Consider the following 288358-nt stretch of genomic DNA (forward strand, 5'->3'; position numbering starts at 1 on the left):
AACCAGAGGCCTTTCTCCTGGGCATGGTCGACCAATTGGTGTTAAAGAAGGATAGAATTTGTTTCATGTATGCAACAATAGCAGCAAGAATACTCATTGTCAGACTTCCGGAGGCGGCGCGAAACAGCAATGGCGGTCCTCCTTAGTCTCTGAGGAGGGGCTCCGCGGAAAAGGGTCGTGCGCTGCGGCACAGCGACGACCCATCCAGAAAAACCACGGGTAGAGTGAGCCCGTGGCCGTGGGACTCGGCGGGCACCAGGAGCGACCCCAAAAACGGTGAAGGGACTCCGTAAGGAGCCCCGGAACGTGGAAGGGGGAGCGGTGCTGTGAGTTCATCGCTCTTTCCGCGGAAGCGAAGCCGCGCGGCTGCTGCTGATGAGCGCTGGCCTTTCTTTCTGAAACATCAGGCTCCAAAACTTCATACTCGTGAGTAAGGATTAAAATAATTTTTTGGGGACTAAAATCTTTAAATTCGGCTGAAAACGGGAGATGAGAAACAGGAAGTCCGTCTTCCGATTCTGCTTCAAGATCAAAGCAAAGACTCTGACAAGCGAGAAGCACTTTGAAAGGGAGTTTAAAAAGAGGTTGTTTTCTTTCGTGCAAAACTCGAACTGGTTAATTTGAAGGGAAGAGGATTAGTTTGGGGTAAATTGACTGGATTTGAACTGGAATCTTTCCTCTACTTGGTGGATTATAAAAGCTTAAAATCCAAATCCCCGGGCTGTCAGGATACAAAAGAACTGTCAAACTGCGGAAACTGTATTAGGTGGAACTGTTACTGTTGAGCGCTGGTGGATACAAATAAGAAACTGTTACTTGCATCTTTATTGAAACTTTGTTTTATTTGGGGGAAACTCTGCAACTTTAAAGGGACAATGAAGGTTTCTCTGTAACTTTTTTCTTCGGATTGCTGGATTAATGGCGGAAAAAGTTTCTTCTTTCTTCTAAATTACAGGGGAGCTCCCTCTAGTGGGTTTGTGACCAATAAGTCTCTGGGAACTGTATATTATTTGGACTATCTATTTGGTGGTTGTTTATATCTTGGATTGTCTTTCCCATGGGACCTACAATTTGACCTTGACACATAGACAGCTGTGGAATGAGTGGCACAGGGAAATCAAGGGCGGCCAAGACGAAAGCAAAACAAACTGTACAGCAACTGTTACAAACAACGTTAACTGTTCAGCCACGTAGATCATCTGTCCCTACTGTTTTAACACTGCAAGAAAGAGAAACTGCTCAACCAGCTCAAGAGCCAGCTTTAGAAGATATGGCTTCAGGAGGGACAGATCCAATTTCTAAACAAATTCTGGAACAGCTGGCAGCTTTAAACACAAAATTTGATCAAGTTACAACTACTATTAATAAACTGACTGAGCAGGTCTCTCAAAATACACAAGTAATTGGGAATCTTCAAACAACAATTTCAGAAAATCGTAAATTGGCTGAGCAAGCGAATCAAAAAGCAGAACAAGCTAATAAGAAGGCCGAGGAAGTACAAAAGGAAGTAAGGCCATTATGCAGGCAAATCAATGATCAGCAGGCCTATCTGTCTATGGTGGAATTGAAAAATCGGGAAAATAATCTTAGATTAAGAGCAATTCCAGAACTTGAACAAGAAGATTTGATTGGTTATTTGACATCAGAACTATCAAAGTTCTGGGGTATAGAAGAAGATAAGGACTTTAAAATTGTCACCGCTTTCAGATTGGGAAGAGTGGTGAGGAAGGACAGATCTAGAGATTGCCTGATCATTTTGAGATCCAGGCAAGAAAGAGACAAAATCTTAGGCCTACATTTCAAAAAATCATTGGTGATTCAGGACAAGAAAGCAGAAATCTACAGAGACATTCCGAAACAACTTTTGGACTTAAGAGCTACATATACAGATCTAGCAAGACTACTGAGAAATAACTCAATTCCCTATAGGTGGGAGTTCCCCCAAGGATTATCCTTTAACCTTAAAGGAAAGAAGGTTAAAATTAGAACAGCAGAGGACCAACAAAAGTTTTTAAACGATTACGGAGAAGACCTTCAGAAGGGAGTAGCAGGAGCTTGGCCACCACCTCCGCCTGAACCAACACCTGTGCCACCTCCGGACGAAAAGGAAGACACATCTCTATAAGACTTATAGTTTGATCCAGGATGTCTCTGCAGCTCCTTAGTTGGAACATAAATGGCGGGAATTCCCCGGAAAAAAGAAGAAGGATCTTTCATATATTGAAAAAAGAACAATTGGACATTATTTGTTTGCAGGAAACACATGTGACTAGGCTCCACAGGAAAGTGTTAATTAACAAAAGATTAGGCCAAGAATTTATTTCATCAGACAAAGTTAAGAAAAGAGGCGTAGTGATTTATGCAAAGGAGAACCTGTCACCGAAATTGTTATTTAAAGATGAACAAGGAAGAATTTTGGCAATTGAGATACAAACACAAGGAGAAAAATTTTTAATAGTTGGAATTTATGCACCAAATGAGGGGAAATCGGAATTTTATAGGAAGCTGCATGACACAATGCTGGATTATCTGGACTACACTAACATCATTATGATGGGAGATATGAATGGGGTGGTCTCTACCTATATGGATAAGTCACAGAACCAAAACTTAACCAAGGATGGCAGACTACCTAAGACATTTTTTGAATTGACTGACAGTATGGATTTGATTGACATTTGGAGGACAAAGAACCCCTTAGGTAAAGAAGGAACATTCTTTTCTGAGGCCCACCTGTCATGGACACGAATCGACCAAATATGGACAACTAGAGGGCTGGCTCCTAAGACTAGAAAAGTGGAAATCTGCCCAAAAACCTGCTCCGACCATAACGCTCTGAAAGTGGAATTGAGACTCATGCCAACCGGTTCCTTCAGATGGAAAATGAATGACGCCCTACTAAGAGATCAGGAGATTGTAAAGAAGGCCCAAAAAACTTTAAAAGACTACTTTGAAATCAATCTGAATACTCCGGTGGAAAAGAGAATAATCTGGGACGCAAGCAAAGCAGTAATGAGAGGGTTTCTGATACAACAGAATACGATCAAGAAAAAACTCTGGAATGGAAAAAAGGATAAGATATTAGAGAAGATAAGAGATGGTGAGAAAAATTTGAGACTAAAACCAAAATCTAAAGAGATCTTAAGAGAAATTAAATTCCATCAAGCACAGTATGCGAAATTGATAAACCAAGAAGTGGAATGGAAAATTAAACAAATGAAACAAAGATCTTTTGAATCGGCGAATAAATGTGGAAAACTGCTAGCATGGCAGTTGAAAAAAAGACAAAAATTGAACTTTGTTACCAATCTAGAGGTAGAAGGGAGAAACATCCAGAAACCAGAAGAAATTAGAAAGTGTTTCCAGAGATATTTCAAAAAACTTTATACGCAAGGGCCTCAGGAAGTGACTGAGATAGATCAATTTTTAAAAGTTAATGGATTATCAAAACTATCTCAGGAGAAGATAACAATCTTGAATCACAAAATAACACAACAGGAAATTGAGGGTGCCATTCAGAATATGCAACTTGGCAAATCTCCAGGCCCAGATGGACTTACCTCCAAGTACTATAAGATATTAAAAGATTATTTGATACAACCGCTAATGGAGGTTTGCAACCAGATTATGGAGGGGAGGAAGGCACCGGAAACGTGGAAAGAAGCTTTCATCACATTGATACCTAAACTGGAAACTGAAAAGACTCAACTTAAGAACTACCGTCCCATCTCACTCCTAAATGTGGATTACAAAATTTTTGCAGACATTTTGGCAAGTAGATTTAAAAAAGTGCTAAATGAAGTAATTCACAAGGACCAGGCAGGCTTTCTCCCAGGTAGACATTTATTTGATAATACCAGAAACATTATTGATATTTTGGAACTTTTGCAAACTAACATTAATACTAAAGCAGTGTTAATTTTCATTGATGCGGAGAAGGCCTTTGACAATATTTCCTGGAAGTTTATGAAGAAAAATTTGGAAGGGATGGGAGTGGGACGGGGGTTTGAAAATGGTATAGAGGCAATTTATTCAGAGCAAAAAGCTAAATTGATAGTGAACAATGTGGTGACAGAAGAGTTTAGAATTGAAAAAGGAACACGACAGGGGTGCCCCCTATCCCCTCTTTTATTTATTTCAGTCCTGGAGGTGCTTTTGAACATGATTAGGGAGGACCGGTTGGTACAAGGAATACAGGTCGGAGTGAAACAATATAAACTGAAAGCTTTTGCAGATGATTTGGTTTTAACATTACAGGAGCCAGAATCTAGTACAAAAAGAGTTTTAGAACTGATTCAGGAGTTTGGTCGGGTGGCGGGATTTAAGCTGAACAAGCAAAAAACCAAGGTTTTGGGAAAAAATTTGACATTTTCAGAAACAGATGGGTTTCAGAAGGAGACAGAACTAAGTGTGGTAAAAAAAGTGAAATACCTAGGGGTTCATTTGTCTGCTAAAAATTTGAATTTATTTAAAGACAATTATGAAAAATGTTGGTTGGAAATTAAGAAAGATTTGGAAATTTGGTCGAGATTGAAACTTTCCTTGTTGGGTCGAATTGCAGCTATAAAAATGAATGTATTGCCGAAAATGTTATTTCTGTTTCAAGCCCTACAGATTGTGGACAGAGTGGAATGTTTTGGGAAGTGGCAGAAGGATGTATCCAAGTTTGTATGGCAGGGCAAAAAGCCCCGGATAAAGTTTAAAATACTAACTGATTCGAAAGAAAGAGGGGGGTTTGCCCTGCCGGACTTGAGACTATATTATGAAGCTGCGGCCTTCTGCTGGATGAAGGATTGGTTACTTCTTGAGAACACTGATGTCCTAGATCTGGAAGGGTTTGACAATGCTTTTGGTTGGCATGCATATTTGTGGTACGACAAGGCAAAGGTTCATAAAATGTTTAAAAACCATATTGTCAGAAAATCAATATTTATGGTCTGGACAAAATATAAAGATTTAATAGAAGGTAAGACCCCGAGGTGGCTATCACCAGTAGAGGCCAAGGCCTGGAAAAAATCCAATATGGAGGTTGGTTGGCCGAAATATGGGGAAATCATAGAAAAAGTTGGAGAAAACTGGAGGTTGCAGAGTTATGAAAAATTAAAGAATAAGGTGCAAAATTGGTTCCATTATGCTCAATTACAAGAGGTTTTTAAGTTGGATAAAAAAACAGGCTTCCAGGTGGAAAAATCGAAACTAGAGACAGAATTGATAGAACCAAAGACTAAAGTACTTTCGAGAATGTATAATTTGCTGCTTAAATGGAACACTCAGGATGAGACAGTCAAATCAGCAATGATAAAATGGGCTCAGGACATTGGGTACAACATTATGTTTGAAGACTGGGAAAGGTTATGGACCACTGGTATGAAATTCACGGCATGTAATGCCTTGAAAGAAAATATTATGAAAATGATATATAGGTGGTACATGACCCCAGTCAAGCTTGCTAAGATATATCATCTGTCTGATAATAAATGTTGGAAATGTAAGGAGGCTGAAGGGACATTCTTTCACCTCTGGTGGACTTGCCCAAAAGTGAAGGCCTTCTGGGAAATGATACATAATGAGTTAAAAAAGGTGTTTAAATACACCTTTCCTAAGAAACCAGAGGCCTTTCTCCTGGGCATTGTTGGCCAGAAGGTGTTAAAGAAGGACATAATTTTTTATATGTACGCTACAACAGCAGCAAGAATACTAATTGCAAAATACTGGAAGACACAAGATTTGCCCACACTGGAAGAGTGGCAGACGCAGTTGATGGGCTATATGGAACTGGCCGAAATGACTGGCAGAATCCGAGATTTGGGAGAAGAAACAATGGAAGAGGATTGGAAAAAAATCAAAGACTATCTACAAAAATATTATAAGTTATATGAATGTTAAGAGTGTGCATGATTTAGAAAATTTAGCTTCAGCAATAAGATTCGGTGATATGGAAATTAAGTAATAATTATGAAAGGACTAATGTTTAAAGTAATTTCATATTTATTTTAAGGTAAAGTAATCAAATAATAAGTATTTTAAACATAAAGTATAATTGATTGAAAGTATAAAGGAATGCATGAAACAAGGTAATAATTTGCTGATATCTTTATTGTAAAGAATGCAGGGTGAGGGAGACGTGGGGAAGTCCAGTTGGTTATGAAAAAACACTTTGGAAAGATGGTTTTCTTTTGTTTTGTTTTTTTTGTTTTTTTTCTTCTTATTCTTTTTTACTACTGTTATTTTCTTCTGCTGACTGTATATGTGTATCTGGAAAAAAGCAATATTTTTTTTTTTTTTTTTTTTTAAAAAGAATACTCATTGTGAAGTACTGGAAGACACAAGATTTATCCATTCGGGAAGAATGGCAGATGAAGTTGATGGACTATATGGAATTGGCAGAAACGACTGGCAGAAATCCGAGACTAGGGAGAAGAGCTGGTGGAAGAAGACTGGAAAAAGTTTAAGACTATTTATAGAAATATTGTAAAAACAATGAATGTTAGAAAAATGTTGGAATGAAGTTATATGGCTTTAGTAGAAATGCTATAAGGAATCAAGTATAAATAGATTGATAGTGTATTAAAGGGAAAATAAGGTTAGAATATGTTAAGATAATTATAGGATAGAAAACAGAGGAAGATGGAAAGGAATTGCTGAAATAATTAATAGAAGTGGGAAACAAAAAGGGAGGTGTGAGGAGGTCGTGGAAATAAGGGAATGAAAGATAAGACATTGAAATTGTTCTGTGTTTGAAATGGTTTGTGTCTTGCTTTGTTAGTTTCATGTTTTTCTTTTTTTCTTTTTCTTTCTTTCTTTTTTTTTTCTTTCTGTTTGGTTGTGTTAAATGGTTGAAAATTAATAAATATTATTTTTTTTAAAAAACCATACATAATCTAGTCACGCTTCTATCCAATCTCATTTTACTAATACAATAGTTGACTTCCCCCTTTGTCATCTTTCTTTATTTCCTTACCTTGTACTGTGTTCTAGCAAACTTTCATCCTTCTCTTTATATAATATATTTCCTCCGATTTATATATATATATTTGTGAAATTTACTCTAGGCACATCCAAGTATTACTTTGGGAACCATACTTACACAGATAATTTTTAAAACAATCCCATTCTTTTTTTATTTTTATGTTCGAGTGATTTCTTATTGCTTCTATCATTTTGGCCCATGCAAGTAATGGAACAACTTTGCTTATTGCGAAAGGTCCTGCAGGATGTCAAGCAGGTAATTTTCCCGAGCCTTTTCAGATTGAATTTTGTGTGTGGATGGGGGGGGGGGGGATACACAATATCTTCTGATTTTTTAAGTGGATGGAAAAGAACTCTGGTAATTTCCTGGTTAATCTGAGGTGAACTTGCCCACCTCTAGTTAGCATAATACAAAATCAAACCTATTAATTATATCATTTTCTTCTAACCCTTTGAAGTGGTAGCTTAAAAACAACAACAACAGGAAGCATTAGTTAGCTCAAACTTCTATGACTACCTGCAAAAAGCAGAAGTGCTGCACACTGGGCAATAGGCACATTTATTCATAAGTCTTTGAAAAATTCATCATAAAGTTTCTGTTTTTGTTCATTGACCGACAGATCTATAGATCTATAGGTCTGTAGCAGCTCTGCCTGAGATAGAAGATATAGAGAAGCTGGCTCCGGTGACTGTGCCTGCTTACTTAGAAATAAACCCCACATTTTAGTACAGTGGGATTCCCAGAAAATTATCATTAAATTCCATGACAGAGCCAGAAGAGGGAGCACACATCACTGTTTTTGTGCTGAGCAAACAAGTAAACAAATGCCTCCAATTACTTGAAGTTCTCTGCCATTATTGCTTATTAGATCCTTTGGATGTTTTCACATGAAGAATTCAGGTGGTGATTTTTGTGTGATAAATTTAACATGCCATCAGTGTCCCTTTTCTGGCTGTTTCATCAGCAAGTAACAAAAATCGCCCATCAGGGAGATGTGATGGGCATTTTAAATAGCTGGAGAGACAAGCCATCTTTCTTTGTAGGCAATTGTTGCAGTGGTTTAATGGAAGTGGGCAGCCAGCCATATTACCATGTGATGTGAGGGGTGGGTGGGTTTCACACACAATCCTTTCATGTGTGTGCCGGGTCAGACTGGGTAGCTTCACTCCACCTACTGAAGTGTTTCCTGCTCACGTCACTACTGGGTACATTAGGGATGCAGGTGGCACTGTGGTCTAAACCACTGAGCCTCTTGGGCTTGCCGATCGCAAGGTCGTCGGTTCGAGTCTGCGTGATGGGGTGAATTCCCATTGCTCTGTCCCAGCTTCTGCCAATTTAACAGTTCAAAAGCATGCCAGAGTAAGTACAGTGGTGCCTCGCAAGACGAAAAGAATCCGTTCTGTGAGTCTCTTCGTCTAGCGGTTTTTTCGTCTTGCGAAGCAAGCCCATTGATGGATTAGCGGATTAGCGCTATTAGCGCTATTAGCGGCTTTTAGCGGCTTTTAGCGGCTTTTAGCGGCTTATCATCTTATCAGATAAGCAGATAAGCGGCTTAGCGGCTTAGAAAAAGGGGGGGAAGGGGGAAAAAACGCAGGAACTCGCAAGACATTTTCGTCTTGCGAAGCAAGCCCATAGGAGATTCGTTTTGCGAAGCACCTCCAAAACGGAAAACTCTTTCGTCTAGCGAGTTTTCAGTCTTGCGAGGCATTCGTCTTGCGGGGCACCACTGTAGATCAATTGGTACCACTGTATTGGGAAGGTAAACAGAGTTTCTGTGTGCTCTGGCTTCTGTCACAGTGTCCCATTGTGCTAAAAACAGTTTAGTCATTCTGGCCACATGACCTGGAAAGCTGTCTGTGGACAAACGTTGGCTCCCGCAGCCTTAAAGCAGAGATGAGTGCCACACCGCATAGTCGAATTAGACTGAACTTAACCATCCAGGGGTCCTTTACCTTTACCGTTCACTGGGTACATATTAAAGTATCAAGCACCTACTTCAAATCTCCACTCAGTTATGAACTCAGTGGATAAATCTATGCAAGCTATTTCACTCAACCTTTCTCCCTTGTCACCGCCACCCATCTATAGAAAAAAGGGTGGTAAAACTGGCAAAGCTGAGTATTTATTACATCAGTGGGACTGGTGCAAGGGTGCCAGCCTATGGACTCTGTGAGGGTCACCCCAAGCAAGGCAGTGAAGTTAAGCCAAGGTGAAGTTACTCCAGATTCAAATGCCATTCAGCAGTGTGGCTGCTCTTGTCTCCCTGCCTGAGCCTGGCAGAGGAAAAAAACACCCTGCAGCCTTCCTGGATGCCTGTGGTATCCTCTCCCATTTAACTTTTTCCAGGTCTAGAAACATGGGCAGCCAGGGAGGCTGCAAAGTGCTGAAGTGCATGTCTATCGAGAAAAGCAAACCATCAGAGATGCTCACACCATCCGCAGCCACCTTGCAACTATAAGCAAGCTCAAGAATCTGAAATTCTCAAGTACATTGAGAAGGAGGTATACAAATGGAAGTCGCTTTCTCAGGGGAAGAAAACTTTCAATAAATCAGAGGTCAGATTTCAGCAAAGCACTAGAAAACACCCTTTTCCTCTCAAAATTCAGCAGGGGGGGAAATTAGCACAGTATACATGATGGCATAATCAGCCTGTTTTGTGGGAGCGAGGTATCACAGAGGCATGCCCTTGAAGTTTATAATGAATGCTGCTTTCAATGTTGTTGTTTTTGTTGTTGTTGCTTGGGCTACCAGATATCCCACTCAACTGCCTTCTGAGGTCACACTGCTGCTTTCTGATATGCCTCTCACAGAATCAGAAGAGAATACAGCAAAAATAGGGAGGAAAAAAGGAAGAAAGCCATGTTTCTCTGCTCATTCTTCACCTATTTCTCTCACAATTTTATTTTTTAAAAAAACACTCCTGAAACGCTCCCCCGCCCCACAAGTATGGGCAATAGCCAGCTAAGTTATAAACAGAGTAAACCCACTGGATTCCATTGGAAGTATACCCCCTGTTACCACTGCTGTTGAATAAGAGTTACATAACCATCTTCTCTTCTCTTGCTTTCTTCCTGACAGACTCTCTCAGGTCCTAAGACTGGCATAGGAATCTCTCTCGGTAGTTCCACTGCCCTCAGAACTTTGGGTGGTGGTGGCCTGGGAGAGGACATTCTCTGTGTCATCCCTGAGCTGTGGATTTTCCTCCTCACAGAAGTGTGTCTGGCGACTTCATTGCATAGCTTTTGACATACAGTGGTACCTTGGGTTACAGACGCTTCAGGTTACAGACTCCGCTAACCCAGAAATAGTACCTTGGGTTAAGAACTTTGCTTCAGAATGAGAACAGAAATCGTGCGGCGGCGGCGCAGTGGCAGCGGGAGGCCCCATTAGTTAAAGTGATACCTCAGGTTAAGAACAGTTTCAGGTTAAGAATGAATTAAGTTCTTAACCCGAGGTACCACTGTATACTGAAATTTTACCTCTTTACCCTTGACACCTGATGTATATCCATTTAGGAGATGCCATAGTCTTAAATGGTTTTAATATTTTAGTCACCTGTTCTGGGACCTTGTGGTGAAGGATGGGTAAGAGATCTAATAAATAAATGGCACTCAGAAGTAAGTGACATTGTGTTCAGTGGGTTTTATTCACAAGTAGATGTGCATAGGAGTGATGAGGAGTCTGTGGCTCTTCAATGCTGTTGGACTCCCATCAGTCCCACTGGTTAGAGATGACAGGCATTGTAGTTTGGCAACATCTGAATGATAATTTTTTTTCTCATATCTGGTCTATACAATTCCAGGGCAGTCTCCATACTCTTTGCCAATGCCCTCTTCATTGTGAGTAGGGACATTCCTGATTGTGTATTGGTGAAGATAAGATTTTGTCTTTGGAACATTTTCGCAGCATGCGGAACTGACCCTTTGCTCCACTGTGTGCTGTGAAGTTTAGTACTTTCTTCCTCTGCTTAAAAAACACTTTGCAGAAGGATGCCTGCTTTGACCCAAGAAGAATGATATAATGAATTAACACACTCACACAGACCCACCCTTTTGTGCAGGAAACCAAAAGTACTTTTGCAATTTTTATGTTTTCAAGAAACATTTTGCTGTAAAATAAACTATTGGTTCTCGATCTAAAGTGCTATTTGTTCTTATAACCACGCAACAGCAGTGATTAAAAATACCACACTGACTTTTACACTAAGATATCTGAGTGATGCTTTTCATGTATATCGAAAATGATGATTTCTTTGAGGAAACAGAAAAAACAATATATTTTCTTCCTTTGTTAATATTCCCCTCAATAGCAATATTGATTTGCTCCCTGTATCTCTCCTTAAATGAAATGTACTGTTTCAAGCAATATGAAGAATATAATAGTACCATTGGGAGAACAGAGGATTCCTGCTAGGTCGTGTAAGAAGGAAGTCTTTCAAAGTAGTAGGCTGACAGGAACTTTGAAAATAGTCACTTGAATAGAATGAATCTTCTGTAAAAATTAATTCTGAAACAAATTCCACAGAGTTTCTGTTGGAATTCTGCCTGGGTCAGAGGAATGTGCCACAGCGTAGGCACCGGCAGATATTCCTATCGACCTCCCCGCGTCTCCACTCTGCTGATAAGCAGGCGAGGTCCGGCGATTCTTCTCAGATGTATGAGAGGAACACACCGTTCTTCCTCTCTCCCCTTTGGTGTCCCCAGGGAGGGGAAAGAAGCAGACAGAAAACTATTTACATCATTTATTTCTGCCTCTTACATCAGTACAGAGAATCATGTCTGCACTCAACAACAGCAAGAAGAAACTCCTCCCAAGTACATCCAGTACGGGTCATATGACACACACACACTGAGCTAACATCCGGTGCTCAGTACAGAATGGACTGCCCCTTTGTTCCCATGGCAACAGTCACAAACATCCTGTCTGGCTTTCCAGCCACAAGCAGCTGGCTGAGCTGCTAGAGCCTTTGCTTGCTGCAGCATTGGTGCTTTATGGTAACATACTCCCCCTAAAGTATCAATGTGTGCTGCGAGCAAAGCGTCATCCAGAGAAGAAAACAAACAGTTGTTATATTTATAACATTCCCCTGTTGTTTCAGTTCCACCCTTGGAACTACCCGCCACTGGTTTAACCAATGTACCTCTCTGGTTGTGTGACTTCGCATTATCTCGGTTAACAACTCTCTGTTGTGCCTTTGTCTCTGACTCAGACACAGCTTCAATCTGTCCTTGGTCGTTTACAATAGCAACATATGCAAGGTTAGCAAACTCCTTTGAATACCTCTTGGGTGGTACACCCTTCGTTGCTTTCTCAGACCTACGTAAAAGTTGCTGCTCTTCTCTGCTTTCTGGTTCAGCCTCTGAACTCTCTGGAGAACCAGTACTAAGCTTAATCAATGGTTCATCCTCCTCTTCTGAGGGTCTAGTCATTATGTGAGATTTCCTCTCAATGACTGTGACAACTGAGCTGTCTGAGCTATCGCTGTCATCATCAGTACTACTGAACTCAATAAGATCAAACTCATCATCATCATCATCATCGTTTCCTGTGGGAAATGTCTGTACTACCCGCTCTTGCTTTGGAGCACTCTCTAGGAACTTTGTGAGAATCACCTGACCAGATTCAGACAAAATTACTCTGTAGAGACCCTTTTCATAACCCACAAAAATGCCTCTGGCATTCTTTACACCACCTGGAGCTTCTGTTCTCACATGAGACCCGAAAACCTTGAAATAGGCAACAGAAGGTTTTCTATTGAACAGCTTCTCAAAAGGAGAACATCCCAACTCTGTTGAGACTTTTCTCAGCCACACATGAAGATAGGACGCTAGCGATTCGGCCCAATATTCATGTGGCAAATGTGAACTCAGCAATTGCGCATTCATCCCCTTTTGCAATTCTTTGTTCACCCTCACACAGACCCCCCTGTTCCACGCTTCTTGCGAAACTGCCACTTTGTGGTCTATCCCTTTTCCATCCAGGAACTTCTGAAACTTCTGTAACAGAAAAACTTGTTTGTCATCTGTGAAAAGACAATCAATGTTAGCATCATGCATACTTTTAACCTTGTCACAAAATTCCTGAAACTTTTCTAAAGTTTCTTGCGGTTTCTCCATCATATAAACCCAAGAATAATTAGTGAAACAATCCACACACAAAAGGTAATACTTTGCACTGCCTCTAGATGGTTCTAGAGGACCAATCACATCAGCATACACCCGCTGAAATGCTCTGTCGACCTTCTTGGTCTTGGTCACCTTCCTGGTGCTCACACTGGTCTTGGTCACCCCTGCAAGAGAGATTTCGTTAGAAACAGAAGAATTACATTTCATGTAATCACTTTGATCAAAAGTCAACAAATACAGTCCATCTTTCTCTTTGGCAGTAAGAAACAGTTCTCCATCTTTGTAGATCTTGCAGCTTTTAGCATCATAGGACAGTTTCAGTCCTTTCTTTGCAATCTGTGACACGCTCAGCAGATTAAATCTCAGTTCTGGAACCAGGTAAACATTACTTATAGTCAAGTTCAGACTCCCAAGATACACAGTCCCAATTCCAGTCGCTTCCAACTCCTGACCGTTGGGCTGTTTCACAGTGAAGCTTTGCTTCTTCAACGTCGAAAACAGTCCTCTGTGCGGGCACATGTGAACCGTTGCGCCCGTGTCAATTATGAACGAGTTCCCAACATCTGGCGTGGTTCCTTTCGCCATCATAGCCTTTGCAGGTTTCACCTGGCACTTGGTACGGCTTTTGCCTGACGCCTGAGGCTTCGTAGAGCTGCTCTTTGCTCCTCTTGACTGGCGCGGCTTCTTACAGTTTCGCTGTAGATGCCCAGTCTGTCCACAATTGTAGCATCGGACAGCACTCAATGCTACACCATGCTCCCCAGTAGCATCAGCAGTGGGGGAATTAGAACTCTGTTCTTCCCTCCCCCTGTCTTTTTCTTCCAGTGCAGCAAGTCTGTCGTGTTCATTCAGGACCACAGCACAAACTCTCTCCGCGGTCAGCTGCGCGGCCGGTAGGGAACCAAGCTGACTGGCAACAACCTTGTAGGTGCGGCTAAGGCTGTTTATCATCATGAAGCAAAACACTTCCTCCTGAAGACGGAAATTGCGTTCCACCATCTGTTGACGCAGAAACTTCATTTCTGTCAGGTGCGCTTGAACATCTCCATCAGGCGCAAGTCTCAGATTGGTCAATTTCTCAAAATACAGCAACGCTGAAGAACCAGCATCTCTCTGATGCGTTGTACGCAGCGTGTCCCATACCTCTTTCGCATTTTCTAAATGCTGAACATGCACCAACTGATCATCTGAGACACACAGAATTATAGCAGTCCTGGCCCTTACATTCTGTGACTCCCAACCTCTGGTTGGTGCTGCAGGGATGGGGTTTTCAATTACATCAAAAAGCCTCTGATTCTGCAGCAGGGCCTTCATCTTTACAGACCAAGATGAATAATTGTCATTGGTTAAGGGAGGTGGGCAAGGCAAACCTCCCCCTTTCTTGGCATCCATCTTGAAGCCAAGCCTCTCTCACCTCCAAACAAGCTGCAAAATCCAACAGCTGTTTTTTTCTTTCTCACGCAGGCAAACTGCAAATTGTTTACGCTCTTTGCACCTGGCAGCTAAACTCAGGCTGCTATTGAAAAGTCCCTTCCAAGAGCTCGTAAACCTTGTAGCCAAAACATTCTCTGATTTTGTTTCGCTTTCCCAGGCTTACACGCAGAGTCCAGCCCCTTTGCCAGTAACTTTCCAGGACCGTTACCTAGCAACAATGCATTTCAATAGGACATCTTATCTACCACAAAAATTTGTGGAATGCAGGCTTCAGCCTTCAAGCTGCAGGCCTCTTCCTCCGGAGCTTTTGTTTTCTTTGAAACGCAGCTCCGTGAACCAGGGAATTAATCTTCCTGCGTTCACACTTTTAGCCCGAAATGCAGCATACCTTGAACTTTGTTGCTCTGGAAAACACCTCTTCTTTCCACCAGCTGTCTGTGGAGCCTCTGGCTTCTTTCAGACGCTTCTCTTCCTCCTTGGAGCAGAGGAGGACAATCCACCAGCCTCTCATGCAGATGTCCGATGAATCGCAACCATCCGAAGGCTGCCACTGTTGGAATTCTGCCTGGGTCAGAGGAATGTGCCACAGCGTAGGCACCGGCAGATATTCCTATCGACCTCCCCGCGTCTCCACTCTGCTGATAAGCAGGCGAGGTCCGGCGATTCTTCTCAGATGTATGAGAGGAACACACCGTTCTTCCTCTCTCCCCTTTGGTGTCCCCAGGGAGGGGAAAGAAGCAGACAGAAAACTATTTACATCATTTATTTCTGCCTCTTACATCAGTACAGAGAATCATGTCTGCACTCAACAACAGCAAGAAGAAACTCCTCCCAAGTACATCCAGTACGGGTCATATGACACACACACACTGAGCTAACATCCGGTGCTCAGTACAGAATGGACTGCCCCTTTGTTCCCATGGCAACAGTCACAAACATCCTGTCTGGCTTTCCAGCCACAAGCAGCTGGCTGAGCTGCTAGAGCCTTTGCTTGCTGCAGCATTGGTGCTTTATGGTAACAGTTTCCACATAATCAAAACCCATGTACATTTCTAAGTTGTGAATATGGAGGGATAAGAAATTTGGTCAGTTTACATTTAAAGGTGAACTGGCCTAATACTGACCTTCCAAAACAATTTGCTAGCTGAAATACAGCTATCCTCCAAAATTTGCACATCTCTAAAAATTTTCAGGGGGACTCCTCCAGTCAAAGAGCACAGATACAGTAGGGTACAGTGAGCACACAGATGCATATATTAGTGAAAGTAATATATAATCATGCATTATATTAGGGGGGAAATGCTTTGTAAAAATGTGTGTATTAGGGAAACTGGAGTAAAAAGAAGGTATACACTGGGAGAAACCCACGCTAAAATGCTGATTAATTTTCATTTCATTAATTTATTTTTATTCATTATTACATATTCCCCATTTCTTGTGTACTTAACTGCATGGACCACTGGTCTGACTTTGAATAAGGCAGTTTGCTTTGTACCCATCGCTGAATGAAAGATCTTCCTGTGTCAAACTGCCCTTGTACACTGAAGGAAAGTTTAGGGCCCAACCTTGATTCACAAAGAATCATAGAATTCTGTGATGCTCCAAAGGCATGTTCCCGAAAAATCAGTGTGAGCACATTTCCACGCTCGGGCTGTGTGTCTTTGTGGCTTTTACAAATTCACTCCAGCTCCAAAGGAAAATGACAGGCCTCTAGCAGACCTGCCAATCTATTCTCTCTGCTGTTTCAAACTCCAAGGACAGCACTCATAGGTGCATTGGACTGTGCAAATGTCACACCAGAAATCTCACCATGCACATAATACAAAACAGATTCTTGCATGTTCTGTGCCCCATTAAAGCCCCGTGGAAGTCAAATCTGTTGCTGCTCCTATGAATGCCTATGGGTTCAGGGTTTATTGGTGAGTGTTCCTTGCGAGCATTCTAAATCTGGACTTCAAACAATGGGCTTCAACACTTTCTCCCAAGGCACTGAACCAGAGGCTAATTAGAGATCTCTCTATTACTGCCCTTGCTGTTTCTCCCTCCCAACCCCCTCCAAAGTCCTTTGGTATCTCAGTGATGCTTGCAACATAATTGCCTGTGCTTCAGCAGGCTCATTAGCTAATTCCCCCAAGACCGCAGGAATCATATATGCTGACCTGCTGATCTGCCAGTTGTCAATTGTTTTTTTCCCCAAATATTCCCCCACCTACACTTTATCAACAAATGCGAACAAAGTCTTCATTAATTCCTAATTATCTCATCTTCTGATGTTTTTCCTGTTAAAGGGATTTTTTAAAAAGCAAGGTAGATTATATAGGTGAGGATATTTATAAAATCATAAACTTGTTGAGTTGGAAGTGAACCTGGGGAATCTCAACTAAAGCATCCCTTCTTGAAAACCCCCAGCAAAGGAGAGTCCATCACCTTCTGACAGAGTCTGGTCTACTGTTGAACAGCTCTGCTGTTTAGATTTATCATGAGCCTGACATTCAAAACCTTACATTTGTCCTCAATGAAACTCATTATGTTAGTCTGGGCCCAGTTTTCCAGTCTATTAACATCATCTTGAATCCCAGTTCTGTCTGCTGCAGCATTAGTCCCCGCTCCCAGCTTGATGTCATTTACGAGTTTGCAAATTTGGTGTCATCTGCAAATATACTTTTAGTGCAAAGTTCTTCCTTACAGCCTTGTTTTACGGGTATATGTGTGCTGATTTAGTGTCAGCCAAAATAATAAAGCCATGTTTTAATGATTAATGTAAGCTTGGAAGTTCTAAGCCTCCAGGGCTGAATGACAACCTTTTGATCTTAAAAGGCTTGTAAGGGGACAGCTACACTTCTGTATCCAAATATTTGCAGATAATTGCAGGTAATCTAAACGCAGCCTTAAGGCTGCAGGAGTTTATATAAGTGGTTTAAATCTCCAGGAGCTCTGAGTAAATATTGGGTCTTTGATAGGATAATTTAAGAGGATCCGTTAATAAACGAAATGGGTCTGGACATCTATTGGACTGGCTTTTGAATAAGGAAATTGTTGAGACAAAATAAAGACTCCAGTTTTTAAAAAAGGAAATTTAAACATGTATCCTGGTCTCTCTCTTTTGTCTAAGGGTCAGCTAGCCTGCATTTAATAGTAGTGTTCTGGGTCTGGTATATAGTATTTTCATTCCGTATGAAATGTTTCACTGAAATCATTTAGTACTTACTGTTGAAATGGAACACACAGTTCTCTGATGTGTATAGTGTGACCTTTGATTGATCTGAGATGAGCATGAAGAGTGTACATCTGTGACTGCAATCCCATACTCTCAAACATTTCTCTGATGAAAATAGGGATGCCCTATTCCACAACAACAACAACAACAACAACAACAACAACAACACAACAACGGCAACAACAATTTTATTATTTATACCCCACACGTCTGACTGGGTTGCTGCAGCCACTCTGGACAGCTTCCAACATATATAAAACATTCTTCTTCTTCTTCTTCTTCTTCTTCTTCTTCTTCTTCTTCTTCTCCTCCTCCTCCTCCTCCTCCTCCTCCTCCTCCTCCTCCTCCTCCTCCTCCTTTAAACTCCCCTATACAGAGCTGCCTTCAGATGTCTTCTATAGTTACTTACCTCCTTGGCTTGGGGTTGCATCCTAAGGAAAAGTGGGACATTCCAGGGTGAAATCTGAAACCAGGACAGCTCGTGTAAATCTGGAGCTATCCCTGGAAAATAGGTGCATTTGGTGGGTCTGCAATCCTATACCCACATATCTGGAAAAGCTTATTGAACCCTCCTGAGTGGACATGCATAGGATCACATTGTTAAATTCTCTAGAAACTTTATTTGGTATAAGTCCACAGTGGGGGATCTTTTCCAGTCCATGAACCACCTGCCTTTTGGAGCAACTATTTGATAGGCTCGGTGTACCAATGTGGGTTGATTACTTCACCATTGCTGGTGCAATTGAATTTTTAAAGTAGTAATTTTTGATATAGCGGTTATGGATACAATACAGATAGCATTATCATTCCCTCCACTGGCTTCAGGGGAATATGGTTTGCATCCAATGTGGAAGTAGTAATGAGATTTTAAAACTTTCATTAGACTGAATATAAGAATGATTGTAATCATTAACCAGCACAAGAATGTAATATACCATTCAATCATATAAATGGTATCACACGACGGCTTTAGATTAATGAATTCGAGCAATCACATTTACAGGAAATGAAGAGAATGGGGCATATTTGATCACACAATATTGCCCTGCTTCTGTTATGGCAACCTATGCCTCAAGCAAACCTTCTATGTTTGAATGGCCCTTCTGGATGCAATTCAGCCTTTGAGGGGTGGTGGAAATGTTCTGCAGGGATTCTGCTTCTGGACAAGACCCCAGGGATAAATACTGATCCTGCATACCATATCAAACCATTGCTTAGGAGATTGACTTGAGAAGCCATTCCCTCCTTGGAGCTAGCTGGTGATAAGCAGTGGCAACATTGACAAGCCAAAGATCTGTTGTTCAGGAGAGTGTGCTGTGCATCCAATGTGTTGTTGTTGTTTAGTCATTTAGTTATGTCCAACTCTTTGTAACCGCATGGACCAGAGCACGCCGGGCACTCCTATCTTCCACTGCCTCCCACAGTTTGGTCAAACTCATGTTGGTAGCTTCGAGAACACTGTCCAACCATCTCGTCCTCTGTCGTCCCCTTCTCCTTGTGCCCTCCATCTTTCCCAACATCAGGGTCTTTTCCAGGGAGTCTCCTCTTCTTGTGAGGTGGCCAAAGTATTGGAGCCTCAGCTTCAGGATCTGTCCTTCCAGTGAGCACTCAAGGCTGATTTCCTTAAGAATGGATAGGTTTGATCTTCTTGCAGTCCATGGGACTCTCAAGAGTCTCCTCCGGCACCATAATTCAAAAGCATCAATTCTTCAGCAATCAGCCTTCTTTATGTACCAAGTGTAAATATCTGGATCAGTGCTTATAAATACAAAATGCAAGGGCAAAAATACAACAGGCAATAAATTTGATGCAAGCAGGACTACCATATTTATGTGAATCTAATGCACCATTGAATCTAAAGTGCACCTCAGTTTTCCAAACCTTGAAACCAAAAAAGTATTTGTAAATGTGCCATCAAATCTAATGCACACCTGAATTTTCACGATGTTTTTGGCCAATAAAGGTGTGTATTACATTTGAATAAATACAGCAATTATAGAATATATTTTAATAAAAGGGTCGTGTGCAATTTGCAACCAGCCAAGCTCAGTCACAAGGCATCTATTATGTTCTACCAGGTGCTGGAACCACTGCCAACTCATAATAAATATTAAGCTTCTGGTGTGTCCCCCCCCCCCCCACTGGCTTCTGTCCCTTTGCCTTTCACACAAGCAAGTGACAACATTTATGTCCATGCGGGGGGGGGGGGGAATAATCTATTTGCAGCTGAAAATATAAGTTGTTGAGTAGATTTGGGAAGGCTTAGCTAGTTGATTTGTTTTCTTTGCTGGAGGAAACCTTCCTTTATGAACTATCATGCACAGTTGGTGTGATTCAAGTGATGTGGGTCACCTCCTATGCATGCAGGTCTGTCTAAAGTGCAAGATGTCATACTTTTGAGCACTTTTGCTGAAATCAGAGAGAAATCAGAAAGAATCAAAGGAACGTAAGCCTGTCAAACTACTCAGATTTAGGCTAAATAGATCAGCGCGATGTGTTTCCTCCTGCTTAACCGTTGCCATACTAATTAATTAGCAAGGGCAGGCTAATTCAGCAACAACAAGGCCAATAACAGGGTTGCCGTTTTTATGGGTAGCAGTGGATATATTGGAAAGATGAGCCTCCTATTCATCCAGTATGTTGAAACTCCATCTTCCTCAAGAAAGCTTAATAATGATGCATGCCAGTGGTTCCCAACTGGTGGTTCGCGGACCCCAGGGGGTTCATGTCACCCACCCAGGGGGTCTGTGGCACCATTCACATAACAAAAAATACCATAGAGATGTCTAAGTTTTCAAAAATAGGGGTCCGTTGCCACTGGCGGAGGAAGAGGGGTGCAGGGGGAGTGCATTGCCCCTGGCAGCACAATTCTGGTGGGGTACTATCACGGCTGCCCCCTGCACCCGCACTGGGCACCACACCCCACAGGCGGTGGGCCATGCCCCCAGGATGCGCGTCAGCCACTCCCCCGTCTGCTCTCCACCCCCCTGGTGCTGAAGCATGAAGCTCCACCACTGTCCGTGGCTTGGTTTTTGGAAAACAGGGGGTCTGCAGGACTTAGCTAATTGGGAACCGCTGGTGTATGCCATTGTCTGCCCCTCTCCCATTTTAGCTATCACAACAGCCCTCTGAGAAATGATAGCCTGAGAGATGATGAGTGACCCGATGTCCCCAGGTAGCAGTGGGGATTTAAACCTGGACCTTCCTAGTATGATACTCTGATCACTGCACACTTGCTTTCATGTCACCCTCTTCTTGATGTTGAAAAGCAAACAACAGGAGTCAAGGCATTGTTGTTGAGGGGTGTGTGTGTCATCAAATTATGTTTATTCAACCCCCACCTACTATATGATTGCTAATTCTGGTTATCTCTCCTACTTCCACACACACATCAATTACAGCTAGCAAATGATGATTGCATATGTACCAGTATGCTTCTCTCCTGTTTTTCACATATGGCTGGCTTATTCAGTGTTGTTTTCACTTTGTAAATATACCAGACGCCTGTTGTCAACAATGATTAGGTTTATTTATAACTTGCTTACTCATGCACATAATCGATGTTATGCTGCATGTTTGATAAACATAAAAATATTATTTACTTTGCAATATCAAGGTTAGCAGACGTCACATGCATTCTGTTCCTTCTATCAAACACTTCCCTGTTTTCAGCTCACAACAGTGTGACCCAGGAATACCCAACACATTGCCCTCCAGAAGTTGTTGGACTCCAATGCCAACCAGCCCCAGGCTGCATGGTCAATTACCAACATTAATGGAAGTTTCAGTCCAGCAATGTCTGGGGTGTACCATGTTGGCTATCACTGCCATAGTATTTATGTCAACTATAGACTTCATCAATCTTAGCTTTACTATACCCTCTCAATTGCATTAAGCCAGTGGCCTTCCAGATGTTGTTGAAATCTCATCAGTCCCAGCCAGCATGGCATGTTGCTGTGATTTGGGGATTCATGTGAAATTTCACTAACGCCTTAGTCTTGTGTCTTGAGTTGCCTTTCCCCCACATCTGATTTCTGTTCAGGGTTAGGACATGGTGGGCCTTTCAAAACAGCTCAAGGCTACAGACCTCTGGTATGACTAATCTACTCTTCCTTTCTCCAAAGAACATGTATACTTAAATTGATGGGTATAAAGCCAAGGCTGTATTCAGCAGCAATGGGTAGACCTGTCTCCCTTCAGTTTAACCTCTAAGACCAGGTTACTGTACTTAATTTATGATGTATCAACATTTCTTAACTTTATGTATATAGTATGTTTGAATTGTCTTGTGGCAATAAAACACTTTACACTGAACTGTGTGGACAAGGAGTGTCCTTCACTGTCAACTCTGGAAAGGCTGACAACTGGAAAGGGAGAAGACTCTGGAACTTTTTTGGACTACTCAGCTGGTCACAGGCTTATAGGTGTGTTATCAAAACATTATCAAAGGATGATGGGAGTTCCAGTTGAGCAACATCTGGAGAACTTCACATTCCTTATACCTGTGTTAAACTATTCTTTCATATTTTGGAAAAGAGACCTTTAAAATATATATATGCCATTTCCTCTTCATCCATTCCAGGAAGATTAATGTGGTTGGATAGGATGAGAATTAACCTCTTGGGTCAATGTTGTCCAATTCATAAAGTATGGGAAGTTTTGTATTTTTACATGAAGAAGTAGAATGAGAGAAAAAGAAAGAAATCAAAAGCAAGCTTTTATTAACTTCATCAACCCAGCTGTCAAATCGAATTATGAAAGTTGGATTTTGATGTCCAGATTTGGCAGTCACATTTCAGAATAAAACTTTGGAGTGAAAATGAGAAAGTAGCCAGTGTGGGTTAGTTAAATGGATGGATTAAATTAATATACTATTGATTAAATTTTATTGCAAGCCACTAGTCAAATGCTGTCAAATGCTTGCTCCCATTGAATATATGCTGCTGAATACTTCCAAGATTTTCTATGTATCAGGTAGTCAAAAAAGGCTGGAGCAGGTTGAAAGTGAGGTAGGATTTTTGTATTCCAAAGTTCCTGTGTGTGTGTGTAAGTCATCTTGCTACTCAAATTCAAATAAGCATGTGGGGCAGCTGGACTGTGCATGGAAAGTCCTTTCAAAACTGGCACAAGTCAATTGATTGGTGAAACAGGGAAGCATATACAGTGGTACCTCGGGTTACAGACAATTCAGGTTACAGACTCCGCTAACCCAGAAATAGTACCTCAGGTTAAGAACTTTGCTTTAGGATGAGAACAGAAATCGTGCAGCATCAAGAGGCCCCATTAGCTAAAGTGGTACATCAGGTTAAGAATGGACCTCCAGAACGAATTAAGTTCTTAACCTGAGGTACCACTGTATAGCTAAATTCTCTGCTGAAACAGCTGACCAGCAGATGATGATAATGTTGATTTTAGAGTCTACACACTAATAGTCATGAGGAGAACGGCATTTAGAGAACCTATTGCCATGTATAGCTTCCCATCCAACTGGGGATATACACATGCATAGCTTCCACGTGCATACTACACTTGGCAAAATCAGATTGATAAACTTTTGGATGCATAAGAGCATTTTTCTAATATTGTGCTTACCCTTTTGGCACAGACGTATCATAATTTAATTTTCATGCTAATGTTGGGTTGCCATTGAGTTCCTTATTATTTTGCCCTTTCCAATTGCTTTGTATTGTCTGCTTTTCAACCTTAAGAAACAAAACATCAGCTTGCATTGCATGCATTTCCCACTTGGCTTTATGTGAGGGGAAGATGACACAGCAAGGGGCCCTTTCCGTTGGCTCAGTTGAGGCCAACTGCCAGTTGATTCTTCCCCCTTCCAGAACTACCTGAACTTGCAGCCATCCCACTTGACTGCATCCATGTTGGGACCAATCTGTCCATAGCTAGATTTATCATTCTCCCAGTCTTAAATTTCTTTCCCCGCAATTGCACAGCAATTTCGGCTCTGGAAAATTCAGCAGCTTTTTACTGCCTTTTTTTTTTTTTTTTTTTTTTTTGTAAGTGGTTTGGAATAATTTACCCTTTCGGAAAGCACTCTTCTCTAACATAATTCATTTTTTCATACCATTTTCATTAATATATGCATTTACATGCATACTTTACATAATAAATGCCTTTTGGTACGCATTACCTGGCTGCAAAGCGAATTTTGAAGGATGGGCATATTTCAGTTGTCGCCTTGTTTTGGAAAGGGCAAGTTAGGTATGTTCACCTTTAAATGCAAGCTTGCAAGCTCAGTTGAATTTCTTTGCCACCTTTAGCTGCATCTGAGGAACAGGGAAGCAATAAGGCTCTTTCTATCTGCACAGCTGGGACTGACTGCCACTTGCCTCTTAAAATACCTCCACACATCTATCTTCTCCTTACCGTATCAAATGTTATCTGGCTTTCTTTATTTTGTGCTTCCTCCTCAATACCCCCACCCCACGGTATCATAACTTTTAGACTGAAAGCCATTCTTTGAAACTGTAAACCACATCAAGTGTCAGTAGAAAGATTGTATATAAATACAGTCAGAAAGAAAAATAAAAAGAAGGCATAGATACACAATAAACACTGCATCTTCATGCACAATTCAACAACCCAAATATATTTTCTCCTATTACATACAGCTTTTCAAATGTGACCTTTCCAATTGCTTGTGCATGTGTTTGAAACTCCATGTACATAATAGTACGAGATATTTAGCGTCAATACTGTATAGAGCTGGGATAAAACATTCAGGTGGTTAGGACTCAGAAGTGTCCGTCCACATGTATATCTCATTTTCTTTTTCCTTCCTTTTTTTGTTATTAGATCAGCTCTGCTGTCACACTTAAAAATTAACAGGCTAACATTTACAGTAGACAGATGTCCCAAACTTTCAGAAAAGCTTTCTCGAGTCTTTGTTCTGATATTAGCATTCAAATTATGGATGCAGTGGTGATAATGAGGTAACCTGAGTAAGAATCGAGTGCACGATCTGACAAGTTTGTTGCTATGTTGTTGGGAGAAGGCTGCTTTGCTGAAAGGTTCAGCTGCTGAAATAATGAGGCAATCTTTGATGAAAAAACCAGGGGAATTGCACTTTCAAGAAAGAGACAGGGGAAGGTGAATGATTTTCTCTCTCTCCAAGAATCCATAAGCTTCTATGATCAGAAACAATGGCTATGGCTTTGTTTGTTCATGTGGGGTCTTTTATTCAAAACCTGTGACATAGAGTCTTGTTTTTAGTCACTCCTCGGGCTTCTTCAGGACCAAAAATGATGGCAATCACTCCGATTGGCATGTTTTATGAAGTGATTTCTAGTGGTAAAATACATATAAACTAACGTGTAAAGGGGAATTGAGAACACCAGTATACTATATGGCAGTAATTTACCTCAAGATCCATCAGATACTTATGCTTTTATCAATGTCAGACACATGTCCAGCATTTGGCAATCCATTAAGTATTGACTATCAAGGTGTTCACGCTTAGGTGCCAAATTGCATTAGCACATATTTTTACTACTTTTAGTGTATATGAAATAATTTCCATTTTGGGTTATGTGTGATTTGCAGGGAAAGTGACTAAGATTGACTGAAAATGAAATGAGAGCCCTTGATAACTAAATTTAGCGTGGGATGCGACACATTTAACTCTACAATGGTGCTCTTCTATACTGTATTTTGTGCATCCTCAGACTTAGGACTTAGGCCAATAATATACAATTTGAGGATTGGGTAAGACTTTGGAAAGTGAATGTGAAATTTACGGATTGCATATTGTTAAAAGAGAATTACATGAAAATGATGTATAGGTGGTACACCACAACAGTAAAATTGGCAAAAATGTATAAAACAGAACACAAGAACTGTTGGAGATGTAAAGAAGGGGGAGGTACATTTAATAAATGTGGTGGGATTGCAAGATTATAAAAAAATTGGGAAATGATATACAATGAATTGAAAAAAAATGTTTAAAATAACATTTGTTTAAAAACCAGAAGCTTTTTTGTTGGGTATTATAGGACAAGAGCTGCCAAAAGAAAAAAGGACACTATTTACGTACGCTACAACAGCAGCAAAAATCTTAATAGCACAAAACTAGAAGACTGGAGAAGTACCATTCAAAGAACAATGGCAAGAAAAGGTGATGAACCATGCAGAGTTAGCAAAAGTAATTGATAGGTTGTGGGAAAAGGACAATAGTGACTTTGAAAAAGAATGGGAACCTTTTATAACATATTTTCAAATAAACATTCACAACTTTATTTAAAGAGAACAAGAAGTACAACAATGGGACAATATAACAGCAGATTGTTATATTGTAACAAACCAGAAATGGAAGCTGAGGGAAGTCAACAGGGAGGAAACTGGAAAATGTATGTTTAGTAGTAATGATGATGGATATTTGTTGTAAGAAAGAAAATCAATCAAAAATATTATTATTATTATTATTAAAAAAAGAAACTTAGCTTTTATAAATGTATGACTTTAATGATTCCTCAGTGAGAAGCTCACTAGTTGCGGGCAATCTTCTCAAGAAGATGCAATGGCAGCCTGTGCCAGACATCCTTACAACGCACAACTGTTGGGTGTATTTAGAGTTCATACAGGGCAACAACAACAACTTATGACTCCCAACAGGTATGATCAATACCATTTTTTACATTGCTGTATTATAGTAACACTTGAATTGTGGTTCGAGGACCCGATCCCCGCATAGTGGAATGAAAACACACGGACACGTGATATAAGGTTAATGGGCAAGAAAAGGCCACAACTTTATTGATTACAGCAAGTGAAAAGGTATTGGCTTAGGCATTGGATTACGTTAGTTGACTCCACCCACTCGGAGAGGGGTGAGCCTGAAAAGGGGGGTTTATTCACCAGTAGGTGGAGCCTGTTGATGCTAATCCAACTATAAGCTCTCCCCTGATGTCACCGAGGGTCGTGCCATGGCCTCCCGCCACGCAGGCATCGGACAGAATACACGACCGCCGGATTCCTTTAACGGAATACCCAAAAATTGAAGGTGTAGGCGATGGCCACACCTAGCCCTTCCACACACCACAACACTTTATTCCAATGCCTAACCTACCCACCAATACCACGAAAGTTGTGACGATTGCTACGAGGTAGGCGAAAAAACCACAAAGCCTAATGCCAAATGGAAAAATTCCTACCAGGCCCCCCGGACAACCAGGGTGACCAACCTAAGGTCCATAGCAAGGCCAAAAGAGAACTGAGACCCTGAGCTCTAAGGGAGTGGAGGGTGGGTGACTCGCGATGGGACGACGAAAAGTGAGGCCGGGAGGCTGGCGCCACAGCAATTTAGGCTGCTGTACATGCCCCCTTGAAGGCACCTGGTTGGGTGCCTGGCCATGGGCGTGGGCGCCAGCCAGGTGAGTGGGAGGCAGGGGGCTAACGCCCCCTGCTTGAGGCGGAGACCGGCTCCCGCCCACAACCACTCCCCTCTTTTGCAGGAGGAGAGTCTCTTTTGATCATTTCTATAAACCCTCTTGAGTAGGTTCTCTCTATAATAAGTAGTATTATAAATAAATAAATAAATAAATAAATAAAGTAAGTGACTATATGCAGCAAAATATTCAACCAGTCTGTTCATTTTTATAGATCACTTGAAGATTTGTGTCCAGGGATATAGATATGCAAACTGTACACATTAGGTGTTCTGCTTTATTAGGTCATATTGTGAGGATTAATAATCAATCTTAAATTCTTGGAACAATGCCATATTGGCCAACATTCAGGGTGTCTTTACAATAGGCTGGTTGTGGGGGGAAATGGTACCCCGAGCTTCGCAGGAGCTGGCATGGCCTCAATCCATCTTCACTACTTCTGGATATATCTCTCTGGTTTTTGGTTTTTTTATTGTTTTGAGCCATGATTTGGAAGTACATTTTGCCTCTTGGTATTTCCCTCCTTTACTTTGAGTGCTAAGATCTTGACAACAGATGAATGAGGAGAAAGTTCGTCGTCCTGCCTTTATGAAAATTTCATAAAGAGGAGCTTTGCTTTCACTGTGATCGCATCAGTGTTTTTTCTGCCAGCGTGGATAACAGCTCCTGGGCATAGCGCATAGTAAACATATCCAAGATAATTGCTGCCAGATCCCTTCCTGGCCTTTTGCAGGGAGGAAATGCAGCTAAGCTTGGGGTCTCATATGCTTCAGCTTGCTTTTTCAAGAGCAGTGCATCAAGACAGCCAAACGGCAGCACGCTGGCTCTTCACAGTCACTGTGGGAACAGATTAAAGGCGTGCGCAGCAGACCTGAGTGTAGCAATAGCTCGTTGGATGGTGTGCAGGGATCAGCTGTGTTGTCAGAACAGACACAAAAATGTGTTGCTATCCAGGTAGAGTCATGAGGGCAGTGAGCGGTGTGTGGCCTATAATCACCAAAGGAAGAGCTGGCTGGTGCTCAAAGCAAGCAATCCTGCAGGAACACATGCTACCCTACAGCTTGCTATCAAGCTCCTCATGGTTTGAGCCAGGTCCTCAGATGGTAGAAATTAATGTTGATATAGGTGGGGGAAAACAGAGGTTAAAACACTGTGGTTTATCTCTGTGTGGTTTCTCTGTGGTTATTTTTGGGGGGCATGGAGGATTAAAGACATGCACAGGAACTGTCCTTATATTTTCCTCCATTCATCAGCTTGTTTCTCTGCATTTGATTGCCCTGGAGAAATTATTTAACGCTATGGGAAACCAACAGGGCATCTACAGCAGCCATTTCTTTGTCATAGAGGTGGATTTAGAAGCAGCTAGTTGCCATGCAAGAAAATGTGGCTGGCATTCAAAATATTGGCATCCCTTTTAAAAGAAGAAGAAGAAGTTAGTACTCACTGTTAGAGAGAAATGTAATATTTTATGATTTCCATTTGGGAATTATAGGTACAGAACTACCCAGCTGTGTAGAAATTTATTCATGTATGCGACTACAGCGGCAAGAATGTTACTTGCCCCCAAATGGAAAGAAGCAGAAGTCCCAGCAAAAGAAGAACGGATACAAAAACTTACGGAATATGCAGAAATGGCGAAACTTACTGGAGAAATAAGAAATCAAGATAACAAACTTTATATAAAAGAATGAAAATGGTTTATTGAATATTTACAAATAAACTGTAAACAGATAAGAACATTGGCAGGATTACCTGCAGTTTTATAGTAGTATATATTTCAAGTAGACAAATAAATGAGCAAATTAAGTTAATTTGGATTTGCAGAAAATATGAAAAATAAATTTAAGGAATCGCAGAAAGAGGGGAAAGGAAGTCAAGTTTTGAAATTTTAAAATGACTGAAATGTATAATATTGAAAAGAATAAATAAAGTTATATATATTTTCCTTTGCAGCAACACAAATTAGCCTCAAATTAACGTGAATTAAAACGATGCCACCAGTGAGACAACTGAAGTTTTACAGCACTATTTTAGGCAGGCTGTGAGGGGTTGGGAGTTGGGGCAAGTTGTGAGGAGATTGGGTTGCATGAGCTGTGATGGAATGCGGGAGAGATGGGGAGGTGTGGGGGCAAACTGTGGGGGGACAGTGAAGCTGTGAGGGGAGGAGGTGGGAGCAAGCTGTAAGCAGAGGGAGGTGGAGTGAACCATAAGGGGACTTAGGGTGTCTGGTTCAGTTCAGTTCGATTTATTGTGATTAGCGAGCAGCCATTACACACATAAAAATAATAACAAGAATACTGCTAATAAGAGTGGTTTACATTTCTACTCTCTGACCTTTACAGAATAAATCATCTCCCATTCCCCCTTTAAGTTTCATTACATGAAGTTGCAAAGCCTGGGCAAGAAACGTGGATGATGTTCTAAAGCAGAGATGTCCAACTGGTCGACCACGAACGACTGGTAGATCCCCGAGATCGTTATCGACCAATGGATGAAAAAAAGCTGTGGAATGAATGGCTCTGCCCCCCGCCCCCCCCCTGTTGCTCCGTTGCATGATGTGGGCATTTGGGTTGCGTTTGCAGCTGGTGATTGGGGATCCAATATTTTCCATTATCGCTGGATGCGATTTTTAGCGGAGGATTAAGAGGTTAGCAGTTTTGGGCATCCCCCCCCAAAAAACAAGCTGAACGACTCTTGGCTCTTCCCCCTAAAAAGCTAATCAACTCTTGGGAATTGTCCCCCCAAAAAGATCGACAACTTTTTTTCATAGAATAATTTTTATTAATTTTAACATATGAATTATAATACATACCACAAAACTTCACCACTTATACAATCTTTTTATGGACTCCCATCAGCACCTCTGATGATCCCCCATTTTAACCACTTTTTATGCATTTCTTAAATTCATATTGCCTTTAATTATCTTAACTAATCATCCTCCTCTTTATCCATTTTTTGCAATAGTTCCAATAATTCACCTCACAAAACTTCTTGCAAACCTACAAACGTGGTTTGATCATCACTATTACTTTTCAAATTGTCTGTAAATTTACACCAGTCTTCTGTGAATTTCTGGTCCCGCAGATTTTGAATCCTTCCTGTTAGTTTGTCTAATTCTGCATAGTCCATTAATTTCATCCTCCATTCTTCTTTCGTCGGTAATTCTTCTTGCTAAGATTGACAACTCTTGGCTCTCCCCCCACCCCCCCCACATGCTTCTTCCTCCCTCCAATGACAATGGGTAGATCACTGCCAGTATTTTTTATACTAGGAGTAGATCACAGACTCTTGGGAGTTGGATGTGCCTGTTCTAAAGGATATATACCTCTCTACATCAGATGACCAAAAATAAAAATAAAAAAGGTCTTTGCAAGAGGGGTGGCAATGGGATGGATTTGGCAGGGTGGCAGGAAGGCGAGATTGTTATGTCCCATCACTCCCCCCCCAACCCCCACAATCCACTCATATGAAATATCAAGGCATCACACAAGATAAAATATCGTAAACAATACAAGATAGTCATAAAAGTGTAAAGGGAACATTAGAAACTGCATTGCAGGCATTAAAATATCAACACAACTAAGCCCATTTCTGAATGCACTCTCAGTGTGGACTTAGAGCTTGCGAGTGGTGCCTCGCAAGACGAAATTAATCCGTTCCGCGAGAGTCTTCGTCTAGCGGTTTTTTCGTCTTGCGAAGCAACCCTATTAGCGGCTTAACGGATTAGCGCTATTAGCGGTTTAGCGGCTATTAAAGGCTTATCGGCTTATCGGATTAGCTGCTAAAAGGCTATTAAAGGCTTAGCGGCTTAGATAAAGGGGGGAAAAGCGAAAAAAAAATCTCAAGACTCGCAAGACATTTTCGTCTTGCGAAGCAAGCCCATAGAGAAATTCATCCTGCGAAGCAACTCAAAAACGGAAAACCCTTTCGTCTAGCGGGTTTTCCGTCTTGCGAGGCATTCGTCTTGCGGGGCACCACTGTATCTGCTAAGCTACATGCCAGCTTGTGTAAAGGGGTGTATGATTAGGTTATGACTTTGTCTTTTTTAATAAATCTTCTCCATCAGATTGTTCACGTATCTCTATCTCTTCTGAAGTTTCAGATGTTGGGAGATGGATAAGAGAATCATATTATGGATGAGATGGATATTCAGCTCAGCCCTGACTAAACAGATACTGTTGATTAAATAATATTTATGAACCCCAGACTATTTAGAGGGGGAAATCTGAATTGGTGCATTAAATCTATAAAACACACCATGCATAAACAACATAAAATGCAATTTCACAATCTGCTTTGACCAAGAAAGTAAAGTTGATGGCAGACATCCCTAGATTGGGAAGGCTTGTCTGAACAACAACAAAAATTTTCAATATGCAGTGGAAACTGAGAATAATGCATGCCTTATGTCAGGAGGAAGAATGGTCCCACCACCATGCTATATGCCTTACCATGAACAGGTAAAGGTAAAAAGGTAAAGGACCCCTGGATGGTTAAGTCCAGTCAAAGGTGACTATGGGGTGCAGCACTCATCTCACCTTTCAGGCCAAGGGAGCCAGCATTTGTCCACAGACAGCTTTCTGGGTCATGTAGCCAGCATGGCTAAACTGCTTCTGGTGCAACAAAACACCATGATGGAAGCCAGAGTGCACAGGAACACCAGTTACCTTCCCACCACAGCGGTACCTATTTATCTATTTGCATTAGTGTGCTTTTGAACTGCTAGGTTGGCAGAAGCTGGGACAGAGCAATGGGAGCTCACCACTGTCAAGTGGATTCAAACCACAGACCTTCCGATTGGCAAGCCCAAGAGGCTGAGTGGTTTAGACCACAGTGCCACCCATGTCCCATGAACATCCACAGAGTAGACATCAGGAATGTGTGGCGTTACCAAAATGACTTCTTTATATAACCTCAATGGCTGGTCTGGTCTGTACAGGATAATGTTGTCTCTAAAACAACCCATTCCCAAGCTGTTTAGGGCTTTATATACTAACAGCAAAACCATCAACCCAAACTAGTAGCAGACAGATAGACAGTGCAGCTATTTAAAATGTGAGTATTACATGCTGATGCTAAGTCACCTTATTCACGGACCCAGTTTAAGACTTCTACACCATCAGCAGCTTCTAGACCAGCCTTAAAGGCACTCCAACATAGAGCAGATAGCAGTGATCCAATTCTCAGGTTAATTTGTTTGTTATCAGCTCTAGTAGACTTTCCTGGTTGTTAGTCAATACCTACTTTCTTCCTTAGCAAACCTGGGACAAAGTACAGTGGTACCTCTACTTACGAATGCGATCCATTTTGGGGTGCCGTTTGCACCCCAAAAAGTCTGTAAGTAGAGCGCCTCTACTGCACACGCATGAAACGCGACAGAGTGCTTCTGCGCATGCGCGAAGCATGCAGATTGCTTCTGCGTGTGTGCATGCAGCGATCCCAGAAATAAACACTTCCAGGTTTGCTGCGTTCATAACCTGAAAAGCTGCAATGTGAAACAAACCTAACACGAGGTATGACTGTATTACTATCTGACAATTGCTACTAAATAGACTGAGGTATATTTGAGTTAGTGTTATATTTACTGATATTAAAATAGAAAGCTGTATTTAAAAAATGAAACCTCTGAGGACATCATAACAGTCAAGTTTCCTCTTCATTTTAAAGAAAGGGAACTGTTAAAGAGTTTGCATTTCAGATCAGCTACATTGTTCTTTTATCCACATTTAGTGACATCTAAATTATTAAAGATGGTGTAGCTGGTCTGAAATAACAATGCCTCTCCTCTAAAAAACTGTTCACTTTTGATAAATCATTGGTTTTTTAAGAAAAATGAAATAAATTCAATTATTCATAAACGACTGAAATAATGCTTTTAAAAAACAACGCATTGCTTTCAAAATTAATATTCTGAACATCCAAACACCATAACTCTTGGGTTAGCATAAATTGCAAAACCTACAGTGAAATTCTTCACAAGTCCTTTTAGCAGTAAGTCCCACTTAGTTCAAGTGAGGCCTTAAAGATATCTACATAAATGGCTGACACTCACAAAGAGGAAGAATAAAATCCCTTTAGTGCTGCAGTCCTAAAAGCACTTACCGGGGAGTAAAACTCATTGAACTCAACTGAGCTTTACTTTGAATAGACATGTTTAGGACTGCACTGTAATTATGCAGTCACACAGTTGCAAGGAAATCAGCACAACTGGGCACATCTGGATTTACTTTTGAGTAAGCATGCATGGGCCTGTGGCAGAATTCCGATTTAAGCTGCAAAACAAGGAAATGCAGATTTGTGTGTATTTAAATGCATGGGCATTCCACATGGCAGTAGCAAAAGTATGCACAGTTCTGGTTCTAAGGGACTGTACAACTATTTCTGCATGCCCTGCCAGCTTTTGGTTAATGTTGACCCTCTCATAATCCCCCTTTCAAATTTGAAGAGGAAATGCAAAATTACTGTACTGACATGGCATGCAGTGAGCAAAACATCACAAATCTCAGTTATGATGCACCTGAAGTAGGTCCTTGGCTTCTGCTCATAATTTCAGCTCCACGAAGTTTCTAAATTACCTGGCCAAAAAGAAATAATTCACATGACAGTACGGATGCTTAGTCTTGATCAAAGTACTTGAGACTAGACACTGGTAAGGAGGAAGTAAAAAAAAACTCCCGAGCCACAAATAGACACCAGGAATGTCTGGTTTGGAGTGGTTTTTTTAACTTAGGCAGAACAATGAGAAGTTGTGAAGTTGTTCCCCCTAGATCTGTCTTGGGTTTTCCCCCAACCCATCAGAGCAGATTTGGGAAGTGCTGACTGTGTGTATGGGGAGAAGAGGAAGGAGAAGTTCCATTGTACAAATGGAAATCCTTGCACTGATTAAACAAGTTAGTTTGATATGCCCAATATTTTGACACACACCGTCCCAACCTCTTGGCCAACCAGAAGGGCATTATATGTCTATTTCAGTTTCCCTTTCCTGTAAGCTCCTTTCTTCCCTCCCTCCTTCCTTCCCTCCCTCCCTCCCTCCCTCCTTCCTTCCTTCCTTCCTTCCTTCCTTCCTTCCTTCCTCCCTCCCTCCCTCCCTTCCTTCCTTCCTTCCTTCTTCCTTATGTCTTTCGATTTCATTTTTTACTTGACTTTCTGTTTCTTTGGCTGAACTTTTCACTCCCTTGTAAACTTCTGACATCCCAGCTCCAAACAACCACTAAAACAGAAAACAAACATAGTGCATCTAGAAGCAGAACACAAACTCGCTGAAGAATTACAGTCCTTCACCATTTGAAATAGTGCCCAGACTTGAAGGATTGAAAAAAAAATGCCTGAAAAATTCATAGCAAGTAAAGCACTGAAGTTACAATGGGGAGAAGATTAGCAGAGTCTCCAGTTGAAAGCTTATAGAATGTTAACTTATTTAATTATAATGGTGGCCTGTTTTACAATCTCTCTGTAATTTGGAAGGTCTGATGCCCTGTATGAGTAGTAGAAAGCCAGAAAATGCAATGGATAGAAACCAAAGTTACAGGCGTCACTGTAATCAGTGAGAAACAAATGGGAATCCTGAAACCAAATGAATTTGTTCTGAATTAATTATGGCAATAAAGGAAAAACAAATTGATGGATAACCCTATGAATTCAGCTTTTAATAAGTAAAACTGCACATTACGCTGATTGGTATCATGCCCATAACCCTGGGGTTATAAAATGCCCCAGATGTAGTCGGACTACTACTCCCATCATCCCTTCTTGAAGGTTGTCCTTGAAAATTCATAAATGAACAGAGCAGGCATCACCAACTTCTCTGGGCTTGTTGGCACAATTGCAAAATGGAGAAACTGTGTGGATCTCACCACACTGTAACCAAACACGTACTGTCTCATCTTAACACAGGGTGCAGAGAAAACCCTGTAGGCTCCAGGGAACACCTCTCAGGTCCCATGTGCACCTATGGACACCACATGGGTGACTCCAAGAAGAGAGTAATCTATCCCATGTTAATTGTATAAACGACAACAAAGGATTGCTGCTGCTTAAACCGGGGGTGGGGGTTGGGAGTAGCAAAGTTTTCTCCATATTTCTTGAAACATTCCAAAGCTTCTTTTTAAACCCTCTATGGCTTTACAAGTTTCTCTTTTTAACAATGCAAACGTTTTTTTTAAAGCATCAGTTCTTCAAAGGCTGGAGTAGACTTTGCTTGTTTTCAACCCACCAGCTATCCTAGTTGTTTGCTAATCATCTCTTCCCCTCTCTGCCTACATCCTAATTTTGACTTTAAAGAACATTTATAGGTCAATTTTCCTTTTGTGACCAACCTTGCTACCCTTTTCAACAATTGGCCCAGGTGGTTTCTTTCCTCAAACACCTTCACTTTTATATCATTTCCAAAGTGTCCTCAGAAGTGGACAGCAAGGGAGTTTGGGTGGGTGGGGTGTCAAAGCTAACCAAAGCCAGAAAATTAGAGATATAGAAGTTGTTTCCTTTTCAAGAGACAAAGGCAATTCCCGTCTGTGGCAAGAGACAGTTCTGGTGCTTTTTAATGAGGCTTCAACAGTGTGTGCTTGTGTATGTCTCTCTCTCTCTTTCTCTCTCTCTCTGCCCTCCATTTGTTTTTACAGTGGTAGTTTTTTGATAAGTGCCTTTAAGCGTGCTGTGAATTTGCGAGATCAAAGTCAGAGGCCTGCCTTCTGTGGAGGCAGCGTTTTCCCGCTCTTCTTTTGAAGTTTTCGGTTTGCTCAGGTCCCGTGCCTTTGAAGAAATAAAGTTTAAGCAAATGTTTTCGGCATGTAGTTAGAGTAAATTAGAAGGAAATAGTGAGTCCTTCCCTGCTCCTACAAAGCGCTCCTGCCACGCTGCATGCATATCTTGTTTGCAACTTTTAAAAGTGAGACGAATCCATTGAAGGAGTTCACATCTAGATCTGAAGAAAGTTTGCACACCTGAGGCCTATAGAAAACAGCAGGAGCTGTCCAGTGCTGAATAAGACCACTGGTCCATTCAATTCAGCAGTGTATAGACTAGCTGGCAGAAGTCTCCCCTTCAGGTAAGAATCTTTCCCAATCCCCAATAGGAAATCAACCTGGGACATTCTGTCAGCAGTCCTGTACTCTGTTGTTATAAGAATTTTAAGGTCTTCTATATATATATAATATGGGATGCGGGTGGCGCTGTGGGTTAAACCGCAGAGCCTAGGACTTGCCGATCAGAAGGTTGGCGGTTTGAATCCCCATGACGGGGTGCGCTCCCGTTGCTTGGTCCCAGCTCCTGCCAACCTAGCAGTTCGAAAGCACATCAAAGTGCAAATAGATAAATAGGTACCGCTCCGGTGGGAAGGTAAACGGCGTTTCTGTGCGCTGCTCTGGTTCGCCAGAAGCGGCTTCGTCATGCTGGCCACATGACCCGGAAGCTGTACGCCGGCTCCCTCGGCCAATAAAGCAAGATGAGCGCCACAACCCCAGAGTCAGTCACGACTGGACCTAATGGTCAGCGGTCCCTTTACCTTTATATATATATAATAGATGTTCATGAATGTACCAAGCAAACACAAACATGTAAACCACATGTCTGAAACCCACAGAAAAGTCCTGAAACCATTTTCTCTTTCCCAAAATGACCTCAAATATTTCTCTGCAAGGTCAAAGGAAATGGGAAAAAACCTCCCCATTGTCTCTGTGCTCACAATTCCTGCCTTAAGGGCACATTTAAGGTGTGAATAGGGTGAGCCCGTGACCTGTGACCTGGATTCAGGAATTAAGTAGTTATAATAACAAAAGTATTTTCCCAGTAGTGATGTATGGAAGTGAAAGCTGGACCATAAAGAAGGCTGATCGCCGAAGAATTGATGCTTTTGAATTATGGTGCTGGAGGAGACTCTTGAGAGTCCCATGGACTGCAAGAAGATCAAACCTATCCATTCTTAAGGAAATCAGCCCTGAGTGCTCACTGGAAGGACAGATCCTGAAGCTGAGGCTCCAGTACTTTGGCCACCTCATGAGAAGAGAAGACTCGCTGGAAAAGACCCTGATGTTGGGAAAGATGGAGGGCACAAGGAGAAGGGGGGACAGAGGACGAGATGGTTGGACAGTGTTCTCGAAGCTATCAGCATGACCAAACTGCGAGAGGCAGTGGAAGACAGAAGTGCCTGGCGTGCTCTGGTCCATGGGGTCACTGAAGGGAAGTTTTCTTTCTGCAGTTCTCTTACTGCACATAACTGTGGCATTGTGGGAAGTCTTGCTATGAAGTCTCGCTCATAATCTTTTCTCTGCTTCTGCACAAGAGTCTGAGAATGTTCTGAACAGTTCCCATTGAGTTCATGAAACAGTGTATCCTGACCTGTTCTTAATGCATTGCTGACCACATCTACGGAACGTGATTGTTGTATTCCTTCATGTTATGTTCTCTCAATATTAATCTTTAGTTATAATTTAATTAGGAGGTTTCATGCCTGTCTAGTTCCAGCTCCGTTCCCAGTCTTTAATCTATCAGTGATTAATGTAATATGTAATTCCCGCCTTGTACCTATGTTAACCAATCAGCAACAAGATGCTTTGTGTTTGTATCAACCAATCAGCCACAAACACACCTGTGGCAAGGTTTGTAATATTCAATAAAAGAGAGTTCCCGGGGCTCGCCCCGGAGAGACGCCTCTCATATGACACCTACCACTCGTCTGTCGTGATTTCAACCCAACAGGTCACAAAGAGTCGGACACGACTAAATGACTAAACAACAACAATAACAAAAGAGTGGCCAAAACCCAGATAATGCAATCAGGTAACCTGCCAGACAGGAGATAACACACTCAGGATTCTGTTGTAGACCGCCCCCTGTAATGTATGTATGATGTATTGGGGGAGGTGGTCCTAGGCCACACCCCTTCTGTGATATATGCATGATGTTTCTGGAGGTGGTCTGGAGTTTGAGGGTGGGCAATTTCAAAAAGTCTATATAAGGGCGGACACACCTTTGTTCTGGGTTCCTCCTCTTTCCTGCTTGTGGTGAGTGAGGACTCTGTTGCAACAGTTTAATAAAAATCAGGCTTAATAGCTGCTTTGCTTCTCAATATTCTCTGGTTGACCTCTGTTATTTCTCCTACTGATAGAGAACATACAAAAGGACTCTATATGGGCTCTTGGGTACCCCATAAGGGAGAAAGAGCAGCTTTTTTTCTCATAGCACTATCAAAGCAAAAAAAAGGAAAAAGGAAAAAAAAAGAGCTTGACTCATTAATTTATTGAAACACATGGGAGTGAGCTCCATTGCTTGTTTGAAGTTAGAGATACTTATGAAATTCTGTCCATCCACTTCCACCCTCCGACTAGATCTAGGAATTCTGAATTACCCAGTCTTACTTCTGAAGTGAACCTGATGCATTAGAGATGTTGAATTGCTCTAGTGCTTCAATTTTAAATTCCAAACATAAAATAGAGATAGTTCGTGTATGGTTTTCTGCAACTTAGCTCATGTCTCCTTCCCCTTCTACATGAGTAATTGCACAGGAGCAAATCTTAGGTTGATTGTGTCGTCTGATATGCCAGAGACCTTTTCCCATGGGGACATGTGCTACTGCGTACTAGTAAAATGCCACACACAAAATATCTCAATAAATATATATATCACATTATCATAAGATTGCTTATTACTATTATTATTTATTATTTTTATTATCCTCATCATGACCTGTTTTATCACCACCCCATCTGCTCATTGGTAATATGTTTGGAGTGTGGGACTTGGAAGCTACAGCAAACTGCACATTCTCCTATTCTAGAATAAAATCTTGCAAGTTTTCCTACTTAAGTCAGGATGAATGCAACACAGGGCAGAACAAACACATAGAACATCCCTATTTTGATTGCTGAGAAACAGAGACTCATTTCCACACTTATATCCAGAAGCATCAAAGGGGGAACTTCAGTGACAGACCTACAGGCACTTGAATCTACATTTCCAGGAGATGGGAGAAACAGGAGCCTTTGCCAGTGTAGTCCCACATCAATCTATCCACCTGCACAACATCAGTAATATTTGAAAACAAGAGTTATTTCTTTTCCGATGTTTAGTCATCAACTGATGATAAGTCAAAAGTTTCAGTTTATTGAACCAACAAGGAACAAATGGTTTTCAAGGATACCCATAACTGCTGATATGTTGGTATAGGGCAGGAAGTGGGGGGGTGTATGTGAGTGATGTGATTGAGTGGCGATGCTCACCTGACCTCCAGTCAGTTGTGTAACAACTGCTTCTGGGTGGTAGAGGATGGGTAAGGAGAAATCACAGTGCAAACACACTGGTGGGACTTTGTGACTTCCTTGCTCCTCCCTCTCTACCTCCCAGTAATCAGAAGTGATGTGAAGAGCCAGAGGTCGTGTGAGCACCACCAAGTCATCTGCAGTTGCTTCAGCTCCTTTTTCTTAAGAAACTATTTGCTGCAGTTCCTCTTGCTCAGGGGGAGGAGAAACTCTGTGGATTGCATTTGAGCTTTGAGACTTAAATGTTTAATCTTAAACTCATTTATAAGTACTTTATTTCCACCCTCACAATATTCTCTTCAATAAGCATTTAAAATTCTGGATAGGAAACAGAGCTGCAGTAATCTCGTGTTGTTTTGTAATATAAGGAAGCAGGGGGAAGGAAATCAGCTGTCATTACTTCCCACTTGTATTGCACTGTTAAAAAACGAATAAAAGCAGAAACAGGGCTTTTCTACAATAAATAAAATGGTTTAACCTTTTTTAAAAAAATAAATAAACGTATTGTTCAGCACCATATTATACTTCCCACTTCCCCAAAGAGTGATGATGTTTTTTCTCTCCTTTGGACAAGAGAGAAGTAGAGATTCTTCATGTTTTTGTAATATTTATTTTATCTGAAAGTATACAAACAGAGCTTATTGGAAGCAAGCAGACTCTCATTAAGGCAGGCAGATGATACAATGATCCTGTATCAAATTCCCAGAGATGAAGTTTTTCCAGTCCCAAGCATTCATTCCAGTCTTAAGTACCTTCAGCTATAAATGCCCAGTTTTTATCTAACCTCTGTCTCATTCATCTGTAAAACCAGCATGAAACCCTAAATCCCTGCTAATTGGTTGGCATCACCTTTTGAAGCAAATTAAAATACTGGACCACCAGAAATCCTGATCTTCACCAACCTACCATTTTGGGGGTTCATTTGGGATAAAGAGTGATTATTAGACCAGTGTGTGCCTTGTAAGGTCAGCTTACATGGCAAGGCATAGTCTGAAAATTCATGATGCTGGAATCTTGCTATATATAAGTAGTTCTAGAAAAGCTACCTGAGAAACTAACTGTGCCATCTTGATTCCATATAGGAAGAAAAGTAGGAAATAAATATGAATAAAGCTGATTATTTAAAATAACCATTTACATTTTGCTTACTATTTGCTGATTATTTTTACATTCTTATGTTTATGAGGGACGCGGGTGGCGCTGTGGGTAAAATCTCAGTGCCTAGGACTTGCTGATCGTATGGTCAGTGGTTCGAATCCCCGCGGCGGGGTGAGCTCCCGTCGTTCGGTCCCAGCTCCTGCCCACCTAGCAGTTCGAAAGCACTCTTAAGTGCAAGTAGATAAATAGGTACCGCTTTATAGCGGGAAGGTAAACGGCGTTTCCGTGTGCTGCGCTGGTGCTGGTTCGCCAGCTGCAGCTTCGTCACGCTGGCCACGTGGCCCGGAAGTGTCTTCGGACGGCGCCGGCTCACAGCCTTTAGAGCGAGATGAGCACGCAACCCTAGAGTCGGACACGACTGGCCCATACGGGCAGGGGTACCTTTACCTTTACCTTTTATGTCTTACATTTTCTCATTCAGGTAGGTAGCCGTGTTTGTCTGACACAGTCGAAATATATTTTTAAAATGTCCATTATCTGAAGAAGTGTGCATGCACATGAAAGCTTATACCAAGAACAAACTTAGTTGGTCTCTAAGGTGCCACTGGACATTTTTTAATTTTATTTTTCTCATTCATTTTGTCAATAAGCATTTGAGGAACCATCTCCCGTTGCTTATAAGCTATTATTTTGAAATATGGACTCATAGTTCTTCTCTGAGCAGGCATGAAAACATAAGGCTTTTCTGTTCAGCAAATTGTGTTTTTTTAAAAACAACAACAACAACAACATACCACTGAAACTATCCCACTAGCAAAATCATTTCTGAACCGCCTCTTGTGCACTATGGCAAGTTCGCCAGCTCAGCAAAAGCAAAGATTAAGCACCTAGCGGATTTTGTTTTCAAGATTAAAGGTTTACACAGGGGAGAAAGATGTGATTGTTGAATGAAACCTCTTGTCCAAATAAGGAGATAATGAGACACAGTTGTTGACCGAGTAGCTAGTGGAAGCTATGTGAGGTCAAAAGATCAAGAGAAAACCTGATTGCAGCCCTCTAATTTATGTACACGATTGGAAGGTATTGGACACACCACAATTCCAGAGAACTGACTGCAGGTGTGAATTACATTAGTCTGATTTATAAAATACACATGTAAGTGGCCTATTGGCACCTATTGCAATAAATAACTGGCTGTATATCATTTGGGATCACAGTGCTTACCACTCCGTCCAAAGGAACTGGGTGCAGGAAACCTTTCATTTGCTGATAGGCCTTTAAACTAATTTCTCACTCTCCCACTTAACATATTGCCCATTCATTTTGTTTTAAAAACCCCTTATAAATGTGCAACTTTTTTTTTTCATCCCTGAACTAAATGCACTAATTTAAAACAACTATAGCTCCACGGTATTTTCTCTGTATGCGTAAAAGCTCAGCAATTCAAAACATAAGACTAGAGCATAAGAAGAGTCATGCTGGATCAGGCCAGTTAATCATCCTGTTCTCAGCCAATCAGATGCCTATGGGAAGCCTTCAATCAGGATCTGAGCGCAACATCACTCTCCCCATTTGTGAATCCCAGCAACTGACATTCAGAGACATACTTTCTCCAGTAGTGAGGTGGTAAAGGTAAAGGTAAAGGACCCCTGGATAAAGTCCAGTCAAAGGAGACTATGGGGTTGGGGCACTCATCTCGCTTTCAGGCCAAGGGAGCCGGTGTTTGTCTACAGACAGATTTCTGGGTCATGTGGCCAGCATGATTAAGCCTCTTCTGGCATAAAGGAACACCGTGATGGAAGCCAGAGTGCATGGAAATGCCATCTATCTTCCCGCTGCAGCGATACCTATTTATCTACTTGCAGTGGTATGCTTTTGAGCTGCTAGGTGGGCAGGAGCTGGGACAAAGCAACAGGAACTCACCACTTCGCCGGATTCAAACTGCCGACCTTCTGATCAGCAAGCCCAAGAGGCTCAGTGATTTAGGCCACAACGCCACCCGCATGGAACATAGACCATCCAGGCTAGTAGTCATTCCTAACTCTAGAATCAAATCAAAAGAAAAATCTCATCATGTGGTTTTTTTTTTTATTTAAAAGATGCTCAGGTGAAGGTTTGCTGTACATTCTTAAGTGAAATTGATTTTTTTATTCTTTTTACACACTTCAGCTTATTGGGTACTCAGGCATATAAAGAAAAGATTCATGATTATTTTATGAGCCTACTATGCTTTAAGAATGCATTTTCCCCAGCTATTTGCACTGCAAAATAGTGTTTATATTTCTTTCTTTCTTTATCACTTAGATGCATGCTTTTTCATCCACACACCTTGAAAAGAAATATGCTTGGTGTGCAGTACTTTATTTAATTTGAATATTTTACTTGCATGTTTATGTACAGATAAAATTAGGTTTGTGGATTTTATAGTCACTTAGCATTCCACTTGCTATCATAACTATTAAGAAATACTTTTTTGCAGAAAAAGCAGTACATATTCTAAACTGTGCTGCTGCTGTACAGCATAGTATGTTATCAATAAATCAGTTTGTTCAGGCCTCATTTCTTTTGTCTTCAGCTTTTTTTATTTTCTTGTTCATGGGTCCCATTTCAGACAACATTTCAACAGGCTTCTTGCGAGAGAAATAAATTACACATCAATAGAATATTTTTTTGAGACTGTTAATAGGCATGAATCATTGTTCTTTAGTGCAACAACATCTCATTTATACCATGTCTGTCACATAACTGCTCTGTGGGGTGCTGTACAAGACCAGGTAAAATAGAAATATCATTAAAAAAATCTGTCTCTGAATAACAAAAGATTCAAAAGAGAACAAAAACCCTCAACTTTTACTTTGTCACATTTCTATGTAAAACAATAAGTGGCTGCTATCTGGAAAATTGGAAATGTGGAAAAATGAATCAGTAGGTTTTTACTGTTAGAGTTATATCTTAGTTTGTGTGTTTTTAGAATGCTAGGATCAATCTTTCTTTGTTATTCCCATTCAAATTAATGTATTTCACAGTCGCTGATGAAGATTATATTAAACAAAATTCCCAATGATGTTCAATACCTTTCAGAAGAGGATGCACTTAATTTTCATTTTAAGTATGAAGTTCAGAAATGCTGATTCAACCCCAAATTTCACTTTTGAGAAGAACCTTTGATACCACTGATCTGAACCAACTTGGGATTTCTAAAGTGATGAGAAACAGCATAAGCAGGACTCTTCTTATGTCTTAATTGAATGACCAAGAAGGAATTTGGCAATGAGATACGGGGATTTTATTTCACATCAAAATGGACTCAAATCTGAGCGGGATCAATACAGTCAGTACAGAAATACAACACAGATACTCAGATCTTTTCTTAAGTTTCTGTCTTAAAACTGGTGAAACACTAGGAAGAAATAGGCAATCCACTAAATCAAGTTCATTGAGGTACAGGAAAATGGAGGCATGGTTTATTTGTTACCATGGTAAATAAATAATACCTCAATGAACTTTTGTGTGTATGTGTGGATTGCTTACCCTTTTCCTAATGTCTCATAAATTCAAGATGATGTGATCTTCGCAGAGTTTGTATCAGTTAGAAGCGGGGCTTTTTTTCAGCCGGAACTCACCAAAACTCAGTTGTAGCACCACTTAGGTGGGTTCTGACACCTCTCAACTGGGTGCCATTGCCATTCAAAGAGAATGAGGAGGATGTTCATGGTGAGTTCCAGAACCTCTTTTTCTAGAAAAATAGCGCTGGCTAGTGGAATCCTGATACTGTAATTGTCATTGTAGCTTGTGCATAAAAATAGTTCTGTTTCTTGCCAAGGATACTCATTGATGCAGATATTTACTTAGTTCCCTGCCTCCTTGAAGTTAATATTCCCACTTTGCACTTACCTGCCAGCTCTTATGGCAATTTACAACTATTAAAGTATCAAATAATGACAGAAATTGAAAGAGCAGCACAACTAGTTCATGCACTCAATGAGGCTTTTGGCTTTTTTATCTGTTACTGTATCTATCTACATCTATCTATTTATCCATCTATATCTATCATCTATCTATCTATCTATCATCTATCTATCTATCTATCTATCTATCTATCTATCTATCTATCTATCTCATCTATCTATCTAGCTATCTCTATCATCTATCTATCTATCTATCTATCTATCTATCTATCTATCTATATCTATCTATCTATCTATCTATCATCTATCTATCTATCTATCTATCTACTCTTCATACCTCTAGGCTCTTTTGACCAACTACATTCTTTCTGTAGGGCAGATCCTGAAGCTGAGGCTCCAATACTTTGGCCACCTCATGAGAAGAGAAGGCTCCCTGGAAAAAACCCTGATGTTGGGAAAGATGGAGGGCACAAGGAGAAGGGGACGACGAAGGACGAGATGGTTGGATAGTGTTCTCGAAGCTACCAGCATGACCAAACTGCGGGAGGCAGTGGAAGACAGGAGTGCCTGGCATGCTCTGATCCATGAGGTCACAAAGAGTCGGACATCACTAAACGACTAAACAAATGTTTAGCAACAAACATTTGCTCCTGCAAAAGTTGCTCAGCTTGGAGCATACAAACTCAATTTCTAGAGCACTTACATGGGCTCCCAGATGCATTTTTAATAAACCAGGGGCTAAGTTTCTCACTAGCACACTTGCTGTTCCTTACTGATCACAGCAAACTCCTATTCAGACAAATCCATAAAGTCTGCTTCTGTTACAGCATCAGCACTGTGCTCAGACAGTTACTAGGGAATTGGTTTTACTTCCAGGCATATGTGCAAAAGATTGAAGCTTAAATGTTCAAAATTTAGCCACCAGTATTGACACTCTTGTGGTTGTGCAAAAACTCATGGACGTTGACAGTCACCTAAATACAATGGCTGGCATTTACTCGTGTTTGTCCAAAAATTGAATGGTGTTCAGAAAATGCAAATAGGATTAAGTATATAGCAGTTCCATATCAATGTCAGTTTTCACTAACTTTCAGGCATTCACTATAACATATATCTACATTCCTATCTTATATATTGAGAACAATACAACAGATAGTAAACAAACCAAAATAGTTTTCTTCTCTGTAGCTTTAGAGTTCTGATACTTTTTAAGATTCATGTTTTTTTCTCATTCTTAGAAATGTAAAAAAATAATAATTTGAATAATAATGCTGCTAAGAGGAGACTGAATCTTACAAAGTGTATCACAGGAACGTAAGAAGGGAGAATTGTAGGATATTGTAATTTAGTTGTATACTGGGACCAAGGCAGAGAATTTATGGCTAATGGAGGTTTATATAGCTCCTGAAATGTTGGACAGTGTCATGTGTTGCTGAGCAGCTGAATTAAATATCTCTTTCAGAATATATTCTGGTGACAGATAATTATGAATGATACATACCTTTCCAGCCAATAACTGATAGCTATATTTTCCTTAAAAGAGAAAAAATTTACATACATTGTATCTTCCCCAGTTGTATATGGATAATCAGGAAAGATAAAAAAAGGTGACTTTACTATACTTTCTTTTTTTTTTTTTTTGCTGATAAATTTTTATTGGTATTATACATATATACATATAAACTTATACAAAGTCCAATACTTAAATTACACATAATATATTCATTCCATAAATCATAAATACATTTATTTTAGGCTCTGCCAAGCCTTGAACTTCCTTCCACTCCTTTGGTAAGTATCAAATAGACTTTATATTCACGTATTTTATCTCTTTTACATAATAACCTTTTACTGTTAGAGTTATTCCAATCCCGCCAGTGTCGTTTAAAGTTTAGTCCCAATATATATCCAATATTTAATCCAGTTATCATGAAATTTCTGTTCATCTTGATCTCTTATTCTTCCTGTTATTCTAGCGAGCTCGGCATAATTTGTTAATTTAATCTGCCAATCACTTACATTAGGTATGGCGTCCGTTTTCCAATTTTGTGCTAACATGATTCTTGCGGCTGTTGTGGCATATAAAAATAGTACCTTATCTTCTTTTTTGATTTCTTTACCTGTCATTCCTAGCAGAAAGGCTTCGGGGTTTTTGGGAAACGTGTATTTAAAAAATTTTTTAAGCTCGTTATAAATCGATTCCCAAAAGCCTTTCACTTTGCTGCATAACCACCACATATGGTAGAAGTCACCATCTACTTCTCCACATTTCCAACATCTTTTGTTCTTTAACCTATAGATCTTAGCCAGTTTCACTGGTGTGAGGTACCACCTAAATATCATTTTCCACATATTTTCCCTTAATGCCATACATGCCATGAACTTCATGTTAGTATTCCATAATTCTAGCCATCTCTCAAAATCGATGTTATAGCCGATGTCTATTGCCCACTTAGTCATAACGTCCTTCACCTCCTCGTCTTTTGTATACCACTCCAGTAAAATATCGTATATTCTAGACAGTATTTTGTTCTTTCCTTCAACAACTTCCACATTGAATTTGGATTTTTTATCTTCGAATCCTATTTTCTTTTTATCTTCTTTTAACAGGTCATTTACCTGGTGGTATTGCAACCACCCAGTAAATGAGTTTTTAATCTCTTCATAGGGTCTAAGTTTTATACCTTGATCCGTTTTCCTAGTCAGTTCTTCATAGGTAGGATTCTTCCCTTCCATATTAACTTTTTTGACCGTTAACACCTCTGTTGGTGAGATCCACCAGGGTGTCTTCCTTTCCAATAGGTTTTTATTTCTTTCCCATACTTGGAATATTGGCCCTCTAAAAATATGGTTTAAAAAGCCTCTATGTACTTTCACCTTTTCATACCACAGGTACGAGTGCCACCCGTACCTGTTATCGAAGCCTTCAAGATCCAAGATGTGTCTGTCTTCTAGCGTTATCCAGTCTTTCAACCACGATAAACACGCTGCCTCATAGTATAAACATAAGTCCGGAAGGGAGAAACCCCCTCTTTCTTTTTTATCTACCAGTATTTTCATTTTTATTCGCGGTCTTTTTCCCTGCCAGATGTATCTCGCCAAGGCTCTTTGCCATTCTTTACATTGCTTTAAACCTTTAAGTACCGGGATGGTTTGAAATAAAAATAACATTCTAGGCAAAACGTTCATTTTTATAACCGCTATCCTCCCCAAAAAAGATAATCTCATTCTCTCCCAGATTTCTAAGTCTTTCTTAATGTTCTTCCAGGTGACCTCATAGTTATCCTTATATAGATTGATGTTCTTAGCCGTAATCCAGACTCCAAGGTACTTCACCTTCTTTGCCGTCATAATTCCGGTTTTTTGTTCTAGGTCTACTATATCTTCTTTAGATACATTTTTAGTCAGTATTTTAGTCTTATTCTTATTGACCTTAAAGCCTGCCACAGCACCAAACTCTTCAATTTTTTGTAGGGCTTCTTTTACACTGTGCTTTGGATCTTCTAATGTTAGAGCAATGTCATCCGCAAAAGCTTTAATTTTGTGTTCCTTAGTTCCTACCCTGACTCCTTTAACCTCTGCTGTATCCCTCAGCCTCTTAGTAAGTACTTCCAATACTAAGATAAATAATAGGGGGGACAGAGAGCAGCCTTGCCTCGTCCCTTTAGAAATATCAAAAAATTCTGATGTAGTATTATTTATTATAAGTTTTGCCTTTTGCTCATGATAGATAGCCTCTATACCTTTTCTGAATCTTTCTCCCATCCCCATCCTTTTCAAATTTTCCATCAGAAAGCGCCAAGAGACATTATCGAATGCCTTCTCCGCATCAATAAATATCAAGGCCGCCTGTTTATCTATTCTAGTTTCCAGGTATTCAATAATATCTATCAAATTTCTTACATTATCCTTTAGTTGTCTTCCTGGTAGGAAGCCCGTTTGATCTTTATGAATTCTATTTTTTAATACCCTTTTTAGTCTTTCTGCCATTATATCCGCAAACAGTTTATAATCGTTATTTAATAACGAAATCGGCCTATAGTTCTTCACCTCTAAGGCATCCACATCTTTTTTAGGTATTAAAGTAATATATGCTTCCTTCCAGGTATTTGGAATCATTCCCTCTTTTAAAATATTGTTCATCACTTCACATAGAATTGGGCATAATTGCTCACTTAATGTTTTATAGTACTTGGCTGGTAGGCCATCCGGCCCCGGCGCTTTCCCAATTTTCATCTTTTTTATTGCTTTCCTTATCTCATCTTCTGTAATCCTCTGGTCTAATAACTCTTTCTCTTCTATGGCAATCTGTTGTAAATGGTGATCTTCCAGGTATCGGTCTATTTCATAATCTATTTCCTTTCCTCTTTTATACAGTTCCTTATAATACGTCTGAAATATCCTTTTTATTTCTTTTGGCTCTTCCACTATCCTTTCTCCATCCCTTATCTTGCAGATCGTATTTTGTTTTTTTCCTTTCTCTTATTTGCCACGCCAAGAGTTTTCCTATTTTATTAGCTGATTCAAAGTTCTTTTGTTTCATCATTTTAATTTTCCACTCAATTTCCTGGTTAACTATCATAGAAAATTGGGCTTGTAATATTTTTAAATTTTGCTTTATTGTCTCGTCACCTGGTTTAGTAGCTAGTTGTCTTTCATTCTCCATAAGCTGTGTTAGAATCTCTTCTCTTTTTTTCTCTTTTTCTTTTCTTAAATGGCTGTTTTTCTGAATTAGGAAGCCCCTCATAACGGCTTTTCCTGCATCCCAGACCGTTTCTATAGCTGTTTCTTTGTGTAAGTTCCACTTGAAGTATTCTTCGATTGTTTCTTTCGCCTCCCTTACTATCTTTTGATTATTAAATATACCTTCATTCATTCTCCATCTAAATACTCTAGTATCTTTACCCTTTATCTCCATAAATACCGGATTATGGTCAGATATAGTTTGTGGGAGTATTTCAGATTTAGCTAAGTTCTGTGTCAGCTCCTTCGAGATCCAGATATTATCTATTCTCCCCCAACTCTGATTTGGGTTTGAGAAAAAGGTATATTGTTTTATAGTGGGGTTTTTAAATCTCCAGGCGTCAATTAGTCCCATATTATCAACCAAATCAAAAAACGTTCGAGGTAGCTTGCCTTCCTTTGTCTCTTGCTTTTTTGTTGACCTATCCAAATTTGGTGACACCACTCCGTTAAAATCGCCCATCAATATCATTTTTTGATCGATCCATTCTAATAACTTATTACCTAATTCTAAGAAGAAAGCCGATTTTTTATCGTTAGGTGCGTATATTCCGGCGACAATTATTTTTATTCCTTGGAATACAATCTGTACTACTATCATTCTCCCTTGCTCGTCTTTATACAGTATTTTTGGGTCGAATTTTTCCTTTATATATAGTACCACACCTCTTTTCTTAACCTTGTCCGATGCCACAAAATCCAACCCTAGTTTCTTATTATTCAGAATTCTCTTATGTTTTCTTATTACATGAGTCTCTTGTAGACAGATTATGTCAAGGTTCTTTTTTAATAAAATATGTGTAATCTGGTTCCTTTTATTTTTATTGTTAAGTCCGTTCACGTTCCAAGACAGTATTTTTAAAGCCATCTATTATGTACAATTAGTAAATTATCAAATCTGGCTTAAAGCCTTTGTCTTCTTTCTCTTCCTCTTCCCTCGCTTCTGTTAAGTTTATCTCTCTCTCTTCCTCTTCACTCCCCCCACCCCCGCCCCCCTCCCCCAGCTGCCCCCCTCCCTCCCCCCACCCCGCAACCCTTCCAAGTTCCCTTCTCGTATCTTCTTGCAAATTTTTCAAGTTCTGAAGGGCTGGACAGTTTGAATCTTTTATCCTTAAAGTAAAATGAAATTCCTTCCGGAAACTCCCATCTATATAGGATCCCATTTTTCTTCAGTTGGTTAGTTAATTTTTTATACACATCCCTCCTTCGAAGAAATCTCGAAGGGATCTCTTTAAATACAATAATTGGGTTTCCTTCAATATATAACCTTTTACTATAATTCTGTTTCAATACTTCGTTCCTCATATCCAACGAGTTAAACATGGCTATTACATCTCCTGGCAATTTTTCCCCCCTAGCTTTAGCCGATTTTGTTTTTATCCGAAATATATTTGCTAGGGAGAAGCTTATCTCTTCCTCCTTCCTATCTAACCAAATTGCCAACTCTTTCACCATTTTAGATCTTATATTCTCGTTTGGGTCCTCTGGGATCCCTCTAAATTTTAAATTTTGTTGGTTCTGTCTCATCTGAGTCATAGCCATACTGTCCAGCAATTCTTCCTGTACCTTACCTATCTCCTTAACTTCTATTTTAATTCTGTCCAAATCCTTCTTACTATCTTTTGTATCCTTTTGCACCCTTTTCATAGAATCCTCAAGTACTTTGGCTCTTACCGATAGGTCTTTGACTTTTCCTGTCAGTTCTCCCACCACCCCCTCTAATCTCTTATCTAATGTATCCTGCACTTCCAATAGCTTTTTCTCTATATATTGCTCATTATGTTTAAATTCTTTCCTTATTTCAGCCATCAAACTATCGTAGTCCTTGATCTCTTTCCCCTCCTTCCCATCTTCTTGTCTAGATGGCCTCCTTTCTGCTGGTGTTCCCACCGCCTTTTTCATTTTGTATGTCAACTTAAGTTAACTAATTATTAAAGACTTTCCCCCCCGTAAGACACTGAAGAGAGCTGCTGGCCTGTTCCTCTCATTAATTTCTTCCAGTGCAGTTTCCTTTGATCCCACACGATGGCGCCTTGTTGACCTTCCAAGTCTTAGTTCTCTTCTCTTCAGTAGAGTTCACCAACCGAATGTCTCCTTCTGCACAAGGCCAAGCAGCTAATCTTGTGCAATATTAGCAATCACACAGTTAGGGGGAACCAAATATACAAAGATACGCTGAATACCAACCGAAGCAAAAACAACAAAGAGGAATAAAAAGAAAGCAGCTAAAAAAACCGAAGAAGGAAAACCAATAAAAAGAAGAACCAAAGAGAAAAAAACAAAAAAGAGAGAACAAAGCAGTTACAAATAGGGAAAACCAGCGTCTCAAAAGATACCCCAGGGACGTACAATAGAGAGGGCCAAAGGAAGGGCCAAAGGGAAATAAAGGGTGGGTGGGGAGGTGAGGAAGAAGTAACCGCCAAAGATACACGGGCGGGTAGGTGAAGTCACGTAATCGCGTAGTGGCTCTCTGGGACTCTGGAAGAATTGTGAGGTGAGTCTCGATCCGGGAGCGGACCCAGGAGAGCAAGGCGGGACCGAATGGAGAGACACTCCGCGATGAAAAGGGTTCCGTAAATGGCAGAGGGTCCTGGCAAATTGTCTTATCAAATTTCTTTTCTTGCCAAAGAGTTCTCAGTCTTTTTCCGCTGCATTAATAGTCCAGCCTTCTCCTACTTAAATATTGGAGTATGTCTCTTTAAAACGGGTGGAGACTGGGAGGAAAATGGTGGTGCAAAGACCCAGTAAGTTTTTACTTTACTTTAGTTTACTTTCTCCAAGCCATTCACTTTTTCTCCAAAACCTCGCCGGAAGAACACTGCCTTTCCGCGTCTCCCCTCCTCCTATTATCAGTCTGATTTTCAATCGTTTAACTGGGCTAAATATGTACCAGACTCTCCCCTTTGTTCAAACGTGGAGGATGAGAGGAGTAGAAATCGTTGTTTAAGTAATACTTAAATCAGTCTCCGCTCAAATACACCAGGCATAGAATTGGGTGTAAAAACCCACCAATATATCTCAAGCCGGTCGCTGGCACAACACTATCTGACCAGATAAAACAGACAAATTCCTTTCACTTCTCTCTTATCTCTAGTCCATTAAAATATTTTCAATGTTACTTTGCCTCAGATTCCTTGTATTTTATACTTTGTATCTGAGGTCTCTCCTCTACGCCCACTTAGCAGCAGCTTTTCATGCTTTCTCTCTCTCGCAGTCTTCCGCCATACTCCCTTTTACTCTTACCGCCAGTAGTGGATTCCTTCTCCTTCACCCCACACAATTCTTTTCCGCTGGGTTCTTTAATTAAGCTTTCTGTCTGTTATCAGCTTATTTACTTTGGCTATTTCCCAGCTTTTTGGCTGTTGTCGGAGGTTCACCGCTTTTCACGCGGAGCCTGAGGCTTCACAACACGGAGTCTGTTGCTTCCCCTTCATGCTGCAGCTCCAGCCCTGTAAAACGCCAACAACACAGGCGAGCACAAGCAGCGTCGCAGGGTACTCTGTCCCCCAGAATAATCCTCCTGAGGTTTTGGGGTTCACGGAGCCTTCGTGACCCCTCTAGAACACCGTGTTGTTCGAGACCCCCCCGAAGGGCAGCCTCGCGCTCCTTCCCGTGGCCGCGGCGTCCCGGAAGCTCACCAGACTTTACTATACTTTCAATGCATGTTTATGGGAAGAAGATGTGATTCTAATATAGCTAAGTGACTGGAAGAGACCAGAACTACGATGATAGAAATTCATAAGTGTTAATGAATGGAAAGGTACAATGGTGTCAACTGTTTTATTTAGTATGAAAGAGATGACACAAATTCTGATGGTCTGAATCTCTTTCCACATATATCAACACTCACATATATCTCACACTCACATATAGATCAACACTTGTTTCCCGTAATATTTTCTGAGTTAGTGTTCTTAGCATCAGATCCTATGTCATTGCTCAGTCCTCCCACACAGAGCAGCAGCAAGTTCAAGAAGGAAGTCAATCTTAGCAGTCCTTCTTTCAGAAATATCAGTTTCGGTGCTCATGTGCCCTATGCCATTGGGTATTATATCAGGTTGGAAGAAGTGACTATAGTGGACAGATGAAAAATCAGAAGTTCTTTATTTTCTTAATCTTATTTTTCTGTCTTTCCCTTTTAACCTCTGTTCTATTCTTCTTCATCTTATTACAGTGGTACCTCTAGTTACGAACTCCATTCGTTCCGGGGGTCCGTTCTTAAGCTGAAACTGTTCTTAACTAGAGGTGTGCTTTCGCTAATGGGGCCTCTTGATGCCGCTGCGCCACCAGCACACGATTTCCGTTCTCATCCTAGGGCAAAGTTCTCAATTTGTGGTAACTCTTCCAGGTTAATGGAGTTTGTAACCTGAGACGTTTGTAACTCGAGCTACCACTGTATTCCTTTGTTTTTCTTTCTCTATTTCTTTCTACCCAACCCCACATTTTGGGGTTTTGGTTATATCTAGATAAAAGTTTTGGTTTGGTTAAAAAGAGGGGGAATAAATATATTAAGCTTTAATAAACCTTTATATACACCTTAATAAAATTAAGAAAAATGGAGGGGGGAGTTAAGATTGCTATAATAAGATAAAACAACAATTTGAGGAAGGAATCTGTGGGCTTCGTGCAAGAACTAGAACACACACATAATTCCCTTTATTTTCAAGAATGATGTAAAGAATATCTCATTCAGAACATAGTTTTATTTTGATTAATTAAATTATAAAAATACACAGTCCACTGGCTTCCCATCTCACCCATGTCTGTCTCATATATTAACTGACTCAATTAAGTATAAACATGGATAAACATAAGTTGCTCGGTCATGACATGCCTATGTGTGTCTGATTGGCTCCCTGGAAGCTTTTTTGAGCATTTTTAAAACTTACTGTTTAGTTAATCACACCCAACAGATGGAAATTTGCAGTCTATATATTCAATAGTGCTAATTACTAATTTATTTCTATCATCTGTATTATTATAGGTCCCCCCCCCCCCGGAATAAATAGTGTTAATTCTAATTTATTTGGCAAATCTGGTCACAAGATTTGTGCAGAGTTTGTTCTCTTGCCAAAAACATAGTAGATGTGAAAGGGGATCCATCTGTGTAAAGAAAAAAAGAAAAAAAGCTAGCATGTGTTTTCTTCCTTTTGTTCCAGACGTGACTTCCCACTCATTTTTTTCAGGACAGAACAGATTGTTACAGTAATTATGTTCTGGATAATATGAGAAATGGCCTTCTGGTGTTACTCTCTGAGCTACGCAACACAATAAATGAATAAATATATAAAAGCTGGAGTTGTGCGTTCTACTGCAATACTGTTGTTGTAGTTTGTGGGTGTTAGACACCCTAAATTCCTGGGTCCAGTAGGTGTTAGAAGTTAATCAAGGCAAATGTTAAAATATAAACCAGGCCACTTTCCTGACCAGCAAATCACCAGGGGTGGTGAGCCATTAGGGAGACAAAAGGAAACTAATAACCAATTGTTGTTGTTGTTGTTGTTTAGTCGTTTAGTCATGTCCGACTCTTCATGACCCCATGGACCAGAGCATGCCAGGCACTCCTGTCTTCCACAGCCTCCCGCAGTTTGGTCAAACTCATGTTAGTAGCTCCGAGAACACTATCCATCCATCTCATCCTCTGTCGTCCCCTTCTCCTTGTGTCCTCAATCTTTCCCAACATCAGGGTCTTTTCCAGGGAATCTCCTTTTCCCATGAGGTGACCATTAGGAAAGCCAAAAGAGAGAGGTTTTTGTGAAAGATGACAAGTGGGTGGGACCCCTCCCCCCTCCCCCTCCCCCCTCCCCCTGCTCAGAATTAGTTAGAAGAACAAAAGCCAGGGTTTAGAGTTTAGAGTTGGCTGGAATGTGAGAGTAACATCAACAAATGTGAGTTCATAGTAATAAAAAAGGTGGGAAACAAGTCTTTAACCTGGTCTTTGAGTTGCATCACTCTTTTTCTGTATTAATTTATTCCAGGTTGTCAGGTCATGTGACTGAGCTGAATGGGATTTGGAACCATCCCAAGTCCCCCCTGCCCATACCTGCCTCCACCAACTACCTGCAACACCCCTTTTTCAGAGTTTGCACCAGCTTAACATTTGAGCCGAGGATGAAGGAGATAAGCAGGCATAGCCTAATTCCACTCATCCCAGTAGATTGTGCAATAAGCGTGCTCCAAAATTCTGCATAAAATTAATAATGTATATACAATCCAATCTGACTGTGGTATGTCCAGTCAACATTACTGCTCAGGAAATACCTATTTGAACAGATATGTTTTGAGCATGCAATGGAAAGATTTATTCCTGCCGAACCTAATCAGTAGGAAATGGAGTCTTGTTCTGAACAAAATGGAGAATGGAAGGGACTTAGTGAGCATGTCTGAATTGAGTATCTCCAGAGTTTTAATCATTTTTCTTTCTTCTAAGTCTGTTGGGAAATATGATAGTTTTTCTACAGAAAGATAAGCCTATTCATAAAGCACTCTGGCTCAAAAGCTTGCTGACATCTGCTATAAAAATTCTGAGGGGGGAAATAAACAAACCACTGAATTCTAGGTGACTATATTCCATTTCAGCTGTAACTAACCTTTTGAGCATGCCATTCAAAATGTATGCCACAGAGGTTGCAGCATGAAGATCAAAGAATTGGATTCCGTCTTAATGGTTGCTTCAGTTCTTCTGTCTATATTTCTTTTTAAGTTGTTCAGAAGCTGAAGCTATAATTCTGAAATGACTTCTAGCTTGTTTGCTGAACATGTTGCTTATCTGGAGATAAAGCTACGCATGTTTAGCTTCATCAAGCTAATGTTTTGAAACTTTGTGGGAGAAGTCCTCTTTTAGTTCACATGAAACTTTTGGGTAAAAGCTGAATTTAAGGATGTTCTTCAGTTGGCCCACCAAGGAAAGTTAACCCGAATGGTTAAACACAAAGAATGTCAGAATGTATAAAACTATCCTATGTTTGGGAAATTTGTAATAGTATTTATTATTACTCTAATTTATTATTGGAGTAATAGTATTTATTATTACTCTAAATAATTATCACTACTTAGAGACTGTACCCAGGGAGTAGTTGCAGTCAATCATGATGCCTGTAAAGGCTGCTTGGAATGCTACCTGCAACAGATAACTCAAATTTTCCCTGAATTATGACTACTTATTTTTTGTGTCTGCTGATGGTTTGACTGTGCACGAAGAGGGAGAGAGAAATAAAATTTATATGGTTGCATGGAAATTTAATATTATTCATGGCATGGGTAATTTATTTTGATTAAATGGGATATCAATCTGTTCCATAAATATATAAATTAAACACACACACAAAGATTGTGGGATTGTTGTTTATTTGGGCTGTCCCACCCACACCCACACTTTATTTATTTATTTATTTATTTATTTATTTCATTTGTTAATTTTCTTTCTGGCTTTTAACACTGTACCCGAGCGGCCTGCGAGAGTCGTTGGACGTACCTTTATTTTTTGAGGGACAGAATGTTCTTTGCAGAGACAGCTTTGGAGAGATGTAAGGATGTTCTGGGGACAACTGATACCGTTTGAAAGGCTGGTGCTGCCTTTTTGGGGGGTGTTGTCCTGCCTGCTGCCAAACTTAACCTTGAATATATGCAGATAAACTGCTAAAACATAGAGCCCTGTCACATCTATAACACATTTATCTCCAAGGTGACTCTTCAGATTGGTTGACAGTGGCATTTCAGAAGGAGCGTACCTAGAAAAGGAGTTGGAAATAAAACAAACAGTGTGGTTTGATTGACTAGAAAAAATGCATTTTTTCCTTCTTCTTTTTTTGCAAAGCATTCAAGTAAACACTCCCATACTACTGAGACGAAGCACATCAAAACACGCATAATGAGGAGTTGCAATAGATGGATTAGAGTTCTTGGATTCAACATGGCTTCTAGTCTCCATTTAGGTTTGATACTTAATGCCCTCCTTCAACCTAACATACCTCACAGGGTTGTTGTATTATTAAACAGAAAGAATGCCACTTTTGAGCTTCTTGGAGGAAGAATGGAAAACTAATGGGACTCATAGCAATAAGACATAGGATTCAGCTTACCGTACCTGTTCTGCTAGGGCAAGAGACTTCCATTTGTCTAAATGATCTTCCCTTCCCATCCACTGCAGCTCCTCTCCCTCAAACTGAGCTCTGAAGGGTTAGAGGATCCATGGAACCATTTTTTTTTTTTTGCGAGGGAAGGAGAGGAAGAGGAAATCCTATGGCACAGGTGGGATTCTGTTTCTGGAGCACCAGATACAAGCCGTGGTCTCTTAGCTGTTCTGAAAGAGCAAGACCCTCTGCATTCATCTGAGAGAAAATTATACGCATTCCAGTTTTGGTTCTTTCAGAAGCATCAACTTTTCAAACACACACTATCACAGTCCGTGCCAACATTAGAGACTTTGAGAGAGAGAAATCCCTGAGGTTTGCAGAGCTGTAAATACCGTGAAGTCACTTTCCTTCCATAATTACTCTGTGGCGGGAATGGTGGCACAGTTCTTTCTTATCACATTAATGATAAGCTTCATCTCGATAACAACATTCATTTTTAGTCTGTGGATATTGTTTGTCATTTTCCTTCCTCCCCAGCCCTCCTCATTAAGTGCTTTTGAATTTTAGCCCAGTTCTTTGGGGCTAATTGAGGCTGTTTGATGTTTCAAGTCTAATTTCCTTCTTTCTTTTATGTCATTTATTCCGTTTTCTTTTTAGGATGATGCTCATAGCACAGCCTGCTTTTCCCTAGCCATGCCTTCCTTTTGTAATGACCTGCTTTTGTTTTCTTCTGGTAGCTGAAATCCCATCATTGTCAGATTCAAAGTGTATTTAATCATGCTCCAGCCACTCCAGTGCCCTATTTCCACAGCAAAGTTTGCAATTAAGGAACATTCCTCACAGATTTTCAAAATCTGGTCTCGGAACATATCTGATCGTGTCTCTGCGGCTACCATTTTGTACCCACTTACCTGAAAGTAAGCGGTATTAAAACCAGCGGGAATGTCTTCTGAGTAGGATTGCACTACACATTTGCTAACCTACCCACCCATCATTTGAGTAGAACACCTGGCTGTTCACACATAACGCTCCACATCCACACAGGAGACTGCGTTCACATGTACAGACCTTTTGGCTAAACGAGTGCACATGTGTCAATTTTATGGATTCATTTATTTATATTTATTTCACCATATACATATACCACCTGACTGTAAACAACAACAACCTAAAAGTTGTTTTAAAAAGAATAAATTAAATGGCATTATTAGTGAAATACAGTTAAAAGCAACTACTTTAGAATGTAATCATCACCACCACCATCATATTAAACACATGTCAACTTTCTATGTGTCTGGATCAGTGCTAGATTCGGGTAAGTAGCTGTCTTGGTCTGAGACAGTCAAAATATATAAAAAATTAATACCTGAAGAAGTGTGCATGCACATGAAAGCTTATACCAAGAACAAACTTAGTTGGTCTCTAAGGCGCTACTGGACAATTTTATTGGATCAGTGCTAGAAAAAGAGGTCCCAGAACTCACTATGAACACCTCCCTTGATCTCTTATCATGGCAATGGCACCCACCTTAGAGGTGCCGGAACTAAGTTCTGATGAGTTCCATCTGGGAAAAAAGCCCAGGCCTGGATAGGCTTGCCTAAGCAACAAACACCATCCTTGAAGCATTTCTCCACCATTACTCCATTCTGCAGCATATTCTAGTGTCTCAAACATTGTTTCCCCACTCAATCCAATTGTTTTGCCAATCTTTGAATTACTTCAGTGAAGAGTTAGCCATCATGCTTTGTTCTTGGAATACTCACTTCAAGGTCAGGGGGGAAACAGACAAAACGTACATTTGATTGATTAAATGTCTCGACTTCCATTTCCTGTGATCTGTGGTATTGACTTATGACATTTTAATACAATAAAGAACAGTGAAATGAATAATTAGGTGATCTCAAATATACATCTGAGAATAATTTACAAAGTGACCAAACAGGGTTGTAGACTGAGCATGCATGCATAACATGCAGGGTTTTTTTTTAAAAAAAATCAATTTCCTTGTGTACTTGCATAAATATATCATAATTGCATAATATATTATTCATTGTTTTACAGTGAGAAAATCCTGAATTAAAGCTGCTAGCTTTTACCACATTTTAAATTAGGTTTCAGATTATAATTAAATCAAGCCTTTGGTTTTGTCAGTTAAGTGGACTTCAACAAGTGGAGATTTAGCAATAATCCCCCAAATGTAGTCTTGTTTATAAGGTAAAGTAAAGGGACCCCTGACCATTAGGTCCAGTAGTGAACGACTCTGGGGTTGCGGCGCTCATCTCGCTTTATTGGCCGAGGGAGCCGGCATACAGCTTCCGGGTCATGTGGCCAGCATGACTAAGCCGCTTCTGGCGAACCAGAACAGCGCACGGAAACACCGTTTACCTTCCCGCCGGAGCGGTACCTATTTATCTACTTGCACTTTGATGTGCTTTCGAACTGCTAGGTTGGCAGGAGCAGGGACCGAGCAACGGGAGCTCACCCCACCGCGGGGATTCGAACCGCCGACCTTCTGATCGGCAAGTGGTTTAACCCACAGCACCACCCGCGTCCCTTAGACTTGCTTATACTTGTAGATAAAATGGAAAATTCTCCAAAGTCTTTGTACTTTGAAGATTGCATAAGAGTTGGCTGAAGATCAGAGCCTTCATGATGAACTTCCCAGCACCCAGCAGTAATGTTTAGAACAACTCTCTGTGTGAGGCAGGGCCGCCATATCCATATCCTTGCCACTGAATGCCAATGACCATGGGAAAACACATGGGATGATTATACAGATTCATGGAGCAAGTCACCATGATAGCTTAGATCAGGCATCCCCAAACTCAGCCCTCCAGATATTTTGGGACTACAACTCCCATCATCCCTAGCCAACAGGACCAGTGGTCAGGGATGATGGGAATTGTAACCCCAAAACATCTGGAGGGCTGAGTTTCGGGATGCCTGGCTTTGATAATGAGTTAGTGGGTAGACTGACCTATCCAATGCTATGCAAATGGAGTTCCATTCATGCAATGGGACTTCTTGTTGTAGAAGTGGACATTTGTTGCGTAAGAGGAAGAGCAGCATTGGTGGCAACTCAGTTCCAAGATCAGTAACTCAGATCCTGGAACTAAAGTCCAGCAAGTTGATTGTGCACCATCATCAATTGAGGGTGGCCCTTATTTACCGTATTTTTCGTCCTATAGGGTGCACCGGCCCATAGGACGCACCTAGTTTTTTGGGGGGGAAAGTAAAAAAAAAAAATATTTCCCCCACCACCAGCTGTGGGGCTGGGGCGGGGGAAGCCCGAGCTTCCCCCAACCCCAGCCCCCAGAACAGGCTGCCGCCCGCAAGCCTTGCTAGCCCGCGGGACCTCCCGCCGGGCGTGCAAGGCTTGCGGACATCTGCCCGAAGCACGGGGCGTGCTCCAGAGCGCGCCCCACTCCCACGGGCTCCCAAGGCTTGCGGATAGCTTCCTGAAGCCTGGAGAGCGAGAGGGGTCGGTGCGCACCGACGCCTCTTGCTCTCCAGGCTTCAGTGAAATCCTGCATTCGCCCCATAGGACGCACAAACATTTCCCCTTCATTTTTGGAGGGGAAAAAGTGTGTCCTATAGGGCGAAAAATACTGTACTCTTCATGATCAGAAATGCCTATGCGATAAGGACAAAATAATGTTCTCTAATGAATTAATAAAATCTGCATAAATCTGCATAATCACCAGCTTGTAATATCGATTATTCTCCTATCTGTGTTAGAAAATGGGGGGAAGGGATGAAACATTCTTCTGTTTCTTCACCCACAGGTGGAAAGTCTGTTCTAGGCCAAAGTTTATGTAAATTTACGAAGATTCAATCAGTAAAGCGGTTGGTACCTCCCACCTAGGGTTTTTTCCTGTCATTATTTGTATTTGTATTATATTGATATTGGACTTTTACAGAGGAACTTCCTGCCTGATAAACTATGACTACCACATAAGGGACGCAGGTGGCACTGTGGGTTAAACCACAGAGCCTAGTATTTGCCGATCGGAAGGTCGGCAGTTCGAATCCCCGCAACGGGGTAAGCTCCTATTGCTTGGTCCCTGCTCCTGCCAACCTAGCAGTTCGAAAGCACGTCAAAGTGCAAGTAGATAAATAGGTATCGCTCCGGCGGGAAGGTAAACAGCGTTTCCATGCGTTGCTGTGGTTCGCCAGAAGCGGCTTAGTCATGCTGGTCACATGACCCGGAAGGTGTACACCAGCTCCCTCGGCCAATAAAGCGAAATGAGCGGCGCAGCCCCAGAGTCAGCGACAACTGGATCTAATGGTCAGGGTTCCCTTTACCTTTACCTTTACCACAGACTGTGGTACCTCGGGTTAAGTATTTAATTTGTTCCGGAGGTCCGTTCTTAATCTGAAACTGTTCTTAACCTGAAGCACCACTTTAGCTAATAGGGCCTCCTGCTGCCGCTGCTGCACGATTTCTGTTCTTAACCTGAAGCAAAGTTCGTAACCCGAGGTATTATTTCTGGATTAGCAGAGTCTGTAACCTGAAGTGTATGTAACGTGAAGCGTATGTAACCCGAGGTACCACTGTATTACTAAAATTTAAGGCAGTGTTTATGGAGTAATTTAAGTTCATTTTATATTTTTTTTAAAAAGATATTTATTAAAATTTTCAAAATATTACAAAATGAAAAAAGAAAAAAAGAAAAATACAAAATAAAAGTAGTTAAAAACAACTCAATCTTTCCGTTACTTATCTTTCATTTGCTTATTTCCTGGACCTCCTCGCGCCTCCCTTTTTTGTATTCCAATTCAGTTTGTTAGTTCAGCAAATCCTTCCCCTCTTTGTTTATCCTAGTCTTTAATCTTAAAATATTGTAACGTTAAATTTTTACCTATTAATAATCCATTTTTCATATTCCCTTATTGTATTGCAGCTGAAAACCACTTAATTTCTATCCAACATCATTCTAACATTCATTAATTTTGCAATATTTCTGTAAATAGTCTTTAAACTTTTTCCAGTCTTCTTCCACCGACTCTTCTCCCTAGTCTCGGATTCTGCCAGTCATTTCCGCCAATTCCATATAGTCCATCACCTTCATCTGCCATTCTTCCAGGGTGGGTAGGTCTTGTGTCTTCCAGTACTTTGCAATAAGTATTCTTGCTGCTGTTGTGGCATACATAAAGAAAGTTCTATCCTTCTTTGGCACCAATTGGCCGACTATGCCCAGGAGAAAGGCCTCTGGTTTCTTCAGGAAGGTATATTTAAATACCTTTTTCATTTCATTATATATCATCTCCCAGAAGGCCTTAATCCTTGGGCACGTCCACCAAAGGTGAAAGAATGTACCTTCAGTTTCTTTACATTTCCAACATTTATTATCGGGCAAGTGATAGATTTTTGCAAGCTTGACTGGGGTCATGTACCACCTGTATATCATTTTCATAATATTCTCTCTTAAAGCATTACATGCCGTAAACTTCATACCTGTGGTCCATAACTGTTCCCAGTCAGCCATCATAATGTTATGTCCAACATCTTGTGCCCATTTAATCATAGCTGATTTCACCATTTCATCTTGAGTGTTCCATTTCAACAGCAAGTTATAAATTTTATAGTAATACAGTCAAAATAACCTTTTATAGCAACACATCAACATAAAAAAAACAAAAAACAATTGTGCAGTAGCTCCTTATGGACCAAATAAGTTTGTCCTGGTATAAGCTCAAGTGTGCATGCACACGAAAGCTTGTATCAGAACAAACTTAGTCTATAAGGTGCTACTGGACAATTTTTTATTTTTTTAAATTTCTTTTTATTTTGACTGCATGAAACCAACATGGCTACCTACCTGAATCTACAATTAACATAGTTGTTTTTCCTGAAGGAAAAGAAACAAATGTAGCTCACACTCATTGAAGCTTCACTACTCCTAGGCAGAAATAGTTAAACTTTCACCTTCCATGTGTTTGCTGAACTATAGCTGTCCTCAGCGCCTGTCACCATGGTCAGTGGTCAGGAATGATGGAAGTTGCTATCTAACAACATCTAGGAGGCCACAGGTGAGCCACCCCTTTTCTTTAGGGATGGGTTTCCCAGTGCTGAAAGCTCTCTGTACTTGTCCATGAAGGCCTTAGTTGAATTTTGCTCTGTCCAGTTAAAATTGGTCCCTACTCCAGAGCCATTTGAGCTGGCTTAATCTACCAATTGAACTGATCCACACAGTCCAGCCAAATATATCTGTGTTCTGTCACGTATTAAGTAATGTGTGTACATGTTTGTGTTTGTGTGTTGTGTGTGTGTTTGTGTTTGAGAGAGAGACAGAATTTTAGTGTGACACCATCCCCTTTAGAGTGGTGTCCTGATTTCAACTCATGTATAATTTTAAGTAGAATATAGCAAAAAAATGGGCCCCTCCTTTCTTGAAGGGCTATAACATCCGATCCAATTAATAAAGTAATATTTATTGGTCAAAAATCTTGTATCAATTTGAAAACTGAATGGTTCCATACACCCCCTTCTATATCGCAGTACAGAAAACACATCCAAGTTTTCATTGTATGGGCATTTAGTCTGTTTAATTATTTGGCAGATTAATCAGTTAAGCATTAAGCAATCAATTCACGGCCCTATTATTTTGCACTCAGATACATGTTCCAAAAACAAAACGGCAAAGTGAGAATTGGCCTTGGCTTTGCTGCTTCTCCCACTTTGCACAAAATATTCCCAGTGACCTCATGCAGGCATAAGGAACAGAGAGAGGTAGAGAGGCAGCTGCAGAACAGCAGGATAGAAGATTCAGGTCTATTGTACTCTTGATAGCAGGCACTCTATCTTTAAAATTGGTCTTCACTGCACAAGGTAGTCCAGGCATGTATGCATAGGACAGGAATATTATATGAAAGGGGGTAGCTCTGCATATGGACACATTCAGCTGGGACCAAAAGTGTTTCTCTAGTGGCACTGAAACTGTGACTCCGTTGCTGAACCAGAATTTGTTGCCCTGAGATTTACATATGCTATTTGAATTGCTAAACTGGGCTCATAATGGGATGTGAAAACCTGACTAGAACTGCCTGGTGCAACACTGCGTCTTCAGCATATGTTCCAGTCTACTAAAACCATTCCTGCATAAGAACTCTTAAAACTGCTGTTGTGGACTGCAAGCTTGAATGTTCCTTCATAGGAAAACCAAGAGCCTCCAAGTGTCCCTATTTTCCAGGGATAGTCCTAGATTTACAGAAGCCGTCCCAGTTTCTGATTTGATCCCAGAATGTACCGCTTTTCCTTAAAGGTAAAGGTAAAGGGACTGCTGACCATTAGGTCCAGTCGTGGCTGACTCTGGGGTTGCGGCGCTCATCTCGCTTTATTGGCCGAGGGAGCCGGCGTACAGCTCCCGGGTCAAGTGGCCAGCATGACTAAACCGCTTCTGGCGAACCAGAGCAGCACACGGAAACGCCGTTTACCTTCCCACCGGAGTGGTACCTATTTATCTACTTGTACTTTGACGTGCTTTTGAACTGCTAGGTTGGCAGGCGCAGGGACTGAGCAACGGGAGCTCACCCCGTCGCGGGGATTCGAACTGCTGACCTTCTGATCAGCAAGTCCTAGGCTCTGTGGTTTAACCCACAGCGCCACCCACGTCCCATACCACTTTTTCTTAGGACGTCCCTATTTTCACTGGAGAAATGTTGGAGGGTATGGAGTTGTGCAACCCCCAAGGCAAGGAAATAAGTAACTACACAATCTTTAGGAGACTTGTGAAGGCATCCTTGTATGGGGAGGGTTTTTTAACGTTTAATGTTTTATTATGCTTTTATATACTGTATGTTGGAAACCACCCAGTGTGGCTGGGGCAACCCAGTCAGATGAGTGGGGTATTTTATTATTATTATTATTATTATTATTATTATTGAATAGGACATCCCTATTTTCCATCAGAGTAATGTTGCTAAAGGTCTCTTACAAAAGCATGATTATGAGACAAAATGCATCACAAAACATTCCAACATATTTAAATGTATAACACAACAGTGACAGTCTCTGCTCTAGCAGGGACTGTGGAGCATCTGGATGACTGTAGCACTAGCTGGGAGAACAGATAAGTACAGACCTCCATGGGGATAAACCCCTCTCATCATGTTGTCCATCACCCCTCATTGACATTTGGCTTCTTCCATTGCAACGTTCCTCTCTGCTGCACCAAGAAACCTAAAACTATTGGAGATAGCAAGTGAGTGGCACTGAGAGATGGATAGAGAGTTCTCCATGGGTGTCGGTAGCTATTGGTTCCGCTGCTACAATCCGCAAGATTTCTTTGGTTCATGGGCTCCAGTGTGTTATTGTTGCAGCCAGCTTTGGTATGTGATTGAAGCAGTGGTGTTGTTTGCTTAGAAAGCAGAACTTGTGATAACTCTACCTTTCTTGCCCTCATGCTGCTTTCTGAATTGCTACTTCAAGCATTAACAGCAATGAAATCTTCTTATCCTTTAGCCCGAAATAGTCTGGAAAGGATCAGTGGATGGGGGGACAGAAACAGAGGGCATAATTTATCTAAGAAAATAATAGCGAATGTCAGACACAATTTGCAATGTCTTTGTCTTCAGCATTAAAAATGCAAAAAATATGATAGCAATTAAATAATTTGTGTTTTATAGCAGGCAATTCTGCCACGCAACTCGTTTAATCCCTCTCAGATCCTGTGGGGATTTCTCTTGCTTTGGGTAGGAAATAAGATTTTTCCATGTGACTCTTTTCCTTTTAACTGGAATGGCGTCCATTTGTCTCAGAGTGGAGCGGGGCTTTTAATGCTGTGGTATCCGAAATGAAACTGAGCAGAACTTGTTGATGACAAGGGATTTGACTGCTCCCTCTAACCCCAATTATTGGAAAGCTTTTAAGGAGTTGTTCTGCAAATTGGGATTCTCCCATAAAGAGAATCACAATGAGGGATTGCTCAAAGACAATGCGAATTACTCTTCAGAGAAATTCAGATTTATTAATCTTCTTAGCTTGCTTATAGGGAAATTTAAATGAGTTTAGTAGATGAAAAATGCCTTGTGGCTGTTCTCTCTTTAAACATCAGTAACTACCGAGCCAGAAGTCCTACATAGAGAACTCAAAGACACACAACCAAATAGAAAATGACATTTAGATGAAATGTTTGGAATAATTTTTGTGTGTGGCGGAGAACATGTAGGCCAGACTGCAAAGCTGTGTTTGCAGTTCTGCAAATATACAACTTAAGCAAAATAAGGGTGTCAGCAGCTGATTACTGATCAATATTTTCACATTACCGCTCAGTGCTGAATTAACTAAGTTCTCTGTTTCAGAGACAGCATATCTGAGGCAAAGAAGCATTTTTTCTGTGGGAGACTTCAATCCTGAAAAAAGCCAGAATCAGTAGAGAATGTGTCATCTCACAATTGCATCATCCCCTTTCTGGTGGTAAATAATGCGATAAATGAAACCTTAACACACACAAATCCTAGTGCTGGCATTTTTAAAGTAGATCTAGACAGAATATTATGCTGAGATATGAATTATAGTTTGGTAAGTGGAAACAGGAAGTGTCCTCAATAAAACAATTGCTTGTTCATGAAAGGTAGAAAATTACCGTATTTTTCGCCCTATAGGACGCACTTTTTCCCCTCCAATAATGAAGGTGAAATGTGTGTGCGTCCTATGGGGTGAATGCAGGCTTTCGCTGAAGCCTGGAGAGCAAGAGGGGTCGGTGCGCACCGACACCTCTCGCTCTCCAAGCTTCAGGAAGCTCTCCACAAGCCTTGGGAGCCCGGCACGACTTCCCGCCGGGCTCCCTAGGCTTGCAGATAGCAGCCTGTTCTGGGGGCTGGGGTCGGGGGAAGCTCGGGCTTCCCCCGCCCCAGCCCCACGCCTGGGGGGGAAATACATTTTTTTCTTTATTTCTCCCCCCAAAAAACGAGGTGCGCCCTATGGGCCGGTGCGCCCTATGGGGCGAAATGGTAGTTGTGAGATTTTTCCTTTACATTGCAATAAGTATTTTGTACAAAGGTATCTCTCTGTGTAGAGAGATTAAAAGATTGACTCATCCTTATATTATGGTACTATGGAAGTGTTAATGGTTCCTCACTCCTGCCTTAAAGAAATGTGGTTAACACATTGGCAAGCTCATTGACAGAGCCAATGTTTTGCATGCTGAAGAGACCAACATACATAGGTAGTGCTGGAAAAGAGTCCCCTGTCTGAAACCTTCAAGTGCCATCGCAAGTCAGCATAAAAATGGTTTCTGCTTTGTGCACGGACAGAATTTTAAGAGCTTGTCTGTTCCCAAAAGTTCAGAATTGGACCTTTTATATGAACATAATAAAGGTATCACCCTACTCAAGTCCTATGCAAGCTACATCATAGAATCATAAAACCATAGAGTTGGAATGGACCCCCAGGGTCATCTAGTCCTACCCCCCAGCAATGGAATCCAGCCCACACCCTAGGTGGGCTTGAACCACCAACCTTCTAGTGAACATCCAGAAACACTGACTCATTGCACCAGAGGAGAGATATAATGTCCACCTGGCCCACTCAGCAGGAAAAGATTGTGAAACAATGTAGGAGTAGGCAAGGCTTTTTCCTTTCTACGTAACTACAGTGGTACCTCAGGTTAAGTATTTAATTCGTTCCGGAGGTCCGTTCTTAACCTGAAACTGTTCTTAACCTGAAGCACCACTTTAAGCTAATGGGGCCTCCTGCTGCTGCCGCGCCGCCGGAGCACGATTTCTGTTCTCAACCTGAGGCAAAGTTCTTAACCCGAGGTAATATTTCTGGGTTAGTGGAGTCTATAACCTGAAGCGTATGTAACTTGAAGCGTACGTAACCCGAGGTACCACTGTATTAGTAACTATAGTAAGATTCCATTGGGGAAAGCAGTATCTAAGCTGTGCTTAAACCAAATCCTTCTCAAACAAGTAGCACTCAACCAATATTTTTTGCCATTTTCTTGAGGGGGACATTTGGGGGATGGAAAGCTAGCACACCTGAAGATGGGGGTGGCCGGATGAATTGCAGCTTGCCTTACTAAAGTAAGGCTTGCCTAACTTAAAGAGAGGATTAAAAGATCCTTCCCCCCAAATAACTACAGGGGGTCTTCTTTCTTCTTCTTTGGTGATCACTTGTAGCCGAATAAACACGTTTCAACAGTGGGTGACTGGGGAGGCCAATTCTGGATCCACATATCCTTCCACAGTGGGGACATAGGTTTCCGGGTGGGGGTTGATCACAGTGAGGGTTTGTCAAGTGTGCTTTCCTCTTAGCAAGTTTCTCCCTTTCGTCCTGAGTTCGAGCGTCTTCAAAGCCCATGACACCTTTGGTAAAGGCTGTTCTCCAACTGGAGCACTCGCAGGTCAGTGTTTCCCAGTTGTCGGTGTTTATACTACATTTTTGATAAAGATTTGCCTTGAGAGAGTCTTTAAACCTCTTTTGTTGACCACCAGCATTTCCATTTTTAAGTTCAGAATAAAGTAATTGCCTTGGAAGATGATAACCTGGCATCTGCACAACATGATCAGTCCAAAATAGACAATAAACTGACCCTGAGTGGATTCATGGCTTGTTTACTTGATATTCTAATGCTTAGTAACTCCTTTCATTGTTCCAACAAGGTTTGTTCTGACACTGAACCTGTGGCAACAGTATTTGTATTAAATTTGAAAGCATCCATCACACACACATGGACACACACATATTGCAAAATGAGTGAAAAAATGATCAAAGAATAAAAGGAAGAGAGAGAAATAATCTGAGTTGCGATTAAAAAAACACCACGATGGGATGAAGGAAAAAAGTAGGAAATGCATGACTTTGTTCCGATTCCTTGGGGTTTCTCTTCTTTAAAGAGTGGGAAGGGGGGGTGAAAAGGTCATTCTGTCAATAAATAAATTAGTTTGTTTCTGATCTTGTGTTAATTTATTTATATGGGAACTGGAAGGTTTCTCTGTTTTCTGTTAGCACTTTGTGAGAACAGATTATATATTTATGTCATCTGCCTAACGTGCAATGTTCCAGTATCGTGGAATTAACAATGTTATGAAGCTGTGATCAGGTTTTCAGATTTTTTTTTGTAGCCAGGGGGGTGTAACATACTTAGGGTCCAACTGTTTGATAGGTTTGATCATATACTGATATGATCAAAGAAGGCTACAGATGATCTACAAACTTGATTTTTAAAAAATGCACTGTTATTTCTAGCATCGACATTTTGTTTTTCAGAAATAATTCATCCAAATACCAGGTCCTTACTCCAAGAACATACCATCTATTATCTGTTTATTTAGACATTTTTTATAGCACTTAATTACAACTATCTCTAAGCCAAAGAGGTACCACAATACAAATACACACATGGACACAGTAAAATCAGAATTCAATTGAAATGCCTGCTGGAATAATAAAATAGACTTCAGTAGGAGCTAGATGTTCAACTGGGAGAGGGCCCATCTGACCAAAACTGGAAGGGAGTTCCATAAAATTAGACTTGCAGTGCTGAACAAACAGCTCTTTGGGGTTGCAAACCTTCTTCTTCTTCTTCTTCTTCTTCTTCTTCTTCTTCTTCTTCTTCTTCTTCTATCACTTGTAGCCGAGTAAGATTGTATTCCATAAACATGGTTTTAACAATGAGTCCGTAAGTGACTGTGGAGGCCAATTCTAGATCCACACATCCTTCCACAGTGGGAACATTGGTTTCCGGGCAGGAGTTGATCACAGTGTGGATTTGTCAAGTGTGACTTCCTCTTAGCATGTTTCTCCCTTGTGTCCTGAGTTTGAGTGTCTTCAAAGCCCATGACACCTTTGGTAAAGGCTGTTCTCCAACTGGAACGCTCGCAGGCCATGCATCCAAGCAATGGGGGACCACATAGAGTGGTTTTCATAGCATAAGGGTTACAAATGACCCCTTAAAGGGAGAAAGAAAGGCAGTAAGCAAGCAATGTGAACTAGTGCAGCCACTTGCACTTAGATTTAATTTCAGCTGGGAAAGAGAATGTGGTCACATACCCTACAACAGTTCAGGAGGGCAAATTGGGCCACACACACCCCATGTCACCACTGCCACCCCCACTGCCATTTGCACCCTGCCACCTTACCTTCGCTGGCTCTCTCTCCTCTGCCACTTGTGGCCGGTGGCCACAAGTGATCAACATTGTACAGCCCAGGCTGCTCTGGGCTCCTTTGGGAGGAAGGGAGGCATATAAATTCTTCTTCTTCTTCTTCTTCTTCTTCTTCATCATCATCATCATCATCAAATCATATATCATTAATCTATAGACTTTGGTTTAATTCTGATTCTCCTGGGGTATGCAGGGATTATGAAGCTTTATAATGAAACAAGAATAAGTCAGTCTGTGAGTGAGTCTTTTCTTAAATTGCACTGTTCAAATGATGCGAAGGTTAAGCCGCTAATAGAAAAGCAATTTTGCTTCAGTACACAACAAACTGCACCCTTTACTTCATTGTTTAGAAATCTCGATGCTTCAGCTGAATGGTGTGTAAAATTATCTGATTAGTGCTAACATCAGCTTCTTGCAAGAGTGGTTTGGTCATGGGGAGTAAGTGTACTAGCACAGTTCCTATTTGGTATATAGGTACGTTGCTCCATCCAAAATGGTGTGTGTGTGTGTGTGTGAGTGTCAGTGTGTGATGAAGCAATTCTAGCATTATGGTTGAATAGCTTCGGAAGGAATCTCCTTAGTGTCAGCCAATTTTTTTTATATTAGGCTGGAACTACACATTATTGTGGAAATGTAGCATTTTCCTCTTTCATTAAGCCAAAATGCATAATATGCCATCATATTGCATTATATCCCTCCACCCTCATTCCATTTCATTTACATCTGCTTTCAATGCCAGCATATTCTCATTGCAGTGATCCCATGTCACACACTGTGCCTTATGAAAATGGGTTCAGATCTGTGTCTGCTTCCCATTGCTTGGTAAGATCCCTTTATCAGCTTTTCCCAATATGGTGCACCTCAGACAATGTAGAACTACAACTCCCATACTCCCCAACCAGCTTAGTCAATGGAATGTGGATGTAGTGAACCATCTGAAACATCTGGAAGCATCAGGTTAAGAAAGGCTGCTGTAGATCTGGAGACAATGCCTGTCCAAATTGTGCAGCATTGAGATGAGCACACCCTAAAAACCATGTAATGTTGCCCTCCAGATGCATGAACTTTCTTCTGTCCCAGGCAGGCACCAAACTAGGAGGTTTCTCAAGCACCTGGTAAGCTGTTATTTGATACAATGTAAGTGGTGCAAGCCTGAATTAGGGTGTCTGAAGGGGTCCAATGATATTAGACCCCATATGGTTACCATGACATAGACAAGCCCATAAGACCTACCTGATAGATGGTAGTGATTGTAATGTTCACTATGTCACCACCTAAACGGATTCAGCCAAGCACTGGTTCACCCATGTTCCATGTGCCATACTTATTCATTGATTTCTCTTCATTTAATTATGTAGTACTTGCTTATTGGCAGCTGAATGTGTCAAGTGATTTCGCTGAAAATGTAAGCAGGTTGACACTGGGTGGCAAAGCTTTATCTGTGTTGCCGGGTTTGTGATGGCTCCATCAGGCCTGTGATTTGACACTGGTTGCAGTGATGAATGTCCATGTGTGAGCCAGTTGACAGCTGTGATTGCAACTGGTAAACAGTTTCTTTATTGCATTTATATACCACCTTTTTCTTTAATAATAATAATAATTTATTATTTATACCCCGCCCATCTGGCTGAGTTTCCCCAGCCACTCTGGGCGGCTCCCAATCAAGAGTTAAAAACAGTACAGCGTTAAATATTACAAACTTCCCTGAACAGGGCTTCCTTCAGATGTCTTTTAAAGATAGGATAGCTGCTTATTTCCTTCACATCTGAAGGGAGGGTGTTCCACAGGGTGGGCGCCAGTACCGAGAAGGCCCTCTGTCTGGTTCCCTGTAACCTCACTTCTCACAATGAGGGAACCGCCAGAAGGCCCTCGGCGCTGGATCTCAGTGTCCAGGCTGAACGATAGGGGTGGAGACACTCCTTCAGGTATATAGGACCGAGGCCGTTTAGGGCTTTAAAGGTCAGCACCAAGATTTTGAATTGTGCTTGTAAACGTACTGGGAGCCAATGCAGATCTTGAACCTTGGAAAAGCCTCTGATTTCTGCTTGAGATTGTACACATAAATATACCTGGAAAATGCATCAATGAGAACCATGAAGTACCTGTTTCCACCCAAAGAGGGTGATAGTGGACCAACCAAATCAGCATGAACAACCTGGTATGGTTCTGTAGCTTGCCTACTAGACACCTTACCTTTTGCAGCCATTTTCACCTTGTTTCCTGCACATGCCTTACACTTCATGTGGTACCTGCAGGTTTTAATAGTCATACCTTCAACCAAGGCAGGCATTTTAGATACTGCCTCAAAATGTAAATGACCAAATTTCCTGTGAAAATCATGAATACATCCTGCATGCAAAACCTTGTTAGAACCTGCAATGCAACAAGTTTCATCCTGCACAACATCATCAAAATACAATACAAACAAACGATCAACATATTCAGCATGCAATACATAATCGTTTTTCTTTGTGATGGTTCACTTCTTGTTCTTGAATGAAACGTCAATGTTCTGTTCATTCAGCTGCGCAACGCTGAGTAGATTGTGTGCAGCATCTGGAATGTAGAGAACATCGTGTATCAACAAGCCCAAACTGTGAAGAACAACAGTTCCGTAGCCTTGACTGGAGATCATGTGGTCATCTGCCTGGTGAATCGCACCTTCCTGCGGCGTAAAAGACATGAACAGTCGCTTGTCGTTGCATAGGTGGTGCGCCGCTCCTGAATCCACCACGAAGAAAGATCTAGACATCTTCTGGACCTTTGCAACCTTTGGAGTGAAGCGTGAGATCATTGCCTTGTGCTGTGTTGTCCTGGACACTGGCCCTTTGCCTTTTCCACGCGATGAGCCTTCGCTGCGTTGCTCTGTCTTGGCCCTGGGAAATCTGCATTCCCTCTTCATATGACCTAGACGTCCACACGAGTAGCATTTCACTGCCTTCAAAGCTTTGGCGCCATCTGGTGGTTCCACTGCATTCTGGGATGACGTCTGTGAAGACTCCCCCTTACTGAAGCGGCTAGCACCTCGCCTGTCCGCTTCATTCAGAATCACGGCAGTAACATGCGCTACTGTGATCTGAGCAGTTGGCTGAACAGCAATCTGAGTGGCAACGGACTCCCAACTTGAACCCAAAGAATGTATTATCATGAAGGAATACACAGCCTCTGGAAAGGTGAGTCCTCTCTGTTGCAGCTCATGTCTCAGATTCTGCATCTCCATCAGATGCGTACGCACATCTGCTCCTTCAGCAAGTGCCATATCATGCAACTTGGCATAGTAGAACAAAGAAGCACCAGCTTCTGTTCTCAAATGAGCATCTCTCAAAGTGTCCCAAATCTCTCTGGCTGAGGTCTTATCACGCAACAGACAGAGCTCCTCTGGGGATACTATCAATGTAAGAGTTCCCCTTGCTTTGGAATCCTTAGCTGCCCATTCATCTGTCATCAGAGCTGGGGGGGGGGGTGCCTGTTATGACTTCAAACAGACCCTCTTTTCGCAGAAGAGCCTCTGCGTACAATACCCATTCCGCGTAATTATTTTTATCGAGCTTTGGGATTCCAAAAGCATCCCGAAGGGCCGCCATGACTCTGGCATTAGCCTTCTGCGTCATCAATTAAGCTGCGTCTGAGTACAGCTGCTTCCAAAAGCACTTGTAGAAGCACTTTCGGTTTTCAAGCCTCTCAAGCCTTTGAGCCTCTGCCGCTGCAAACAGCTTGAAAAGTTCAAAGTCCAGCCTTATAGCCATTAATTAGGAGCTGGCAGGCTGCCCGGAGCATGAGCACATACCTCTCATCAGTCTTCTTGACACGCAGAGCAGATAACGTCCGATCCGTTCCTCTGTTCCTCTGCCGGCATTCCGATCCTCTGTTCCTCTGTTCCTCTGCCAGCAGCCATTATCAGTCCGATTCCGTTTTTCTGGGCCCATAACCAAAAATGTGAGATTTTGACCAGCTTCGGCCCATCTGAAGCTGATACAGGCTCGTCTTATCTTGAGCCCAAGCAGAGCATCGTCACACAGCAGAAGGATAAGCAGGTAATGTGCCACATGCTAAAGTTTATTTACACTCTATGCTGAGAGCATACAAACATGCATCCTGCCTCTGAGAGAGCAGAGAAGCAACTGTCTCTCTAACAAAGAAACCGAGAGAACACTGAAAAACAGGAAACCAGTGTACGTCACATCCAGTCTCCCATTCCCGTGGGAACCCAACAGTAACTCTGACTGTGGAATGTAAACAATTGTCTTGTGACAAGCATTTTGCTGCTCAGTGAGGGAAACATAAACCAACATCCCCCACACCTGCCCACCCCCTGTCCCCCTAAAACAGTACTTCTGTCTTGTCAGGATTCAACCTCAATCTGTTACCCGCCATCCAACAGTTCATTCAAGAACTGTTTGTGGTTCTCTCCCTCTTTATCTCATCCCCACGACAATCCTATGAGGTAGGTTAGGCTGAGAGACAGCAACTGACCCAAGGTCACCCAGTGAGAGTTGGTAAAATAACTTTCCACGTTCTTGATTTCAAAGGGAGCCTTATTTTTATAAAGCAGGCCCAATTTTTACAACATTGTTAAGTATCATTGATATTAAAATCCAGCAATCATGAAGTGGTTCCCTGAAATCTACTCAAGATGTTTTCAAGTGGCATTATGTAAGGTCATAAAGAAATAATAAGAATAACAAGAACAGCAGATTTTTCGATGATCAGATATGACTTTATTGGCTAACACAACAGGCCATATGATTACATAATATTGTTTGGCAGCTGAATTATTTCATTCGTTAAAACGTGGCAATGCTGCTTGAGAATTTGAAACTGAGATTATAGTCCCTGTTATCTGTATGCAAATAACACTGTGGCTAAAAGATATTGATTATGGAAATATTTCTACCATTTTCTCTGTGTTTCCATAATTTTCCTCCTTTAAAAATATCATGGGTAAGACTGCTAGCCAATCTCATTTTCAGCATGGATCATTATGGGGGAATACTTTATCCCCCCTAGGTTTTACAAGATTTGGTCATTTGAAGGTAATTACAACACTACTTGCTGGCATGTGAATTGTAGCCTAATTAAACTAGCCTTGAGGCAGCTGAACTGATGATGCTGGATAAGCAAGATTTTTTGAAAATCCCCAAATGGAACTACAGTATGTTCTTTTCTGTTTTGCTGATATTGTGCATTTTCTGCCAAGCAGCTTCGTGGTTTACATATGAGTCAATTTGGTGGATAGTTTCCATGAAGTTCAGAAACAGTAAATATTCTCTCCTTTTTTCCAGATCTCCTACTTCAGCAAATTAATCAAATAATCATGATTTGTTTTATGAAGATTAATAACATTTTGTTTGTAGCTGTGGCATCAATGCTCTAGTTCATATACTTAACCATCTGGTCCGTTCATTTGTGTGGTTAACAGGCACATACGCCTGTTTTCTATCATATCCCTAAAAGTTATGTGAGGTGTGTCCTTCATTATGAGGCCATATGTGTAGAGCTGACAGCTTCTGGGGTACCTCCTCTAGTGGTTTCCTTAGCAGCTGTTTTAACTGCAGCAATTAGCACATTATCTTTTTTAATCTATACAATGCTGGAAAGCCAGCAACTGTTAAGTATAGAAATTTAATTCACTGAAAAGGTAAATGCTTGTGTGCATTAATGAGCACTCACACTTTACATTGTGGGTGCCCTTTGCAGGATTGCGCGTGGTGCTACAGTTCCCGCAAAACTTACTGGCAAACAGGGAATGGCTTGTCTCTCAGTGTTAATTTTTGGAGGTTCCCACCCAGCCTCAGTAATCAAGTTTCTTGCTGGGAGGTGGGGCCAGCCCCATTTATAATTAGGGGGTGGAGCCGACAATAGCCAGGCAGTTGGCTCTGGAGATTCACCCTCCTTCCCCTCCCTTTGTTTAATGTTTCTTGTTTGCAGGTTAACTTTTTCTTCCTGTTTAGTGGGCACTGCTGCAGTCTTTGACTGGTTGCTGTTGAAGGACCGTGAAGAAATTATCCTGCATTGGCAAGTTTTGTCTTCACCGTAACAATTCATTACAACTTTGGTGGTTATGGCCTTGGGTGGAATCCTTTAGTCTTTTCTTCCCTATATGGGAAGGGGGGGGCGTGAAGTGGTGACTACCCCTCCGCAGCGGCGATTCCAGGGTCTCCTCTTAAAAGGGGTTGTATAATGAGTGTCACTGGCCATACATTCAAAGGTTGTCAGTGAAATACCCTGCGTGCGGGGATATGGGCTGGGCTGCCTGCCACACTTACATCTCACAGAGAACCCCCATATCCCATTTACCCTGATGAGCCCCAGTTCCCCCTGGCTGGGGGGCTGGGAGGGATACACGCCCAAGGCCTAAGCCAAGGTCTTATTACATTTGGAAGTTTAATAAAGTTGTGGCCTAATTTTAATTCTATATAACGTTGTCGGAGTCTTTATTCCTTTCTTATGATCCCTGGGGGCTGGGACTGTCACTGCCTGGTCACTCAATATGCATTAAAATTTGATTGGTAACTGAATTTTAGAGAGTTCTTATGTGATTGGCTAACGGTGATCGCATGGGAGGTATCTATCTAGTGAAGGAGAGACTCCATTTTATGTGAAGCAAGATGACTGTGTTTTTAGAATCCACTGTGAACACTGCTAAGTTGAATAGAGTGTTGGGCTGCTTGTTCTCTGCTTGAAAGAAAGCAGCAGGAGAAGGTAAAAAAGGTAAAAGTGGAAATCTCTTGTAAAAGCTGCAGGGCATGGCCTAATTGAGATACAGAAGGCTGAGTGCTGAGCTCTGGAAATGTGATGGCCTGGGATTCGGACTCAGAGGCTGAACCTGAGGAATTCCAGCCTGCACAGGAGTCCCCGCCTCCAGAACCAGCTGAGCCGGGGCTGGGGCCTGAGCCTGAAGGGTCCTCACCTGTGCTGGATCCTCAGGTGCAGGCACCAGCTGAGTCTGCTCTGGCCCCTGAGGTGATGGAGGACCCATTGCCTGCAGGTGCTCCACTCTCAGCCGCGTCAGGGGAAGCTGAGGTTGCGTCTGGGTCCGGTAATCCTCCAGCCTCTCCTGAGCTGCAGAGGCTCAGGGCAGAGAGGTGGAGGGAACTAAGTTCCTGCAGGAGGAGTGCTTGCCTTCAGGCCAGGAGAGGCAAGTCACCTGTGGACCGGGGCCACCCTATGCCTCGGGGCAGATAAAAGCCAGTCAGCCCTAGTCCCAGGTTGTGGGAGCAACATTGTTGCTAGCGTGTTCCTGCCTGCATCCTGTCCTGCTCTTCTGCCAGAGTTCCTGACCCCACCCAACTCCCTGCCTTGAACCCAGCTACAGCTTTGACGGACAGCCTCCATACCGCACCATCAACCTCGGACTGGACTCGGACCTCGCCTCTTGGTCAGCCCCCGGGACCAGCACAGGAAATAGAGGAAAATGCAGTTTGAAGAAGGGACTGTAGGTCCATGCTTGGAGAAGCATGTGACTATAAATGTTATGTTTTAATTCATCTATACATTTCTGCTAGTAAAGTTTTTGAATTTTAAAGTCTGGACATTGGTTTAATTTCCAGAGAAGGGTGTCAGTCATATATATTATTTGAGCTTCTTAGGTGCGATTTTGCTACCCTTAATTCAACAGTAAGATATCACCAAAAAATATGAAATGTACGATCAAATAAAAAAAAAAGGACAGAAGGGATTTTGGCGAAGGGCATGTACAGTCTTACTTGTACGAGCCTTGCTCAACACACAGTACAATACAGATATTTTTATACTCTTGTGAGGGCAACATGTTGACACTCTTGAATTTAATTGGATTTCCCCTCCAATGCCTACCTTTTACTTCGATGATCTTTAACTGAACTTTAACAACAAATATGAGCCCTTTTGTCACCCTTTAAATGCATGTGAAGTCTCTGGGCTACACCAGTTTAATCAATGATTGCTGATATATCAGGCACTTGCTCATCTCAGAGAATTAACATACTTCCCCTCCAGTTCAGAGGACTGAGCAGCGAACATCAGTGTCAGCCTCCTGCAATGCTTTGCAGAGTATTTCATATTAACCTTCAGTTTGATGTCATCTTATTAAATCCAGGACTTGTCCTACCAAGAACGATGCATAGTTATTTATATCATTGGAGCAGAACCACTGCACCACATATATTTTTACTGCCAGACGGCAGGGATTATTATTTTTAATTGAGTAATTGAAATTGCTTTCTGTTTATCCAGAGATAAGAATTTTTACTGCTGTGCCATAGTTCATACACGAAAGTCAAGCCATGGACCCATCCAGAGGTATTTGTGTTGAATGCATGGTGCATTTGTCTTGTGGAATTCCTTCTGCTCCTCCAGTCAAGACACACACACACACACACACACACACACACACACACACAATGTTCTCTGTTATATTATTGTCGTTGCAGTCCTTCAGGGACAAGTCTGCAAATATGGCCACTTAGGCTGTGTCTCTAAATTCTACATATATGCTCAGTGCTTTTGCAGAAAGTATTTATATGAATAAAACATTGTGCATATAATTATACAAATACATATCTTGTGGGTGCAAAATTACATTTGGTGAGTTATCCTCCTCACTTTCCCCCCACGGCTAAGGTCACTGTGAGCCTTCCTAGCTGAAATGAAATGAACACAAAATGAATATATGATTTTTTTTTAAAAAAAATACTTGTTTTAGCTTTGCTTATGATTATTTAAAAATGTATTCCGAGGATTTTTGGGGGAGGGATCCATTTTCTCAAGAAATAAAATAGCATGTTTAGCTATTATGCTGTATTTTTGTGGATAGCTTCACTGAAGACATGCCTAGTTCAGCTAATGAGTCTGAAAAAGAAGGCAATATCAACTTAACTTTGGCATTTTCACATCTGTTTGACCCATTGCTATTAGGACTGTTTCAGTGCTTTGAATAAGATCTCAACAAGCCCAGATTCAGGCACCATACTAAGGAATTTATGTCCCTTTAAGCTGTTACCAGCCACCCAGAGTGGCCGGGGCAACCCAGTCAGATGGGCGGGGTATAAACAATAAAATGATGATGATGATGATGATTATGGAATTGTTGTTGTTGTTGTTGTTTAGTCATTTAGTCGTGTCCGACTCTTCATGACCCTATGGACCAGAGTGAAGCATGTGAAAGTAAGGTAGGTACCCACTTAGAGTGAACAAGGATCAGGCAGACACAGCTTTGGAGAAAAAGAAGGTGAGGTTTTATTGCTGAGCAATAAGGACCCAGTTGGAATCTCTTCCAAAGAACTGGGACCCCGAGAAAGACAAATCCTGAGGTCTTTATACCTGAGCAAATCACAGCAAATCACAGATCATGAGACAGTCATGAGACAGTCACGAACACCAGCGAAAATTAGCCAATTAGCGTGCTTCTTGCCATGCTTACGGCTCCTGGTCAAGCGCAGAGTTCTACTCCTAACTTCTGCTTTCCGTTGTCTGCACAAATGATGCACAATGATGCACAATCTGACCTTTTCCCCAGTTCTGACAGAACAGGGAGTTTTGGAGTTTTTGTGGTTTGGCCCTTCCTGTTCTTGTGGATTATTTTAGCCTGCATTTGAGGGGGACTTTGTACCAGTGTCTCTGATTCATGTCTTCCCCTTGTTCAGGGTACAAGGATGTTTCTGGGGGAAAGGTCGGTTCAAAGTTGCTGTTCCAAGCAGTTTGCAGTTAGCTAAGGCAAAAGCTTTCCTTTGATTCAAAATGGATTATAAAAATACTGTAAGCCCTGATTATATGTGAGCATATATGAATATATTGTTTACTGATAACTGATTATATGAATAGCATAAGGGTAGCCCTTCTTTCCTTGCCTCAAGAGCACGCCAGGCACTCCTGTCTTCCACTGCCTCTCGCAGTTTGGTCAAACTCATGCTGGTAGCTTCGAGAACACTGTCCAACCATCTCGTCCTCTGTCGCCCCCTTCTCCTGGTGCCCTCCATCTTCCCCAACATCAGGGTCTTTTCCAGGGAGTCTTCTCTTCTCATGAGATTGCCAAAGTATTGGAGCCTCAGCTTCAGGATCTGTCCTTCCAGTGAGCACTCAGGGCTGATTTCCTTCAGAATGAACACGTTTGATCTTCTTGAAGTCCACAGGACTCCCAAGAGTCTCCTCCAGCACCATAATTCAAAAGTATTATGGAATAGGACGTCCCTATTTTCGCTGGAGAAATGTTGGAGGGTATGTCCTCCCCTTGAATGCTGCTCTGATGTATTTCCTGACACACACAACCCAATTTTGGGGGAATAACAACAACAACAACAACAACAACAACAACAACAACAACAACAACAACAAATTTATTTATACCCTGCCCTCCCTAGCCAGAGCCGGGCTCAGGATGGCTAACACCAGTAAAATTACAATAAAACATAATGTGTGTGGGGGGGGGGGGGACCAATTTAAAATACAGGTTAAAAATACAATTTAAAACGCAGCCTCATTTTAATAGTAGCCCATAGATCAAAACCATAAGGGGCAGGAAAACAAAAGGGTCAGACTGAGTCCAAACCAAAAGCCAGGTGGAACAGCTCTGTCTTGCAGGCCCTGCGGAAAGATGTCAAGTCCCGCAGGGCCCTAGTCTCTTGTGACAGAGTGTTCCACCAAGTCGGGGCCAGTTCTGAAAAGGCCCTGGGCCTAGTTGAGACCAAGCTAACCACCTTGTGACTGGGGACCTCCAAAGTGTTGTCATTTGTGGACCTTAAGGTCCTCCGCGGGACATACCAGGAGAGGCGGTCCCGTAGGTATAGGGGTTGTATGGGGGGGGAGAAGAAAGGGGGAAACCCCTTTTGGCAAGCCAAAATCTTTGCACAGGTCTTCTGCTGATTGGGTTGGTTAAGTGAATCTCTTTCTGTGAATAACAGGCAACATTCTTTACAAAGTTATCCCCAGCTATTTGTGTGTCTCTAGGCATCCAGGACTGGCCAAGAACGTAGTTTTGATTAAGTCCTAATCTTCTGTGCATGCATTGGTAGAAAGGTTTTCATTTGCCATCGCCTCAGCCTCCTGCTGCCGCCAAATGCAGAAAGAACTCTTTATGCCAGGCAATTCATGCTTGCTGTACTTGTCTTCACTTATTACGCTGGAAATAGTCCAATGAGTGGAAAACCAATTTAATAAATGAACTCTCACAAATTTCATTGAAACAATTATTCTAATTCCTTTGACTGTAAATGTTTCGTCTGCTTTTAATCATTAGTCTATTATCTATGAGAGCCATCAGCAAATCCTCAGCATGCAAATGACATTGAAATATGCACAAGACAATAAGTGTGGGGTGAGGATTGCAGGGTTTCCCAGGAATATATGGATGGTTTTTCTTTTTTTGTTCTTGCTGCCAAGCCTTCACACATCCTAACAGTAATCTGGCTAGTGTTGACTGAGTCACATAGATATCTCGCACTCCTCTGTTAGGCCAGGTACTCATTTCCGTAGTTCAATTACTACTGAGTGACAGCAGCAAACGAACTTCTCCAGAATGGATTAGCTAGAATTTATTACAGTGGCAGCCATAATACCTGCCACAGCAAACCATCAGCATATGTTTTCAGAACCTGGATGCTTTCCAAGTATTCTTTGTTCTTCAAATGTGGGCTGAAGCTACGAAGAAAAAGAAAATGAAAAAAAATCAACAGAGAAGTTTTATTTTTATACAAGTCACTGGTTTCTAGCACTGCATTATACAAGCCACTGAGGTTCTGAACTGGCTCAAAAGAGCCTTTTAGTCGGTTGCCAGACAGATCAAAGCTAGGTGTGGTTAAATAGAGGGCCAAACCAAATGTAATGGTGACAGACCCACACCAGGAACAGGAAGTTACCTTCAAATACAATCAAATGAGTGCTGAGCAGCCTCAATGGTAAAATAATAATCATAATGCCGACTGACTGATGCTGAAATATCTCCCTCTCTCCCTCCCTTACTCTTTCCAAAGTAAAAAGAAATTGCACCTGTTCTTCAACTTCCATTTTGATAGAAAAGTCACCAAGGACCTTTTTGCACAACCTGTAGACCTATCATGGTCAGGCTTTTATTTCCTGCTTGGTTCAACTTTTTCTACAAACTTTGCTACAAATGTATTTAGTAATAAAGCCTGGCATGTGATCATTCTGACATTGTTGCAAATCATGACTCAGTACATGTCAGCGGCCTCGAGACCCAGGGCCCTATGCCCACATCACTGTAGCATATTTTGTTGGCCACCATCAAGCTCAAAATATAAACAGATTCAGAATGATGCATTCAGGGGAGAGGCCAGAACTGAGCGACTGTCTAACAGCATGCTTTTGTGTTTGAAACACATCAACAGTTTAGAAGTTTCTTATCTCTTACAGGCGATACAGCATTATTTTCTACCCCTGTAACTGCATATTTTCTGCAAGTACGTGCATAATTTGTTCTCTCCCCCCTGCATGTTTTAATGATTGAATTCTATTATCCAAATCACCATTTTTGTTGCTGATTGCAATACTTGAGGGTTTCCCCCATCATACTGTGTTTATTCAGCTGCATAACATTGACAGTTTAACTGCGTATCTTATGGAAACAGCTGTTTGCTTTGATTTAGTTGAACACTTTGCTAGTTGTTTGAATTTTTTTTTAAGGATTCACTGCCTGACAGTCATGCTGCATAATTTGAATGGTGTCTACTTAAGCAAATAAATTTGTCAATGGTTAAAACCTTATTACACCAGCACAATATATGAACTGCAGTAAACTGCAGAGCATCTCTGAGTAATTTATATCCCATCACGCTGAACCATCTAGATATTGTGACTTGAAAGTTCTAGTGATAACTCCACAGACAGGTGCCAAAACATTAGTTCATATATTGGTTGATTATTGGTTGATTTTTAAAATTTCTATACGGCTTTATATATTGAAAGTATCTCTAAGTAGTATACAGAAAATTGAAGCAACAACAGACAACTTAAAGAAAATATTACAAAAATACACAGTTACATATATAAAAAAATGTTACATTAATACAAAATTATATATATTTGGAGGACTGCATTGCAGTGGAAGAGTCAATGGCAGAGAGAGGGAGTAATACTCCACCACAGAAACACTTACAAAAGTAAGAAAGACACACTCTGACATCAGTGTGTCTGGTGCAAACCCTAAGTATAAATAAAAAGTAATTATTAATTATCCTATTCATCTTCTAAGAAGTTTGGGGAACATACACTTTTATTCATTTTTCTAAAGAAGCTTTGGCTAGACATTTGATTAGTTATTAGTTGATTGGTATAATTTCCTTAAAATAGGGATCCATTCTCATCAGTCCCAGACAACATAGCCATTTTTTTAGTGATGATAGAAGTTAATAACATCATGTAAACTTTTCCTACCCCCTACCCTAACCATTATTTTGTTAACATCCTGGTTAATTGAAGAACTCAAAAGCTTACTCATGATTTGTGAGGTTTTGGTGGGTCCTAAGAAAAACCAATCAACCAATTAAATAAAATAAAAAATACAAAACCCTACACAGAAACATAGTGATTATAAAAATATATATGAATGAATGAATGAATACATCTAATTGCCCCCCCCCCACTCCATATAACACCCTAACCCTTTATTTCCACTGGTTTTGTGAAATAAAAATAAAATACCTTAGTGACTATTCTAGTTCCAAGTGTCTTTCCAATTAACTACAATGTGGGTGAAATCACAATAACTTTGTCGAGTGTTATTCCCAACAACTGTGTTTCCTTGGTACCTGACCAACTCACATGTTGCAGTTCCTCTTTTTGGCTGAGCATCAGTCTGTTTCAGGAGTTGCGAATCAAAAGAGTATTTGGAACCTCTTTTTAACAAAAACTCATTTTCCATCTGCTTCAGGCACATTGACATTCCCTGGATTATACAGTAACTACTGGTATTTGGTTTGGGGCTATAGCATTAAACAGATCCACCTGCAGCAAATGTAGGGTTAAACTGGGGGCACACTTGTCCCCCCCCCATTTGTATCTGTTTTGCTCAAGTAACAGTAATATGTGCAGCATTATGCATAAATCATGGAAGTGCCGAAATGAAACTCTTCATTACTTATTCACATATGCAATTAAAAGGGCATGAAGGCAACCTGGAAAAGGAATTTAACAGACATGAATGCCAAACATGAATTTGTATTCACTGACTACGTTTTTTTAAGACAGAGCTACACCTCGCAGCTAATAGAATAAAAAGAATGGCAATCTCAAGTATAAGTTTATTTGCTCACAGAAAAGCATCCTCAACTTGATTCCTGTGCAACACACTGCCCATAAAGTCTAAAGGATTTATAGGCATGACTACACATGAGTCAGACTTGGATATACCAAGTAAGGAAAAATCTCTGTAAAAATGCAGTGAAAAGCAATATCTCATATGATAGGTTTCAGAGCATCTCCATTTGCCTAAAGCAGCCTTTCCCAAATTGATGGCTTCTACTGTATATGTTTTGGACTGCAGTTCTCATCTTCCCTCAACATTACTGGCCATCTGAATGAGGATGATGAAATTTGTAGTCCAAAACTTCTGGAAGGCACTGAAGGAATGGGTTTCCTAAATCTAAAACCTGACTGTGCAGTCAGTCTGAAACGGGCCCCAAAATCCCCATTTTTCCTTCTCCATTAGCTAAAATCCATTAACTTGAGCACTTGAGCCAATGTATAACAAAGCCCTCTCCTTTATCAATATGTGACGCTTAATGGATGGCCTTGTCAGTTCTGAAGTGGAGACGGGTCGGCAAAGCTGGGGCTTATCTTATCTTGTAGGTTGTAAATATCCTGACACACTGCTGCACAGACTCTGCAAGAGATGGAGATGGAGATGGCATCAAGGGAAACCCCTATAGCTGGGTGACCCTCTTAATCCCGAGATAAGAGTACAGGAACAGGAACATCTGTTTATGGTCATGGATGTCAACTTACGTGTATGAACGTTCGAGGCTGAATTCCTGGGGAAGGGGGGAGAGGGTGCCTGGAGGATATATATACTGTGTGAAATTTCTCTTTCTTCGGGCTTGCTGTGAACTGACCATGCAAGTGCCTTTATGTTACTCTGGAGAGCAGAAATAAAAAACTCTTTCTCTGAACCAACCTCGGTGTCTTTTGACTCCTTCCTCCCTCTCTGGGAGCAACGCTCACCCAACCAATCGGTAAAGTCTAAGAAGGCTACAGCACCAGATTAGAAAACTTTGCTGCAAAGTGTATTGAACTCTTAAATTACTTTAATGCTTGGGATTCCTTGCCAAAACACCAATATCATCAATGAAGATTAATAACATGCTATTGTATTTGCTCACATATGTTACTTGTTACGCTTCTTTCACACCAATTCTTCTATCCAAAAGGATGATTTATTTATCCAAGTTTCCAGCTTTCTAAGACCCCCCAGGCAAGGAAGAACTTTTCCCCAATTAATAACGAAACCTCTACGTCCACATCATAGCCCCAATGCAAGTCATGTTTATTGTAACTCTGCATAGGCAATGGGGGCCTAACAAATTAGAAAAATCCTGGAATAAAAAAAACAGAAATTAAACAAATGGAGACAGTGCAGTAGGCCTTTATCACTCTATAGTCAACCATGGGTTCAGTAGAGTATACCTGTGTTCCTGAGCTAGTAGAAACAGGCTTGAGTGTGTCTCGTTTTTTTATTTTTTTAGTGTGTGTGTCTTCATGTGAGCTGTTCACATTAAATTTCATCCAATAATTCTGCACAGTTACTGTTACCTAACCTGAATCTTTGGAAACTAGAGGCAGGTGGGGGCATGCATGTTTATATCAATTCAACTCAATGGCGGCAGCATCCAATCTTAATAAGCAGAGATGAACGGTACAAGAGGAATAATGATTCTGAGCTCTGAAAACTGCTGGAAAGAATTTTAGTTATAATCATCCTGGGTCCTCATCTAATTGTATTGCCTTCATCTACAGTCAGCTGAATTGCAGACATATGGTTATGACTTCCTAAAAAAAATCATTATAACTCACACTTTCCTGATGCATAGAGCAGTGATTAATATCATCAGGCTGTGTTTTGCTTCATTATATGTGAATTACTATTGAACCCATATTAGTCTTGCTCTAAAGATGGGTTTTGGACATAAAGTATCTTAATTCAATGAATAAGAATGTGCTGATTTATAAGATTTTATCTTGGAAAGACAAATTATTTCATTCTTTTGTGGAGGGGGGGTGGAGCTGAGAAGGTATTACTACCTGGAATGGATAGTTTTTCAGTGGAGCATTAAGAAAAGAGTCTTTTGAAATGTATATCAGCAGTTTAGCCTCTGGCAATTAATATAAGCTTTTTTAGTGGTGGTACTAGTTGTGATTCACATTTGGCTTAATATTTCATTATAGAGATGGGAACTTGACACAACCGGGTCCACACTACCTATGGTATATATATATATATATATATATATATATATATATATATATATACTGTATATATATATACTGTATATATATATATATATCTTGTGCATTGTATAAACAAGCTTTGCAGACTTTTTAATCTTGTTTTTCAGCTTTCACACAGGTCCTCTTAAATGACAATAATGAGCACTCACACTTTACACTTTGCGGGATCGCGTGCGGTGCTTCAGGCCCCAGGGAACTTACCAGTTGTATGGGCTGGCCTGCCTCTCAGTGTTATTCTTTGGAAGTTCACGTCCAGCCTCAGTTAGTCAATTTACACTGCTGGGAGGTGGGGCCAGTCACATAAATAGGGGTTGGAGCCAGCAGCCGCCAGGCAGTCGGCTCAGGAGCTTCACCCTCCCTCCCCTCTCTTTGTTTAATGTTTCTTGCTTGCAAGTTAACCTTTTTTCTTCCTGTTTAGCAGGCTCTGCTATGGTCTTTGACTGGTTGCTGTTGAAGGACCGGGAAGAAATTTCCCTGCATTGGCGGGTTTTGTCTTCCCCGTAGCAATTCGTCACAACTTTGGTGGTTATGGCCTTGGGTGGAATCCTTTTGTCTTTTCTGTTAGGACATAGTTCCATTCCACCTTAAAAGGGACAGGCAGGACTATTGTGTGTCACATGCCTGTTTACATTTCCAGCATAGTCTGCTGGGAACTTCTGTTTTGTATATAGCTTTTGTGTTACTGCTGTTTTGCTGGACACGAAGGGAAGCAGACGTGTTTTTTCCTTTGTTCCTGAACTATGCTGAATAAACGTTGTAAATATGCTTACACACATCTCTGTAAGCCACTTCTGTTGTGGAGATTTATTCACTCTGTTAATTAGCGTGCTCGGTAGCTTCAGAAGGCTACTGAGGCTCGAGTTGCTGACTGATTGATGCTGTTCCAAGGGAGACTGGAGATCGTCCGGCTGCCGGCCGGTGGCTGGAGCCAGCTGGGGGCCTGCCCAATGCCCCCGTCTCCCAGCAGTATTCCAAGATTTTCTTCCCTAAAATGGGGGGGGGGGGCATGAAGTGGTGACTCACCCCCCTTGCGGTGTCCATTCCAGGGTCCCCTAAGCCAAGATCTTCCTGCATTTGAAAGTTGTGAAGTTTTGGCCAAATTTTAATTCCATAACACGTCGTCAGAGTCATTATTCCTTTCTGGTGGTCTCGGGGGCTTTGGTGGTCACCGCCTGGTCACACAAATGTCAGACCTTTCAAGAGAGCCATATCACAGTTGCATGAGACCTGACTGGAATTTGGAACCATTGTTGCTTTAGGAGTATCATGTTTTTCTTCAATAAACAACTGTGAGAGGGATGGGTGAATCTTTCACTCTGATTCTCTCAGTGATTCAGTTTCCCAATCTTAATTTCAGTTATAAATCCTCATGATCATTCACCAGCATAAACAATTCTGTATGGAGTACAGGCTGATGTACACATCTTTACCTAGGTGCCAACTCCCAGGGGCTGAGGTCCCTTCAGTCCCCACCAAAAATATTTAAAGCTGCCAGCAAAAAATAATAATAATGGACATTACTATTCAAATGGTATGTGTGGTGTTGTGTGATCGATTATGCAGGGTGCGACTTACCTACCCCCAAAATATTTTATTCAGGTTCGCACCCCAGCATACTTGCAAACAAGCTTTTGCTAACACAATACATTTTCACCAATATATTCATTTTTATGTACAATTTCATATAATGTAATACATTTTTACAAACATAATTAAGTTGGGGCACTGCACCACAAAATTCAGAGGAGTGCGAATTTCACAGGATGACTGCACTTTGGGTTGAGTGGCGAGTTCCCGCCTCCCACCAGTAGGAATAAAGACACAAGACACCAATGTTTAGGTTAATGGGCTAAAATTGGCCACAACTTTATTGGTTACAGGTAAAGAGCGGTATTGGCTTAGGCGTTGGTCCTATCCGACTATCTGGCTTCAGCCTGTTTGCTGGAAGACCGGGAAGGGTTAACACCAGCAGGGGGAGCCCTGCGGAGATCCTGGGGCCACTCTTGCCTTAAATGAGGCAAGCCACACCCCCTGAGCCAGCCGATTGGCTGGCCAGGGGATGACGCGGCCCGAGGATTCCCCAGATCGCGCGGAGGCTGGAATCCAGCCTCTGTGCAAGTGTTGGGGGCGTGAAGCCTGCAACACCATCTCCTCTCGAGGTTGGAAGTGGCTTTCTCAAATTGTTTCAGAAAATGCAGATCAGGTAAATTCACCTTTAAATGTGAAATGCATCAGATTTCTCCCCCAACTCTAGGTGAGAGAGCCAGGCCAATATGGTATGCTAACTGGAACATAAATTCCTAAGCGAAAAAGTAAAAAAAAAAGGAAAGGCAACATTTAATAAAGAATGTGCTGCAGCTCTGTTTTCCCTAGAAGAGACAATTTAGCTAATAAATATGCAATGTTTGTGCAGTTTCGTTAAATATTAAAGTGTGTCAAGAAAAGATGAATTAGTCAATAGAAGGGAGGAGGAAAACAGTAAGCTTAGTGAATGTAATACAGTCTCACTTTAAAAAAAAAAAAATCAGAGCTGTAAATATATTAGCTTTCTGCCAATGAATGCAAAATGCTGAAATTTAAGACATATTTTACTTTGATGCATTTAGAATCCTGTATAAACTCAATGTTTAAAAAAGCTGCAGAAAGGTAAATAATTCTGAAACAATCACCACATTTTTTGCTCTATAGGACGCACCCGACCATAGGACGCACCTTGTTTTAGAGGGGGAGAACAAGAAAAAATAATTCTCCCCCTCTCTGCTCAGTGCCCCTTCAGCGAAGCGGCAGGAGAAACGGAGCCCCTTCCATTTCTCCTCTCGCTTCGCTGAAGGGGCGCTGCGCAGCTCTCCCTCTCTGCTGAAGATAGGAGAGTCTTGCTCTCCTGGCTTCAGTGAAAGCAACCCGAAGCCTCCGGAGCGCAGCTGGACCTCCCTTCTCGCTCTCCAGGCTTCAGCGAAAGCAACGCGAAGCCTCCGGAGTGCCGAGGGAGTGCTCCCTCGGAGGCTTCGCGTTGCTTTTGCCGAAGCCAAGGAGCCTGCATTCGCTCCATAAGACGCACACACATTTCCCCTTAATTTTTGGAAGGGAAAAAGTGTGTCTCATAGAGCAAAAAATATGGTATGTTCAGTACAGTAACAGCATGCATTCAGAGTGACTGATTCGGTTGCACCGGGTTCAAAGACTTGGGAGCACCACAACTATGATTTAGAATCAAATGTGAGATGCAGGGGTGTGGCAAAATTTGGCACTGAAATTTGAGAAGCCATGGTCCACCACTGCTGCATTCTCCTTGACAATGACAACTGACAATGCAAGAATTTACAACAATCACATGATTATGTTCAGTTAAAATATCATTTTATATTAATACAAGATTTACACAATAATGTCTTGGCATAATGTGAAGGGCTTCAATTGATAGCCAGGAATTTTGTGGTGAGGGAGGAAGGGGGGCAAAACAGAGCAGAGAATCAGTGGAAAATGGCCGGAATTTAAGTAGCTTACTATGTTTTAAGTTACTGAAATGTATTAAATATCAAAAAGGAATAACAGTTTTATAATGTTATAAAATTTATTTTAAAATATGGAAGACTAGAACAGGTTCTTACTGAGAATAGCGTAGAAGACTGCCTACATGATTTACCTTATATATTTACAATTAAAAGATGTGTGTGTGTGTCTGTGTGTGTCTGTGTGTGTCTGTCTATCATCATCTATCTATCTATCAAGATATAGACAATGAAATATGACAATTCAATGAGGGACCTGAAATATCCTAAGGAGAGACAGGCCCACAAAAGTCCCAAATATGCACACAAATTGTGCCTGTTTCATCTTTAGTCGTTTAATATTCCCAGATGGTCTTATTGCCTTTACAGCTATGTGAGTTATGAAAGTGTGAGCTATGAACCCCAAATGTTTTTTTCTACAAGGTTTCTGAAAAGCCATACAAATATATCTTGGCAACATAAAAATATATCTGAAATCAATCTTTAGAAAGGTGGCAGCCTGTAGAGTCTAAAATAACACCATAATATCTAAAGATACATATATTTTCTGCCATTGCCGGGGAAATATTCACAGTATCCTGCCGCAATGGTCCCTCCTGCTTGCCTTGTTGGAAGCTAGTCAGCATACCTCCAACACTTTGAAGACCACATCCAAGACACCACCTTCCCAGTTGCCATCTCCCTCTTTTTTTATCTCGAGAACACAGCAGCCATTTTGGTTGCCATGATCTTGTGTGATTTTGCACCACAGTTCTGGCCAGAAAGCATTTTTTTTCAGGCATGATGCCCAAAAACACAGCCCCAGGAAAAGTGCTTTTTTTCAAGAGGAAATTGTGTCATGAAATCACACAAGATCACAACAACCAAAATGGCCGCCATTATCTCTCTTGATAAAAAATGGGATTTCTCATTTTTTCTGGGATACTTGTGGAGTATGAGTCAGCAGCACAACAGTATTCATGAACAAGTATCAGAATCAGGTAACACAGATTAATTTTGATAATGGGAGTATAGCTAGAAGAACTATGTTGAATTACCCAGTCTTTAGAAAACATAGCTTAAATAATTACATTGTGAAATTCAAATCTTAGGGACCTTCATGCTGAACTTTCAGAATTACATAGTAGATGGCAAATAAACCAGTGTAGTCATTTATCAGAGTTAAATGCTGCAGCTTTTAGAGCTGGTACAGAGCTGGTACATTTCCTGTAGAGTCTGAGTAAACATACTAATGGTAAACTTTCCTGAGTTACATTATGAAGCAACATTCAATTAAGCATTCTTTGAAGTGATTATATAGTTAAATAGTAGTTCAGCCGATTAATTAATAAGGTAATGTATGGACCCTGTGATTCAGTCAATGAACCATGCACAACTTCATTGTCATAAAAGGGCTTTTAATAGAGCAGGATTTTTTTTATAGATTTGATCTGTGCCTCCTTTATCTTTGCAGAAAGAGTCAAACAGAAATCTACTGGGGAACTGAAAATATGCATTCCAACACTCTGCCTGCTTATCCTAAAATAATTTCCACTAAGGTCCCATTCATTTGGGCCAACCACACTAATGTGAACATTCCTTTCATTCATGCAAGTGTACTATGCTGAAGTAGTTTGGCTGAAGTTTTGGACACACCCACTCTTACACTGCGGCCATGCACACCTTTTAGGTGTTTAGACCATTGCTTCCAGGGTGGTTCCCCATGGCTCTATGTGGCCTTCAGTCTGGAAAAAGCTTTGTTAACCTTGCTCTATTTTAATTCTTTCACAATTGGAGGGATTATTGTTTTGTTTTTCATTAAGTTATGATTTTTTTGGGGGTGTTTTTATATTATAATCCTCCTTGTGATCCTTGAATGAAAGGCAGTATAGAAATTTAATAAGATAAAATAAACATAACATCGGTTTTGAAAGACCTACATTGGCTCCCAGTACGTTTCTGGGCACAATTCAAAGTGTTGGTACTGACTTTTGAAGCCCTAAACGGCCTCGGTCCAGTATACCTGAAGGAGCGTCTTCACATCCATCGTTCTGCCCGGACACTGAGGTCCAGGGCCAAAGGCCTTCTGCTGGTTCCCTCACTGCGAGAAGCCAAGTTACAGGGAACCAGGCAGAGGGCCTTCTTGGTAGTGGCCCCCACCCTGTGGAACGCCCTCCCACCAGATGTCAAAGAGAACAACAACTATCAGACTTTTAGAAGACGTCTGAAGGCAGCCCTGTTTAGGGAAGCTTTTAATGTTTGATGCACTATTGTATTTTAATATTTTGTTGGAAGCCAGATGGGCAGGGTATAAATAATAAATCAATTGTTGTTGTTGTTGTTGTTGTTGTTGTTGTTATAAAAAGTTCTGCAGTGTAAATGCCTTGAACTGGTTCAGCACGAATTTTTTGGCACCCCACTGATAAGCTGAATTATACCAGTGTGAAGAGGCTAAATACGTGGTCCTGTTACCTGCATCTTTTGTATGGCCACTAATACCAATTGTCCTATGGATCTGTTCTTTGACAATCAAATTACTATGGTCAAACCAAAGGCACTGTATTGTTTCTTAGCTTACCAGGAAGGAAAATGGGTTGGTGTGACACAAATCGTGTCCTCCTTCCAGAGAGCATGTGTTGTGGTGAGATAATCAAGACTGACCTCACTGCAGTTGTGGGTGGGAGCAAGACTGGATAGCCACAACAACCCGATTGGTGGTCCCTTGGTTGCTGGGGTAATTCTGGTCAATGGGACCATTTCATGCATTAACCGAGGGGCCTATATGTACCGCCACACATTGCGTTGAGCTTCCTCTTTTTGCCACGTGCTTCGGAACACCCTCCCTATATTCAGGGTTCATTATGACCTTGCTATGCCATCGTGGATCGTCTGCTTTTGGGCCAGGGGCCAGGTAGGAATTTTCCCATTTGACTAATTGACTGATGCCACTTGGGTTTTGCCTGCCGCGTAGCAAATTGCCACAACTTTGTAAAGTTAGGCAGTTAGGCACTGGTTCAGTGTGGAGTGGAGGGGGGAGGTTGTCACACCTGCCCCTCCAATACACAAAAGGGTATTCTGTTAAAGGAATCCAGGGGCTCGCCTTGCTTTTGTTCAATCCTCTTTCAGTGGTAAGGGCCATGCCAGAGCCCCTGGGAGCATTTGGAGTGAGCTTGAGTCTGAACCTGGTCCAGTGCTCCCCCAGGATGTTTTCCCTTACTGACCTGTGCCAGAGTCTAGTCGCCAGTGCTGCCCTGCTAAGGTTAGGTGCAGCTAGTCAGGAACCAATGCCTAAGCAAACCACTCACAATCTGTAATCAATAAAGTTGTGGTCAAAATTATGCCAATAACCTTAAACTAAATTCTGTGTCAATTGTGCCTTAATTTATTGGGGGAGGTTTTGGGATCTTAACACGCAAGTGCACCAGGAGAGCAAATATGGTGCTCCTGCTGGTGGATTTACACCACACTGGCCTCCCCCCCTTGCTTTCCCTCGCAGTAAGCAACAGCAAGCAACTTTCCAGAAAGCTAGCATCGTTGTATTGCCCTGTCTAGCAAGCTGCTTCTGAATTGGAAATTAGGGGCAGAGAGAATCATTAGTATAATATGCTTTCTTTTGGTAGCATAATTTTAAGGGAGGGGGGAAAATATATGCAGTAATTCTCTTTATCTGTCAAGTAGCCTGATGAATCGATATAAAGTGTTTGGTCTAGCCATGTTTCAAGATACTGTTGAAAGAAGTGAGAAGATAAATCTTTTCTTATAATCACTTCAAACTAGATACACAACAGATGAAAGATGAGAAGCGGGGCATAATCAAACTGTGCATCACAAATGCAAGTATTCCCTTCCCTTCTGTTTGATGTTCAGCATCAAAAATCAGGCATTGGGGTAAGATGGGAAAAGTGCCCTCAGCTGTGAATAAGTCTGACTGATAAAATAAGAGTGGCAGCAGTAAAGAATTAGATGCTTCAACGCTAGTCCCTCAAGTTTGTAACAAATGCTAGCCTAAGCTTTCAGGCATTAAGATTAGAAATCCGTTTTGCTGTACAGCGTGTAGTGCATGGAATTTTGTCCTCATTGTTAACAGCAGCACAGTGAGGTCAGTTATGCTCAGGACCATGATGGGGGCAAGGATTTAATTACAACCCCCATGGTCCCAATTCAGCTACCTCTCGCTCCCCATGTGCACTGCCCATTTCTTTTTTAAAAGCTAAGTACACCAGAACTAATGATGCCCCCCCCAATATTCTGAAACAACATCCTACTCACCTGCCTTCATCTCCTAGATTGCTTTGCCAGTGTGTGTGTGTGTGTGTGTGTGTGTGTGTGTGTTCGATATATGATTTCAGTGTACTGGAAGAAGCAAAGATCACCAGTGTCGAAGCAATATTTCTTCAACATCAATTTTGTTGGACGGGTCATGTTGTGCGGATGCCTGATGATCGTCTTCCAAAACAACTACTCTATTCCGAACTTAAAAATGGAAAGCGTAATGCTGGTGGTCAACAAAAGAGGTTTAAAGACTCTCTCAAGGCAAATCTAAAAAAAAATGTAGTATAAACACTGAGAACTGGGAAACACTGGCCTGCAAGCGCTCCAGTTGGAGAACAGCCTTTACCAAAGGTGTCATGGACTTTGAAGACACTCAAACTCAGGACGCGAGGGAGAAACGTGGTAAGAGGAAGGCATGCTTGGCAAATCCACACCGTGATCAACTCCCACCCGGAAACCAATGTCCCCACTGTGGAAGGACATGTGGATCCAGAATTGGCCTCCACAGTCATTTACGGACTCATTGTTAAAACTGTGTTTATGGAAGACAATCTTACTCGGCTACAAGTAATCGCCAAAGAAGAAGAAGAAGAAGTGTGTGTGTGTTTTGGGGTAGAATTCTCTGACAATCTTTATGTCGAGTTTATCCACAGGATTATTATTTTTTTCTAATTCCATCCCACTCCTCACTTTTGACTACAAGTTAGGGCTTCTTTAGTGGTTCCACTGAAAATATAAACAATTCTGTCATATTATACATATTATTATACATATAATCTTATATACATATTATATTTATATACATTCTGTTGTTCCATTCACACAACGCACTTCCCCTTGTGCAATGAAACTTCATTTCCTCTCCCCACCCCCAACACCCTACCTCCCCTTGAACTCTCAAAATCTGCCCCAGAGGATTGGCATGTAACTCTTTGATACACTTTACCTTACACTTCAGGTTACAGACTCCACTAACCCAGAAACAGTACCTCGGGTTAAGAACTTAATTCATTCTGGAGGTTTGTTCTTAACCTGAAACTGTTCTTAACCTGAGGTACCACTTTAGCTAATGAGGCCTCCTGCTGCTGCTGTGCCGCCACCGTGCAATTTCTGTTCTCATCCTGAAGCAAAGTTCTTAACCCGAGGTACTGTTTCTGGGTTAGCGGAGTCTGTAACCTGAAGTGTCTGTAACCTGAAGCGTCTGTAATCTGAAGCATCTGTAACCCGAGGTACCACTGTATATGCATAACATACATTTTTGTGTGCACAGGTTTTCATATAATTAGTCAGTGGATTGGTTTGTTGATGAAAGAAGAGGTCCAAAGGAAGCAAAACTCAATCAAGTTGGAGTGATAAATTCCATGTATAGATCTGGTTTAAAGAGATTTTTCCTTCATCCCAATGTGGTGATTTGGCACTGAAATACTGTGGGATAGAAAAGATAGAATATCAGGGGCACCGAGTTGGGCCCCAGATTATGGGCACCCAATAACACCTGCTATGTAACATGATGTCATGATGTCACGCTACATTGGTGTGCCGCAGTGGCACTTCCGAGGCCTCACAAGACCTCAGAGGTCATGTCGGAAGCCTCACAAGACTTCTGACACAACATCCGGTTTCTACTGGAAGTTGGGTCAGAGGCCTGGCAAGGCCTTGGACATTGCTTCCGAGGCCTTGTGGGGCCTTGGAGGCCATGTCCAAGGCCTCACAAAACCTCCACATGACTTCTAGTTTCTACCAGAAGTTGCATCGGATGCTTCGCAGGGCCTCCAACTACAATACCTCAGGCGTAGTGTTGGGCCTCCAATGCCACTTCCAGTAGAAACCAGGTGTTGTGTCGGAGCCCTGCATTGTGGGTTCTGAGCACACACACAAAACTGTGGGTGGCCAGGGCCCCCAGGCTGCCTATAATTGATTCCAGTTTAGCATATGATGTTTGCTAGAATCCTTAGAATCTTAGACGTTTCAGGGAACAATTAATGCAACTGATGGAAAAGGGAAAAGACTCTCATGCTTGTCAGGTCTGGAAGAAAATGGGCAGCACAGAATTTGATAATAGAGTGTTGAGCAATATTACATTCATCTGCAGAACTCTGGATATGGGGAATCTTTTATAGGCCATTCCAGGGACCATATGCCAGAGGTGGATGGGGCTAAAGGCGATTGTGGATGGAGCAATGAATGTAAATTTTCATGTCAGTGTAGTTTGATGAAAACAAAAAAGGAAGGAGAAATTGCTGCAGTTTATGTGTGGTCAGGAATGGAAACCAGTCACACAAATATGATCACTATTTGTTATTGGTTTTTAAAGTCCAGAAATAATATGTAATTACAGTATTCTCTGAAATGTTTTGATGTTTCCATTATTTTCAAATCAATGTGAGTTACGCAAGCTGCATAAATATCGATGTATGCTACTTAAGTTATGTAAAGGTAAAGGGACCCCGACCGTTAGGTCCAGTCGTGGACGACTCTGGGGCTGCAGCGCTCATCTCGCTTTACTGGCCGAGGGAACTGGAGTATAGCTTCCGGGTCATGTGGCCAGCATGACTAAGCCGCTTTGGGCGAACCAGAGCAGTGCATGGAAATGCCGTTTACCTTCCCGCCGGAGTGGTACCTATTTATCTACTTGCACTTTGATGTGCTTTGGAACTGCTAGGTTGGCAGGAGCAGGGACTGAGCAATGGCAGCTCACCCCGTCGCGGGGATTCAAACTGCCAACCTTCTGATCAGCAAGCCCTAGGCTCTGTGGTTTAGACAACAGCACCACCCGCGTTATGTAATTTATATTAATTAGCAGACAGGGAGAGAAATAATGCAGCATTTGGCAGAAAGTAAACTGCAGTGGAATGGAAACAATGCTGATTGTGATGAATGCAGGACAGAATGGAAATTAATGCCACCTTACATCCCAGGTTGCTATGCACACTCACACATCCCTCTTCCAGTCAGACAAGTAGAAGTCAGCTTCAGAGTTTGAGGACCCATTTCAGCCAGGCAAAACAACACTGTAGGAGGATGTGGCTAGGGAAGGTTTATGGCCAGGGACAAGTGCAATGGTCTATATAAAGAGGCCTGAAGGGGTTGCCCACCCCTGCTTTAGATCATCTTTATAGCCATGCATTTCTAACCCACAGTTTGGTGGACGAGTCTTTCCTCACACTGCAAATGGCCCTCCTGCAAACAAAACTTGGAATTTGCAATCAGTGTGCCACAGGTTTTATATTTGCAAGATTAAAAATAAAAATGTGCTCTCTGCTAGAAGTTGGAGAATATATTTGTAGCTCCCAGCATTCTTCACACTTCTTTCTCATTTGGCATTTCATTAAAGTAACGGATGCAAGAGATTTCCCGAGGCAAGATGATTTTTCCCTGAATCCGTCAGCAGGTACTATCTGAGTATTAAATAAATCCTTTGTAACACTATACTTAAAAAAAGGCTTAAGTTATTATGACTTCATCATATTTCCCCCCAATACCATTTGTTCAGGCTTCCTGAGTAGCAACTCATTTTTTTAACTCAATAATTCTCCTTTGGTTAATGTTGCTCCATTAAATACCATTAAAATATGCCCTCATCAGATTTCTACACCTACATTAGTTGTTCAGCTCGGTCAATTTGTGGCTGAACATTTTAAAAATGAGTGTACAAGACCAGCAGAGAGAATTTTACTTTGGAGATTCATCTCTCCTGTCTTAACCACATAAAGAGTTTGATGAGGTATTTAAAATGCTTTCCATTCTTCTACCTTACCTTAGCCCTAAACTTCATTTTATGTTGGCAGACCTCTGCCTTCACTTCTTGGCAGGATGGTGGGGAGGAGGACTATGAAGATGAAGAACAATGGGTGCAGGAAAAAGTTCAGCCATCCTTCTGATGCCAAACTGTTGCCTTAAAGTTCATCTCAATCGACAATTCAGACCCGTATTTGAGGACACAGGGCTGCTGTCAAATGTAGTTTGAGCTTCAGTAAGATATTGTCCCTCTACCTCAGTCACCCCAAAACTGTGATATATGTCATACTTTGAGGTGGGTTACAATACCTCTAGGGAGTACAGAGAGTTGCCATAGTGAGGGGCCCAAGGAAATAATAAAGGTAAAGGTAAAGGACCCCTGACAGTTACGCCCAGTCGCAAACAACTCTGGTTGTTGCGCTCATCTCGCTTTACTGGCTGAGGGAGTCAACATTTGTCCACGGACAGGTTTTCCGGGTCATGTGGCCAGCATGACTAAGCCGCTTCTGGCAAAACCAGAGCAGCACATGGAAATGCCATTTACCTCCCCGCCGGAGTGGTACCTATTTATCTACTTGCACTTTGATGTGCTTTTGAACTGCTAGGTTGGCAGGAGCAGGGACCGAGCAACGGGAGCTCACCCATTGCTCGGTGGGGATTCGAACCACCAACCTTCCGATCGGCAAGCCCAAGGCTCAGTGGTTTACATCACAGAGCCACCCACATCCCATGGCAAGGAAATAATAATGAATGCCAAATAAAACTATCACTTCTTAGGGCTGGCCCTATCTTTAGGCACAGTAAGGAGGTGATCTCAGGCGGCAGCTGCTTGGTGAAAGAGTGTGATGACAAGGAGTTGGAGGACAAAGTTGAATGTCTCGTTGTGTGTGGTCTGTACACCCCATCCCACTGTCGGAATCTCCACTCGGCCAAGCTGATAAAGCTCATCTTTCAGCTGAGCCTTCAGAATCACCTCCTGACGAATAATTAACGACCTGAGCCTTTGATGAGGCTCCAAGACACGTTCCCGCATTCAGCAGAGTTTCCAGCACAGGAAAGAGACGAGAGGTTTATGGCTTCATCGCTATGCTTTATTTCTAAGCTGCACAGACAGAAAAGACATCCTCTCTCTATGAAAGCAGAGAGCAACCGAACAAAGGAACAAAGGAAACAGGAAACCACCAACGTCACATCCCGTCTCCTTTCCCTTGAGACTTCCAACAGCCTGGAAGGTCTCTGAAATGTAAACAGAGTCCTGTGACTCCAAGCAGCTGCTCAGTGGCAAACAGAAACTAACTCCCATATCCTTCTGTCATTTGGCATCGCAAAAGACACTATGCCTTCATCAAAGCTGAAGTAAGATTCATTTGCCAGACCAGAAGTTTTCTGTATGTGGAATGCTCTGTGTGTGTGTGTGTGTGTGTGTGTGTGTGTGTGTTTGTGCCATCTTTTCCTTCACCTCAAGTAATGTCTTGGGCCAGGCCTGCTCTTTCTGCAGTCTGATGCGAGTCGACAGAATAAAGGGACATTTGAAGCTACCTATGCACTCAGTACTCCTCAGTACATAACAGTAAGCTGTCTGACATCGAGTCAGGCTATTGCGCCATCAGACTCAGTATTGTCTACATTGACTTTCAGTGGCTCTCCTGAGTTTTGACAGGCATGAATATGGAACCTGCCGAGCTATGAGTCTTCTCAGGAGTGATTGAGTTTTACCTCAAAAGTCTTTCAAGGGGCTGTCTGTATGGGAACTGGAACACAAGAAAATATCAGGGCCTATAAAAGCCATGTATAATAGAGATACCGATGCTAAAGAAACAACTAGTTTCTTCTTAAAATATACTGATATTCATCCAGTGGGAAAATCCATTATTAACTATTAGGGGGAAATAATTGGTACCTCTGGGTCTATATATTTTTGTTTTTATACAATTTACAGATACGGAACTGATGCATGTTCTCCATTGTAGAGGGTGAGGCCTCAGATCAGTATAGGGTTTTGGGTGTTTTTAAAAATAATTTTGTTTTAGTAATGGGCCATTTTAAAAGTCTAAGATAAAAAGGCAAGTAAAAGTGAGTTAATTGGATGTTAAGGGAGCACTTTTAGGGATATATTAATCTCCATTTGCATACCGTTGGCATATCTAAATCCCATATGTTATTAAAGAAAGTTATAAATATGCAACATCATTTAGTGGTTTATAAAATGAAGAAAAGTTCAAACTTTGATTCTGGTGATTAGAAATGGAAAGAATGGAATGGTCATTCCATGTCAATTACATTCCAAGTCAAAAGGATGGACTGATGAGTAAAGCCCCATTGTTTTTGATTCAGCTTACTCCCATGTAAGCATGTATAGGACTGTAGCTGATGAGTGCCATAATGAGCTTTGCCTGTCCGATGAATGCACAATTCATTTTTGGTGGGGAGAACTAGGACTACATTTTATTAATCAAATTCATTATATTTTGCAAAGGGCAGTAATAGTTCAGAAAGCTATTCTATTCTATAAAGTCAGTTTTAATTGCTACAGAGGCTGGATTGCATTTCCTACCTACTACTTCGTCCAGCCTGGGCAGGGCATTCTTCACCCCTGAAGTGGGGGGAAGTGAAGAGGGAGCAAAGGAGAGAGAGAGAGAATTGTCAATGAGGTGGCAAGAGTGGACTTATCAAGAGCGAACCAGCAGAAAATCACACCATGCAAGTTGGAGTTAACTCTTTATTCACAAAACCACGATCTGCACAGACTTGCTGGAGCATTGGGCCTAATGAGTACAGCAACTCATCCTGGGTAGGTCTGGATTCATTAAGCAGTTGCTGTGATTGAATTTCGCCACCTTCTCACAGCTGCCTAAGTCCCCTCCTCTTTGGGATTTTCCCAAGCAATCTGCATTTGCTCGCAAACAAACTCTCCCCCACCCTTTTCATGCCTCTTCTGGGAGACAGAAGGCGAGCTTGTTGCAGCAGGCAGGCAAGACACCTGTGACTCTTTACCAGTCTCTTGGCTTCCTTGCTACCCTGCTTCACCTTCTGTCTCTATTCTGAACTTCTCTCTGCCACAGACTCTCCCAGCTCACTAAGGCCCGTTACTCCTTCAGTTTCTGACCCCTTCTCTCCCCAGTCTTTCCCTTCTCCCTGTGACCACTCACTGTTGTCCCACCACCACAACTTAGGCTTCATCCCTTGGTGGTTGCCCAGTTTATTCCTCCCACATTCCTCTACATCAAACCAGTCCATGACAGATTTCAGAGTTGCCCATTGAAGTTGACAGACACTAGAATCTAGGGATGGACTGATCAGGCTATATCTGGTCGATGTCATTTTTATTTGTGGTTATTCCTGCACCCTGGGGTACAGGTTAGCTCCTGTGGGGATCTGCTGTAGTGTTGAAGATTTGCTGCCTTGTAGGAGTGTTGACAGTTTGTATATTTAGAAGTAAAGCAACTTTTAATAGTGGGTCTCCAGTATTTCTTCAAACAAGGTAAATCATGGGCAGCTAGCATTGCTGCCCCTGGAAATTTTCTCCCCTTAGGGAAGTGGCAGCTGCACATTTATATAAGTGTTCAAGAGTGACAGGAAATTGTATTTAAATATTCAGCCTCCTACAGGCTTTGCAGGAAATTCAAATAAGACATCCATTCCTACATTTTAAAATGTGATTTAGGGGCATGCAACATTGTTAAAGTGGTTTGCGCACTTGGTGGTTTAACATAGCCGCCTGGAAAAAAAGGAGAAAAGCTTCAAACCTTCTGATTTAACCATTTATAAATTGCATCTATAAAAATCCTTTAAACAACATTTTATTAGCAGCACCATAAACTCTGCATTGTCATAAGCACGTTGCCACAACAATGGGATCTGACAGATTTAAGTAATTAATTCCTGACAGTTTCATGTTAATAGCTGTCTATAAACATTCAGTGCTATTTTCATTTTTTACAGGCTGAATATAAAAGACGGTTAGGCGGAAAATAAGCAGGCAGTAGGTTAAGCAAAGCCAGGTCAAATCATATGCTGTTTGAGGTTCTTGGCGGAAACTGACCCATATGACAAGACAATACGGCTTAACTTTTGGTGATTACCTTTGGGGGGGGCAGGGGTACCTGTGGGCCACCCAAAACCTCTTGGCATGCCATATACAATGTACAGTGTGTGGGTGAACCACCCCTGATTTAAATACAAAGCGAACCATCATATGCATCATCTCCCTTAGGACAGTCTTTATTGTCCATTATTACTGTAGCATTTATCTCCTACAGCTTCAGCACTGCCTTTCATCCCTCCACAAGCATACTAGACATAGCTCTTCAGGACCACCTAAAGCACAGAAGCCTCAGAGCTCCCTCCCAAGCCAGTCTGTTAACTATCACAATCCAGAGATCATGGGGCTAGGGAGGAAGACAAATTCAGCTGAGAAAGAACCATGTTGTGGACTCACCAGTGTGGCTCTGGTATTCTGGTGCTTACTGCAACAGCATGGAGAAAAGCCATAAGGAACTGAGTTCTTAGCTGGAGGCTGCTAAGTTTAAAATAGACCTTAGACCATGGGTGGAAACCTTTGGCCTTCTGGAGGTTGCTAGACTCCAATTCCCCCCTTCCCTGACCATGTTGACTAGGGCTGATGGGAGTCCAATGATATATATGGTTCCCTATAACTGTCTCAGATTCAGCAGCTCCATCCCCTGATCTGTCACACAACATAGACAGGCATATCTTTCAGTAGCCATCTCTCAGCAACCCTGAGGAACTCCTGGTTGCATCTCAACAACACTAGACAGTATGGCTCAAAAGTTCTCATTCACACTGTGTCAGCAGTAGCTAGACTCGTACTGATTCCCCAAACCTTCATACAGTTACTCTAAACACTTCTTTGCCAGAGGCAGAGTTGCTGACTACCTTTTCGGCTACCTGCTGCTTATGAAATTGCAACTGGCCAGGTATGCTGTATCCAATGGCCAGGTGATAACCTTCACTTATTTTTGTCTTGGTTGTGATGCTACAGCTGCAATATTGGAAATCTACACTTTCCCTATATTGCAGAGAAGCAGCAGCAGAGTTTAACAATGTTTCCTATCGTTTCAAAGTAACATCACAACCCAAGAGAGACAAATTTCCACAGCCTTTACTAAAATTAAAATATCTTAAAGCAGACTTAATTCAATCCTGACTATGTCTTAGCCTTATATCATGGAGGAGTGTGAAATAATTTGAGTGAAAATCATTCAAATTAATATGTGAATTATTCAAAAATGTTCACCTAATTAATCTAAAAACACAAAATGAAAAGGGATAAAAGAAGAATGCATAAATCTGTGATTTGTAAAATATTTTACACATGTTAGACCATCCAGTTTTGGGGAGGGAATTAATGTTTTGAATTAATGTAATAGTTGCTTTGTTTAATGTCAGATGGTGGGTTTCTTAGATGATAATTAAAATTTGGAGAATTTGAAATAATGTCTGTAGTCACAAAAATTGACATTGGGAATCCAATGGTTGGGCCAAAACTTCAAATTTAGAACTGGAGAAGGCAAAAGGTAAAAAAAAAAAAAAAAAAAGTAAAAAAAAAAAGTTTTTTAATCTCAGTGGAAGCTTTCTCTGTGTCATTCACATTTCCGATTTGATATTTATGTTGTTTTCTCTTTGACATTAATTTGAGATCTAATGACAGTAAACACTGATATGCCTAATCTGAACTGAGTTTAAAATGCATTACTTAATTAAATCAAAATCTGTCTAGCACAGATGCAAGAATGCTGTATTTCATGATCATATCTTAGGAATATAGTCATGGAAGTCCTGATTTATGCATATAGCTGCATCTGTCTGTGGTTTTCTTTTATATGGATGCTTGTCTTTTGCCATTTTTTATTGTGATGGAGATGTCTGAAAACCTGTTGTTTTCTTTCTGTTTTTAACTAAATGATGGGTAGAATTTATTGAAGTCCTTCTGTCCATAAGATAAAACTACCAAGAAAATAATGGAGCTGTCTGAAAGGTTTATTAACTTTATGCTTGTGTGATGTCTGTTCTGGATTAATCATAAAAACCTCATGGATCCTATTGCTGTTTGGGTGCTTGAGATGTTTCTAAAGTTTCTGAAGGATTTCTTCTTATGCAAACATCATTCTAAATCATAAATATGAAAACTGTAGATGCTCCTTTGACTCTGCACGGGAGATTAAGTAAAGGTAAAGGGACCCCTGACCATTATGTCCAGTTGTGACCGACTCTGGGGTTGCGGTGCTCATCTCGCTTTATTGGCCGAGGGAGCCAGCGTACAGCTTCCGGGTCATGTGGCCAGCATGACTAAGCCGCTTCTGGTGAACCAGAGCAGTGCACGGAAACGCCGTTTACCTTCCTGCCGGAGCGGTACCTATTTATCTACTTGCACTTTGACATGCTTTTGAACTGCTAGGTTGGCAGGAGCTGGGACCGAGCAACAGGAGCTCACCCTGTCGCGGGGATTCGAACCGCCGACCTTCTGATCGGCAAGTCCTAGGCTCTGTGGTTTAACCCACAGCACCACCCGCATCCCTCACGGGAGATTATTATGTTTAAAAAAGCCAAAGTAGATGTACCTCACAAAAAATAAAAATAAAAAACTTAAAGCCCATGGATGTCTACTGAGAAGTAAGCCCCACTGAATGAATTGCTTCTGGCTAAGTGAATATAGGATTGCAGCCTTAGACCATGGAATGTGTGATTAGAAATTGGATGGCTATCAGATACAATATACAGAAGTATTTTTGCTCTTATTTTTTTTAATAAAAAATGTATATTACAATTTAAAAAGCCATGTTCATCGTTACCACAATCCATGATGTTTTAACAAAGTTGCAGTTGCTCCAGTATATTAATGACCATTTCCTTAGAAACAAGTACTCAATTTATTTTACTTCCCTGATGTATCCAGTATGAGCTAACCATTAAAAATGGTGAGTTGGGGTCTTCCCCCACTCTGCTTTGCAATTTGTAATAAATTATATCTCTTTCTTCTCATTCTTTTGTCCCATTAAGAGTTTGATCCTTTCTTCCAGGGCTTCAAGTTCCTAAAAAAGAATATGAGTACTGTTATGTTTTTACTGATTCTGTGAGAAATGAGCATGGATGAGGCACCAGTTGTTCACCAGCCATTATATTTGGTTCTCCATTCATACTGATTAGACATGTGGTGAACCCTTGCACATATTCCACAGGATTTTTGTGTATATTGCAACATCTTCTGGGGCACATAAGATAAGGTAAATAATACTGTGTGTAGTGCCAGCCTTTCCTGAAACTGAGGGAACATTGGTATTCTCAACATATTTGTGTCTCTACACTGAAGAAGACAACTAGATTGTTCTCCATTAACTTATGTTCTCAGCGTTCCTCAGAACAGCTTGAAAACCACTGATCTAGGAACATGGAATTGGTTTGTGTATATGGTTGCAAAAGAAACCATGTATGTCTGCATTTCCCACCCTAAGCATGAAGTGAGAGAGATACATAGATTCAGCCCTGCGTTCTCTAATAGGCTAAAAGCTCTATTAAATTCATATCCTGTTCTATGTCTTTGTACATTTGTGTGGGTGCATGCTTGTATGTGTATTTGGAAATTATGGGCAGCAGCCAAATGTGAAAAGGGTAAATAATGCTGCATTCTCTGACAGGCTGATTGTCTCCAAAAAATGAACAACTATTAAATCTGTTATGATGAAATTTCATCTAGGACAAAGTGCTCTCCTAATGCAATAATTTTAAAGCAATAGTTCTTCCATCTGGTAAATGGAATTCATAGGCTTTGGATTCAAACTGTTTTAATGAAAGAGCAATTGTCTAGGAAAATGTAGTCATAAAAAGTTCCATTTTCTCTGAAGCTAGGCTAGTTGAAATTTTGCACTTGAACAGAATCCTCTTATCTGAAATTAGTTCATTGATTTGCATATATAGCGACCCCAGATGGAAAGGAGATTTTAAAGTGAAAACACCATCTGCATTCATCTTTAATGACAAGCTATAGAGTTTCCTGAGAATCTCATTTCCAATAACTACTTTGCAAAATGGTTTACAAGTCATCATAATCATTACTTTTGAACCTACAAAGCTAATGTTGGAAAAGTCAACTGCAATTCAGTCTGAACCAAAATGGAGGTGGGCTATCTCCTTTGTAATTAATGGCTCGATTAATAAATAAAATTTCTCTCCCACCTTCTTCAGAATCTAGACACTGGCAATCATCCCAACATAGGCACAACATATATGTAGATTCTGCATTCAAAGGATGACTGAAGCAAAAAACTATTTGAAACTGCTGACGTCTGCAGCGGTAGTCTGAATTATGTGCAATAAGGAAACAGTGGACACATATGGAGAAGGAATGTGTCTATCTATACTTCTCACTAATGTCAATAGGAGGCGAGGTTAATCAAGTATTTTAAATAAGTACTGGAGTAGAAGTTGCCTAGCCCAGTCGTCAGTTCTGTCAAGGAGGAGGAGGAAACCTTTGATAACTCTAGATGGCCTTTGGGTTCCCTTCCAACTCTACAAGTTTGTGAATCTATCAGGCAATGACATACATGATTTTTGCTGCAATTATGCTGTTTAGCGTATTTTTTTTAGTTGTCTTGTTAATAGCATTTTATAGACTGTAATTATTTTACTGATGATTTGTTATTCTATATGATTTATGTTGTGTGTGTGATGTAAGGGGAACTGCTGCTACCAGCTCTCTCAGTGCTTATATAATGTAAAACCCAGTGGCAAGCAAGGCTTCCCACTATGAAGCAATCAGCAATCAGACAGATCAATGAAAGTTAATGGAGCACCGTGCCTGAAAATGTACTGATAGCCATTGTAGGTGGCAAGATGTGTTCCCTGTGCCTAGCCCCAGTTAACAACTAGGGGTTCTGTTTTGAACCAGCTGAAGTTTTCTGAGGAGCCAGTCCCAGGTGCAACATGCTGAAGTGTGTTGGGCATCTAGACTAGAGGTGATACATAGCTTCAGTGAAGCTGTTTCTGTCTAGGGCAGCCTTTCTCAACCTGTGGGTCCCCAGATGTTGTTGAACTACGACTCCCATCACCCCTAGCTAGCAAGGCCAGAGCTCAGGGATGATGGGAGTTGTAGTCCAAGAACATCTGGGGACCTACAGGTTGAGAACCACTGGTCTAGGGGATTCCCAGTTGGCATCGTCTTTGACACACTTAGCTATCACCGGCCAGTCATTTTGGAGCTTAGATTTTAAACGTAGCTCAGGGTGGAACTAGATATGAATGCATGTAGCAAAAACGCAGTTGCTGTAACTGGTGGAAAGCACTGTATCTCATGACATGGATCTGAGAAATTGCAGTGTGATACAGTGCTGGAGGGGACGCAGGTAGCACTGTCCGTTAAACCACAGAGCCTAGGGCTTGCCGATCAGAAGGTTGGCGGTTCGAATCCCCGTGACGGGGTGAGCTTCCGTTGCTCGGTCCCTGCTCCTGCCAACCTAGCAGTTCGAAAGCATGTCAAAGTGCAAGTAGATAAATAGGTAAACGGTATTTCTGTGCACTGCTCTGGTTTCGCCAAAAGCGGCTTAGTCATGCTGGCCACATGACCCGGAAGCTGTACGCTGGCTCCCTCGGCCAATAAAGTAAGATGAGCGCCGCAACCCCAGAGTCGGTCACGACTGGACCTAATGGTCAGGGGTCCCTTTACCCTTTACCTTTACAGTGCTGGAACAGTCTTTAAGAATGCTGGGCCCAAGTATTTGTGGAACCAGTAGAATAATCATGGTGTTGGGTTCCAGGAAAACAACAGGCTATCTAAGGGACCAGTTGGTGGAGTAGCTTAGGACAGGTAAAAAGGTGAGCGTACCTTTTATGTACCCATCACTTCTCTATTTCAAAATGCCTGTCCTAAGCCAGCCCATTGCCTGCAGGATGTGTTTAGCTTTCAAATGTGTTTTCCAATGTGTTTAGCAATATATCTGTTTGAAACGCATCAGAGGAAAAAAGGATTTGGGGGAAAGCTTCCCTACCCCTTGTCTATTCTCTATTCCACACAACCTCCTTGAAGTTGCTTTTCCGTGGGAAATGCAGCCATTTTGATGTTGTTGTTGCATGCATCCACCCCAAGCTACATTTGAAACCTAAGTCCTGATATGACTCCCTAGCAACTGGCTGGTGACAGATAGCTCAAGTGTTTCAAAGACTATTTCAGCGTGTGTGAACAGAACCATTTCTTTCTTCCAACATAGTCCTTCGTGTTTAGATTTTTGTTTTACAGCAAAGTAACCTTTCTCAAAGAGAACCTGTTGGGATGAAATCTATAGAAGTGTCAAAAGAAAAAGCTGGATGATATTGCAGGGTTGGCTTCCTGAAAAGAGGCTACGCCTGCACTCAAAGTGTTGAGAGTCACCTTTTCAGTCATCCTTTGTTTTTGATGATTGCCTTAAGTAACTCCTTTCCTGTTTTACACAGAGATACATAGAGTACAGTGTATCCTACAGACCATAACTTAATTTTAGGGCAACTCCTTTCTGAGTTCAGTGACATGTCAGTTTAAGGACCATCATTTTCTTGATACCAACTCAAAGGATGCATTCTAGGAGAAGAATGTAGTGGGATGGCAATAATATCTGAATCAAAAATTATACGACCATTTGAATAGTTTGTAGCCATCATGCCTGCTTTCTTCACATTCCTGGATTAGCCTAATAATAATAATAATAATAATAATAATAATAATTTGTTATTTATACCACGCCCATCTGGCTGGGCTTCCCCAGCCACTCTGGGCGGCTTCCAACAAAATATTAAAATATCGTAATACATCAAACATTAAAAGCTTCCCTAAACAGGGCTGCCTTAAGATGTCTTCTAAAAGCCTGGTAGTTGTTCTCTTTGACATCTGGTGGGAGGGCGTTCCACAGGCAGGGTGCCACTACCGAGAAGGCTCTCTGCCTGGTTCCCTGTAACTTGGCTTCTTGCAGTGAGGGAACTGCCAGAAGGCCCTCAGCCCTGGACCTCAGTGTCAGGGTAGAACGATGGGGGTGGAGACGCTCCTTCAGATATACTGGACTGAGGCCGTTTAGGGCTTTAAAGGTCAGCACCAACACTTTGAATTGTGCTCGGAAATGTACTGGGAGCCAATGTAGGAATTTCAGGACCGGTGTTATGTGGTCTCGGCGGCCTCTCCCAGTCATCAGTCTAGCTGCCGCATTCTGGATTAGTTGTAGTTTCCGGGTCACCTTCAAAGGTAGTCCCACGTGGAGCGCATTGCTGTAGTCCAATCAGGAGAAAACTAGGGTATGCACCACTCTGGCAAGGCAGTCCGTGGGCAGATAGGGTCTCAGCCTGTGTACCAGATGGAGCTGGTAAACAGCTGCCCTGGACACTGGTTACCCCATTTCCTAACTGAGTTGTCATCATCGTGCTATGTAGCCAATCAGATTGCAGTTTGGTGACACCCCAGAGGGCAAGTGAGGACAGGTGGCAGTGTGGGCAATTGAGTGCAACAGAATGGAACATTTTGCTGAAGAGAAACAAGAAATCATCCAGGCGCCAGCATCTGATAAACCTGAAGCAATATTTGACAGTAGCTGATAGGTAACACGCAGTGCCAATCTACATTTGACAGTATCTGACAACTAGGTTAAGCAGGAGTCTATGTGCAAAATTGACTTGGCTTCTGGTGGCCTGTCACATGAAGTGCAGGAGGGGAGTGAATTTTCTCACAAATAGTCCCTCCGGTCTACTGATTCCACAGGAAAGCTTGTTAAAGGTAATGTTTCTCCCGTGGTGTATAGGTATTACAAGAACACTGTGAGGAAAATGTATTCATGTAATGTAATGTAATGTAATGTAATGAGGGACTCACATACTCAGTGTTGAAAAGCCACAAGTGCATATCTAATGACACTCCTAGGATGAAATGTACATTGCCATAGCAGTACATACCCTGGAGGGGAAACAGCTGGTGCATATGCAACCTTGAAGGGAGTCTATATTTGTGTAAGAGACAGACTATAGCTTCAGGACACAAACAAATCTCAGAGATTTTGCAACTGCTCCTTACTAGGTAGGGATTGACAGATCCATCATTTTTGATTCCCCATTTCCAATTTTAAATTGAGTTCTTCATAGTTATGCAGCAGTTTGCATGGTTTTTTAAAGAAACAAATCCTCGGGATAATTCATCAATGTTTTAGTGCAAATTTCTCCTAACGAACACATTTTTTGGTATGCAGTTTTGCCTAATACACACATTTTTTCGAAAGCAATTTCCCCATATGTGAGACATGTTTTGCATGGTGTTTTCATCAATATCTACATTTTTATGCACACTGTACAATATTATATGCACCTTTGTACCTATTACTTGACAGGAGAACTGCAAAGTGAAATTCCCTATGCAGGGCTGCCTTCAGATGTCTTCTAAAGGTTATATAGTTACACAACTCCTTGGCATCTGATGGCAGGGCATTCCACAGGGCGGGCACTGCTACTGAGAAGGCCCTCTTATTGGTTTCCTGTAGCTTCACTTCTTGCAGTGAGGGAGCCAGCAGAAGACCCTTGGAGGAGGACCTCAGTGTCTGGGCTGAGTGATGCGGGTGGAGATGCTCCTTCAGTTATACTGGGCCAAGGTCGTTTAGGTCTTTAAAGGTCAGCACCAACACTTTGAATTGTGCTCGGAAACATACTGGGAGATGATGCAGATCAAATCCCTGCTCCCCCAACCCTAACTGCTTACAAAACAGCACTTGGGCAACCCAAAGACACTGGGATGAAGCATGTTAGTCTCTGATAAATTCTTAAACCTACAGCTTGACAGCAAACTATGTGACAAACAGAACTGGTGTCTTAGCATGTGTTGTGTGTGTCTGCACACACACACACAATTCACAGAGCTCAAAGGAACAACTCTTCCTAGGAGGGCTTTCAGCTAACAACTAGTGGAAGACTATGTTGTCATCCTAGATTAACAAGGAAAGTCAGTGGACTGTTACATCATTTGCACAAAATAATCTGGGTTTCTTTGGAAGCCTTTGAAAGATCTGTGAGGCGTACGGTTGTCAACTGCTTCTATCCATTGCATATGACAGCTTATGTGATATATAAAAATGACAAAAATAATAATACCAGGATTGGACCACAATGCAAAGATTGGCAGGGGGTGGGTTACAGAGAATATTCATATCTATTTGTAAGTAGGGACTGGTTCATCATATGCTTGCCAAAGAATGATCCTAATGCAGAACATTCCTTGACACACACACCCTACCACTCACCAGTGGGGAAGCTAGGATCCAGGCCTTAATGTATCACCTCCAGGACACCTAATGAGGATCCTTTTGTAGGCTATAGATTTTGCCCAGTTCCCTTCTCTGCCACAAGGTTCTGACAATTCTTAAGTAATAGCTACAGACCAGCATTGCTATGAGGAAGGCAAAAACCTCAAAGCACCCAGCCAGTTGTGGTAGTAATATTGCTTTCCAGATCCACCTTTGTCAACAGCAGCAAGGACAACTGCGTGCCTATCTACAGTGAGCCCCTGCGGACCAGGAAGAGGTGGCAATACCTAAAAATAAACAGACAAAACAATGTTCTGGAATAAAAAATGGACACAACTTTATTGATTACAGAGGCGGGTGGCGCTGTGGGTTAAACCACAGAGCCTAGGACTTGCCGATCAGAAGGTCGGCGGTTCGAATCCCTGCGACAGGGTGAGCTCCCGTTGCTCGGTCCCAGCTCCTGCCAACCTAGCAGTTCGAAAGCACGTCAAAGTGCAAGTAGATAAATAGGTACCGCTCCGGCGGGAAGGTAAACGGCGTTTCTGTGTGCTGCTCTGGTTTGCCAGAAGTGGCTTAGTCATGCTGGCCACAAGACCCGGAAGCTGTACGCTGGCTCCCTCAGCCAATAAAGCGAGATGAGCACTGCAACCCCAGAGTCGGTCACGACTGGACCTAATGGTCAGGGGTCCCTTTACCTTTACCTTTTATGTATCCTGAGTGAGCTGCCTGACTGTTGGCTGACATTGAAGAGGGTTGTGACTGGGTTAAGGACCACCTCAAGATGCAGGTCAACCAAGGTGACACCCCCCCCCCGGCCACCATTTGAAAGTTCTTTAGTCCATCTGTCCCCTATCTGGACTTCTGGATAGACTCTTCCACATGATCTTTGAAGTATTTGTAAGTAAACCAATTTTTAACTTACCACAAGTGTGATCTTTTTCTATGCTGGGGAAGAGAGGAACTTTGGAAGGAATTTAGAAGGACACTTTTTAAAGGTCTATCAGCCTATATTTCTACGCTTTACTTTGCTGCATATTTTGTGATTTTAAATCTCGGCTGGGGTTCTATCACTAGTCTTCACCCTAAACCTGGATCTTGGCATCCAGGGATTTCTCCCTTTTCTGCCTTTTTCTTTTTCATTGTCACCAGCAGAAACTTTATGCACTCTTCCTCACTCTGCCTGCTCATGGGTAGTTTTTGCACAAGCCTACATAGGGCTCACACTTAATAGCGATCAAAATGGCCTAAAGATTCTGCACATTTTTAGGTGAAAACAAAACTCCACATGCTACAATACAAGAAACCTAGGCTCCTCTACATGGACGATGTTGAGAGGGCAGAGAAGTTTTTTGTCACAGTAAGGACTGTCATGCTGTTGAACTGCCTACCAGGGAGACTAAATCAGCACACTTCCTTAGTTAAAATATTGCAGCAAAGGGCTAAATTGATGAAATTGCAGGAATTGTGTAAGTTGCAAACACTAGAAGAATGTTTTCTCCCATGAGCTTGAAATCAATTTTTCCCTCTCTGCACACAGAGTTAACAAAGAACCACTTATACTGAAACCTCCAGTGAAGGCACTAATTTGATTTTCAGTGCTGCCACATGGAACCAAAAAACGTTCTATATATTGCAATCAGGACAGCTTTACCATTTCGTTGCAGGCTTCATGAGCTCTGAATGGCCTTCAGGTTAGCAACAATTTCTTTTGTGTGGGTTTTCTAGGTATGATTCACACACAAAACACATCCCACTGTTTACAAATTCCAGATAAGTTGCTAATTCAGGTGCAAATTCAGCCAAACAGCCTTTTCTACCAATTTCTTGCTAGTTGATTTTCCTTGCCCATTGGCCTTGCTCCTGTGTCTTCATTGACAGCCTCCTGTGAATAAATTGAGCAGATGGAGCTTTTCTGGAAAGGGAAAAGTAACAGAAATGCTTTCAGCTGCTACAGTTTGTGTGAGGCTGCCCTAAGGGGTAGAGAATCTGTGGCCTTCGTGATATTTTGTGATTACAAGTCCCATTAGCCTGGATCACTGGCCATGTTGACTTGGGGCAATGGCCACAGATTCCCAAAAATAAAAAAATAAGGGCAGAGTGTGATCTTTGTGGATTAATATACTCAGATAAGACATACATGAGTTAGAGTCGTGACTAACTCATGGTTTCAACAGGGTTAAGGATCAGTTTGCTCAGTCCATTTATGAGGCCATCTCTCTGAATGGAACTGACTGATAATTATTTTTTGGGAGGGTGGGGGAGGTCAGAATGAAATGTGAGTCCTTATGAGCAAAAGATCCTGAGAACAAACTGTAGGACCTAACGATCAAATGCAACAGCAGTTCACCTAAAGTGAAGGAACAACAAGATCACATCGCCTGCATTTCAGACAGCATTTCCCTGTCATGAGTACTCGTAGTACTAGCCAAATAACTAGCTCTAAATTGACTATTATTAAAACAGTTCATAATTCTTACTGAGAACCCTGTGAGCCTTTACCAACACACTATGATTTCTTTGCTTGCTTTACTAAAATCTGACCTTTGAAGGAGGACTGTATTTCAGTGGTATAGAACACAATGGGCAAAGGGTTCCCGGCTCAATCCCTGCCATTGCCTATTTAAATATACTAGCATAGATAGCAGGTGAAGGGAGAGACTTCTGTCTGAGACTCCAGAGAGCCACTGGTTTCCCCAAACCGGGTGTCAGCTCCCATAATTAGCATGGGATGGTGGGAGTTGTATTCCCAAACATCTGGATGCTACCAGGTTAGACAAGCTTATGAGTAGACAGCTTGGGACTGGAGTCTGTTCTGGCACAGCTCCTTCACAGCTCAACTATGGTAGGGTAAGGCAGACTATGTGTTTGATCAGACTTCTGAAACTCACCAGAAATGGGCTCCAGATGCCAAGCCATCTATGTACAAAACTGACACCAAAAGTAAGTAAGAAGGTACAGTGTGTACTCCTTCTGTAAAGCATTTATGTCCTCTCAGGAACTGCTATTTTCACAGAAGTAAGGCTTAAAAGGCCATCCAAGGCAAGAAACAGTCTCTTAAAAACACACACAAAAAGGTTCAGTAGATGGAATGCAAAGTCAATATAATTCAAAAAAGAAAGAAAGTTGTGTGTATAGCTCAATAAACCTGGGGGTTGATATGCAGAAATCAGGTCATGGCAGACCACATAAATTGAAACTCTTAAATATATTATTGACTGGCTGAGCCTATCATAATTCGTGGCTTCATAAAGGGGCATCTGGAGCTGCAGGTGTTTTGGGCTCCCCTAGGAATAGTACCTATCAATATAGTCTTTGATCTGCCACACTGCGTTGTCAAGGGGGCGTATGTTCCTCTGATTCCTCGTTCTGTGAAATGACTTGACTTTTAGAAAAACAAAGAGCCTTTTGTCATTAGCTTCTCTGCAAATAGTCTGTCAAATGGTTTATTCTGCAGCGGTAATGGGGAATTTCATTGCAACAATCCTCAGAGGCCCCATGGTTACCACTATATGAAAGACATTCAGACAACATTGTGTTGTCATGCTTTGTTTGGGGCTGTCCTCTCTTTTTTCTTTAATAAGGTAAAAAGCAACGAACAACAACCCTTCACAATGTCATGGCATGTATTTTGTAGCTACACAGAGACACGTATTCTAGCCCAGAGCTATTGCCCCAAACAAAGTGAGTTTTGTCACTGTAGTAAATTTGAGATGTGATCACTGATGCACATTAATGTCTATTAGGCAGAAGATGTTTGGTCATGGAGATTCCAAATGTTGATCACAACTTGTTATGTTTTCAGCTGAATTCACCTGGTTGTGCTTTTAGGTATGGAACTGTATTTCCATCATGTTGCTTATTTTTTTGTATATATATGAACATTTCATTACACACACACACAAATTCTTATTCCAATGATTTCTTACTCATTGGAATAAGAATACAGAGAGAGAGAGAGAGAGAGAAAGGAAAGAGAACACCAGCTTCCTGGTCAGGCAGGATCTTGAGATATCCATAAGAACACAACAGCTCACCATAAGTCACACCGTATATTCTGGAAGCTCAAGAGAAACACATGAAAAGCATGGTCATGTACATATTTCTGCATGATGCTGTTAGCCTTCAGAACTTTGCAATGCACTGTAGCACCTATATTGAATAAGTTTAGTAGAAGTCATTTACATTGATTGGAAACTCCATTAAACTCATGTTTCTTATGACACCTCAATGGGTATCGGTTCATTCCCCCCCCCCCAAAAAAAAAAACCTGCTAGCTTTTATTCTACATAGCACATAATAGAGTTACTGAGAAGCTCTCTCTTTATCAAACACCCACCCAGTTTGGACAGCAGGCATCTGGTGCACACCTGAATAGCAAGCACAAGCAGTGGTTTGAATTGTGTTAAATTCACTGCATTGGTGAAACCACAATTTTAAAACAGAATAAAACAACATCCCTCAGCCAGGGAGTTAACAAATTGCTCAGTCCAGCTCTGTAATTCTTTGGATGGCTTTGTTTTCTGTTTGCTTGCTTGTTTGTTTATTTTACAGCACAGTTCTGCCCATGTTTACTCTGAACATGTCCTACTCCATTCACTGGGACTTAATCACAGGAAGGTATGCATAGGGCCATGATGTTTTAAATCCTTAATGTTTAAATCCTTTTATTGTAAGTGTCTGTATCAGGTTAGTACTCTCTGCACAGTTGTCCTTGGAGGAGCTGAATAAGAAAAGCAAAACCACTGTAAACTAAATATATTATTGATGACCAACATACTTTATATTGTATTGCGAGAGCAGCAGAAATGATTTGAGACACTCCAGGGCTTAACTAAGAACTATTTATTCATTACAAACTGCCTGGAAATTTCAGGGCAAAACTTTAGAATGGTATTGCGTGTTGAGGTCCTCCAAGCCACCCCCAAATAATTCACACTTCACACATAATTTTTGTTTAAGGTTTTTGGCATAATTTTGGTCACAACTTTATTAAAATACATAAATGTGAGTGGTTGCTTAGGCATTGGTTATGACTATCTGTCCCCACGCCCAGGGACAGAACTGACTTCCGGATTCCAGCGAAAGCCAGTAAGAGAAAACAATATTGGGGAGAGCATGGAGCCGGGCACCAGACCCTCATCCCCCCCGCATGCTCCCAGGGGCTTGCACGGCCCTAAGCCCCCTCCAGGGGTACGGACAAAAGAATGGCAAGCCCCTGGATTCCTTTAACGGAATTCCCTTTCCACAGCAGTATTGGAGGGGCAGGTACCACCAATCCTTACCCTTCCACCAACCAATTTTTTAAACCAATGCCTAACTGCAACCTTACAAGTTGTGACGATTTGCTACGCAGTAGGCAAAAACCAAATGGCACCAGCCAATCAGCCAATTGGACAAAATTTCTACCAGGCCCCTGCCCCAAAAGCAGGCGACCCCATAACAGGCATAGCAAGGTCAACCAAGATCCTTAAATCAGGGAGGGTGGGCGGGTGATCCGATGCACACAGCAAAAGAGCCCAGTCAGAGCTGCGTGACTTGATTTTATAATCTTTGGTCCATCCCCCTAAATGGCAACACCAAAATTTGCCCAGTAACCCAACCGCCCAATCACTGCGGATGGTCATCCAAACTAACCCGCCCAGCAACAGAGGGGTGGCCTGTCAGACCCCACTGCAACACGTGCTCTCTATGAAGGAGAACACGCCTTGTACACAACAAAGACATACTTCCAGGTGGTCTTTAGGGCTTCCTCACTCCTGAGATTATCAGATAATGATGCAGAAATGAATACAGCCTGAAAGTTTGTATATATAGCTGAATCCACATGGTGCAAAACTAAAGTGAAATTCAAATTCAGTCATACTGGCATGAAAAATTATGCCATAAAACGCAAATGCTGAGATATGCAGCAAGATACCAGGACCATATTGTAAACAACCCTGTGATCTTCAGATGAAGGGTAGTATAGAAATTTGGTAGAATAAAAAGGTGGAACCCAGACCCACCAGTGTCCTCTATGGCACCCATGAAATAAACATCTCCTCAAAAATCCACGGCACACAAGAGAATGTTTGCTCAGGTTCTTTGCACTGGTTAAGCTTCTCCTACATTGAACATAATCCCTTAAATACCCCCATTTCATTGGATTATAAATCTGAATGCCCACCGTCTGTGAACATACATTTACCACACAGCAATCTGCATGATACATTTCTCACAGTTAATATTTTTGCCATGATTTTGTATTGCGTGCTGAGGTCCCCCAAAACACCCTTACCCCAATAACTCACACATCACACATAATTTTTGTTTAAGGTTTTTGGCATAATTTTGGCCACAACTTTATTATCATACAAATTGTGAGTGGTTGCTTAGGCATTGGTTATGACTATCTGTCCCCCCCCCCCCCCACATTGGGGACAGCACTGGCTCCCGAATTCCAGCGAAAGCCAGTGTGGAGGAACAAGTTCAGGGATGACTGGAGCTGCGACACAGACCCTCAGCTTCTCCCTGCATGCTCCTAGGGGCTTACACGGCCCAAACCCGATTCCAGGGGTTTGGACGAAAGGATGGTAAGCCCCTGAATTCCTTTAACGGAATTCCCGTGCAGCAACAGCATTGGAGGGGCAGGCACAGCCAATCCATACCCCTCCACCAACCAATTTAAACCAATGCCTAACCGCCAACCTTACAAGTTGTGACGATTTGCTAAGCAGTAGGCAAAACCCAAAAGGCACACACTAATCAGCCAATTGGAAAAATTCCTACCAGGCCCCTGCACCAATGCGGACGACCCCATGACAGGCATAGCAAGGTCAAAGCGCAAGCCCCAACAAGGGAGGGCGGGTGGGTGATCCGATGTCCACAGTGAAAGAGAAAGTAGCTTGCTGTGGACCCTGCTTAAATATCCTCTGATCCCACCCCTAAATTTGCAACAACAAATTTTCCCCAGCAACATAAACACCAACCAGCACTAGGCCCCCTTTATTCCAACCTGCCTAGTCATTGCAGGGTGCTTTGTCCGGCCCCATCCGCAACACGTGCTCTCCTTTAGTGAGAACACGCTTTACGAATCACTATTGTATTATGCAGTGCTTTTTTCTTTAAAAATAAAAATAAATGTTTAGGGGTCATTTTCCTACTCATACTGAAATAACACCCCTCAATGAAGCCAAACTTAGATTCAGAAAATGTTTAGGGTTATGCGTACCCCTGAGTCCTCCCAGAAAAAAAAGCACTGTTATTATGTATTCCTCTGAACAGAGGAAAAGTGAAAAGAGCTGCTCTCTGTGAGTGAGCGCATTGATGGCTGATGTAGGTGCATTTTCCTCATTTATAGGACATTCGAGAGTCACATGTTCACATCATTTTGTGTTTCTGTCTCTTTTTGCGTGACCAGGCGGCGACAGCCCCAGCCCTCAGGGATCATAAGAAAGGAATAAAGACTCTGATAATGTTATAGGGAATTAAAATTAGGCCACAACTTTATTAAACTTCCAAATATAGGAAGACCTTGGGTTAGGCCTTGGGTATGTATCCCACCCAGCCCCCCAGCCGGGGGGAACTGGGGCTCATCAGGGTAAATGGGATATTGGGGTGCTCTGCGAGACGTAAGTGTAGCAGGCAGCCAAGCCCATATCCCCGCACGCAGGGTAGTTCACTGATGACCTTTCAATGTATGGCCAGTCACACCCATATATATATAACCCCTTTAAGAGGGGGACCCTGGAATCGTCACCGCAGGGGGGTGCGTCACCACTTCACGCCCCCCCCATACTGTATAGGGAAAAAAACACTAAAGGATTCCACCCAAGGCCATAACCTCCAATGTTGTGATGAATTGCTACGGGGAAGACAAAACCTGCAAATGCAGGGAAATTTCTTCCCGGTCCTTCAACAGCAACCAGTCAAAGACTGTAGCAGCGCCCGCTAAACAGGAAGAAAAAGTTAACCTGCAAACAAGAAACATTAAACAAAGAGAGGGGAGGAAGGGTGAATCTCCAGAGCTGATTGCCTGGCTATTGTCGGCTCCACCCCCTCTTTATAAATGGGGCTGGCCCCACCTCCCAGCAAGAAACTTGGTTACTGAGGCTGGGCGTGAACCTCCAAATAATTAACACAGAGAGGCAAGCCAGCCCCTCCTTGCCAGTAAGCTCCCTGGGAACTGTAGCACCATGTGCGATCCCACAAAGGGCACCCACAATGTAAAGTGTGAGTGCTCATTCTGCTACTTTAGCTATGCCCGCCATTTTCTTGTTAGGTCACATTCCCACAGCAGCCATTTTGTGATTGGTGCCTACGGCACTTCCTCAAAATTCCAAATGTGCCCACTGGCCCTAAAATGTCGACGATGTTTGGCTTACACCATAAGCAATTGAAAAGGGGAAATGTGTAGGCTTGCTATTACCCAGCAGATGAGGAAGAATCAAAGCCTGGGAAAAGTGCACAGTTAATTGGCTATTGAGAGGGCAGTACAACAGCCTCAATACTGAAAACTTTACTGCCCCTGTGGACCCAGGTGGCCTTTGCAAGGAGCCAGAGTTCATAAAACCAGCCCATTTGCCAAGAACTTATTATAACAGGAGTGGGAAGAGCATTCTACTGATTTCCTCTCCGCATCAAGAATTTATGGAAGAGTCTCCATTCTGTTGCATAGAGCAAAAGTGGATTGAGTGACTCCTTCTTCTGGGCATTATTAACAAGTAGGATTCTAGGTTAATGATCTAATATGGATAATTGCTATGTTATGTAGCTGAAGGATTCAATTACTACTTGCACTGTTGAGGTCACAGTGACTCCCAAGAAGAAATTAGGGAAACAGCCAGAAATGCTGCTCAAATATGGAAACATTGGGTGAGAGAAAGGAGGGGAGAAACCAGAGCTTCCCCACCCCCCAGCCGGAACTAGGTTCTGACACTTTTGAGGTGGGTGCCATAGCCATGCTAAGAGAATGAGGGTGGTGTTCATGGCACCTCTTTTTCTAGAAAAATAGCACTGGGAGAAACTGTAAAATAGAAACAAATAATGTAAATATTTTGCAGACAGGGCTGAGGGCAAGAGGTACAAAGATTAGATGGACTATGAAGGAATTTAAGGAAAGGAAGTGACTGAAGAACAGATGTAAAGGTGAATTAGATAACCAAGAGACGTGTGGTGAATGCGGTGAAAGTCTTTTATAATATTTTAACTAGGATTTAAATATTGTAATGTTTTAAGTGTGAATTTGGAATAATTGATTATGAAAAGTATTTTTTTCTCTTCATTCTTTTTCTTGTTTCTTTCTTTTATCTTTTGTCTTCTTTTCTAGTTTGCATTCTGGAAAATTGTGTAGATAAAATGTTTTTATGTATGGTTAGGTATTGTTTCTATTTCTTTTTTTCTATTCAGTTTTTTGTTACATTTAATAAAAAAAATAAAAATTAAAAAGAGAATGAGGGCGGTGTTCACGGTACCTCTTTTTCTAGAAAAATAGCCCTGGGAGAAACTGTAAAATAGCAACAAATAATGTAAATATTTTGCAGACAGGGCTGAGCGCAAGAGGTTTTTCCCCCTGATTTGGGTTAATCCATCATGATACATAAATGTCTGCTGGAGGTATCAAAAATGGGGGGGGAGGGGAGTTGATTAAAGTTCTAGTGAGCTGGCAGGGAGGAGAAGAAACACTTAGCATACTGTTTGCCTTTCTCAGCAAACTCAATCCCAGACTTCTATAAAGTTTTGAAGTGAAACTTGATGGAGATTTCAAGTTCAGCAGGAAACAAATTTGCCTGTTCTCGAATTAACCTGTTCTTTGAATGTACTCCAATGGTGGAGGAAGTGAGCAGCGATCAAGGACTTGTAAGACAGTAGGGCAATGGGAAGCTGTGACTCTCCAACTGCTATATCTCCCATTTCCCCTGGTCATTGGTGATGCTGACTGCAGTAGGGGATTGTCAGCCATGATCATGTTTAAGACTAAGACTGGGAATGTTTACTGACAGAGGTCAGTCAAAACACAACTCAGCTGGTCGGGTTTTGGTTGACTCTGTCTTGGTTGTCAGGCAGATCAATGCAATGCAATAGTTCTCTGAACGTGTCCAGAGGAGGGCAACCAAAATGGTCAAAGGCCTGGAAACGATGCCTTATGAGGAACGGCTAAGGGAGCTGGGCATGTTTAGCCTGGAGAAGAGGAGGTTAAGGGGTGATATGATAGCCATGTTCAAATATATAAAAGGATGTCACATAGAGGAGGGAGAAAGGCTGTTTTCTGCTGCTCCTGAGAAGCGGACACGGAGCAATGGAGCCAAACTACAAGAAAGAAGATTCCACCTAAACATTAGGAAGAACTTCCTGACAGTAAGAGCTGTTCGACAGTGGAATTTGCTGCCAAGGAGTGTGGTGGAGTCTCCTTCTTTGGAGGTCTTTAAGCAGAGGCTTGACAACCATATGTCAGGAGTGCTCTGATGGTGTTTCCTGCTTGGCAGGGGGTTGGACTCGATGGCCCTTGTGGTCTCTTCCAACTCTATGATTCTATGATTCTATTTTTAAAAAAAATCTGGATTTTTCTGCCTGGCTGATCATGCACTGTTGGGGATCCATTCATAGCAGATCTGGGTGGCATGGGGCAAGGAGAGAAATGGAAGTCCAATTGTACCAGCAGAAACCTCCTCGTGTATCATTGGATATAACCCTTGGGTACCTATAATCATAATGTGTATTTAATAATAAATACACTTACTTTTAGGGACACGGGTGGTGCTGTGGGTTAAACCACAGAGCCTAAGACTTGCTGATCAGAAGGTCGGCGGTTCGAATCCCCGCGATGGGGTGAGCTTCCATTGCTCGGTCCCTGCTCCTGCCAACCTAGCAGTTCGAAAGCACGTCAAAGTGCAAGTAGATAAATAGGTACTGTTCTGGCAGGAAGGTAAACGGTATTTCCGTGTGCTGCTCTGGTTCACCAGGAGCGGCTTAGTCATGCTAGCCACATGACCCGGAAGCTGTACGGCTCCCTCGGCCAATAAAGCGAGATGAGCGCCACAACCCCAGAGTCGGTCATGACTGGACCTAATGGTCAGGGGTCCCTTTACCTTTACACTTACTTTTACTTCAAATCAGCTTTACTACTTACAGTTTATAGGGATCCTGATCAGGAATCCGATGGCTATATTACAAACACTGAGATTAATCTGTGACACACACACCCAAAGTCACATTGGGGTATATGACTGTTGTCCTTCTTAACCTCCTTTTCATTATTTAACCCAAGTACCTCAGACTTTATATTATTAGTTTCAGCACAATTCTATGTATGTTTACCGGGAAGTATTCCTTAACTGGCCATACGTCCTAGTAGATAGGACTGCAAACCTAGGGAATTTGCATTGACAGTCATGCTGCATCTGGAATGTCTTATCCAAAAATGCTGTGTAATATTTTTGCAATATATATTGTTTACTCAAATCAATGCTGGTCATTGAAATTTAGGTAATATGCTATGGGAGGGGGGAGTACATCAATATACTGCATTCATAGTTGTTTTTTGTCTGTCTCAAAAACTGAAAGCAGAAGGTTAAAGATATTTGTGACATAGCACGAAAGGATTTTTTAAAAAGGGCTGAAACTCTCCTAAATAAGGTCTTCATAGTTGCATCATGCTCAAAGGGAACAGCACACCAAAACTCTTTGGGTTTTTGTCATGTAGCAAAATAAATATGAACATTTAATGAACTTCCAGTTTAATTACCATCATATCACTTCCACAGGATCTGACAGATCCCTTCTGGAGGTAGAGAAAAAATGCTCTTTGCAATGAATATCATAGGCAATGGAAGTATTGGCTTACAGTATATGCAATTTGGCAGCGTGGTTTTGCATAATACTGTAGGATGAGGTCTTTATCCAACTAAAGCCACAAATTATAATATATAATATTTATAACACTTTAGGCACATTGTTTAGCATAGCTGCAGGGATATATGTTTATTGCTGTGTCTTTTTTGGAAGAAAAGAAAATATTTTCACAATAAGAGTCTGTCTGCTTTTTCTTCCCTTTGAACAAACAGTAATTCAACTCAAAGAACATTTGGTTTGAATAATTAATCCGAGAGTGTAACATAATTTCCCCCAAACCCACATGCGCCTCTGTTGTAGACATAAAACTAGGAAGTTTTCACTGGGGCCCCCCGTTTCACTTGCTTATAATTTCTCAACCTAATTAGGCACCTAAACTAAGTTGATGTATTTTCATGTATGTAATTATGAATTATTAAAAGACACTTTGTGCAGCTTTGTTCTCCATTTCTGCGATATAGATTCCTGAGGGAAATGTTTGCTGTTGCAATCCTTTTCAAATACTTTTTTTTTTTTTTTTTTTTGCTATTGTTTCCTTCTATATTAAAGTTCTACAAAGATTAAAATGTCAGTTAGAAAGCGGGGTGGGGTGGGGGAATCAAAAGCTTTTATAATTAGATGCAGCTAGATATAAACAAAGCAAATACATAAAAATATGAATACTCAAAATACTGCAGTGTTGGGGGTTTTTTGTTTTAAAAAAACAAAACCAAATTTTATCTGCTGAAAATTAGTCTCTGTCGCTAATTGGCCTCATAGATATATCTAACTTGGCAAGCCTGATCTGCTGCGTACCCAAATTTCCCAACCTTCTTGGGGATGTTCATCTGCTGAATAAATTTGACTCATCTCCTAGAATTATTTAGTACTTATCAAGGTAAAAGTTAAAGGGACGCTGGTGGCACTGTGGTCTAAACCACTGAGCCTCTTGGGCTTGCTGATCAGAAGGTTGGGTGAGCTCTCGTTGCTCTGTCCCAGCTCCTGCCAAAACTAGCACTTCGAAAGCACACCAGTGCAAGTAGATAAATAGGTACTGCTCCAGCGGGAAGGTAACTGGTGTTTCCGTGTGCTCTGGTTTCCGTCTTGGTGTTCTGTTGCACCAGAAGTGGTTTAGTCATGCTGGCCACATGACTCAGAAAGCTGTCTGTGGACAAACACCAGCTCCTTCGGCCTGAAAAGTGAGATGAGCACCACACTCCATAGTCGCTTTTGACTGGTCTTCACATTCCAGGATCATTTACCTCCTAGTACCCATCATCAATATTATGGACACCTATCTGAGTAGACATGCTTATGGTTACTCTGATAATGTTTCTCAGAATTTCTGCAAATAATATTGCCTGAGCAGGGCTGTCTAATCTCATCTCAGATATGGAAAATACCTTTTAGCAAATTTTGCATTCGTTTTCCTGTCTCCTCCACTGTCACCCAAGTATTATACTTTTTTGAGTTGTTCTTTCTCAGTGGCTGCCACTTCTTACTTCCTAGGGTCCCCACAGGGGTGGGTCTACTATGAACCTATTGAAGTTTAGGATTCAGGGCCCCTAATCCCAGAGGGGGCGCAGAAGTGGCTTTAGTCCACATTGCTTAATTTTTTTGGGTCTAGTAGACCTAATTTGAGTCGCATTGATTTGAGTCAAATTGATTCAAGGAGGACGGTACATTGGATAATTATGTTAACAGACAGAATGCAAGGTGGTCAACTGAAAAAGAAGAAGAAGAGGGAAATGGAGAGAGAACAAAGCAGAAAGCAGATTTGTATATAAAATTGCATTTACAATTATTATATTTAGTTTGCAAATTCAAAAATAATTACACTATAATTTAGGGGGGGCTATTGGTTTGGGGTTTTTTTAAAATGTATTTTATGTTCTCATTTTGTATTTTTATGTTGTGAAGCACCCTGTGATCTTCAGATGAAGGGCAGTATACAAAGTTAATATCTAATATAATAAAATAATAATATATAATAGAAATAGAAATACATCTCACCATACTGGTATTCTGTGTCCCTGCCAGTCTACTGTCTAGGTGATCTTGATGTTGATGGGTAATGCTAAGGCCCCTGTTTTCCTTTCTTATGGTTCTTTATCTTTAAATGGGACTTCCCCATTCAGGTTTCCTTCATACTAGAAGTGCAAAGACTTGCTAAGTTTGCATATTATGTTACATATTGTTATGAGTTTGTGGTTGCTGGACACCCTAAATTCCTAGGTCTAATAGGTCTTAGAATTTAATCGATGCTTGAAGCTGAGAAATAGCTAGACCCTGTGTATTCGACTCATGTGTATTAGGGCAGGCCCTAGTGTATTAAGCTGTGTGCTATACAATGCATATCCTCTGGAATCAGCTTGTGTTGAGAGCTAATTAAACCAGGCTGGCCTCTTGTGTTTAAGTGAGTTAGAAGCTTAAGGGAGGAGTTATGGGATGGAGAAGCAGAAAGGTGAGAGGCAGGGCATGATGGCAGTTTGTTTGGATCCTAGACTGTGCCTATGGAGAAAGCAATGACCTCTTGGTGTGTAATGCTGGGAACCATTGTAGGCTCAGGTTGTATATATGTGTAAATAAACCATATATCATAAAGACACCACAGTCTCTGCTGTGCCTCATTTACAATTAGACTCTGGGTATGCGTGCCTAGAAGCCCTGAAATCTCGCACTGCTCAAAGATTAGGGTGGTGTGCAACAATATTAAGGGTTCTATATCAAGCAGCATGTATCACAGCTGGACTAACATAAGCAAATTCATGAACTAGCTGAGAGAACATTTATTAACCAACGTTAAGAAATGTACAGCTTGGTAAACAAAGTACAGTAACCAAACCAACTCCCATGGAAATATCTCTCGCTTTTAATGGAAGGAATAGCACCATGGGAAGCCACCTTATGTCAGTGCATAACCTTGGAAACAAACAATAGCTCTTGCAAGAATAATCTCTTGAGCAAACAGTATCCATCTAAAATGACCTTTGGTTGGACAAGACCTGCTTACTTGAAGCAAACACCAACTTCCAGAGGCTTGCAGGTTTTTCCACCAGTACAGAGTTAGATTGAAGTAATTCAAATTTCAGGCCACTGATAACGAATGTGACACAAGTACAGCAAAATGAATTCACAGCAGCACAAAGCAGTATTTCTGACTTTGGATTAAATGGGAATAGTGAAAGTGATATCCATTTGTAATATTGGGTCGTATTTATGGTTATAGTAGGTTAAAGTGCTATACAAATGCTAACTATTATTAATAATAATTTTCAAGTGTTTCTTTGTGTATTTTTCGCCTAAAGGGTCTCATTCTCCACACTTCAGAGATGTTACCTACATAATTTATAAGTGTTTGCAATTTGCATATTGTTGTGCTCTGCCAGGTGACAGTTCATTTACTTTAATTTCCGAGATGTATTTTATATGCTGGTCACTCCGTAGACTGTTCAAGAATTCAGCAGGAGAAGACCAACTTATTGCTGCATAGGGATTTCCCTCATTTTGGAGACTGATAGCAGCGGTACTGTTTTAGAGTTTAATGCCAATACAAATACGGCACTCAGGTTCAGAAGGCCTTCTTTTGAGGAAGAAAAGAATTAAAAGTTCCAAATTAATTGCACACAGTGAGCATGTGTTACTAAGGCAACCCTCCTGAAATTCTCAGTTCAGCAATCAGGAGAGAAGCAGATATCTGCTTCTCAGTGGTAGGAAAGAAACATATGAGAGACAGTTTCGTTCCAATAGCAGCAACAAAATGCAATGGTATTGGTTCAGAAATCTCTTGTGCAAGCAGAAAAGCCCTTCTACTTATGCAAGGTGGCCCTTTCAAACTCATCTAATTTCCCTATCTTGCTGACACCCCATGTCCTATTCCATATTGCACCAGAAGGATCAGTGACCATCAGAAACAACTGCAAGGATGCTGGGAGAGAGAGAGAGAGAGAGAGAGAGAGAGAGAGAGAGAGAGAGAGAGAGAAGAACAGGAAAACCGTGTTATAGTGGCATAGTGTGGGTTGCTGGTGCCCGGGACAGGGCAAGTGTTACGTTCCCCTGTTGGACTGGGCAGTTGGGATGGGAGCGTGCACCAAGGGGGCACACATAGAGCCAACAGAGAGGAGGAATGGAGCCTGCCTCCAATAGACTCATTGCCCACTGCTTCCATCCACCTGCCCACTAGACCAACCTGCTTGCCACAGTGCCTCAGCTGCCAGGGCTTCGTGCCTGTCATTGGAGCACCTGATTGAGCCCCCTCAAAAATGTTCATCCGGAACTCTGCCCTGTTACACTCAGTCGTCTCCAAATTCAACCCAATGACTTAGTATTATTTTACCATGGACTACTTTAGCTTCTGTTCACTTGCTGCTGAGTGACAGAAGCACATGCCTTCTGAGAAGATCTCAACAGCTTGCACCACGAAGCCCGATAATTCAAACTATGGCTTAGCAGGACCTGTCAGAGGGGCTTCCTTGCTGGTCTTTTTGTTCAGCGCAACACAGCTGCTAAGCCAAGGTTCATGGTTAAGCTCTGTCCTCCTTAACCATGACCAGTAACCAAGAACAAACCTTGGCTACAGGTTGTTAAGGAGCAGAGGTTTGGATGCCAAGCTAAACTACACTTTGGCTTAGCTGCCGTGCCATGCTGAACTGAAAGGTTAGGAGGAGGAAATCAGGTGTAATATCTTCCCAGCCTATTTGTCTGTTAGTGCTAAGCCATGGTTTTGTTTGGCATTACAGTGGTACCTCGGGTTACAGATGCTTCAGGTTACAGATGCTTCAGGTTACAGACTTCGCTAACCCAGAAATAGTACCTCAGGTTAAGAACTTTGCTTCAGGATGAGAACAGAAATCGTGCTCCGGCAGCAGCAGGAGGCCCCATTAGCTAAAGTGGTGCTTTAGGTTAAGAACAGTTTCAGGTTAAGAACGGACCTCCGGAATGAATTAAGTTCTTAACCCGAGGTACCACTGTACATGAGAAGGTGGAGGCTTTTTGCTATCATATTATTTTCTTAAAAAGAAGAAGAAAGGTGGTGAGCCCTGGAGTCCTCATGATGAGGCAGGCTGTATGAATGAACTGGAAGAAACTCTTGCAGCAGAAGGTTGTTTAACTGGTTTGGGCCTGTATAATTACTTCAGAGGCCAGAAAACTCCTGGGCCTAGGTAGATAACTAATTGGACAATTCTCAGCTAAGTTGCACTTGTTTGCTTGTTTTCTTCTGCAATTTATGTTTTCTGCTCTGCTTTCCCCCCTGAGTTGCAAACAAAATGTAAAGGAGTTTTCTGATGTTTGCTGGTATTAGAGATGCAGAAGATAGTCAGTTCAGATTTAAAGGTGAACCAACCAAATCAACACTTTCTGAAACAAGATGTGAACCAAAACACAGTTATCCTTCACTTTTTGCATTTGTCCAAAGTTTACAAAACACATATATATCAGGGGAAAGTGTAAGTAAAAATGAATTTTTTGCCTTCACCGTCTACATGACTAAGCATTCAAACACAGCCATTTTCATGCATGCTCAGATGTTGGTTACTGTAAACCTTTTCTTTGTAGAGAAAAGGAGAAAGTTCTCTTTCCAATACATTATTTCAAAATTTCCGAACACGCGTTATGAGGTACTCTTGCCATTCAGACCTATTGGGCAAAAAAGCTCCCTCTGGCTCTTAGAGAGGGAGGAAGTTGCAATAAAAAGAAGAGGGGAAGACAGTATGGTTAGGTGGTAGAAAGAGGAGCACCATACTCAGAATCTGCAAGGTTACACCTTTTGGATTTCCTGGATCTTCTGCATTCCCCTTCCCTTTTAAGACAAATCTCACTGTGAACTGAAAGATGAAGGATGGGGAGAGACTCCCAACTACTGCTTGCTGCTCACTGCTTCCCTCGGATCAGCACCCTTTATGGTGGAACTGCCTGCACCACACTAAATCCGGCTCGCAGGTGCCTTACACTGAGTCAAGACATTTATTCCTTCTAGCTTAGTACAATCGTACCTTGGAAGTCAAACGGAATCTGTTCCGAATCGGAATCGACTTCCAAAATGTTCGGAAACCAAGGTGCAGCTTCCGATTGGCTGCAGGAAGCTCCTGCCGCCAATCAGAACCCATGGAACCCACGTCAGATGTTTGGGTTCCAAAGAACGTTTGCAAACCGGAACACTCACTTCCGGGTTTGCGGCATTCAGGAGCCAAAACGTTCGAGTTGGAAGGCATTTGACTTCCGAGGTAAAACTTTATTGTTCACATTGACAGGTGGCAGCGCTCCAGGGTTTAATGCAGGGGGAATTGAATTAGGAACCTTTGGCATGCAAGACTGATCCTGAACCAGTGACATATGCCCCTTACCCTTACTTGGGTAAGTGTTTGTCACATTTATACTATGTCAAGCAAATTGGTCCTATGTGTGCTCTAGCAGGATACTGGGGGTGTGGGGGTCAAGAGCCAATCAAGCATAGGGTCTGTGACATTGTGGTAGTGTGCAGAAGATTCCTCATCTCTGGCAAGATGGTGGCATGCTTGCCATGTGGAGATTGCGGCCATATGATTTGTTTTATAAAGAGCAACCACATGGCAGCTCTTTGGTGAACCCAATAAAACTTCAAATAAGCAAATGAAAATAATAATAATAAAAAATCACATCTCAAGACAGCAAATACTTTTGATCCGATTTAGTAGGCAGCTCCGAACATATTGGGGAGAAATGTACTACAGATGTTAAGGAACAGGCTCCATCCTCAAGCTGTAAAGTGGAAACCAGCTGGTGTGAGAAAATAAGGGAGCCCCAGGGAAACCTTGAGAACTCTTAGTAAGAGGTTAGAGCAATTGATCTTAACTCCACATAGCAGATGGAATCAGCAGCTACTGTCGGAGGAACATAGAAAACGGAGGTTGCTGCCCTCTGTGCCTGTGTCATCATAGGAACGATGTACTCTAAGGCAAAGTGTTTTTGTGTTCCAGTCTAATATAGCATTTCTGAGACAAAGTAAACAATACATAATAAAGTTCAGTGGAATTTTAGAAAGTTCTCTTCATATCATCTAGTTGTTTCTGAAGATATCCCAAAGGGCACTAGGCAACTAGAAATTATTGCTGAGCTGAAGATGGGGGGCATACTTCATGTCTCACATACAAGTTGATTCTCGTTCCTTCAGTCCAGTTGGGGAAAAATGTGGAATCTAAATGTTGCCCACACTGTTAATTTCAGTGCATACAAATGGAAATCTCACATACTCCTTGCCCCAACTAATCATGCACAACTAAGCACAAATAAAACTGAATTAGGTTGAAGGTCGTATCACAGCAAGCAATGAACCATCAGTGCAGTGTGGTCCCAATAAAAAATATCATTGCTTGGACAATGGAGACATTTCCTTTCTTCTCTGAACCCATTGCAAACAGGAAAACTACCAAAAAAATGTTGGTAACATCCAATTCTATTATTGTTCGTTGTCTCTGGGCTCCATTTTACATGATGATGAGGCCCAGAGATATTCTGGGAAAACAATGATGGTATTGGCTTCTGCAACCATGTTGCTTGACAATGCTAATAAATGATTTGGGTAAATTAAAAATAATAAAATAAGGCATGATTGTGTCCATCTCATATTCCATTAGACAGCTGCCAAATGTAATCAGAAGAGATAAGGACTCCTGTCACCATCTGACTTTTATCACATTTGAAAATGATATTATATAATCCTAGGTCCACAGTTCTACCTGGAATGATGTGCCTGGGGAAGCCATTGCGCTAAAAATTCTCAGGGGATGACTGAAATTTCCTAACAGTTCAAGATGGAGCAGGACTTTCCACAGAGCTGAGCCAATGGCTGCTCCCAGGAGACAGGAGGCCTGGCGGAGCTCTACTCATGGTAGAAGGAAGGTCAAGAAACAGCGCCATCGGCTCTGCTGAGACAGGCCAGCTCCATCAGGCTTTATCTCCCTCAACTGTCACCTGGTGACAGCCCTTTCATCAGGCTGCCTCAGTGGCAGAGACAACATTCTAGACACTAGGGGCTGAGTTTGTGAGTTTTCTTTTCCTCAGCCCTCCTTGCCCTCTTTCCTTGAGTGTTGTATTTCTTTTGGTTGGTTGGTTGGTTAGAATATAAACCTGCAAGTAGGGAGTGTCTTTTTTTAATTATTATTATTATTTCATGGCTGAAGAGAGGAGTAAAAATGCTCCAAATCATGGGTAGGCAAACTAAGGCCTGGGGGCCAGATCTTGCCCAATCACCTTCTAAATCTGGCCTGCGAATGGTCCGGGAATCAGCGTGTTTTTACCTGAGTGGAATGTGTCCTTTTATTTAAAATGCATCTCTGGGTTATTTGTGGGGCCTGCCTGGTGTTTTTACATGAGTAGAATGTGTGCTTTTATTTAAAATGCATCTCTGGGTTATTTGTGGGGCATAGGAATTCGTTCATCCCCCCCCCCTTCAACATATAGTCCAGCCCCCCAAAAGGTCTGAGGGACAGTGGACCAGCCCCCTGATGAAAAAGTTTGCTGACCCTACATTTTCCAAAAAAAAGTCATAAAATTATTTTCTGAAAAATTTCAGGTCAGTCTCTGGTCTTCTGGCCAGGCCTGCATTGCTGTGTAACAGCCTATTCTTCTCTACTTTTTTAAAAGTCATAATTTTACTAAGACACCATCCACTTTGGTCAGTTCATAGAAATCCATCTAGAACTACGTTTGACAAATGCTCTGGGCATAATTGCATACTGATTTACAGGCTGCTGTTAATACAATGATGATAGTCATAATCAAAAATAAATTAATAACATTATATTTCATTTTAAGCACAAAATGTAGAAGTTCAGGTATGCAGGTTGAAATGAGTGGGTTTGACAGAGCTTTTAGAGACAAATGTATAACAGAGCCATTTTTAAGCACACTTTGCAATCTAAAGCAAGTCACACAGGAAGAAAATTAGTATGATTTAGTACTGAATAAGTCAGAGTGACTCTCGTGTAAAATGCAGTCGGACTCAGATTATATATTTTTAAAATTGCTTGCAGTATAAGGTTTTATTATAATGTAGAGTTTAAGGTGCTCTGTTGTTGGATCATGATATGATCCAGTAAAAGTTGAGCGCTTCTCAGCCCCATTAATATCAATGGAGAATTATCCCCCCCATGGAAGTAAAACCATGCTTTTTTGTGCAATTGTTTATAAAGCTTGTGACCTGAGGCTTTTGGGGGTTCAGGACTATCCTTGTCCTGCAATCTGAATAATTTAAAAACCAGCAAAACTTGATCATCTCTGCTATCACCCTAACTTTTCTAGGGAGAGATGTCTTAATTCTTTTATTCAAAGCCCCAAATATCTGTTCAACAGAGAGAGAGAAATGTCCATTGGAAGAAAAGAGCCAGGAGAAAAAGGGTGTGTATATTCCACAATCAAGTTCAGCATGCTGGTCCTGCAAACATCATGCACTGCCCACATCCCTTGTCTGAATAGGAAAAAAGCTTTCTGGACAGGGAGAAGGTAAGATCAGTCCTCCTCTCTGAGATTCAGTTCAATGTTTATCTTACTTGCATTGGCTTGTGTAAAGCCATTCTGGGCTTAGTAAGATATGGATGATTCAAGGTTTAAATGAGAGTAGGAGTAGCCAATGTGGTACCTTCTTATCACAATTTTGTGATAAGATCATTGGCCATGCAGGCTGAGGTCAACTGATGCTATGGTCCAACAACAGATGAAGTGGACCATGCTGGCTACCTTGGTCTTGAGCAGTGTTTCCCAAACTTGGCTCTCCAGCTGTTTTTTGGACTACAACTCCCATCAAGACCAGGGGTCAGGGATGATAGGAACTGTAATCCAAAAATACCTGGAGACCCAAGTTTGGGAAGCACTGGTCTACAGAAAGAGAACATTCCACTCAACAGCACAAGTAATATTTCAGGTGGGATGGTGGCAGTGGCAGTGTTTTCTAGCTAGAACAGTTTCCCAGTATCTAAGGGACAGACAATCACAGAACACACATTTTGTTGTTGTTTAGCCGTTTAGTCGTGTCCGACTCTTCGTGACCCCATGGACCAGAGCACGCCAGGCACTTCTGTCTTCCACTAATTTTATGGTTTCTAATCAAATATGAAGTAATTAAAAAATCACAACACATTTTATTTTGTATTTTCTGTTGTCGCAGCTTGTATGTAGTTCAAAAAGCAATATAGAAATGGTGACTCAGATGCATGTATAAAATTTGCAGGTGCCATAAAACAGGGAAGGATGGCAAAGCATGTAGAAGACAAGCCAAAAGTTTAATTTGTTTAGTCGTTTAGTTGTGTCTGACTCTTTGTGACACCATGGACCAGAGCATTCCAGGCACTCCCGTCTTCCACTGCCTCCCACAGTTTGGTCAAACTCATGTTAGTAGCTTCGAGAACACTGTCCAACCATCTCGTCCTCTGTCGTCCCCTTCTCCTTGTGCCCTCCATCTTTCCCAACATCAGGGTCTTTTCCAGGGAGTCTTCTCTTCTCATGAGGTGGCCAAAGTATTGGAGTCTCAGCTTCAGGATCTGTCCTTCCAGTGAGCACTCAGGGCTGATTTCCTTAAGAATGGATAGATTTGATCTTCTTGCAGTCCATGGGACTCTCAAGAGTCTCCTCCAGCACCATAATTCACTATGCCATGCAGAACACACATACCGTATGTTTTGCTCCACAAGACTCACTTTTTCCCTCCTAAAAAGTAAGGGGAAATGTGTGTGCGTCTTATGGAGCGAATGCAGGCTGCGAAAAATACGGTACTTCCTGGCAAAGCCTGGCTGGGGAAGGTGGCTCCCTACTGTGTGTGACAATCAGGAGCACATCAAGGAAACACAACACACACACCAACACATAAAAAACCTAGTCCTTAGGCAGCTCTTAAAACAAAATTTGAGCCAAATGCGGGGACAGAAAGCTGCTGAGAACTTAGAAATCAGGCCAAGGTGGGTCACAATAGTCATAGAGCCAATGATGAAAGATTGAAGATTCATTTTGAAATTAAGATGCATTATAATAATTAGAGCTGAGCTTGAGAGCATCTGCACACTGATACGTTTCACCCAGGGTCATATTTCAAATCTCTTCACAGTGTTAAATGTTCCTAGCGGGCAAAATTGGTCTGCAAAGGCAAATTCATTATTAAAACCGCGATCCAAATAATAATGTGGGTCACAATCTTCAAACCGTTCTCAGCAGAATATTCTCACTGAAGCTAATGAGTCAAGTCCCAAAATGCTTAGAAGATTTGATGTCATTTTTTTAAATAGAAGATGCTGCTTTCAGGAGAGGTGTTGAACCCTTCCAGTTTTTGCTACCTCTGCAAAAGAAGAAATGCTGTTTCTGTGAGGGTAGGCTTTGTTTGTTTTGCATATTAACAACACAAGCCTAACCATATCCACACAGATATAAATCCTATTGATTTCAGTGGGACTCACTCCCAGGTAAGGTCCTGCCAACCTAGGAGTTTGAAAGCATACCAGCGTAAGTAGATGAATAAGTACTGCTGTGGCAGGAAGGTAAACAGTGTTTCTGTGCACTCTGGCTTCCGTTACAGTGTCCTGTTGTGCCATACGTGGTTTAGTCATGCAGGCCACATGAACTGGAAAGCTACCTGTGGAGAAACGCTGGCCTCCTTGAACCCCCTTTCAAAGTCAAAAATTGACCCCATAGTCAAATTTGACTGGATTTAACCATCCACGGGTCCTTTACCTTTTACCTCACCTAAGTAGGGCCAGGATTGCAACCTTACCAATCAGATTCTAGAAACGTTGCTCATTATTCTGCACACAAAGGCTGGCTATGTGTAATGGGTTCAGTTTGAAACTAGGAATGATATACCAAACAATCTTCCTTATTCACAGCAAATTCATAAGCAATGACTCCACCAAAAGTTACGGTACATAGTTTCCAGATGGACCATTTGCCCTCTGCATAGTGCCAAACTCTATTCCCTGCCCTCCTCAATAACCTTCCGTTGTAGCTACAGTTACATTAGGAATAATATAGAACCCTGAGAGGCCTATTCCCCTTTTCTCCCTTCTCCTGGCTATCTTGAATACAGGTGTGACAGAATCCTTTCGAGATGCAGTGTCCTACATCTAGAAAAACACATCTCCCAGAGTCCCTGGCAGTACCAGATTTAGGGTGTTGCAGGTGGTTCCCTTGAACAACGTGCTGAGTGGAGGGAGCACAAAATAAAATAGTAATAACAACAACCATAATAATAACAATTGAAGTGTGGGTGGGTTCCCACGAGGCACAACACAGTGATAACAGCAAGGACATTTATTGAACTCACAGAACTAGACAACAGGGGCATAGCAACTGCTTATATACATTTTTGAAGGCCTGGGCCACTCCCACTCCCAACATGATTGGCTATCTAAGCTTCCAAGCTGCAAATCATAACTCAGAGTTTAGGGGCCAATGGCAAAGCCCAAATCTTGAATTGTTCTGTGATTGGATATCATGTATCGAATCAGAACACAGGGGCTCAGAAACCTTAGTCCAGACTCAAGCTCAGGCAAACACAGACCACTGAATACATAACAACAATCATAGCAACTGTAATAATACCCATGCATATATGGGAACCTACTGAGAAGATCCGTTAAAAAAAACCCAGCTGTACCAAAATGAATTATTGTAAAAATAAGAAATATTTTGGGGGGAGGGGAGAATTTTGTCCTTGCTCAGGCCACCATATTATTCAAGTTCACCCCTGTCCCAGGGAGGGGCCTTTCAGACATTTAAATCTGCCTCTCTACTCATCAAAATGGTTTCACCAACCACTGCTTCCAGGCCATGGAAGTGAAAAGGGGATAATGGAACAAATGAGTTCTTTTTAGTGGCTGGAATGGTGCTCAGTTCAGGATTCAACAGAGCAGTTCAGGATTGAACCTTCCAACCCCATGACTGCTGTGCATGGATAAGTTTATATGTTCCAAGTTTCTATTGCTTGTTTTCTTTGATATGCAAAGTCTTAATAAACTGTTCTTAAAAAAAAAAAAAACCTACCATGACCCCCTCCCCCACCCAAAAAAAGAAGAGAACCAATTGACCATGGAAACCTACCAGGAGATTGATAATCATCCTGGTTTTGCTTCCTGCCTGCGACTGCAAAACAAATAAATAAGGATGACTCTCAAGCACATAGCCAAATGACTGTTTCAGCTTGGTGGGTCACAACTGTGCAGGTTGTGCAGATTAAGACGGAAGGGTGGCTTTAATTGAAAAATGTTGTTTTAAGCCAACAGACTTTTGAAATGAATTGAATACAAAATAAAGTTTATTCAGCATAACAAGCATTTAAACCCCCAGAGCATTCAAGAAGTAGAAAAAGAAAATGCTTTAATATGTTGCGGAAGTTCTTTTTGGGGTATATTCATAGAATCATAGAATCATAGAGTTGGAAGAGACCACAAGGGCCATCGAGTCCAACCCCCTGCCAAGCAGGAAACACCATCAGAGCACTCCTGACATATGGTTGTCAAGCCTCTGCTTAAAGACCTCCAAAGAAGGAGACTCCACCACACTCCTTGGCAGCAAATTCCACTGTCAAACAGCTCTTACTGTCAGGAAGTTCTTCCTAATGTTTAGGTGGAATCTTCTTTCTTGTAGTTTGGATCAATACTTGTGTCTTTCCTTAGCTATGAGGCTCTTCTTAGCAGGTCATTGCAATAAGTAGTGTTCTAGTTAAGTCCAAGCATAAGCTTATTTCACCTCTCTCTCAATGTCCCTTCCCAAGAGGGAGTCCAAAAGAAACAAAATGTATAATAAATACATGTAAAATGAATATGCAGTCAGGCCAGATGTTTTCAAAATATGTTCCAGCTGGTACTGGAATAAACAAAGGAACCACCTGTTTGAGCCTTCCTGTGTTGCACTGAAAGGATTTTTTTTTCTAGAATGCCAGGTCCTGTTTTTGCCTTGTGCTACGTATGTGGGAAGGCAAATCAAAAGAAAAGGGAGAAATTAGCCTAAAGCACATCCTCTGCTCGTTGCAAAGATCCAGCACACTCAGGTAACATTTGCAGCCTGAATTTCAAAAGAGCAGTTTGCAATTAGAAAGGCTTGCTTTCTGCCGATATTGCAGCCTATTTGTGTGTTGAGGTCCCCAAGAGACCCCCCCCCCCCAAAACACAAGTGACACTTGATTTTAGTTTACGGTCTTTGGCATAATTTTGGCCACAATTTTATTAAAATGACAAGAAAATGTGAGTGGTTGCTTAGGCATTGCTTGCGACTATCTGATCCCGCATGGCGACAGACTGACATTCGCACGCACACAAAGTTGGTAAGGGTAAACATTTGGGGAGAGAGACGGAGCTGGGTACAATGCCATCACCTCACCCCAAATGCTCCCAGGGGCTCATGCGTGGCCCTAGCCCCTTGTCAGGTTTCGGACAAAAGCATGGTGAGCACCTGAATTCCTTTAACGGAATTCCCTTGCAGCAGCAGCATTTGGAGGGGCAGGCACAGCCAAATCCATACCCCTCCACCAACCAATTCATAAAACCAATAGCTAATCGCAACCTTACAAGTTGTGACAATTTGCTACACAGTAGGCAAAAACCAAATGGCAACAGCCAATCAGCCAAATGGACCAAATTTCTACCAGGCCCATGTCGACCCCATGACAGGCATAGCAAGGTCAAGCGAACAACCTGAAAATAGGGAGGGCGGGTGATCCGATGCACGCAGTGAAAAGAGGAAGCTCAACGCTGCGTGCAGGGTATTTAAAGGCTATGGCTGTCAATCACAAAATGACAACATATAAATCTCCCTAGCAACAAGAAGAGCTCAATGATAATGGTGGCCAACCTCTTTCCCACCCAGCAATAGTCGGGTGTCTTGTTAACCCCCACCACAACACGTGCTCTCCATGAAGGAGAACACACTCTACAAAATGGTAACAAGCAACCATGGACATTTAAGTAATGGTTTGCCTCTCTGCAGAGATGTGCATCTTCATTCCTGCGGTGCATCATCACTGGCCGGCTACCCAGGATCCTGGAGATGTCATGTCTTGAACCTGAGACTTTCTGCACACAACACTACAGTGGTACCTTGGTTCTCAAACTTAATCCGTTCCAGAAGTCCGTTCCAAAACCAAAGCGTTCCAAAACCAAGGCACGCTTTCCCATAGAAAGTCATGCAAAATGGATTAATCCATTCCAGACTTTTAAAAACAACCCCTAAAACAGTAATTTGCGCATCGAGGTCCCCCAGGCCACCCCAATAACTCACACTTCACACATCAATTTTTGTTTATGGTTTTTGGCATGAATTTGGCCACAACTTTATTTAAATACACACACATGAGTGGTTGCTTAGGCATTGGTTACGACTATCTGTCCTTGCCCCAGGGACAGAACTGCCCTCTGGATTCCAGCGGAAGCCCTTGCCCCAGGGACAGAACTGACTTCTGGATTCCAGCGGAAGCCAGTCAGGGGGACAGGACTGACTTCCAGATTCCAGCGGAAGCCAGTCAGGGAGAACCATATTGGGGATAAATGAAGCTGGACATCAGTCCCCCATCTCTCACCCTCATGCCCGCTGGGGCTTGCACGGCCCAAGTCCGACGCCAGGGACTAGGACAAAAGGGATGGCAAGCCCCTGGATTCATTTAACGGAATTCCCTTTCAGCACCACCATTGGAGGGGTAGACACTTACCCCTCCACCAACCAATTTTAACCAATGCCTAACCGCCAACCTTACAAGTTGTGACGATTTGCTACGTAGTAGGCAAAAACCAAATGGCAACAGCCAATCAGCCAAATGGACAAAATTCCTACCAGGCCCCTGCCCCAAGGCAGACGACCCCATGACAGGCATAGCAAGGTCAGAGGACAACGAACCCCCCCCCCCCTTTTCAGGGAGGGTGGGTGGGTGATCCGGTGCACACAGCCCAAGAGAAGGCCCCAGGCTGCGAGCCCTGTATTTAAGCCCTCTGACCCCTCCCACACTTTAGCAACTTAACATTCTCCCCAGCAACACTCCTTGCCCAATCACAGCATGTGGCCAATTTGCCCAACAACAGTGGGGTGGCCTTTTTGGCCCCCACTGCAACACGTGCTCTCTATTATGGAGAACACACTTTAACATGAATTTTACTATCTAACGAGACCATTGACCCATAAAATGAAAGCAATAAACAATGTACTGCAGTCACACAATCCACCAATCAGTAGCTGAACTGGGTTCCACACAGTCAACACACAAAAAAGCAGCAAAAAGAAAAACGCAAGATAAATAGCAAAAACAGACCACCCCCAGCGTAACACTCAAAACAGAAGTGTGGCACTCAAATCGGAAGCGTAACACTCAAAAGGGAGCACGTTCGGCTTCCAAAAAAAGTTTGCAAACTGGAGAACTTACTTCCGGGTTTGGGTTCCAAGTTGTTTGAGTACCAAGGTGTTTGAGAAACAAGGTACCAATGTATTATGGTCCCTCTCAAATTCTGAATGAAAATAATGTGTGCTGTAAATGGTCCTATGTATATGCCCAGGACTTGTTGCTTTCCACTAAAGCTACATGTGCATAAATGGATGCTGGATTGGAACCTCAATGGCTCTTACGATGTAGAATAGATTCTTTTTCATGTTCTTGTGAAATAACCTCCCGGAGAAAATCTGACTATTTTAGCAATCAGCATGGGGCCACTTCGCATACTGAAACCCTGGCAGGCTTGTTGAGTTTCCCGCAGACTCACATGTTCTGAGCAGCATTGGTTGTCATTTGGATTCCATCACACCTCACTTGGCTATCATTTGAGCCCATTTGTGTTTTGCATCTCCTCCCCACTTAAACGCCTCACTAGGACACTTCTAAATATTGAGCAGATAATGTTTGCCTGTCATCTAAATTAACATAGAAAGTGAAGCATTTAATTAGCTCTGAGCTTGGGGATCTTTAGTTAAAGCTCATAGGGAGAAAATTGACTATTTAATGGGTGCAATGATAGAGGGCCCTTGTTTAAATCAAGGTGCCGCCTGTTGCTTCTGTTCCAGGACTCCAGAGAATTCTGCAAGCTCTTGATCTAAATGTGGCTAGAGAGATAAGCCATATCCATGTGATCATGTTCCAGAAGGGCAGTTCAGTAAATGCAACATTTTGCTTTAGGGATGCATGACAGTCTTCCAAGGAAGGCTGCAAGCTGATTAAATGAATTTTAATCTATGAATTGTGACTTTTAGTTGATTACTCAGTTGCTCTTTTAATTAAATGTGCACACTGATAAAAACAAAGGGTTGTACACCCTTTGAATCATTTTCACTGCTGCCATTTTTGCACCTTTTCTGGAGGTTGAGGGACCTCAGGAAAGCGTTTTCAGGTGTGATAAGGTGCTGCAGGAGGGGAAATGAGGTGGGAGATTTCTTCATACATGAAGTGCCTATGATCACACTGCATTGGATACATTCAAATGTTTCTAAAGAGGGGGCCAGTCTTGCTTTGTTTTTAGATGATGTGCAGTTATCATTGTAGCAGTTATCGCCTTAGAAGAGGCATTCCTATACGTGAGGTAAAGGGAAATGCATATTTTAAAGTAGCGCTTGCCACCTGCAGTTTCTACAATAATTTAAATGAAATAAAATGTATTTTGAAATCTGTACTCCAATTAGTCGGGGGGGGGGAGACCTTTTAAGACAATTAAAAGTGGTAAATCAATAAATTCAACAGCCCCCCCTTTCAATTAAGCGTTGCATCCCTACACCTGAGTGAGGTTTCCCTGTTCTTATAGTAGGCTTTAAACGCAAGTTCTCTTCATTCATTTGACAGCGAATAAAGGTAATTCATTTTTAAATATCCCCAAAAGCACTTGTTTAGTTAATTAGGGGGTGCTTTAAAATGGGAATGGGGAACCCATGGCCTTCAAGATATCGTTAAAATCTAATTTTCATCAGCTCCAGCTAGTATGACCAATGAATGTGCTCATCTTTCTTAGGAACAAAGGAGCCTCAGTACAACAGCATCTGAAGGCCCACAGGCCCCTCATCCCTCTTTCAAGATAATCATCTCATGAACCTTGGGGGAAGCCAAAGGAGTGCCAATAAGACTAGAACCATTTCTTATGGGGACTCCTTGGTTCCCTAAACTGACACTAGATTTTGCCTAAAGCAAAATTTGAAGCAAACTTGGAAGTTCCTTCTCGGTTGAGGCATTTGAGGAATCTTGAAAGAAGCCCAAAAAGCTTTGATAATACTAGCGAAATTCCCCGAGAGATTTCAACCTATTCCTAGTGATAAACACATCGCATGATGGCAGTTCGATTAGGAATGAGTTGTGAAGAGCGTTCCAGATGCCTGCAGAATATTGCCACTGAATTTCGCCTAAAGCAAACTTTGAGGTAAATTTGGAGCATTCTGCTTAGTCAAAACATCCAGGGAATTTTGAAGGAAGATAAAAGAGTTTCAACAGCCCTAGTGAAATTACTTGGGGGAGGTGAAAGAGTTGCATGCCCATATGTTGGATAAGCCATTTGGATTTTTATAACTATCTGGCTCATAACAAAGCAAACTGCAGTTTTCTTGTAGAAAAGAAATTGATAAAATTAAACACCAAATCTGCATTCCAATCCTCTCCTGTTTTGTGTGTGTGTGTGCGTTTAACAGTTTTCAGTTATTACAACCATTCCTTAATCTTTCTTTAATGGGATTTGTCTATAATTAGATTTTGTTTTAATAATCTCACTTTCAAGGATAATAGCTAGTTAAATCAATTAACATCTCCAATACCTAAAACTGATGATGCAGAATGGAAAAGACTGAAGTGTGTGAGAGATGCTTTCATTTCAGAAAAGCTGAACAAATACAAATGTTAAGGTGTGATTAATTACATTTCTAGTGGGTTTCAATTAGCATTTATATAGCATTTTCTGAGACTTCTTCAAAGCACTTCACATACATTGCTTTGGTAATCCTTATAACAAGCCTAAAGGTTTGGTCAGTATTATCATTGCAGAGTAGCAGAAGGGGTGGGGTGGAGGTTGAACTAAAAAGTTCAGTAGTGTGCCTAAGGCTATGCAGCGATTTTGCAGCTGAGATCAGGTTTCAGCTGCAAACGTCTGCACTCACAATCATAGCCACTATTGTATACTATGATAAATTATTATTAGTAGTATTAGAATTAGAATAGTATTAGAATAGTAGTAGTATTTTGGGGGGGGGATGCGGGTGGCACTGTGGGTTAAACCACAGAGCCTAGGACTTGCCGATCAGAAGGTCGGTGGTTTGAATCCCTGCGACGGGGTGAGCTCCCTTTGCTCGGTCCCTGCTCCTGCCAACCTAGCAGTTCGAAAAGCACATCAAAGTGCAAGTAGATAAATAGGTACCATTCCGGCAGGAAGGTAAACGGCGTTTCCATGCGCTGCTCTGGTTCACCAGAAGCGGCTTAGTCATGCTGGCCACATGACCCGGAAGCTGGACGCCGGCTCCCTCGGCCAATAAAGCGAGATGAGCGCCGCAACCCCAGAGTCGGCCACGACTGGACCTAATGGTCAGGGGTCCCTTTACCTTTACTAGTATTAGAATTTATATACCGCCCTATACCTGCAGGCAGTTTACAGGATAAAATCAGAGTATAAAACCACAAAGTACATAATCAAAATAACAACAACAACAACCCAATAACTATCACCCCCAACACATTTTAAAAGGGCATAGGAAGTCAATCAAATCAAGCAAAGGCCTGGCTAAAGAGGAATATTTTTGCCTGGTGCCTAAAGGTGTATAATGAAGGCAGCAGGAGAACTTCCCTGGAAACAAGATTCCACAGATGTGGAAACACTGCAGAAAAGGCCCTTTCTCATGTTGCCACCCTCCGGACCTCTTGTGGAGGAGGCACACAAAGAAGGACCTCAGAATATGATTTCAGGGTCTGGATAGGATCAAATGGAATGAGGCGGTCCTTGAGGTATGGCGGTCACATAAGATAGTGATCACTTATGTATGTATTCTGAAGATCTGTGGATGGCTACACTAAGTATCAAAGATGATATAAAGATGCTATATTCATTTCTCATCCCATCCTGAATGATAAAAATATTTACAAAGTGATGGTTTTTGGTATTGTTACACTGCCAGTTCACCCAACTGGAAATCTCTTAGATCCAAGTTTCAAAGGTAGTAATGTGATGATAGCAATGACTTTGACTGGATGAGTAAACAAAGAACAGTTGAGAATTTGATATGGGAAAAGCTTATAGCATAAATCCGTAGTTGGGAGATGGACTGAAAAGGCAGGTGCCTAAGTTTAGTTTCCCAAATTATCTGTTATGGTGTCTGGCACCATAGGATTGACTGTGCTGGCCATATCTTTGTTGGTGTTCTCATGGATTCAGTTCTTCAGAGATTATTTTGTGTACAGCAGCCCAGCTCATTACAGAGCACTCCTTTACATATACAAACTGGACCGAAGTAAAAAGGTAAAGGTCCCCTGGATGGTTAAGTCCAGTCAAAGGTGACTATGGAGTGTGGCGCTCAACACTGCTTTCAGGCTGAGGGAGCCGACATTTGTCCACAGACAGCTTTCTGGGTCATGTGGCCAGCATGACTAACCCACTCTGGAGCACGGAACACTGTGACGAATGCCAGAGCACATGGAATCACCATTTACCTTCCCACCACAGCAATACCTATTTATCTACTTGCGCTGGTATGCTTTCAAACTGCTAGGTTGGCAGGACCTGGGACAAAGCAATAGGAACTCACCCTGTTGGACAGATTTGAACTGCCAACCTTATGATTTGCAAGCTCAAGAGGCTCAGTGGTTTAGACCACAGTGCCACATGCATCCCTTTATCGAAGAAGTATTCCATGTGCTGTCCACCCTTGTTGGACCGGGTGATAGTCCTTTGAACATTAACAAAATGGAAGTCTGATTCACATACTTTATGCATAATCATCACTTGATGACAGAGGCACTGAATGGTTCATTGTATTGATGAGAATCATTACATATTAAAAGCAGCAAACAGGACTTTGGGGTCACCTTCTTCAGTATTGTTTTTCAGTGGACTCGGTAGTACACACACATCACTGGAAGTAATTGAGTTATGATTAATCAAGTGCATGTGTAAACTATTCCAAAACACCACCAGCTTATTTTTGTCATGGAGGGGTGGATGTGTGCATTCCTTCCTGTTGTCATTGATGAAGATCCTGAAAAGGTTTTATTTCCCCCTGTCCAGTGAGTAAATGCAAGTTGAGTATATATTTTGTAAACTCTGCTGCTTGTGGTATGTCCTGAAGAGATATATTATTCTCCAGACAACAAACACTTTAGCACAAAGATCATTATTTCTGCTTTCAGACATAACGATGACATATGTTCTAAACTAGAAGCTGCCTTATAATACCAATGCGATAGAGAGAATTGATTGCTTCTGATGGCCTGGGTCTTGGACATTAGAAAGCCAAACACACCAAAGGAGCAACAGGGCGATGGGAGTCTTATGATGTTTTGAAATAAAAAACTCGGCAAACATCTGCTTCATCATTAAACTGAACAAAGATAATTAAAATAAATAAGTATTTTAAGGAGGATAAACAGCAGGCTTGCTGAATTATGATATAATAATTCTCTCAGGCCCTTGGGACAACACTGTCACTCAGAGGTCAAAATGCATGTTTTATTTTTTAGAACAAGGCACAATAATCAGGTTCCCTGCTGCTCACATTAAAAATTTCTCTCTAAGACTTCCTGTTGGGAATGTTTCCCAATCATTTAAAAAAAACACAAAAAAAACATTTTGACTGTTCTTTATCCTATCTTGTTTCACAGTTCCTCTTTGAGGTTTTTCTCTGGCTTCTAGCAGGTGAGTCCCTTCCTTAATTCCTTAAAGTCTGGCTTTGGGGTTTGTGTTTGCTGTTTCACTTCTGCCCTGCTCAGAACCAGGCTCTGTATGGTTCTCATTTTGACCTTGAACCAATTCCCCATCTAGAGTATATAGACTTAAAGTGCATTAATAATCATTCCTTCTTGCCTGTGATAAGGAAGGGCTCTAGCAGTCAGCCCAGTGGGGCGGGGGGGGGGCTGGTTGAAGGTTCAGGAGTTCAGAGGGGTCCATCACTGGCCCCAGCTCAACCATGTCAATAGCCCTTTGGAGGTGAGATATTCAGAGTGGCAGCCAAGATCCTATGCTTTGAAAGGCCCCACATTGATAGCAGCCTCAGATGGATTGGTGCCCCCACTGCTACCTAGGAGCAGGCAATCTCTGAGAACTACGGCACCCACCCTTATTTCCCCCTTCTCACCTTTGCTTACCAATGTTATTCCACATCCACCCACTTCTATTTCAATAAAATACTTGATTCTTTTTTTCTTTTTTAAAAAACCAATAAGTTAAACGTCTTTAACCTCTGTGTTTGGGTTGAATGATGGGGTGGAGACCCTCCTTCAGGTATACTGGGCTGAACTGTACAAAGTATTTGCAACGTAGCTTCACCATAGATTTGTATAATGGCATTACAATGTTAGCAGTTTTATTTTCAATCTTTTTCTTAATTATACCTAGCATGGAATGTATTGTTTTTATTGTAGCTTTATGATTGGGGTAGCTAACCTTTAGTCCTCCAGATGTCCTACTCTTGTGTAGAGACAAATGCTGACTGGCATGTTCTTTCCCTCCTGGTCGATTGTTCGGGAGCTTCAAAAGCTTTCTTCAGCCCGAACATCACAGCGACTGATACCAAGAAGCATCAGCACACTTAGGGATCCACAGAGTATTCGCAGTTTGCACAACAGAACTCAGTAGCACAGTAGTTTGGCTAATCTAGGTTTATTTACATATAATACACTCGGAGCATTCTGTCTCATCAGACAGCAAAAAGAGAAAAGAACAAAGGACAATAGTCTCACTTCACAGAACACAGTAATACCAAACATCCTGTCTCTGTAACTTCCCACTCTGTGGAATGAAAACATACACTGTCATGTGATAGACAACAATCTCATGACTGCAAACATGGAGCAGGAATTCTAACAATTGGCACCCATCAGACACAGCAGTCAGTTGAGCTACAGTCCAATGTTGCACAGCTATTGAGCAACACTTGAGTCCAGCCTTATGCTGTTTATGTTAGCAGTACATATTCTCAGAGTCCTTGGGGCATCTGACATCTGTTCATTAGCAGGCATCACTAAATAACACCTGTAACATTTCTTTTTGCATAAAAGGTTTAAATAACATTTATTCGAGGAAAATGTGCCAAACTGAACCATTTACAACAAAGGTATTATTAAGTGATGTGCGCATATTGAAGGCCAAGCAAATGCACTTGTCTATTTATTTGCTTTTAAGGCTTAGATCCATTAAAGCATCGAGGGAGCACGCACTTAAACTCACAAATTTAGTGGAAGTCACTAAAAGCAATTGAGAGATGGAACTGTTGAAACTATTTCAAATCCATGCACTACATAAGGCAAACATAAAACAATATGAAAATAAAAGCTTTCTCTTGCTGAAAGGGAAGATAGTGCAATTCTATGCAAATCTACTTAGAACTAAATCCGATTGAGGTCAACAGGAAAGTGTGAAAAGGATTCAGACGTTACTGAATTATGAAAAAGGATACCTAACCAATAGCACAGAAAAAATTCTCCTATATTGGTTTACTAAGACATAGAATAAACCCAATGATTCTACGTATAGCTTGAAATGCTGAAAATGTTCTTTTTCTCCCCCTTTTTTAAAAAAGGAAAGTAGGATTAAAGATTTATCTTTATTAGAGTACACATACAGCTGAGGCAAGCAAAAACCTTAGCTTCTAAGAAGATAAAAAGAAATACAGCGCTATAAACAAGAAAGATATTGTGAGCTGTAATAGACATAGACCATAATCTGATTGAAGGTTATCCGTAAGAAATTTATAAATCAATGAATTACAGACAATTCCGTGTTAACATGTGCATAATTCTTATTGGCCAAAGGGTAGTATAAATAAGCAGATATGCCCAGTGGAAAGATCTTCACTTGCAAAAGGAGAAGCAGGCAAATCAGAAATATGATCTCATATAGAACATATAAATTTACAGATGGAGATGTCTAGAACGTCCCCAGGATATTATGGAAAAGCAATTTGTGAGTGCAGTTTCTTTAGGAAGGATCTGACTCATTGAGCAGAGGGTTGTATTGGGGCACCCTGTCAGGTACTGGGTTCTGTAAGAGAAATCTGAGTTTACTTCTTGCAGGTCCTCAGGGGCAAGCATCCAAGATGGCACCCACAACACAGGTAAATTCTTCTCCTGACTAAGCTCTCCCACTGCTTTATTGGTGGTACCATCTTTGAAACTTATCCATCTGTGTCTATATATTTCCATCCAGTGCGCCCCTTTTCAGTTGATGATTAAAACCATGAATGCCAATATTTGGTCTTGCTTTTACCATTCAAGTTGGAGCTTGCAGTGAGTTTCATGCAAAAGATTTAAGGAAAGCGCAAGACTCAACTCTTACTGTAGTAACTGAAGTAAATTGCAAGGCAGGGCAATGAGCCCAGTCTTACAGCCCTAATGCAGACAAACGCACTTGAAACATAAAATGCTTGCTCCCTTTGTTTATCGTGCCAAGTCTACAGAGTTTATAATTGTGGCATTATCCTTTTTTTTGTAAAGAATGTTGCAATAATTGCTACTGCAGTAATAAACTGTTTATGCAACTAACATCACGGTAGGAACTGCATGCAATGCTCAGCACCAAACTTCAGCTAAAAATGGTGGTCCCCACATTATTCTACCATTCCTTTTAACTTAATCAGACTCACCTATCTCTTCCCTTCCCAGCAATAGCCAACTATATTACATGAGCAGTGGTATATGAGGAGTAGGGCAAAAGTCAATGAGGCCAACAGTAGGTAGAGTCAGAACCAAGGTCACTAAAGCTAACTAATTTTAGTTTCATCTCCATCCTGCTCCCTGCTGAGTTCTACAAGGACAACACTGAGATTAAGAAGGGGGGGACCTGGCAGGCAGAACCACCGCCTGCATTGGGGGCTGGTTGAAGACAGTGAGGCTGGTGGGGCAGTGTCCAATTTTCCTAAACTGACCAGCTTTCACTGGACATGGGCAAATCTGAATAAAGTTTATGGGGAAATGGAAAAGAAACTGAGCTTCTCTTTTCAGTGGGAGCTCCAGGTCAAGGACCACACATTGTGTCCTGTGCATCTGCCCGATAGATAGATAGATAGATAGATAGATAGATAGATAGATGATAGATAGATAGGCCAATCGTTTGTCAAACGTTTGCTTCACACTCCAGAGTCTGGCCTGAATGTTTCAAATCCAGTACCTCTGAAGTCCACTCAAACGCAATGCCTCCCTGCATGGCATTGGAGGTGTGTATTCAATTCATAGTCATGAAAACCGGAAATGAATGGGATCCATTTATTTTTGCTCATTACTATTGAAGATAGGGACGCGGGTGGTGCTGTGGGTTAAACCACAGAGCCTAGGACTTGCCGATCAGAAGGTCGGCGGTTCGAATCCCCGCAACGGGGTGAGCTCCCGTTGCTCGGTCCCTGCTCCTGCCAACCTAGCAGTTCAAAAGCACCTCAAAGTGCAAGTAGATAAATAGGTACTGCTCCGGCGGGAAGGTAAAGGGCATTTCCATGCACTGCTCTGGTTCACCAGAAGTGGCTTAGTCATGCTGGCCACATGACCCGGAAGCTGGACGCCGGCTCCCTCGGTCAATAAAGCGAGATGAGCGCCACAACCCCAGAGTCGGTCACGACTGGACCTAAGGGTCAGGGGTCCCTTTACCTTTACCTATTGAAGATAGGAACATTTGACTTTAGTTTTTCATTTGTTTTGGACCAAATGCACATTAATTTCTTGCTTGTTCGGAACTTACTCAGAATTCATTCAGAGCCATTTTAACGTTCGTTTCCCCATAGCAAGCAGAATAGGTCAGGTGGAGGTTACAGTGAGTTGGGGAGAAGAGAGGGCAGGAAAATAGAGATTAACACAGTAAGCTGTCCAATCAAGTTAAAAGTATTTTAACAAAAGTGTCCAGCATTCTGACAGGCCTTCTTTCCTCCACTCACAGCGACAAGGAAAGGGTCTTCAAGACATCTGTGGAAGGCAGAGAGGAAAGCTTGCTTTTAACCTGTGGGGTTTTTTCCCCTCCTTGATGAGGGCATGCTGTTTCTTGGAATGTGTGTGCTTTTCCTATAGTTCCTAGTTCAATTTACAATTACTTTAGAAAATAGGTAGCTCTGTGTCTGTGTGCTTTTTAGAATTTATATATGGCATAACCAGTCTCATGTAACCAACATGCTTGAGTCTGATTAATGCTGGAAGGGGTTGGAGCCATGTGGTAAGCTGTCCTGAAAGGCTTAGCCTATGTCACTTCCCCACAACTTGGGAGTAAATTGTAACCAAGCCCTTTGTTATCTCACACTACATATGGTTATCAGTATACAGTCGTACCTTGGAAGTCGAACAGAATCCATTCCGCAAGTCCGTTCAACTTCCAAAACTCTCGGAAACCAAAGCACGGCTTCTGATTGGCTGGAGGAAGCTCCTGCAGCCAATCAGAAGCTGAGGAAGCCCCGTCGGATGTTCAGCTTCCCAGAATAGTTTGCATACCGGAACAATCACTTCCAGGTTTGCAGCGTTCGGGAGCCACAACATTTGAGAACTAAGCTATTCGGAAACAAAGATAACCAATCTCTTTTGCTTCAGAGAAGAATGGAGTCTGAAGGTAGCTCCCCCTTTTTTAAGTTTAGGAACTTTAGCCATTTTCTAAATAAGCAATTTTTACTGCTAGTGCATCCTTTTCAGAATGCTGTATGGAAAAACACATGAATATGACCTTTGAAGAGTTTTGCAAGTAATCCATTTTATCACTTACCAGACGTGTGGTCTACCTCTGCTGGGGAAGTGGGAAAGCTTTGAAAAGAACTTCTAAAAGTGGTTCACTGAAAGGGTTTTCAACCTATATGTTGATGTTTTGCTGCATATTTTGCAACGTTAAATTTCTGCTGAAGTTATCTCATCAAATAGTACTTGCCCCAAACCTGGATCTTGGCTTCCAACCATTTCCTCTTGGAGTTTGAGGTTACATATTTGGTTCTACTGTGAGGCAGAGCAAAAGAGTGACTGATTCAAAGTCACCCAGTGAGCTTTATGGCTGGGTTGGGATTTGAACCCTGGTCTTCATATAAATGCATATAAATCAGGGATCCTTTTCTCCTATCTGAAGTTTGTCACGTCTTATCAAACAGAGAGGAAATTTCTATTTCCATGGACTTTGTTTCTCTCCACTCATAAAGTCAGTCTAGCCTGTTCTAGCTATGATAGGGAATAAACGTCTGAAAACAGAGTGTCGGATGAAAGAAAAACACAGAATTTCTAGGCAGCAGAAGGGAAGCTGGGTCTTTCACTGACATAATAAAAAGGAATAAAATTATATGAAAAAATGACGGATTTTAATAACCAAATAACTGAAGGAATAAAGTTTTAATAATGAAAATGAATGGAATAACTAAATGAGAAACAACATTTTTGCACATGCCTGCTCCATTGTACAGTGGAACAGTTGCCATTAAACAGAACTGGTATTTTCAGATCTTACTCCTATAAAATACCTTCCAAGTACATTTTATGAAGTTCAAATGACTTTTTATGCTACAAAAAGGCAGGAATTAATTTCTAAAAAGATTTTATGCTTCAGATATTTCCCCTGAGTATTTTTTCCCCTGTATTTCTGGCTGCTCTGTATTTGTGTACTAAACAAATGATTAAAATTTGCTTGTTCCAATTTAGAAAGGCATTTGCTATAATTTTGGAAAGGCAGTAATACCTTTCTTTGCATTTAAATATTCCTCCAATCTCTCTCTCTCTCTCTGATCTTGTTTTTCTTATGTTACATTTGTCAGACACAAGCTGTTGTTTTTTGCTTTGCAACACTGCATAAAGCAAGAGCACAAACATTAGATTCCACAACTGTGAATCATTTGGAAACAAAATGGCAAAAGCTAGCCCACACAGCCTGTGACCCATTAATGCAAAGATGTCCATGACAGACCACCAGGGGTTTGTCAGTAGCTGCAAAACAGGTTGCTGTACACCTGGGAGGTCAGAAAACATGGCTGGGTTTGTGTGTGTCTATATTTGGCTTAGTTGCATGTTTTGCTGATCTTTCCTAAGCAAACTGGATTTTGATGGCAGTTTCAGGCACTTGGGGACCAATCTTATACACAAGAAGCTAGCATAAAGCAAGCTGGTGTAAGTTAAGCCAGTGTAAAGTTACACCTGATCCATATCCTTTTCTGCAGCAGATACGTCTCAGCCTGGCGGAGGGGAAACAAGCCTTTAAAATAGTGCTCTGTGCAATCAACACTGTTGATTGTGCTCCATATGGTAAGGGAGCCTCTGGTTTCTGCATGTTTTTGCATGTGTTTTGAGCCAAGGACTGTATGGTCAAATTCAGATAAGTGCCAAAGTCCAAAGGATAACTCTGTTCCATTCCACATCTTATTTCAGGAAGTATAGAGCAAATCAGTTCACTTAAAAAAATGCAGGCCAGGGGGCCACTAGGGGGCGCATTGGAAGATGGCTGACAATACCATCTCTCCGACCCACACGGGGTAATTAAGAGGCTGTTATGGGAGTAGGCAGCCTCCCTTGTTGCCCCAAGGAAATGGGGAACACTGCCCTTGCCTGCTGTGCCCATAAATCACCCCTAATTCAAAAGAAGGGGTGAGGGCCCTAGGCAGAATGCCCCCGTGTGGACATCGGCTCTCCTGGACGCTGTCTCTGATCGCGCACTAGTTGCAGCAATTTGGAATAATTAATTACAAAAGAAGCAAATGCACATATTTCAAGTGAAGAAGGGGAGTGAAGTCTGCTAATTTAAGTGACCTCTGCGAAAGAAGACGACGGGCTGGAGAAACAGGAATATTTTACGATGAAGATACACCAAAGGCGGGGTATGTTGACAACGGGGCTGAATGGGGGGGGGGGGAACCTTTTTTACTTTCCTTCTATGTGATTTACAAGAACCCATCCTCATTAGAACCGTCGGTTGAACTGACCCAAGCAGGATGATTAAGGTCTGTGTGGAGATAAACTTTAACCAAAAGTATGCTTTATGGAGACCGAGAAGCAATAAGAGCTTTTGGGAATGGCGTAGCAATTAATTCGGAGTCGCCATCTTGCCAAAGGATTTATAGCCGGGAGGAAGAACGGATTTGTTTTCAGGCTGCATTCCTAGTGAATCTCCTCAGAGGTTTTGAGAAAGGAGGCAGATTGGTGAAGATTAATGACGCTAAGACTGTTTTGATGTATGGAAGTGATGTTATATGGAAAACGTCTGGATATGGCTACTGGATAAAAACAATAATATCCATGCAGGATTACAAACTGTTCTAACCAGCTTGCGGAGACTATCAGAGGTCACAAAGAGAATGGAAAAAATATATGAAAATAACAACAAGAGATGTGGGAAAATAATAAGAAAGGACTGGGTAGTACTGTGAACATCATAAGGTTAGATTTGTGGACATTAAAACAGCAGTAAAAAGCAAGAAGTTGATTGGATCCCTTCAGAACTTGAAATATGGGTACCCCCAACAAAAATTTAAAATTTGTCTGTGTAATTTGGAATTTATGTAATTTGGTTTGATTTGATGTGATTGGTCGGTTAATAAAAAACCATTCTTAAAAAAAAATAAAAATGCAGGCCAAATTTCATCCACTAGCATCCATAACTCATTCAAGATTTTACGTTGAGGACATCTGTGGTCTGAAAGTGTGGTCTGAAAGCACATGTGGCCACCATCTTGCTGAACCTAAGCAGATGCATTCAGATCCTGAAAGGGCGACTACCTGAGAACTACAAGATAGCCAGAACCAGCATTGCTATTGGCTGTAACTTTAAGAGCTGTAACTTAAGTCCTCAAGCTTCCTTTCCTCTTGTTCCTCCCATTTTTTCCTCCTCTACCATTTCATCTTAGATTGCAAGCCTGAGGGCAGGAACAATCTTGGGATTGATTTCTGACACTCTGAGAGCCTGTTTAGCAAATGGGTGGGTTATAAATGCTGTACACAAACCCTCCAAGTGACCCTATTTTCCAGGCACAGTCCTGGATTAACAGAAGCCATCCTGGTTTCTGATTTGATCCCAGAATGTCTCGCTTTCCCTTAGGACATCCCTATTTTCATCAGGAGGTATGAAAGAGAGATGATAGATATAGATAGATAGATGATAGAAGATGATGATGATAGATACATGATAGATAGATAGATAGATAGATAGATAGATAGATGATAGATAGATAGATATAGATAGATGATATAGATAGATGATAGATAGATAGATGATAGATAGATGATAGATAGATAGATGATAGATAGATAGATAGATAGATATAGATAGATAGATAGATGATATAGATAGATGATAGATAGATAGATATAGATAGATGATAGATAGACGATAGAGTTATGTGACCCCCGAGCCAAGGAGATACAACCTTTAGAAGACACCTGAAGACAGCCCTGAATAGAGAAGATTTTAATGTTCCATTATGTTTTTCTATACTGCATCTTGGAAGCCATCTAGACTAGCAGGGGCAACCCAGTCAGATGGATGGGGTATAAAGAATAAATTATTATTATTATTGAATAGGACACACTTATTTTCATTGGAGAAATGTTGGCAGGTAGGCTGTACATAAGTTAGTAATCAAATAAATAAGTGTACCATGCCATGGTGGAAGAAAGGTGGGGTACAAATGTAGGAAAGTAAATATATCTTTGGACCAAAACAGCAAAGCGAATAGGTTCTTGCCGAGATCTCTAGTTTGGGATTTGAAAGCAATTTTATTGTTAACTAGTTTTATAATGCTAGTGATGGGCAGTGAAGCTGAGGGCTCATGACACTAGCTCAAATGAGATGATGGTCCCTGATTAGATAGCCCATCCTGTTTGTATAACACAATTAGATTTTGTTTCCAAATTGCTTTAAAGCTTCTGCTTCTTTTTAAACCAATTGTGTGGTGCTAAAATAAAGTATGTGATTCAGCAAGATAAATTGGATGATTCCCTGCAAATTCAACACAGGCTCAGGTATATTTCTTTTCTGAATGAAGTCCCAAGTGCTTCATAAAGAAATACAGTCTCTCTTAGGCAGTCTCTGTAAATCCATGAAATTGAAGCATTCCATCTTCACCGCCTAAAGCATTATAGCTGCTGAGACATGAGGATGGGATGGGTATGCAAAAAAAAAAAGGAAAAAAAAAAGGAAATGGTAATTGTTCACCCATACAAACCTTTAAAAGATCTCCCTGCTTACTCCCATTGTCCACTAATTATTGGGAGATGTTTTAATTTATACCAGCAGCTAGCTCTATAGCCATTGGGTTTAAACACTTTTGAAGGAGCTCCAGAGGACCATTTGTTACTAGTATCGCTCTGAAACAGGCTGCAGAATATTTTAACAGCTTTGTAATGAGCTCGACTCTGTTGCACACAGCCATATGGAGATCTGTAACACGATTATGTAAGGGGATTTCGCAAGCCCAAGGCATCATTGGTGCCCCAGTAAAACCTGATTTGGAGACAGACCACAGTTTCAGGCTTCTAGCTGACCATGGGCCAAAGAGATGACGCTTGCTTCTTCAAGAGTCCACTAAACCAGGGATGTATACTGGTGTCTGCACCAGGATTTTGAGGTATCTGAACTTGTGGAGTGTCTTCCAGCATGGTTAATAATAATAATAATAATAATAATAATAATAATACTTCACCCATCTGCCTAGGTTTCCCCAGCCACTCTGTGCAGCTCCCAACATAATAATAATAATAATAATAATAATAATAATAATAATAATATGATAAAACATCAAACATTGAAACCCTCCCTGAGCAGGGCTGCCTTCAGATGTCTTCTAAAAGTCAGATAGTTGTTTATTTCCTTGGCATCTGATGGTAGGGCTTTCCACAGGGCAGGCGCCACAACCGAGAAGGCCCTCTGCCTGGTTCCCTGTAACCTCACTTCTCGCAGTGAGGGAACCAGCAGAAGACCCTTGGACGAGGACCTCAGTGTCTGGGCTGAGCAAAGGGAGTGGAGATGGTCCTTCAGAATGAATTTATTTTTTGTATGGTTGCTATTCTATGGTAGTTTAATACTGTAGTTTGTTATATCTGCATCATTATTGTTAACCGTCCTGAGCACCGTTTGGTGGAAAGGTGGGATACAAGTGTAACTAAAACTAATTGAATAAAGATCTCCCTGGTTTAATTCTGAAATGAATCTTCCCATCCTGAGTCTGAAAGCTGTCTCTTTTTAATTGAGTGTTTATGGTGATTTCTTACATAATTAACTTGACGATGGACTGCTAATTCTATTAAACAATTAAAAGGTCTACTTGTAGATGAATGCATGTACTGAAGACAAGAGAGGCAGACTAAGTTGCCAGCAAAACATTGCCTGACACTTATAGACAAGGCTGAAGCTTCTGTCCTGAGGAAGCAGCTGCCACAAATCAGAACCCAAAAATTTGTGGGCTTTAAAGATTATGATCTATGAGTCATGCAGATAGGATTACGCTTTTAAGGCTTCTGAAGTTGGTAAACAGTTGATTGACGGCTGTGAATTAAACAGCAAGGAGACACTAGGCAACTGAACTGTAAACTTGTGGGCTAGCATTTCCATGGGAAGTGAAAGATAAGGAAAAGTTTCTAACAGGACAGCTGTTATCTAGTTTAATGGTTTGCGTGTCGAGGTCCCCAAGCCACCCCCCAAATAACTCACAACGCACACTTAATTTTTGTTTAAGGTTTTTGGCATAATTTTGGCCACAACTTTATTTAAATACAAAACCGTGAGTGGTTGTTTAGGCATTGGTTAAGACTATCTGTCCCCCCGCCTGGGGACAGAACTGACTTCCAGGCACCACTGAAAGACAGTGCGGGGGAAAGCAAGTCGGGGAGAAATGGAGCTGAGTCACAGACCCTCAATTCTCATCCGCATGCTCCCCGAAGGCTTGCCGGCCCTAGTCCCATTCCAGGGATTGGACGAAAAGATGGCAAGCCCCAGGATTCCTTTAACGGAATTCCCTTTCCGCAGCAACCATGGAGGGGCAGGCCCAGCCTATCCTAACCCCTCCTCCACCAATTTATAACCAATGCCTAACCGCAACCTTACAAGTTGTGACGATTTGCTACGCAGTAGGCAAAAACCAAATGGCCCAGCCAATCAGCCAGATGGACAAAATTCCTACCAGGCCCCTGCCCCAACGGCAGACGACCCCATGACAGACATAGCAAGGTCAATGCAACAACCCCTTACTCAAGGGCGGGTGGGCGGGTGATCCGTTGCACGCAGCAAAGAGAAAGCTCCAGGCTGCGTGCAGAGTATTTAAACATTTTACCCCTCCCACCAAAATTGCAACATAACTTTTACCCCAGCAACCCAGTGAACCAATCACTGCCCCAGGCCATCTTTAGAGACCCTGCCTGGTAACAGAGGGGTGGCTCAGCAGACCCCACCGCAACACGTGCTCTCCATGAAGGAGAACACGCTTTTTAATCATGCGTATTCCCCTTGATATATAACAGTGATTCCCAGACTTCCCCCATGCACCAAGGCCCATTTGACAATAGCTGAGGGTCTTGGTGGATCACCTAATGATTTTTTCTGCCAGTTGTAGAAATTGTAATGTGCTGTGCTAGCTGCTGTATTATTCTAATATTGCATTTTATTGCTTCTTTTCTTTATATTGTATTTCATTGTGTTACGATTTGAATGGTGATGTTCATTATGTTATGTTATGTTATGTTATGTTATGTTATGTTATGTTACCAGATCATCATTCCACAAAGGGTTATATGAACCTGGAGAGCACTAAGGAACAATTTGTAAACTGTAGAGCAATGCATAAAATTTAGCAAACTAGTCCATTCTAATGGTTCAGTTTCCTGAAATTTTATAGCGGTCTGAAAAAAGAAGAATGGGCTATGGGATTAAAATGATGGGGGGATGGGGTGAAATAGAAGCTATAAAGTAAAGATAACAATGCCATTCCTTGATATTGCTTCATTTCCACGCACACATATCCATTCAGTTAAGGTGGACTGGACAGTTTAAAGCACTATTGCATTTGCCAAACATAAGAGGAACTATAAAATAACCTTTCAAATTAGATCTTGAAACTCCAATGCATTAAGCCATTTAATCCTAATTCTGCAAATGCAAGCAGTTTTGTCGGAGAATACTTTGCAGAGCTAAGTCAATGCTGAAGCTAATATTCTAATCAAATAGTAGCATTATTGATTTTAAACACTTTATATCAAGCCTGGGTCTATTTCCCTATCCAAAAGGAAAGGAACAGATTTTCTTTCTTTCTTTCTTTCTTTCTTTGTTCTTTCAATGTGAGCATAAGTCTATTAACCAATTAAGTACTTAGTTGTTTTTTGACAGATACTTTCATTTTTGAATCTTAACCTCAAAGTTATGCTCTTGAAAGCTCAGTACTTGTAACAACATTTAAAAACGGAAGGGAGACAAGAAAGGTTTTTCAGTTATTATTTAGTAGAGACAGGTCAAATAACTCACACATATACAATTTCACTCCTTCATGGATCACTGCCTTGCTGTGGCGAAGGGGCTTGAATAACTCAGAGAAGCTATGAGCTATGCTGTGCAGGGCCACCCAAGATGGACAGGTCATAGTGGAGAGTTTTGACCAAACGTGATCCACCTGGAGCAGGAACCAGCAAGCCACTCCAGTATCCCTTCCAAGAAAACTCCATGGACAAAGGCAACACTAGACAGTATCTTAAAAAGCAGAGGACCTTGCCAACAAAGGTCCGTATAGTTAAAGCCATGGTTTTCCCAGTAGTGATGTATGGAAGTGAGAGCTGGACCATAAAGAAGGCTGATCGCCGAAGAATTGATGCTTTTGAATTATGGTGCTGGAGGAGACTCTTGAGAGTCCCATGGACTGCAAGAAGATCAAACCTCTCCATTCTTAAGGAAATCAGCCCTGAGTGCTCACTCGAAGGACAGATCGTGAAGCTGAGGCTCCAGTACTTTGGCCACCTCATGAGAAGAGAAGACTCCCTGGAAAAGACCCTGATGTTGGGAAAGATAGAGGGCACAAGGAGAAGGGGACGGCAGAGGACGAGATGGTTGGACGGTGTTCTCGAAGCTACAAACATGAGTCTGACCAAACTGCGGGAGGCAGTGGAAGACAGAAGTGCCTGGCGTGCTCTAGTCCATGGGGTCACGAAGAGTCGGACACGACTAAACGACTAAACAACAATACAATTTCATGAGAAAAAGGCAGGAGGGAGGATATTTGTGTGTATATGTCTGGATTTCTGAGACTTTTCATGGTCTAACAAATACAAGTGGGCCATTTCTTTACCTGAAGATGAAGTGATGCTTCAGAAATTTTGCAATTGTTCCACATTTTATTACCAGTTTTCATATAGAGCCCCACGATTTGCCACAGCTTCCAAAGTTTATCCAGTTCTTTCATAAACAGCATTATTGCAAGTGACATTTCTTGAGATCTTTCTGGAGGCTCCCCACAATTGGCTGTGGTAGAAAGAGCCTTTTAAGCGATAGCATCCTAGCTGTAGAATGCTTGTGAAAAGTATCAGTATAATAGCATCAAAAAGAGTTCAACAGCACACTATGCATGGCTGGTGAAGTTTAGCTGGGCCAATGCAAGATTAAGAAACATCCCTAAACTGTACTTAAATTTAACATTGCATGTGGTATATATTTTATTGTTTCTTAGATTTTTCATTTTCCAAGTTTCATTTATATACAATATGCTGTTGCTTTCAGTTTGATACTACTATGCATATATATTTCATAGATGGGAAATGCAGTCACTGGTCTTCTGCTGGTGCATTTAAAATAAATATATCCAGACAGATTTTAACGTCCCCAGTCTTGTTTGGTCACCACCCTCTTGCCCATTGGGCCAAATTAGGAGCCTTCTTTTCAGTAAAGACACTGAAATTCAAAGCAAACTGTGCACACTTCAGTTCTCTGATTATTTCTCATATTCTTGTGAAACTGGAAGTGAGGAACATTGAATGTGCAGCTGTCAAAACCAGAAGAACAATGTGCAATGGGGAAACATTCTGTCCCTGAAAACAGCAGACAATAATAGTCAAAGGCAGTTTCTTCTGCCTGGTGAGATTCTTTGACTTGCATGATACATCATGGGCCCTCTGTCCACAGAACTACTGGTGCAGAGGTGTAAAATAATAACAAAAACCCCCTCCACTTTTGTACATCTTCCTCTATCCCCAAAAGTGTTCATGAGTTTTTGATCATGCAGCATTCTGTGGCAGAATGAAGTCCAAATAAACCCAGAAGAAAAACCTTACTAAACTACTTCAAAGGTGCAAAATATAATCTGAAAGACACAGGTGGAACAACAGTATTGTGTTTTCTGGATTTTGACCACATTGGATGAGATATATAGTATATGGCAAAATATATGGCAATTTACATAGATTTTTCAGTACAATTGTTTTCAAAGGCATTAATGCAAGTATGTAGTATGTAAAACAACAACAACGCCCATCTTTATTTTGAATTACTAATCAGATTAGTCTCCTAAAATGCTGTTGAGATCAGTGAACATTTTGAATTACAGTGGTACCTCAGGTTACATATGCTTCAGGTTACATACGCTTCAGGTTACAGACTCCACTAACCCGGAAATAGTACCTCGAGTTAAGAACTTTGCTTCAGGATGAGAACAGAAATTGTGCTCCGGCGGCGCGGTGGCATCAGGAGGCCCTATTAGCTAAAGTGGTGCTTCAGGTTAAGAACGGACCTCCGGAACATATTAAGTGCTTAACCCAAGGTACCACTGTACTGAATATGTATATCAAATATTAATAAGCACAGTGTTTTCTAGCTTTATAAATCAGAATAGGTTTAGTACAAGTTTTATTTTCTTGGGTGTAACTCCTGTACCCAAGGTGGGTACAGCTCTGCTTTCCTTTGGACCATATCAGTGAGTCTGAGACTGGAGTCTTGACATCTGGGTAGCCCAAGACCTCCATACACACTGCCCAGGCTTGCACCCTGGACAGGTCACACCAGTGTTGCTAACACAGTGGTTTCACCCCCAGAGATGCACTCCATTCTCTCTCTCTCTCTCTCTCTCTCTCTCTCTCTCTCTCTCTCTCTCTCTCTCTCTCTCCTTTTTTATTGGTTTTTCATTTTCAAACACACAAGATACAGTAATATTAAACAATCATCCACCCATTCTCTTACCCAACACTCTGCCAAGCACTGACTTCCCTCCCTTCCATCAACAGGTTTTCTTATTTCAGTCTCCTTTCCACAGTTTCTTATTATATCCAGTCCATGTCATAAGAATTATTTCAGTCCTGCAAGTGTCTGCAAATTCATACAGTTATTATTTATATAATCCATAAATTTACTCCAATCTCTTTCCTCCTGATTTCAGATCCTACGGGTCAGTTTTGTTAGTTCCGCATAATCCATCATCTTCGTCTGCCACTCCTCCACTGTTGGTAAATCCTGTACTTTCCGTTTTGGGGCTAACAAAGTTCTAGCAGCAGTTGTAGCATATATTAATAGCCTTTGATCTGCTTTTTCTATTTCCTCTCCCATAAAGCCTAACAGAAAAGCTTCCGGCTTTTTTGCACTCCATTGTCTCTCGAAGCAGATGGATACCAACATTTTGAAGAAGAAGAAGAAGAGTTTGGATTTGATATCCCGCCTTTCACTCCCTTTAAGGAGTCTCAAAGCAGCTCACATTCTCCTTTCCCTTCCTCCCCCACAACAAACGCTCTGTGAGGTGAGTGGGGCTGAGAGACTTCAAAGAAGTGTGGCTGGCCCAAGGTCACCCAGCAGCTGCATGTGGAGGAGCGGAGACGCAAACCCGGTTCCCCAGATTACGAGACTACCGCTCTTAACCACTACACCACACTGGCTCTCAACCAACTTGCTGGCTCAACCAACTCTGCTTCACTGGTGGTGGAGTTGATGGGCCCAGCTCACAGTGTGATTTATCCCCAAGTGCTTCCCCAGAGGAGAGCTCCTTACTCCCAGGAGGCAGCAACAGAGTCATGCCAGTTGGCTGTGACAAGGCATTCAAGGTGACCGATGGCACTACGGCTGGCTTCTGCCCTGGCAGTCCACTCAAATTCTCCCCAAGCTCTGGTGACACCTACCAACCTGCTATACCTCTCCCCCAGATGCAGTCCCACCAAGCTGCCTGAGTTTTGAGATGGGTTGGAAGGGCCTTTTAGTCCCACTAAGTCTCACTTAGTCCCTCGGAGATCTGATGTCCATTTAGCGAAGATGCAGGAAAGGGTCTTTTCAATGGCTCCAACTGGGTTTGGAAGTTCTCGTCTAAGGAAGCTCACTTAGTCCTTTCCTCATTGTTATTTCACTGCCAAGTAAATAATAATAATAATAATAATAATAATAATAATAATAATAATTTATTTATATCCCGCCCATCTGGCTGGGTTTCCCCAGCTACTCTGGGCGGCTTCCAGCAAAATATTAAAAATACATTAAAACATCAGTCATTAAAAGCTTCCCTAAACAGGGCTGCCTTCAGATGTTTCCTAAAAGTGAGGTAGTTGTTTATTTCTTTGACATCTGGTGGGAGGGCGTTCCACAGGGCGGGCGCCGCTACCGAGAAGGCCCTCTACTTGGCTCCATGTAACTTCTCTTCTTGCAGTGAGGGAACTGCCAGAAGGCCCTTGGTGCTGGACCTCAGTGTCAGGGCTGAACGATGGGGGTGGAGACGCTCCTTTGCGTATACTGGGCCGAGGCCATTTAGGGTTTTAAAGGTCAGCACCAACACTTTGAATTGTGCCAAGAAATGTACTGGAGCCAATGCAGGTCTTTCAAGACCAGTGTTATGTGGTCTTGGCAGCCACTCCTAGTCACCAATCTCGCTGCTGCATTCTGGATTAGTTGTAGTTTCTGAGTCACCTTCAAAGGTAGCCCCATGTAGAACGCATTGCAGTAGTTCAAGCGGGAGATAATATAATTATAATGATTAATATTATAATAATAATTAATAATATTAATGCTCAATATGTTTTAATTAGCCACTGTCCGATGTTCTATTATTTTTAGTGTTCTGGTTTTTGATTGATTAGTCTTTATCTCTTATTTTGCTATGTACCTCTTATTGTGCTCTACAGTTATTGTTAGCAACCTTTACTGTAAAAAGATGGCAGATAAAGAATAACTAGCATTCATGAGTGAGAAAGTGTAAGAGCTATGAGCTCTGCTCTGCTCTGCTTTACACAGCACTCTTACAACATGTAGAATTATGTGACATGCTGAGCATTGTTTGGGATTTTTTGCTCATGGTAGTGTATCACCTTCCCTTAGGCGATAAGGACATTTTCCAATTGGGTCTCATCCAAGAACTGTCCAGCCTAGCAAGCAAACATGCACACACATGCACACAAATCTCTAAGAGATTTCTTAGAGCAGATATTCTGACCCTAATGTATATATCTAAAATGTGTGTGGAAGACTTTCTCTTCTGAAAAGCAAGCCATCCTGAAAATGAGTCTTTTGAAGCAACTGATGGAACAAGAAGACCAATTCCTAAGCTTGCTGCTTTACTTCACAGCTCCCATGCCAAGCTGCTTCCACTCCCATGAGAATTGAGACAGCAGATATGTGTTTTACCTTGTAGACGGAATGTGGAACCTGGACTGGGGGCAAAACAAATGATGGTTGAAAGGTTAGTCACACCTCCATCACTCATCACTTCTACTTTTAGATTCTTCCTCCAGGGGCTGCTTTGCAGGAGAGAAGTAGCACCTGGGCTTTAGATACCCGTATTAGCAAATCAGGTTGGAACATGCACTTCTGCCCTTAGAGGCATCTGAATTCACTGGAGTTTCACATCTATTTTCAATAAATCTCATGGCATGGACTAACAAGCAGACAATCATCTTTATCCTTTACTGTTCCCTTCCTCCATCTGTTGGAATCACCATTCCCCCTATTTTCTGCCTTAGTTTTAAGCATCTTACCTGTCTGCTCTTCTCTGCTGAGCTACTTTTAGGTCCCAGGATCACAAAGCAATATTGTATTCCCCCCCCCCACCTCCCTGTGCTGACTTGGTTGCTATGACAACACTCATGTACCTCTCCAACAAAGTGTATCAATGTTACAGGCAAGTTGAGACAGAAAAGCTTTACTGCTTGGTTACAAACTTCCTACAGGTCGTTGTACAATATGCACATGTGTGTATGCCTATATATCTATATTTGTCTTTGTCTGCTTATGAGTTGGTCTGAGAGCTTCTTCTCACCCATCCATACTAGTGTTGGACTGAACCTTCTCACTGCCTTTATTCCGATCATTTGAGTGGGGGCGTGAAACAAAGTGAATAAAATGTATTAAAGCACCTAAAAGCCTTTTCTGTCATGTAAACAAAAGAGGCCAATCTCATGGGCCAGAGAAAGCCTGAGCAAAAGACATCTGGTTGATGCTTCGTAGATAGACAACAGAAGGGCGTTCCATAATGGAGGCACAACAACAGAAAATGTACCTCTTAGCCATGGCAGTACAATTTGTTGTTGTTTAGTCATTGTGTCTGACTCTTCGTGACCCCATGGACCAGAGCACGCCAGGCACTCCTGTCTTCCACTGCCGCCCGCAGTTTGGTCAAACTCATGTTAGTAGCTTTGAGAACACTGTTCAACCATCTCGTCCTCTGTCATCCACTTCTCTTTGTGCCCTCAATCTTTCCCAACATCAGAGTCTTTCCCAGGGAGTTTTCTCTTCTCATGAGGTGGCCAAAGTATTGGAGCCTCAGCTTCAGGATCTGTCCTTCCAGTGAGCACTCAGGGCTGATTTCCTTAAGAATGACAAGTTTGATCTTCTTGCAGTCCATGGGACTCTCAAGATGAGTCTCCTCCAGCACCATAATTCAAAAGCATCAATTCTTTGGCAAGCAGCCTTCTTTGTGGTCCAGCTCTCACTTCCATACATCACTACTGGGAAAACCATAGCTTTAACTATACAGACCTTTGTCAGCAAGGTGATGTCTCTGTTTTTTAAGATTCTGTCTAGGTTTGACATCACTTTTCTCCCAAGAAGCAGGCGTCTTTTAATTTTGTGACTGCTGTCACCATCTGCAGTGATCATGGAGCCCAAGAAAGTAAAATCTCTTGCTGCCTCCATTTCAGTACAATAAGCACATGCAAACAGCACCATTATTGTACCTGCAGCAAATTTACAAGCAGGAACATTGTTTGTCACTTTCAGGGTGGCTCAAGTGCCATTACCACCACTGCCCCCACTGAAAATATACTCTTGCGCTATATTTTTCTTGGGACAGGATTTCAGACCTGAGAGGTCATTACCAATAAATCAACACTCCAACCACAGACAGAACTTGCAGCTGGATTACACTGCCTATGGAAGATGGAAACTTCTCCTTTACCATCATTTCAGGAAAATCACTGTGCCCTTGCTGTAGAACCTTGATAGCCACAGAATGCAAGGAGAATCTCCATATGCCTAAGACTTTTGATATGTTATGGTCTGGGCAGGAGAGAAGTACTTCATGCTGTGACTGTAACATCTCATACCCTCCATCATTTCTCCACCGAAAATAGAAACGTCCTATTCCATACCCTCCAACATTTCTCTGATGAAAATAGGGATGTCCTAAGGAAAAGTGAGACACTCTGGGATCAAATCAGAAACCAGGACAGCTTCTGGAAATTGAGGACTGTCCCTGAAAAATAGGGACACTTGGAGGGCCAACTTTTGTAAGTGTAATATGGCTACCTGTCTTAAGGAAGTTGGTAATGAAGATATTTCTCAGCCACAGCAGGCTCTTGGGTCTGTTTTTAAGTGGGAAGTGGCTGTCTCAACCATACATACCCCCATATTCTCTTAAAGTAAATTTGGGAGACTTTTTTTTATTGCATTCAAACAATTGAAACAAAAATGTTTAGCTGTGTGGTTCACACAGATAACACTGTTCCTCTACAAAGCTTGCCATAAATGTGGTTCCCTTAGCCCAAGTAGTTTCATTGTACTATCCGCATCATTAAATTACAAAATGAGCATGCCCATTTGCATATTCGAAAGAAAAGCTGAGATAGTTTCCTTTAGAACTTGTTAAATTGGATTTCGGAAATGAATATTTATTAGCTATTGTGAAGTAATTTTGATGATGATCCTTAAATGTGAAGCTTATTTTATTTACATGTACAGCATTATATTTATGCAAATTGGGGTAATGTACAAAGTAAAACAATCAAAATGTAGTGATCCAAGTCTGTGCTGGAGTTATCCAACACTGATGTACAAAGTTTGCATCCATCGGAGAAAGAATTTCCAGAACTAGGAAGTAGCTATATTTGTCATATTCATACCAAAAACTCATTGTCTCTCATTTCTCCTTAGCTCTCCTATGGGCGCACCAACTCTAGGGAGTTGAGGTGTTTTTAGCCCTCTCAGTATTTGTTGGAAAGGGGCTGGGCCCCGTCAACATTCAACTTGCTCCAGATGATGCAATGTCTTGTGCATGTGATGTCACACACATGCAAAGCATGCTGGGCTCCCTCAGTCTTGGGGAAAACCTAGCACCTCTGCTCCCCCATTTCACATTTATGGTATTCTTTCAGAGGAGGGTATACATGAAGGAGCATTTCCACCCCCATTGTTCAGCCCAGACACTGAGGTCCAGCACCAAAGGCCTTCTGGAGGTTCCCTCACTGCAAGAAGTGAGGTTACAGGGAACCAGGCAGAGGGCCTTCTCGGTCATGGTGCCCACCCTGTGGAACGCCCTCCCACCAGATGTCAAGGAAATAAACAACTACCAGACTTTTAGGAAACATCTGAAGGCAGCCCTGTTTAGGGAAGTTTTTAATGTTTGATGTTTTATTGTGTTTTTAATATTCTGTTGGGAGCCGCCCAGAGTGGCTGGGGAGGCCCAGCCAGATGGGTGGGGTATAAGTATTTATTTATTTATTTATTTCATTGGTCACAGCGTTTTCTTTGGTGGCTTGAGAACAAAGAACAAAGGCCAACTCACACAAAAATGGTGACATATAAGTGCAATGAAAAAATAAGAAATAAAAAGGTTCTAGCTGTTAAATGGGCCCAGTGATGATGGTGATTTGGTGAGAGGTATATGGCCACATCATGAGAAGAGTTTGACCAAACTGCAGGAGGCAGTGGAAGACAGGAGTGCCTGGCGTGCTCTGGTCCATGGGGTCACGAAGAGTCAGAGATGACTAAACGACTAAACAACAACAACAATATGGCTTAGGTAAAATTCTGAGGGCCAGATAGAAAGGCCTTGAGGGCCACATCTAAGCGTTCGTTAAGGACGGTGTTAGCGTAAATAGCTTAACACCAGCAAGCATCAAAACAGAGCATTTGAGCCGACTTTTTGATATACTTATTTCCTTTCTAAATGCATTTAAGAAACAGAGGTATGTGAGAAATCTCTATTTAGGGTCTCTAAATATTAAAGAGACATCTGCTAGGTTGAAAACATCTTCTTTTGAAAAGATTTTTGCACAACGATTTGGGCTGGGCTGGCTGCAAGACTCTGTGGTAGGAAATTGTCTATTTGTTTCACTCACTCTTCCTGAGTGAACCATTGGAACTAGGTGTGCATTGCCTCATAGAGGTCAAATCAGTTGCCAACACACCAGTGCCCGCATTAACAATGGGTATAATTGGGGCAACAGCACTTAAACCTATGACATTGCACCACTGAACGATACTTTGATCCCTAGAGTCCAGTCTTATGCAATCCCTGCTGTAAATCAAGTTTGAAGGGTCATGATACAATCATTCATTGGCTGCCTTTCTTAGAGCATTTTTGTGAAATTAGACTGAAGAAGAACTTTTTGAACCAGAAAGAATAGTTTTCATTCTGGTTGGAAAAAGCAATCTATGAGAAGGCTTTTCTTCCATAGAAACTATTTTTGCTGTCTGCAATTACTGTCAGCGTCTAATGGTACTCTGCCATTTAAAATATATCTGTAGGCCAACAAAATATTCAGGCTATTGTCTCTTTTAAAAAGAAGCTGACAAGGCGCTGGGAAGCCAGTATTGTAATGGAATGGTTTTCTCTTTCTCTTCTTGAATGTAAGAGTTCTTTAAATTTGTTCCAGCCGTTTTAATAGAGCCGTGCTCCTTCTTCCCAGGTTTGCATCTGTGCTTTTGTTCATTTCTTGTTTGTATGGATTCACATAATACTCGGCACATACAGAGGAGCCTGATTGGAATCAAAACTGATTGGAATGCATGAATACCTGATTGGAATGCATGACTACAGCTTACCTGAGCTATGTACTCTGTCGTTCACAAAGTGCTGTTCTACAGTACAAGGCATTTTTTTTTTAAGGAAATCTACATTCCATACAACACATTTAAAAATTAATAAAAGCAATAGAAATTATCCCAGTAAGTGCTAGAAACGTGTATTCCAGTAAGTGCTAGAAACTATTTCAATAAGTGCTCAAAATGTGAAAACAGAAAAAGGAGATATTATTGCCATTCATATACATTCATATCCCTGAGCACTGTGGGTATAGGGTGGTTTACAGATTCAATAAACACCACCAACAGCAGCAGCAGCAGCAGCAGCAGCAACAACAACAACAACAACAACACCACAGGGTGGGTATACTATTTAGATGTGTTGGTGGGAAAAGATTCCTGCATTGCACAGGGTTAGACTAGATCACCTATGGGGTCCTCTCCAACCCTAGTTCTATGATTCCATGATCTCAAAGTTTTAGAATATGGACTCTCACTAGACTGAGCATGTCTCCTCCTGAAGTTTAGAAAGGTTCAGTAGAACAGGATCACAAAGAAGGAACCACGTACATATTAACTTGGGAATTAACTTGGGAATTTGCATTAATGGCAAAACTGATGCACTTTATAAGAACAACGAGTTTGTTCTACAACAGGTTGCCAGGTCATGTGGCTGAGCTTAATGGGTTTAGGATCTGCGGGTGGCGCTGTGGTCTAAACTACTGAGCCTCTTGGGCTTGCCGATTGGAAGGTCAGCAGTTCGAATCCATGTAACGGGGTGAGCTCCCGTTGCTCTGTCCCAGCTCCTGCCAACCTGTGACGGGAAGGTAAATAGCATTTCCACATGCTCTGGCTACTGTCACGGTGTTCTGTTGCACCAGAAGTGGTTTAGTCATGCTGGCCACATGACCTGGAAAGCTGTCTGTGGACAAATGCTGGCTCCCTCATCCTGAAAGCGAGATGAGCGCCGCAACCCCATAATCGCCTTTGACTGGACTTAACCGTCCAGTGGTCCTTTACCTTTTACACTAGGATCCAGCCTAGGTCCCCCACCCCCACCCCATTTCTGGTCCTGACATATACTGGCTTTGAAGGACTTAAACTGGTCTTCACTCAGCCAGGATGAGCAATTTACACTGAAGTATCTGCAGCTGAGCCAGGGTTGGGGCAGAGATCCATTGCCTCCCAAGCAGCTCATCCCAGCAGATCTTGTCATATGATTTCCTCCTGGCTCACTGAAGGAATATATTGTGAAAGCTGGTCCACACTTTTCTCCTATGTAGAAGACAAGAGAAGTGCCTTTTATCCAAAATGTTGTGAGTAAAATACAAATAACTGCTTCTTTGGCTCCTTGGCAGCAGAATTTATTAGCAGATCTCTCTCACACACAAACACACACACACACACCGAGAGAGAGAGACAGAGACACAGAATGCATCTAATGGAAAATACCTATTTTTTACTTCAAATTTACTGGTTGTTGTCAATGTGTCAGCCTTAAAATGATTTCAGTGTGTAGGATGTGTGATCACACTAGCCACAGGCAGATAAGTGGAAAGATTGAGGCAAAACATCATTAACCATATACAAAAGGGAATGGTTTAATACATACAGTGGTCCGTACATACAGTGGCCCCCTTCACATCTAGAAGCAAACGTAACTAGCGATGGCACGTCTGCACACGTGTGCGTCACTTTTCGCTGCTTCTACGCATGAGCATGATGTCATTTTGAGCATCTGCGCATGTGCAAGCGGCGAAAACCGGAAGTAACGCGCTCCATTACTTCCGGGCTGCCGCGGAGCGCAACTCGAACGTGCTCAACTCGAAGCGTATTCAACCCAAGGTATGACTGTATGTGTCATCTTTCATCTTGGAAAAAAAATGACTCAGGGAGCAATCCCATGCACAAGAAGCTGGCGTAAAACAAGATGTTGTACCTTAAGCCCACATAAGGTTACACCAGGGCGGAACCCATTTTCCTACTGCTTTGCCTCAGCCTAATAGAGGAAAAACAAGCCTTTTAAAAAATGTTCTATGCTGGGTTCCCAGGTCACATGACCCAGATGGATGAGCTTATGGTCCAGCCTAACTCCCCACTCCTCCCCAAAATCAATAAGGCGCTCAGCATGTTTAGAGTAGCCCTTATAAAAAGATTGGCAGCCCATGTAACCTGGAATTCCTGCACACAGGAAAAAAACACCAGTCGGTATCTGTGTCACCAAGCTTGGCTAGATCATATGGTTAATTGATGGAGTTCTATCAAGTTAACCTGTGGGTTAAGGCAACCATTTTCTATCTGGCCCTTGGGATCTGGCCCTTGGGATGCTTCCCTCATGCCATACCGTATCTGTTTCCTTTCGCCCTTTTGAAGTGTGATATAATGTTTCTTAATTGCCTCACAGGGCAATGGAGAAATGCATATGTATAGACCTCTGGCTTAATTGCGTAATAATAATAATAATATATATTGCATCCATCTGACTGGATTACCACCACCACTCTGGTGGTTTAATTCCAACGCATTAAAACACAGTAAGACATCAAACATTAAAAACTTCCCTATACAGGGCTGCCTTCAGATGTCTCCTAAAAGTCAAGAGAGTTGTTTATTTCCTTGTCATCTGATGGGAGGGCGTTCCACAGGGCAACTAATCTGCATGACTGGAATGTAACCTATCATGTTGCTCTGTCTACTTTAGTCTCTGCTCACACCCACCAATGCTATATGGCCTTTGGAATGTTGTCCACAAAGGAATGTAGTTCAGCACATTATAGTTCAGCCATGAGGGGGGGGGTAATGACTAGCAGTCCTGATCACCAGTGATCTGTCTGGACCGATGGGTACTCAAGTCCATACTATGTGCATCACAATTCTTATTCTTTTCTTTTTCCCTTTAACACACACATTCCTCTAGCAGGGACAGTGAGTGAGTGAGTCCTTTCTTCATCCTGAATTACATTCATTTTAGGAAATATTCAGACTAGCTCTTGCTTAAAGCCGTCACAATGAATTTGCTTGACTGATAGGTTGGAAAAAGATATCAATGGCTGTCCAGGATGTTTCAGATTTAGCATTAAATGTGCAAAGAATTATCATAGGTAAATGCTTCAGAGAGAAGAGTCCTATGAATTTCAAATGACATTGAGTGCTTTGAGTTTTCAGTGCTTTGAGTTTTCTATAGAGTTGCTCCAGTCCATTGGCATAAATGATGTGCCTAAAAATAACAGTTGACAAAGAAGGGGTGTTATTTTTCTTCTCCTAGTGAATAGGTCCACCACACTGTGCCCAGCAAGAATACTCAAGTTAAATGCAAGAAATATTAGACACAGGAATGTCATTCATTGATACGGTATAAATAAAGTAGATCACTAGAAATGACTTGATAGTTAAGGCATTGGGCATTCTCTGTAAAATGTTGTTGTTTATAAAAAGAAAGTGTTTATGAAAATTGGAATGATGAATCTTGCAGATGGGGAATACAAGCTTTTCACACTTCAGAGAAATGAAATACAAAATGGATGACTTAGAGCAATTTAAAAACTGGCAACAGAAAAATTATTTTCTCTTCCCCAATTTTGGTGGTTATTACTGAATCTGAAAACATAGTTTAAACATACACACATACATTGGAATTTTGATTTTTTAGGTGCGATGCTGTGGTGAGCTTTTTCATTTAGTTTTCGAAAATCTATTATGATCATATTTCAATGGAGAGAGATTAAGATGGAACATCTGTCATGTTCACTAGGAGCTGTCCACCTGGAGATGTGGTGGATATAAGCAACTCCCGGTAGCTAAGAAGGAGCACACTGGGGAAATGTTGATGAAGTGTTGGAGAACAAGACAAGACAAAATTCAATCCAGTTCTAGAAATGACTAATGAAATTGATATGAACCCACTCAGTTTTTCCAGATAAACCTTGTTTAAATGTTAAATTGAGAGCCAGTGTGGTGTAGTGGTTAAGAGCGGTAGTCTTGTAATCTGGTGAACCGGGTTCACGTCCCTGCTCCTCCCCATGCAGCTTCTGGGTGACCTTGAACTAGTCACACTTCTCTGAAGTCTCTCAGCCTCACTCACCTCATGGAGTGTTTGTTGTGGGAAAGGAAAGGAAAGGAGAATGTTAGCCACTTTAAGACTCCTTAGGGTAGTGATAAAGCGGGATATCAAATCCAAACTCTTCTTCTTCTTCTTAAATAACTGTATCTACAGGAAGGATGGAGAACCTGTGACCCTCCAGACGCTGTTGACCGCCAACTCCTATCAACCCCAGCCAGCATGGTCAAAGGTCAGGGCTGATAGTTGTAGTTCAGAAGCATGGGGGGGGCACAGGTTTCCTAGAGTTTTTCTTGTTTTTCTATTGGGAACGAAACAAGAGATGTCCAAAGCATTACAAGCTTTTCTTTAACCCTTTGGGGGGGGCACAAACAAAGGTCTCTTGAAAAGTCATAGGAAAGAGGGAGGGAGCAGAGAGAAATACTCCATTTTTTCCAGGAGTGGGGTGGGTGAGTTACCCCTTACTTTACTTAATATTACAAGGTCAAGGCTTTTCTTCTTTGCTCATTAAACTATATATATATATATATATATATATAATCCACACCACTCACAACAGAACAAGGCTTTCTTTGCAGCTTCATTCTAGTCACATATTCTGGGATGTCTTGGGTTCTATGCCACATCACGTCCAAAGCATTCTGGGAATTTTGGGGGACTGCCCTGAGGCTCTCTCCACAGCTTCACAGTGGCCTCCTTCCTGGTGAGGCCAAATGGAATAAGCGGCAGCCAATACCTGAAGATTTTGTAGAATTTGCCTCCCTTCAAAGTAAAGATGTTGGATATTTCCTTCAGAAATGGAAGTGGAAAAGCTTTTTGTGTTTTTGTTCCAGCTACAAAAGGTCAATTAATCCAGTGAATGTCATCTGTTGGAATGCCAGACCTGGAAAACCAGGTTTCAAATCCCTACTCATTCCTGACTTTGGTCCAGTAACAGTCTCTCAACCTAACCTACCACACAGGGCTGCTTTGCAGATAAAGTGGGGAGAACTATGTATGCCACCTTGATCTCCTTGGAGGAAAGGTGGGATGGAAATACAACAATGATAATAACATAATTGGAAATCACTCACAACCCCCCCCCCTTTTAAAAAATCCTTCAATGGATATGTAAATAATGGCGTGTTTTTTTATTAATTGTTTCCATATTTCCTTTATATCGAGAAGACGGGGGTGGAAATAATTACAACATTAATTATGTTAAATTCGTACGTTAAGTAAATAAAATACATTAAATAGCAGGCAGAAAAATGAGTAACACAGTATTTAGCAGAAACAGAAGTGTCAGATCCAAACCCCATCAGCAGTGGGGCTGTTGCTGTTGCTCTCCCTAAGCCTGGCAGAGGGGAAACAAGCCTTTAAAATACCTTTATATGCTGAGTTGTCAGGTCACATTGTTGAGCTAACTGGGCTTAGGATCCAGCCCACGTCCCTCTCTCTGGTCCTGCCTCTGTGACATCCTCCAGAATACCTCTTTTGAAAGACTTTCACCAGCCTCAAGTCAGCCAGATTCAGCTCAGCTGTCTGAGCCTAGTCTGAGCCAGGATCAGCATGTTAGACTGGCATATTTGGGGGAGAGTTGGATGTGCTGATGTACCTCTGATTTAGTCTTTCCACTGCATCCTAAGCTGCTAACCCTGGTGAATCTTGCCATAGGAATAAATAGCTTAATAAACACTTTCATAGAGACACCTTTTCACAAATACACAGTTGCTTTCACCTTGCTCTCTATAACCTACAAGAGCTAATTTTCACCATAATCATTCTGTTGGGTAAACACAGAACAACGCTTTCACACATCGAGGTAATAATAAGATGTTTATGCCATTTCACTGTCATCAAGAAACTGGGAAATGCAAATCACTTTCACGTTGGCATTTAAAGAAGTTCAAAACAGTAATTTTGAAAAGTCCCTTAGCTCAATTTGGGCCATTACGGAGGGTTTTTTCATCTTCTCTTCCTGTGTACCATTAAAGAGCCAAGAGGCCAGACATAGTCAGCTGCATATTGATTAGATATATTCACAGCATTAAAAACATTGCTCTGTCTTGATTAAAACCAAAACCAAAATAATTTTGCAAGCTAAACCATTTTGAAGGAAACCACAGTCAGCAAATCTGTCCCATTGCATCATATCACTTGAGATTAATTTATCCATATTTACATGCTGAACTCATTAGAAATGATTGGCTTTCTAACTTTTGACAAAGTTGAATGCATGGTTCCCCTGGCACTGTAAAATGAGTTTTCCTTTAAGGATGCATCCCCCCCCCCCACTTGCCTGGGAAAGAACCATGATGAATCTAGTGTGTCCTACATCAGAGTATGCATGCACTGAATTGCACTGCAAAAATTGCTGCCCTCTACCCATCACTGTTCATGTGCTGTTAATCACGAACAGCTATTGCCTCTAAATGGAGATACCCATCCAGAGAATTTAGGGATGCTCAGATGGGCATTGTAATGCAAATGCTCAATCCTGTTCCAATTGCAAATGCAGAAATGTGCTTCTACATATAGCTCACCCACCATATGTTGTTGTTGTTTAGTCGTGACCCCATGGACCAGAGCACACCAGGCACTCCTGTCTTCCACTGCCTCCCGCAGTTTGGTCAGACTCATGTTTGTAGCTTTGAGAACACTGTCCAACCATCTCGTCCTCTGTCGTCCCCTTCTCCTTGTGCCCTCCATCTTTCCCAGCATCAGGGTTTTTTCCAGGGAGTCTTCTCTTCTCATGAGGTGGCCAAAGTATTGGAGCCTCAGCTTCACGATCTGTCCTTCCAGTGAGCACTCAGGACTGATTTCCTTAAGAATGGATAGGTTTGATCTTCTTGCGGTCCCACCATATGTCCAAGGCTTATTTTTTTTTATTTCTCAGGCCTTTCCTCATTCACAACCAATTTAAGCTTGCAGCAAGCATAGAAAACATACAATCCAAACAATATTTAAACAGTGCTATGCAATATAAAATGAAGGAGCAAATGAAGTCATTCCAGTAACATGGAACAATAAAAGCAGGTTAGCAGCCACGAGAGGGGGAAAAACACATTTGCATAGCAGTCCTCACTTGAGAAACTTCTTGGGATCATCTATTTATATCTAATGCTGAGAAGAAGGAACTAAAAATGCTCTTAAATAACAGAGAAGTATAGCTGAACTTATCAATAATATTTATTATTAATAATATTTTTATTGAATTTTCAATTTTACAAACAAAAGAAAGATTTTACATACCATTAAATATCCAATGACTTCCCTCCCTCTCCTTCCTTGGTTCATTTTATTTATCTTCTCTTCCGGCATATTTTACTAAAACCATTTTTGTCAGTTCTTCATTTTTACATCCCTCAAACAATAATTACACTGTTGATTTTATCTTAATACAGCCAGCATTTTCAGCTGTGTACAATTATTTTCCTTCTAGTCACTAAATATTTTCCACTCTTCTTGAAAAATATGTTCTTTTTGCTCTCTTATTCTATACGTTAAACGTTCAAGTTCTGAATATTCTAACATCTTAAGTGGCCAGTCCTCTTTACCTCTTTAACTCTCTCACTTTCCAGTTTAGAGCTAACAAAACTCAAACTGCCGTTGTGGCATAAATGAATATTTTTTCCTGACACCTGTGAATTTCTGTCTGGATTATTCCTAACAAAAAGGACTCGGGGGGGGGGGGTTGGGGGGAGAAGTTATTTTAAACATTTTTTTCAGAATCAGAATGATTGTAAATCAGAATCCAATATTATTTTACCTTTTTACATGTCCACCACATATTTCAAAAGTACCTTCCATTTCCTTCCATTTCCAACACATATCTGATTCTGATTTATACATCTTAGCCAACCTACCCTGAGTTAAATTGCCCAGTGTGTCATTGAAGCTTTAACTAGCTCGTCTTTTGTTTCCTGTTCTAATACTTATCAATAATATTTCAGCAGTCCTTGGGAAGGAAGGAAGATCACTGGCCTATCAGACACTTGCTGTTAATCGTGATATTTGCTTGTCATCAGTGATATCATCACATATTCAAATCTGATAATTTCCAGCCATATTCAAAGCTGTTTGGAAGTGGAACAGACTCCCACAAGAGGTGTTGGACTCTTCTTCCTTGGTGGTTTTTAAGAAGAAGTTGGATGGCCATCTGTCATGGATGCTTTAGCTGAGATTCCTGCATTGTGGGGTAGTTGGACTAGATTATCCTTGGGCCCCATCCAACTCTAAGAATCTATGATTCTTTGAGTCCATGATCTGCACTGTGCAGTCATACTATTTGCAACATGGTCCTTGTGACCAGTCAGGAAGCATTAGGCTCACTTTCCCTCTGAATTTTACTGATTTGGCCTCACTGACATCACCACCTAGCTGAATCTGAATGGCTAATGCCATAGCAGTCACTTGCCATGTGATTCCTGGTTGGTTGAAATCATCTTTGTGACTAAAATAGGAATCAGAATGAGATCTCACATGCTACTGTATATTAATGTTCATTCCTCTGATAGCAATTTGGAGGGTGGCTATGCAAGTGGACAATTATTTTTAGCCTTTAAGACTGCAATCCGGCCCCCTAACCCCAGGCTATCGGGGGCTGAACTGAATATCCACCTGCTTCCGAGAGCTCAGTCACTCTCTCACCAGCCACAGGCCTCCCCTTCCACCAATTGAATGTCAGGAGCCCAGGCCGCCATCTTGATAACACAGCACGCAAGTTGTAATTAGCTTGAAGATCTATTGCAATACAAGCAATTAGCCTCAGATGCCTAACCACATGTCCAATGCTTATGAATCAGTTGACCCTTCTGAGGAGTGTTTCCGGGTCCAGCAGAATACCCTGAACCTATGACCCTTATGTTTCCGGCTGTGTTTTCTATCTAAGACCTTTTCCATATGTCTGCTCCTTGTGCTAATTAATTGCCCTTCCGGTGAGGAACTTCCTTCTCTCCAGCCTTTGGAAACTGCCTATGCGTCTCGAGAGAGTTGGTTTCTCTGCAGCACACTCTCTGCATTCCTGCCATTCTCAAAGTGAGGGGTAGTTGATATACGACTGTTTTCAGCTGCCTGGGAAGAATGTGAGTCTATCTCTTGCTGGCTGCTTCTTAGCTCATATTGTGCTCTTGGGCAGAAACGTTCATGACATTAAACATGCAGGAGGGTGGAAAGCCAAGCAACAATGCTCCTAGCAGCAGATGACCACAAAACAAGGTGTTCAGGGGGCAGATGCTGAGCCAGCCCAAAATCCACTGGATTCTGAGCTCATCTCACAGAGATCAGGTCCAATATGCCTGCCACTGCTGCCATGAGTGGCTAGACAGTGAATGAACGGGTTAGCTCCAGTGCTCTGCAGGGGTGGCAACAGCAAGGCCAGGTTTGGGTTACTCTGTGAATTGTATATTTATTGAATTTATGTAAACATGGTTCATGAAAATTCAGGATGCCACAAGTGGAAGAAGTTAAGGCTTCTTTACCGCCTGCACTTTGCACAATTCGATTATACTGCTAATGAAACAAATTTAGGCAGTGTTTTGCTTCTGCCCATAATTTCCAGCCTTTGCTTACCACAAAAGCACAGACTGAAAAGAGAATGATGATTCTCTTTAGAAAATAACTATATATATATATATATATATATATATATATATATATATATATCCTTTGCTGCATTTAGTTCCTTTGTGTAGCAAAAGTGAAATAATTATAAGAGACGGGGAGAAATGAATTAAACATGAGCAACCTTCTAAACAATAATTATTCTTTTTCTCCTCAACACCCAGAAAGAAAGCCATTAATTCTTTATAAGGCACACATTTAAGGAAGCATTTACCACTGCAGACATTATTGCCACCAAATTTAAGAAGACCGGCCAAGGTAAAGAGATTGACTTTGCATTGTTTCCATAAAAAGCAACCAGATTTGTTGTGAATTATTCTTCAGACGGATAAAGGTACAATGCCACTGAATTCAATTTAAATGGAGTTGAGCCATATTCACCAATTATTTTCAGTGAGATATCTCTATTTGATAGGCTAGCTTTGTCCATTGTGTATCCTATTTGCAGAGAATTCATTACTTAACTGTTGATTCATATATATATATATATATATATATATATATATATACACACACACACACACACACACACACACAGTGGTACCTCAGGTTACATACACTTCAAGTTACATACGCTTCAGGTTACAGACTCCGCTAACCCAGAAATAGTGCTTCAGGTTAAAAACTTTGCTTCAGGATAAGAACAGAAATTGTGCTCCAGTGGCACGGCGGCAGCGGGAGGCCCCATTAGCTAAAGTGGTGCTTCAGGTTAAGAACAGTTTCAGGTTAAGTACGGACCTCCGGAACGAATTAAGTACTTAACCCGAGGTACCACTGTATCTCTCTCTCTCTCTCTCTCTCTCTCTCTCTCTCTATATATATATATATGGAACAAAGTATTGTTTCTCTCAAATATGTGTGGATTCAGTGCCCTTTCCTGCGTAGTTTCATAGTACAAATAAAACTGAGCAACAAAGTGTTGCAGGATGGCTTATAGTCACATAACATGGATACTATAGTTCCAAACAGCAGGTTAATTACACTACTGTCACATCAGAACTACACTAGAAAACCGGTGTAATTCTTCAAAGACATTCTGGAAACTGTAGTTTTGTGAAGAAAGGAATCTAAGAATTTCTTATATGATTCTCCATAGCCTTACTAAACTGCAGTTCCCTGGATCGTTTGAGGCCAGCCATGACAGTTTCTTAAATTGGCATAAAAACAATCTAAGCTTATGCAGATATCCCTTAGGACACCATAGGTTCTCTGTCTACTTTTGGTACAAGACTGAAGGGGGAAAAAGCCTTCATGTACTGTGTCATCTTAAGAAAGACAATGACAATTTTCCAGGACTTTGTTCCTGAGGAGAATAATTTCTTTAAAAAGAAGGCAGTTTGGGCTGTGCTTAGTTCCATCTTAGTTCCATATTCCAAATCTCAGTATTCAACAATTAGGAAAAAATAATTTACCAAGTGCTGGAGCTAAGCCAGCATTTTTTGCAGCTTGATACTGAGCCAAATTAAGCCCTGTCCTCTTCTCAGCGAAGCTGATTTTTTTTTAAAGGAATCAAACTAGGGATTGATAAACCTTTCATAACTGGCTGTTGCCTAATGTGCAACTCATGAGTTTCTTCTGGCTCTGAATTTCAGACTGACCATCCCATCTCCTTCCTTCAACACATGTGCACAAACTTTATCCTTACAGTGACCCTATGAAATTAGAAGACGAATTAATTCCTACTCAGGCAAAAAAATCTGAGGAATGATGATGATGAAAATGACTGAAATTGCTTCAAATATGTGCGTTTATAATGCACCTTAATTATCACTGAAGCCCAGTTCAGGGGTTCTATTTCCATGTTTAACACAGAGAACACACTAGTTCTCTCCATCACCCTGTTGCCAGCTCTGTTGCTCTTCACAAGCTGGTGGGATAACCTTTGAACAGGAGAATGTTTCCTGTTCTTGTGAGCTCCCCATCTGATTAAGAACCCTGGGAAATCAGGGGTCTACACTGAGCAGAGAGCTTCTGAACACTGCAGATGTTATCCACCCAACTCATAGCAAAGGGGCAACAGCAAACTTCTATGTGTGTCCTTTATCTCACTATAGCAACTGGGCAGGGCTTGGATTTTGCCTAAGTGGAATTTCCATGCAATGTGGAGGTTCCTCCTCTTCAGATGAAGCATCAAGAGAATTTAGAAATAAACCCAAAGAAATGCAATAAAAATAATGAAGTTTGTCAAGGGAATCTAACCACATCTCTGAGATTGATGGGAATAGCCTGTCAAATCTCTAATGCCTACTTGCTACCAGGTCACTCATTTTGACCTAAAATAACAGTAGAAGAAATCTGGCCATATTGCGATGCAAGGAGTTCATTGTCAATATGCATTTCACTGCTCTGAAGCCCATTTTTCTCAAGCTTGTGTCCCTCTCTCTGAATTCTGATGAGAGGCTGAAACTTTCAGCATGCCTGGATTCCCTGTTAAGCTCTTTTCTCTATTCTGCACTTGAGCAAGTCATGGGACAGAGCAAGATGGTTTATAAGAAAAGAGAGTTGAATTAATTCCAGGGAAATCCCATGTCTCTGCTTCATTCTAAAGCCTTGGCTAGGCTCTCCATCCGTTGAACATAAATTGCTTGTTCATTGGGCATGCAGGAGAGCTGCTATCCATGGTACTGAAATCATGTAACCCCTGAGAGCGGTTTTTTGGGGGTAGCTGAGCTTTACAAGTTGCAAAGCCCAGCATTATTAGGATTCCTCTGTGCCAGTGAAAGGTTTGTAAAAATAACATTTCTTCCCCATTTAACTTTCATTCATGCACCAGAGGATTGCCGTACTAGGAATATGCAGGAGTGGAGAAGCTATTGACTTTGGCTCGTCCACTGTCAAATACGTGTGTGTGTGTGTGTGTGTGTGTGTGTGTGTAGTGCTTTAAAAATTCCTTGGAGTGAAATGGACCAATGAACTCAAAGATGCTGCTAATTAAAGAGATTCCCCCTTCATGCTGTCAGTCTGCAAAGAAGAATATCCTGTTAAGCAAGGTCAACTTATCCTTAAAACATCAGCAGCAAAAATATCAGCCAGTGATATGTAGTGTTAGACATATTCAAGTTAGATCCACTGAAATCAATGGGCTAAAGTAATTTAAGTCTATTGATTCCAACAGATATTTCTTGAATAGGACTTAGTTGGATATTACCCAATAAAATCTAAATGCAAAAACCAAAAATTTTAAATCAGCAATAATATAATCAAACAACAAATACTTGGCCAAATCAGGTGGTACAGAGATGATGATGACTAAATGACTTCTTGTAAACCTAACTGCCTTCCAAAGTCCTGGGCAAGGAGATGCTTCTTCAGTAACATTTCAGTAGCAAGTTAAGTTGGTGATGGTCATACCTAAAAGATGAGGTCATTGTAGAGACCGGGAACCACCACAGAGAAGGCGCTTTCATGTGCTGCCACTTCCCAAGCTTCATCCAATGGTGGAATCATGAGCAAATATTAAGGCACATACTGCCTAATGTCGCAGGAGGTCTTCTTTCAGATCCTTGGGTCCCAGGTCACTTCAGACTTTTTGTGTCAACATTAAGCACCTTGAACATTAAGCAGGAATGCCTGCTGAGGGCCTGAAGGATGCCACCCTTGCCCCTTTCCACATGGCTTAGGGCGGGGCTTGAGAGGCCTCTCAAGGATTGCAGCTGCTTTTAAATTGTTTTAATTTTTATCTGTGTTGTTTTAAATGAGGCCATCTTGACTGTGAGCCCAGGAAGACCTGCACCCTGCCTTGCTGGCCCTTTCCCATCTGGCCTGGGAGAGTGGAGTGCTGACTGACTCCAGCTACAAAAGCTGAAGCTGTTGAACAGATTCTTGGGCTGGAGTACTGTTTACGGGGGGTTGAGAGAGTTGTTGCTTTTACTGATATTATTGTTGTATCTTTAGTTTTAGCTCTTATGATTTACGTGGAAATTGTTTCCATTTGGTTGTGTACTTTTTGATGTTTGATATTAATTGTTTATGAGTTCTAATTATGCAATTGTAATTATGACTTGTAATTATGTAAATCTTTGTCATGTTGTAAGCCGCCTTGAGCATAGTTTCAACTATGGAAAGGCGGAATACAAATAAAATGAAGATGATGATGATGATGATGAAGAATTGATTCCAGAAGCAAATTGGCAACATGTGCTGAACCTTTAGAAAGGATGCTATTTGAGTCTGATCAACATTGCCTGTCAGCACCCTGAGTTTTATACTCTACTCTGCACCACTTGCAGCTTCCAGACTTCTTTAGATGGCAGCCCCACATAGAGCGCATTGTAATGGCCCAATATTTTCCAAAGAGCATTAATATTTTGCCTTGTCTAATCTTCCTCTAAGAAATTAATTCTCAGAGTCCATCTTCTCAGCAGAAACTGTTTAACCCCTATAGTCTTTGTTCTTGACTTTGATCTGCATGGTCCCAAAGGAACAAAGCAAATCTTGGAGGTTAACAGTTGCAAACTTTGAACATTTGTGTTTTAATTAATTGAACACAATTCTGGCTAACATGAAACAAAAGTGAAGCACTTGATTTTCAGCTTTTCACCACATAATTAAAAGAACGACTGGATGCAAAAGCAAGACAATTCAAATGACCTTCACTTTGAATGGATAAATGAGTCTGAGTTCAGCAAAGCTGTAGGTCTGCAAATGCAATGCACATGAAAATTTTCCCAATTAAAATAGTCACTTGTTCTCCTCAGTCTTGGAACATCAACAAATCTGCACTTCTATTCAATCTCTACCCATTGTATTGTTCCTATTTTTCTCTGCATTGACATTTAAATCGTATGTTTTGCTTCTAAAACACAATAGCTCACACTGCCATGATTCCTCTCGCCTTTTTGTCAAAATGCTCTGCCGCAAAATTACTATTATCCTCCTTTATTTAGCTGCAAAGCTCTGCCATCTGAAAAGAAGGGGGGATCAACATAACGCTATCAAAAGATATTCTATTCCCAAAATAGTAAAAGTGGGGTGGGAAGCATTAGAAACATGCCCCCCCCCCAAAAAACCCCTCATAAAATAGATAAAGCAAAGTCACCTGGAAAGACAATAGTTAAAAATGTGTAAAGAGTCATTATTTTAAGACTGCAATTGTCTGCAGGTCTACTCAGAAGTAATTTTGATTGAATTCATTTGGACACTGCATGCATGCTTTTGGACTCACATGGGAGGTTGTGGACTTGCCTTGTCACGGATGCTTTAGTTGAGATTCCTGCATTGCAAGAGGTTGGACTAAATGACTAGATGCCTCCCTTCCAAGTCTACACTTCTATGGTCCTATGATTCTAAGTCTTTTCTGAGTAGATAATTATAGAATTTAGTCTCTACCATGAAAGTTTTGAAAGGTTGCTTCTCCAAGTTCACCTAGTTCTGGTCCAGTGAGGGAAGACCGATGCTAATCTGGTGGAAACTGGAGTTTCTGATCACTGCTATTTCTAATGGAACACATATTTAGCATGGATGCTGGGATGTTTTTGCCTCTGCGCATGGGTCTGGGAATGTTCTGATCAGTTCACATTGAGTTCAGTACCCTGACCTGTTCTTAACGCATTGTTGACCACATCTACGGAACGCGATTATTATGTTATTTCATGTCTTGCAAAATCAATCATTAGTAATAGTTTAAGTCTTGATACTCAATCACTAGTTAATAGTTTAATAAGGAGGTTTCACGCCTGTCCAATTCTGTGTTCCCTTTCCCACCCTTTAATCTATTGATGATTAATACCTATATTCAACCCTTGCATTGTATTCATGTTAACCAATCAGCAACAAGCACATATGTGGAAATGCTGTAATATTCAATAAAAGGGACTCTCCGAGACATGCTCGAGAGATGCCTCCCGTATGACACCTTGCCATTCGTCTGTCGCTTATTTCAACCCAACACATGGAGAAGAGAGTGTTAGGGAGGGAAACCTGTAGTAAATAGAGATGAAAACATGTACACTTCACATCATGTCAATGTACTTTTAATTTGAAGGGCAGTTCCCCATTGTTAGCTGCCCAAACATTGGGCCTTTTTGTTGAATGATCTCAAAATATACTTGTGCTGAATATACAGATGGATAGATCAGCCTACTTCCATTCTAAACTTGAACTCAACCATAGCTCTATTTTATCCCATTTTTATGTATTTTTTTCCTTAAAATAGCATGGATATTTTGAATTTAATTGTATGCATGTTATATACATTTCTCCCCGAAAAGATGCATTTTTCTGTGCTTTTCAATGTGCCCCCAATATACTCATTTCCCCATAGAAAAGACCTTTATGCATTTCCCCATCCCCAATCAAAACTCCATTGTAAAATTCAGAGAAGCATGTATGCTGATTGATAGCTGTGTTCCAATTCTTATGTAACTCTATGACGGACAAAATAGGTCAGTTCACTTTACAATGCAGCCCAAATACATTTTTCTTCCACCTTTAGTCAAATGTACATTTAAAAAAAATAAAATAAAATTAATTGCTTCAGATATCCAAACTAGACACATTATATATAAAGTTTACCACAGAAATCCCTTTTCCACATACTTTTTGCTCAGTTATACAATTTTCTCCATGTTAGGGAATAGAGATGAAGAATTTCTTAGTAATAAATGGACAATCTAGTTATTTTTTGGATAGAAATTATATTAGCTGTTGTGTTTTTTGCCTTAAAAGAAAGGATTTCTATTTCTATTTTGTTACTGTATTGTTTTCCACCATTTTAATGTGGCTATCTTTGTGGATGAGGTGAATCCTGAAACAGAAGCTAATTATGACACAAACTGAGAGATGTTATGAAACTCAGTTTGGGGGGACGGCTATAATACATTTTCACATTTTTCAAATATTTTCAATAGCCACATGTGTCAACTAATTTTTAACATTTATTAATGAATAAATGCATCAATTATTAATTCCATTAGAACTGTCTAATTCATAATTTACCACATTATTACCAACTGGTAGCAAGCTGAGATGAAAGTCAGCAATGGGAGCAAGCGCAGAATTTGTCTCTTGGGCCTTATATATCCTGAAGTTTCTCACATCATTGTAATGGAAAGGGATCAAATCCCAAATGTGACATATCTATTCAGATTTTTACAAGGGAATACTACGTCAGTTGTTATGATTTACACCAAGGGCATCGGTGTACATAGCAACTTAAAGAGTTAAGCAACAAACAGGTGAAGTTGTAAGCCTGTTTCTAGTATTAGGGACTACTTTTACTGGAAGGACAGATGAGTGAGAGTTTGATGCGCCTTCTAGAATGAGCCCTCACACTTTACATTGTGGGTGCCCTTTGCGGGATCGCGCGCAGTGCTACAGTTCCCAGGGAGCTTACTGGCAAAGAGGGGCTGGCTTGCCTCTCAGTGTTAATTTTTGGAGGTTCCCGCCCAGCCTCAGTAATCAAGTTTCTTGCTGGGAGGTGGGGCCAGCCCCATTTATAAAGAGGTGGTGAAGCCGACAATAGCCAGGCAGTCGGCTCTGGAGATTCACCCTCCCTACCCTCCCTTTGTTTAATGTTTCTTGTTTGCAGGTTAACTTTTTGTTCCTGTTTAGCGGGTGCTGCTATGGTCTTTGACTGGTTGCTGTTGAAGGACCGGGAAGAAATTTCCCTGCATTTTTGGCAGGTTTTGTTTTCCCCATAGCAACTCGTCACTACTCTGGCAGTTATGACCTTGGGTGGAATCCTTTAGTCTTTTCTTCCCTATATGGGGGGGGGGGGGCACATGAAGTGGTGACCCCCCCCTGCAGTGGCGATTCCAGGGTCCCCTCTTAAAAGGGGTTATATAATGAGTGTCACTGGCCATACACTGAAAGGTTGTCAGTGTGCATTTATCAGCAAGTTTTTGAATACTTCCTGGAGTCCTCACAGCAGGTGCTAGCTCATTCACTCCTCCTCCCCATGTCATGGTTAATATTCATTGGTACCTTGCTTCCCATTTTAGCTGTCAAAATATTGCCAGCAGTTAGCATTTTCTGCTTGTGCTCAGCTGAACTTGTTACCACAGATGTTTTCAATTGTCACGACAGCTGCAATTTTGTTACACAGATAAATTAATCCATACCTTGAATACGGCTCACAAAAACGATCTCTTGAAGCACTGAAGGTGCAGCATTTTTCCACAGCACTCAGAGTGGCCTTTGGAAATAAAGACATTTGACCAGATGTATTATGTATTCAAGACATAAAGGTGGGTTAAGGTCAAGGGAATGTTTGCACATGTGTGTCAATAATTATCATTCAGGTAAACTTGTTGATGTGAATCTGTAATTAAACTGCATTGAAATAGTACCAATAACAGCAAAAGCAACTATAGAAATGTATAGACACTGTAACTGAAAGTACTATATGATGTATTCATGCAGAGGCTCAATAATTCCAAATACAGTGGTACCTCGGGTTAAGTACTTAATTTGTTCTGGAGGTCTGTTCTTAACCTGAACCTGTTCTTAACCTGAAGCACCACTTTAGCTAATGGGGCCTCCTGCTGCTGCGGCGCCGCCAGAGCACAATTTCTGTTCTCATCCTGAAGCAAAGTTCTTAACCTGAGGTACTATTTCTGGGTTAGCAGACTCTGTAACCTGAAGCGTACGTAACCCAAAGCATATGTAACCCGAGGTACCACTGTACTGAACTGAGAGGCATTGCCACTCATGTGACTAAACATATACTGAACTGAGTTATTTCCAGTTAGTAGCCCACCCCAGTTTACCTTCCATTACACAGATATCTTGTATTCATTACACCAGAAATAGGCAGAACATGGTTAAGGGGCTCCTTTTTTTAAGGTGTCCCATGAACTCTATGATCATAGCCCCTGGAATCTCAGGTTGTTGTTTTTAAAACATTTCTAAAATCTTTCTAAGATGCTTAGGCCCAGTTCACATTTGCCTGCTGGAGAACCATACATAGGCCCATCCCCTTCTCCACCATCCATGTCACATAGGAAATGTGTCCTCTGTGTGAAAGTTCATAGCAATAGATGCCCAATTCACACGTTTCCTTCCCCCAATCTGGTCTACTAGATCAGGGGTCAGCAAACTTTTTCATCAGGGGGCTGGTACACTGTCCCTCAGACCTTGTGGGGGCCCGGACTATATTTTGAGAAAGTGTGTTCTCCTTCATGGAGAGCACGTGTTGCGGTGGGGTCTGCTGAGCCACTCCTCTGTTACCAGGCAGGGTCTCTAAAGATGGCCTGGAGCAGTGATTGGTTCACTGGGTTGCTGGGGTAAAAGTTAAGTTGCAATTTTGGTGGGAGGGGTAAAATGTTTAAATACTCTGCACACAGCCTGGAGCTTTCTCTTTGCTGCGTGCAACGGATCACCCACCCACCTGCCCTTGAGTAAGGGGTTGTTGCATTGACCTTGCTATGCCTGTCATGGGGTCGTCTGCCGTTGGGGCAGGGGCCTGGTAGGAATTTTGTCAATCTGGCTGATTGGCTGGGCCATTTGGTTTTTGCCTACCGCATAGCAAATCGTCACAACTTGTAAGGTTGTGGTTAGGCATTGGTTATAAATTGGTGGAGGAGGGGTTAGGATAGGCTGGGCCTGCCCCTCCATGGTTGCTGCGGAAAGGGAATTCCGTTAAAGGAATCCTGGGGCTTGCCATCTTTTCGTCCAATCCCTGGAATGGGACTAGGGCCAGCAAGCCTTCGGGGAGCATGCGGGTGAGAATTGAGGGTCTGTGACTCAGCTCCATTTCTCCCCAACTTGCTTTCCCCCGCACTGTCTTTCGGTGGTGCCCGGAAGTCAGTTCTGTCCCCAGGCGGGGGGACAGATAGTCTTAACCAATGCCTAAACAACCACTCATGGTTTTGTATTTAAATAAAGTTGTGGCCAAAATTATGCCAAAAACCTTAAACAAAAATTAAGTGTGCGTTGTGAGTTATTTGGGGGGTGGCTTGGGGACCTCGACACGCAAATATAAATACCCTGCAAGCCGGTCCCGCAGCTGCCTCTGGATCTGGCAGAGGAATGCACTCTGCATGTGCTCTAGACCGTGTCTCAGTGCCACCCCTCACCGGCACTGTTGACGAGCAGCAGCTGCTCCATCGGTCTACCCCATGGAGCTCCCAGGAGGCACGCACCACGCGCTGTGGCCCATCGTCTGAGAAAAGGTCAGCAGGCAGGCTGCGCACGCCGATTGCATGCAGGCCGTGCACTTGCCCTCCAGCTGCTCCAGCATGGCCGCCGAATGCGCCAGCAGCAGGCATGCCAAGCTCTGGCTGAAGCCCCATGACATGCCCATCACAATGCCCATGGCGCAGCCCAGACACGCCGCCTGCCCACCGGCCTCTCCATCCATGGCTGCACCACATTTACCTCAGCCGCAGGTGGCGAGGCTTTGGATTGGCTGCAGGAACTTCCTTCAACCAATCTGAAGCCGTGTCAGTATCGCCACCTGCCCAGAGCCAATTCGAAGCCGTGCCAGTGTCGCCGCCCGCCCAGGAGTCGTGCCAGCATCAAGGAAGTCAGTCCCCATGCAGCGAGGCATCTGCAGTGTGCAGGGCTGACCGAGTGGGTGGCAGGGTCCGTGGGCAGGATTTACGAGCCTGCGGGTCATATCCAGACCCCGGGCCTTAGTTTGCCAACCCCTGTACTAGATAATAGCAAAATCTGCATTTGTTGCTTCATCAACTTTTGCCTCTGGCGTCAATCACCCACCACAAAATCTCCGGTTGAAGAAAGTTCTTCTCAGAGGAACACAAAGACACTGATTAGCACTTATTCATTCAAAATTTATCTGCATGCTGCTTTTGCATGTGTGTGCACGTGCACAAACACACACACTTGCATGCATACATCTATGCTTCAAGAAGCTTAAAACAAAGAAAACAGAATGTATTTTAAAACTAAACAGTGCAAAAACAATTTCATAACAGAAGAAGAGGGAGGCAGGGTTTCTGTTGAGGCAGGTGATTAGCTGTGGGAGGAGCTTATCAGAGCTTGCAGGGCAGCGGCGCGCGCAGTTTGATCCATCTTTTAGATTTAGGGGAGCTAGTCTCAAACATTTGTTGGGGGAGACCTAGGTTTTTTTGTGGGGGGAGTTATTTGTCCTGTCTTCACGCTTTTTATGATGGAGGACCGCTGTAGCCACCCCCAACGACATGTTCTCAAGATGGAGGGGGAGGGAACAGCTGCAGTCGCCTGCGGTTCCTGCGCAATGTTTGCCATCTTGCCAAAGGTTGCAGGCAGCTTTACCTGCAGCAATTGCATGTTGATTGCCCTCTTAAAAGACAAAGTCCAGCAACTGGAGGAACGTGTAGCTACGCTCCAAAGAATTAGATAGCTGGAGCTCTTCTTGGAAGCAACAGAGCACACCGTCTCCACCATGGAGGAGACAGGGGACTCCCCTGAGAAGGAGGCTAGTTCACCAACACAGGAGCCAGATATATGGAGAAACGTGACTCAAAGAAGTAGGAGGCCCAGGGTTCGCTCTGATTGTTTAGAAATACACAATCGCTTTGAGGTCCTCTCCCCTAGCATGGAAGACAAAGAGCAGACTCCATTTGAGGATCTCTCCCTCATTACAGTCGATCAGGTATATGAAGACGAGCAGCAAAGTCAGTCCTCAGGGAATGTGCAGGCGACCTTGGAACGGACAGCTCACGGAAGAACCCCGACCAAACCTAAGAGGAGGCGTGTAGTGGTGATAGGGGATTCCCTACTGAGGGGAACAGAAGCAGTGATCTGTGGGCCTGACAAGATGTCTCGGGAAGTGTGCTGTCTCCCCGGGGCTAAGATCCAAGATGTAACTGAACGACTGCAAGGAATCATAAAACCCACTTCCTCTTGGTTCATGTGGGAAACAATGACACTGCAAGCAATAGCCTCCAGAAGATCAAAAGAGACTACGAGGCTCTGGGCAGGAAACTGAAGCAATTAAATGCACAAATTGTCATCTCATCTGTCCTCCCAGTTGAACGACGTGGCCCAGGGAGAGAGGGAAAAATAGTGGAAGTGAACAGCTGGCTCCGCAAATGGTGTAAACAGGAACAGTTTGGATTCTTAGATCACGGACTGCAGTTTCTTGAAGATGGACTTCTGGCAAGCGATGGGCTGCACCTCACAACGGTTGGGAGGAATGTTTTTGCCAAAAATCTCAGAAACCTCATCAGGAGGGCTTTAAACTGACTAATGTGGGGGAGGGAGACAGTGCTCCTGAAGGTAGGAGTCTATCAATTGATGAAGATGATCATCCAAATGTCATAGACCAAATGGAGCAAACAGCATGCAGACCTAGTGGTGGGAGGAAAAAATCCTTAAATAAGAGACACGGGGGAATGATTAATGGACTTCAATGTCTGTACACTAATGCGCAAAGCATGGGAAATAAACAAGATGAGCTTGAGCTCTTGGTACAGCAAACTAAATATGACATAATAGGCATCACTGAAACCTGGTGGGATAAGTCCCACGATTGGAATGTAATAATGGAGGGATACAATCTATTTCAGAGAAACAGACCAGACAAGAAAGGAGGAGGAGTGGCGTTATATGTCAGGGATGTGGATACCTGTGAAGAGATCCAAGATTTAGAACCTCAAAGCCAAAGTGAGAGCATTTGGGTCAAAATTAAGGGAGAGAAGAATAACAGTGACCTCATTGTGGGAGTTTACTATAGATCCCCAAGCCAAACGGAGGACATAGATGATGCCTTCCTGGAACAGATGGCCAAGCATGCAAAAAGAAGGGAGATAGTAGTAATGGGGGACTTCAATTACCCGGATATTTGTTGGATGTCAAACTCAGCCAAGAGCATAAGTTCAAACAGATTCCTCACTGGCCTTGCAGACAACTTCATTGTCCAGAAAGTGGGAGAAGCAACAAGAGGAACAGCCATTTTAGATCTTGTCCTAACCAATGTTGATGACCTGGTTAGTGGGGTAGAAGTGGAAGGATCATTAGGTGCGAGTGATCATGCTCTTCTGAAGTTTACTATACAGCGGAAAGGAGCAGCCAAGAATAGTAGGACTCAATTTCTTGACTTTAAGAAAGCCGACTTCATCAAACTTAGGGAAGTGCTGGGTGAGATCCCATGGACAGTAATACTAAAAGGAAAGGGAGTTCATGATGGCTGGGAGTTTGTTAAGAGGGAGATAGTAAAAGCACAACTTCAGGCAATACCAATGAGACGGAAACATGGAAGGTGCCTAAAGAAGCCAGGGTGGCTATCTAAAGAACTTTTAACTGAGTTAACTTTAACTTTTAACTGAGTTAAAAAAGGATGTGTACAAAAAATGGAAAAGGGGGGAAACCACCAAAGAGGAATTCAAACAAATAGCCAGCACGTGTAGACACAAAGTCAGAAAAGCTAAAGCACAGAATGAACTCAGGCTTGCTAGAGAGGTTAAAAGCAACAAAAAAGGCTTTTATGGGTATGTTCGTAGCAAAAGGAAGAACAAAGAAACAGTGGGGTCACTCAGAGGAGAAGATGGTGAAATGCAAACAGGGGACACAGAAAGGGCTGAACTCCTCAATGCCTTCTTTGCCTCAGTCTTCTCTGATAAAGAAAACAATGCCCGACCTGAAGAATTTGGAGCAAATGATTCAGCAAAGGAAACACAGCCCAGAATAACTAAGGAGATAGTACAAGAATACTTGGCTAGTTTAGATGTATTCAAGTCTCCAGGGCCAGATGAACTGCATCCAAGAGTATTAAAAGAACTGGGAGATGTGATCTCAGAACCACTGGCAGTCATCTTTGAGAATTCCTGGAGAACAGGCGAAGTCGCGGCAGATTGGAGGAGGGCAAATGTTTTCCCTATTTTCAAAAAGGGGAAAAGAGAGGACCCAAATAATTACCGCCCAGTCAGTCTGACATCAATACCAGGGAAGATTCTGGAGCAGATCATTAAGCAAACAGTCTGTGAGCACCTAGAAAGGAATGCTGTGATCACCAATAGTCAGCATGGATTTCTGAAAAATAAGTCATGTCAGACTAACCTGATCTCATTTTTTAACAGAATTACAAGCCTGGTAGGTGAAGGGAACGCAGTGGATGTAGCCTACCTTGATTTCAGCAAGGCATTTGACAAGGTGCCCCATGATATTCTTGTAAAGAAGCTGGTAAAATGCGGTCTTGACTATGCTACCACTCAGTGGATTTGTAACTGGCTGACTGACCAAACCCAAAGGGTGCTCATCAATGGTTCCTCTTCATCCTGGAGAAGAGTGACTAGTGGGGTGCCACAGGGTTCTGTCTTGGGCCCGGTCTTATTCAACATCTTTATCAACGACTTGGATGATGGACTCAAGGGCATCCTGATCAAATTTGCAGATGACACCAAACTGGGAGGGGTGGCTAACACCCCAGAGGACAGGATCACACTTCAAAATGACCTTGACAGATTAGAGAACTGGGCAAAAACAAACAAGATGAATTTTAACAGGGAGAAATGTAAAGTCTTGCACTTGGGCAAAAAAAATGAGAGGCACAAATACAAGATGGGTGACACCTGGCTTGAGAGCAGTACATGTGAAAAGGATCTAGGAGTCTTGGTTGACCACAAACTTGACATGAGCCAACAGTGTGACGCGGCAGCTAAATAAGCCAATGCAATTCTGGGCTGCATCAATAGGAGTATAGCATCTAGATCAAGGGAAGTAATAGTGCCACTGTATTCTGCTCTGGTCAGACCTCACCTGGAGTACTGTGTCCAGTTCTGGGCACCACAGTTCAAGAAGGACACTGACAAACTGGAAGGTGTCCAGAGGAGGGCAACCAAAATGGTCAAAGGCCTGGAAACGATGCCTTATGAGGAACGGCTAAGGGAGCTGGGCATGTTTAGCCTGGAGAAGAGGAGGTTAAGGGGTGATATGATAGCCATGTTCAAATATATAAAAGGATGTCACATAGAGGAGGGAGAAAGGTTGTTTTCTGCTGCTCCAGAGAAGTGGACACGGAGCAATGGATCCAAACTACAAGAAAGAAGATTCCACCTAAACATTAGGAAGAACTTCCGGACAGTAAGAGCTGTTTGACAGTGGAATTTGCTGCCAAGGAGTGTGGTGGAGTCTCCTTCTTTGGAGGTCTTTAAGCAGAGGCTTGACAACCATATGTCAGGAGTGCTCTGATGGTGTTTCCTGCTTGGCAGGGGGTTGGACTCGATGGCCCTTGTGGTCTCTTCCAACTCTATGATTCTATGATTCTAAGAGCACAAGAGCAAATGCAACTTAACAACAACATGTCAGTGCTAAAAATATATCAGAATTGCATTAACAACACCCAACAGAAAAAGTAGCAAGGGAGCTTGACAGTCCCTCTCTTGCAGCAACTTCTTATAAGGCTTCCAAGGGCACTATGATGTTGCACTAATACAATAGGAAAATGTTTGTGGCAAGGATAAACACTCACCAAAACCAGCAATCACAGACATGAATACAGGTAAATCCTATCGGATCAATCATAGCTGAGGCTTCTGTCCAGAAGTTCTTCATGTAAATGTAATGAATGCAAATTATTTTCTCCTCGCAGCTTTTGCCTACAAACTACTTACAATTTTCTATTAGACCTGTGGATCATTGTGTATTTCCAAAGGACAAATCTCATTTTGATTTATGGCTATAAGTTCATTTGATAAAAGGTCCTCAGAGTTGCTTGGATCTTCTGAGCACTGTAAAACAAGAATATGCTATTATCATAACCATGAAACATATTTATTGTTAAGAACACTTACATGCCTAAACAAGACCCTCATTATTTTTAATTGCTCTGTTGACCTTCTGTACTTCACACACTCTAATGAAAACATCTCCCAGTGACTCTTGTTCACACTGCTTTGACCGTGCTTGGATTTTCTTCCCAAAATCAACATTCAGTTTAGCATTGTTTAGCATTTTCCATTTGAACTTCACAAACATTTTAGATGGCATTCCTAAGGGCTAGATGTGGGAGCTGCACCTCTCTCCCTGGAGATAATATTACAAGATCACATAGTGCCATTTTTGCTCTCATTGCCTTTTCTCCATTGCAAGTCCCCTCATCTTCAACTAATTACATTCCCAATTCCTATCGGCTCTAAGCATTTCTTACAACCATAGCTTAACATTTTATATAATTTGTCAGAAGGTTTAATGCAATACACCTTGGAAGAAATTAACTTGGCAACTACTAGAGCATGATCTCTGAAAGTAGTGGATACCAAACCATCTTCATTCCATTTCTCTCCCCCCCCCCCATTGTGTCACACACATACCACACCATGGATGCCTATATTCTTTCATAACACATTTTAAGTGCTCAATTTCTTGTTCTGCTCTACTGGATAAATTGTATGCTTATAGCCAAATAGGCAGCTGCCTTTCCAATTGTGTTTCTTTACTCTGCTCCACACAAAGTCTGCTTCCACTGCTACCTGCCCCCACCTGCTTTAGTTTGGAATGAAAAGCATCCATAAACAATAGCTCAATACGTATTGACTCTATTTTCTTTTAATGTGCAGTTGCTATTCACTATTAACTTTTTAAAAAATGAAAACAAACTCCTCCCATTGTGTTGTCGCAGGAATGTGCAGACAACTCTATGGATGTCTGCTCAGAAGTAAGTCCTAATGATGCATTCTGCCAATACATCATCTTGTTGCAGGGATGCCAACTATATGTTGTTGTGGGTACTCAGTACCCATACTGCAGGGTCCCCAACACAACTTCTGAGGTCTTGCGAGGCCTCAGAGATGCTTTCTGAGAGCTTGCAAGGTCTTGGAACCTGACTTCCAGTGCCACTGGAAGTCAGGTTCCAAGGCTGGCAGGGGTGGGGTGCGTGATGTCATGACATCACATGCACTGGGTACCCATGGAGCCCAAGTTGGCTTCCCTGTCATGCTTTCTGAGGGCTTGCAAGAGACTTCAGAGAAGTGTGACTAGCCCAAGGTCACCTAGTAGCTGCATGTGGAGGAGTGGGGAAGTGAACCCAGTTCACCAGATTACGAGTCCACAGCTCTTAACCACTACACCACGCTGGCTCCATGCTGAAAAATGGTGAGGGGTGCCGCGGGCAACACTGGCCTCTTTCCTTTCCTCTTTCCTCTGATGCCCCTCACATCTCTGCCTCCCACAGGCTTGCACAGCTGTTTGTTACAGAAGCCCTGGTTACAAGCTCCCCAGGCAAATAGTGCCTCTGGGGCTGGCCAGGTGGTGCTGGTTGCCAGGAGCTGAGGCGGCCTTGAAGTAAGCAAGCAAGTGGATGAGGGAGCCCAGCCAACCAGTCCACCAGCCCTTGCTGTTGGGAATGGGCAGGCAAGTCCCAGGCCCCTGTGAGGCAGTATGAAGAGGCACCTCTCTTTGGGGCAGGGTGGGGGGCAGCTCAGAGACCAGGGGCAGCAGCTGCCCAGAGGACTCCCAAGGAGAGGGGATAGGATGCTGAGAGATCACTCCACAAGGGAGACTGTCCGGTTCTGTGGGAAAGGGGTGACATAGCTTGGCTCCTGAAGCCCACAGTGGTGCCACAGAAAGAATATAGTTGGTCAAAGGAGTCATGGAGGCAAAAAGTTTGAAAACTTCTGTTCTAGACCAATTGCTCATGACCTGCCCTGTCAGTATAGCAGAAGAAGTCGCATATGCTGCACTGTTTTTATGGGGTTATCCTACATTTTTGACAGTTGTTAAAATCAGTTGCCTGTACATATCTTTTTCCATGCCGTCTCATTTTCTTCCACTGCTTCTTACCTGCACATCTGCTTAAGATGTTTTATGGGCATTTTTATATGCCTCACTTAGATTTTTATTGGGCAGCAGGGGTTTTGCTATGCTTCACAGGCATTCTTGCTCCTTGCTACATTTTCCACCAAGTCCTGCTACTTCATGATCCACCTCCTGTGGTTTCCGAATCCTCTGGTCATATTTTTTATCCTAGGGTTGCTGGCTCAGTTCATTACTATGGAGATTTCTCATGGATACTTACCTTACAGCCATTGCCCCTGACTTTTTCACCTGGACATCTGTCTCTTGTCCTGGTCTTAGCTGTAGCTGTTTTGCCTCATTTAGTTGATGGACTCTTTGAAATCTGCTGACTTCAGCTTATTGTTTTCAGAGCAGTGATGCCTGTAGTTGCATCTGTGCAGGTGCCTTAAGCATCTGCTTATTTTTCCATGCAAACCTTAGGACACTTGCACATTAATCACTGGCCTAGCATCATAGCCGCAAAAGCATTTGTGTTTATAGACGGAGGACCTTGACTTTCACCAGGATTGTAAGTTTTGATTACTGTAAGGTATAGAATAGTCAGGGACACGGGTGGCACAGTGGGTGAAACCACAGTGCCTAGGACTTACCAATCAGAAGGTCAGCGGTTCAAATCCCGGCGACGGGGTGAGATCCCATTGCTCGGTCCCTGCTCCTGCCAACCTAGCAGTTCGAAAGCACGTCAAAGTGCAAGTAGATAAATAGGTACCGCTCCAGTGGGAAGGTAAACAGCGTTTCCGTGTGCTACTCTGGTTCACCAGTAGCGGTTTAGTCATGCTGGCCACATGACTCGGAAGCTGTACGCCGGCTCCCTTGGCCAATAAAGCGAGATGAGCGCCGCAACCCCAGAATCGGTCACGACTGGACCTAATAGTCAGGGGTCCCTTTACCTTTACCTTTTATAGAATAGTCAACCAGACCTACAATCTATGGCCCCTGGAAGGCTGTCTTGGGGCCATAGGATGCATCAGATCACAATGGTCAGAGACAGAAAAGAAGAAAATCTGATCTTGGATTGCCTCTCCTCGCACCATGGAAACTTGCCCTACTGATGTTGAAGGTGTAACATAGTTATGGAAGTACCATACAGGGAAGGTCAAGGAGAAAGCTTTGATCTAAAGGATGTAGCACCTTTTCAGTGTTCCAAATGGGAAGCAAATTATTAACAGGAAATATACAGAGGCAGATGAGACAGTTCCTCCCCTCCCCATCATTCTATGGCTCCCTGAAGGCTCTGCTTTTCATACCTATTCACCCAGTTTGATAATATCCTTCTGGAGCTCATCATCATCCTTTTTTTGTTTGTTTAACCACCTTGAACAACTTTCATCAAAGAACATGGATACCTCACTGCTAGCTCTAGGTTATTTACAGACAAGTTTATAAGAACAGATCCTAATATAATCATTAGGAAACTCCACTATCTATATAACCTCCTCTTCTAACCAGGAACAGTTATTTTATACATGAAATTGTGAGTGATCACCCAGTTTATTTTAACGTATTTTAATATCTAAAAAATGCACCTCTCTTGACAGTTTGGTAATATGCAGATTTATTTACTTTTTAACAGTCAGTTGACTCAAGAGAGATATGATTGATCAATTGAAAACCCTTTAACTGGGCAACAGTCTGAATTTTTACTTCTTGCTACATTTTCATTTCAGCCCACAACCCACAGAAACCAGATGTGTTGGCTTTAGGCTGATTCATTCCCATTGGCTGCAACTCAAAAGTATACATCCCTCCATGCCAAGGCTGGAGGTTGGTGTTTTGCATCATGAGAATGATCTAATTTCAATGTTTTGACATTGGATTTTCCTTTTTTCTTTTAAGCACTCTTTAAAGGCAGTAGAGAAAACTCTTCTCCCCTTTCTCTTTGTTAACTTGAAATAAAGGTCACTGGTGTTTCAACAGTGGCAAATTTTAGGTCAATAGGGACAGTAGCTGTGTGAACAAGGGCATGGACTGCATGAGCAAGGACTCTTTGTAGAGAAACAAGCTCTAAATATATACTGCTTTTCACAGTTATAAGAGTTGTCAAAAGCAAATAATTTTTTTTTGCTCCCTTGACTGGAGGTTCTCTGTATGTCAACAGAGGCAACCAGCGAGTCAACAGGGACCCATCTGAAGAAGCAAAGCACATACTAGAAGGGTCCTTTTCTATATATATTTTCCCCCTGCAGGCTAAGTATTCTTCAGAATAAAAGAAGCATAAATCTACAAACATATCATCATGTACAAGTACCCTCCTGATTCTCATGTCAGAGAAGCAACTAGCATGCATCTTAGATTACTTCTAGAGACCAAATATCATTTGTCATCTACATCAGAAACTTCAATTATTATTTGAGGCCTCTGTCAGCTTGCAGCCAAAGCTAAAATTATACATTACCCAGGAGGCATGGTAGGTATCAAATGGACACATTTATATTGGGTTCCATGTCCCTGTGACAATACATGCAAGGGCCAATCACACCATTTGCTAAGATCTCATTGACGCTTCCCACACTAGCACAGCTGGTAACCAACAGAGGAGTAGTGCTGCATAGGAAGTGATCTGGTAAACCCCATGTCTTCCATGGCACACTTGAGAATAGAACTCATGGAAGTCTAACAAGAAGGCACTTGAACATAATCTCACTTAGGAGCCAACTCCTAGGGGCCGAAGTCCCTTTGGCCCCCAGTAAAATATTTGAGGGGGACGCCCCCCAGTTGATGAGCATTGCCATTCAAATGGGGTGTGTGCATCACATCTAGTGATCGATTATGTGGGGTGGGGCTTACCTGACTCCCAATATTTTATTCAAGTTGGCACCTGCCAGGGCAGAGGAGGAGGACGCTGGAGAAGGGGTGATGTCAGGGGCTGGGTGGAGGAGGAGGAGTGGTGAAGACTGCCTCCCCATCCTGACCCTTCCAGGGAAGAGGAAGATAGTATAGAGGCAGATGAGGGTGAAAGTTGGGAAATAATGGGAGAGGAGGAGCAGGCAGAGCCGGAGCAGCAGCTGGCTGACATGTTTTCACTAGAAAGCATTCCAGACCCGCCATCTCCCAGAAACTGGCGAGCCTTAAAAGTAGGAGAGCAAAGAGCTCAAAGACAAAGGGCACTTAGTGGCACCTGTAGAGGAGTTGATGGTGATGGCAAATGAGGAAGTGGAAGAGAAAGGGGTGGAGATTCACTCGGAATAACACCATTATCCAAGAGGCTGGGTTCTATGGCCTCTCTGTGTAAGAAACTTTTCCTTGTCTTTATACTTCCCTGGGCAACCAGCCGGAAGCTGCTGACAGCACCCTGACAGCACCCCTGTAAGTTCATAAGACTTTCACTTATCACCAAAGACCAAGGAAACCATAATGCTGAAGACCAAATATTACCAGGAGATCTGTCATATAGAAGAGTGCTTGGCTGATCAAAAGGGTTTAAGTTTCCAGATGGTAGATTTCAGCTGAATATTAAGAGTGGGGAATTCAATGGAAAGAGCCATTCAACATAGGAACCCATTCACGTCAGACTCTCATTCTCTTGTAGTTTTCAACCAGAGGATGGGCAGTCATCAGATGGGACAGCTATGTGTTTCTTGCAATGAACACGAGGCAGAACTAAGTGCCTTACATGGCCCCATTGAACTCTATGGTGGCTCTACTGTATAGGCTTTAACTGTGAGACAAACCCCATTGGCAGGAGCAGAGGGTGGAGGTCCTATTCCAGATGGAACCTTCTTCCCCCTACCAGGTTAGTTTTGAAAACTCAGATTCCAGTAAGGAAATGGAGAGAAACTAGGGGTATGTGGAATGAAGTTCTAAGAAGATGTCTTTCAGAGACTTCCTATTTCCTTCCTCCTTTTCCTCCCACACTATCCAGTTGGGACATGGGGTTCCAACAACCATCCTTTATTAACTCTGAGAAGATCTTCTACCTCACATTGAAGTGCTAATGTCATTGTGTGCACATTACATAGCAAGGCTACAAGTAAATGTATGTGAGAATTGCAACGTTCCTTGTTAGAAACACCGTACTGCATTATAGATTTCTTCTGCTCAGACAGCAGATATCTCTCTTGGTATGACAACCTACAGAGAAGTTCTACAGAGAAGTCCTGAGGGTCCCATCCAAGATTCTTTGGCAAAATCATTAGTTCTCCTGGGGGTATCATTTTAGCTAAGATGCTGGAGGACTGAAACCCCATGAAGTTGCAGGATATAAATAATTCATCGTCCATATTTATTTTTCATTGCAAGTTCAGTCAAGTAGACATAGGCAGAGAATGGTTAAAAATTTCTGTTGGGTGATTTAATTGCATGGAGTCATTATGCAACCGAGCAGCATGATACTTAGATGCTCTTGCATGTCTAAATGGCAACTTCTACAGAATTATTTTGTTGACTGATTAAATGGCAGAAATTTGAATGTTAACTCCACTGGGATCCTATTAACACATTGCCAAATGTTGGAAGTGTTTCTTATTCCTGTACTTCTATTTCACAGGGAATCAGTTTAAATGCTAGTGCTCAATGATGAGACCAAGAAACAACAGGAAAAAAATATTTCTTTATGTACATAGAGCACCAGATCTCAGTCCAGGTTTGTCAGCTAGCTGTGCATAACTAGTTGATAGGCAATAATCCCTCTAGCTAAGTACCTTCGTTCAACTATTGTAGAATTTTATGGGTGAAGACCACAATCCCAAAGCCCTTTGAGCCCTGTGGACATGGGCTTGTTTATAACCAATGATGTGTCTTCTCTTTTGTAACAGAAGGATCTCATTCTAAAAATAAAGGAGTCAAGAATTCCGCTGTTCATACTGGATATTACTGCAAGGGACTAAGGGTAGCAATTGTCTGATGGTGGTCAGGATATGGTTATGGAACTGCATCCCTGGCTAACAGTGAGCACACTGATAAATCTAGAAATCAAGATATCAGCAATACATTTGGGGTGCTTGTTGGTGGTCTCCTGTTTGCAGCATCTGAAAGACTACTATGGTTTAATTCTGCAACAGGAACTTTTGGGAGCCATCCTATGCACAAGAAGCTGGCATAAAGGAAGCTGATATAAATTAATCCAGCATAAAGTTACATCAGACCCAAACTGTGTTCAGCAGTGGGGCTACTACTGGATGAGCTGACCTAAGCCTGGCAAAGGAAAAACAGGCCTTTAAATAGTACTTGAGTTACAACACCATTTGTATTGGCTTAATTTATGTTAGGCCACATGACCGAGTTGAATGGAATTAGAATTCAGCATAAGTCCCACCTACCCCACTGACTGCAAGCATCTTCTCTTCTATTAAAATGAAACCATTCTAGATCCAGCTGTTTCTGGATCTGGTTGGGCTCTCCTATAAAATCCATCTTGAAATTAAGCATGTCAGGTTTTCCCTCTGCTTTTCGGATGTGCTGAGTTAATTATGAACATCATTTGCATGCCTGCCTTTGGGAATGTTCCCTTCAGTTGTTTTGAATCATGAACATATTCTTTGCATGGAGCAGGCATCCTCAGCGTGCCTATGCTGGAGATTCTGCTAACTTTCCCTTGGAGTATGAGAAGCAGCCATGAGTGCATGGTGCTGGTGGAGGAAGTCCCAGAGGAATGGGACCGCAGCCTTCAAGAAAATGTTTACAGGAAGCCTGGACTGGCAGGCAAAGAGGATAGGGAATAAGCAGGAAAAGAAATGGTGTGTGTGATTTTTTTGAGCCGTACAGACAAGGCAACCGGGGCCTAAGGCAGACAGGAACCTGCCTTCTGTTCGGTTAGACCATTTGTCCATCAAGCTGAGTATTGTCTACACTGAAAGTAGCTCTCCAGGGTTTTGAGCAAGGGATGATCCCAGAACCACCTGGAGATCCTATTGATGTGATCCTTTGTATGTGAATGTATGTTGCACCACTGCTCTGTGCTCTTTCCAAACCTAACTTTTATGCACCCCACAAGATCCATACCTCTGGGGTATAGAAGCTTAATATTTCAGGAATATATGCACATTCAGAACAAAAAATAGGTCTAGCTGTGCACAGAGAGCTCATGTTTCTTCATTATGTGTGCTAAGCACAGAGCACTGCATTCAATAGGGACAAAAATGATTGCCTGTTTAACATCATTGTCAATAGTGGAATGATGCTGGGACTCAAGATGTCATTTCTTCTGTGAGCTGGTAGAATCCAGAAACAGATGAATGTGACAATGCAGAAGGAGCGAATTCATACAGGCAGGTCATTTAGTTTGCTTTCCAATTAAAATGTGCAGCACATCCATTTTATTTAGCAAGAAAGATAGCAAGCATCTTGTGATTTACGTTCGTCACTCAGTATCACCATCAACTAGGTGCTTGTTAGAAAGGCCTTCTGCGAAAAGCAGGCTGAAAAATGTGGAAAGTGTGTGTGCTGTAGGCTCGACAGAAGCACAATTTTCCTTAAATAATTCAGCAGGTTTATTATCTCGCTGGAGGGCGTTTGTTCGTCTGAAATTCTGTGTAAACAGTTGTGGGGGAGAATTGCTCTATTATAAAGGAGGTTTAGGCTAAGTTCAGACCCCATGGTGCCTACTATATGACGACCTCAGGAGCATACTGAGAAACCAACAAATTCCCACTTATGTGTTACTCCCTACCACTGCAATTGCATGCCCTCCAACATTTCTCCAATGAAAATAAAAAGGTAAAGGTAAAGGGACCCCTGGCAGTTAGGTCCAGTCGTGAACGACTCTGGGGTTGCAGCACTCATCTCGCTTTACTGGCTGAGGGAACCGGCGTACAGCTTCTGGGTCATGTGGCCAGCATGACTAAGCCACTTCTGGTGAACCAGAGCAGTGCACGGAAACACCGTTTACCTTCCTGCCTGAGTAATACCTGTTTATCTACTTGCACTTTGACGTACTTTCAAACTGCTAGGTTGGCAGGAGCAGGGACTGAGCAATGGGAGCTCACCCCGTCGCAGGATTCAAATTGCCAACCTTCTGATCGGCAAGCCCTGAGCTCTGTGGTTTAGACCACAGTGCCACCCGCATCCCTTTCCAATGAAAATAGGGACGTCCATGTCCAATTCTATTATTATTATTATTATTATTATTATTATTATTATTATTATTATTTACCCTGCTCATCTGGGTTGCCCCAGTCACTCCGGGCAGCTTCCAACATATATAAAAACATAATAAAACATTTAAAAACTTCCCTATACAGGGCTGCCTTCAGATGTCTTCTAAAAGTTGCATAGTTACTTATCTCCTTGGCTCAGGGGTCACATAACTCTATACCCTCCAACATTTCTCTGATGAAAATAGGAATGTCTTAAGGAAAAGTAGGACATTCCAGGATCAAATCAGAAACCGGGATGGCTTCTGTAAATCCGGGACTGTCCCTGGAAAATAGGGACACTTGAAAGGTTCTGCAGGTGGCTGTAATCACCACAATATTTCCTCTGCCTGAATGTTACCAGATTGTAAACCCAGTGTCAGGTTCCTCCAACTGCTAGCATTTGATAGAACTATAGACCCTCCACAGTACAGTCTGGGTCTCATGACATACCCATTTCTTACATTCCTCAATGGGAGAACTGGTTTACTGCGAAGAGGGATTGATTGTTAAACCACTCTGAGGACTGTAGCTCTGGGAAGGGAGAAGTAGTCTTCTAAGTTTTTTGTTTTAATGTGGAAAGAACCCCGCCTCAGATTTAAAACCACAGTGTGTTGGGGTGGAACTAGTAGAAATGGGTACATGAGGATGACATGTCTGGCTCAGTGTTCCTTCTACACTTTATTCCCCAGTGTGTCCTTTGAACACCTGAATAGAGCTCTAGATTTATCGACACACACCGTATTTTTTGCTCTATAAGACTCACTTTTTCCCTCCTAAAAAGTAAGGGGAAATGTGTGTGCGTCTTATGGAGCGGATGCAGGCTGCGCAGCTATCCCAGAAGCCAGAACAGCAAGAGGGATTGCTTCTTTCACTGCACAGCGATCCCGCTTGCTGTTCTGGCTTCTGAGATTCAGAATATTTTTTTCTTGTTTTCCTCCTCCAAAAACTAGGTGCATCTTGTGGTCTGGTGCATCCTATAGAGCGAAAAATACGGTAATTGTATGCAGCCCAAAGAAGCAAACAGCCTTATAGAAGCATTTCTGGGGGGGACGAGGACCTGTTTCCCACGGTAACGAGAAATGTTGAACTGCAGCTGAGAATTTGTTCTTTCCCTAAAAATGTAATTGTTAGGAAGAATTTGGTCATCTCAAATAATTATCAGGAGTGTAACTGTGACTGCAACATTAGCTGTCTTTAGTAAGACAAGCAATCAGATGTGAGAAGGAAAGGAGATGCTTAGGGAGAGCTGTTGTCTCAAGGCATGTGATGATCATCTGGCAACTTTGCTGCTGCTAAACAGGTATGTGTTGGGCTAGTGTCAGGCAGAGAGATCTTGAAAACCAGATGAGCCTGATTGAAGGAAGTCAGACAAATAAATAGCTACAGGCACCTCCTTCATCCTGCCACAGCTTAGCTGCTGAACACAATAAAGGACAAGGGCCTCAAATGAGAGACAAAAGCTTCTTTCATGTGCAGAACTTAACATGCTGTGGCATTCATTCTTTTATTGAAAATAATTCCTGATAACCTGAGGGCAATGATTATTTCAGATGTGAATAATTTTCAGAAACAAACTAGAGGAGGCAGTTAGTTTGCATGGAACATAAGTAGCCTCGGGAGTTAAATGACTGATGTCTCCGAAAATGAGATACACTAAAGAGGAATGACTGGGGGCATCTCAAACCCCAGAAGCCAACTCCAGTAATGCATTAAATGAGATATGCTATGGGCTTCTGAAACATGTTCCAATGGCTGAATGATTCTGCAAATGGTGCTGTTGTCTTCAAATAAGAAGATGCATTAATAATTAGGGTTTACCACATTCTAACACAGGCTAAATCAAATGCGAAGAGGTTATCCTATGGGATGGTGTCTCCTTCTACAGAAGGACTTCACAACTTGTGATCTTCCAAGCTGAACAGAGCTTACACTGAGATCCAGAGCCGAGGGCATTCTGGTGGTTCCCTCCCTGTGAGAAGTGAGGTTACATGGAACCAGGCAGAGGGCCTTCTTGGTAGTGACGTCCACCCTGTGGAACACCCTCCCATCAGATGCCAAGGAAATAAACAACTATCCTACTTTTAAAAGGCATCTGAAGGCGGCCCTGTTTAGGGAAGTTTTTAATGTTTAATGCTGTATAGTGTTTTTAATACAGTGGACCCTCTGGATTAATTCGTTCTGGGGGTCTGTTTGCTCCCCGAAAATTACATAAATAGAGGCGCGCTTCTGCACACGTGCGTGGCATGATTGAGTGCTTCTGCGCATGCGCAAGGTGCACAGAGTGTTTCTGTGCATGTGCAAGTGGCAAAACACTTCTGGGTTTGCCATTGCTGTAACCCCAATGATTCCATATCCAGAAGGATACATAAGTAGAGGTACGACTGTATTCAACTGGGAGCTGCCCAGAGTGGCTGGGGAAACCCAGCCAGATGGGTGGGGTACAAATAATAAATTATTATGATTACTACTATTACTATCCATGTGTGATGGTCCAACCTCAAATTTTGCAATCTATCAGAGATCGGAAAGGGGTGAATCAGGAATGGATGGTAAGGGGGGGGACACCACCATGCACCTGCCATTTACTGAGTGGGGAAGATATAACACTAAGTGAACACTTTGTTGGGAGTGCTGCATTGGCTCAATCAATGTACCAGCAGTGTGCCAACCTCTCTGCCACCACACACCCCCAGCCCCGAAGTAAGAGGCAGACATTCTGCTGGTGGTAGGCCAGATTATTAGTCACATGTTAATGGTAGTGAGACTGATCATATCCAATTTCTGGAAGGTCCACTACTGAGCAATGCATTCAAAACTGTAGTTTCTTGCCATTGCAGGTGAAATGAAGGAAGACATAGTCTATGGAATGCTACATATGACTGATAGCATTCAAGATATGACTGAAGAAGAACCAGAAGGAATATGACCAGATAACAACTATAAAAGGTGAGTACAAAAGAAAATAGCAGGGAGTCACATACCGAATGACAAATGCTTACATATAATAGAGAACAATGAAACAAGGATTTCTTAAATTCATAAATAGAAGGACTACCAAGCACTTGACAGGCCATCATATATGGACAATGGGTTCCATTTAGTGTGGCCAGTTACACATATATACATATACAGTGGTACCTCAGGTTAAGTACTTAATTCGTTCCGGAGGTCCGTTCTTAACCTGAAACTGTTCTTAACCTGAAGCACCACTTTAGCTAATGGGGCCTCCCGCTGCTGCCATGCCGCGCCGCCGAAGCACGATTTCTGTTCTCATCCTGAAGCAAAGTTCTTAACCCAAGGTACTATTTCTGGGTTAGCGGAGTCTGTAACCTGAAGCGTATGTAACCCGAGGTACCACTGTATCAACACAAGTATAGCTCCTCTTTATACTGGGACCACTAAGTATGTTCACATGCTCACTGAACTTGTCGAGGGACAATGCCCAAACGCTCTTATTTTCTTTTGATCTCTCTCTCTGTTGGGATAGGTCTTGGACTTCATACTTGCTTGTTTCTTTGGTTATATGATTAATGAATGACTGCTCTAAGTTCCCAGGTTTTTATTTCCTACTTAGATGTTGTTGGTAGTCGGGTGCTGTAGAAATTCATTGATTAATAAATGACCTTCCAACACTGTCCGCTGCTCTGTGATTATCAACCATCTAGAGAAGGTTGTTTGAAATTACAAAGGAGAATCTATTTTCAAAATGCATGTCTAATGAACCTTTGGCCTTTACAAACAGAGCATCACATTTTAGAAGGGAGGATTACAAACCCTGATCTCCTCCTCCAGAAAGTTGCCAGTTCAAAATAAATACTGGACAACTAATTATCAAAAAGACCTTGACAAGTTGGCAGACGCTCAAAGAAATGAAACAAAATATGATGAGTCCAGATAGATTAGTTTGTGAGGAGTCATTAAAATACTTAATTATATGTAACATGGCTAAAGCATAATGAAAGATGGAGAAGATAATAATCTACAAGTACTTGGAGGTTATAGAGATCAAGGAGACAAAGTTGCATAAAACATTAAAAAGGACTGAATGTTAATATCATTTCAGCTCATTTCCACTTTGAAGGAAAGTTAGGGCAGCCTTGAAAATGAGTTGTAGGCTTATCTTTGTTTCTACATAGCACCCTCTGCCATAAATCGGCAGAATAAATTGTTAAAATAGACTGCATCACTCCAGGCTGCAGAGAGGGAACTTTTATGCTGACACCCGAAACACGATGGTACAGCCCACAAAAACTGGTGCCACTTGAATCACTTGATTATATAAACTGGCTTAGCATTCAACAGAAGCAAGTGGAAAAGCTTTTCCTGGAATATACTACCAAACATCAGAAAAATAACATCTTGGATGCATTCTAATGTTGTATGTACAGCTGCTTTGTTTGCTTGAGAAAGCACTTAAAAAGCAACTCTAAACTTGGACACTGAGCTTTGCTAAGGAAATCGCTGGTTTAAATCTTTCCTCTATCATTATCACAAATGGTGACTTCGGCCAACCCACTCTCAGGTAAGTTCCCACGTACAATATGGGGATCCAAAATGGTGGGCTATTTTATAGTATCAATTTCTTCCTGAAATGTCAAATGGCCGAAATATTGGGAAATTTTGGAACAAGATGGAGATAGATTGAAACTGCAGAGTTTTGAAAAACTAAAAAACAAAGTGCGAGACTGGCTTCATTATTATCAGATAATGGAGGCATACAATTTGGACAAGAAAATCGGCTTCCAGGTGGAAAAATCAAAATTAGAAACAGAATTGTTAGAACCCAAAACTAAGATTTTGTCAAAGATGTATAACTTGCTGTTGAAATGGAATACTCAGGATGAAACGATGAAATCTGCTACGATTAAATGGGCACAAGACGTTGGACATAACATAATGGTGGCTGACTGGGAACAGTTGTGGACCACAGGTATGAAGTTTACGGCATGTAATGCCTTAAGAGAGAATATTATGAAAATGATATACAGGTGGTACATAACCCCAGTCAAGCTTGCAAAAATCTACCATTTGCCCGATAATAAATGTTGGAAATGTAAAGAAACTGAAGGTACATTCTTTCACCTTTGGTGGACGTGCCCAAGGATTAAGGTTTTCTGGGAGATGATTTATAATGAATTTAAAAAGGTATTTAAATATACCTTCTTGAAGAAACCAGAGGCCTTCCTCCTGGGCATAGTCGGCCAATCGGTGTTAAAGAAGGACAGAACTTTCTTTATGTATGCTACAACAGCAGCAAGAATACTTATTGCAAAGCATTGGAAGACACAAGATCTACCCACACTGGAGGAATGGCAGATGAAAATGATGGACTACATGGAATTGGCGGAAATGACTGGCAGAATCCGAGACCAGGGAGAAGAGTTGGTGGAAGAAGATTGGAAGAAATTTAAAGACTACTTACAGAAATATTGTAAAATTAATGAATGTTAGGATGATGTTGGATTGAAGTTAAGTGGTTTCTAGCCGTAATGGTATAAAAGAATATGGAAAAATTGGTTTTTAATACGTAAAAATTTAATGTTATAATATATCAAGATTAAAGATCAGGATTAAAAAGGAGGGAAAGGAATTGCTGGACTAACAAATTGAATTGGAATACAAAAGAGGGAGGTATGAGGAGGTCCGGGAAACAAGTAAATATAAGAGAAGTGATAAAAAGATGGAATTGTTTTTAACTGTTTTTTCTTTTTTGTACTTTGTATTTTTTCTTTTTTATTGTTATTTTTCTTATTAATGTAATCTTTTTCTTTTGAAATTTTAATAAATATTTAAAAAAAAAATTGTTCCTGAAATGATCAAGTTGTTTAACTGGATATCCTCAAAGATCTCAGATTCACACACAAGAAAACTCAAATGTTGAGCCTTATAACACCTTTGAACTAAAAGCTGAGAAAGCTATGATGGAAAATCACAGGGTATGCATCAGCCTTGCTTGTTGAGAATTTACCCGAAGAAGAAAAAGAAGAAGAAGAAGAAGGCAGGTGACAGATATTCAGAAGTTCAAAGAAGATGTACTGTGAGGAATGTGACAATCAGACAGCTTGCCCAGATGTTGGGACCCAGAGGCGCTTCAATGCAAAAACAAAGGAACTGTACACGGACAAGAGAATCCAAACCAAATATCCATCATGTCCTGACAGACAAACAGGCTGGTGTTGATCTGAACAATTTTTATTCAGTGAACATAATGAGATCAACAGAGGGGGGGGGGTAGCTATAAGAGGAGAAACTAACTTGAACTGCAACTGTAGCCCTTGAGTGACACCTCTGTGCCTGAAGAAAATATAGGCATGACTATTGAATGCCTGGCCAGCGTTCACTCAACATGCCAAGCCTATGGGCGGGGGCACCCCCAAGGAACCACTAGCCAATGGGTATGGAAGGTGGCTTAAAATTGCTTTACCCCAATAATCTCTCAGGAGTTAAATCAACCCTTCCTTACATTCTATCACTTGCCCCAACTAAATGTTAATGAGTCAAATTCAAAGGCAAGGACTCTCCACCCATCTCTACAGACTCCCAACAGTGTGAACTAGGCAAAAGAAGAAGATTCCCTATGCCAATCAGGGACTCCCCCTCTCGGCAAAAATCCTGCCTAGAATCAGTTTTCTCTCAGGCAGATGTCATCTTCTGTTATCTGATATTTTTGAATTGCAGGGGAGCAAAGGTTGGTCAGCTGTGTGTTGTATAAAAAAGGTAAAGGACCCCTGGACGGTTAAGTCCAGTAAAAGGCAACTATGGGGTTGCGGCGCTCGTCTCACCTTCAGGCTGAGGAAGCCGGCGTTTGTCCACATACAGCTTTCCGGGTCATGTGGCCAGCAATACTAAACCGCTACCAGCGCACGGAGGACCGTGACAAATGCCAGAGTGCATGGAAACACCATTTACCTTCCCGACACAGTGGTACCTATTTATCTACTTGCACTGGTTTGCTTTCGAACTGCTAGATTGGCAGGAGCTGGGACAGAACGACAGGAGATCACTCTATCATGGGGATTCAAACCACCAACCTTCCGATCAGCAAGCCCAAGAGGCTCAGTGGTTCACAGTGGACAGTAGTCTGTTTCTTGCTGCCACTCACCTCATTTATTTTGGACTTTTTCCACCTTCCTGATTCTTCATGAAATACTGCAGAATACACTGTACAAGCTAGGACATGTTACACAAGTGCAGTTCTACAGGACTGGAAGTATGAAATGCACACACACACACACACACACAGACACAGTATTGGAGACAAAATGAAGTCTTCAGCAAGGAATGTAGCACCAAGGTTCTAAGGAAATGGATCCATAATTTATAAAATGAAAAACTGTTGCCACCAGCATCAGATGGTTTAATCTTAGGAACTGTGAATTGGCTTTCAGAAACTGACTGGAGGGAGAAAGCTGGTTGATAACTTGAAATTAGATCTATTATCAAGGCCTACGGTGTGACTTTAGCAAAAAAACTGTCCAGAGTAAGTAGTAAAATTTCAAAATCAATATGTCATGAGACAAGCAGCCAGTGATGCTCGCTGGAGAGAGTGACAATGCAATCAGATTCTTATTTATTTCATGAAATGCAGCCTGTAATGAAAGAGCAGCTGCTTTTCACGCAAACTTAAAAACAAATAGGCAATAGCCACAGCAGAAGAAGAGGTACAGGACAACAGCACTCACTTTCAGAAAGGAAGATGAAAGTCTATCAAGCTTGGAGGGCTTATTTGCCTCTGTTTTTTCTTCTTTACAGCTTGTGCACATCCTTCTTTTGAGTGTTTTCCAGAATTCAGTGCCATTCTGCAGATGAGGCTTTACCAGCACTGAGTATGGCTTATGTTTGCTTCACAAATCTTGGCAACTCTGTTTCTCTTAATGCATAATAAAATGGCAATAGTCCTCTGAGTCAGAAATCATGCTTTTTTAACTTCCCTCCTCCTGCTTATTATTGTGTCTTTGGCTCATCTTTCTTCCGTAGCGTTTCACATTTGTTCTTGTTGGGTCTCATCATTGTGCTTTCTGCATTTCTCTCTCTCTCTCTCTTTTCTTTTTGGCAAAGCTATTTAACTGCTTATTTAACTTATATGCAGAATTCACCATGCGAACGGCTGAACTGGATAAATCCCAAGCCAGAATTAAGATTGCTCATAGAAATATCAACAACCTCAGTTATGCAGATGACACAATTTTGATGGCAGAAAGTGAGGAGGAATTAAAGAACCTCTTAATGAGGGTGAAAGAGGAGAGTGCAAAATATGGTCTGAAGCTCAATATAAAAAAAACTAAGATCATGGCCACTGGTCCCATCACTTCCTGGCAAATAGAATGGGAAGAAATGGAGGCAGTGAGAAATTTTACTTTCTTGGCCTGCATGATCACTGCAGATGGTGACAGCAGCCACAAAATTAAAAGACGCCTGCTTCTTGGGAGAAAAGCAATGACAAACCTAGGCAGCATCTTAAAAAGCAAAGACATCGCCTTGCCAACAAAGACCCGTATAGTTAAAGCTATGGTTTTCCCAGCAGTGATGTATGGAAGTGAGAGCTGGACCATTAAAAAGGCTGATCGCCAAAGAATGGATGCTTTGGCATTATGGTGCTGGAGGAGACTCTTGAGAGTCCCATGGACTGCAAGAAGACCAAATCTATCCATTCTTAAGGAAATCAGCCCTGAGTGCTCACTGGAATGACAGATCCTGAAGCTGAGGCTCCAATACTTTGGCCACCTCATGAGAAGAGAAGACTCCCTGGAAAGACCCTGATGTTGGGAAAGATTGAGGGCACAAGGAGAAGGGGATGACAGAGAACGAGATGGTTGGACAGTGCTCTCGAAGCTACTAACATGAGTTTGACCAAACTGTGGGAGGCAGTGGAAGACGGGAGTGCCTGGAATGCTCTGGTCCATGGTGTCACAAAGAGTCAGACACAACTAAACGACTAAACAAATTAAACTTTTGGCTTGTCTTCTACATGCTTTGTCATCCTTCCCTGTTTTATAGCACCTGCAAATTTTATACATGCATCTGAGTCACCATTTCTTACTGCTTTTTGAACTACATACAAGCTGCGACAACAGAAAATACAAAATAAAATGTGTTGTGATTTTTTAATTACTTCATATTTGATTAGAAACCATAAAATTATATATAAAAATATATCAAGTGGACTTCATAACTTCCAGACCATTTCTGGGTCCAAGTCAAAGTGCTGGTACCCATCTATAAAATCATAAATGGCTTGGGCCAAAGTTATCAGAAAGATCAGCACCTCCCAGACACACAAACACATTCCTAGAATTTCAAGTTTATCAGAGGCCCTTTTTCAGGTTCCCCAGTCTACAGTGGTGAAGAGGTGGTTACTCATAAGTGGGTCTTTTAAAATTATGTGTTTTGCCCTTGGAACAGGTAATTTCTGCTGTGTTTTTAACAGGGCCGTCATAAGCATATCTGGCGCTGTGGTGCAAAGATCCTTCCAGTCCCCCCCCTCCAGCAACTCCAAAACAATGAAGGGGGCAGTGGAAAATGTCCTCTGCCTCCCCCACCACCCCGATCCCTGGCGTGGTGGCGGCAATCAAGCAGGAAAATGTGCTGGCGGACATGCTCTCTGGCATCAGGGCGCCCGAGAAGGCAGCCCGGGAAGACTGCGCACTGACTTTCACCAGGAAGCAGGAGGAGTTCAACAACCGGGAGCAGGGCCATCTTTAGCAGATGCAGAGGCTTGGGAGGGAAGCTGCACGCCCACCAGCCATATAGTTGGCGGGGCGCAGCTGGTGGATGTGCAGGCAAAGGGGAGGCTGCCGGCAAACCGCACAGCTCCCCCACTCACTAGGGTGCCCCTGAGAGGCCGGCACCCTGGCACAACGAACCACTAACACCAATGGGAAAGACGGCTCTGGTTTTTAAATATTGCTGCTTGCAGAGGTGGGCTTTGGGCTTTTAAATTTTCAGCCAACCCCCCCCCCCCGAAACTATCTCTGCTTTTTGTGCTAGTTTTTAAGCAGCAAATTGAGTTATATTAATATTCTAATTGCATTTTGGTTGAAGTCAGTGTGAAACACCCAGGTCACTTTCTTGATTGTGCAGTCTTTCAAATGTTCCAAATCAATAAGCAAACAAACACAGACAGAATTAGAGCCTAGGAGTAGAAAACAAAGGGAGTATTTGCAGAACACTTTTTCTCTAACAATGTGGAAGATAATGTAGAGAGTAGTCTTACAGCAAGAACTGCTGGGAGAAGCTAGTTAAGCTCCAGCATATCTCCAGCTGAGCTGAGAGGTTGCTTGTGTAGCTGGGCCAGACCAGCTTGTTGCAGATATTAATATCACAGTTTGAAGTTACTGGATGCATGAAAAACGACTCATTTTGAAAGTGAAGCATTATCCAGACCCATGAAACTATTAATCAAATTTTACAAGCAGAACTCTTCAAAATGAAACAGAAGTTTCAAATTATACATCCAAAAATATCCATATAATGTCTTGTGCTATCCAGCACAAGCTCAGCATGTTACAAAATAAGAAATAATCCAAAAAGACCTATAAGCAAAGGTCTCTCTCTCTTTAACAGCATGCATTCCAGCCTTAGAATGTTTACACTCCCTTCAGGAGAGCTTCGTTTACATCTTCACTCCATTGAGTTTGGGAGACAAAGACACTCCCTTCAAAATGGAGATTTGCAACTCAATACCTTCATCACATGACCAAAGGTTACAACACTTACATGTTAGCTAACAAAGAACAAAAATTAATTTAGTTAATCATTAACCCTGCAAGAGTTCTTGGGGGGGTGGGAACTACTGTGGAAAAAACCCAATGTTAGCAATCCACATTTAGCCATTTTCCATTTTAAATCTTCATTAATACACATACATTTTTCATTTCTGTGTGAATTAAATCAGTTATACTTAACGCAGTTTACAACCCTCATCCCCGGCTCAGCTGGAGATTTGCCAACAGGTCTACCCCATCCTGGCTTAGCCAGGTCCCAGAGATGGGAGGAGCAGGGATGAGGAACTTAGCCGGGATCGTAAACTCATTCAGCCTGGCCACATAACCAGACAACACAGTGTAAGTTAAGCTGGCAAAAACTGTAACTCAAACACTAAAGACTTGTTTGCCAGGCTTAGATTGTTTCAGTCAGCAGTAGACCCACTGCTGAGCAGGATCTGGATTGGGTGTAACTTTATGTCAACTTAGCTTACACCAGCTTGCTCCACATGTATAGGATTGCTTCATAAGGAAAACAAATCCAGGATCCTGATTTTAACTGTGGACTTCAGGCCCTGAGTGCATTGCATGGCTAGGGCAGAAACTTGCAGCATGGAAGTGCACTGTCTTTTGGGAATAAGTTCACATCTATCCTGAGGAGTAGAAATAATTTTGCAGAAAATTGAAGACCAACTCAGTAGTCATACATGTTCCACTTAAATTCAGCCCCCACGTTGACTGTGTGCATTGTATTTTATGCTTACTTTGAATGGTGAGTTTGTCCCCAGTTTGCTACATCCTGAAAGTTTTATAGAAGCTATGCAGGGTTTTCAATTAATCCTTTGGATGCAATACTGAAGAGAATGAGGATGTCATTTATGGCACCAAATCCTTTGCAGAGACTTTGAGTAAAATTGACTGCCTATATTTGTTGAGGAAGGAGGCCAAGTAAGCTTCTGGTTGTTGAAATTGTTCCAATGTCATCATGCTGCCAACGTCTGAGAGTCAAAATGTGTTCAGTGAATACTGTGAGTGTACATATATGTCTTCTTTTATGAGCAAATGATGGTGTCAAGCTGCAGGTTTTCAGAAATGCATAAGACACCATTGACTATATTTCCAGTTCATATTATAGATGTTAATCTGAGGGTTTCGTGCAATCTACACTGACAAACAAGGTCAACCCTACCATCGGGGGAAATGATGGTTTTGAGTGTTGTGAAATGACAACACAAAATAGTAATAAAATTGTTGTTGTCAGCATCTGTCCGTCTCGAGAGTCAATAGAGTGTGACTCTGGGGTGAAGCCAAACCACTGTGTTAGCAGCAATGAAGTGACCACCCCAGGGTGCAAGCTTGGGCAGTGTGTATGGATGTCCAGGGCTGCCCAGATGCCCAGACCCCCTCTCAGCCTTGCTGATATGGTCCAAAGGAAAGCAGAGCAATACATTTGGCACCAGCTTGGTGGCAGGAGTTGCCATAAGAAGGCATCATCCAACCATCTTAGGGATTCCACTCTGGATTTGTGTAGGGTTTACTCCTTTGCCATTTCTTCTGCCAAAGATATATTGCAAGGCAATATGGAGGTTGACGATCAGGGGTACCATCCCAGGTTGAATAGCCCCATCTGCTCCTCACTTCCCTCTACAGCACATCCAGAAACCACCTTCCTGACTGTTGGACCCACTCTTGGTCTTGTCTCCTCAATCCACTGGAGCCTATCTTCACATGCAGGGAAAGCCCCTAAGTCACCAAGGATTTGAGACCCATTGGCAGCCCTAACCTGGTTTAGCCAGACAGTTAGAGCAATTCCTAGGCTGTGGCTGCTGTTGCATGCTGACAGCCTCTAGGATCCACAGGTGAGAGCTGAGCACACATTGGGGACCAAAGGTGGACAGACTACCCCAGAAGGAGCATGGCATGTCCCCCTCCAGAGGTACTAACCCTCCCTCAGTACTCCATTCCTATTATTATTATTATTATTATTATTATTATGGCATCTGAGGACAGAAGACCTCTTTCCTGGGTAATGGAGAGAGGTGCTTCTGTCCTCAGATGCCAAAATAACTTGCTATTCTTTCCGAGGCAGAAAAAAAACAAAACCATTGAAAATACCATACCAATCACAATGTGGTGGAACCAGATTTCATTCCAAAAGCCACATCCAGAATTCCAATCCAGATTCCAGCTGATATGGAATACATTGGCATTATTAGTACCTGGTGCATTCACCACTTTCACTCTTTGAAGTATCCTCCAAAGTACACAGTAGCTTAATTTCCACTCATCATGTTACAGTAGGTGTTTAAGCCAGTGGCCAGCTATTTCCATCACCTTTCTGCCACATAGGGCTGGCCCCTAAAACTGTGTTTCACAAATGCACCAGTAATTCAGGATTTAAAAGGGAACAATGATGTCGGTGCACTGGAAAACGCTCCTGCTTTCTGTTAAATTTTACCTCCATTGCACCACTAATTCTAGTTTGGGAAGTAAACACATAACCTGGATTACTAATGTGCTGACAAGAATTCTGCTTTATCAGTAAGGCACCAGAAGGAGCAACAGGAATAAGCTTTGCAGAAGGAACCACAGTAACGCATAAATCTGCCTTAACATGACACATTTCCATCCTTATTCCCCATCAGTGCACTGGCCTTGTTTCCTCTTCTGATGGCACCGAATGGAGATTGCTGCAGAGTAACAGCAAAAGTTTTAAAATACATTCTTTCCTGGACAGAACTGCCTGCAATAAAAAGTGTGTGTGTGGGGGGGGTGTACAAGATCAATACCACCCTTCTTTGGACTTAAATATTGTGTTAAGCTAGCACATTATTATAATCTTATATGAAGTAAATTCATATTACCTTTTGACTTCTGAAAAGAAAGTCTTGGCTTGCAACTTTTCAGATCTCTTGGTTCAAATGGATTTATCCAAAGCAGATAGATAAAACTTCCAGAATTCTGCCAAGTTTTCTGTACTATACCAAAAGGGCAATTCTTTGATGTGTAACCTTCTCCTAACTGTTTTAGCTGATTTCTTTTTTTCTTCTTCTCTTTTTAAAAGCTAGAGCTAGCACGGTATAAAATTGTATTTTCCGTCTTTAAAACATAATTTCATTCATTGGTCATTTCCCCAAAAGACTCAGCTCTAAAAGGAAACACCAACAGGTACACCGGCAACCTACTGACTCCAGTGGCCAAACACCAGAAAATCTGAACACGAAAGCTCATACCAGTAATAAACTTAGTTGGTCTCTAAGGTGCTACTGGAAGGAATTTTTAGGAAATATTAGCAAAAGACAATTGTGAAGACTAAAGGATAGGGTCTGAACTGGGTGTCAGTGCCCTTCATTTCTAGCTAAAGCTAAGCAGTTGACCAATAGATACATCATGTGATTTGACTTCCAGCCTTCCCCCAAATATATATTTTTTTATGTTGTCCTTGTCCTGCACAGATAAACTATTCAACTTGTAATGTTCACACAGCTAATAAAGACACATGAATTGTGTATGTGAGAGAAAGCCAGCAACCTTGTATGCAGCTTTATTAATTTTTATGAGTGGGGATCCATCACCTCTTACAAATTAGATACTTTTTATGAATTACCATATTTTTTGCTCTATAAGACTCACTTTTTCCCTCCTAAAAAGTAAGGGGAAATGTGTGTGCATCTTATGGAGTGAATGCAGGCTGCACAGCTATCCCAGAAGCCAGAACAGCAAGAGGGTTTGCTGCTTTCACTGTGCAGCGAACCCTCTTGCTGTTCTGCCTTCTGAGATTCAGAATGTTTTTTTTCTTGTTTTCCTCCTCCAAAAACTAGGTGCATCTTGTCGTCTGGTGCGTCTTATAGAGCAAAAAATACGGCACATATTTGTATGTTTTGGTGTACATTCCAACTGGCAATGCCTGTGTTTATCTCTAGAGGGCTACAAGTCCTGTTGATCTGCTTAAGCAAAGCAGAAAGAATCCCTGAAATAATCACACAAGACAGAAGCTTTAGGAACACATGGAGCTGCCTTCTGAGACCACGGTTCACCTGGCTTAGTATTGTCCACACTAGTTGGCAGTAGCTATCCAAGTTTCAGACAGGAGTCTTTCCCAGCCCTCCCTTGGAGCTTCTGCATGCCATACAGGTGTTCCTGCACCAACTTTAGAGCAATGACAAAAATTGATTTGAAAGTGATATTGGTATAAAGTTGGTTGGCATGATCCAGGAACGCTCTAGCCTTACAGCAAGGTGTTTTTGTTTGTTTATTTGTTTGTTTGTTTGTTTGTTGTTCTTGGTTATTTTTTTACATTTTCCGGGAAAACCCGGAGTATTTACAGAGTTCAGTGCAGTTCCATCACTGGGCTCTTTGTGCATCAAGGCCCAAAACCCACCCCCTATAGAAATAAAGACAAAAGACAAAAGACAAACCCACCCCCTAAAGAAATAAAGACATGATGGACGCAGAATTTAGTTTAAAGGTTAATGGGCAAAATTTCGGCCACAACTTTATTAAATGCACAAGTAGGAATGGTATTGGCTTAGGCACTGGTATCCAGAACATAACTGGCTCCTGCCAACCCAGCAGGAAGACTGCAAAGGGTAAACTATGACAGGGGGAGCACCATCAATGGCTATTGACTGGTGCTCACCCCTGGAGCTCCCAGAAGTCCTGGCATGGCCCTAGCCCCTCCCAAGCTTCGGATGAGATCCAGACCCCCAGATTCCTTTAACGGAATACCCTATAACTTGGAGGGACAGGTGATGGCTGCACCTCCCCTCCCCACACTCCCCCAAACCAATGCCTAACTGCCAAACCTTAGAAAGTTGTGATGATTGCTAAGAGGTGGGCGAAAACCAAGCAGCCACTGCCAATTTTCCACGTTGAAAAAATTCCTACCTGACCCCAGTTCCAAAACAGGCGACCAACTGAAGTCCAAAGCAAGGCCAATCACGACTTAACCAGGAGGGTGGGTGGGTGTTCAGCAGCGTGAAGCAAGAGGACACGCCCATGTCGTGCTGCCATTTTATACCCCATCCACGATCACGCCAGCACCCCCTAATTGGCTAACAAGCCCTTAGAGTGATTGTGTCACCACCGGCTAGTTGTGGGGCAAAGCCCTGCCTCTTAGCCGGTTGGGGGAGGGAGTCCCGGGGCCACACACAACATGGACCCTCTATGAGGAGGATCCAGCTTCCCAAATCCCAAATCATAACAGTAGTTATGATTTTTTCTTGCATAAAGCTGCTAGGTATATGAACAGCTAGGAAATAGCTAAAATATTTTGAAAATAGAAGGGGCAGAAGAAACCATTGGGGAGGGGAAAATAAGTTGCATCAGTAAATTCCTTCCTTAGTATTTGCTTTGCCAATCATTGCAAATTATTCCTGTTTAATCAACCCCTGTCCACATCATTCCTTTTTATTGAATCAAGGGTTAGGGAACCTGTGGTCTTGTTGTTTTTGTTGGATATCAGTTCCCATAATTCCCTGCCGGTATGAAGAAATTGTAAGAGTTGTAGTCTATAAACATCTGGGGGTCCACTGGTCCCTTGTTCCTAAATGGGTGTTATTACTAGAAATTTTTGCCCATTGCTTTCGTTGCCTTGATTTGTTTACTTGGCATTCATCTGAATCATTCGTGATTTTTGTATTTTCCATTTTCTATCAATAAGCCATTTGATTCATTTCAGTTACATTCTAGAGTCTGTGGTCCTTATCACTGGTTAAGTTCTACCACCTAGGCTCCAAGGTTGGAGAAGTGCAAATTCAGAACCCCAAATTAACAAGTCTTACCCAAAGGTAAGCAAGAACACATTTGAGGTAAGTCTATATGTTTCTGTGCGTCTTCCCTTTAGTGTCTATTAAGGCATTCAATTTTTATTCCTTTATCCAAGATTATTTAATAGTGCAACCCAAACTGTGGCAATCCCAGGTAAATCCACATAGGATTGAAGCCTAATGTCCATTTTAAAATTTGTGTGAATATGGCAAAAAAAAATTGTTTGCAACCGTGTATCATGCAGGTTCACTCATCAGGGAGTTACAATTAGCTGCAGGAGTTGCAACCCAAAGTTTGCCTCAGTGTGGTGAATGAAATGGTGCCTAGCATGACATGTAGAGGGAATGAAATTGCCTTGGGTGAAGTGCTGCAAAGGATCATGTGCAATCACAGAAGCGTTTCATCATTTCCAAAATTTTGCACGACTGCACCTCAGCCATTTTCTTAACATGCCAAATGGATTGTGTTTGCTGACTTTCTGTAATCTGCATACACATACACTTAAGTTAATGTGGGGTGCTTTACAGCCTGCTATTTTATTCATCCATATAGCTTTTGTTCTTCATATCCTCACATCTACAATTGTAAATGTTTTATCATCCTATTTTTCTCAGTTTTAATTATCTTCCGTTTTACAACACTGCTGTGGGAGAGTACCTGACTCATTAAGTACCCAAACTCTTTCTGTTGTCACTATTATATAAGAGTAAGGGGCGGGTTTTAGACATGAGCATCTTGGGAGGTTGAAGGAAGAACTTGAAACTCAGATATTGGTTGTAGCATAAAAAACTGTTTCTCCCCCATACAATATTCATACAATATTCTACATATGTGAGATGATGGGTGCTCCGAACGTTGCAATAGGGTGCTCTGAGCACAGCAGCAGACAGAACAGTTCTTCCAGAATAATGAACTGTATATAAACAGCTTACTACACTTTTAAGTGATCGCCGATCTATGGCCATTTGATGTACTTTTGGGGACAATTAATTTGCTGATGAAGAATTATCATTGAAACAGTTCATTATCCTGGAAGAACTGTTCTGTCTGCTGCTGTGCTCAGAGCACCCTATTGCGACATTCGGAGCACCCATCATCTCACGTTTGAAGGATATTGACTGTGGAAAGGCATTCTGCCTCCATTTCAGTGATCTTTGACAGTGACTTACCACTCCTACCATTCCTGTTCATGGAACATTTATTTGATTCATATTAATTTGTTACTCCGTGCACATATTATATGTCTTCTGCATTTAGTTATTTAGAAATAAACCCCATAGATCTCCAAAGGAAGATAGGCTCATGGTGCAACCTCAGGAGGGGAAAACAACACAGCAAGTTGTGAAACTAATGCTAACATAATAATTACATTATGCATCAAGCACACTTCCATTGGGCAGGTGCACTTATTATTTTACCTTTATGTTGTGTTTTACAACTGATTGCCTTCTCCTGCAGGTTTTCAACATAATGTGGCAACTGTTTAAATACAAGCATATGATTGAAAGGTCACAAAATGTGCAGGCATACAAATTATAAGATTCACATTTTAAATTTCAGCATTGTTCATGTTCTGCTGCACACATAAAAGAAATCAGGAGAGCTTCAATCAAACCACATGAAGTGCTATGAAGCGGAAAAATTTCAATACACAAAAACAATAACACCTTTGTACAATGCTTCTGCATACACATAGCTGATGTTAGTGATGCTTTCAATGCACCAACATGCCATTGTGCATATATTTATGGGTTGCACAGAAGTCAGCATGACACCACTGCTTCTGCTCTCCATCATGAATTGTAATTAAGAAAGTGAAAATATTCTTGGAAAAACATTCTTCTCAAGCATAATTCTATGAAGATTTTTTTCCAAATAAAACTAAATAGCAATACATTTGTGATCCTCAATATTAAATAAGTTGTTAAAATTGTTTTTTAATAATAATAATAATAATAATAATAATAATAATAATATGTGCATTCAAATATAAGTTATGCCTTCTTGAATTGGTTCAAGTTTCACCTTTGGTTGCTATACAGTGGTGCCCCACAAGACGAATGCCTCGCAAGACGAAAAACTCGCTAGACGAAAGAGTTTTCTGTTTTTTGAGTCGTTCCGCAAGACAAATTTCCCTATGGGCTTGCTTCGCAAGACGAAACGTCTTGCGAGTTCTTGCGAGTTTGTTTCCTTTTTCTTAAAGCCGCTAAGCCGCTAAGCCGTTAATAGCCGCTAAGCCGCTAAGCCGTTAATAGCCGCTAAGCCGCTAAGCCACTAATAGCCGTGCTTCGCAAGACGAAAAAACCGCAAGATGAAAAGACTCGCGGAACGGATTAATTTCATCTTGCGAAGCACCACTGTATTTTACTTCTAGGCCTGAGCCAAAGGTTCTTAGAAGAAGTTTGGTGAAATTGAGGGTTGGCAAAACATTCCATGAAGCTGCTTCTCCCCAGTTCATCTTTCTTGCTTAGCATCTTGGTCCTGGCAGCAACGATGGTGTCAAGGATAAAAAGCAGAACCACATACCAAGATTCTGGGGAGTTTTGTCTCCCTTGACTCTGCCCTCACCTTGGTGCTCTCCTAGTCACCAAACTGCCACCCCCAACTTCACACTATTTGAGAAGAGTTGTGAAGTTCTGGGGGTCACTTTGTCTTAGTCCATTTTGGCTAGTGGAAGGCACGTGAAGCCAGAGTAGAACTTAGCAGGTCAAGGTCATAGGCAGGAGAAATCTGGAGTGGCAGAATTGGAATCCAGAATGAATCTACAAGTCAAGAGTGGAGAGAAGTTCCAATCTAATGGAACATGACAGTATCAGCATGTCTGGTAGGGGCAGAACTGCCCTCCTGATACTGAGATCACTGCTGCTTTCCTGGACACGGATGGGGCGTGAGTGACACTAGTGTCAGAGGGTGACACTCTGGCTCTACCCCATCAAATGCACCTCTACTACAATGGTACCTCTGGTTACGTACTTAATTCGTTCCGGAGGTCCATTCTTAACCTGAAACTGTTCTTAACCTGAAGCACCACTTTAGCTAATGGGGCCTCCCGCTGCTGCCGTGCTGCCAGAGCACGATTTCTGTTCTCATCCTGAAGCAAAATTCTCAACCCGAAGTACAATTTCTGGGTTAGCGGAGTCTGTAACCTGAAGCATATGTAAACTGAAGAGTATTTAACCCGAGGTACCACTGTTCTGGGGGAAGTGGGTGGTGCTGTGGGTTAAGCCACAGATCCTAGGACTTGCTGATCAGAAGGTCGGCAGTTTGAATCCCCACGACGGGGTGAGCTCCTGTTGTTTGGTCCCAGCTCCTGCCCACCTAGCAGTTCGAAAGCACGCCAAAGTGCAAGTAGATAAATAGGTACCACTCCAGCAGGAAGGTAAATGGCATTTCCGTGCGCTGCTCTGGCTCACCAGAAGTGGCTTAGTCATGCTGGCCACATGACCCAGAAGCTGTACGCCAGCTCCCTCGGCCAATAAAGCGAGATGAGCGCTGCAACCCCAGAGTCGGCCACGACTGGACCTAATGGTCAGGGGTCCCTTGGATACTACTGGAATTTGGTTGAAGGCTGGCAGAACCTGGTGATTTAATGCAGATCTTGGTGAGATGTGGTGCTAGTACTGGCTTTTCAGATCCCAATATTGGTCACCTTGCTGAATATTGTTTTGCTAGCTGGAACAATAATCATGGCTAAGTTCATCTAGTCCCAGTGCTATTTTTTTTTGGGGGGGGACACTCAGGGGTATGCATAGCCTTAAACATTTTGTGAATCTAAGTTTGGCCTCATTGAGGGGCAGTACTTTGATATGAGTAGGAAAATTGAGAGTATTAAACATTTTTGTTTTAGAAAACAAGAGCACTGTCTAGTCCAATAATTTCTTTTCAGCAACTGGATGTCTCTGAAGTTTCTGAAGTCATATAAGAGTCCACTTCGTTATAATGACTGAGAGTTATTGATAAAACATGTCTACACAAATGTATATAATCCTTCAAAAAGTGTTCCACATTATTGGCCCCGCCTATGCACATATCATTCAACATCCAGCAAGGGACTTGTGCTGAAATGACCCTTAGCTGGATCAGAGAGTGCATGTTTTCTAGTTTAAGAAACGTGCTCAGTCACTCCTTTAATACAAATTATTCCAGTAAGTATCATTGGAAGCACAGCATTTGTGTTTCAAAACAAAATACGACAGCTCTCTTGTTTCTTTATTCAACTGATCAAGACAGGAAGCAGAGAGTGACTTGGCTCACTTTCTTTCAGTAAAGTCTTCCTGATTTGTAGTCAGGAGACATGAACTTTAGTTAATTAGCAGCACAATGGATTTTTTAAAAAACCTACAAGTGCTGTTCATTATTTAACATCCCCCCCTTCAGAGTTTATTTTATATGACCTTGACCTTAATGACCATGACCTTAATGAAAGTACAGTCTGAGAAACACTCCCATAACTGAGTCATTTGTAATTACCAAAATGTGAATTAAAGGAAGGGTATGGTTTTAGAAAAGAATGGAGGCATAACTAAGAGTTTGTTCACACATTATCCAAGGCTCAAGAATAGTTCTACCCCTCTTTTAAAACTGCCCAAGTTAGTAACGATCACAACACATTAATAATAATAATAATAATTTATTTGTACCGTGCCCATCTGGCTGGGCTTCCCCAGCAACTCTGGGCGGCTTCCAACAAAGATTAAAAACACATTAAAATGTCACACACTAAAAACTACCCTGAACAGCGCTGCCTTCAGATGTCTTCTAAATGTCAGGTAGTTGTTTATCCCTTTGACATCTGATGGGAGGGTGTTCCACAGAGTGGGTGCCACTACTGAAAATGCCCTCTGCCTGGTTCCCTGTAGCTTTGCTTCTCACAGTGAGGGAACCACCAGAAGGCCCTCGATACTGGACCTCAGTGTCCGAGCAGAATGATGGGGGTGGAGATGCTCCTTGAGGAATACTGGGCCAAGGCCTTTTAGGGCTTTAAAGGTCAACATCAACACTTTGAATTGTGCTCAGAAACATACTGGGAGCCAATGTAGGTCTTTCAGGACCAGTGTTATATCGTCTCAGCGGCTGTCCCAAGTCACCAGTCTAGCTGCCGCATTCTGGATTAGTTGTAGTTTCTGGGTCACCTTCAAAGGTAGCCCCACGTAGAGCGCATTGCAGTAGTCCAAGTGGGAGATAACCAGAGCATGCACCACTCTGGTGAGACAGTCTGTGGGCAGGTAGGGTCTCAGCCTGCGTAACAGATGGAGCTAGTAGACAGCTGCCCTGGACACAGAATTGACCTGCGCCTCCATGGACAGCTGTGAGTCCAAAATGACTTCAGGCTAAGCACCTGGGCACAGTCACCCCATTCAGGACCAGGGAGTTCTCCACACCAGCCCGCCCCCTGTCCCCCCAAAACAGTACTTCTGTCTTGTCAGGATTCAACCTCAATCCATTAGCCGCCATCCATCATCCAACTGCCTCCAGGCACTCACACAGGACCTTCACTGCCTTAAGGTAGCAAATTCCATAGTTTAACTGTGTTGTATATGAAGAAGATTGGAAGAAAATTTATAAAGGATTTTTTTTATTTAGAATTAGCTTAATGAATATTAGGGAAAATGTTGGAAAGAAACTATATGACTCTAGCAGAAATGATATCAGGAGCTATGTATATTTGAAAACTAAGATTCAAGCTTTAAGGTATTTTGGGGTAAGATAAGGTTAAATAAATTAAGGTAATTTGAATAACAGAATCTGGGGAAAGATGGAAAGGATTTGTTGAGTTAATTATTAGGTTAAATTGTTAAGATATATTTTTTTTAACAAAAATTGAGAAAGATGGAAAGAATTTGCTGAAACAATTAATTAAATTAGAATACAAAAAGGGAGGTGTGAGGAGGTCAACGAAACAAGCAAATGGAAGTTATAGATATGCAACTTGGAATTTGTGTCTTTCCCCCCCTTTTTATTTTTTTTGCTGTATTGTTGTATTGGTTTTTATGTTTTGCGTTTTTCTCTTCTTTTATGTATTGTAGTGTTCTTTTTATTTTTTATTTTTATTTTTGTAATTCTGAAATTATTAATAAATATTATTTAAAAAAAAATATGAAGAAGTTCTTGTGCAACTTTTGTGCAAACTGAATCTTCCAATACAGTACTCACCTTCATTGCATGGCCCCAAGTTATAAACTTCTGAGAAACATCTCTCTGCCCAATTTCTCCATGCTATGAATAATCACATACACCTCTATTAGCTCCCCGCTACTCTGTTTCGTTGCTTTAACTTAATAAGCAACAAATGTAACAAGCACCAAACTCCTCATAGGGGAGTTGCCCCAGCCCTTTGATGAGTTGGGTTGGCTTTTTCTGAAACTTCCCCCGCTCTACAATATCATTTTGAGGTGTAGTAACTAGAACTTTTCACAGTATCCGAAGTGCAGTCGCATCTTATCTTTGTACAGTATAATATTATGACATTGGCAGTTTTATTTTCAGTCCCTTTCCTAACATGGAACTTGCCTTTTTTTAAACGTGCTCCACACAACAGGTTGACATTGGGACAGCCTAGATAGCTCAGTTGGTTAGAGTGTGGTGTTAATAATGCCAAGGTTGCAGGTTCAATCCCTGCACGGGAAAGCTGCATATTCCTGCATTGCAGGCGGTTGGACTAGATGATCCTCAGGGTCCCTTCCAACTTTACAGTTCTGTGATTCTGATTTTCATTGAGTTATCCACAACTGTAATATCTATTTTCTGGTTATTAGCCACCAAATCAGACCCACTAGTATATATATATGAATATAGAAATTTTTTTGCCCCTGGGTGATCACTTTGCACTTCCTTACATTAAACCGCATATGTGAGATTTGAACATGTTTTCATGTGTTTGTCTTAAATACACTTACAAAAGTCTCTCTCTCTCTCTCTCTCTCTCTCTCTCTCTCTCTCTGTGTGTGTGTGTTGGTTCATTTATCTGTAACTAATTATTCAGTGATCCATAAAAATGTCTCAGCATATTACTCTATATTGATGAATTTTTCAATATATCAAAATGTGAAATAAATGTTGGAAGCATTAATTCTTGGAAGGCAAGTTCACCTTAAAAAATGATAAAATTGTGTTGGGGGTTTGGTGATAATTATAATGCAGTAACCAAGGATAAGAACAAAAACATCAGGGAGAGAAGGGTGGGGAGTAAAAAAAAAAAAAAAAAAAAAAGCTAATGGTATATTGTCTGTGAAATAAATTTGAAAAAATCTTTGAAAACTTTTTTAAAAAAATCAATTTAAAAGAAGGAAAGTTCACCTTTAATATTTCCTTTTCCAATGCCCTATCAGAGAAACTTAATTGGTTCAAAATATCAACAACTGCGATGTTAACTCAACCAATTAAATTGTGCCCTTATTGATTAAAATTTGTTTCCACCTTTAGATGCTGAATCTACTGATTAAACCAAATAAAGACTGTGGCCCTAATGAAAGTATTCTTATGTCCTATATGCCACCTACTGACTACAAAATACTAGTGCATGGGAAGAATTGATTCTGATATCTACAATGAACGACCTAAGACTAAGTGAAATGCAGTATGTTGTATTATAACACCAAACTTAACAGCTTCTAAAAAAAAAAGGTCAATAATTATGAGTCTCTACACTAGATATAACAAAAAAAAAATGGTAAAGAACAAATGGCTAAGTTTTAACCTTCATTAATTTTATGTGAGTGATTAGACAACACCATATGTTTTTACAGCGCTCCGGATCTGGGAAGTCAGACCTTTCCCACACAAATGAGTCAAAACCCCACTGACAACTTGCAAGTCATGTTGTGCTTAAATTATCATATATTGATTGAAATGCTTGTTTTCTTCTGTGTGCTTGATTTTTTTGAGCCCCAGGGGCACAAGTCACAAAGAAAAATAAAATAAAATTGAAATCAAACAGTTTTATTCGTATGCTCAGTGCACCAAAGTAGAAAGGAAGACAAAATGGTGCCAAAGGATTTCAAAGGGAGAAAGTTTTCTTAAAGACCAAAAATATAGAATTCAATGTATTGTGCAATATGGACTCAATATTGCAATCCATTATTGCGGGTGGCACTGTGGGTTAAACCACAGAGCCTAGAACTTACCGATCAGAACGTTGGCGGTTCGAATCCCTGCGACGGGGTGAGCTCCCATTGCTCGGTCCCTGCTCCTGCCAACCTAGCAGTTCAAAAGCACATCAAAGTGCAAGTAGATAAATAGATACCGCTCCGGCGGGAAGGTAAACGGCGTTTCCGCGTGCTGCTCTGGTTCACCATGCTGGCCACATGACCTAGAAGCTGTACACCAGCTCCCTCGGCCAATAAAGTGAAATGAGCACCACAACCCAAGAGTCGGTCACAACTGGACCTAATGGTCAGGGGTCCCTTTACCTTTAATGCAATCCAAACATTAGACACATTCTTCCAAATCTGGTTCATAGAATGTTAGAGTTGGAAGAGGCCCAAGAGTCATCTAGTCTAGTGTTCAACCCCCCCCCCCCCCGAATATATATAGTATAGTTTTATGAGTTAATGTATATAAGTAAGCCTGGGAAACAGAGTTAAAGACTTAGAGCACTGTTGGATTAAAGCCAGATTGCATTCAAAAATTGTGAAAGAGGAGAGAAAAAATGGTGTAATTTGCATGAGCCAAGTGCAGGGTTTTTGGGATAGCGGAGGGATGTTTGTGATTGCTCCTTCTTTCATTTTACAATCCATGTCATCTGTAGTCTGCAGCCTCCGTGGGTGACAGAGCTGAGTGATCAATTAAAACCCAGGGGAAGGAATAATGAGGTAACTCCTCCCATCAGGAAGCCTGGGCAGTCAGCGAAGATCCAGAATTAGAAAAAAAAAAGTGTTTACTGGAACCCTTGACTGCCTCACAACAAGAGTGTTTCAATCCACTTAAATCACACACATCTAAATTTCTAATTTGTGCTTGAGCGCTTCCCACAAAATAAGGATGATTTGGAGACACTACCAGGCTATGAAATGGGGGGTGGGGTGGGAGTGAATCACATAAAAGAGATTAGGGAATAGGGTAGGATGCAAGGCACTTGGTGGCTCTGGCTTGGAAACTTGTGTAATCTCCACACTTCCTAGGTTAATGTGTCTACCTCTTTCATTTACCGTATTTTTCGCTCTATAAGACGCACCAGACCACAAGACGCACCTAGTTTTTGGAGGAGGAAAACAAGAAAAAAATATATTCTGAATCTCAGAAGCCAGAACAGCAAGAGGGATCACTGCGCAGTGAAAGCAGTGATCCCTCTTGCTGTTCTGGCTTCTGGGATAGCCACACAGCCTGCATTCGCTCCATAAGACGCACACACATTTCCCCTTACTTTTTAGGAGGGAAAAAGTGAGTCTTATAGAGCAAAAAATACGGTATTTCACAGGACTTAAAGGTATGCAATGCTGGCAGAGCCTGAGCCATAGCTTTTTAGGGTGATTTCTTTGCAGGTCTTCACAAAATTCCAAGTTTTAAGATTCTGAAACATGTATCACACAAGTGTGAAAAAGCCAAATGTGATTTCATTTGAAGATAATGACCCATCACAGCCTGGCTTTCTCATCCGAGTTGTCACCATAATATTTTCAATAGCCATTAGTCTGAAAAGAAACAATCCCTTCCGTCATACTCATTTCAGGGCAACATTTGACATCCTCCCCCTCATCCCATACACATGCCTTCCATCTGCCCAAAACTCTAATCTATTTGGAAGCTAAAAAATCATTAGACCAATTAAAAAATCTCATTTGAGGACATGGCAATTGGACGCAAACCACATATAAATAATGTTAAAATTATGTGACTGGTACAGATGGTTGACAAATATAGTTATGAAACATTCAGAGATCTGTGCTCTGAATTAGAACAGGTGATATGTTCAGAAGTACACTTTTGCGCATGGAGCCACAGCTACATTGAAACCTCCAGGCACATGAATGTACTCTGAGCAGATCCCTTTGTAGAATGCCCACTCTGTGTATAGTCTCTTGTTTACATCAGGGATGGGAAACCTGTGGTGGACAACACTTCTAATCATGTCTTTGAGGAGCTTTCCAGTAACAACTGGAGGGTCACAAATTCCCTATTTCTACATTTTGCTGGGAGAGGGGAGAGCTAGTTATAATATAATAATGCATATTAATATCTGATACAGATTTCTGTTTCAGTCTTCAAATATGTGCACTGGAGCCAGACATTATAGCACATGTGTGTTTGCCATTCACCTCACTAGATGCTATGTGCAAAGGGAAGAGACCCTAGCTTTAAGCATCAACCATTCTTCCACCCTAATGCTTAGTTCCCATCTATAAAGATACTAAATTTATCCACCTTCAGCAAAGGCTCCTGTATCATATCTATAGAACATTAATTACCAAGCAATGAATACACACTGAATAGACTCCAGAAAGCTGATGTACATCATGTTACTGTTTAGTATGCCCAAATTACATGAGCATCACAAGTGTAATTGGAATTGTTATAGTCAAATGTAAAATCTCTGCATTTTATTGGGGTTTAACAGGATAATTAGAACAAGTAAATTAGAAATGAACATAGTTATTAAAACTCTGTATTTAAGGATTAATTGATATCAATTTCCTCCTCCAGGCTACTGTTGGCAATCTTAATTAAAAGGCTAATTAATGAAAATGAAATAAACAGATTCCATATGTTTTTACTATGTAAGTTCTGAGGAAGGTTTTGTGTTTCCTGTTATTGAACTCATTGACAGAACCTCCATTGTCTTCAATGAACATTTAATATATCAAAAATGAAAAACCTATAGGAAGTGGGACTTCCAGTGCATAGGGGTGGGATTTCCAGTGAAAGGGGCATAGGCCATATTCCACTTTTAGTTTTACAAATACTATGTCATCTAGCCTTCTCACCTTTCTTCCCATGAGCTCAAGGTGACATGTGTTCTTTTCACCTGTCTCTGTTTTATCCTTATACCAACCCTCTGAAGTATATTGGGTCTGAGAGATTGTGATGGGCCAAAGGTCAACCAGCAAGCTTCATGGCTGAGTGCGGATTCAAAGTTAGGTCTCCCAGGTTCTAGTCGAAAACTTTTATAATGGCTTTGACAATGACTTCAGTACCTTGGCCAGGTCTTGATTGCTATATTACTATTAGTGTGCTATTTTTTGAGTTGCTCTTTTTAACTGTGTTGGTGTGGCTCCATTTTTCTTGTTTGTTCTGAGTGCATGTGTACCACACCCTGATATTCTGTCTGATGCAGGAAAAATGAAAAAAAAAATATCTTAAATAAGTTCTCATTCTATTCTGAGGGATGCATTGATATGCGTATGGCATAAAATTACACATGCATTCATTTCTGTCTGCTCATGAGGTCAGGAGAAAGTGGACCACGTCTCGGAAAACATAAGTTAGGAAATGTCATCTTGGTTTTCTTGGAATTAATTAGTTTATTCTATTATTAGGCTCTCAACATGGAGTGGAGGATATTGTGAATAATATTCAAACACTTCAGCAAATGCATTAACTCTCAGTGATATAGCAACATTAAGATAGGTCAAATTAGGGTAATAATCCTCCCACCAGTAGGGCTATATAAAGTATAAATATAATTAGACCATTAATCCTCCTCAATATCTCTTCTCAAAACCTGCTTCTTCCTCAATGCTTACAAGGAATTAGTCTACTAATAATGACTGACATCCTGATCCTATATACATTTACCTGGAACTGGAAGCAAGTTTGACCGATTCTGGTGTAAGGTACACCCAGATAGGAGATGAATCAGACCCTGCTCTTATCCAAATAATGTGTGGAATGCTGTCTGCTGCTGCTGCTCCTACTATCTTCCACTGCTTCTGAATTCGCTCCCCCCATGGCCAGCTGTTGTCATGACCCAGGAATTGTACATTGTGCAACAGAGGAGTCAGTGGAGGGCAAGGTTGGGAAGTAGGGGGAGAATTGCCTGAACCTTCTTCAGGATCCTCCCAGTTGGAAGACAGACTCATGCTACCAACTTCAGATTAAGTGGAGAGTCACAGTATCTCTGTCCTGCAGCCCTACAGGAGTCATAGGTCTCTGGGAAAGCAGGGTTCACTACACCATAGGCCCAATTAGCATGTGTTGGTTATAGGTACTTGCAGACAGAGCTCTCCAAGGTCCTGCAATAGCTGTAGGTGCTGTGTACCCTTAGATTCCTGTTGTGGATACCTCTTGTGGATTCTTGCCTTGGCTCTCTAGCTCAGACACCTTGACTCCGTCTCTTGATAGCACACTGCCAGGCTTCCCCTGTGAGCTATGAACTGCCATAGAACACGACAGCTGGGGATCTGTCCCAGATTTTTATCCACAGCCACAATCAGTGCCACTGGCTCTGGATGAAAAGTAGCAGATTGTCCTCTGGTGGCTGGAAAAGCAGCTACAGGCAACTCATTTCCAGCACATTGCCAGTAACTCAATAAGCAAGCAAACTCCAAAACACTATCATTGGGGAATGGGAGATGTCCCATGCAGAGGTGCCAACTTAAATAAAAGATGGGGACAGGTAAGCCCCACTCCATATAATTGAGCACATGGCGTGGTGCATGCACACCACTTGAAAGGGAATGCCCATCAACTGGGGGGGGGGTGGCCCCCTCAAATATTTTATTGGGGGTGAAGGGACCTTGGCCACTAGGAGCTGGCGCCTATGGTCCCATGTTTACCTTTATCAAAAGGGCAATGTGAATCACTTCTTTATTTGTTTAGTATAGCTGTCATACATCCCAGACCTAAATAAGTAACAACCATAGTATCTGATCAGATGTAACTCCTTCTACCACCAGCATCTATTTCAGGCATAGGCAAACTCGGCCCTCCAGATATTTTGGGACTACAACTCCCACCATCCCTAGCTAACAGGACCAGTGGTCAGGGATGATGGGAGTTGTAGTCATAAAACATCTGGAGGGCCGAGTTTGCCTATGCCTGATCTATTTCCTGGAAGGGGCACTGCAGACTTCTCTCTTGTGGACTAGAGTTTCCTGTGTTGCTAGAACAGTGCAGGAAGAAGCTATAAAATTCTACATAAGAAACAGAAATAGTAACCAGAATCTTGGTGAACAATCTGTGATAAAGTAACCAGTTTAGCCATATTGCTGTATGATGCTCAATGCTATCCTGTGGTTTAAGTTGTACAAAGTACCATGCTTTTTTTTTTAATGCTCTTTAAGGCATTAAATCTTAAACATGCTTAAATATAAGTAACTTTCACTGAGCATAATGGGACTTACTTCTGGCATGACATGTATGGTGTTGGAGCTGATGAGTAATTTTTTTATGAATCCACACCAGTAACAGGCAGTGGAGAGGGGTAGCAGTACTTGCCTCACCCCTTGGCAGTGGAGTCACGGCTGCTTACCAGAAAGTACAGTGGGAGGGGCAAGGTGAAGGGGAGGTGGGAACTGTGCAAATTGCTCCAGCCCCACCTCACCATCCACTATTGGCCCACACTCATGAATAGGAAAAAAAACAACAACCCGAGTATGTTCTTTTCATACTTCAAAACCTGATGGTTTTCTTCATAAATTTTGCAACATCCCCTTTCAGATTTGATTGACCATCTCCTCTGTGTTTACGTCTGCACCTAATTTGTTTTGGGGCGACTTATGTTTTTCCCCTGGAGTAAATTGGGGAGGGAGACCTACAGAAGGTTGAAAAAGCCATCTGTTTTCCCTCCTTCAGATCTATTTGTTTGCTTTTGACCCGCAAGCCTTTTTAGATCTTCATTAATGCAAATGAAGAAGCCATGTGTAGAGAAAGGTCAGTTATTGTAATTACTGAACATCCTTACTACTGACATATAAGAACTCACTGAGTATAGAGTTTTTTCTGATTTAAAATTCGCTCTCTCTCCTTTCCCACTTTCTACATAATCTGTGCAAAATGAACAAAATGAAGTGCTTGCACACACCCCCTCCACACACACAATTTTTGTTCTATTTACTACATAATCCCCATCTTTATGAGCAGATACACTTTTTCCTCATCAGTAATTATCTCATCCAATGTTGCTCACAAAGTAAAATAAATAGAAATGATTAAAAAACAATAGCAATGCCACTGTGCATTTTAATATGAACTTGATATTCTGGGTTTCATCCCATTTCATTGATATTCTGAGCTCCATACCCTCTCCTTTCCTGTGTAGATATGATGTTAGCCATTCTGCGCAACCTTGTGTGTGCAAGAGAGAACGTATTTATTTGGTAAGATATATTGTTTTCCATTAACCTTCAACGGGAACATGGCTCCCAGAAGGCATTCAGGGAAACTCAAGGGCTGGAAGAAGAGTGAGGACAGCTAGGGAAGGTGTGCCTTTCAAGGAAAACAGGAAGCAGCAGAAGAAAAGAAAATGGGTGGATTTGGAATATATCATTTTGCTCCCCTATCCTTGGGGTGGGGAACCTCAGTCCTGGGGGCTGAGGAATCTCTATCTGGTTCTCACATTGTTTCAGAAAGTGCAAATGTGATAGATTCACTTTTAAATCTGAATTAATTGAATTTCTTGCCCATTTCTAACTATATACCATTACCTGGGAGTAAGTCCCCATTGAGCTCAGTGGAGCTTATTTCTTACTATTACCTTCCTCTTCTTTTCTATAGGGATGTCCTGCATCTCTGCACTGAAATATGTGATGAATTTCTCATGGACCTGCCGTAGGCTCTTTCTGATCTGATTCACTGGTAGGTGTTATGAGGGTAGCCAAGCTTGAATAGGATCCCTCAGGTGGCAGGTAGTTGGAGTTCAGGACTGACTTTGAGGAACACCTGTAGGGATCTTCCATGAGAAGTCCCACCATCACAAGCTACCTCGCATGGCTGGCCAGCTTAGGGGGATAAAGAAGGATCAGTGGGATGTGGAGGGCTGGTTCCCTCTGAATGCTGGGCAGTGGGGAAGGGAATGGGGGTAGAAAGCGGCAGCTAAGGGATCCTTCAGCTTACACTTGAAGAGGTATTTAAAACCATGCATTAGCCAGCCTACTAATGCAGTGCCTGGGGTGATGGTTGCATTGCCCAATGAGGAAAAAATGGGCTGCTCATATCAGTGATCCCCTATGTAGGGTTTGCATATCCTTGTTTATGTTGTAAGCAAAGCATCCCTAATATATAAAAGGTAAAGGGACCCCTGACCATTAGGTCCAGTCATGACAGACTCTGGGGTTGCGGCGCTCATCTCGCTTTATTGGCCGAGGGAGCCGGCATACAGCTTCCGGGTCATGTGGCCAGCATGACTAAGCCGCTTCTGGTGAACCAGAACAGTGCACGGAAACGCTGTTTACCTTCCCACTGGTGCGGTACCTATTTATCTACTTGCACTTTGACGTGCTTTTGAACGGCTAGGTTGGCAGGAGCAGGGACCGAGCAACGGGAGCTCACCCTGTCGCGGGGATTCGAACCACTGACCTTCTGATCAGCAAGCCCACAATGCCACCCACATCCCTCCCTAATATATAGCATTGAACTAAAAGCATATGTTCATACCAGCACCTGTTTAATTGTTTTCCTTTCTTTCCTTCCTCCTTTCTTTAATCCCAACTATTGTCCAGAGTCTTCCTTCCAAGGTTTGTGGACAATCCCTTCCACCCGAAAAGTGGCAAGAAACCTTCAAAGTTATTTTTTTCCATTATGTTCTCTGTTATCAGAAAGCCCATGTCTGGTATGCAGACATGCCTCTCATGCTTTAAAACATCCACCGGCTCATTCCTTTCCATTTCTCAGAAAAGGCTCTCAGTTTTATTTTTGCATTTTCTATCGTTTTCTTTCTTAGATGCATTTTGGTACATGTTGTTCCTGCGCCCAATATATACAAAGCACTCGAAGACACTTGAAAATATATGCTTATATATCATATTGTCCTAAGTCCGATTTGTTTTCGCGTGCCATGCAGCTCTGATGTTTTTCTGCAGCTCTGGAATGTTTTATGTCTCGTATATGACCTCTTCTTGGCTTTTGAGTACCATTTCAAGATTCTCCAGCAATTCTGAGAAATATCTGGAAACGATAGCAAGGTCCCTTGTTGCTTGCGGTACGAAAAGAACAAAAAAGACATAACTATTCAGATAGTGTGATACAGCTATTGCTACTCTCCATAAAATATTCTGACAGGAGTGCTAAATTTAGGGATGGAGGAGAATTTTGTTCAGTTTCCGGACTTATATGGGAATTGGAATGCAGTTAACATATGCGGCATGGCATGGATGCTATCAGCCTGTGGCACTGCTGAGGTGTTGTGGAAGACCAGGATGCTTCAATAGAAGCCTTCAGCTCTTCCGCATTGCTCGGTCTCATGTCTCTCATCTTTCTCTTGGCAATGCCCCATAGATTCTCCATGGGGTTCAGGTCAGGCGAGTTTGCTGGCCAATCAAGCACAGGTTTTGGTACTTTTGGCAGTGTGGGCAGGTGCCAAAGTCCTGCTGCATCCCCATAAAGCTTGTCTGTGGGAGGAAGCATGAAGTGCTCCAAAATCTCCTGGTAGGTGACTGCATTGACCCTGGACTCAATGAAGCACAGTGAACCAACACCAGCTGATGACATGGCTCCCCAAATCAACACAGACTGTGGAAACTTCACACTGGACTTTAAGCATCTGGCATTGTGTGCCTCCCCATTCTTCCTTCAGACTCTGGGTCCTTCATTTCCAAATGAGATGCAAAAGCTACTCTCATCAGAAAAGAGATTTGGGGAGCCATGTCATCAGCTGGTGTTGGTCCACTGCCCTTCATTGAGTCCAGTCTGAATTTTGCACTGTGTACAAAAGTGTGTCTGAGCATCTGGTGCATACTGGGATGGAGACTGGGGAGGGCAATGGCATCAAAGTGGGCATGGTGCCAGCATGTCAGTGGAACCAATCCAAACTCATTGCTGCCTCTCTCCCATCCTGGCCCTCCGAGCGTCCCTGTTTTCCAGGGACATTCCCAGATTTACAGAAGCCATCCCAGTTTCTGCTTTGATCCCAGAATCTCCTCCTTTTCCTTAAAAGGTAAAGGTAAAGGTACCCCTGCCCATACGGGCCAGTCTTGACAGACTCTAGGGTTGTGCGCTCATCTCACTCTATAGGCCGGGAGCCATTTCTGGGCCAATAAAATTCTTGCCGCTGTAACTGCATATTGGAAAAGTTTACAGTCTTTTCTTCTTATCTCGTTACCTGTAATCCCTAAAAGAAAAGCTTCTGGCTTTTTTACAAAGGTATACTTTAACATCTTTTTCAACTCATTATATCAACTCCCAGAAGCTTTTCACTTTCTTACAATCCCACCACATATGATAAAACGTTCCTTCTTTTTCTTTGCATTTCCAACACTTATTACATGTCTTAAACATTTTTGCCAATTTTACTGGTGTCATATACCATCTATAAAACATTTTCATCACGTTTTCCTTTAACACCATACATGCAGTAAATTTAAAGATTTTCTTTCCATATTTTTTCCCAATCGTCAAATTGAATATTATACCCAAAGTCTTTGGCCCATTGTATCATTACCGTTTTAACCTCTTCATCTTTTGTATACCATTCCAATAATATCTTATACATTTTTGACAGAATTTTACAATCATTATTTATTATGTCTGTTTGAAACTTTGAGTCTTTTTCTCCATAACCACTTTCTTTTATATCTTTTTGGAACATTTCATTTACTTGGAAATAATGCAACCAATCATATACATGCTCTTTGACTTGTTCATATGGTTTCAATTTCCATTTTCCTCCTTCTTTGCTTACCATTTCTCTATATGTAATCCAATTACTTCTCATATTAATTTTCTTTACACTCATGACCTCCAACAAAGATAACCAATGTGGTACTCTTGGTTCCAATAAATTTTTGTACCTGTCCCATACTTCTATTAACGAATTCCTGAAGATGTGGTTCCCAAAACCTTTGTGAACTTTCTTTTTGTCGCACCATAAATATGAGTGCCATCCAAATCTGTTATAAAAACCTTCCAAATCTAATAATTCCCTATTTTCTAGTTTTATCCATTCCTTTAACCAACATAGACATGCTGCTTCATAATATAATTTCATATCTGGCAGTGCAAAGCCTCCTTTTTCTTTTACATCCGTTAGTAACTTATATTTTATTCTTGGCTTTTCCCCCTGCCAGATATACCTTGAAATCACTCTTTGCCATTCTTTGAAAATTCCTACCCCCTTTATAATGAGGATAGTCTGAAATAAAAATAACATCTTTGGAAGCACGCTCATCTTTATCGTAGAAATTCTGCCCCAAAAGGACAGTTTCATTCTACCCCACACCTCCAGATCATTTCTTATTCCTTTCCAAACCTGTACATAATTATTCTGGAACAGGTCAATATTTTTAAGGGTCAACCAAATTCCCAAGTATTTTACCTTTTTCACCACCTCTATTTCAGTCAATTGTTGCATTGTTTCTATCGTACTTTGCTCGATATTTTTAGCCATTATTTCTTCTTATTCAATCTGAACCCGGCCACTTTTCCAAATTGTTCAATCTCCTCCAGTACTACTTTTACACTTTTCATTGGTTCTTCAGTGGTAATTACCAGATCATCGGCAAAGGCTTTAACTTTGTATTCATTCTGACCTACTGTCACCCCTTTTATTGATCTATTTTGTCTAATCGTATTTAAAAAGACCTCTAGGACCGTTATAAATAACAGTGGCGAGAGCGGACAACCCTGTCTCGTTCCTTTAGATATTTTTATATCTTCTGTAATTACATTATTAACTATCAGTTTAGCTCTCTGTTCTGTATATATTGCCTTAATTCCATTGAAAAACTCTTTGCCCACTTCTATATATTCCAAATTTTTCAACATAAAATCCCATGCTATATTATCAAAGGCCTTTTCTGCATCTACAAACATTAATATCGCTTGTTTCTCATTCCTGGCAGTCAGATATTCCAAAATATTAATTCTATTTCTTATATTATCTTTCATTTGTCTGCCTGGCAGGAAACCTGCTTGATCTTTGTGGATGATTCTTTTCAATATCTTTTTCATTCTCTTTGCTAATATTCCTGCAAATATTTTATAATCTGTATTCAGCAATGAAATAGGCCTATAATTTTTAACTTGGGTTAAATCAGAATCTTGTTTTGGAATCAAAGTGATAAATGCTTCTTTCCACGTTTCTGTAATTTCTCTTGCTTTTAAAATATTGTTCATAACTTCTTTCAATGGTGCCATTAAAACATTTCTCATTTTTTTATAATAACCTGCTGTAAATCCATCTGGTCCCGGGGTCTTTCCCCTCTTCAATTCTTTTATTACCTCTATAATCTCATCAGTTTCAATTGGGGCATTCAGCTGGTCTCTTTGTTCTGTCGGGATCTTCTGCACCTTTTTATCTTTTAAGAATCTTTCTATTTTATTCGTATTATTTTTATCTTTATTTCTGTATAGTTGTCTATAGAAATCCAAGAATCCCTTTCTTATTTCTTTTTGATTAGATGTCTCTTCACCATTTACCATAATATTGTTGATTGTATTCTGCTCCTTTCTCTTTTTAATTTGCCACGCAAGCCATTTCCCTGATTTGTTAGCGAATTCAAAGTTTTTCTGTCTTAACCTTTTGATATTCCATTCTACTTCCTTATTTATTATCATTGCGAATTGGGTTTGTAAAGTCTTAATTTCTTGCTTGAGTTTTAAGTTATTAGGTTTTTTGATTAATTTTTGCTCATTTTCCATAATCTGCCTTAAAAAAATTTCCCCTTTTCCCCTATTTTTATTCTTCAATGAATTCTGCTGAATGAAAAATCCTCTCATAACTGCTTTGCTTGCGTCCCACACAATGTTCATCTTTGTGCCTTTATTGATGTTATCCATAAAATATTCTGTTAGTTTCTTTTGTGCTTTTTCTATGATCTTCTGATCGTCCAACAAATAATCGTTAATTCTCCATCTAAAAGTTCTTTCTTCAAAACCTTTTAGTTCCAATTTTATTGGGTTGTGGTCTGAAATCACTTTAGGTTGTATTTCAATTTGTTGGATTCTTGGAGTCAATTCATTCGAAACCCATATTTGATCAAATCTTGACATTGACTGATTCGGTTCTGAATAGTAGGTAAATTGCTTTTCCAATGCGTGTCTAAGTCTCCAGATATCAATCAAACAACAATTCTTAATCATTGTGAAGAAAGTCTTAGGTAGTTTCCCTTTGTTTGTTCCTTCTCTTAATCTATCCATTTCTAGTGAAACCACTCCATTCATATCTCCCATTATTATAATTTTCTGATCCATGTATTCAAATAGTTTTTCTTCCAGAGCTTTATAGAAATCAGTCTTATTTCCATTAGGTGCATAGATCCCGACAATTATTAAATTTTCACCTTGCCATTTGATCTGGACTGCTATGATTCTTCCTTCTTCATCTTTAAATATTTGTTTTGATTCAATTTTGTTTCTAATGTATAAAACAACCCCCCTTTTTATCTCTTTGTCCGAAGATATAAATTCATTCCCAAGTCTTTTATTAATTCAAAATTTTCTATGTTTTCTTGCCACGTGGGTTTCTTGTAAACATATAATGTCCAAATTTTTCTTTTTAAAGAATTGTTCGATTTTATTTCATTTCTTTTTCTCATTCATCCCATTAATGTTCCAATTCCATAATTTTAACGCCATGTCCAATTCCTATTAAATAAATTTAGTTTCATTTCTTTATAATTTAGCTACTTCTCCTTCTTCTTCTTCTGACTTCCTTCCTTTCTCTTCTTCTTCTTCTCCCGATTCTGAAGATCCCCCTCCTCCTCCTTCACCTTTGGCCTCTTCTTCTTCCACTTGTAGCTCCTTATATCTTCTTGTAAATTTCTCTATTTCTTCTGGGCTTGTCAATCTGCACTTCTTAGTTTTGTAAAAAATATGAGATTTCCTCTGGAAATTCCCATTTAAAGTCAATCTTGTTTTTCTTAAGAATCTGCACCTGTGGCTTATATGGATCTCTTCGTTTCAACAACCTTATTAGAATGTCCTTAAAAATGATTATATAATTTCTGTCTATGTATAGTCTTTTCTCTCTGTTCTTCTGTAATATCAAATTTCTCATCTCTCTGTCCTTAAACGTAATTAGACAGTCTCCCGGAAATTTTCTTGCCTTGGTTGCTCTTACTCTCATTCTAAATGCATTTTGTACTGTTTTTGCAACTTCTTCTACTGGTAGCTCCAACCATTGCACAATTTCTGTAATCAGTCTCTCTTTAATATTTTCATTCTGTATTTCCGGTACAGATCTCAGCCTCAGATTCACTTCCCTCTGTCTCAGTTCGTTCATAGCAATTGCATCTTTAATTTCCTCTTGAGATTTATTTATTTCCATCATTTTCTTCCTCTCGTTTCATTTCCCTCATCTCCAATTTTGACTTTTTCCACCCCTCTTCTAATGATTGTGTTCTCTTAACTACGTCTTTAATTTGACCTTTCAGTTCATTAACTGTCTCGTCAATTTCTTTATCCATTTTCCCAATTTTACAATCCACTTGTTCTAATTTTGTTTCCAAATTATTTTCACTTTGTCTAATTTCTGCAAACATTTTCAATATTTCTGCTTTAAAGTCTGATTCTTGTTTGGATGCTCTCCTGTCAGTTGGCGCCCCCCCCCCCAATCCCTTTCTTCTGTTGGTGTGCCATTTTCAGCAAAATAACACTTCACAATAATCTCGTAACACGTTCCCCACTTGATCAATTCACAGTGCAAATAAATATAAAATTTAACCAATTTTCCAATTTTAAATTGTAAATTGTAAATTGTACTTTATCACTTTGAATTGCAATGTATCACTTTAAGTAAAGACAGAAGTGATAAAATAATAAAAAAGTAGAAGAAGGGAGGGGTGAAGAGAAGGGTCAGAAATAGCAAAATTGGAGTCCTTTATCAAAATTGAGTCAAAACCAAAACTCTAATCTTCTTGCCCCCAATTGTGTTAATCCTTAATTACGTTGTTTTTCTGAATTTAAACATAAATCAGTTGTAATCCAAATGGGGTTGTAATCGAAACAAAATTTTAATTGTAATTCAGCCAAAATTGCAGTCCAAATAAGTCAAATTATAATCCTGAGGGGTTTGTATAATCAGCAACAAATCCAACTTGTAATTAAAAAAGAAGTGGAGAAATGATTTTAAGAATATACTTATTAAAGCAGCAACAACAAATTCAAATAGTATTGTAATCCAGATAGGGTGGGATAATACGTCCAGAATAAATTGTTAAAAATAATCCAGGAAAAAGAAAAGAAAAATTATATGAACCAAGAGAGTATTAGAAATTAGCCAATATTAATCCCAAGAAAAGAGGGAGAGAAAAAATGCAATGTGAAAAATGCAGGGGGGGGGGCGAAAATCACTTCAAAAATGTTCCATTAACATTGAAGTGCTCCATAAAAAACAAATGAGCCTTGAAAAACAAGTTGTACCGACCAATTCCATCCACTGGCGATCAATGTCCAGATTTAAGCGACATAACTCAATAAAACAAAATATGTAAACTGCCACCGTTTCCAACTCTTAATTTTAATATACCGAATTTAAAGTTTAATTAACAAGGAGATTGGAAGAAAAATATAATAAATCCTCTTCACTGCAGTTGCAGCCTTTCCGTTTTGGGCTAACAATGGAATCGGAAGCTGTCCTTCCTTTTCTCTCTCTTTGACTTTAAAAGCGAAAGTGGGGGGGGGGGGGGAGAAGTCTTATTCTTTATATATCTTCCTTAACATCCAAGACCTCTATACACCACAGTATTGTCTTTCTGTTCCCCCTTATTTATGATAGCCTTATATTTCTTTATCTCTTCTGCCAAAGTTACTTTTAACTTCTTTACAATGTTTCTGAAAGTTACGAGGGAAACGGAAACAAAAGCCGCTAGCGGCAACTTACTTTCATTTTCCAGCTCTGCATGTATTGCTGCGTCAAAACTGATTACAGATGACAGCTGAACTCAAATAAATCCTTAATTATTTTCGGAGCCTTCCTTAATTTGTATTTTCGGAGCCTTCCTTAATTCGGAGCCTTAATTAGCCTTCTTCTAATTTGTAGTTTAATTGGGTCCAAATCTCTTAGTTTTGAGAGCGGAGCGCTGTTCCTTGCAAGCTCGGGGCTTCGCTATTCGGATGCAGCAATGGCTTCCCGATAGCCTGCTATCCCGTTCCGCCATACTCTTCACCCCTTTTTGGGGTTACCTGACGGCCGGGCAGGCAGCTTTTGGGGCACTGCCTGGAACCTGAAGCCCTGGACACCCTCCAGAGCCTTAATGGGGGGCCACCGCGCCCTGTAGCACCCCCTTTTTTCCAAAATAGCCGAGATTCTTCTCTCCGAAAAATCCCTCGCTTGCGGCAGGCTCACGCTCCACTGGAAGTGCATCCGCAGACACTTCCAGGTCACGTGGCCAGCGTGACAAGCTGCATCTGGTGAGCCAGCGCAGCACACGGGAATGCCGTTTCTCTTCTCGCTGGTAAGCAGTCCCTATTTATCTACTTGCACCTGGGGGTGCTTTCGAACTGCTAGGTTGGCAGGCGCTGGGACCAAACGACGGGAGCGCACCCCGCCGCGGGGATTCGAACCGCCGACCATGCGATCGGCAAGTCCTAGGCGCTGAGGTTTTACCCACAGTGCCACCCGCATCCCTTTCCTTAGGACATCCCTATTTTCATCGGAGAAATGTTGGCGGGTATGGAGTTATGCAGCCCCTGAACCAAGGAGATAAGTAAATATACAACCTTTAGAAGACATCTGAGGGAAGTTTTATTCTGTTTTTATATATGTTGGAAGCTGCCCAGAGTGGCCAGAGCAAACTGTCAGATGGACGGGGTATAAATAATGAAATAATAATAATAATAATAATAATAATAATAATAATAATAATAAATAGGGGTGCCTCTATTTTTGTTGGAGAAATGTTGGAAGGTATGGAACTCAGCTAGAGGGAGATCAGGTGAGCAGGACAGCCCCCCCTCCCAATACAACTTTTGTATTTCATTACACACAATTCACCCCTCTGGACATTCACAGGACTACTTGATTTCTTTCTGGGAAAGAGAAAAAAAAAAACCTGTCATTTTATCATTTAGCTTAGTTCACAGATGCTGCGTGCATGTTAATTCTTTGACTGCAGTATCAAGTGGACAGGTCTGTCCACCAAAGGACAGACTGGTGGTTATACCAGTTGATGATTGCAATTGTAGCTTGATCACACAAGTTTATATATTAAATCTGCCACTTGTTTGCCTTGTCAGGTTAGGATTTTATCTTGTAATTCTGCAACAGCCCCATTGATATTTCTTGCTGCATTTTTAATGAACCCCAAATGTGTCTCGCTGTGTATAATTTAGTATGTACTTAAATTGTGGGGGTGGGGAGTGTTTTTGGTTTTTGGTTGTTAAATTGAACATCCCTAGTTAATATTGCCATTATAAAGAAATGTTTGTCTTCGGTGTTTGCTAATCACATTGCACTTACTTTTATCCCATTTATTAGAGAATTAAATTGTATTAGACCACCAACTGTATTAAATGTCATTAAAAAACCCCACTCAATAGCATGCTAATATACGAATGAGTAATTCAGTACAGTTAAGATGTGGTAATGTTTATGAAGTTCTAAGAAAATACCTTGCAGCAGCATGCAGCTGTCTTGAAAAAAAAACAAATGGCATTGTATTTTTTTAATAATAAAAAATCTTGAAAATCTATGGGTATGACTGATTGATTTCTATCAGATAGTTAAAGCATGTGCTGAAATCTGACACTGGCTAGATCATGCCCAACATTTTTAATTTCCCCCAATTTATTTTTTTATCCAATTTTTATCTTGCTCATCAGCTCAAATAAATATTATCAGTTCTTATCAGTTCTTTCAAGTCTCAGAACTGAAATCTGTAGGAGAAAAGTTTGGTTTCATATGCGCCACATTGATTGAGAGGAAACCTCTCTGTGTGTGTCTTATACTTATATGAATAAATAAAATGAGGCAATCAACCGCACCAGGGACAGAATGTAAGGAAGAAGCTCAGTTCAGTTGGAAATCTGTACTAGGGATGTAGAAATATTCCAGCATTCATTTGAACTTTTTTCTGGTATTTTCCATTCTGATGCAATTGCCAAGTCTGTTTCATCTGCAGATTTGGATATATATATATATATATATATATATATATATGAGATTTGGAGATGATAGATAGATAAATAAATAGATAGATGATAGATAGATAGATAGATAGATAGATAGATAGATAGATAGATATAGATGATAGATAGATACACACAAACAAATATAGTATTGTATCATACAATAGACATGTGTATATCAGCCATCAACAGATGTACCTGACCTATAGTTATGTATCAAATTTTGCTCTGGTCCAATTCATGAGAGTATCCTTGTGATGGACAGAAACAGAAGGTGTCATACTGCAACCAGAATCCAGAATCACAATCTAATGCAAGCCTTACTTCAGCAAATAATACCCCTTTGGGAATAAATTATTACACTGGGCAACAATTTTTTACTTTTTGAATGTTGTCTAGATTTCTACAACTGATTTAAGGTATTTTTGCACTGCTGAATCAGGAAATGGCATCCGTTTCTCTCCATCAGGTCAGGTTTACTGTAAACTGAATGGTGGGCATTGATAAAGGTAAGTACACGTAAATTGCATGTTGCTTCACCATTTTTCTAACTTCAGGGCTTGAACATCCGTTTCTTGGAACTCCTGGAATGCTCAGCAGCAGGGAGGTCTCTCTTCAGAGTCCAACAGTAGTCAGCCATCATGACTGCGTCCCAGCGACCCTGATACCTGGTCTCCATCTCTTTCACGTCCTGATGGACTCTCTCCCCCTGCTTGTCACTCATTGAACCCAGGTTCTCATGAAACCGGTCAATATGTGAAAATAGGTAGTGCATCTTGACGTTCATGTTGCAGCCCAGGTTTCTGAAAGCAGTCAGCATGTTGTTGACAAGTTCTGCGTAGTTTCTGGCCTTATTGTTGCCAAGAAAGTTCTTCACTATCAGAACAAATGACTTCCACGCTTCCAGTTCCATTTCGTTCATTGAGTTTCCGAACTCTGGATCTCTGATGAGCTTACGGATCTGAGGACCGTCAAAGATGCCAGCTTTCAACTTCTCCATGGTCAATCCTGGAAAAGCCTGGCACAAGTAAGTGAAGCAGTCACCATCCTTGTCCAGAGCCTTGGTGAACTGCTTGATTAAGCCGAGCTTGATGTGCAGCGGTGGGAAGAGTATTCTGTCTCTGTCCACCAGAGGGTCGTTGATGACGTTCCTTTCTTTGCAAGGCACCAATTCCCCCCGCACAGGTCAGTCCTTCTTCATGTAATGCTGAGCATGGTCCCTACTATCCCACATGCACAGAAAACATGGGTACTTGGTGAAGCCAGACTGTTGTCCCAACAAAAAGTTCACCATCTTCAGGTCAACACAAATAAACCACTTATGCTGATCATAACCAATTTTCTCCAGCACATACTTCACCGCTTCATAGTTCTCCTTCAGTGTACTCGAGTGAGCCAGGGGTATAGAGGCAAACTGGTTGCCATTGTGTAGCAGAACACATTTCAGTGATCGCTTGCTGCTGTCAATGAACAGTCTCCAATCTTTGGGTTCGTACTGTGGCACTCCAAGCTTGAGCAGAAGCTGCGCAATATCTGCACAGTACACCAAGTCCTTCTCTTCCGAGAAAAAACGGAGGTACTCTTGATACCTGTTGTGGAAGAAGTTGATGCGAGCACTGTCAGAGAGGAGGTATTTTTCCTTCAATCTGGATGCCAACAGTTCGGCAGAGTCCTTTGACAAGCTGAGGTTGCGAACTAGATCATTCAACTCCTTTTGGGAAAATGGATGTGGAGCATCATCTTAAAGAACCACTTCTTCTTCTTCATGTCCTTCAACACTGGAGGCATCTTCGTCACTAATGTCAGGAAGTTCTCTGAAGATAGGCACTGGAATTTCATCACAATGAGCTACAGGACGACGTGCTGATTGAAGATCAGGATACTTCATGGGGCGGCTGCCCCATTAACTTAGTTTTGATCCCCCAACTTTATGCTTTGCCGCACCAATTTATGGAAGATTTTGAGGTTTTATGACTTCAAACTGATCCCTTTTCAACATAATCACCCAGAACTATCGGACCTTAATACTTCTTGTCATTAAAATTATCATTTCCAATCAAAACAATTATTCGACATGGCATTTTACCCCCACCAACTTCTTCTAAAATGCTCCACACAAGCGTACATGTGAACAAAAACGTAAAAAAACGACATGTGGCCATAGCTCAAAAACTTCACCTGATTGAGCAAAAACAATGTGCTTTTTGGATTCAGTGCATCAGATTCGTCCTAAATCAACTGAAAAAACTCAGACAACAAATTTGTTGTTGACCAGTGTTATAAATGAGAAAGCATATCACAACCTTATTAGATCAAATAATCCTTCTGGCTTTCCTGAGAAAGCCTAGCTCATCCCTTTTCAGTAAGGTAAAGGCTTGTGGCTAATCAAATGTGTTTATCAAGGCAAGAATATTCTGTTTGCATTTCTTAACAACTTCCAAGATCACCAAGTCAAGAGCAACTTGGTAAAAATAGATTGGCGGGTGGGTGGGGAGGACCCTGCAGATGGGCTTTCTTTCCTTCTTTTCTATATTTTTAATTAAATTTTCTGTTTTACATTTTAGAATATTTATTTAAACAACCTTAAAATATCAATGACTTCCCTTCTTCTCTTTCCATGGTTCATTTTGCATAACATAAATCCCCGCATATTTTATATAAACAAAACCATTCAGTATTCCATTATTACATCCATCAAAACTTATTTACACTGTTGAATTTATCTTAATGCAGCCCACGTTTTCAAATATGCACAATTTTCCTCCGTATATTCAATAAACATTTTCCAAACTTCTTTAAACATATGTTCTTCTTGTCCTCTTATTCTATGTTAGGTCCGCAAGCTGTGCATATTCCATCAGTTTAAGTTGTCATTCTTCATTAGTTGGGACTTTGCCCGTTTTCCATTTTTGGGCTAACAAAACATGAGCTGCAATGGTGGCATAGATAAATAACCTTTTCTGACACCTGGGAATTTGCATCTGAATTATCCCCAACAAAAAAGGACTCTGGGGTTTGTTTGTTTTTTGGTTGATGGGCTTTCATCCCTGTGGAATCATTAGTGTTTCCAAAGCTCTGAATACCAACTCTTTATTTCTTCTCCAGAGGCTCACCTGGAGGGTCACCTGTGAAGATTGACAGTAGCAGGTCAAAGTCCCATCCATCTCATCCCCTGTCCCAAGCCTCAAGGCCATAGCTACTACCCTGCATGCATAGATTGTCTTGACCCCAATTGTAAACTATGGGGTCACATTGTTGTTACTAGAGATGGGTGGAGCCTTAACCCTGAAGCTGGTAGTTGCTGACTAACTATTATATAGTTAGCGAATTGTGCTGCCTATGGCACAGCACAATGTTCAACGTATCATAATTATTGACTTTAGCCTAACCATCCAGCTGCTAGTCTTGAACTGAATGCTCACCTACCGTGCACCTAATTATTGGTGTGTTTCTCTATTATGTCTGCAAGTTCATTAGTGATCATCTGTTTGCCAACCTGCTGCTCTGTGTTCAATAAGAACTAATGTGGACAGCCTCTCATCCTCCTCCTCTGTGCCTCCATTTACAGTATCAGAATATCACCAGCTCTTCTGACATACGGCAGAACAATGAAATGTGTAAAAAGCGGATTTCTTTTTAGCCTAAGTGCATTTCACATCTGGTTGTGATTACATTCCCTAGAAGGACATTGCCTGATTAGTGATAATGCAGCAATTTTACATTTGTTTCAAACAATTATGTTAATCGTCTCTTATACATTATCCAATGTTTGTGATCAGTGACTAATTGCTAGCACCTGGCTGATAGGCCACAAGGACATTTATGAATCACTTTGGAACCTGTAAAAAAATGCTGGCTGTGGAATGCAAAATTGTATACGTTAAAGCGAAGAGCAGAGGACAATATAACAGGGGATGGTATTCCTTGACCTTTAAGAGTTGTGTTGAAGAAGAAAATTGAGCAGGTGCACCTGGTCACATTATGACATTCAAGGAAAATGGCGCTTGCTGAAGTTTTCTGTCCTAGAAGTCCTTTCAGTGTTGAAAACTGTTGCAGTTTATAGACATGAAACACCATTTACAAACACTGTGGTTCATCTGAAGTTCTGCATTTTGGACTCGGGCTGGATCTACACTGACCTGTTTAACATTATTTCCCCCTATTAGAACAGTATTGGATATGTCATTCTAAAACGTCACAGGGCATACTTGCAAATTTAAACTTGTTTACCTTGGGGATTTTTTTTTGTTGACAAATGGAAGTTATACCTGGTTACAGCATTTTCCAAAGCACTGTTTTTCTCTTTGGTGCTGGTTACTCATTGCGCTGCACAGTCCTCTGGTGTCACATTTAAATTCTTCCTCCCTCCCTGCATGTCCTTTGTTATCTGCCCCTTGAATACCATTGGCTGGGATTCAGAGTTTGAATGCAGTCAAAAAAGGTCAAGCACTACACAGGGATATATGAGAAGTGTTTCACGGATACAGCAGCAGAAAATGAAGTGATAAAAAGACAAGGTAATAGCATGTTAGGAATGTAAAAAGTAGGACGTCATATGTCCACCCACGTTATCCAAAGCATTCCTTAACCCTTCCTTAATGTTAAAAACCATGAGTGTAGATCTGCCCTGGGTTCTTCAGTATATAAAAAGGACTGTATGAAGCACCAGTTAATACTGTCAACAAGTTCAGTGTGTGAGAATAGAATTTGTTTCCACGGTTTGCAGGATATTTGAGGGCAGTGGTGTAGCATGGGTTGCCAGAGCCCGGGTCCATACAGAAGGGGAGAGGGATGGAAACGGAAGGAGTATGCAGGCACATTAAACTGCCTAATGGTTTCCGTGTCACCCAAGAGATTGCAGCCACAGAGATAAGAAAAGAAGAGTCATTCCATTGTCTGGAGAGGTCACTTCCTGGATTGCATGGAGAAGCCATTTTCAACAGAGCCCAGCAACGGAAGCACGCAACTGTACTGAGGCAGCTCCGCATGTTGAAATTTTCCCCCTAACAATTTTCCACCCGGAGCAACAGCCCCTGTGTCCCACTGTGTTACATCATTGTTTGATAGCCTTCTTCATGACTTGTTTAAGTGGAACTTGTACAACTCAAGAAGAACAGGCTTTGCTGGGGCCCATTCTGATAACTTCAAACAACTGTTCGGAAAATGTATTGACTATTAGAGGGCATTGATGAAAACATCCCTAGGAAGGTGGCAATCTTGACAGCAGTTAGGTTTTGTCATATGTCTATCTATCTATCATCTATCTATCGATCGATCTATTGATCTAGCTAGCTAGCTATCATCTATCTATCATCATCACAGTGCATTGTGTAAGCAGCATATTTTACTGCATGTATTTTAGAAAAAGCTCTGGGTTGCATAAAAACATCTACCAAAAGTTTATTTTTAGTTGTAACTAGGAGCTGGGCCCCTGCTCGCTCCACTTACCAACCCCCTGCTATTCCATTAACCCCCTAGCACTTTTTCTTCCCTCCACATGTAACTACTAAGCTTGCTTTTCACCTCCCCAACCCCATTTCCGAAATTACATCTGCAGCCCACGTTGCATCATTTTTCACTTTCACCCCAACGCCTGCTCTCTCCATTCCTTTTCTCACATTGTAACATTCTGCATCTTCCTCCTCCCAAACACTGCAACTACTAAGCACCCTTTTCACCTCCCACCCAATTTCAAAGTCACCATCCCATTCTATTATGCAGACCCTTTCCTGCTCCTGCTTTCATAGTTACCCCCATTTTTGTGGGATGTGATACAACATTCCTTGTTTTCCTAGAGTGGATATGCAAGGGGATGTTTGGTCCAGCCAGTTGGAACTTCCTGTTTCCTCCTGGACTGGGACATACTTCCTCTTGCATGTGACTAAAGGTGGGCGTGACCTTACCTGTACAGGTAACAAAAGCACAAGGCACACAGCCCTCCTCCCTTCTTTTCCATCTTCCTTTCGTCGTGTGAGCTTTAGTGACTGACTGCCAGTCTGCAGTCACTGGGATTTTCCCCCCATATGGTATTTGGTAGATCCAAATGTACATATTTGTAACTAAGTCTGCCTTCAGGGATCCAACTGTGAACTGATGATGTGAGTAAACTACTTTCATACACTTTAAACAAGATTGTGGCGTGTTTATTCTTTTGAGAGGGATATAAAGGGGACTTACCAGGAACCTAATAGTGAGAGGCTTAAACAAGCCTGCAACCAGCTACCCGCTGTGTGTCTAAAAGGGGAATGTAAAACTCTGCTAAGTAAAGGAACTTGCTAGCGCAAGTTAGGAAGGATATTAATAAGCAATATATCCTCTCCTGCCTCCCTGAACATTCCCACAATTCTCATGCTTCCAAATACTTTTTGCAGTCTCATTTGCACCCATATTTTCAACATTTTCACTTTCACTCCCGTCCTCCTCCTCCTTATTTTTCTCAACTCTCCATTCCACACGCTCCACCGCCATTTCCATGCTAGGGTCGGCTTGAAGGCTTCTGTTGTCTCTGACTCATCTCCATTCTTCTTATCACACTCAGTCAAATTACTTATCACTGCCTTTTGTGCTTTGCTTTTTTATTTATTTGAACACATGTGGGCATAAGTGCTTGTAGAAGGCAGTTCTCTTTGTATGGGTTTTCTTCTAGAGACATCAGCTGGGGTGCTCAAAGTGTGACTTCTGATAATACTTGGCTTATTACTAATTCCAATTAGGCAGAGATGCCACCCACAGAGATGTGTCAGGGTGCCCTGCTGCCACCATAGTGATAGAACACATGACAATGTTGGTGCTACTTCGTACAATAAGAGTGCTTATTATTACACCTACTCCCAGCAGAATTGCACATTTACTGGCTCTCAAATTGCTCAGCAATCAGTACGATACTTTAAAGTTTCTTCAACAGTTTGAAAGGTAGTACAATGGAATCAGAGGTTAAAAATCAAGTGGAAGAAGGAAACAGTCTGGTTCCAGTGTTTATCCAACAGTATGCCACATATACACATCCCTAAATTGCTTCATTCACAAAACCTTCAGCGGAAAAATGAAGAATGTCCATAAGTCACCTTTGTCACACACCAGCTTCATTGAAAGTAAGGCAGTAATTTTAAAATGGATCACTGCGGGGACCCAGATGTCTGTCCGCAACGCTGCCCACTGGCAAAAGGTGAGTGGACTTGCGAAAACCAGCTGTTCACAGTGTATAGTGGTTTTTTTTGTTTGTTTGTTTAAAAAAGTTTTATATGAGCATGTTCTAAGCGAAAAACAATTATTAGAAATTGTAATGACCCTATCTTCTAGGTTGGAATGTAGCATTAAATGGGAAACGGTGATAAATCAAATTGATCAGAAGAAATTGGCTGTGCTCAATATCTGGTCTTTGATATTTCCATTTATTGCCCAAAGGTGTCCCCCTCCCCCCCACGCCCGCCCTCCAGCCACCAAAGAAAAATATTAATAGATCTCGGCTGACCTCAGCATTTTCTTAGCCCTGAAAAGGAGCACAGACCTTCTAATAACTTTTGAGTTACAAGATACACGATAAAAAGACTGAACGAAAGGCTGAAAAGTGGCCATCAGATATTGGCCTTTGGATAAGGATTGTAAAGAGCTTATGTGGTATAAAGCCGAGGCTGAAAATATTTTTCATTTATGCTGCCATTTGAGGACTCTCTCTGTAATCTGTTTGGATATAAGGCCCCATTCCAGTATTTTGTGAAGCTCAAACACTCTCCCCATCAGAAGCTTCTTCCCCAAATGGAATCACCTTTCCGACTTTGTCTCATTCGTTCTCTGTGACCAGGGGCACTCCAGACAAAAAAAAATAATGCAGCATGATTTTTAGTTTCCTTCTTGTGTGAATGTCTCCGAAATAGTTTAGCGTGCTCCTGTTCTTTCAGGCAACTTTGAAAAAAAGCTTTTGTCCACATACTATGTTGAGTGAAATAATAAGAGCATCTATAAAAAGAAAGGAGGGAGGAAGAACGTGAAGAGGACTACTATTAATATGGACATTAAAAAATGGGCAAACTACCAAGAACTGCAAGGTGAAAGGATGCGACGCCAAGAGGGAACAAATTTCATGGCCAGATTAACCATTATTCTAATTATACCACAGCGTAGAGACCTATGCAAATGGGGTGTGCTGCTGTAGTGTAATTATCAGAGAAAGCTCTTACATCAATTTCTCCCTGTTTTAGAAAATGATGGAGGATTCCCTATCACACCCATCCATTTATCTGTTTGCAAATACAGCAAGACGGAGCTGTTCCACCAGGCCTTTGGTCGGGGTTCAGTCTGTTTCTTTTCTTTCTGTATAAGAACAAGCATTAAAGAGGTCTCCTAGCCCACTCACAGGTCCTTTACGGGTACAGTGGTAACATTTGGCCCTGGAGAATATTAACTACTCTAAATTTTACCCGTGGACTGCCAGCTGTCCATATTTTAATTTGTTCTGAACTAATTCTAAGATGTATTTTAATTAATCAGGTCCTCCCTTAAAGAGGGCATGTGTTGCGGTGAGACCTGGCAACCAAACCCTGTGTTGTGGGTGGGTTTGATTGAATAGCCACAACACCCAATTGGTAGGTCTCTTGTTGCTGGGTTTAATCAGGCCAATGGGACACATGCTAAACAGATCAAGGGACCTATATATACCTATGCACATGACCCAAAGCTTCCTCTTTCGGTGCATGCATTGAAACACCCGCCTACCTCTCCCTATATTTAGGGCTGTGAGCTTGACCTTGCTATGCCGTCGTGTGTTGCCTGTCATTGGGACAGGGGCATGGCAGGAATTTTCCCCACTTGGCTGACTGGCTGGTGCCATTTGGGTTTCGCCTGCCATGTAGCAAATTGTCACAACTTGTAAGGTTCCTGATAGGCTCTGGTCCAGGTGATAGGGATGGAAGAACGCTCTCGCCATCCCTATGTGAAGGGTATTCCGTTAAAAGAATCCAGGGATTCGATGGTTTGGTCAACCCCTGTGAGGGGGTTCTGCCCGTGCCTGAGTCCAGGGGGGAAGTTGGGTGGTGGAGCTAGCTTGTTCCCAGCTTTCTGCTTATCCATGTGTTCACCCTAGGCTGACCTATGCTGGTGCCCTAAGTCAGCGCTACCTGCAACAGTGCAGGGAGCTAGTTGAACCAGAGTCTATGCAACCACTCACTTGTTGTAATCAATAAAGTTGTGACCTAAATTCTGCCCCAAAAAACCAAAATTTGAGTCGTCTTTATTTAAGGGGGAAGTTTAACGGTCTGAACGCGCAAATTGATTGCCTGTTTTTATGTTCTTATGTTCTTTGTATACTGTGTTAGTTAGTTAGCCACCCTGAGCCTGGCTCGGCTGGGGAGGGCAGGGTAAAAATAAAAAATTATTATTATTATTATTATTATTATTATTATTATTATTATTATTATTATCAAATCCTGAAGGCACGGAGCAAGGAACCATAGAAAGGGTTGAGGGAGGAGTAAAACACAGAACTGAATTCCTATTAGACTGCATATAGCATAATTAGCAATGAAACTGCAATCTTATGCACTCCTTCCTGGAAATAAGCTCCACTGAATACTGCAATCCTAAACATGCTTACTAGGGAGTAAGGCTCATTGAGGCAAAGGAGGACTTACTTCCAAGTAAGAAGCTGTAGGATTCCATTGTAAAGCCCTTGACCCTATAGCAGTTTAATCCTCCCCTGAGATGGCAAACCGACAGGAAAACAGCCAACACTTTCCTAATACCATTAGAAGCTGCCAGAAAAAAGTGTCATAATTGTGGTCCTGACACAAACAGCCTTGTAGATATACCATTGCTATCCAAACAGGACCGAGGCCATCCTTGCTCTGATTCCTGCAAGACCTGCTCCCTGCTTGGCTAGCGTATTTTTATGTGACCTGGCAGGGCTGGTCCCTGACTGACTGGCTACAAAAGCTGCTGCTCCTGGCTGAAGGGGCTAGAGACCAAGACCACTGAGGTGGAGGTATTGCTTATGAGTTTGTCTTTGGGTTGAGATTTGATTTTGGAGATGCTTAATCAATGCTGTTGTTGGTATTGTTCTTGTTAGTCATGGTGATGAATTATGTGGGGACTGTTTGATTTTCTGGCACACTTATTCAGATGTTTTCATTTATTGTCTATGACTACTTAGACATGCCCTCCAATATTTCTCCAATGAAAATAGAGACATCCTGTACAATGATCATGGTGATGATTTTATTTATACCCTGCCCATCTGACTGGGTTGCCCCAGCCACTCTGGGTGGCTTTCAACATATATAAAAACATAATAAAAACATAAAAAATTCTCTATACAGGACTGCCTTCAGATATCTTCTAAAAGTTGTATAATTACTAATCTCATTGGCTTGGGAGTCATATAACTCCATACCCTCCAACATTTCTCTGATTAAAATAGGGACATCCTACCATACATTTGAACATATCTCTGCTGAAAATAGGGACATCAAAAGGAAAAGTAGGACATTCTGGGATGAAATCAGAAACTGGGATGGCTTCTGTAAACCTGGGACTGTCCCTGGAAAATAGGGACACTTGGAGGCTCTGCTTAGATCCTGTTGTGTTTTGTAATTGTGTAAATTTGTGTTGTAAGCCACCTTGAGCATGGTTTAACTATGGAAAGGCAGCTTGCAAATAAATGAGGAGGAGGACTGGTGGATCACACTATTATGTCAGGGAGTCTTGATAACAAACGAGAGTACAGTGGTACCTTGGGTTAAGTACTTAATTGGTTCTGGAGGTCTGTTCTTAACCTGAAATTGTTCTTAACCTGAAGCACTACTTTAGCTAATGGAGCCTCCCGCTGCTGCTACCGCGCCGCTGGAGCACGATTTCTGTTCTCATCCTGAAGCAAAGTTCTTAACCCGAGGTACTATTTCTGGCTTAGCGGAGTCTCTAACCTGAAGCGTCTGTAACCTGAAGCGTATGTAACCCGAGGTACCACTGTAGTTAATTAAGGAAGATTTATTGCAAAAAAAACAAACAAACAAACAAAAAAACACAACGAAAAAAACACAAACATATTTCCCAGAGCGGATATTGCAGCCGTCCATCTATAAATCAAAGATGTCCCTTCTAAGGAGGTTGTTTCTTCCGCTTCCAGAAGCAGATGAACTTCCTCTTGTTACGTAGCCTGTCTTGAAGACTTCTCATACGCCGAGACTTTGGAGAAAGGGGGTCAGCTCCCCCCTTTCCTCATTCTCCAGCGATCTGCTTCCAAGGTCCCTCTCACTCTCTGAGCTGTGTCTGATTCTCTTCCCTGTATTTTGTACTTCACTCGCACCCTGACAGGCTAGTGGCTGTCTGCCAACGCCACTGTTATCAGACTGCAATCCTAAGGGCCGAGGAGTTGTCTCCTGGCTATAAACCTCCTGACTTTCAGTTAACTCTATCTCTCCCTGCCTGCTTTCTCGAGCTGGTTCATTCATGACATATTAAGAATAAGATTGTGCACCTGATAAATACTAGCATCATTTCATGTCTCAGTAGTTGATGACTTAGCATTTGGTCATTATGGGGGAAACTTGTGCCTTGTTGCTGAACTCCATCATCCCTTGACTATTGACCATGATGGTAATGAGAACTAGAGTCCAGCAGCATCCGGGTAGATGTTCTGTGACTCTAGCATATAACAAAACAAAATTTATGAAGATATTATGTGCATATTACATATTATTATGTAAAATCAATGTTACCAATGGTTTTTTATTTTTTTGTACCTCTACTATAAAAATATTCCTGCATGTTAATGATTTCCTTGGCTATAATAGAACTAATGGTACTCATAATTTTAATTCATTTTCTTCCTTCCTCCAACTATTTTGATTTGAAGGTGATTTCTCATCATCTGCCACAGAAGGGGTTATTCATAATTAACTGGCTTCAAACATTTCGTCCTGATGTCCAAATATCTCCATAACTCATTCACTGGAGAATTGGCTTCATGTTGCCTTTTCTAATGATATCATTTCATGGCGACCTTCAGTCATTTATCTGCACAAAGCAGTTAAACCTCATAAATATAAAATTATGTGGGACATCCTACAGCATAAACAACAGCAAAGATGTAGCCATTTCAGGGGGTCAGGATTTGCCATCTTACATTTCATTAATATTACTCAACCACTGCCATCCATAACTGTTGCAAGACTATAAACATCCCTTTAGCAATAAATTACTCACCTCTACTTCATTTCCTGCCCTCCAAAGAAAATTACAATTGTATTTTGTTCCTACAATGCTAAAATTAATTACATAGCAAGGAGTAATGAGGGGGAAGATCTGTAAGGCCACCTGGAAAGAATTGTTTTTATGGTTTGCAATTCCACAGGGCCTGAGCAGCCCCTTTGTGGTAGAGAAACACAGAATCATAAAATTGTAGAATTGGAACATACTTCCAAAGGCTATCTATTCTAACCCACTTGCAAGGCCTCTCCTCCTTCCGGAGGGGAGGTGTTGTGGGCGGGAGACGACTCCCGCATCACGCAGGGGGTGTTACGCCCCCTGCCCCATCCACATGGCTGGCGCGCCACGCCTCCCGGTTGAGCAGCCAATCGGCTTGGTGGGGGCGTGGTTTGCTGCTCAAGATGCAGCCGCACCAGCCATTCAGCCCATTTGGTCAGCTTCTCGTCACGAGTCACCCACCCACCACTCCCTTAGGGCTTAGGGCTTAGCTTTTCTCTTGACCTTGCTATGGACCTATGGTTGGTCGCCCAAGTTGCCCAGGGGGCCTGGTAGGAATTTTTCCAACTGGCATTAGTCCTTTTAGTTTTTTCACCTACCTCGTAGCAATCGTCACAACTTTCTTGGTATTGGGCAGTTAGGCATTGGAATGTGTTGTTGGTGTGTGGAAGGGCAAGGTGTGGCCATTGCCTACCCCTTCAAATTTGGGTATTCCGTTAAAGGAATCCGGTGGTCGTGAATCCTGTCCGATGCCTGTGTGGTGGGGGGCCATGGCACGACCCTCGGTGACATCAGGGGAGAGCTTATAGTTGTATCGGCATCAACAGGCTCCCCCTACTGGTGGTTAACCCCCTCTTTGGACTCACCCATCTTCGAGTGGGTGGAGTCAAATCTTCCATGGTCCAATGCCTAAGCCAATACCTTCTCACTTCCTGTAATCATAATGTTGTGGCCTTTACTTGCCCATTAACCTTATATTCTGTGTCAACGTGTCTTTATTCCACCAAGCGGGGGTCAGGTCGTCGAACCACAATGCTAGGGGTCACAGCTGAAGAATCTCTGACAGATGACCACCCAATCTCTGCTTTAAAACCTCTTGTGAAGGAGAGTCCATGACTTTCCGAAGCAGTCCATTCCACTGTCAAATAGCTCTTACTTTCAGAAAATTATTTCTAATGTTTAGTCAGAATCTCCTTTCTTGCAGTTTGAATTCATTGGTTTATGGAACAGCAAAAAACCAAGGTTTTTCCATCTTCCATGTGACAGTCCTTCAGATATTTGAAGGTGGCTGTCCTAGCGCACTTCTTCTGCTTGCCATTCCCTGCTGGGGCTGGCAGGATATCCTGGTCCCACATCTTGAGCCCCCCACTCCCACCACACTCTCTGATTTCCCCTTGTGTCTACACGGGGGGTGGGGGGTGGAAATGGCACAGCTGCCTGTGTGGATGAGTCATGTGTTTCTTCCTTTTTAAAGTCCAGGTTTCATTGATCCTTTGAACATGCAGTTGACTAACATCTAAGATGCAACAGGTCCCAGTTCATATCTCAGAGAAGCTCTTGCCAAAGAGCTTAGGTCATAACTTGCTTGTCAATAACTCAGTGGCAGAGCTTTGCATGCCGAGATGAGCTGAGGAAGGAGACTTGAAATCGAATTCATCCAACAAGTCATACTCAGTGTAGATCCACTAATATCAGTGATTTTTTTTTTATTCAAGTCTATAAATGTCAAAGACCATAGTTGGCTGTCACTTATTGTCTGGATTTACTCTCAAAATGAACAACAATTTTATTTTATTTTTGCCTCCCTGTTAGTCCTCTACTTCCAAGTGGCTCAATATTTACCTATGTGAAAGAAGGGTGTAACAGGCAACAGATGGGAGTCTTGTTTACTATCAGGCTGGCCAGCCAGCAGCCTAATGAGCTGGTAAACTTCAAATATCATTTCCCAGTGGGATTCAGAGATTTGAAGTTCTCTCAAGCCAGAGAGCATTGGAGACACATTAGTTTAGTTGCCCAACCTGCCAGCCAACCTGCTTGATAGTGAGACAGCCTCCTTTCTTCTCCCAGCCACTTTCTCACATTCCTCTAAAGTTCTCTCAAATCTCCTCAATGTTTTCAAATGTTTTCAGGGAAGGATTATAAAACCTGATAGTTTTGAGGTGAAGGAGGGGAAGTTCGCCTGAAATATACTCGGAGTCAAGAGTGGATTTCATGCTCTTTATTCAGCTCATAGTGGTGAGGAGGAATGAATGTTTCCCCAAAGTATCTGCTTTATATAAATTATTTACACAATGGGCTGCACATGATTGGCTAATTCCAGAATTCTCCCGTAGGCCAATCAGGTTGTGGATTCACTTCCATCTGGGGCTGGATTGGGTGGCTCCTGCAGACCAATCATACTGCTTCATTGTTCTAGGACCAATCAGACTGCTGCATTCTGAATCCTATAGTTCTAGGACCAATCAGACTGCTGCATTTTGGCTCCTATTCAACTCAGTACACAACATCGCCCATTTTTGTTTGCCCTATAGAAGGTTCCATATTAAACCCTCATCATCTCCAATTAAACTTACAGAGTTGCCACTGAAATGTCAGGATTTTTAAAGTAAAGAAAATCAGGGCAACATTGGAAAAGCCTTCTGAAGGGAAGCATCTTTTGGAATGTCAGCTGATCTGTAAGAGTTTTGAGGGAAGAGAAAGGAATCTTGACAAGGTTTTTGAGATTTCTTTGTACATTTACAAAAAGAACAGAACTTCTTTTTTTAAATGTGGACATCTCATCCAAACTAAGGGAACTTTGCAGCAGAAGGGGGGGAAACATTGCCAACTTACACAATAAGAAAAAGGCTACTAAATGCTACATACACAAGACAAGAATAGAAAACCCCCAATATTATTATTTTTTGGTAAATCTGTTAGAAACATTTAGTTAGCTGCTGTGGAAAACAGGACCCTTCTTGTTATGTACTGAAGTTATCACCCTGGGCCAGCAGGGGGATACTGTAGATAGTTATGCAAATAAGGGATCGAAAGTGACGTTCAGTGATTGGATAGTTTTAGAAAGTTGTTACAATTATGTGTACTGGAGCTCTATATAAGCAGGCTGACTAAACCCTTCAGTTCAGTTCTGTTCTGGCCTCTGAATAAACAAGAGCTGTTTGAAGAATCGCTGTGTCGTCTGATATGTTCACCCACAACTTAACACTTCTTATGTTCCTTCATGTTATGTGCAGATATTCCAAAAACAGCTGAGCATCCATATTTAGCACAGTGCCTAAAATACCCCCCACAAACTCTCACAGCCCTCCTCTAACATCATAAAATATGGGAAACACTGGTGATTTTGGCGAGGGGGAGCATGATAAATTATAGAAATTTTAATCAAACAACAATTGCAGTTTTCTCCCTTTGTGTTTCTTCGTCTGCCATAAATGGTGATGAAGTTGCAACAATCAGTGGCAAGGCAGGTCCCTATGTTTCCTTCACAGAGACTTAGATGGAATGACATTGCACCATGATATAGTTTTGTTCTAAAGGCATTGTGGGGGAAACATGGGAACCCACATGGGTAGAACCACTGGACAGATACTAGAACCAGTGAATTCCTACTGCAAAAACTTGTGCATGGATTGTGAGTTCTGAAATAACATCAAAGGATGAGTTGTTGTTGTTGTTGTTTATTCGTTTAGTCGTGTCCGACTCTCCGTGACCCCATGGACCAGAGAATGCCAGGCACCTCTGTCCTCCACTGCCTCCCGCAGTTTGGTCAAACTCATGCTGGTAACCTCAAAAACACTATCCAACCATCTCGTCCTCTGTAGCCCCCTTCTCCTTGTGCCCTCCATCTTTCCCAACATCAGGGTCTTCTCCAGGGAGTCTTCTCTTCTCATGAGGTGGCCAAAGTACTGGAGCCTCAGCTTCACAATCTGTCCTTCCAGTGAGCACTCAGGGCTGATTTCCTGAAGAATGGATAGGTTTGATCTTCTTGCAGTCCATGGGACTCTCAAGAGTCTCCTCCAGCACCATAATTCAAAAGCATCAATTCTTCGGCGATCAGCCTTCTTTATGGTCCAGCTCTCACTTCCATACATCACTACTGGGAAAACCATAGCTTTAACTATACGAACCTTTGTTGGCAAGGTGATGTCTCTACTTCTCAAGATGCTGTCTAGGCCTGTCATTGCCCTTCTCCCAAGAAGCAGGCGTCTTTTAATTTCGTGGCTGCTGTCACCATCTGCAGTGATCATGGAGGCCAAGAAAGTAAAATCTCTCAGTGCCTCCATTTCTTCCCCTTCTATTTGCCAGGAGGTGATGGGACCAGTGGCCATGATCTTCGTTTTTTTGATGTTGAGCTTCAGACCATATTTTGCGCTCTCCTCTTTCACCCTCATTAAAAGGTTCTTTAATTCCTCCTCACTTTCTGCCATCAAGGTTGTGTCATCTGCATATCTGAGATTGTTGATATTTCTTCCGGCAATCTTAATTCCGGCTAGGGATTCATCCAGCCCAGCCTTTCGCATGATGAATTCTGCATATAAGTTAAATAAGCAGGGAGACAAAATACAGCCTTGTATTTTGGATGAGTATGGAGCCCTAAAGCAGCCTGGTTATGGGAGCAGCCCAAACTAGGCCTTGCCTTAGATGGTATTTCTAGACTGAATCCAGAAACTGAAGTGATTGGATACTTCCTTGATTCGGTCTTAAAAACTGTTTCATTCCAAACCTACTTTCAATTTGAAGTGGAACTTGTTATTTTAGGTCACTTCACTTCTTCAGGATTTTGAATTATTTTGATCCTTAATGGGAGGAACAATATCAGAGCAATCCAAAATATAGGAAGGAAGTGGAAATTATGGCTGCAGCCCATTTTTGGCAACCCTTTAAATTAGAGCTGGGACTAAAATCATATATTTTGCCAGTGCTGCTTCATGTGATTGAGCTGAACAAAGTTTGGAATAGAGGTAAATCTCCCCCTTCACCGTTCTGCCCCAGCCATTCCCACAAAACACCCCCTTTGGAGGACTTAGACTGGTTTGGGCTGAGGTGGGATGGAGGACTTACAATAATATATCTCTGGCTGGGCCAGGATGAGGGGCTTCAGCTGGTACTAACATGCATGCCTGGAGATCCACCTATTCCAAACTCTACTCATCTTGGTAGATCTTGGCATTGAAGATGGACCCCTATGTTAATGAAATGGGGTGGGTCATTTGCCTGAATTGAAGCAACCAAGACCAGCTGATTATTTTAATTTCATTATGAAGTTTCAAATGCTTATCCCCCCCCCCAAAAAAAAGCTGACAAACTGATTCAGAAAGAGTAGGTGGACAGATGTGTTTTGCCTGCAGATATGTGGAATGTTTTATAGGTAGATTCTGTAATCTGCTTTCCATGTTGTTGTTTGTCAGAGATTGCATCAATTTTTATTCTGGCTGTCTAAATTTCACTCCCTCTGGCAAGTTCATTGGAACTACTGCTGTTCTGGACCATTTTACTGTGGCATATCTATTTAAAGAGAGGCAGCAAATATAACTTGTGTACTCTGGGGGCCAGTGTTCATTTGGAAGAAGCTGCTATATGAGGGAAGGAAATGCAGCAAATAAAATGTGCAATTTGTAGGGAAAGGGGGGGTGCTATTTCTTGTTTAGTTTTCTTTACATTGGAGCTTATAAGTGAGTTGAGAGAAGGAAAAATATACTCAGTGATTATTAGCTACAAGAATCAAGTAAATCATTATCAAAGCTGGCTGGCTAAAATTAGAACAACAGTGTGATATGAATTTTCTTATGTGTGTAGATGATTCATTCACTTTTTGGAAGCTAGCATACTCCTTCCATAGTCAAAAACACAATATGCCTCTGTGTTTATTGTTTTCAGAACACCTCGGGAACCATCTTATACAATTCTGGTTTCATGGGAAGTGCTGAATGTGCTGAGCTTCCAATACCTTGCTGCACTTTTCAAAGTTATAATTGATTTTGTGGCAAAGCCAGCTCTGTTATGTTCATCTTTCTCAGAGTGCACTGTGATGTAGGTAAAGAAATGTGCCTGTATTGCAATAGCATGCAGCAGCATAGCTGTGCTGATTGTAAATGGATCCATTTTGCCTCATCAAATCTCCATAGGGTCAAAAGGTTACTGCTTCCAGATGAAAGTCTAGACAGCAAATGAAGGGGTAAACCTGTGGCTTGTTGGTCAGAGTGCAAGTAAGGGTTTCGAAAATTTCTTCAAATCCTGCTCCCCATCCAAAAGAAAAGGAAAAGAAAAAAGCTATAGGAAGTTACTTTTAAAAATACTGTAAATGTGCCCAGCACAAAAAGCAGCATACCTATTTGCTTGGGGTGTGTATCAGCTTCAAAATTTGCATTGCTTCTGTGCTGATCAGTGACATTTCATGGATAGAAAAAAAGTAGAAAGTGTACAGGAAAACTATGTAACAGAGTGATAGGAAGTTTTGTGGGTAAAGGGAAGTTCTCTTTCTGCACATAACTGTGGCATTATGGGAAGTCTTGCTTCTTTTCTCTGGCATTCTGGGAAGTCTCACTTATAAGCTTTTCCCTGCTTCTGTACACACTGTACAACCTGTTCTAAATACCAAGACATTCCCTCATTTCCCTAGGAAGCTCAGTTCATCTTAAGTTCATGAAAAACACTATGACCTGTTCTTAATGCATAGCTGACCACATCTACGGAACTCGATTATTATATTCTTTCATGTTATGATCAATCATTAGTAATTGTTTTAGTCATGCTATATCAATCTTTAGTTATAATTTAATTAGGAGGTTTCATGCCTGTCTAGTTCTGTGCTCCATTTCCCAGCCTTTAATCTATTGATGATTAATGCCTATATGTAATCCTCGCCTTGTACTTGTGTTAACCAATCAGCAACAAGTTGCTTTGTGTTTGTATCAACCAATCAGCAACAAGCGCACCTGTGGCAATGTTTGTAATATTCAATAAAAGAGAGTTCTCGGGGGCTTGCTCCAAGAGACGCCTCTCACATGACACCTGCTACTCGTCTGTCGTGATTTCATTCCAACATGTGGGGCCCTGATTTGATTCAGTATGCTTTGAGGACATTGTGATTTAATTAAGAAAAAAATCAAGAAAAGCCTGCTGTATCAGGCTAAAGGTCCATTGAGTCCACCACCCTGTTATTAAAATGGCAACCCAACTGTCTGTGCAAAAACCACAAAAAGGGAGTTAAATCACCCTGAATCATACTGTTTGACTGCAGTTTGGCAGGCTTTATCCACACTGGAGAAGATATCATGGTAGTAAATGTAATTCTTTCAAAAGGAAAATAATTTGCAATATTTTGATTTCCCAGAAAAATGAATGAAATTATGAGGACATTGATGGATCCCTATATCCAGACTTGCAGCCTATGAATCACCATGGACCAAGGCAGGAAATCTTCCCCAATGCAGAACTGGTATCTATAATGAATCTGTGGCTGGTGCATGCATGCTAGAATACCAAATATACCAAAACATCATGTCATGCTCCCTACCCAACGCATTGTAGAACAAGGTGGTCTCTACTGTTCATTTCTTCCCTTCCCCATCAATCATCATATAAAACAACCATTATATTCACGAGGTTCATATCATGCAAATTTGACATAACACTGAATACATGAGAGAGTAAATTCCATTTGGTAGATAAAAATAAGGAGCCTTCCAGCCTTCCAGTGAGGGATCTAATTTTGCAGGCACGAATGAGAAAGCAAGTGGTCTGCACCCATGAAGGGACTGTAAGGCCTGAATAAAGATGACAGGCATAGCCTCTTAATCGCCCTCGTTACATGACAAATTAGATGTGAAGCTTTGTCACATGCATGGCTTGCTGTACAGAGTGACCCATAAGTCGGTTATTGTCAAAACGATGGATTATGATGGTTTTGTTGTTGCACAGTTTGGGCCCCTATGTGTTCCAAACTCAGAAGAATTATGGCCAGAGAAACCATTTCCTCTATCTTTCCATCCATATGTTACAATCACATCTTCCTGCTGGTATGGCTGACTGGCTTCCCTCTTCTATTCCTTTCTAGTGTGCAATACAAAATCTAGTTTTTTTCAGGCCTGGGGAAGAAAATTGCTCAGAAGACATGAGTGTCATTCTGAGCCATCTTTAGCTATCAACAGAATGCCTGTATGGGCTTGATTTTGATATTTTGAAGTATTAATGTATCATCCTACTAGCAGCATAGGAAATGTCAGCATAGACAGGACAAATCTTATTTCCAGAAAGGAACTGGACCATGGCACAGTTATTGCTTCAGCATCAGAAATGTTGTTTCCTAACACTCAAAAGAGTTGCTTTGCAGTCCAACACCTGACGCATTACAAGGAATCTGTGCTTTTTTCCTCTAGTGGTTTTATGTAGCTGGAATGTGTCCTTGAACCACAGTAATATCTCTCACTTGCCCGGAGAGAGGATAGGGAGTGGTGTGGGTATCTGCCAAACCCCTTCTGGCGACACCAACTGCTGTGAAACCTCAAAGTGAAGCTGGAACTTGTTCCTCCACTTTGTCCTAGATGCTGCTCAGTGTCCTGCAAAAATACTTGGAGCTGCATTTTCTATGTTTAGTGTGGTGTAGTGGTTAAGAGCGGTAGTCTTGTAATCTGGGGAACCGGGTTCGCGTCTCTGCACCTCCACATGCAGTTGCTGGGTGACCTTGGGCTAGTCACACTTCTTTGAAGTCTCTCAGCCCCACTCACCTCACAGAGTGTTTGTTGTGGGGGAGGAAGGGAAAGGAGAATGTTAGATGCTTTGAGACTCCTTCAGGTAGTGATAAAGTGGGATATCAAATCCAAACTCCTCCAAACTAAGGACTGTTAGAGTTGGTGCCTGAAGCAGCTGCTGTAGTGAGACTGTGCTGTTCACCTGAATGAGTGAGACTAGCTGACTCATTGCAGCATACCTGGATGGAGAGGGAGACGGGATTGGCAGTGGCAAGTTAGGTGTGGTGCAAGCAGGCTGACAGGGCCAATACAGCACTCCTGCTATTGCGTTTGCACAGCACCAACCTCCCCACTGCTGTGCCCCTCCGTCTCTCTGTCCTGCTATGGTGCAGCAACTCAACCAGATGAAGGCCAGCTGAATGGCACAGCCCCACATGTCTTTATTGCTGGGCTTTACTGTGGCCCCTTCCTGTCATTACCCGATAGATTTGAATGTGAAATAGAAGGGTTGGCATCAGTGGCATAGCATAGGTTGCCAGCACCCGGAGCCGTGCAGAAGGGGGTGGAAAACAGATGGAGTACGCATGTGCATTCAATTGCCTAATCACCCAGGAGATTGCAGCCACAGAGATAAGAAGAGTCATTTTGCTGTTTGAAGAGGTCACTTCCTAGTTCTCATGGGGAAGCTGTTTTCAACGGAGTCCAGCAATAGAAGCACGCAGCTGTATTGAGGCAGCACTGGGTGTCGAATTTTTTTGCCCCTAACAATTTTGCACCCAGGCAACTGCCCCTATGGCCCCCAACATTACGCCACCGGTTGACACAGCAATGGCAGTGGCTTGCAGAGAGTGAACAGACTATGGAATGAACCTGAACTCTAAAGGAGCACCAATTTATTCACAAACACAAAGTATTCACACACAAAGTTCTAAACTTCAGCGTTACAGTGGTACCTCGGGTTAAGAACTTAATTCGTTTCGGAGCTCCATTCTTAACCTGAAACTGTTCTTAACCTAAAGCACCACTTTAGCTAATGGGGCCTCCCGCTGCTGCCGCGCCGCTGGAGCATGATTTCTGTTCTCATCCTGAAGTAAAGTTCTTAACCCAAGGTGCTATTATGGGTTAGTGGAGTCTGTAACCTGAAGCGTCTGTAACCTGAAGCATATGTAACCCGAGGTACCACTGTACTAGATTACACCGGTCCTTTTATGCTTCCTTTTCTGATATCGGCACTATTTCCAGCAAAGTGTGATGAAGAAGATGAAAATAATGATTCAAAAGCAAAGAGCTATGAAAAGATCTGAGTGACATTGTTCCCTCGAATGGGAAGAAGGGTGATAAGTTATCTTTGATTTTTTTTTCTTCCAAAGGGCAATGGGGTGAAAGGATTTTTTTAACATACATAAATGGCGTATAAAGGGATCAGCTCCAGCAGTTGAGAAATAAACATGCTTACACCGAGTAGCAGATGAAAATTAAAATGTAAAGCGCAAAAGGCCCTGGAAACAAAATGAAGGGTTTTATACATCACAGAGAAGCGATTAAAAGCATGGTTAAGAGTTAAAATATTTCTAAGAAGCTCGTCAGCTAGATTGCAGAAAATGGTTGGCATTCAGGCAAAAATGCATAAACTGAATTAGTGTGTGGTAATGCTATGTAAAGCCGGAAAATATATAGATTAAATAAAAGGAGGCTTCAAGCAGGAAATTATTCATAAAAGAAGCAGAGCAATGCTCTGCTAAAATGGCAAATTAAAAAAAAAAGTTGCTGGTGTGCAAAAATCCAAAGGGGTCTGATACATGGAAATATAGGAGCCAACAAGGACGCAATATCTAGGGAGGCCAACCTGTGTTCCCTCCAGGTGTTCTGTTCCACATGTGATGCTGCTTCAGCGTACTTACATTTCTGATAAAAGCTACATTCCTTTTCTGAAAGCAAAATTGAACAGATTGGACTCCCAGTATTCAATGAGATTAAGGATCACTGATGTGATGGCAGTCACGTACTGCATTTAAGAAGGATGCATCCTTCAACCTGTTGTATCTTACAAGAAAGAAGTGAGCTAAGTTACAGTAGCCATCGCCACATATCATGGTAGTGAATTTCATGTCTTATCTATGTGCTCATTGGTTTGTTCCAAATCTCCCAGTATTTAATTTCACTGGAGGAGTGCCACCACCCCATGAACCCCAGGCATGAACCAACCCTGACCCAGACCAGGCCTGGTGAGCACTTAATGTTCCCAACCCCCACAGCTATAATTCGTAATGAGTCTATTTTGATTTTAATTTAATTTTAAGAGGTATTTTAATTGATTGTTTGATTCAATGTTTTAATGTATTATATATTTTGAAGTTAACCACCCTGAGCCCAGCCTGCCGGAGAGGGCAGGATATAAATAAATTTTATTATTATTATTATTATTATTATTATTATTATTATTATTATTACCATCTCATACCCTTATCCATGTGGACCTTCTGAGGGAAGCGCAGAGAGTGGCGAGACATGAACAGGCATTCTCAGTGGTGCTTCCCCATTTATGGAATGTTCTCTCCCCAAAGGGGCAGCCTGCTACCATCACTATCAGTTTTTAAAAGGTAAAGCTAAAGGGACCCCTGACCATTAGGTTCAGTCGTGACAGACTCTGGGGTTGCGGCGCTCATCTCGCTTTATTGGCCGAGGGAGCGGCCAGCATGACTAAGCCGCTTCTGGAGAACCAGAGCAGCACACGAAAACGCCGTTTACCTTCCTGCCGGAGCGGTACCTATTTACTTGCACTTTGACGTGCTTTCGAACTGCTAGGTTGGCAGGAGCTGGGACCGAACAACGGGAGCTCACCCCGTCACAGGGATTCGAACCGCCGACCTTCTGATCGGCAAGTCCTAGGCTCTGTGGTTTAACCCACAGCGCCACCCGCATCCCATTCATGTTCCTCCAGGGTTCTAGAGCTTAATTTCTTGCGTATCTTATTGGGATGGGTTTGGGTTGAATCTGTTCTCCTATCTATAGTGGTACCACGGGTTACATACGCTTCAGGTTACAGACTCCGCTAACCCAGAAATAGTGCTTCAGGTTAAGAACTTTGCTTCAGGATGAGAACAGAAATCATGCTCCGGCGGCGCGGCAGCAACAGGAGGCCCCATTAGCTAAAGTGGTGCTTCAGGTTAAGAACAGTTTCAGGTTAAGAACAGACCTCCGGAACGAATTAAGTACTTAACCCGAGGTACCACTGTATATCTATCTATCATCTGTCTATCTTCTGTCTATCATCTATCTATCTGTTTATTTGTCATCATCATCATCATCATCATCTAATCTTTTCTATCTTTTTTGTAAGCTGAAAAAAGCCACTAACAAATATATAATAAAATTATAAAGCTTGTGGTTTCATTGTTCATCTCTTGTCTGATGACCCCTAGCAAGGCATTCACCTTTTTAAACTCCTGACCAAAGGAAATTAGCCAGGACTTAAGGGCGGTGGCAGCAGCAGGGGGATCTCTACAGTTTGTGAAAATCTGGGAAACTTTCCCAGCAGACTTTGAAATATGGTCATTACTTCCTAGGCAAGGTTAACCATCAGTCTTTGATTATAAAAAGCAAGTCGGAACTTGCCAACACTGGGCCCAATTACTTCTGAAAGTACCATAAATAAGGCAGGCACCTGGAGTTTCTACAAATTAGAATGTCACCCGATAATTGCAGACTTGCTCCCAAGGGTGAATGCTGTCACTGTGGACAGAGGTTGAAATAGTCCAGGGCAAAGAATATATGTGCTCTGAGCATTTGAAAGAAAAGGGCTGTATTTTTTATTATCAGATGCATGTGATACGGAGGGAGATCACTTTGGATAAATAATTACCACAGGTGGCATAAATTATGCCTGTTTTGCAGTTCGCTTAGGAACTATACCTGCATAGACACAGACTTCTGCATCTGCATCTCTAGCTAGATTAATTATTACATGTGCAAATTGCAGCCATGATTCCTTAATTCAACCAAACAGCGTAGTCCTTTTAAAAAGCTGATATTTCACTGATCCAGCTGTTCGACAGTGGAAAACAGAGATGTTCGATTCAGTTGCCTCTACTTCATTCCTACAAAAATATGTTGTTGTCATGGACTGGTTGGACACAGAACAATGATAGGAGGAACCAGATGAAGAACAACCAGTGAAAGAAGGCTCAGAGACCAAGGAGTGGTGGTGGGACAATGATGAGTTGGCAGAGGGAGAAGAGGGAGGGGATTTTGAAGAGGAGGTGTCAGAAGATGGAGAGGAATGAAGGAATGGGTTTCCCAAACCCAAAACTGACTGTGCAGGCAGTTTGAAACTGCACCAAAATCCCTATTTTTCCTTAGCTAAAATGCTTTAACTTGAGCTCTTGAGCCAAAAACCCAGCTGTATAAACAAGTGCTCAGAGCCCTCTCCTTTATCAGTTTGTGATGGCAAGGATGGCCTTGACTGTACCAGTAGAACAGGGAAGACATGTCTGTGCCTTATCTTATATCCTGACCACAAAGACGCACAGACCCAGTCTGGGAACAGCGCCAGAGGGTGTTATTGGAGATGGTGACCTCTTGCTCCAAGATAAGAGTAGGAACAGGAAGATCCTTTTATGGTCAGAAGTATAGGAAGGAATACCCTTTTATGGTTAAGAGTGCCGGAGCAGGAACATCTGTGATGTCAACCTGCGTGTACAAGCTGACGTGGCTGGATTCCTGGGGAAGTGGGAGAGGGTGCCTGGAGGATATATATACTGCATGAAATTTCTCATTTCTTTGGACTTGCTGTGGACACACCACACAGGTGCCTTTCTGCTGTTCCGGAGAGCCGAAATAAAGAACTCTTTCTCTGAACCAACCTTCTGTGTCATTTGACTTCCTTCCTCCTGTCCGGGAGCAACGCAGACCCAAACAGTGAACTCCAATAAGGCTACAGTAACAGGGCTTAGTGAGCTAGGAGAGTGTATGGCAGAGAGAAGTCAAGAACCAGAATCAGAAGCTTAAACAAATGAACAGGATGGGGGGGGTCAAGAGGTAGAGATGAGTCATGCTAGTGAAGGGTCATGAGTATCTTCCCCTCCTGCTATGACAAGTACTCCTACCCTCCCTTCCAGGACCAGGAGAGGTATGAAAAGGGAGGAGCAATGACAGGCTGCACTCAAAGTCTTTGGTTACTTTCAAGAAGCCCTGGAGAGGAGGACACAAAGAAGGCTGTGGGGACTTTTAGTCTCAGCAACTGATTTCACAGAGTCGGACCTACAGGGTGTGAGCTGCTGTGCTCATTAGGCACATGCACACCTGCTAAGCCTATGTAGGGGTGGTGGTGGAAATGACAATTGTCAATCAGCTATTTTTCCATGTAGGGCTGAATGGAGGACACCAAAATGTATGATGGTCTGCATGGTTGTCTATAGAGAAGAACCTGCATCTTCTCAATACCCACCTCAGCTTAGAAGGTTTGGCAATATCAAAATGTATATGTGCACATAGGATGAAGATGTTTCATGAGGCATGCTACAACATATAGAATGTGAGACAGGCCAGATTCACACCACAGATTTAAAGCACATATAAAGCACATGGCTTTCCTTTCCCAAAAGAAGTATGGGAGCCATAGTTCTGCCTCACAAAGCTGCAATTATCAGTGCCCTCAACAAACTTTAGTTCCCAGGATTTTTGATGAAAGTTATGTGTTTTTAACGTGCATTAAATATGCTTTGAATGTGGGTGTGACTGCAGTTGTACTACAAGTAGGGTCATATTCAACTTTTACTCAGAGAGGAACCGCTGAAATTAATGGATAGTCATGGTCATTAATTTCCATAGGTCTACTGTATGAAAAAGTTAGTTGACTACAGCGTGTATTCTTGAGTGACATATTTAGGAACCAAAAGCTCAGAAAGAGCACTTGGAAATTGACTCTTTTATATATATATATATTCTTTTTTATTTGACACAATATTGCACCTGTATTTGAAATCAATTTTTCCCCTTCAGTCAGGTTTTACTAGAGTCAAACCCGCAGATGAAGAGGCACTAAAGTGTTAAAGTACATTAGGCTCTTGTCTCTGAGAGAATCATAGTAAAGACAAAACAATTTCATTGGAGAGGTTTGAATGATTTCTTTCACTTGGAGAATAAGGATTTAACAGCAATGAAGAATCAATATGCAAAGCCTCAGGATGACAATTTAAGCGTTTAAAGTCTACATGTGGTAATTGACAATTTTTAGGCCGTTTAAGACTGGTAAAAAGCTTCCTGCGGCTCCTTGCTCAGTTTATGTGGACAATTGCCTCTTTTCTGTTCATGGAAAATGTTGGGAAACAGAGATTATTTACAATTATTCTTGGACTTTATCCTCCATGCAGAAACGAGTATTTTCCCTGTGTTTTCCAGACAATTTGCCCAGATGGAAATTCATAGCGGTAATTGAATCACTCAGTAGCTAATACATTGGGGAAAGATTCCTAGGAGGAACGCATTACAATCCAGTGTTTCAGTTTATTTGTTTATTTAAAATATTTATTGGATGCTTTTCCTTAGGGATCAAAGAAATGAACAAAAAATAGAAGGCAAACACACACTACAAAACAAATCAAAAGAGCACAGCATATTGGTGGTTTTGTAAATGAAAGACATAGTGTTAGACGAGAGATATGGGGGAGAAATTTGGTTCACATTTTAATTCAAACCTACTATGTTTGCACTTTTGAAACCCATATGTGAAATAAAATGCAGTTATCCTCCAGATTTTGCACCCTTTTGCAATCCTGTCCTGCACACGCACGCACACACACACAAAACATGTGTACCTTAGGAAAAATTGCACACAACAATTCATACATTGGTGAAAATAGTGTACAACAATACATGCTGGAAATTATGGGAAACTGTTTGCAAAAATGCGTATATGTTAAATTACATACACAAATGTGTATAAATGGAGAAATGGGCACATATGTGAATTGCTTGGGAGAAATTCTGTTCCTTCACTGTATGTGAGGGGACGCATTTGCCATGCCCTCTTTTCCTGCAAGAAAAGGAGAGATGGATGCTCCCACAAGGACTCTCCCACATGGGATGATTTGCCCTATTGGGGAGAAGTAGAGATCAGGCTATTTAAGCCCACTTCATACTACACTCTCCCCTCTTCTCATTGAAACCCTCCGACCCCTTTTCCAGTGTGACCTCTGCTAGCTGTTTTGTTTGTGGGGACTGAATAGGAATTTTGGGGGTGACACTAACTGGCCTGTGGCACTTTTTTCTCTATTTCACGCTGTTGGGAGTTGTCCGCATGGCTGGAGTGGTGCTTTGTTTGAATTTCGCTAATTGGCATTTGGTATGGGTGGGTGAGTGGATCTGGGGAAATATTCAACTATTACAGTTGTACCTCTAGTTACGAACTTAATTCGTTCCAGGGGTCCATTCTTAACCTGAAACTGTTCTTAACTAGAGGCGTGCTTTCGTTAATGATGCCTCTTGCTGCCGCTGCGCCGCTGGCACACGATTTCCGTTCTCATCCTGGGGCAAAGTTCTCAACCTAAGGTAACTCTTCCAAGTTAGCGGAGTTTGTAACCTGAAGTGTTTGTAACCTGAGGCGTTTGTAACTCGAGATACTGCAGCTAGTCTTTGGGTCTGTCAGGTTCATCGGGGTAAATGTTGGCCAACGTTCAGATTCATATACCCAAGGTGTACGCAGTGAGAGTGGAGACGTTTCCTCAGGCCTTATACTGTATGTTCCTAAAATGAGGCTGGCAGCTGGCTCAGGAAATGGAAGAGTTGAAATCCTCCCATCAATCTATCTCTGCCTGGATCTCATTGGCTTTGGTTAATGTCAGCAATGAACCAGCTCCAAGTGAAGGTTTGCAGCCAACTGCAGAAAGCACCCAGGAACAGAGAGGCTTAGATGTTAGTCAGGCAGGGGAGCGCCAGCAGCTGCAGACTTCGACTATTCCTGACCTTGACGGGTAGGCTGATAAGGCAGTAGCTGAGAGCAGGCTAGAACACAGCCAAAGCTCGCAGGAAACACAAATAGGAGAGAATAGATTCAGAATCAGCCTTTCAGACCAGGAAGAGGTTGAAGCTGATCATCCACTAAGTCTGAAGAGTCAGTGAATGGGAGGGCTGCTAGATAGGAAGCAAAACAAGAGACATAAGTGTCATAAGTTCAATATCTTCTGTTGACGCCGGAAGAAGTCTTCAGAAGGGTCATCTTGAGTAATAATGCCTAAGGCTTTGTCAGAGCTGTCTGGAGCTATCTGTTTGTTTTTGCAATAAATCCTCCTCCTTAATTATCTACGCTTACTGTGTTATCAAGCTGGGAACCTGGACTCAAGACAGTTAATTTCGTTGAATTATTCTGATTGCAGATTCTGTGGTTGTTATATATTAACAAACATGACCTGTTACCCATCTTTCTTGTATGAAGTCTTCCTGGGTATGTTTGCAAATTTAGCATTAAGCTCAGTTTCTACATTGTAAGAATAATTGGGGCAGATCACCAAAGAGGATGCATGCTTCTGGAACTCATACTGTCTCCTATGCTTCCTCCCAACCATCCTCCATCAGTTATTGAGAAACAAAAGAGGAGAGGGTTTTTTTGTGAAATGCTTGTGGGTCTAGTACAGGTCCTCCCCCCTTACTTTATTTTTGAGGTGGTTGAGAGGTTTTTGTGAATGTCCTGTCTATGAATCTTCTCACCAGAGGTCTGTACCGTGCAACCTCCCGAGGTGCTCTCACTTCAGTCTAGTGGGAGACATCTTGAGATATCCAATGGACCTTCCCCCTCCCCTACCAGCCAGGAATCCTAAATCACCAGAGATCCTGGAAAGAGCTGGAAAAATCTTCCTTGGAAGGGGTGGGAAACCCTACAGCACCTTTGGCCACCTTAAAAAATAAACTCAAAATTCTGCACCCATCAAAAGTCTAAAGAAATTCTCAAGTGCCTTGAAAATGCAGAAAAATGGAAGCCTTTCAGCATGAAGAAAGAAGTCTGAGAAACATGAGGACAGATATTGCCACACCACAAACATTGCCATCCAGTTGTCTTGCCTCAATGTGTGATGGTGCTGGGAGGAGCCAAATGAATTTGGATGTGATGTGAAATGTGGGTCACTTCATCACCTATCTATCTGCATTGCCTCTTTGCACAAGTATTGTGTGAAGAGGGCTATTGTGGCATGTGTTTTGCTTTATGGCATATTATCAGGGGAGAGTGGAGAATGCTGAAATCTGCTTTCCATGGCCTTCACTCAGTTTGCAAAATGTCTAGCTCTGGCCATAGATTTACATTAAAATTTGTCATTTTTTTTACTCATTTCTGGTTTTTTTCAATTCACCAAGAGTCTAATAATAATTTGGACAACAAGAAAACAGTAATAACCACTGGCCTTTTGTAGCCTCCCTGGTCCATCCATTTCACGACACTGGCATCATTCAGTCACAACGTGCCTTCTGAAAAATGTGCAGCGTGGATTTTATATGTGTCCTTATCGCATCAGCTTTTCTAAATTGCTTCCACGCAGCCTGAGGTGATTTCACCTTTTTAACTTCCGCCTTTCATTTCTCAGTAATGTACCCATTGAGGCAATTTCCCACCCACATGCACATTGAACAGAACATTGTTGTGGTCAACATTGCTGTAACCTGACAGTGTTAAGCCATGCACCAGCTCATTTGGGATGAAGTCAAAAGTCACATTTCCTCTTGTTGGCTCTATAATGTATAGCTGCAAGGCACACAAATGTTTTATAATATTTCTACTCTTCTCCCCCGTGATATGACTTGACATCCCCTCCCCCTGCAGGACCTCCTCAGTCAACCCTAGGACAGTTGATGCAACTCACTATTATTGTTGTAATTGTCTCCTTTTGCTGCTTCACTTAAGCTTTTATTCATTCCAGGTGACGAAACAGTACATTCCTCTGCTCCAGGCCTGCATAAGTCCCATTCTGTGCCCAATAAGCACGGGATGCCTTTGCCCAGCGGCGCTGTGGCCCATAGATTGCAGCAAAATACTGGGCAAAGTATTCTCTGTGTGATGGGCTCATGGGAAAAAGCTGTCCCATGAGCCCTTGCTGGAGAGGCTGCTTCCCTTGGAGCTCACAGCAATTTTGCTTCGAGAACTTCCAACCCCCACCTTCGGGTTAGAGCCTTCACTGAGAGAGTAGGGGTCACTGGTTGACAGGGCCAGAAAGGATCCCCCCCCCTTTCAACCTGACTGGCACTTGGTTGGGGTTTTTTTTGCCCTTTCCTTCAGTGAAATTATGGCTTTCTTTTGTTAGCCGGAAGGACATTGTTTGTCAGGATCAGCATAATATGGGGGGGGGGGTAAGAACCCTGAGGGGAGGATTGACCACAGCAAACCCAAGCATGGGTTCGGTATCTGTTTGGTTGGAATCTGCACCCTGGTTCCCCTGTGACACCTTGCTTGCTTGGCTTGCACCACCGCAAAGTTCAACACTGGCCAACTCCCGTCATACAGGTTTGGAGCGATCCAAACCCAGCGGATCCATTCCATCAAACATGGGGCTTGTGGACTGATAAACTGACCCAGGGACCCCATGCCATGCCAACCCTTGCCCTGCCTTCTGCTGTCAATAAAGAATTGGCCTGATTTTATCCCATCACAGTTGTACAGTTTGATTATTTTGCTGCTCTCATGGGTCACATAATGTGCCTGCCTAGGCAAATTGTGGCTAGGGATGTCAGAGAATTCTGATGCAAATGGAAACAGAAGTGGGGGGGGGGGGGGATGATTCACTTAGTCGTCCCATGTCTGGAACAGAAATCAATCCAGTGAATACAATTGGCATTTGCTGTTGTTGTTTATTTTAGTTCCCAAACAATGTATAACAGATTATGCTCCCTCCACACTTTGCATTGTGTTTCCTTTACATTCAAATGAATGGGGTGGAATAATGTAATTCATGTAACACATAATTAGTTATATAAATTAAGTAAGTTGCATAATTTCGCCATAGTGGGTAGTGAAATGAATAACAGAGGTTTTTGGTAGAAGACAAACTTTGAACTATACTTTCTCATTGGGCTACATTCCCATTGATTGCTATATTCATAAATCAGCTCCAGAGCTGTGGAATGCAGAAGAAAATGACTTTGGGAAAAGAGAGGTGGTCTAAAAGAAGATGCTTCTTTCATCAGTAACATTCCCTTACCTTGGTGAGATCTGGGGGTGCATAACGGTCCCGTTAGGAGCCAGTGAGAGATGCTTCAATAGATTTAATAAGCCTGGTTTTGTATCTCAATGACTTTACTGTCTCCGACTGTGCATTAAAAGTTAGTGTATGCAGTCCTTAAGCCTGGTTGATTCATATTGCTAATGGAATAACCCTACTGAGGAAAACCTATCGAATGACTCTTAAAGATAAGTGTTCATGAAAACCACAGAGGGATGTACAATCTGCGCCTAACTATATGAAACATATGGTAATTGCAGCTGCCAGTTTTCAAGGGAGTGTAAGGCCATTCACAGCTCTCCCTTGCAATTCACTCACCCCCAGCTTGCCACACATTAGCACTTAACATGATATATTAGCAGCCCAGTTGCTTGAACAAATTTAACTAGCATGATACCGGGAAGAAAAGTATGCAAGAGATTACTATTGCAGTTGCTAAGAAGTAGTTAACTAGTTTTAATTTCTGAAAACGTTGCTCAGCAAAAGCACTGGATTCAATCAAGCCAGAATCAAGAACTCTTAACTGCATCTTAAATCTGGCTGATGGCCTTTGGCAACTAAGAATCAATGCAGCCCTTTCAATGCAGTTTTTGTTCGTCTCTTCCCTACACACTTAAACTGTGTTATGAATGATTAAAATAAATACAGATGAGATGGGCTGATTGGTCCTCATTTGAGCTGAAAGACAGGGCTGCACTGCCTCACCTCTCCCTTAGGTTCAGCCAGGTGAAATGACTCTTTGTGGAGACATTTATGGGAAGGGATCCAAAATGCCATTGGTTATGGATCAATCAATGGATGGCTTGTGCTGTCTCACACCTGTCACTCACAGCTGGGCTGTGTAGTTTGATTCTACCTACACAGCTGACTTTGCTATGTAACTTTGCCAGCACACCAGGAAGAAGAGTCAAGACAACAAAATGTGGATAATAGGTTATATTTGTTAAATATAAGAACTTGAGGATCTGCAAAACAAATTCATTTGTCAGATTCAACTAATGTAACCGAATCCAATTAAGTCCAGCCAGGTGTTCATTAATTGTTGTTGTTTAGTTGTTTAGTCATGTCCAACTCTTTGTGACCCCATGGACCAGAGCACGCCAGGCACTCCTGTCTTCCACTGCCTCCCGCAGTTTGGTCAGACTCATGTTAGTAGCTTTGAGAACACTGTCCAACCATCTCATCCTCTGTCGTCCCCTTCTCCTTGTGCCCTTAATCTTTCCCAACATCAGGGTCTTTTCCAGGGAGTCTTCTCTTCTCATGAGGTGGCCAATTAATGAGGTGGTTCATTAATAGCTGGGTGTAATTTCTACCCCCATCACCTGGGCAAGTTAACAGTCTCACACTGTGTGCACACAGCAAGGCTTCCTAAGATTCCTCCCTGCTGCATGGACCTTGGATTTAACAGTGCTATTTTTCTAGAAAAAGAGGTACCAGAAATCACCATTAATGCCTCCCTTGTTCTCTTAGAATGGCAATAGCGTCCACCTGAGAGGTGCTGGAACTGAGTTCTGGTGAGCTCCAGCTGAAAATGAAGTTTGACTCCCACAGCATCTCCCACAGCACACTCCATTGTCTGTCAAGACAGGCAGATTCCAGCAGCAAAATGTTGAGCACCTCTGTGTCTTTTTTGGTCATATATATGTTTGTGTGTGTATGGTTCATTTGTACTTGTCCAACCTAGTATCAACCCAATGTACCAGCATCAGTGGGTTTTGGAAAGATTCAGGGTATTCCAAGAAAAATAATAATTTCTTGCCTACCCATCATCCTATATTCCCCCCAAAATAAACTATAGCATTAAAAAAAGTTTTAAGAATTACAATTAAAAATACAATCACAAAAATATGGGTGTAAGCATACATCCTTCTGTCTTAGGCTCGTTACTAGGGTGTGTGGAGTGTAAATGCTCTAATATGTATATGGTTTTACTGACAAATATGTGACCCTACCCAGACTTATATTAAGGTGAATTATGAAGCTCTGAACTGTATTCTATGATCACAGATCTCTCTCTCTCTCCCTCTCTCTCTCTCTCTCTCTCTCTCTCTCACCATACACACACACACCTTTCCTTCCTGGTCAGCCCCCTCCTTGTGGAATTCTAGTGTCATCAGGACTAACTGGGTTTGATTGAAAAATCAGCAGTAACATTAGATAGAACACAGGTTTGTTTGTTTTTTAATATGAACCCAATCCCTGTCTCTCTCCCAGCCTCACAACCAAGTGACTCAAAGTAAATTTTCAAACTTCCCAGGACTTCCTGACCTTCAGTGCATTATGCCACTGGAGACAATTATGTAATTCACAGAGTATGAAGCCGTTTGAACGGTGCACTCAAAGGACACCTGGCCTATATGGCATACTGGATTAAATGATTCTCAAACTTTGCTCTTTTCAGAACCAGCATGCTAGTAAGTTATGTGCCATTAAGACCTTTTGTTAAGGGTCCTGTAGCTAGCGACACAGCCTTGGGAACACAGTAGGTGCTTATCCTTTGTTGTGAGCAATTGCTGGCTGCATATTATTCAGGCAAGCAAACATCTATATGCCATTGAACTTTACAAAATGTCCTAACATATAACAGCAGGAAAGCTTTTTTTTACAAGCTAAAGTACATATCAAAAAGAAAAAAAAGAGGAGAAAAAAGCTAAACTGTTGTGTTGCTTCTAGAAACCAAAAAAAGTAAAACTAGCTGATCGTGGGAAAATAAGATGGGATTTTGGATTAATATCAGATTTGAGATGAACTTCTTAGAAATGCCTCTTGCAAGAAAGTGATCCTAAAGAAGAATATCTAGTCAGTGTGTGGATAGCTCAGTTGGTTAGAGCATGGTGCTGATATTGCCAAGGTTGCAGGTTCAATTCTTGTATGAGACAGCTGCATATTCCTGTACTGCAGAGGGTTGGAACAGATAATCCTCAGGGTACCTTCCAATTCTATAATTTGGTCCAGCTCCAAGAGCCTTCTGGCGGTTCCCTCATTGCGAGAAGCAAGGTTACAGGGGACCAGGCAGAGGGCCTTCTCAGTTGTGGCGCCCATCCTGTGGAACTCCCGCCCATCAGATGTCAAGGAAATAAACAACTATCTGACTTTTAGAAGACATCTGAAGGCAGCCCTGTTTGGGGAAGTTTTTAATGTTTAATGTTTTATCGTGTTTTTAATATTCTGTTGGGAACTGCCCAGAGTGGGCAGGGTATGAATAATAAAATTGTTGTTGTTGTTGTTATATTCCATAACTGGGGTGCAAAAGAAGGCCACCTCTCCAGTCATCAGTTGTATTCCTCTAAACAGTAGACAACCTGGAGAAGGGCCTCTGGAGATTATTTTATGCATTGGCATGACGTGCAAATTACTAGCTGATACCTCTACTGATATACCTAAGCCAAGTTTAAGTATAGTAACATTCTTCTCCTGCTGTTGTTGATGATGCCAGTTAATTAAAAAATAACAACAACCAGGTGATAGACAACAACATCAATAACAGCAGGAAAGATATAAAAGTTAACAAAAAGATTTTTGCACTCAGCAAGCAAGTTATAAAAAGCAGAAAGGGGTGAAAAAGAGGCTCTTGTATATGGGAAACTAACCAAGGATTGTTGTTGTTTAGTCGTTTAGTCGTGTCCGACTCTTCGTGACCCCATGGATCAGAGCATGCCAGGCACTCCTGTCTTCCACTGCCTCCCGCAGTTTGGTCAAACTCATGCTGGTAGCTTCGAGAAGACTATCCAACCATCTCGTCCTCTATCTTCCCCTTCTCCTTGTGCCCTCCATCTTTCCCAGCATCAAGGTCTTTTCCAGGGAGTCTTCTCTTCTCATGAGGTGGCCAAAGTATTGGAGTCTCAGCTTCAGGATCTGTCCTTCCAATGAGCACTCAGGGCCGATTTCCTTAAGAATGGATAGGTTTGATCTTCTTGCAGTCCATGGGACTCTCAAGAGTCTCCTCCAGCACCATACAGTGGTACCTTGGGTTACAGACGCTTCAGGTTACAGACTCTGCTAACCCAAAAATATTACCTCGGGTTAAGAACTTTGTTTCAGGATGAGAACAGAAATCATGCAGCAGAGGTGCAGCGGCAGCACGAGGCCCCATTAGCTAAAGTGGTACCTCAGGTTAAGAACAGTTTCAGGTTAAGAACGGACCTCCGGAACGAATTAAGTACTTAACCCGAGGTACCACTGTAATTCAAAAGCATCAGTTCGATACATACCTCCAAATGGTTGTCAAATAGAATGATAAAATGGGATTCCCCTCCTGCCAGAAGCCTCCTGCCTTAGCTTTAGCAGCACCACAAAGCTACAGCCTCAGAAGCTTCCAGATCATGCCACTTCTTGGGCCACCCTTTGAAAACTTGTAAATCAAAACTGTCTGCAAGCCTTGGCATCTCTGACACCTTTTGTAAACAATGTGCTCTTCTGGAATTTACCAGAACATATATAAAGTGTAAAAGAGAGCCAAGGATTTAATTCAGCTCTGTTGCATGTACTTGAACTTTTGACTGTCAGGTATGGAGTAGCAAACACCTGCTAAAAGCAATCAGCATGACTAGTTCATAGCAGGGCTATGGCAAGAACATGTAGCTGCCTAGCTCTTCTGTTGGCCTTTGGAGAGAAGAAGAAGTAAAAAAAAAGCTTCATCTGTCAGATTTTTCATACTGTACTGGATTTATTTATATAAATTGGACGACAAAACCAATCTGATGCTTCTTCCACAGCACAGTGAACTGTGTTACTAAATGGATTTGTCAGTGATTTCTTTCCTGTCCGGATAAAACTAAAAATTAGCGCCAACAAAAATATTGCAAGCCTTGCCCCATTCATTTTGCCCTCTGTTGCTGTGTTATTTGGGCACCATTAAAAATAGCATATTATTATGAGTCAAAGAATTCTATCATCTGGACAACAAAAGTGAATGCTGTGGTGTAAGGGTGGGCAAACTCTCAGCGTGAAAACATTGGGGCACAGATAAAGTTCTAAACAACATTACAGGCAACTGCACTTCAACAAACTGTAGAAGCAGTAATAGTAATTTGTTCCACAAACTAAAGCTGCAATCTTAACCCCATATACCTGAGCATGAACGTCATTGAATTCAAAAAGACTTACCGTATTGGCCCGCATATGTCCCACCTGAATATAAGCTACACCTTTAAAATTCAGGGAGGGCGGGGGAGGAGAAAAAAAGACAATACCCAAATATAAGCTGCTCTCTTAAAATTATTCAGGCACTCACACCTGTTCCGTTTTACCGTATGTCTGTTTCAGCAGGAATATCGTAAAAGCCAGTTTTTGTGAGGTCGTGAATTTAAGCCACACTTTAACTTTTCAACGTCAGAATTGGGGGGGGGGGGTGATTCTTATATTCAGGCCAATATGGTACTTTTGAATAGACATTGTTGGAATTGCAGTGCAAATTAGTTGTACCTTGTTAGTGATACGCAAATCTGACAGTTGCAGTTTCTTTCAGATTCTCATTTTTCCAGGCTTAAATTCAGTTCCCCACCTTTTGACATCAGCTTGCAAATTTTATTTATTTATTTACTTATTTTTTTAAAAAAAACTTCATGGAAATTCATCAGGGATTTTTTTCTATTATTTTCAATTTACATGCAATTTCACCTAATATAATGCATTCTTAATGCTATTTTCACTTACCGGTATAGGAGCACTTCAAGCTAGTATATGCGTTTTTGTCTAAATTACTCAGCTGGAGAATTGTAACATTTGTAGAAGCAGACATTTTAAAAGGTGGCTCTGTTTCAGATTGTGTATTGTTTTGGAGAGTGTGAACTAGGTAGGTTCACCGTTAAATGTGAATCAAATCAAATTTCTTTCCCATCCCTAGGCCCCATTGAAATCAATGTTAATTAAATCTGGATTAAACAACCATAGAATAGTAGGGATATTAATACTACTGGTAGAAAACACACACTTTCTCACCCACAGAACAGGTGAACTAACTGCATTCCTAGGATGAGAAAAATGGATCAAAGAAATATTGGAGATTTTAAAAAGAAAGAAATGTTTGAGAAAGCACCAATACCTAAGAGATACCTGCTCCTCAGTTTCCTTTTATTTATAGCAGATGCTCTTTTGTTACTTTCTTTCCTACTATTCTAAAAAGGCTCCTTTGAACTCTACCAAACCAAATTTTCACTTGGTGCTACTGTTTCTTTTAGAAATGCACGCAGAGTTACTCTACAGAATCATCCATATGTTTTGTAATATATTTCATGCATTTAAGTGGTTATTGATTTCAAATCAAGTATATGAACATAATAAAGGAGTTAACAGAAGTATGGCTGGAGCAACGTTAAGCAATTATTGCTGCTTTGGGCACATTTCAAACAGAATGGACCACTTAATATAATCAGGTACAACTGCTTTTGAAATATACAGAGGGAAGTTAGAGTTTACTAGTTTCCCCTTCATTTAAGAAGCATGGAAAATGAACCCAGATATTTATTTATTTTAGATGGGAGCTGCCTGCAACCTTTCAGTTTGGTGTTCTAAATTATCAGAAAACAAGAACCCCCAGCACTGAAAGAAGAAAACATCTCATATTGTTCATCGTTGAAGCTGCCTTCTAGCAAGTTATGACCATTGTCACAGGGAACACAGTACTGCTTCCTCTGATAGGTTTTCCTAGTCCAGCTGCCTGGGATTCTAAACTTAGAAGCTTCATTCTGTGCCCAATAACTGCAGGTGGCCTTTGCCCAGCAGCACTGTGGCCCACAGATTGCAGCAAAACACCAGGCAAGGCTTTGCCCAATGTCTAATCCAGAATGCGGCAGCTAGACTGGTGACTGGGAGCGGCCGCCGAGACCATATAACACCGGTCTTGAAAGACCTACACTGGCTCCCAGTACGTTTCCGAGCGCAATTCAAAGTGTTGGTGCTGACCTTTAAAGCCCTAAACGGCCTCAGTCCAGCATACCTGAAGGAGCGTCTCCACCTCCATCATTCTGCCCGGACACTGAGGTCCAGCGCCGAGGGCCTTCTGGCGGTTCCCTCACTGCGAGAAGCCAAGTTACAGGGAACCAGGCAGAGGGCCTTCTCGGTAGTGGCACCCACCCTGTGGAACACCCTCCCACCAGATGTCAAAGAGAAAAATAACTACCAAACTTTTAGAAGACATCTGAAGGCAGCCCTGCTTAGGGAAGTTTTTAATGTTTAATAGGTTATTGTATTTTAGTGTTTTGTTGGAAGCTGCCCAGAGTGGCTGGGGAAACCCAGCCAGATGGGCGGGGTATAAATAAATTGTTATTATTATTATTATTATTATAATTATCATCATCATCATCATCATCATCATTATTATCATCATCATCTGTATAATGGGCTCATGGGAAAAAGCTGTCCCATGAGCCTTTGCAAAAGGGAGGGGAAAGTACCATACTTTTCCGTCTATAGAATGCCCCCATGTATAAGACACCCCCTATTTGGGGGGCCTCAAAATTTAGAAAATAGGGGGGATTGAGCTTTGGGGGAGGGTTATTTGGCCAGAACACAGCACACAACCGCTTGCATTGCTTATAATTGCCGCTTCCAATCTCAGGCTCATGCATCGTTCTGGTGGGTGAGCGATTTTTGGCATTTGCCGCTTGATTGTTGGGGGGGGGGGTGTCGAAAACTGCTCACCCACCAGAACGCAGCACACAACAGTTCACGTCGCAGCTGCCCGATCACTGCCATTAGCCTGCCCAATTCTGCTGAGGCAGCCAATAGACAGCTGCCCTTGGCGCAGCAAGCAGGGAGTGTGATTGGCGGCCACTGGCTACAATCGGACAGCTGATAGCGTCTGTAGATAGTGCCACTCACTCATCCAACCTTCATTGCAGGCTATTGGATATTATTACAGGCAATGGATATCTATTTGTAGCAATAAGATGCACAAAATAAGCATATTACATTTCGGCTTGTACAGAATGCAATCATTTGGGTACTGTTGGTGCCACACACTGGGTAAAACTGTGTTTTGTCCTGCAACACCCTACATGGTTTAGGACTTGGCTATCTGAACTTGCCTGAGCCCTGGTAGCAGAATTCAGTTTTGTACTGCAGTGGGTGTGGTATAGTGGTTCGAGAGTTGGACTAGGACATGGGAGACTAGGGTTCAAATCCTAGAAGCATAGTGGGTGACTTTGGACCAATCATTGCCTCTCAGGCTTCATGGGGTGGAGAGAACCATGTGCACCAAATTCAGCTTGTTGGACAAAAAGGTGGGACACAAACAAACAAACAAAGAAAGAAACAAATGACATCATAGACCTATATTGTTTGTATGCCTCCAGATGTTCCACACCATGTGACACACTGAGACTCTCAGATAGTATTCATTGTAGATATAGTAGCAATGTACTTTTTGTCACATAGATTTGAATATATCCTTTCTTGTTTTCTGGCCCTGGAGGTTATATTGAGCTTAAAAGTTAAAGATAAAGGGACCCCTGACCATTAAGTCCAGTCGCGGAAAACTCAGAGGTTGTGGCGCTCATCTCACTTTACAGGCCAAGGGAGCCAGTGTTTGTCCGCAGACAGCTTCTGGGTCATGTGGCCAGCATGACTAAGTCACTTCTGGCAAACCAGAGCAGCACACAGAAACACCGTTTACCTTTCCGCCGGAGCGGTACCTCTTTATCTACTTGTGCTTTACGTGCTTTTAAACTGCTAGGTTGGCAGGAGCAGGGACCAAGCAACGGGAGCTCACCCTGTTGTGGGGATTTGAACCGCCTACCTTCTGATCAGCCAGCCCTAGGCTCTGTCATTTAGACCACAGCGCCACCCACCTCCCATGATGCTTAGTGGGTGTCAAATAGCACTATCCACATTTAAGCATTTCTTTTTTCCTTCAATCTCTTTTTATATAGAGAGATAGATATCTCCAATAACACAGGAGGAGATCTTCTATGTTTCAACGTTTATATTCCCCCCGTGTGTACTTCCTCTCAGACAGTACAAATCTGGGAAGATTTGGAGTCATGCTTGGAGAAGGCCAAAATAGAATTTCCTGACTGGAACATCCTGCTGGCAGGTGACTTTAATGCCAGGATAGGCAGCGACATCAATTCGTATGGCTCCAAAACCCAGTTTTTACCAGAGGCAGACTGGTTTATCCCTTGGAGTTCTGATGAAAAGGTCTTGAATAAGGCAGGTATTACATTACTGGAGATTGCTTTTAAGCATAATTTGTACAACCTGCATGATACTTACATGGATAGGTCAGGAGGTTTCTTCTCTTTTATCGGCCCTCGTGGTGCAAGTGTGATTGACCATATCCTGGTCTCTCCAACAATTTTGGAGAGGGCACAGGGTCTCAGCACTTTTAACAGAACTGAGAGCAACCATCTTCCTAGAGCAATCTCACTAACTCCCCTCGAATCAGGGGGATTACAACATCTACATTGTGCAGCCCCTCCTCAAGCACCGGCCCCACGCAGGCGTAAATGGAACAGCGAGCTGGAGCTTAAAATCAATCAACACCTGCACTCTCCAGATTTATTGGTTCTGAGAGACCAGTGTCCTTTACCTAACTTTGATCCTTTTTCACTATATCAGCGGGTCTCAGAGTCCCTTTTCCCATTTCTTATAAACACCAGGCCTCCCAAACAACATAACAAATCGGGGGTCTGGTTTGACAAAGACTGCCGGAAGCTAAGATCCCTGCTTAGGAAACAACAAAATAAGGTAAAACAGGAGAGGACTTTGTCATCTATGGTAAATTTCCACAGATGGCGCTCTCACTATAAAAACACCTTAAAACTCAAGAAATCCCTTTACAGGAAGGAACAATGGGAGGCACTTGATAAGGCGATTAAATCGCGAGACGATAGAAAATTATGGGCAATAGTAGCACAGGGAGTCTCATCCAAAGGAAAAATTGTAAACAGCAGTATTCCATCCGATGTGTGGTATCAACACTTTCTCAAGCTATACACACTCTCAAATACTGCTAATTTGAGTCCGTTCCTCCCATTGAAGAATGAGCATCTAGCTAGTTGGGATCCTGTTACGGAATCAGAGTGCCTACAGCTAATTAAAACTTTAAAAAATGGCAAAGCTCCTGGTGAGGACATGATCCCCCCTGAGGTTTTTAAATCAAATGCCCAATGGTGGGCCATCTTTTTGGCCAAACTTTTTACGGCAATAAACAACACATGTAAAATCCCAGCAAACTGGAAACTAAGTGTGGTAGTCCCTATCTATAAGAAGGGAGACATTCAAGATCCAGCAAACTACCGCCCTATAAGCCTTCTGGACATCGGATACAAACTTTATACCCAGTACTTATTAAACAAGCTGGTAGATTGGGCGGACCATTCTAACCTGTTCAACCAGGAACAGGCAGGATTTAGAAAGGGCCACAATACGATAGGTCACTGCATGGTACTACAGACCCTGGTAGCTAAATATGCAAAAGCGTATAAGAGCAGACTCTTTGTGGCCTTCGTTGACTTGACATCTGCCTTCGACTCAATCTGTAGAGATAGACTATGGAAAAAATTATATGAAACGGACATTGACAGACGACTTTTAAAAATTCTCAGAGAGTTACATACAGACATTACAGTCAAAATCAGAACTGGGTCATCGGGAACTCTTACGGACCCACTGCCATTGGGGAAAGGGGTCAAACAGGGATGCCTGCTAGCCCCATTTCTTTTTAACTTTTATATAAACGACATTGTTCAGTACATGGCAAAGTACAAGTCATCGGCTCCAGCCCTTGAAGGTAAACGCCTGAATATTTTGCTATATGCCGATGACATGGTTTTAATGGCACTCACCCGAAGAGGCTTACGCAGCATGCTGGAGGGGATCGCAGCCTACTGTTCCCATAATTCACTAAAGATAAACCATGACAAAACAAAAATTGTGGTGTTCACTAGAGCTCGCCACACCTTTAGATGGTCTTTAGATGAACATGTGATTGAACAGTGCCCTTTTTTTAAATATCTGGGTGTTACATTCCAGGCTACATCTAGCTGGCTAGCCCACTTTAAGGCTGTAACCATCCTAACACGAAGAACAATTGGTGTTTTGCTTAGTTTCTTCCATACCAGGGGAGGACAATTGGTGATCCCGGCATTAAGAGCTTTTGTTGGGAAAGCTATTCCCCAGATGTTATATGGGATAGAACTCTGGGGGTGGAACCAGAGGCTGTTGGAACGGCTTGAAATTTTGCAAAACTACTATCTCAAGAGGATTCTAGGCCTTCCTCAAGGAACCCCAGCAGCTTTCTTGAGGGTGGAGGTTGGTTTACCCTCTGTGTCTGCCAGGGCCCACTTAAGATTCCTACGATTTTACATCAACCTTGCAAACACTTCAAACACCTTATTGGCCAAACAAGCCTTTGTATCTTTTCAAAAGAACACCACTTGGCGCCAAAACTTATCTGAGATCCTGGTTAGATACACCCTACCGGAGTTTAATATCCTCAAACGGTGGAGCCCGGACAAACTCCGGAAATGGATCCTGGAGAGAGACGCTCTGTTAGATACCACAAAAATACAGATCCCAGGGTCCTCCCACTGGTTTCCCCGACTGAAAGCAGTCAAAATCTGCGCCAATTACTTGGCGAATATCACCAATCCCACTCTTCGGAGAGCCTTTACTATGGCCCGTTTTCAAACCATTCCTACGGCCTATCTGTCAGGCAGATATGCAAAAATCCCAGTAGAGCAGCGGATATGTCCTTGTTATATGAGAACCAAAGAGGATCTCATACATTACATGTTGTATTGTCCCATCTATTCGGCCTTCAGGGATGCGATGTTACAAACTATTCCCAAATCAATAGTCAACTCTGAGGACCAAGTAAAGTTTTTACTGGTGGACGCTGATCCACGGATTTCTCACGTGGTAGCGGTCTTTGTGGTGAAGGCTATGAAAACTAGGGTATGGTTCCTGGATGAAACGGTGAGGTCCCTCCCATTGCTCTCCTAACCTGTTGTTGTATCTTCTTCCCTGAATGGTGGGGTTTATTGGGTAGTTTCCTTGCTGGGACAGCATGGCATGAATTTTAGCTTACTTTTATAATCTTTTTGTTTATCTTTTAATAATGTTTTATGGTATTTTGTGTAAAGGCATGGACCTCACAAATTTAATAAATTTGTTGTTGTTGTTGTTGTTGTAGAGAGATAGAGAATGCAAGGGAAATCTATTCACTGTTTTAAACCATATGTATATATATATATATATATATATATATATACATACTGTATACAAATATGGGTAATACACACTCAGATTTTGTGATAGGGCAACATAAAACTCCCATCCAATAGTGTCTGACTACTGATTCATTCTAGATGTGATAACTAAACTGGACACCTTTTTTTTTTTTTAATCTGTCTTGGCAGCTGCACACCTTAATGGGGATAATGAAATCCAGCCAAGTTTCTCTTATATATACATTCCTCCTTGCAGTGATGAAGCTTCTGCACCCAGCTTGGCTGCAAAACGGGCTGCGAGAGAAATCACCATTTGATTGTAAATTGAGCAGATTTGTTCTGAAAGTAATCTAAGTCCAATAAAAAGGGTGCTCTTGTGATGACACTTTTATAGATTTGATTTTCTGAATGGAAGTGCACTTGGAATTCCCATGAACTTGCAGGAATGCAGCAACATTTTTGCT

This window comes from Podarcis pityusensis (assembly GCF_964106645.2).
Source record: "Podarcis pityusensis genome assembly, chromosome: 4".
Classification (NCBI taxonomy): Eukaryota; Metazoa; Chordata; class Lepidosauria; order Squamata; family Lacertidae; genus Podarcis; species Podarcis pityusensis.